The sequence below is a fragment of the Eubalaena glacialis genome, chromosome 11, assembly GCF_028564815.1.
Source record: "Eubalaena glacialis isolate mEubGla1 chromosome 11, mEubGla1.1.hap2.+ XY, whole genome shotgun sequence".
Taxonomy (NCBI): domain Eukaryota; kingdom Metazoa; phylum Chordata; class Mammalia; order Artiodactyla; family Balaenidae; genus Eubalaena; species Eubalaena glacialis.
Window position 1 is genome coordinate 105201480 of NC_083726.1, and position 288358 is coordinate 105489837.

Genomic DNA, 288358 nt, shown 5'->3' on the forward strand with positions numbered 1-288358 from the left:
TCATCCGGCATCAGAACAAAGCTCTAATGGCCCCAAGTATCAAAAACGCCTTGAAATCTGTTTCTTCTGCTTCTCCCTGAAACCCCTTTCTCTTTCAAAAGCTGAAACCAAGTTAACAAAGCAGGCAAATTATGGAAGAGACACCATGCTTTTCTCTCCATCCCCTCATCCTTCTCCCCACCTGCTCTGCTTTCCCCCACGTGCCCACACACAAACCTACTTTTCCAGTTTCCTTCCTCAGTACAACCCGATTCAGGTAGATGGATACATGTGGACTCATGCATTCACCAGACACATCCAAACATGAATCCTAGTTTAGCTCAGCCAAAGGACCCACACTACCTAAGTATAATTAAAAATATCGATCATTCTCTAGAAGAAGAACAGTAAGAGGATGAGCTTCATGACTGCTGATAGATTGCCCCTGAGTCATTTGCTTTTCGTAGCCAATTTTTAAAAACATGATGCGCTATTCAAGAGGAGTTGTCAGGATGTAGAAAATCATTGCTCAATTTATTTGGCAATGAAAATGGCCATTATGGTTTTTATGCAACTTTGCTTCTGTTATGTAATTCTTGTTGACATACTGTTTCAACCAAATTACTTGGTAGCAAGTGCTGAACAGGAAAGCACCTACAAGTTATCAACCACAGCAAGGACTCAATCTGGGTTGTACTGTGAAGAATGCAGCTTGAGAAATACACCTTGTGTCACTGGGCAAGAAGGGGAAGCAGAAAAAAACACAGTCTTGCTAATGGAATCACTGAAGGGCAAGCTGCTGCCTAGGTTGAAGAATCCACCTGAGAATACAGAACCCACTCAATTCCTAAATGTGGGGTGCTGAAGTTATTAAACTGACTGAAAGATTCTTCTCTAAATTTTTACATTATGGCTTCCCTATTCTTCTTAATTTTGACCTGTCATTCAGTCTGTTGGAGTATATCAAAGTAATTCTTTCAAAAATGATTCATAGAAGTTCTATTTTCTGAGTCCTTAAACATTTGTTACCTTAACACATGAACTAAAATTAACTCAGTATAAAATTTCATGGTCACAACCTTTTCTCTCAACAAAGTCTGCAGATGAGTCTTCAACGGCCAAGTCAATCTGATTTTTACTATTTTGCAGGTAACATTTTCCATTTTCCCTTCACTGGAACGTTCACAGTTCCTTTTTTTTTTCCCCCTTATGTACCAATTCAGAGACTACTATTTTCTTAATAGTTGGTATGCAGTTACCCCTAGGGAGAGACTTACCTTTGTTGAGCAAAGGTTTTGATAAGCCTAAAATGTAAAGGTTTAACCTCCAGGACCAGGGCCCATAGACTGATGGGTTTAGGCTTGAGAGGTGGGGTGTATTTGACTGAACATGTCATGTGCCCATGAAGCTAGCCCCAGCCAAATGTGATCCTCATGATTTGATTTAGGTGAAACATTTTTGCCAAGACTACTACGTAGGTGATGTTGTGCACCTCCCATCACATCATATCAGGAAAAAACACTAAGGTTTGTTTATTCAGTTCAGGAAAGTTTTCTTGATAGTGTTTTGATCAGTTCTTCTATTCTATTCAATATTTAATTTGATTTAATCTTCAGTAATAATATCATTCTTAGGCTGGACTTTAAATTCTTTTGTATCTCTCACCTTGACATTCCTTTTCCTTTTTATCTTTTCCCTCTAATTTTTGGAGGGCCTCATCAATTTTTCCTTCAAATTACTGACTTAATTTTCAACAGTGTCCATTTCTGCTCTTTATTATTAGCCTCCAATGGAAATATCAATTCTACTATGAAATTTTGAGTTTTCTATCAACCTTTTCTTATTCTATCCATCTCCCCTTTCATCTCATGCATTTTCTTCTCAACCTGTTTTTCTTTATAAACTTTCTTCTCTTGGTAAAGAGAGGCTATTTTCTCATATCCTATAGAATATGCTAAATTTTTTTTCCTAAAATTCCTTTGGGTTCCTAAAATTGGTAGCTTTTAGAAACCTGAGCTTTCAGGATGATGTTCCTTTCCCCTCAGTCTGCAATATTTTTCGAAGACTCCATGTTATGCTGGGTCTTGTTTCTGATTTAAATTGAAATCTTTAAATTGAAAGAGCTAGCAGACAGTGTGTGTTTCTCAACAGAGACAGTATTCAAATTTCTCTTGGCAACACTCCTCAGAACTCCCTTCTCAAACTGCAGTTTTCTGAAAGATTGATATGCACAGTTGATAGCAAAATTCCCTGTATCCAGGAGATGTTCATCTAATTTACTCAGCTAGACTGAATTAGGATCTTTTCCTCAAGCATTATCTTGAGTTTTGACCCCGGGTTATATTTACATGTTAATTTCTAGCCACTTTCCGAGAATTAACTGCCTATGATTTGTGTTCTTACTGTCTTCATGTTAAAATTATCGATAGCAAACTCGACTCACCAAATATTGATCAAGCACTTTTCATTTATTCATTGTTACACACCATTCAGGCTTAAATCCTTCCTCATAACCTGAAAGAAGATCGGGGACATTTAACACAGGAATATTTTGCATCCGTAGTCAAGGTTAAACACCACTAAGAAAGGGTTGTGTTTTGCTAATTGTTTTTATTTGGCATTTGTACTTCTGTCTGTAGAATGAGGAGAAAATGCTAAGATGTTAAGAGTGGGAGAAGAAAAGTAAATTGAGGAACTTGGTGGCAGCTACTCCAGGATATAGCCACTTAATTTAGAGAAGAGGTAGAAAAAGAGAAATTATGAAGAAAAAGAGCTGTCAGGCAAAAAAAGATTACATCCCTTAAACAATGCAGAAAATGTTCTTGGCCCCAAAAGTATTCAGGAATGCCTTTCTCAGCCTCTTTGGAAGTAAAGATGGAGACCAAGATGCCTATCAGCAGGGTAAAAAGTGTATAGTTGTCATCTATAGAAAAAATAATAATAATAATAAACCATGTAATTAGTATTCAACTTGTACAGAAACTTCTCTCTTAACCTCTGCTCCTGCTTCAGTCAGCCCATGCTTGATTCACATCTCACCCCTATACCCTTGTCCCAAAGCCAAGACATGCTAGTGGCCTTACAATCACTGACCAATGGCAGCCCCACTTTTCTGTACCCAATTTACAAGACACCTGCAGTCTGGAAATTATAATGGATTGCAGCTTTTATAAAGCACGAGCAAATGAGTCGAAGAGAGGATAGGCAGACGGTACAGAATTGTATTATAAGTCATCAAGGGACTTCCCTGGTGGCGCAGTTGTTAAGAATCCGCCTGCCAATGCAGGGGACATGGTTCTGATCCCTGGTCCGGGAAGATCACACATGCCGTGGAGCAGCTAAGCCCATGCACCACAACTACTGAACCTGCACTCTAGAGCCCGCGAGCCAACTACTACTGAGCCCACGTGCTACAACTACTAAAGCCCATGGGCCTAGAGCCTGTGCTCCGAAACAAAGAGAAGCCACCGCAATGAGAAGCCCGCGCACAGCAACAAACAGCAGACCCCGCTCGCCGCAACTAGAGAAAGCCCGCGCGCAGCAACGAAGACACAACACAGCCAAAAATAAATTAATTAATTAATTAAAAAAAATAAGTCATCAGAACAAGCTCCGCAGGCATCAGGCTTGAGCCCAGGATTTCTGAGGAATGTCCATTTTTTCTTTGGTTCTGCAGCAATTTGAACTCAATATTCTGATCCCCAAGTACCAAATGATCAGTTTAACTACCAAAACAACCTACACACAAGAAAATGGAGGAAAAGAATAAAAAAGAAAGGGAAAATTAACTACAGAAGTAAATATACAGAAAAGAAGTTGAATAGTAGTCTAAAATATTACCCTACACATTTTTCTTCTGAGAAATTCATGTTTAACTTAGTAAATTTTGCACTACTAGGTTAATTCTAAGAGGCTAAGGCTTATTGCTCAAGGAAGAAGAAAATAAAAAGACCAAAGAGTAAAATTTGTGGTCTTGCATAGACACAAACCATAATCTTCAAAGCCATTAAAATGTAAGGTTTGTGCACCTGAGAAAGAAAAATGTTTTGAAATATTCGAAAGCTTGTCTTGGACACTTAAAAGACACAGTTGAAATAAAATGCCATAAAGTATATTCAAGAACAATAAATTGGAATAAGGACATATAATAAGGTATTTAGTAGATAATAAATGTTTGTAAGGTAATAATTTATAAGGATGTATAATAACTCTTATCCAAGCAACTAAAAAGTTTGAAGAGTGGTTAAGAGAAATACACAGTAGTTTGATGCAAGGACCAGCACCATCCTTCCTCTAGGGGTTGAGTTGCCTATTTGATGGGTGGGGCAGGATATGGGAACATTTGGTAATAGAAACTCCAGTTAGGTCTAGAGTTACCAGAGCAGAGGAGGTTATGTTTAAACTTTCCAGAATGTAGCTCATGAACTTGCAAGGAGTTATGTCTCCTACATGGCATCTGAGTTGTAGACAAGCAATGACCGAAGGTGGCATCTGGGGAGGCTGACTGACACACACCAAGTCGGAGTATCTTTGACTCCCTACTCCACACACTCCCCCACAGGGCTCAGAGGGGTCTGATAATGAGCCAGAGGACCCAGCAGAATCCAAGTCTGGTTGGAGAGGTTGCCAAGAGTACCAGAAACAGCTGGCTGACTTCCAAAAAAATGTGTGTTTTATTTCCGTACTGAGAGGTGACATCCTAGCTGGAGGCTGCATTTCCCAGCCTCTTTAGCATCTAGGTATGGCAATATGTCTAGTTATTGCCAGTGGGATGGGAGCAGAAGTGATTGAGAAGCAGGAGAACTTTCCCATATTCTTTCCCCTTCTCTGGCTGGAAGAAAACATTCCAAGACCCCGAGTGATTGTTCCTGCATACAGTTTGACAACCACAGTGAATTCACAAGGGGTACCTAGGATATACTAAATATTCACAGGAAATAATATTATCAGTAGGACCTACCACAGTGAACTAAAGGGGGCATTTGAGATATTATAAATCTTTGAGGAAAACATAGTACCATCTGGGACACCGAGTAAATTACTACTTCTCAATTGTTTGGCCCTAACTAATTAATAAAAGAAACTGTTAGATATTTCTTTGGGCCTGCAGCCCCAAGAATGTATTATTGAGACTCTCAGGGCACTATGAACAAGGAAAGAATAGAACATCTGCCTTAGAGAATGGTGGAACCACAGGTGAAAGGACACTGGATTCTTACATGTCTACATGAAAGAAAGCCAGCAACTAAGCAACTCCCACATTGGTCTGGAATATGAGTCAGAAATACATTTTGGTTGCATTAATCCATTGAACTTTGGGAGTTTATTTGTCATTACCTAACTAATACCCAGAGCACATAGGAATCCAGACCTGAGGCCAAGAGCCTCAGATGTCAACAGTGGATTCCTGCCACTGTTGTACCACAAGGAGGACAGAAGAGATGAACTTCATCTCACTGGAGGCCACCAAGCCAAGAAGATGACTCGCAGAATAGATGCCTCCTATTCAATGCCCAGTCAATACATAAGCCCCTGAAATGACGATCAACCTCAGGAAAGGGGGAAAGAATAAGGAGGTGAAGTTTGCTTAGAATTTAGCCCAAATGAGACTGAGTAGCCTTAAGTTTGGTATTCTCAAATTTCTACCATCGATGGATAAGTGTTTGAATGCTAAGTTAATTATACCTTTTGGAAAAAACCCAAATTTACATGATGTACGTTTTATTCTGGAACTGTAAAATTTTGAATCCACCACATATATGTTACAGCAAGGGAAGAAACATAGACAGAGACCACTGTCTCTGTTTCTACAACTGGTCCCCCAGCTCTAGTTATCCGTGACTTCTCTCTTCCTGTTCCCTTTGCTTTGGGCCAGCATCACAGCTGGATGGCGTCCTTTGCCCATCGGAGTGAGGAGCCTGAGTCACTGGTGGGGCGGCCTAGGCGAGGTGACAGCACTTTAGTTAAGCTTTTCAGGAGGACGTGGTGGTACAAGGGACTCTCCTGAGCTCCTTCCGCTGCTCCCTCCTGCTGAGTAGCAGTGCTGCATTCATTCAATTGTCAGGCTGAGTCACTCTGACCAACACTGTAATCCTATTCTTCCCTGTTTCTTTCAGAGGAGCCCAATAAAGGCCAGGCAGAAATTTAAAATCCCAATTCAGTGAAACAGTTATTGTGTCTCTTGGTGGAAACATATCTCCTCCCTTGCTCACTGAAACTTCAAAACCAATAAGGTCCAGATTCATGAAAAGTTGGTAACAGAAAGTGGGTAATGAGTGGTAAGTAGCCCAAACCACACGTGTCTACCTACTACAGAAGTGATAAAAACATTGCACAGTCAACATCTTGTTTGGTCCCCCTCCCCTCAGCTTTGCTGAGTTTAGCTGCTCATCTCCCTCCTGGATATGTAAACTGACAATTTAAAGAAGGCAAGACTTATCATCCTCGAATTCAGTGACTCTCAACTGAGGGCAATTTTGCTCCCTAGAGGAACGTGTGGCAGTGTCTGAAGACGTTTCTGATAGTCCCAACTTAGAGGGAGGTTCCAGTGGATAAAGACCAGAGGATGCATAGCACCACACCCACAACAAAGAATTGCATGGTCCAAAATGTCACAGCACTGAGGCTGATAAACCCTGATCCACTTAATTTGTTTACATGTATAACTTGCTTCCCGCACTAGAATGCAAGCTCTGTGAGGGTAGGGACTTTGTCCTGTTTACTGTTCTGTGCCTGGAATGTGGAAGTCAGTAAATATTTGATGACTAAATAATAGATGAATGAGTGTCTCTCATAGTTCGCATCAGGCATTCTTACACATGATCGCATCCAACCACTTGCTTCTTGGATTGGAAGGGTTATAAGGTGAAGGAGGGTGGTGAAGGGTAGCATGACTGAAATATTTGGGGTGGCACAACTTCCTTTTTTAAATTTTTTTTATTATCTATTTTATACATATTAGTGTGTATACATGTCAATCCCAATCTCCCAATTCATCCCACCACCACCACCCCGCTTTCCCCCCTTGGTGTCTATACGTTTGTTCTCTACAACTGTGTCTCTATTTCTGCCTTGCAAACCGGTTCATCTGTACCATTTTTCTAGATTCCACATGTATGCGTTAAAATACAATATTTGTTTTTCTCTTTCTGACTTACTTTCTGACTTCCTTGAATGTCCTAATGTAGTTCTCTTCCCGACATGGCACAATCAAAATGTTCATAATTTTCCTTCACTTTTATTTTCTAACTTGAAGAAAAATGGACATTGCAATTTTTACAGTGTCCTCAATTCCTTCATTCATGTCTATTCATTACATGATATTATCATCCAAGTACTGTGATAGGTGTTGTCACCAAACAAAATTATGACTTAGGACTCATGTTTAACATTTTGCACAGAGATTTGATGTAATTGTTCTGTACCTTTTCTAGCGATTACAAATGTGTTTCCCCTTCTAGGAAATGTGCCTCTTTTCCCCCCTTCCCATTAACACTTCAGTTAAGCTTGGAAGAAAGATGGAGAAGAAGGGGGTGTCTAGGCCCCCAGCTGGGTTCCCTCACCGACCCTTAAGCAGAGCTCTATTGCAGCAATAACGCCAGCTTCCAGTACCTGTTTATTTATACGGTTTTATCCCTGCTTGCCTGTCATAGACATGCTGTTAATGGTCTTTATATCACTGGTACCTGACACAAAAGGTGGGCTCAACAGATGCTTACTGAATAAATAAAATGCCTTTTGCCTACTTCACAATGTCACCTAGGACACCCTCTGCCAACTTCACAATGTTACCCAAGGCATAGTTTTGCCTACTTCACAATGTCACTGTCAACTGATCCTGCACAGAAATGGGGACTTCACAGGGGTTTTGGGGATATATCTGGTTTCAGACCCGTCTGAATCACTCGCCAGTGGTGGATCCAGCCAATGAGGAGAAAAGCAAACGATCCAAAGTCTTGAGCCGCAGCCAATGGATTTAGGTTAAACAGCCTGAGATGGAAGGGCACTAATCCTGGAGTTAGAAGGACCAGTGAAGACCTCTCCAGAATGGCGAAGAATCGGAGCTGCGTGTAGGCAGGGGTATGCATTTCTCCACGGCCCAGGGGGTCTCCTCCCAGCTGCTGCAGACAAGTGGCCGGCCCTAGAGGCTAGCGGTGTGGACATGAACTGATTTGTTCCAGCCCTGGGCCGCCAAACCTCCCGACGAGTGAGGAGAAAGCAGCACGTAGCCTCGGCAGGTCCCAGAAGTGCAGGAGGGGAACTGTCCCAGCCCTGCCCACAGGGCGCTAGAGGGTCAGAAAGGACCCGCCCTTCCCCGACTGGGGCCCAACAGGGCGAAGGTTGTCTTCAAGGCCACGTGAGGCTTCCTCGCCTCTAAAAGCCCCAAACAGGCCGGGCTCATGAGAGAGGAAAGTTAAGGACGCCCCAAACTCTGCATCGCTGCGCCCCGCTACCGGCCGCAGAACCGCTCTGCCAACAGCCGCCTGGTCCAGCCGAGCGGAGATCGCGGCCGCCGAGCGATGTCCCGCCGCAGCCCGGACGGGAGCCTCGGGCTGCCCTCGCCGCCGGCCCCGCTGCTGCTGCTGCTGCTGGCCGCCGTGGTGCCGCCGGGCCTGGCAGGTGAGCAGCGCGCCCCGCGGGCAGCCCGGGCGGGGGTCGCCGGGAGGGTCCCTGGACGCCCGCGCGCTCCCCGCTGCGCCCGCGCCGCTCGGTGAGCTCCAGAGTCTGGTCAAGTTTACTTCCCGCGGGTGTGTCCGTCTGGCTTCTGGGTGGGCGCCAAGGAACGCGCTTCTGCCGGGGTTGCTCCAGCCCTGCTGGAGTTCGGGGATGGCCCCAGACGAGGGCATAGGGTGTGTGCTTCTGCGAACTTAAAAAGTGCTGGCCAGAATTCTTGGCAGACAAATCGGTTCGCTCCTGCACGACTCTTGGCTTTGCTGAGCCTTGGCTGGTCCTAAAAGCGTCAGCCAAAGGACATCTGAATATATTTATTCGCACCATAGAGACGTATGATCCCGGAATGCCACTCTCTTTTTTTTTTTTTTTTTTTTTTGCCTTAATTGACAATGACTTTGGTTTAAAATGATGAGAAGTGCAGCCTGGTATTGTCAGCTTGATATGTGCCAGGCAGTGTGCGGAAGGATTTGTGTTCTTTCATATAATGCTCACTACAATCCTAAGTAGGCTTATTATCCCCATAATACAGATGAGAAAGTTTGAGACTGAGAGATTTCAGTCATTTGCATAAAGATACACAGCCAATGAAAGCAGAGCTGAAATGCAAAAGGCCATTTACTTGACTACTCCCCTCTTAGTAAAACAGGTTTTAAAAAGGTTTTATCCCTACAGGTATTGACACTGACCCTTTGCCTCAAAAAAAAAAAAAAAAAAAAAGTTTGGGCTTTGTCACTTTCACTCCCAATGAGTAAAACCAAGATTAAGTAAAAAAAAAAACCTGAAAGACTTGAAAAGTAATATTAAGAGAGGATTCATTTCATTTTATTTCCTAATCCCTTTTCTGTGCTGACCTTGTGCAAGACTAGGGTGGGGTTCGGGAGAGCGACCCCTTCCTAAAAGCACCTACTGGTTCTTGTTACCCCACCTTCCATCAACAAGTGTGTGCAGTCACCAGATTTCAAGGCCTTTGCTTTCGCAACTTGCCCACTTATCATTCTTCAATCTTTCCAGTCTTTGAAGCTGCCTGGGCTTCTGAGCTCAGAAGTGACCAATCCCAGGCATGATTTGCCTGCACATTCTGGAGGTGGTGGAGCCCGTGCCACCTTTTAGCCCATTGAGACTGCTCATTAGGTCACACCTGGGACAGGCTAGGGAGCGCCCTGGAAATGGAAATGGCTTCTGTGTCTGGAGTGCTGGCGGGATCTTCTCTCCCTTTTCTGTTCTTCTTTTGGATTATTGGGATTGTTTTCAATGTTTCTGTAGATGTGAGGGGGCAGCCTGAGGAGTGAGGTGGAGACGTTGTTTTTCTGAAGATGGGGCACTGTTTATTCAAGAAAATATCAGCCGACAAGAAACAGCTGCTTAAACTGAGTTCCCCAAATAAGAAGCTGAAGCCACGCCAGGTGGAGGGAGTCAAGGCAAAGAGTGAGGGCACTTCTGCTGCAACTGATCCTGATGGCACTGTGCCCAGCAATCCAGAAAGACGTCTTATCATGGCATTGAGGAATGGCTGGTGATGCCCACCCCGACTGTCTCAAAAGATGCGATCTCTGTTTCCTTTGTTCCACCCATATTAACCTGTTTTCTAGTGCAGCTTTTGGGGTCTTTGTCTTACCCTCAACTGCTGGACTGCCAACAACTTTTGGGCAGAAAATGGGGCCTTTGCTACCCCTTGCTTTCCATGTTCTCTCTGAAATGCCCAGCTCAGTACTCAGCATTTAACGAGTGCCCGATAAACACTAAAGGGATTGTATTTTCAACCCCCTGGAATGAATTTTATATCTGCTAACATACACCTCTTTATCCAAAACCAACTTCTTTAATTTTTGAAAGTTACGTTGTAGTTTCATTATTCTAGAAATCGGCAAACTACCACCAATTCATCCTAGCCATATATTTCAAACTATTATAGACTTCAGACATATAATCGCATTGCCTTTATCTTTCCAGACTTTCAAGCCCCACATGTGTTTTTAGGATGTCTTGTATAATTTTTCTTTTCTTTTCTTTTTTTTTTGCCGCATAGCTTGCAGCTCCTACCAGGGATTGAACTCGAGCCCTTGGCAGTGAAAGCTCGGAGTTCTAACCACTGGACCACCAGGGAATTACCAGTTTTTCTAAGTCATATGTATAGTGCAGTCAGGTTGTCACCAGGGAAAGAGATAGGTTGGTTGCCAAGAGACTCGTAAGGTGGCATGTGCCTTGGTAAAACAGGTTCCAGATCTGGCCCTGAGACTTGCAGGGCTACACTCCAGAAATTCATTCTTTCCAGTTCTCCAGAGCTGATCAGATACAAGGAAGCTGATTTGTCCTGATAAACACACATCTATTCATCAAAATACTAATTGTTGTTCATTTTTATCAGACTGGTTATTTGTGTAGCCTGCTCCAGGCACATCCTCACTGCAATCAAACTACACAGGATAAAAGAATATCAGGGATTCTTAGGCTGGGGGCCTCATTCATCTGCGTCTCACTAGGACTGGACACTTCAGTCAGCCCATGGGTCCTCCTTACCAGACACTGCTTGCCCAAAAACCTGGTCACCAACTCCTTTTCCACTCTCCCATGACTCACCAGTGCCACGTGAGACTAACAGATTGCCTCTCTAAAGAGGCTAATCCCTTTATGTGGCTGTCGAGGAGTTTATAGTCCTGGGAGTTGTTCAGTCTCCTTAACTGATGTAGCAGACCTATGGCTGAGGCCAATCTCAATTGATCCTTTGTCTCTGAGAACTTTCTTATTTCCAGATTCCCTGAGGAAGTTGCTCCATATGTTCACTCTTTCTATGGCAGGTCTTCATTCTTGGAAGTCAAGTATTAGAGAGATATGATGGAATTCCAAGACAGAAGCCGTAGAGCCAGACTGCCTATGTTTGAATCCTGGCTCCAATACTTACTAACCACATGACCTTCGGTCAATTATCTAACCTCTCCATGCCTCAATTTCCTCATCTGTAAAATGGATATTATAATAATATCTATATCATAAGTTTGTTGTGAGGAACAGTACCTGGCACATAGTAGGGGCTATGTAATTGACCAGCCATTGGAGTTGCTTTTCTCTGAAAAGGCATCATGGATCTCTTGATAAGGCAAAAGGATTGCTGATGATAATACATGTTCTGTGAAGTAATAACTTGGTATAAAAACAGAATTTTTTCTTAATCATGGCCTAACATTTCAGGGAGTTGGGGTCCATACCAGCACATTAAGCAGCTGTTTCAGAAAACACTTTCCTGGGTTATAACTGTCTGATATCATCTTGATTATTTTTGCCAAAGTGCAATTTTTATTAACCATGGCTGCTTTAGAATTTCCCAACACTTTTCTGTCTTTCTGAGACTCACTAAGTCTTCCTACAGCTCATCCCCATTGTCTTAGTGTTTTAGACCCAAAAGAAGACAGTGCTCTGTGTTAACTCAAACATTTTCTTGTGCTCTTTCTATACTAGTTTTTTTTTTTTATTGTGGTATCTTTTTTTTTGAACTTTTTATTTTATATTGGACTATAGCCGATTAACAATGTTGTGATAGTTTCAGGTGCACAGCAAAGTGACTCAGCCATACACGTATCCACTCTCCCCCTAACTGCCCCCCCATCCAGGCTGCTACATAACATTGAGCAGAGTTCCCTGTGCTATATGGTAGGTCCTGGCTGGTTACTGGTTTTAAATATAGCTGTGTGATATGTCAAAACCAAACACCCTCACTATCCCTTCCCTCCACCCTTACCCCCTGGTAACCATAACTTCATTCTCTAAGTTTATGAGTTTGTTTCTGTTCTGTAAATAAGTTCATTTGTATCATTTCTTTTTACATTCCGCATATAAGCGATATCATACAATATTTCTCTTTCTCTGTGTGACTTACTTCACTCAGTACGACAATCTCTAGGTCCATCCATGTTGCTGCAAATGGCATTATTTCATTCTTTTTAATGGCTGAGTAATATTCCATTGTATATATGTACCACATCTTCTTTATCCATTCCTCTGTTGATGGACATTTAGGTTGCTTCCATATCTTGGCTATTGTAAACAGTGCTGCAATGAACACTGGGGTGCATGTATACTTTCGAACCATGTTTTTCTCTGGATATATGCCCAGGAGTGGGATTGCAGGGTCATATGGTAGCTCTATTTTTAGTTTTTTAAGAAACCTCCATACTGTTCTCCATAGCGGCTGTACCAATTTACATTCCCACCAACAGTGCAGGAGGGTTCCCTTCTCTCCACACCCTCTCCAGCATTTATTGTTTGTGGACTTTTTGATAATAGCCATTTTGACTGGTGTGAGGTGATATCTCACTGTAGTTTTGATTTGCATTTCTCTAAAAATTCACGATGTTGAACATCTTTTCATGTGCCTCTTGGCCATCTGTATGTCTTCTTTGGAGAAATGTCTATTTAGGTCTTCTGCCCATTTTTTGATTGGGTTGTTTGTTTTGATGATATTAAGCCACATGAGCTGTTTGTATATTTTGGAGACTAATCCCTTGTCGGTCACATCATTTGCAAACATTTTCTCCCATTCTGTGGGTTGTCTTTTCACTGTGTTTATGGTTTTCTTTGCTGTGCAAAAGCTTTTGAATTTAATTAGGTCTCATTTGTTTATTCTTGTTTTTATTCCCATTACTCTGGGAGATGGATCGAAAAAGATATTGCTGCAATTTATGTCAGAGAGTGTTCTGCCTATGTTTTCCTCTAGGAGTTTTATAGTGTTTGGTCTCACATTTAGGTCTTTAATCCATTTTGAGCTTACTTTTTTGTATGGTGTTAAAGAATGATCTGATTTTATTTTTTTACATGTAGCTGTCCAGTTGTCCCAGCACCATTTGTTGAAGAGACTGTCTTTCCACCACTGTATAGTCTTGCCTCCTTTGTCATAGATTAATTGACCATAGATGCATAGGTTTTTCTCTGGGCTTTCTATCCTGCTCCATTGATCTATATGTCTGTTTTTGTGCCAGTACCATATTGTTTTGATGACTATAGCTTTGTAGTGTAGTCTGAAGTCAGGAAGCCTGATTCCTCCAGCTCTGTTTTTCTTTCTCAAGATTGTTTTGGCTATTCGGGGTCTTTTGAGTCTCCATACAAATTTTAAGATATTTTTGTTCTAGTTCTGTGAAAAATGCCATTGGTAATTTGATAGGGATTGCAATAAATCTGTAGATTGCCTTGGGTAGTATAGTCATCTGGACAATATTGATGCTTCCAATCCAAGAACACGGTATATCTTTCCATCTGTTGGTGTCGTCTTCAATTTCTTGCATCAGCGTCTTATAGTTTTCAGAGTACAGGTCTTTAGCCTCCTTAGGTAGGTTTATTCCTAGGTATTTTATTCTTTTTGATGTGATGGTAAATGGGATTGTTTCTTGAATTTGTCTTTCATTGTTAGTGTATAGAAATGCAACAGATTTCTGTGTATTAATTTTGTAACCTACAGCTTTGCCAAATTCATTGATGAGCTCTAGTAGTTTTCTGGTAGTGTCTTTAGGATTTTCTATGCATAGTATCATGTCATCTGCAAACAGTGACAGTTTAACGTCTTTTCCAATTTGGATTCCTTTTATTTCTTTTTCTTCTCTGATTGCTGCGGCTAGGACTTCCAAAACTATGTTGAATAAAAGTGGTGAGAGTGGACATCCTTGTCTTGTTCCCAATCTTAGAGGAAATGCTTTCCGCTTTACACTGTTGAGTATGATGTTAGCTATGGGTTTGTCATATATGGCCTTATTATGTTGAGGTGGGTTCCCTCTATGCCCACTTTCTGGAGAGTTTTTATTGTAAATGGATATTGAATTTTTACCAAAAGCTTTTTCTGCATCTATTGAGATGATCATATGGTTTTTCTTCAATTTGTTAATGTGGTGTATCACACTGATTGATTTGCAGATATTGAAAAATCCTTGCATTCCCTGGGATAAATCTCACTTGATTGTGGTGTATGATCCTTTTAATGTATTGTGCATTCGAATTGCTAGTATTTTGTTGAGGATATTTGCGTCTATGTTCCCTTGATCATTATGTAGTGTCCTTCTTTGTCTGTTGTAATAATCTTTATTTTAAAGTCTATTTTGTCTGATATGAGAATTGCTACTGCAGCTTTCTTTTGATTTCCATTTGCATGGAATATCTTTTTCCATCCACTCACTTTCAGTCTCTGTGTCCCTAGGTCTGAAGTGAGTCTCTTGTAGACAGCATATATATGGGTCTTGTTTTTGTATCCATTCAGCCAGTCTGTGTCTTTTGGTTGGAGCATTTAATCCATTTACATTTAAGGTAATTATCCATATGTATGTTCCTATTACCATTTTCTTAATTGTTTTGGGTTTGTTATTGTAGGTCTTTTCCTTGTCTTGTTTTCCTGCCTAGAGAAGTTCCTTTAGCATTTGTTGTAAAGCTGGTTTGTTGGTGCTGAATTCTCTTAGCTTTTGCTTGTCTGTAAAGGTTTTAACTTCTCTGTTGAATCTGAATGAGATCCTTGCTGGGTAGAGTAATCTTGATTGTAGGTTTTTCCCTTTCATCACTTTAAATATGTCCTGCCACTTCCTTCTGGCTTGCAGAGTTTCTGCTGAAAGATCAGCTGTTAACCTTATGGGGTCTTGCTCTTGTGGGCAGGGATGTGCTCAGTAAAACTTTAGTCCACTTGTCTGTTGATGGATGTGGCTGTGTTCCTTCCCTCTTGGTTGTTTGGCCTGAGGCAACCCAGCACTGGAGCCTACAGGCTGTTTGCTGTGGCTAACGGCAGTCCCTGGGAGGGCTCATGCCAATGAGTATTTCCAAGAAGTGCTGTTGTCAGTGCCAGTGTCCTTGTCCCTGTGGTGAGCCACAGCCGTCCCACCCCCGCCTCCCCCCCAGGAGACCCTCCAACACTAGCAGGTAGGTCTGGTTCAGTCTCCTATGGGGTCACTGCTCCTTTCTCCTGGGTGCTAATGCACACAGGACTTTATGTGTGCCCTTCAAGAGTGGAGTCTCTGTTTCCCCCAGTCCTGTGAAAGTCCTGCAATCAAATTCTGCTGGCCTTCAAAGTCAGATTCTCTGTATCCCCAGGTTGGGAAGCCTGACATGGGGCTAAGAACCTTCACTCCAGTGGGTGGACTTCTGTGGTATAATTAATTGATCTACAGTTTGTGAGTCGCCCACCCAGTGGTTATGGGATTTGATTTTATCATGATTGCGCCCCTCCTACCATCTCATTGTGGCTTCTCCTTTGTCTCTGGATGTGGGTATCTTTTTTGGTTGGTTCCAGCGACTTCCTGTTGATGTTGTTCAGCAGTTAGTTGTGATTCCGGTGCTCTTGCAAGAAGGGGTGAGTGCATGTCCTTCTACTCCACCATCTTGAACCAATCCAAGCTCTATGCTAGTGTGCTTATAAGAATGTATACAAGATAAGTTCCAGAAACGGGAAGAGCCTCAACTAAAGTGATACATAGGGAAGAAAAGGAAATAGATAAAAGCCTGAGGACTTGGTAAATGGCCAGGAGGGATGACTTCCAGATCAAAGTGGTGGATGTTTCTTGCCTTCATCAAGGTGAGAACTAAAGGAAAAGACACTTATTTGAGGACTGGGAACAGGGTGACTTTAGTTTGGGACACATGGAGTTTGGAATATTTTGAGAAAATTTAGGGAGGTTCTCCCATAAAGACTAACATACAAATATTTTGACTGAACATTTATTATAGACTTTGATAGGGCAGAGATAAGCATAACACCACGTTTATTGATTAGACCTTAGCAAAAAAAATTTTTTTCAAATAGATAAGTTCCAGAAGAATTTCTGGGAGAAGTACTTATGAATCTTTATTATTAAATTTTGTTTCCTGGTCCTGAATCTGATAGCAAAGATCAAAAACTTTCTCTGGAAGAAAATTTAAAAGATCTTCCTTCAGTATTGAAATTGAGGCAGAACATTTTAAGTAACTATTTCATGGTGATTTACTTTCCATAATATATTAACTGTTTATCACATGAACTTAATCTTGGGTCTTGCTTCTGACATGCAAAATAGAAACTTTAGTTTTCACACTTATTTAGACATTATTTTTACTTTTGTCACCTGTTATGTTTTGTTGGATTCCAAATTTCAAAGCATTAACTATTGAAATAGCAAAAAATGTAGTAGCAACAATAATGGAATGAATCTCAAGGGATTAATTTTGTTTAACATTTTAAGAGTTTTTTTAAAAAATGCATTTGTTTCACCTTTTTTTTTAATAGAGAAGATTCCAGTTGCTCCTACAACTTATATTTCACAATCTTTTGATAATTTGGCTTTAAGATGTGGCTAGAAAATGTATTAATAATGTTATTATGTAGGTTTTTTGTACTGCTGTGAAACAGGAATTTACTTAATGTGGTTAAAAAATGAAACTAATAGAGGTAGTGAAATTATGAGGAAACTGGAGTCTAAAATTTGAAACTCTATGTCTGTATAGACAACAGATATGTATCATCTTCTTGGGGAAAATTGTGAAAGTCTCTTGATTGAGAGAGACAGGCTTGCTCTGAAATTTGTCCTTCAGCCTTACACACACAGCTACAATTCCAACATAAGGTAGTGTCGAGTTACTCAAACCAGACCTAAGATATCAAAATTCTAATTTGCAATTAGAAATTAAGAATTAATATACGTAGATGTGATGTGAATCTGTCTCCGGTGACCTTCCAGCCAGTGTGAAAGTTGGGGATTTAGGTGGCCATATAATAAAGCATTGTGTTAAGCCCAAAGGAGCCAATACAATGAGACTTAAGATGCTACCCCTCATTCTTAAGAAGTTTGTAATGAAATTTATTGGACAAATACACACAAATACATATAACTAAAGAGTGATCTAGATGAGCGGTGAGCTGAGTGCCAAATCAGAATGGGGCAAAGTTGACTTTCTGTTGATAAAACTTTTGGCAAGAACTCTGATTTAAGCCAGCAATGAAGAACAGGTACATTTTTAGGAGATGAAGGAAAGAGATCATTCCAGAGCCAAGCAAATCTCCAGCATTTTTATGTATTAGTATTTTGTTTCCTTGAAGCTCTTTTTTTTTTTAAACTAATCCCTTTCAACCTGCCTTGTGTATCAGGCACATTATTCATCCCACCTCACATCTTCTCACCTGCCTTTTATTCTAGTTTCTCGTATATAAGCTGAGGCACCTCACCTCAGCCAGACTGCAGGAGCCCCCTGCTTTCTACCTCAGAGCTCCTCCGAAATCATAACTGTTTAGCACTGGAGCATGTGCAAACCTGAGAGTGAAGGATTTAACACTTCATTTAACACTCCCTTTGACCTATGTGGGATGGGAGCGGTTGGATAAATGCTCCCTCTTCCATCCCTGCGATGGGATCTTCAGAGGCTTATTCTGCACACCTCCTTGGACCATCTCAAAATGCACCCTCCTGCTTTCCCTCCCTCCCTGTTTCACTCTCCTGGCACCCTACTCCTGTTCTCTGGGAGCACTTCCCCAAATAATTCTCCTTTCATCAACAATCCCAGGCTCTGATTTCTGGAGGGAGTGAGAGCTAAAATACCTACTTACAGGTTTGCTGCCTAGAGGTTGATTATTCATGAATCAGTTATTTTCTTAGTGACTCTGATGAAGAGACAAAGCAAATCTAAAAACCAGGTATCAATTTACTGAAAGCCCTTTCGAAGAAGGAAAGGTGCAAAGCCAAGGTACACAGAGGGATGCTGAATGACCATGCTCATTGAGCATAAAAGAGAAAAGCAATTCAAGGATCACAGTCAGTAAATTATTAGCTAAAACCAATCTGGATAGATTAAGTTGCAATTTTATTGTTTTTATATTTTTCTCTGACATATTCTGCCTCTGCTCGCTCATGTTTCTTTTTTTCTCTGACTGACTATATCAGGCAAAGATTGTATTGCTCAGGGTTGAAAACTACTTCCTCTTTCATAAATGAGGTGCTAGCAAACTTAGGTTCCAAATATGGGAAAGAGTGATTTAGGCCACTTGTGATTATTTTACAAATTCTAAGACAGGGTTAGGAATTTTTTTTCAACTGAAAACAATTAACTCATAGAAAATATTAGAATAAACAGGTAAATAAAAGAAATTCTATTTGGGTGTTTGGGTTTTTAGAGAGAAATAGGAAAATGATGGGACCTCTTTCATCTTTATTTATAGAAGATAAATACTCTGTTTTTAGAAAGTAATATTCCCATTCATTCAACAAATATTTATCAAGTGCATTGATTCTAAGGATGTTGATGTTAAAAATGTTTAAATCTGGGACTTCCCTGATGGCGCAGTGGTTAAGAATCCTCCTGCCAATGCAGGGGACACAGGTTTGATCCCTGGTCTGGGAAGATCCCACATGCCACGGAGCAGCTAAGCCCGTGCACCACAACTACTGAGCCTGCACTCTAGAGCCTGTGCTCCGCAACAAGAGAAGCCACCACAATAAGAAGCCTATGCACCGCAGCGAAGAGTAGCTCCCGCTCGCCACAACTAGAGAAAGCCCGCGCACAGCAATGAAGGCCCAACGCAGCCAAAAAAAAAAAAAAGTTTAAATCTCATTTTCATTTTCATGACTCTAGAAAAAATATCAACACGTGGCCCTTGCCCCTTGGGCATCTGAACGTCCTCTAGGCTCCTTACCCAAGCTTGAAGACATAACGACTTGAGTTATTTTAGATTAACTTCTGTGAATGTTCAGATAAATTTCACTTTTGGGTCAAGAACACACACAATTAAACTAGATTCATCACAGAAACATTACTGTGCCAGCTACAGCACTCCCAGGATATAGGGTCATAAGCAGAAGTGGCCCCTGCCTTCACAGAGCTTGTCTCGAGCTAGATTGAGATTAGAATTATGTGATATTTTTCTACCTTTTTGCTATTACCCTTTCCACACCATTTGCCTCACAACACGGAGATTTTTTTTAAAAACAGAAAAGCAGAAGCCTTAAATTATTCGAGGATTTAAGAAAATCAGAAAAAAGCATGGAACTGGGCAACCAGGAAGAGTTGATACATGGAGAAAACGTTGCGGAACGGAGGACATCAGTTAGGGGTAGCAGGAGAAACTCAGATTTTGGCTTAATTCTCAAAGCATTTGCTAAATGGGTCAGTGTGTTAGCAGTAAATTTTTCTCATTGAATTCTCTTGAGGACTGGGTAGAAGTTTTTTTTTTCCATGCATAGGGGCACATGAGTGTCAAAAAAGCACAGATTTACAGAAGTTTATTATTTGTGGTCAGGAAAGTAGGTAGTACCAGTAACAGTGAAACAGCCACCCTTTTTCATTTCCTACAAAGCTCACTGGAGGTGAGGGTGGGAGAGAATGCATGAGAAAAGCTGGGGAGGGGCTGAGGCTGTGGCATTTGTGTCCCAAAATCAGTTTGGAAAACATACTTATTATATTTGGGAGGAGAAGAAAGGACATATCTATGGATGATGCCCACAATTGTCCAACTGTGGTCAATTGACTTAGTAACAATTAGACTCATTCATCACCAGGAGCCTGTTGACAAGTATTCTGTGCCTGCCTATGTTTATCAATGCCATTACTTCCACTTTACCGTTTTTAAAGAAAGCCCACCAATATGGTCATGACTCAGTTCAGAATAAATTGACTTTCCCGCTCAAGATCATTCCTTAAGGGTCATAATCAGCATTAGCTGATTAGCATAGCTTGACCAAGTCCCAGTGTATCACCCTCTTGGGCCAAGGTGCCATGATGCTCTAGTATTAAGTTTCTAATTTTAGTGCTCATTTCATAGACAATCTTTGCATCAAAAAAGATAAAATACTGAGTCAGTTTTGAATGTGGAAAATAGATAACCATATATAAATATTTAATCTGAGCTTTATAGTATCTTAACCACTAAAAACTTAGTGTGTCCAAAACTAAACTCATATTCCCTCCCAGACCTGTTTCCCATCCGCTCCCTCTCTCAGTGATGATACAACAACCATCCACTGAGTCACAGCCTAGAATCTGAGCCATTCTGTCCTCCTCCCACCTCTTTGATGACCTTAATATGTTTGTCTTTAACCTGAGCAGCTGTACAGTGGTTTCTTAGGCAGAGAAATAAATGCACTACATACCATTTCTTTTCTTCATTTCTTCTTTTTTCTTTTCTCTCTCTTCCTAAGTCTTCCTTCCTTTCATAGATGTTTATTGAGCACCTGTTGTGGGTCAGACACCATATCAAGTGCTGAGGAAACAATCTCTGGCCTCGAGTTCATAGGCTAGGAGCAGGGGCAGACATATAAATTACATTACAGTGTGATAAAACTGGAAGAAGACCTGCTTTCAAAGTACATGGAGCTTGTAGAGCAAGTCAGTCCCTACAAAGGGGGTGTTGCTTCCTGAGTCTTAAAAAGCAATTTTGAGATTGCTAGGTATTTAACAAGGGAGAAAATCTCAGACATAGGAAACAGCATATGCAAAGTCAGAGGTGCTGGACCAGCTCATGGCAGGTTGGAGAGCTGTGTGTGCAATGGTTTCGAGATCACAAAGTGCATGGAGTGGTGGATGAAACTAGATAGGTAGGCAGAAACCAGGTCATGAATACCAGAGGGTAAGTCGAAGAATTTTAATTCTAGGAAGTAGAAGCCGTTGAAGATTTGGGGTAATTAAGTAAACAAATCAGTTTTGCATTTTAGAAAAGTCACTCTGGCAAAGTGTGAAGAATGGATTAAAGGTCAGAGAGACCTGGAAAAAAAGCCTCTTCATAGTTCAGACTAGTTGTGTTACCAAAACTAGCATAGAAATGTAGAGCTAAAGAGGCACTTACTAGTGGTAGAGATATTTAGGAGGTTTTGATTAAACGTGAGTTATGCAAGAGAGAGGAGACCTGGATGGACTTGGGTTTCAGGCTGAAAGATCACAGAGCTAGAAAGCAGAGGATGGAGGATGGATTGGGAGAGAATATGAATTTTGTTTTGGATATTTTTAATTTCTAGTGCTGATGGAATCATCCGGAAGGTGTTATCCGTTGTGCTGTTGGGTGTAAAGATAAAGAGGAACCCATGGGAGAAATAGGAAAAGGCAAGCAAAGGAGGAGGTGATTCAGGAGAGATTGTTGTTCCAGAGGCCATGGGAGGAAAGATCTTTAAGAATAAGTGGGCACCAAGGTCAAATGCTTTCAGAAATTCACGTGACATTAGGATTCAAGGATTCCGTTTGTGATCCAGAGAGGGCTGCTGTGGTTGGTTTGCTTTGAGCTGTGAGATAATGGAGCATGTTAGTATCCTAAAGGGGAATGAGCCACTGCAGAGAGAGAGCTTTAGGGTACAGGAGCAAGAAGATAGAAGATGGAACAAAGTTCCTAATGAAAGTGAGAGATCCACCTAAGGAAAGTGGTGGGATCCAGAGCACGGGTAGAGGGATTGAGGAGACCAAGAAGGGAGAGATGGACACAGGAGTTGTGAGGATCAATTCACAAAATTATCAAGAATTTGAGGAATTCACAGGTGATAGTTTCTATCTTTTCTGCAAAATAAGAATCTAATGTCATTTGTGAAGAAGTAAGCAAGAGACCCCCCCCCTTAAGTTGGAGGAGGCAGAAAGGCAACAACCATGAAGAAGGAGAAGTCAAGCCATCTGAGAAGAATTACCCAGTCCTGGCTTCCAGCAGCCCATGGAACCAGGGACTTGAACCAAGTCCCCCAATTCTACACTTCCCCCAAATTCTACTTTCCCCCAATTCTACACTTCCTGGATTCTGCTAAGTTTTCACCAGGCCTTTTTTTGTTTTTTTTGTTTTTTTTGTTGTTGTTGTTGTTTGTTTTTTTAATACAAAAAAAGAGAAAAGACTTTCCGATATTAGGGGAGGGGAACTAGAGCATAAAATAAAATAAAGTTAATTTATTTTCAAAGCACAGATAACATTTTCTTTTAAGAATTAGTAGATTGAAGTGCAATGGAAATATTAAAAAATACTAGTGATTTTTTTTAAGTGGAGGAGACCTAAATATTTAAGACTCCCCCATCCTTTTTAAATTTTTTTTTTTTGGCCAGTTGTCTCAAATGCATCTGCTCTCCTATTACCTCAGTTTTGGAAACTGCCCACCACTGACACTCCGGGACAACACAGACAGGCTGAACACAACTTTTTGACCAAGAGCTGAACAAGATGTATTGTAAGAGGTTTCTACGTATCCTGAGAATAATTGGAACCATGCTTTTTGGAGTTTCTCTCCTCCTTGGAATCACAACTGCATATATTGTTGGCTACCAACTTATCCAAACAGATAATTACTATTTCTCTTTTGGACTATATGGTGCCTTTTTAGCATCACACCTCCTCATCCAAAGCCTGTTTGCCTTTTGGAGCGCCGAAAAATGAAAAAATCTCTAGAAGCCCCCATTAAGTTGAACAGAACTGTTGCTCTTTGCATTGCTGTATATCAAGAAGATCCAGACTACTTATGGAAATGTTTGCAATCTGTGAAAAGGCTAACCTTCCCTGGAATTAAAGTTGTCATGGTCATAGATGGAAACTCAGAAGAAGACCTTTACATGATGGACATCTTCAGTGACGTCATGGGCAGGGACAAATCAGCCACTTATATCTGGAAGAACAACTTCCACATGAAGGGTCCTGGTGAGACAGATGAGTCACATAAAGAAAGCTCACAACATGTCACCCAGTTGGTCTTATCCAACAAGAGTATTTGCATCATGCAAAAATGGGGTGGAAAAGAGAAGTCATGTACACGGCTTTCAGAGCACTGGGACGAAGTGTGGATTATGTACAGGTTTGTGATTCAGACACCATGCTTGACCCTGCCTCATCAGTGGAGATGGTAAAAGTTTTAGAAGAAGATCCCATGGTTGGAGGTGTCGGGGGAGACGTCCAGCTTTTAAACAAGTATGATTCCTGGATCTCCTTCCTCAGCAGTGTGAGATACTGGATGGCTTTTAACATAGAAAGGGCCTGTCAGTCTTATTTTGGTTGTGTCCAGTGCATTAGTGGACCTCTGGGAATGTACAGAAACTCCTTACTGCATGAATTTGTGGAAGACTGGTACAATCAAAAATTTATGGGCAGGGGACTTCCCTGGTGGTCCAGTGGGTAGGACTCTGTGCTCCCAATGCAGGGGGCCCGGGTTCTGTCTCTGGTTGGGGAACTAGATCCCACATGCATGCTGCAACTAAGGATCCCGCATGCCGCAACTAAAGACACGGCGTGAGCCAAAAATAAATAATAAACAAATAAATAATTAAAAAAAAAATTTATGGGCAGCCATTGTAGTTTTGGAGATGACAGGCATCCAACAAACCGAGTGCTGAGCCTGGGCTATGCAACAAAATACACAGCTCGATCCAAATGCCTTACTGAAACACCTAAGGGATATCTCAGACGGTTAAACCAGCAGACCCGTTGGAGCAAGTCCTATGTCCGAGAGTGTCTGTACAATGCCATGTGGTTTCATAAACATCACTTGCGGATGACCTATGAAGCAGTCATCCCTGGGTTCTTCCCTTTCTTTCTCATTGCCACAGTAATCCAGCTCTTCTACAGGAGTGAAATTTGGAACATCCTCCATTTCTTGTTAACTGTCCAGTTAGTGGGTCTCATAAAATTATCTTCTGCCAGCTGCCTTAGAGGAAATATCATCATGGTCTTCATGTCCCTCTACTCAATGTTATACATGTCAAGTTTACTTCCCGCCAAGATGTTTGCAGTTGCAACGATAAGCAAAGCTGGGTGGGGCACATCTGGAAGGAAATCCATTGTTAATTTCATAGGACTCATTCCAGTATCAGTTTGGTATACAATCCTCCTGGGTGGTGTGGTTTTCACCATTTATAAGGAATCTAAAAAGCCATTCTCAGAATCCAAACAAGACCGTTTTAATTGTTGGAACATTGCTCTATGCATGCTGTTGGGTCATGTTTTTGACACTGTATGTGGTTCTCATCAAAAACTGTGGCAGGCGGAAGAAGGGACAACAGTATGACATGGTGCTTGATGTATGATCTTACATGTGATGTTTGCAGTTACAGATGCAGACACACACAGAACCTTAGTTCCTCTAGGGACTGTGCGGTATTGTGGCATCAGATAATGCCACCAAAGGAGACACATCACTGCTGCTGGGACTTGAACAAAGACATTTGTATGGGTTTATTTTAATTCTGCCCAAGTAAAATGATACATGAAGAAGGAGAGCTCACATTTAATCTGATACGCCTATGAAAATGGGACGAATTCTTTGTTTATGCACTTCTTCCTTATTGTACATCCGCCTAACAGTGTTTTGCCCTATATACCTCACTAGTCATGCTTTATGTGGGTAACCATGGAAGAAGAGGATTTTGGAAACTCAAGGAAAAGTTCTTTCAACATATACAACCTAACTTATGGACTGTGTTGATAGCTAATTTTTTTTTAAGAAAGGGTTTTCTGTTCAACTCTACCAAATGAAATGCCGAAGGACATTTTACAGGCCGTTGTCTGTGCTGTATTTTTATATAATTGTACTGTGTTTTAAAATTTTGTATGCCAATTTTAAAACAAATTTTGTATATTTTATATTTTACTTCTCTGCCAGAATACACCTGTTCTTCCTTTTTTTTTTTTAAATAAAATAGGTTCTGAAAAAATTCATACTTAAAAAATTTCTACCCAAAATGTGAAGCTTGGTTGACTGATGTTGTTCATGATAGAGAGAATAAAATGTTTCTCTCTCTCTCTCCCTTTAAAATTGAATAGTTTGTTTCTGTGAAAAAGTATTTAAACTTTCAATATTTTAACTTTTTTTCATTTCTTTAGAAAAGGCCAATATACATGTCACACTTTGTGAGTAGAAATTCATACTTATGTGTACAAAAAAGAAGTCACTGAAAATCAAGGCCAAAGAGGTAGAAAAGTACAATTTTTTCATAAGACTGAAAAAAAAAGAGAATGCTAGTTCTCAAAAGAAAACACTAGGCATCCAGCAGTGGACAAAATCTGAGTATTAAAGATAGTCTTTGGAGATTCTCACAGTGTTTTCCCAGGCTAAGTAAAAAGGAAAGTGGGAAAAATTATCTGTACAATTTGGACAAATACAAAGCAGTTCATCATTTTGTTCTGTGACCTGTGTTCACTGGATCCTGTCTATATATTGAACATACTTTACCTACCTTTTTTTTTTTCCAGCTTGTCAGTTCACTTTACATGTTAGTATGAGGTTTATATGGGTGACTGGGATAAATTATAATAAGGCTAAGGCATACAGATTCAAAACTGGCAGAGTCAAGCTCCACATGTCCTCTTTAACTTTCTAGGGAAGATTTTTTCTGAATTATACAGATAATTGCTTCATCTCTTCTGTTCTGGCCTACATAAATGTGTTTACATAGTAGACATGATATCAAGGTTTAATAGTTATATCAAGAACTGGCACATAAAAAATTGATGGACCAGGTACCCTCAGCCTTGTTAATTTAGTTACTCTGGGGTCTCAGTTATCCAGTTTGACTTTTGACATGACCCATCTTGCCTTGTAGCTGGTGCTGTGTAGACCTGTGTTTAAAAACACAATTGAACACATGAAGAGTTGCATAAAAAGTATTGTGATGAAGCATAAATGTGGAGAAGTATTCAACCATGTGTTTCTTGCCTTTCTGCTTCCTTTTTATGCAGATACCTATATTCCATCCATCCTACTTAAGAAAAAAACTGCACATTCTACCTTCAGAGTACAAAAAGTTACATAATGTTCTACAACTTAGACTCTCACTGATTGGAATGCTTGTGAGAAACAAACAGACCATGCCATTAAATGAGTCTAAAACCTGAGTTTGCCTTTTTGACTATTTATGTTCTAACTTAAGCTTTGATAACATTCAAATGTGAAATTCTCTCATTCTCATAAAACATTGAATTAATTGCCTATATTTATTCTAGCAATTATTCAATGTATTTCCAGTATAGGATGTACAGTATAATTGAATATTTTTGTAAATAAGATAATTTTGATAAGGAAAAAAAAAAGAATTAAACAGGAGAGATAGGATAGAAAGTGAGAGAACATGGATGCTTTGGCCCAACTATTGAGGGGGATGGAAAGGGTTGCAGACCAGGGATATGAACCCTATTCTTGGTTGAATGACAAGGTGGGTGAGAGCTCCAGCTCCTGCCTTGCCCAGAATCCCATCTCTAAGGAGGAAGCACTTAGACCCACCTGTTTGATGCTCCACCTACGCCCCTACCTTTGACCTGTTTCTTTGTGCTCTAGGCTCGTCCCCCTTGGTCAAGGCTCTGGTTTTTTCCCACTTGTAACAAGGACAAACTATAGTATGGCAGATTTCCCAATTCTGTTGTAATAGAACAGAACTCTTTAAAAGCAAATGTGCTGGAATTGTTGGTTACATAGAAAAAAAAAATGTATCAGCAACTCAGTTCAATGACATCCTATCATTATTCCTTTTTCTTTTTTTCCAGGGGTCTACTATGCAACTGCATACTGGATGCCTACTGAGAAGAGAATACAAGTCAAAAATGTCCTAGACAGGAATGGGGATGCCTATGGCTTTTACAATAACTCTGTGAAAACCACAGGCTGGGGCATCCTGGAGATCAAAGCAGGGTACGGTTCTCAATCCCTGAGCAATGAGATCGTCATGTTTGCAGCCGGCTTTTTGGAGGGTTACCTCACTGCCCCGTAAGTACCCAGTCGTGGTGGAGAACTGCCAGGCAACCTCTGTCCCTTTCTTTGCCCAACAGTGGTTTTTTCTTCCTGGCATTGTACGCTAGAATTGAAAAGTTGCCATGGTCTTTCTCATATGATAGAAAGATTATCAGAATTACATTTGAACCTGTAGTCATACCTGCCTAGAAGGAGCAAAGCCCCCAATTGTGACACATTTTTAAATCTTTCCCTCTCATGAAACTCTTTTAAAAGACTGCTAAGCCATTTCATCTTACTAGTCATTTATTGTCGGGTAGAAAGCAAATGGAGGTGGAGTGGCTCTTTGAGGACCACAAACAGAGAAGATTAATTAAAAATAAAAATAAAATGTAAGAGCATTTATTTTCAACCATCTTAGAACAATACTTTCAAGTGGGCGAAGATTTTAAATTGAAATTTTAATGTCTAACATGAATGTTCTTTCCAATTCTATTATTTAATTCTTATGTTCTTCCCTTGTCTTATGGAAATAACAAAAAATGTACTTATAATAATGCAATCATGACTCATCCTTTTTAGAGAGCAGATCTTTGAGGAATGGAAAGTTGCAACTCATTTAAACAAGGCTCATTCTTCCTTTGATATAAAATGTCTTGAGGACGTGGCTTTCTTCTTTTATGCTCTGTGACCTAGATTGTTGAGTGCAGTTTAACCAAACCTTATTTTGCAGTTACCATCTTAGTCATAGTAAATGCAGTGCTGATCTTAATCTGTTTCTGAGTACTGGCAATTATATCAAATGTTGAACGACTAATTACTGGACTCTGGCTGTCTTTTTTAAAATTTAAACTAAAAATTCCTGGTTTTGTTTTTATACCAAATTTTTGTTACCTTACCATACAAGTCCCCTTAATAGGGGACTCTCAATTTGGAGATGTAGAAAACTTTATAAACTAAATACGATTTAAAAAACATGTTTAAAACTGTATTCAACATGTAAAAATCTGAACTTTTTCTTTTCCCCTACAAATCTTTATTTCGGGATCCACTGGTTTCTGATTGCATTCTTTAAATTGAGTTGCAAGTTTGGAGAAATAATTCAGATTGAAGTTGTGTGAACATAAATATATTCAATGAAGTCATGTGTAAGATACATATGAGTTATTAAGGGAAGCTATGTAACTTGAGTGGAGCATCTCTAATCTGTGTTAGAGATGCTAACATAGATGATTGAATGTTGAGAGCCTAAGCTTGTCTTCCTTGGACTTTGGCATCGCTACTAGAGAGCTCAGGGAGTTTGACCGAGGAGACTTCTGACAAAAGTGACCCTTCTGTTATTCTTATGTCTCAGGAAAACCCAAGTTTTAACATCTCACTTTGGGAAGGAGCTTTATCATTTCTGCCTTATTCATAATATAAAGTACTGACCTATCCTTGAGTTCCTTTATCCATGACCACAAGCTGTGCAGCTAAATAAATAAATGCTACTATGTAAAAAAAAGAAAGAAAGAAATAAAACCAAAACCATCTTTAGAAGGGCATTTCCCAGAAGCTCCTTTTCTGACTGCATTGCTGAAAAGTCCAATAAGTAGGGGAATTTCTGAATCAGCATGCATTCAAAGGCTCTGCTCTGTGCTTCACTCAAAGCTCAGAATAGTGGGATGTGACCCGGCAAGCTTAAAACAGACCCCTGGCAATGGGTTGGGGAAGAGGTAAGAGACAGAGGTGGTTACCAGTTTCCTGCCTTCCTCTTCTGATATGGTCTAGGAGGTGACAACACATTCTGTTGCCCAAGAGTTTAATTTGGAGGAAGGAGAAATGCCAAATGGAGTAAAGAATCAGGGCTCACAGAGACAAGAGCTCTGGCAGGGAGATAGGGCAGAGGGGAGGTTGGAAGAATTCACGTGATTGAGACTCTCAGACCCAAGGCGCCACCCAGGAAGGACTACAGCAATAGGCACCCCGTGCACTGTCTCAACTGAGCAGAGGCAGTGGGGCTCCCTCCGAGCAAAGGTATCCAGCATTCTCTGAAGCAAAGCAGAAGAGCTTAAAATGTCAACCCTCTGGAAGTTGTGACTGTAGCCACAAACCAATGGCGGAGAAAGAATACAAGTCATAGGCTAGAGTTCTTTGTTTTCAGCTACACAGGGACAGTTGTATGCGAAGCAATAGCATCTTCATACACAGACATCATTTTATCAATTTAAAACATATACTGCTGGGGACTGTTTTGCAAAGGACAATTCCACGTACCAAGACACAGCCTTGGAGCCAGGGCAGAGAAGGTGAGTTTGTGCCAGAGGCCAAAAGAAAGAACTGCCTTGTTTTCCTCTCATCTTGCAGAGCTGCTCAGGCAGCTGCCAAGATCAGTGGGAAGTATAGGGCTGCCACGTTTTTCCACGTCACCACATTTAAAATGGAGTGGTGTGCCTTACATTCTCCCGCACCTCGGGGGGGAGATGTGTGAAAGGATGAACATCGTGGGATGAACGACTGAGATAGGCAGATAAGGACGTTGGTTTGACAGCCTCAGAAAATATAATTTGCTTTTTCCAACCTATGAAATACTCGAGAGACCAAATCAAAACACAAAGAAATACGCTCAAATCCTCCATCACTGCCTTCGAAGCACGAAGCAATTTGTTGCTTCTTTGGGCTTTTACGACACTTTTACGACACTGTCCCGGGCCCGCCCCCTGTCCTGTATGCCGAAGCTCCTGGCCGTGTACGTGCGCGGCTCCTGCAGGGTTATCTCACCGTGTGCAGCGGAGGCAGATCCACCAGGGCCACAGCCTGGGGTAGGCATTCACTATTTTCAGGAGCTTCTCTCGCTGGCTTGCTCTTCTTCACACTGTCTTCTCCCTCTTCTTCCACTGGCCCACCCCCGGCCCCTGAGGAGCCCCTCACTGCGTGATGCGCCACGCAGACATGCATTCCGGAGGGGCCCCTGAGGCTGGCTGTGATGCCCCTTCAGCCTCCCGCACAGCCCCTTCCTAGCATCTCTTAGAACTGTGATTCCTGAGAGCCAGATGCTGCCTCTTCCGTCTCCACCTATCAAAATCCTGCTCAACCTCCAAGACCCATCTCAGATGCTCTCTTTTTCTTGTTTTATGCTTTTTTTTTGAAATTACAATATTTTATATTGTGTGCCAATATGATGATACATCATATTGCTGTTAGAAATGACCTTTTTTTTTATACATCTTTATTGGAGTATAATTGCTTTACGATGTTGTGTTAGTCTCTGCTCTACAACAAAGTGAATCAGTATATATGATGCTCTCTTCTTGATGAAGCTCTTTCTGATTCCATTTCCACTGGATCGGAGCCCCATCTCTCCCCTCCACCACCTGTTAGTGCCTTGAGGACAGGGTCCCCATCTTACTCATCTTTATATACCCCAGATACCTGGCACAGCACTTCTGCCCCCCAGTGGTTACTTAACTACACGCTTATGAAGTTTAATTGAATCCTGTTGTTCCAGTTTTATGAGAGATGAATCGGAAGTGTCAGCTACGTATTTCCATGTAATGCATTGTCTAGCAGCCTTGGTCAAATGGAATTTCTGCCTTCATTTTTTTTTAACTCTACTGGGTGGCTCCCTAAGAGTTGCAAATTAAGAGTCTCTGATGGCTCACTAATAATGTAAAAGCTGATAAATAGTCATTGATTTTTAATAAAATAAGTCAGGAAACCTGTCTGGAAAGAATGGTGATGGGGGTGTGAGGACCTGGTCTGCTCTAATTTTTAACAAAGTGGCTGATCTCTTGTGTTGCTGAGGCAGATGCAGAAATGACCTCCTCTGGAATTACCTAGCCAGTTTGGGTGCCACAATTCAATGCGACACACCCTCGTTATACTACCTTGTGCCGGGCTCTGGGGATAGAGAGACAGTGGGGAGCGAGTTCCTGAGTACTCTCTCCACTTGTTTTAAGGTAATGTGTTGACACAACAGTTGCTAAAACTATGATGAAAAGAGGTCTAGCAAGATTATGGCACAAGTAGAGAGAATAGTCAAAGGGGTAACCTTTTTGGGCATTTGTCTTACCATCAAGAGATACTTCAAGAATCTCCTCCGTACCCCCAACTTGCTCATTCTGATATTAGAAACTGAATATGGCTCCAGGTCAAGGCTGTAGCCAAAGCAAAGATAAGTAAGACACAGTCACACCCTCAAAATTATCAAATGACCCATCAACTGGTAATTATTTGGGACTTAACATGAACCACAAAATAGTGATGATGATGATGATGACTATCACTTATATTTTTATATATATATATATATATATATATATATATATATACACACACACACACACATACATATATATATAATTTAAAATATGCCAGGCATTGTTCAAAACATTTTATATATGTTAAATTATTTAATCCACAGCCGTGCTGTGAGGTATATATTATTACTATCCCCATATTACTGATGAAACTTGGGCACAGAGAAGTAAAGTAAGTAGCTGAAAGTCACAAAGCTAGTAAGCAGCAGCCAGAATTGGAAACCAGCTGTCCAGCTACAGAGTCCGTGCACATGCACACACATACACACACAAATGGATTAATCACAGTGGGAAATACTAAAGGAGCCTGATATGGCCTCAGACCCAGGTAGTAGGAAGTTGAAACAACTAGGAAAGAGTAGGAGAGATCACCTGACAAGCACTAAGTGACATGGTATTAACATAATGCAAAAAGATTCAGGGAAAAGTAGGTGTCCATGTGTCTTTGTGATTGTCACAAAGTGTGTGTGAGAGATGGAAAGATGGGCAAAGTCTCGGCCAACTTAGGAGGAAACTTACTGACTTTACACACCACAGGAGCTGAAACAAAATCTCACACATCCTTGACGTGGAGACTGGTCTTGGCTCTGTTTGATGAGAATTCGGAAGCATGGAGAAGTTGGGAATCCTGCTTATGGTCGTAGAGCCTACAAGGAGTGGATCAAGCTTTGAGTTCAGAATTCAAAGCCTCTGCTCTTATCTGCTGTCCTGTGTTGCTCCAGCATGCCAAAGTATAGGGCCCCAGGCTCAAAGATCAGAGAAGGGCCTCAGCCTTCTCAGGGGACTGAGTGGATTATGTTCCTCAGGGCCCCTGGGCGGGGCAGGATCAGGTGAAGCCGCCACTTCTGATCTCAACGTGCAGGTTTCTCTTCCCCAGCTCTGAATATCAGAATCAAAAAATTTAGCCCCTGCCCCCCCAAAAAAAAGAAAGAAAAAATTTTAATAATTCTAGCCTAGTTACCCTCCTTTATCTACCTCTGTCTTTACTGTTATATGGACCTCTTCAGCAGCCACCCCCAAGTCAGGATGAATGTTCCTCTGTTTCAGGGCTTCTCAACCTCAGCACTTTGGACATTTGGGATTGAATTATCCTTTGTTGTGCATTGTAGGAAGTTTAGCAGCATCCCTGGCCTCTACCCACTAGATGCCAGTTGCACCTTCCCTCCCCCTATTGTGACAACAAAATATGTCTCCAGACATTGCCAAATGCCCCTTGGAGGGAAAAATCACTCCGGTTGAGAAACACAGCCCTATATTGAAATAGACTGAAAAATTGAGAGGATCTGGAACTCTGGGTGGAGCTGGGCAGGGTGCAGTGATGGAGACTTTAGGTAAGAAGTATGAATTTTTGTTTCTTTACCTGAGTGAGCATTGGTAGGTCAATAGCCCACAAATTATTTTTTCCAAAAGCAGAGAACTTTATTTCCATTTAAATCATTTTAATTTTAAGAGCCCATTCCTCCTCATGGCAGGAAATGTTACCATAGTCATTTCAATAGGAACAAAATATCATTGAAACTGAGTCAATTCAGAATGTTCCACTCCTCTTCCAAACACTTTTTTCCAGAATGGATTGGTGTTACTGAGGCATCTTGGAGGGAGGGGAGATGTTTAAGCAGTGATTGTCCTGTGTCCTTCTCTGGCACATTTACTGAAGTGCAACAGTCTCACTGAGTCTTTAGCTTGGGTGTTTCCCCACCTGACATCTGATAGGCTTCCATGGTCTCCCTGGTCTCCAGTTGCAAAATCAATGCCATCGAGGTTGCAGTAGTCACCCCAAGTATAAGTCCTCTGCCCCCAGGAGGTCCATCAACTCCCAATGTCCTCTTATTCCACCCTAGGCCAGACAAGAAAGCCTTTGGCTGCTCCCTGAAACTCATGGAGGGGTGCAGGGGTGCTGCATTTGGCTCATGAGCCCAGACAGTCCTGGCAGCCATCTCTACTTCCCCATGCAACCTCAGAGGGAAAACTGAAGGGCTTTTGCTTCCCTAAGCAACTAAATCAAGTCATCCAACTCACCTGGAGTTTCTGCATTCCATTCACCTGAAATATGAGGCCAGGGCAGAAGGTCCCTTCCCTGTCACCCACATACCTGTCTAGCTTTATTGCTGTTCTCTCCCTCAGTTTTAGAGATGATAGAAAAGGGACCAACTTGATAGAAGAATAGGCATGGCAGCATAAAAGATATATAAACAAAAGTTAAATATGATAATTCAATTTTTAAAAAATATTTACAGATAATTTGAAGGAAAAGCACCATGAAGTTTGTTGAATTCAAGGACCATAAAATAAAAGATTTCAAAGGATTTTAATGTTCTTTGCCTCACTGGCAATAAAACTCTATTCTCATCTTATCAGTTTCAGTTCTGGAAACCATTAGATAAAGATATCTAAAGTTCCACAGTGCTGACCTCTAGGTCAATAAAAAGCACCAAATAAAAACCAGAACTCAGACTTTAGGTAAACTTCCAGTCCAGAGGGTGCAAGGGGCTCACAATTCGACCCACTTTGCTCCAAACTTAGAGCAAATAGTAAATAAAATGTATAGAAAGAGAGCATCATGGTAATATAGCTGGCCCCCCCAAACAAGATTAAAGATCTCTTGAACCAGAAATTAAGCAGAAAAGTGATGGGGTATGGATCTGCTGGGCCCTTGGCGTGAAGCAGGCAGAGACAGCCACCCCTGCTGGTGGGTGAAGGCCTAGGTGATCTGAGGGAGCTGAATCAAGGCTGGGAAGCAGAAGTAACCTTGCTGCTTTGGTCTGTTTGGAAAATTGGAGGCCACAGAATAACTTCTGCTGATGTGCACTCTGGTGTAGAGATTTATAAGAAACCGTGAGCTTGACGGGAGGCGGGGTGGGCAAAAGAACCAAATCATCCATGTGCTGGTTCCAGGACACATAAACGTGCAGCATTCCATAGGAAAGAGGTCCCCCAAAGCCGCTATAAGACCTGGTTCTCAGGGAGTCCGATGGAAGTACCTAGAAGAAAATGAGAGGCAAGAAAGAGGGAGGGAGAAAGGAAGGGGGTGGGGGGGAAGAATTTAAGAATGTAAACAAACACATAACTTAAAATGCCTGAATACCAAGTTCAAAAAAGCACAAAGAAATTGAATGCTAAGAAAAAGTCAGCAAAATTAACAATAAAGTCATTAATACACTCCAGATTAATTTTGTAGATGGGTTTAACAAAGACTTTAAATATGCTTAAGGTACTCTAAGTTTTAAATGAAGGAAAACTTGGAAATTCCCTGGTGGTCCAGTGGTTAGGACTCTGCGCTTTCACTGCCGAGGGCGCAGGTTCGGTCCCTGGTTGGGGAACTAGGATCACTCAAGCTGCAGGTTACAACAACGACAACAAAATATATGTATACACACACACACACACACACACACACACATATATATGAAGGAAAACTTGAAAAATTTATGGAACAAAAAGGAAGAAATAAGAAGGCAGGTAGATATTTTAAAAGAACCTGCTTGAAATATCAAAATGAAAATATCATAAATGAAATATCATAAATGAAGGAAAACTTGAAAAATTTATGGAACAAAAAGGAAAAAATAAGACAGGTAGATATTTTAAAAGAACCTGCTTGAAATATCAAAATGAAAATATCATAAATGAAATATCATAAATGAAGGAAAACTTGAAAATTTTATGGAACAAAAAGGAAGAAATAGGTAGATATTTTAAAAGAACCTGCTTGAAATATCATAAATGAAAATTATGGAAATTAATTTTTAAAAATATCAATAAGTGGGCAAACCCTGGACTAGACAAACTCAGAGAAATAATTTCTAAATCAGACATTAGTATTGAGGGATTTATACAGTACACTGCCCAAAGAGAGAAAGGGGTAAAAATAATGAGAGAGCTGTTATTAAATAGAGAAGTTTGACTGAGAAACTCCAACATATGTCTATTAGGAGTCCCAGAAAAAGAAACTGGAGGGAATTGCAGATAAGCAATAGTTGACAAGGTAATAGTTGAGAATTGATCAAAATTGAGAAAGACATGAGTCCTTAGTTGGAAGACACAGACTATTAAATTGCTACAACACAGAGGATGAAACTACAGAAAGTTGAGGATAAAGGGAATAATTTTAAAAGCTATCAGACAGAAAAACATTGATTACAAAGGAATCTCAGCTTGACTGACAGCATACCTCTCATTAGCAGCAATAGACCCAGAAGATATGAGGATGATATTTTTAAAGTACTGAGGAAGAATAACTAACTAGAGTTTTAAAACCGTTTAAATTATCCAAGAGCAAGGGCAAAATAAGGATATTTTTAGTTATGTAAGTTAAAATATTTTACCATGCACAGACTTCTATTAAACTATTATAGGACATACATTAACAAAAATAGCAAGAGGGAACATTTGGGATATAAGGAACAATAGTTAACACAAAAAACAAAGAAGTTAATAAAATTTGATTGTAAAAGTTAAACAATAAAAATTATTTTAATATTTTTTTAATTGAAAAGGTAAAACTAAATCTTCGAACAATAACATAATGGGTGATGTCAATGGGTAGGTAAAGCTTGCTAAAATATGTATGTTTGGAGGAGGAGAGAAATAGAAAATTCATTTAGATTTTATATAAGAATTCCCTGGCAGTCCGGTGGGTAGGACTCCATGCTTCCATTGCAGGGGGCACGGGTTGATCCCTGGTCGGGGAATTAAGATCCTGCATGCCACGTGGTACTGCCCCCCCAAAAAAAGTCATTTAGATTTTATAATAAAATGCATAATAATGAATGTTTTCACAATTTTTAATGATGATCACTAATGGAATAGAAATGCAGCTGACCCTTGAACAGTGCTGGGGTTAGAGACGCTGCGTCCTCACCCCCAACCCTGCACAGTCAAAAATCCTCATGTAGACTTATGGTCGGCCCTCCATATCCAAAGAGTATGTATTTGCTGAAAAAAATGCATGTAGAAGTGGACCCTTGCTGTACAAACTCATGTTGTTCAAGAGTCAATTGTACATTTTATATAAAGCTTCTAAATTAGCAGAAGTAAAAAGAAGGGTAATGAAAATGTTATTTAAACAGGGAAACCATAAAAGAGGGACCAAAAAAAGGGATGGTAAATGGAAAACAGAAGGGACTGCAGAAATAAATCCAGGTATATTAAAATCACAACAGATGTAAATGGATTATTTTCATCAATTCAAAAACGTTTAATTGAGGAGATGTTGTTCAAGGATACAGAGTTGCAACTAGTAGATAAGTCCTGGAGAGCCAATGCACAGCATAGTGATTATAGTCAACAATACTGTATTATAAACTTCAGAGTTTCTAAGAGATTAGATCTTAATTGTTCTCACCACCAAAAAGGAATTACAATTATGTGACATGGTAGAGGTGTTAGCTGATGCCATGGTGATAATCACATTGCAATATATAAATGTATCAAATCATTATACAATGTTGTATGTCAGTTATAGCTCACCAAAAATGTTTACTGTATAGCGTATGAGGGACATTTAACTTTTTAAATAAGTTTTAAAGAATCTCAAATAGCCAATAATGCTGAGGGGAATGGAAATTAAAACAAAGAATCATATCAGATACATCAGACTGTTGAAAATTTGAAAGTCTGACTGTGCCAAGTGTTGGCGAGGCTAAGGAGCAAGGAGAGATCCACCCTGTAGTTGGGGAGAACGTAATTTGGTACAATCACTGTGGAGAACAATTTGGCAGTATCTAGTAACTATAGGTGTATAGAATATTCACCCCAGCAATTCTACTTTTATATGTATATGTATATATACACATACATACTAGAAAAACAAATGTGTAAAAAGAGACATTTACAACAATGTTTGAAGTTGCATTGTAATAGCGAAAAATTAAAAACCAGTTAAATGTCTATCATAGGACTGCATAAATGAATTTTTATATAGTCATAACATGGAATACCATCAACACATGAAAAGAATAAATTTAAGCTGCAGAGGATAACAGATAATTCTTTTAAAATATCATGTGGAGAAAAATAAACAAGTTAGGGTAGTAGATAGTATGATATTATTTAAATTTGTTCTGAAACATGATTAATAATAATATACATTATTTATGATTAAATATATATAGAGAGAGAGATGGTATAAAAATGTGCATGAGAACAATAAATCACTCACTCAAGACTGCAGTTGCCTCTGGGGAGAAGGGAGGACATTTAGTGTCAGTGGTTGAACTCTAGCTTATGTTTTATATCTTTTTTAAAAAATATGAAGCAAGGCGCGACTGCGCCCCGCGCGTGGTTTCGGTCGCCGGCGTCCGACCCGCGCCCGGGAAAAAAAAAAAAAATGAAGCAAATATGGCAAAATATAACGATTTTATATAGTTGGGTAGTGGATACTTGGGTGTTTGTTATATTCTGTGCTTTTCTATATGCTGGGAATATTTCCCAGTTTTATTTTTTTATTTTTTAAAAATTTATTTTTTTTTTTATTTTTGGCCGCACTGGGTCTTCGTTGCTGTGCGCAGGCTTTCTCTAGTTGCGGCAAGCGGGGGCTACTCTTTGCTGCGGTGCGCGGGCTTCTCATTGCGGTGGCTTCTCTTGTTGTAGAACCCCGGCTCTAGAGCACAGTCTCAGTAGCTGTGGCGCACGGGCTTAGTTGCTCCGCGGCCTGTGGGATCTTCTCGGACCAGGGATCGAACCCGTGTTCCCTGCATTGGCAGGCGGATTCTTAACCATTGCGCCACCAGGGAAGTCCCAATATTTCCCAATTTTAAATTGTGCATTTGATTTATAAAAGAAGATAGGGAAGGTTTGCCATAGGGAACATTCCCAGTTAGCCAAAATACTGGGTAATTTACTGTGATGGGAAAATCCAAGAAGAAAAATGGAAATGTAACAATTTTCATCTCTCCTTTCAGACATATGTATGACCACTTCACAAATCTCTACCCACAGCTGATTAACAAACGTTCCGTGGTGGATAAAGTACAGGAGTTTTTAACGTAAGTATAATAGCTTTCCTCTTCTCATTGCTGTTGAGGCTTCAGGGCTTGAATCTGTCATTTCAAACAGCAATTTCTCCTTCACCAATTTCTTTTCCATCTCTTAGGCAGGACTCTGGAGTAGTTCTTGTAGTTAAGTATAGCACCTTTTGGTAATGGCATGAAAACTGGTTGTGGACAAATGCCTTCTAATTTGTGCTCTTTCAGAGGTAAGGTTGAATATCCCATTATCAATTGCTGACACAGCTAGAGGAAGACCTCACCAGTGCAAGCCAGGCAGAGTCAAACCCCTGGATCCTTTCCACCTGGGGGCTCCTCTCCTTGCAGAAATCCCTCCTCCTCCCTCTGAAAAGTGCTTCCGTTTCATGGACCTGGTGACTCATCCTAGCTGGGGAGTTAGCTTATATCTAAAGTTATAATTCTTAACATCCTCTGAGAATATTTCCATTTTAGTAAAGTTTTCTGAAGACTAATAATTCTCAATATTCAGAAAATTTGTTTTATATTTGTGGGATGACAGACTATGAGACTAATTTGGGGATAAAGGAGCTCTTGGTTTGGCCCTCCAAATTATATACTAAGCAACCCCTTCGTCAGGTGCTAAGGTCCTACAGAGCATCTGGGCTAGATCCCATGAAGCAGTGACACTGTATTTTTAAATTGATCTAGAGATAGCCTGAACACATCAGAAATAGCTTTTAGTATACAAATTTATATCAACTCATCCTGCATAAAGTGCAGACAACAAAAAGAGGAGAGAGAATGAAAGGACTATTAAAAAAAAAAAAAAAAGACTTTTTCCCAGGACAGAGGCATTGAGGCTGTTATTAGCGACAACTGGAATAGGGCGAACCATAAACTATGAAAATGATCTGAGAGAATTACAAACAAATGCACACCACCCCATCCTTAAGAGCTTTTGTTTTTTCCTGTTATTTATCACTTCTATCTACAAAGTAAAGTTAGTCAACTTGTCCTTACCGATTTAGTGAAACATGATTTTATATAAGATACATTTGAACAGTCTATCCTCAACTTTCTTAGGTCTCAGTATCACAGATAAGTAAATATTACACCTGTGTTTCTAGATAGTTCTAGATAGAGCATGGGGGAAGTTATAATGGAGGAGTCATAGTCCTTGGGAGAGATTAAAAATCATTTAGGATTTGCTCTGATATCCTTTCAAAGTGATTGGAATGTTATAAGATCCAGAATTTAAATTATACTAGCTAGCATAAGTATCTGAATATATAATCTCTAAATACCTGGGTTTAATTTAGCTTTGGATGAACAACCATGGAGACCTCTAGTACAAATCTAATTTGTCTTCCAGGAAGCAAGATCAGTGGGCCCGGGATAACATCAAAAATTACAAGGATGACCCATTTTGGAGACACACAGGCTATGTTATGGCACAAATGGATGGGCTGTATGTAGGGGCAACGAAGAGGGCTATAGTAGAAGGAACAAAGGTAAGATTTTTTAAAAGCTACTCAGGATTTATATGGTATGGCAAGAATATTGAAAATTATCTTTAAAATTATTGATACATTCCAATTAAGGAGAAGATCAAATTAGGACTAGAGAATAAATTTCTTGCACAGTAGAACTGTCTTATCTATCTCATTGCTAGCACCTGACTCAGTGTCAGGTTAACTCACAAATAAACCAGCTTGTTTCTGTGTTCTTTCAGTCTCATTCATGCTATACTCTGGGGTAGGTTAAAGAGCCCCATATGAATGTACTGGCTATTTAATTAACCTAATAAAGCAAGTGTTTTAGACAATATGTTTGTTAAAGAAAAATGTCTAAGTTTTATAGAATGTACAAGTTCTATGCTTTCATCCTCCACAGCGCACACAAACACACACACACAGAAACACATGCCCATGCATCATAATTTTTTTGAAATGTTTACTGAATCATTGAGGATTGAAAGGTACCGTGTAATATACTTCCAAAAATTAGGAAGATTTTATTTCCTGGAGGTAATATACATACCATACACACACACACACATACACACACACACTCACACTGGACAAAATATACAAAATGACAGTTTATAGAAAATAGATGCAAAAAATACTCTTAATCATATGAACTTGGCCTTGCTAATAAAATTAGAAATACAAATTAAAATCATACTGAGAAATACTTTCTCACTTATCAGTTTGGCAAAAATTCCAAAGTGTGAGAGCATACTGTGTTGGCAAGGCAATGGGGGGAAAAATGGGGGGAAAAAGGTACTTCCCTAGAAGACTGGTGGGAATACAGAATGGTGTATCTGCTATGGACAGGAATTTTGGTACCCAGTACCAAAATCACACACTCATTTACCCTCTGACCCAGTAATCCCATTTCTAGGATTATCACAAAGGTTCACTGGCAACAATGCAAGCCTATTCATCACAGATAATTTATAATAGCGAAAAGACCGAAAACAGCCAAATACATGGAAGACTGGCTGCATAAATGATGTAGCTGTAAACAGGAATAAGGTGGATCTCCATCTACTATTATGGAATGACCTTCAGAATCTGTTATTAAGTGTAAAAATGGAAAGACCAGTGTATATCATGTGCTACCTTTTGCATAAGAAATTGAGATAGATAGATAGATAGATAATAGATAAATAGATAGATAATAGATAGATAGATTTGCTCATTTTTTCAAGGAGAAACAACAGTGAAAGAATAAGCCAAAAACTAAAAAATAAATGATTACCTATAAAAGAAGGAAGAAAAGAGAGTGGAGAGAACAGAGATGAAAGCTACATTTCTCTGAATGTAACTTGCTTTTTACATTTGACTTTGGAACCATGTAAATGCTGTTCATACTTATAAAAAAAATTTTTAGGGCTTCCCTGGTGGCGCAGTGGTTGAGAATCTGCCTGCCAATGCAGGGGACACGGGTTCGAGCCCTGGTCTGGGAAGATCCCACATGCCACGGAGCAACTGGGCCCGTGAGCCACAATTACTGAGCCTGCGCATCTGGAGCCTGTGCTCCGCAACAAGAGAGGCCGCGACAGTGAGAGGCCCGCGCACCGCGATGAAGAGTGGCCCCCGCTTGCCACAACTAGAGAAAACCCTCGCACAGAAACGAAGACCCAACACAGCCATAAATAAATAAAAAAAATAAAAATAAAAATAAATTTTTTTTTTAAAAGTCTCTTTAAAAAAAAAAAAAATTTTTTTAAAAGCAAAGCACTTCCTAAGATCTGCAAACAAATTGACACAAATATACCTAATGGTGCATCAAGTTTGTGGCATAACCATACGGACAGCAGTTATTTCAAGTGACCTTAAAACACAGTTACTGCTGTACATCCTCAGTGGAATAGATGCTACAGACAAGAAGAATCACCAAAACCAAAACCAAAACAAACGACCTTGAATTGTAATCTTACTTTAGTGAAAATATTGATATTGCTATTTTGAAATTTGATAGAGTTCACTTGATATAGTAAGATAAAGCAAATAAGTATGTTAGATAACAAGATTTTCAGCATAAGAAAAATCAATGAAGTAAAGATCCTGTGTTTTTGTTTTTGTTTTTAAGTTGAAATATAGGTAGCAAATCATTACTTTTAAAAAATACACGTTTCCCAGGAATTCCCTGGTGGTCCAGTGGTTAGGACTCAGCACTTTCACTGCTGTGGTCTGGGTTCAATCCCTGCTTGGGGAACTAAGATCCTGCAAACCTAAGATCCTGCAAACCTCATGGCACGGCCAAAAAAAAAAAAAAAAAATAGTACACATTTCCTTGCTTTGTCCCTTGAAAAAGCCTGGAAGTAATGACAATAGCCTAGACCCAGTAGCATTCAGTCTTCACTAGGAGGATACGGCATAGGGTAGGCAACAATGTCTTAAGACACAAAAGCACTAACCATGAAGAAAAAGATTGACAAATTCAGCTAATTAAAATAAGAATTTCTTTTTATCAAAAGACAGTATAGAGAGTGAAAAGATAAGATGTAAAGCAGGAGAAGATATTTGCAATACATTTAACTAACAAAGGATCTGTATCTAAAATACATAAAGAACATCGACAAATTGTTAAAAAGAAAATACTCAGTAGAAAAATGGGCAGTGGGCAAAAACATCGAGAGGAATTTCATGGAAGAGGAAATACATATGGCCAATAAACAGGTGACGAAAAGCTCTATTTCAGGAAAATGCATAGTAAAACCACAGTGAGATCCTATTACACAGCAGAACTGGGAAATCTCAAGCACTATTGGAGTAAGTAAACTATTACAGCCACTTTGGAAAATGATTGGACATTACTTGAAACATTTGAGGCTAACACATAGTCTACAACCTGGCAGATCCACTCAGATGTTACATAGTTTCTTGAACATGGGGCCCAAGTACGTAAAAGTTCACAGTACCATTGTTTTGCTGTGAACCGGAAACACCCCAGATATTTATCATAAGTATATTGTGACACTATATATTCATGTAATGGGATACCATATAGGAATGAAAATGAATGAACTATTTCCACATGATCAACATTGATAAATGTCAAAAAATAATTTTGAGCAAAAGAATGAACACAGTATGATTCTATTTGTACATATTCAAAACCAGGAAAAGTTTTAAAAATTATTGTTTAAGGATTTATACATAGATGATAAAATAATAAAAGCAAGTAATGAACAACATGAAATTTAGTAGAGTGGTTACTACTGGTAGGGAAGGGAAGGGAGATGAGATTGGTGACTTCTAAGGCACAGCTAATCTATTTTTTAAACTGTGAGGTGGGTAATAGGAGTTTATTATTTTTCCTTAAACTGTGCATATACATCTTTATTGTTTCATATGTATGGTATCATTCTTAATTTTTAAAATAAAGGCAAAAAATTTAAAAGCAAATTACAAACTGAAAGATATATTGCAATTCATCTCGGAGACAATGAACTAATCTCTCTAATACTTAAAGAACTCTTAAAAGTAGGTAAACAAGAATAACCTAGTAGAAAAACAGATAAAGCACATTCACAGTTCACAAAAAATAAATCCAAAGATTTTTAAACCATATGCTCAGCAGTGCTCATAATAGAAGAAATGCCAGTATAAACTACAATGAGATACTGTTTTTCACCTATCAAACTGGAAATAAACTAATTGTTTAATATGTTGTTAGGCTGTACTAGTATAATTGAAATAAGCCCTATGAAGACAATTTGGAAACATCTATTAAAATCAAAATCATTTCTAGAGATCTATCCTACACACAGACTCACACACATACAAAATGATGTGTCCAAGTCTGACTATTGTTACATTATTTATATTAGCAAAAGACTAGAAACCACCTGAAAGTCACCAATAAAATACTGGTTAAAAATATTATAATGCATCCATTCATTGAAATACTGTTTAAAAGCATGAGGAAGAGTTTTATATCAAATATGGAAAGGTCCCCAAGATATGAAAAGATATTAAGAGAAAAAAATCAAGGTGAAGAGAAGTACATATAACACACTATTGTTTATGTTAAAAAATGTATTTGTAAGACATTTTTAAAAGTCTAGAGAGATACGCAAGAAACCAATAAAAGTGGTAAGCTGGAGACAGGGTGGGTCTTGAGTGAACAGAGGATAAGAGTGAAGAGAATTTCCACTATAGATCTTATAATTTAAAAAAATATTGAATAATGAATGGATTACTTATTCAAAAACAAAACAAAGAGAATGTTTATATAAATAAATAATCAGGTTTGGTTTTTTTTTCTTGCTTTTGCTTTTGTTAAAATGGTCATGTGTATTTGTCTTCTTACCACCTCTGCCCGAAAACCAATTTGTTTGTAGATGCCTAGCCCTGGGCGACTCTGGTGGTTTGAATCTTGCTGGAGCAGTGCTCTCTAGTTAACACAGAGTTCATGTTCAAGACTGATAATTGCTTCAGGTTTAATGCTGTCAAGTCTGTTAGTCCTATGTTAAACATACGATCAAAATCAAAAGCACCTTAGTTGAATATTTTTGCTGTAAAGCCGTGCTTCTCAGCTAAGGATGACTTCTCACCAGAGGACATTTTGCAATGCCTAGAGACATTTTGGGTTGTCAAAATTGGGAGGGTGCTACTGATATCTAGTGGGTAGAGGCCAGGGATGCTGCTAAACTTCCTACAATGCCCAGCCCCCCTGCCCAACAAGAAAGACTTATTTGGCCCCAAATATCACTAGTGCCAAGACTGAAAAAACCTGCTGTAGAGGAATGCAAGCAGAGTTCTCTGTGTATTTTACTCTCATAGGACCCACTCCCAAAATCTGTGGCTAACAGGCTAAAACGTCTCACAAAGTATAAAGTAATAAAAATCACTTTATAAACTACAATAAAATCTAGTGTATCTGTTACATTAGGGAACCTTCACAAAGGAATAATGTAATGGATACCTAACAAGAGGAGCCCTCACAATAGACAATGACGTCTGATTGTCTGAAATCAATATTAAGTGCAGTCTCTGTCTTTTCCCAGCCCATAACCCTGTTCCAGATTCAGTTCCTGAATGCTGTTGGAGATCTGCTGGACCTGATTCCCTCACTTTCTCCCACAAAAAACTCCGGCCTGGAGGTTTTTAAGAGATGGGACATGGGACATTGCTCTGCTCTCATTAAGGTGAGACATGCGGCAGCCTTTCTCTTTGTCCTTCTTCTGGTCCATATGGACTTTTTCTATATGTCACCCAAGTATGGTAACATCTCACCACTCCCAGCTATAGTTACATATCAGCTCATGGGTTCCTCTGTCATAGAAGTTAAGAACTGGAAGGAACTGATGGAGGGACTTGGATGTACATGATGTTACCTGTTTCTTCCATCATTTTTCCCGTGCTCTATGTACCTGCCACTCCCACCATCCAGAATCTTCCATTTTGGAAGCTAGGACAGACTCTGTCTGTTTTGTGCACATTAAAGGTTAATTTTCCAGTAACAAAAACAGCAATAAACGCCTTAATTGACATAATCCCTCTACACTTCCTACATTTGTAGTCAGTTATCTGTATACTTCACTATGATTCTGGCTATAGGTTCTTCCTGGATTTGAGAACATCTTTTTTGCTCACTCAAGCTGGTACACGTATGCTGCCATGCTCAGGATATATAAACACTGGGACTTCAACATCATTGATAAAGACACCAGCAGTAGTCGCCTCTCTTTCAGCAGTTACCCAGGTAAATAAATTTAGAGAGACATCTGAGTACTTTGAGTACTATTTCAGGATAAAACCTTAGTGATTTAGAGTAACTGGAATGGAAGAAGAAAGGTTTAGTGATTAGCATACATTAATGAAAATTGGTTTTTAGAGTGCTATGAAATATAGCTCTAATACTTGTATTTAATAGAATGTCATAAACTATGTTAATAGGGTTGACAAAAGTTCACTTCAACAAATGCCAATTGAGTATTTATTAAGCACAAGGCACTTGCCTAGGCTCTGCAGTGGAATCAAAGATGAGCGAGGTAGATCCTGATCTCAGCATCTCCTTGAGAGCCTGTCTCCATTTCTCTTTTTTTATGATTTCTTTTTTTTTTAATTGGAGTATAGTTGATTTATCCATTTCTCTTATTCTTTGCAGTTTCCACAGTAGTTTACCTAGTGTGTGGCACCTAGTACTTAATAAATTTTTCCTGAGTGGATGGGTGAATGAATGTACAAGATTATAGATCTTACACAAACAAGATAAGTACTATACAGATGAGAACAATATTATTACTGGATACTGTATAGGCTACAAAAGAAGTGTAAGAAATGTTGTCAGTATTCAAAATAGGGACAACTCACATCTGATTTTTGGGAAAAGGAAAAAGGTGGACATTTGAGATGAACCATGAACGATGACTAGAATTTGAGCAGGTAGAGATGGATGGGAAGGATGGTCTTTGTAGAGTTGGGATTGCAAACTCTTATACCTAAAGGAGACATAAGATGATGCAAATGAATAAAGGGGCTGGTATAAGAAAATAGAAATGGAAACAGCTGTAGCAAACACATGGTCCATTGACAGGGAGCCAGTCGGCTCCCACTGACTATTGTCACCCAGCCATGTGGAGATCAGTATTTCCATATCCTCTAGCTTCTCAAGAGAGAAATATGGATTTGAAAAACAAAACCCACCGTGTGAACCCCAAAACGTGTGTCTGCTAGCTGGAATTGCCCTCAACTGCAGGTTTGCAACCTCTTCAGGAAACATCATGAGCAAAGGCAAGGGGGAAATTCTTACCAAACATCTAAGTGTCCGATGCAGATGTGATGTGGATACTTTTGACCTTTAATTACATATATGCAACTTACAGGGTCGTTATACCAACCACCTGTCATATCTAGCTTTGTAAGAGTATTTGTGTCAGAGTATTATTGTCCCTTCTGGCACTGTTGTTCTTGATAATATTAACATCACCCTAGCGGGAATTCTGACCAGGGGAATAAAGTGATGTCTTTCTGTCCTTGTGACCGGATCCTTCCTTTGAGACCACTTTGATTTCATCTTTATCATAGTTTGCTTAATTGTTTTAGTACTGAGGGGGACTGAGAACTCCCTTCTCCAAGTTAGACTGTGCTTTGATTCTTCTGTGTTCCTTTGGACTGAAATTTAAGGACAGCAAGATACTGAGACAGTCAAATATTCATACTCTTCCTCTTATTTGTGATAAAATGCAAAGTTCAGCTGTTACCTGAAATTTTTGCTTTGAAATCTCTGCAGAATGGTGTTCTTCCATAGTCTTAATAGTCTTGAATCCCAAAGGTAGTGATGGAGAAGGACATGGAGGGATTTCCTATGAAACTTTTGACCTTGCTCATATTTGCATATATAGCTTCCAGAATAGATAGATTTAGAAGTAGATATATAGATAATAGAGATTTTTAGAGCAATTAAACTGAGAGAAAACAAAAGACTTTTTTTTTTTTTTTTACTCCAAGATGTTTTTACAGGAGCCAGTGGAGCAATGTCATTCATAATTTCTCTAACTGGACTGCTTTGTTCTCAACAGCAAACATGAAAAAACATGTAGAATTTTATTTATATTACAAAGAATTGTTTAGTTATGGGATCAGCCACACGGAATTCATCGCATAGATATAAAACTAAGCTTTACCGTGAACTTTATGCCATGTGTATGTGCTGTTGATCCCAGAAATACGCTAGGTGACTTGTTGCTTTTCTTTGGTGCAGGAGTACCATGATAGATTGAGTGGGTTAGGAGCGTGGTGTCAGTTTTGTATTCAAAGGGGCAGGACCTGGAGGCTCTTCCTGATACGGACAAGGATATTAAGAGTTATTGAGTCAGAACCGATAGATCAAGTCATGATATAATTTATTCATCTACAATTTTCTATTAAAATGTGCTAAGCAGAGTATTTGTGATGAAAAAACAGGACAAATGCAGCCCCTATTCTAACAAACTTTACATTCTGGTGAAAAATAGACACAAATAAAAAAGCAATGATTAAAGTGTGATTTGTGTAATAATAGAGAAGCCTAGTTTGGGGATGATGAGATAGCTTTTAAGAGAAAGTAAAATTTAGGTTGAGACACAAAGGCAAGTGTAAATTCCCCAGGCCAATGGGGATAATGGGGTGATAGAATGTTCCATGTGGAACAAGCAGCACATGTAAAGGCCTATAGGCAAGAGAAAGTGTGGAGAAGGCCAGGGAGAGGGAATGAAGGGCAATGCAAGACCATTAAGATGACAAGTGGAAGTGACATTAATAGATTTGCATTTTAGAATTACAAAATGTCTGGCCCACGAGAGGAGGACAAGAGAGGCTTCCAACAGAACATGTAGAAGCCTGAGGCAACAATCCAGGCAACTCAAACCACATAAAGTTTTGCAGATGGTCAGTCAATATACAGATGGAAGATTGATATTCCTCTTCAAGAAGAAAACAAGATGTCAAAAATGACTGCCGAATTCATATAGCAGTAATAGTGTTCCTGTTGTCCTTGCCAGCATCCTTGAGGGATAATTGCCTAATAAGAATTGTTGGAAGGGCACTCCCAAAACTGTACTCTAGCATAGGAGAATAGGAGGAACAATAGTAATCCTTCACAGTACATTCATCAATATTGCAAAAGGATGTGCCGACCCCAGCTCACCCAGGCTTATCTAAGCCAATCTCATGCTCTGTGTTCACGAGAGTCCCAGCTGACTCCGTAAAAATACAGGTAGTTATTCAAGGAAATAAATTAATATAATAACCTCCATCTTAATCTAGAAAGGACTTAAGGTGGGGTCCAAGGTGGCAGAGTAGGAAGATTCTGAACTCACCTGCTCTCACAGACACACTAAATCTACAGCTACATTTGGATCATTTCCCTCTGAAAAAGATCTGAAAATGAAATGAACGATTCCCACAACAGAGAATAAAAGGACCACACTGAGACAGGTCGGAGAGGTAGAGACATGGTCTTGCAAAAGACCCCACTTTATTGTGTGCAGCAACACGCGATCGGAGGGATCTCATGAGACAGGTGCTTCTCCAGGAGGAGCAAGGGATTGGTGACCCCCACCAGGCACCCCAGCCCCTGGGATCTGCGCCAGAATGATGAGCTCCCAAAACGTTTGGCTTAGAAACCCAGCAGGGCTGATGTCCAAGGGTACCAAAGTGCTATAGGAAACTGAGATTCCCCTAGTAAAGGATTTGCACGTGGTCTTACTCACCCCAAGACCCAGCAAAATAGCAACAGTTTGGAAAGTGCCATATGTGAGGAAGATTCATTTGCCAATCTAAAGGCTGGAGAGGCAGGGGACAACTGAAATGGTCCTGAAGGCAGAGGCGCTGGCGGAAGCCATTGGTGCATTCTCCACCTAGCATGCCAGCGCAGGTGGGTGAGCTTGGATGCAGCACCCTCCCACTGCCTAGCTAAACAGGCAGGGGGGAGTGGTCGTTGCAGTGTCCTACTTCCTTGCTGAAGTCTGCACATGCAGTGGTTGCAACACTCCCCTGCCCCCTGGCTGGGGCTGAAGAGCTGCCTTTCTGAAGCCAGTGAGTGGGCCCCATCCCCTCCACTCTCCAGCTGCCCTGCTAAAGCCAGTGAGCACATTCAATCCACATAGGGGACACCTCTTGATCCCCTGGCCTTGCTGGCCAGGGGCCCTGGCATTCCTGAGCTCCACAGGACGGTAGCGATCAGAAAGACAGCTCTTGGCAGGCTACCACGCCCAGGGCACTGCACAGACAGCAAGCTGAAATAAAACCCAAGTATCCCTGTGAAAAAGACCTGTTTACTTAGCCTGGTGCTTCAGCTTCAGACAGACTTCAGGTTTCCCATGCATCTAGAGGCTAAGGAGACATTGCCAGGGGACATAAGCTGGGAGACACCATCCTTGTACATCCCCTTGGCCACACTACAGCTCGGCAACACTTCCCAGGTAGAAAGCTTATACACTTGCTGGAGCCCCAGTTTTTGCAACTGTCACTAGGCCCTAGGCTGCCAAAGGTCACGCTTACCCTTGGGCTTAAGCGTCTGCTTTCACCTGTGTTCTCACTGCAGGGCTGCTTCCTTTCTACCCAAGGGCAGCAGGGGAGGTGACAAGTGAGCTTTACTCTGTATGCTCCCCCACTGGCCCCTGTGGCAGTCACGGCACCCCCTGCAGGCTCTGCACCACGTGTTCAGCAGTGCTGTGGGGAGGGCTGGCCCTGGCCCCTAAAAGGGCTTTAAAAACCTTGCTTTCTAACACAACCAGGCCTTTGTAACAGATCTCATGCCTCCAGTTGATGAGGTGACTTCCTACTCTCACGAGTCGGTTACAAGTTGGATGGATATTCTGTGGAGCAGTTGAGACTGCTCTTCCGGCTCCTGCCTCAGGCTTCTCACCTCTCCTACCCACAGGCGGGAGTGTATCAAAGGTAGGGGTGTAGGCAGCATGGACAGAGACCACATTCTAGGAGAGCACTGATTATAGCATAAGAAGTCTGAGAGAAGACAGGCGAAAGTTGGAAATACGTTGATGTATGTTTACTCTATAAAATTCTGAATGTAACTTTAATGACCAGAAGAAGAATTATCATTCACATTTTCTTAATACTGTGGGTAAGACTTGCCATTGTGGTCATGATTTACAAAACACAGTAATGATTTCTGAGACAGTCATTAGAATTCAGTATTCACAGGTGACATGATAAACGTTGCAGAGTCATTAAGTAAATGGCGCTAAGGAACTGCAGAGGCAAAGAAATCTATGTTGTTTCAGTGCAAACAGGTTACAAAGAGTCATGGCTTTGAGAGTAATAATAGTATTGCTGCTTTTTGCTCATGAAGGGAGATATAAAATTTTCCAGAAATAATGCATCGGACTCTAAAGAATACAAAGAGGTGGTGCCTGGACATTACAAAGCATCATCACATACACTGATTGGATGATAGACAAATACCTTAGTATGTTTCTTTACTCATTATTCTAAATCTTCATTAATAAATCACTATACCTCACATGGGCCCTTGAATTTTGTCATATATTTCTTTTTTTTTTTTTTTTTTTAAACATCTTTATTGAAGTATAATTGCTTTACAATGGTGTGCTAGCTTCTGCTTTACAACAAAGTGAATCAGTTACACATATACATATGTTGCCATATCTCTTCCCTCTTGCATCTCCCTCCCTCCCATATATTTCTTAATCAAATTGTTTATATAGGCAGGGGCCCTGCAAAAGTTACTTGCCTGAAGCTCTGGATACTCTAAGAAAGGTGGCCCTGTACTATTGAAGCAAAAAAAGAAGGTTTTGAATAGCCATGGTCTGTTTTACCTAAGAGGTGATAGGGCAAAGGAAGATAAAAGCCCTGGCTAGTCCTCCGCCAGGATACTGTATACAGACAACTCTTGATTTTGGCTATACAGTCAAGAATCCCATAGGGGATGACGGCATTGAAAAGGTAGGCATTACCACTGCATGAACAGTGCAGTGCAGAGATCTACTTATCATCAAAAAGAACACAAATAACAAATGTTGGCAAGGATGTTGAGAAAGGGAACCCTCGTACACTGTTGGTGGGAATATAAATTGGTGCAGCCACTGTGGAAAACATTATGGAAGTTTCTCAGAAAACTAAAAATACAACTACCATATGACCCAGGAATTCCACTCCTGGGTATATATCCAAAAAAAACAATAATACTAACTTGAAAAGATACATGCACCCCAATGTTCATAGCAGCATTATTTACAATAGCCAAGACATGGAAGCACCATAAGTGTCCATCAACAGATGAATGGATAAAGAAGATGTGGTACATATACACAATGGAATATTACTCAGCCATGATAAAGAATGAAATCTTGCCATTTGCAGCAACATGGATGGACTTAGAGGGCGTTATGCTAAGTGAATTATTTCACTTATGTCAGGCAGAGAAAAACAAATACTATGTGATATCACTTATATGTGGAATCTAAAAAATACAACAAACTAGTGAATATAACAAAAAAGAAGCAGACTCACAGATATAGAGAACAAACTAGTGGTTACCAGTGGGGAGGTGGGGGAGGGGTTTATAGGGTAGGGAGAGTGGGAGGTACAAACTATTGGGTGTAAGATAGGCTACAAGGATGTATTGTACAACACGGGGAATATAGCCAATATTTTGTAATAACTGTAAGTGGAACGTGACTGTTAGAAATTGTATTAAAAAATAAAAATAAATAAAATTTGTTCATGTCAAGAAAAAGATCTACTGATTTCCATTGCATTGAAGGTTTAAGTCAATCAGAGGTAATCAACCTGTCAGTAATACTGAGTCTTCCAACCCACAAATATTGTTTCTCTATTTATTTAGGTCTTCTTTAATTTGAGCAATGTTTTGTAGTTTTTAGTATATGGGTCTTACATATCTTAAATTAATTTGAATCCTAAATGATTTTTGATGCTACTGTAATCAGAATCGATTTTTTATTCCTTTTTCCAATTGTTCATTTCTTGTATATATGCATTAGTTATCTATCGCTACATAACAAATCACCCCCAAAATTAGTGACTTGAAATGACAATAACCATTTAGTATCTCATAGTCTGTATGGATAAGGAACTTAGATAGGGCCCAGTGAGGAGAGCTTGTCTCTACTTCACTATATCTGGGGCTTTAGCTGAAGACTCAGAGACTGAGGGGCTGAAATCTCTGGTAACTTAACTAAAGCTAAAGGATGTACTTCCAAGGTGACTCACTTCCATGGTCAATAAGATGGTTCTGGGAAATTGATTCCCCTCCATGGGCCTCTTCACAGGACTGCTCAAGTATCCTCAGGACAGGATTCCTGGTTTCCCCCAGACCAAGTGATCTGAAAGAACACGGCAGAGACAGCAATACCTATTATGACCTAGTCTCAGAAGTCATATACTGTCACTTCCACCACGTTCTATTTATTAGAAGGAAGTTATTATGATCAGCCCACATTCAAGAAAAGGAAATTAGAATCTATCTTTTAAAGGGAAAATTGTCAAGGAATTTGTGGAAAGTTAAACACCACCACAATATAGAAATATTATTTTTTTGTATATTTACTTTTTCTCTTGAGAACTTTCTAAGTTCATGTATCAATCTAATAGCTTTTCTGTAGATTTCTTGGGATTTTTCTAGATACATAATCAGGCCATCTTTGCATAAAGACAGTTTTACTTCTCCCTTACCTTGTATGTCTTTGTTTGCTTTCATGAATGTACTGGATGAGACCTCCAGGACACTGTAGACTAGAAGTGGCATGGAAATCTTTGCCTAGTTCCTGATCTTAAGGGGAAAAGTATTCGGTCATTCACCATTAAGTATGATGTTAATTGTAGGCTTTTTGGATACCCTTTATAAGGTTAAAGAAGATCCCATCTCCTCCTACTTTGCTTAATGTTTTTATCATGAATGAATGCTGCATTTTGTGCAGTTCTCAGCTTCTATCTGATCATATGATATTCATCCTGTATTAATATGGTGAGTTCCACTGATTAATTTTCAGATATTAAATCAACTTGGCATTCCTGGGATAAACCCCACTTAATCATAATATATTATTCTTTTTTATTTATTTTTTATTCAACGTACTAATATTTTGTTAAGGATTTTTTCATCTAGTATTCATGAAACATATTGGACTGTGGTTTCCTTTTCTTTTAATAGTTTTGGTATTAGGGTAAGCTTGTTCTTATAAACTGAGTTTGGAATTATTTTTTCCCTCTATGCTTTCTGAAAGACTTTGTGTAGGACTGCAATTATTTTTTTCTTTAAATGTTTTAAAGAATTCATTGATTAAGCCATCTAGACATGGAATTTTATCTGTTGGAAAGTTTTGAGTTCAATTTCTTTCATTAATATAGGTCTATTCAGGTTTTCTAATTCTTCTTGAGTCAGTTTTGAAAATTTGTGTCTTTCAAGGAATTTGTCCATTGACTCTAATTTATCATGTTTATTGATATAAAGTTATTTATAATATTTTTATTTACCTTTTAATGTCTGTAGGATCTGTAGCTAAGTACCTTTAATCATTCATGATATTATGTCTTTTTTCTTTATCAGTCTAGCTAGAGGTGTATAAATTTTATTGATATTTTCCAATAACCAGATTTTATTTTCATTGATTTGTTTCCTATTGTCCATTTTTCTTCCTCATTTATTTTCATTCTTATCTTTATGATTTTCTTTTTTTCTACTTACTTTGTGTTTAATCAGTGTAGTTTAATAGAGAGCCAAGGGGTTTGGCAGGGACTAGCTGAGATTTTAGAGCTAACTCTCTCGTGGTTTTCTTGTTTCTAAGGTTTTCTCTAAATTTCCACTTGTTCTTCCAGCTCTGGATTTTGCCCTTTGATAGCTGGAGCAGTCTGAGCTGTATATGAGCTCGGAGGGGAGCACCCTCTGTCAAAGTTGCAGCAGATTTGTATATCTCACCAGTAAGAATTCGGTCTTACAAGGGTAAATCTCTCAATTCTTTCTGGTTTTATCCCAAGCTCTTTGGCATCTCTCACATTCTTGCATAGTTAGTGGTCAGCCAGGAAACTAGGCAGAACTTATGTTCAGATTTTGGATCTCTGCTCTTCTATACTTCTCTCTTGCTTTCAAAATTTCCCCCTTTGGGACTTTCCTGGTGGTCCAGTGGTTAAGACTCCCTGCTTCCACTGCAGGGGGCATGGGTTCGATCCCTGGTCCGGGAACTAAGATCCCGCATGCCACGTGACGCAGCCAAAAAAAAAAAAAAAAAATCCCCCTTAAATTCTCAGATATCTACAGCACTGAACTTTGAATACCATCTCAAGTCACTATGGCTGCAGTTTTCCACCACCAAAGCTGGCAGTGGGGAATTAAGGAATGCACTCAAGCAATGAAGCCACATACTCATATTCTTTTCTTAAAAATTTGTTTGTTTGTTTGTTTTGCCGCACTGTGCGGCATGCGGGATCTTAGTTCCCCCACCAGGGATTGAACCTGTGACCCCTGCAGTGGAAGCGCGGAGTCTCAGCCACTGGACAACCAGGGCAGTCCCCATACTCATATTCTTAACTAATAGGATCAGTGCTCAGTTTACCCTGCCTTTGGTCATTTTCTAGTACCTTCAACTAGTTATTTTAAATAATTTTATACAGTGTTTATCATTTTTACTTGTGGAAGAAATCATCTAATTTCTTTGTGCTGCCATTGGAATACTCACCCTTGGTATGAGCATTTTTATTGCCTTTTAATGCGTTTTACCCAAATGTTTTCCGTATTAACAAAAGTATCACAAGAGCTCCTCGTCGAAGCCTTCGCTAATTTTCAGGCTGAGTCAGCTACCCCTCCTTTCAGCTTCTTTGGTGCCTTGTGCACAGTTTCTTCAGAGCCCACGTTCTGTATTCATGTCTGCATCCTCAGGGCCAGCAGAGAGCCTTGCACATTGTAATCACTGAACAAATATTTATGCAAGGAAGGAGGAAAGGAGAAAAGGAAGGAAGGAGGAAAAGATAATGGGAAGAAAAGAGAAAGGAAACAGGCAGACAGGTTACAGATAACCCCTTCTGATGTGGGCAAGTGGAAACTGGAGAAAGACAGACGGAGAATGCAGTGAGCGGTGGAGGAGGGGCTGCCTAAGAGGTCATCATCTGTCAATATATCACAAGCTCCTTGTTTTCTCTTCATCCTGCCGTCCCTTTTATACCCCTGATTTGAAAAGAAGAGTCCGAGATGTTCATGAATTGGTATCAAGGCATCTCAGATGCAAACCTGTATGTTCAGCACAGGGATTGGACCTTGAAGCTAATCCTTTGTAGCCACCCTGATGATGAATGACATGAATAGCACCCAACTAGTTTTATGGGAATTAGGCAGCACCCAAGTTTTAAGTAAGTTACCTTAAAATCGTTTGTGCTTAACTTGTTATTGAAATAAAAAGAAAAGAAGTAATGTTTGTTTAGCTCCTATTTATGTGCCTGGCATTATAACTGACACTCTGTGTATGCATAATACACATTTGGTGTGTATTATGTCACTTAATTTTCATAAAAACCTAACAAGGAGGGTATTGTATCAGCATTTTTCAAATAAAGAAACAGGTTCAGAGAAATTAAATAGCCAGCTCAAAACCACACTGCTCAGAAGTTGGGCACTGGGGTTCAAACACAACATATCTGACTATAAAGTACCCATTTTTTGTTTTCAGAAATGGTTCTGTTTGTATCTAAGTTAAATGGTTAAAACCGAAAGTCATGAACTCAAAGGGCCTCCTGGGATGCCAGGTGGGTGGAGCTTTTGTGTGGGAACAAAAGCTGGAACCTATTCAAAGTGTTTTAATTGAGGATTACTGTAAATAATGATGATCCCTATGAGGCTGAGGCTTCATGCTTAATTATCTGTAAGTGGAGCTCTCTGGAACACACTTAGTGTGTTTCACCAAGCATGCATGTGTTCCTACTTTGCATTACATCTGGGCATCCCATCACCTCCCACACACATGTACACACCCCTTAAAATTTCCTCTGGAGCTTGCTAAAAATGCAGATTCTAAAGTGCCATCCATAAGAATTCTTATTTAGTTGATCTGGGCTGGTGCATTTGTAACAAGCACCTTAGGTGATTCTAACATATTGGGTACAAGCCCATCCTTTCAGACTCTGGCATCCTTTCTGGTCTGGGTAGCCATGACTTTGCTCAGCCTTCTCCTGTTTAAAGTTCAAATACTTGAAGGTAGGTGTACAGGAAGATAAAAGAATGGTGTCAAAGCCCCAAGAAAATGTAGTCAAGTCTCCTTCATAATCCATAATGTTATTACTTTCATGTGTTATTAAATTGCCTCTGTAGTTGTAAACCTTTTTAATGTAATAGTATAATTATTTTTATTAATTTCCTGTTACCTCTTTTATCTTAGATCCTTTGATCATAAGGCTGAAATATATACAAACAATCTGTGATTTAACACATGCCAAGATTCATATCTTCTGCCTTTAAAAAGTAGAACCAAAGGAGGAGAAGAAATAAAAGTAGAACTAGGGCACCCATTCCAAAGGACCATAGATAGATTTTGTAGCACTTCATTTCTGCTTTCCTAAGTATCAATACCTTTCTTTTGTTTTGTATTCCTCTTTGGCACCATCCCAGGATACTGATGACTTCTGCCAGGCCACAGCTGTCTTGAACATCTTTCCCCACCTAGCTAAGGAAGCTTCCTCCCTTCTGTCTTTCCAGAAATCCCACCTTATTTTCCACACTTTTCTTTTTCTTTTTATTTATTTTTATTTTTGCTGTGTTGGGTCTTCGTTTCTGTGCGAGGGCTTTCTCTAGTTGGGCGAGCGGGGGCCACTCTTCATCGCGGTGCGCGGGCCTCTCACCGTCGCGGCCTCTCTTGTTGCGGAGCACAGGCTCCAGACGCACAGGCTCAGCAGCTGTGGCTCACGGGCCCAGTTGCCCCGCGGCACGTGGGATCCTCCCAGACCAGGGCTTGAACCCCTGTCCCCTGCATTGGCAGGCAGATTCTCAACCACTGCACCACCAGGGAAGCCCTCCACACTTTTCTTGACTGACTGGTCATAAGGTGATTTTCCCCAACACCACCCTGTCTAAACATGCAACCCCCCCATGATTCACTCTCTTCCCAATTGCTTCAAATGTATTTGCTCTATTGTGTATAAGTGTTGTCACTGTTTGCAATGACTACCTATCTGTTTCCCTCACATTTGTCAGGCGTATGTTGTAGTGGAAAAGGCATGTGTTAAGGTTCAGTCCTAAATTTATTCCTGACAATGCTGTTTATTAGCTTTAAATAGCTAAATATTTTTTTAATTAGCTCATCTAAGTGCTCTTTTTGTGAAGATCAAATGATGGTATCCATCCTTCTAAAGCAAGGTTTCTGGTGTGTCGTAGGTACACAGTATATGTTAGTGACCACCATCTTCTCTTTCTTCCTTGGATTTAACAGTTATTTATTGAGCACCTACTATGTGTCAAATCCTTTTCTTGGCGCTGGAGTGAACAAGACAGAAAAAGTTCCTGCCCTGGTGGAACTTACATGCTATGGGATAGATGGAAAAGGAAACAGTAAACAAGCAAATAATATAACCTAAAATAAATAATTTATTATTGAAGAAAAACAATTTTATGTGGATAATAACAGAATATTGGTTAAATGTAAGCCACCTCTTCATAATTACTTTCTATAATCTTTAAGAGATTATTATTATTATCTTAGAATTAGAATTATACTAATTCTTTTATTTGGACCACTGCAGGATATTCAAACTCCAGAGTATGGCTTCATGTGCTTGAATATCTAATAGTATGAATCCTTCATTGATCACCTTCCTATTGCAGGATTAAGCAGAAATGTGCTAAAAAAAAATACACACTTGATAGAAGAATAATTACTGGAAAGTGAAGGGGAAATTGATTGGTTCCAGTTAGGATCTTGGCAGGAAGAGAAATAAATGAATGCCATTCTGGAAGGTAGGAAGACAGAGTCCATTGCAGAGTGGACAGAATAAACGGCTGGAGGATTTCATGTCCTGGGATAACAAGGAGAGCACAGGCTGCCTTTTCTTAGGCAGGAGGCGGAAGACTTTCCCGCTGTAGACAGTAACCTTACATAGGAGTTCTGGTGGAGACTCAGAGGGGAGCAGAGGTGGGCAGAGAGGGCAGTCTGGGCATATGCCTTCTGAAGAAGCTCCTGAGGGAATTCTGATACAGTCTCTGGGCTGAGACCCATTGCACAGTGCTTGAGATACAGTAAGTGTTTAATAAAAATTTATTGACTATCAGACTGGCTTAGAGAAATCAGACAGCCCAGCATAGGTGGGTGCTTTCCACCGGTCTGAGAAGTGATACTGTTCCTCTTCAGCTGTGGGAAAAAGCTGAGCAGAAAGGCTGAGTATGGTGCCAAGATGTTATTTTGTTTTTTCTCTTTTTAAAAAAAAATGAAAGAAAAGAGTTCCCAAAGTGTCACATCCATCTGTGTTAAAATCAAATGGCAGGGCTTCCCTGGTGGCGCAGTGGTTAAGAATCTGCCTGCCAATGCAGGAGACATGGGTTCGAGCCCTGGTCCGGGAAGATCTCACATGCCGCGGAGCAACTAAGCCCATGCACAACAACTACTGAGCCTGTGCTCTAGAGCCCGCGAGCCACAGCTACGGAACCTGCATGCCACAACTACTGAGCCCGCGCACCTAGAGCCCGTGTTCCGCAACAAGAGAAGCCACCGCAGTGAGAAGACCGCACACCGCAACAAAGAGTAGCCCCCACTCTCTGCAACTGGAGAAAGCCTGCGGGGAACAGTGAGGACCCAGCGCAGCCAGAAATAAATAAATAAATAAATTTTTTAAAAAAGAGAGAAAAGAATCAAAATAAAATAAAATAAAAATTTTTTAAAAATCAAATGGCAGTAAGACATTTCAAAACAAAATATGTTGTATAATTGGATTACTATTATTATATTAGCTACTGCTGAACCTCCAAATTTTGTGCTGGAAACGTGATTATTATTGCTTTTGAGTCCACACGTCAGCTAAATGGTTCTTTCTGGTGTCTCAGCTGGGCACATCGTGCATCTGAGGTTGGCTGGGGTTGGGTGGGCAGCTCTGCTGACCTTGGATGAACTCTCCAGCACGTTGGGCGACTGGCCAGCTAGAGGCTGGCCCTCCTGCACGTGGTCTCCCATCCCAGAGACTAAATTAGACTGGGCTGGTTTACACTGCTGTAACAGGGTTACAAGAGGTGAGAAGAAGTATGCAAGGTCTCCTGAGGCCTAGACTCAGAACTGGCGCATTTTGTTAGCCGAAGCAAGTTCCAGATCCAGCTCAGATTTAAGAGATGGGGAAACAGACAATGCCTCTTTCTGGGAGATGTTGCAAAGTCCCATTGCTGAGTATGGATAGAGGGAGGGGTGAGGAAATGCAGCACAGCTATTTTTACAATCGTGACCCACACTCCTGACCCTGAGTTGTATGTCATTTATGTCCTTTGTCAGTGAATCTACTCTTTTGGAAGGAAGGAATGTGTGTGGTCTTCAGAGGTTTGGAGCAGCTAATGCATGTGATATGCAAATAAGCACATTTTAAATTTTTTATTTTATTTTTTAATGGTTTATAACATTATATCAGTTTTTTGTGTACCTAAATATTATATTTCGACTTCTGTATACACTACAGCGTGCTCATTCCCAAAGGTTTAGCTTCCATTCATCACCATGCAGTTGACCCCCTTTATCCATTTTGCCATCCCCCTGCCACCCTTCCCCTCTGGTAACTGCTACTCTGTTCACTGTATCTATGTGTTTGTTTTTGTTTGGTTTGTTCATTTATTTTTGTATTCCACGTATGAGTGAAATCATATGATATTTGTCTTTCTCCATCTGACTTACTTCACTTAGCATAATACATTCAAGGTCCATCCATGCTGTCACAGATGGCAAGATTTCATCTTTTTATGGCTTAGTAGTATTCCATCATACACACACACACACACACACACACACACACACACACACACCCCACATCCTCTTTATCCGTTCATGTGTCTATGGGCACTTAAGTTGTTTCCATATGTTAGCTATTTGCAAAGAATGCTGCAATGAGCATAGAGCCGCATATATCTTTTTCCAATTAGTGTTTTCATATTCTTTCAATAAATACCCAGAAGTGGAATAGCTGGGTCATATGTTAGTTCTATTCTTAATCTTTTGAGGAACTTCCATATTGTTTTCCACTGTGGCTGCACCACTTTACCTTCCCACCAACAGTGTATGAGGGTTCCCTTTTCTCCACGTTCTCTCCATCACTTGTTTTTTCTACCTTTTTGATGGTAGCCATTCTAACAGGCATGAGGTGATATCTCATTGTGATTTTGATTTGCATTTCCCTAATAAGAGTGATGTTGAACTTCCTTGTATGTGCCTGTTGGCCATCTGTATCTTCTTTGGAAAAATGTCTTTTTAGCTTCTCTGCCCATTTTAAAATTGGGTTGTTTGTTTTTCTGTTGTTAAGTTGTATGAGTTCTTTATATATTTTGGACATTAACCTGTCATTGGATATATGATTTGCAAATATCTTCCCTCATTTGGTAGGTTGTCTTTTCAATTTGTTAATGGTTTCTTTTGCTGTGAAGAAGCTTTTTAGTTTGATGAGGTCCCATGTGTTTATTTTTGCTTTTGTTCTCCTTTCCTGAGGAGACATATTCAGAAAGATATTGCTAAAACCAATATCAAAGAGCATCTTGCCTATGTTTTCTTCTAGGAGTTTTATGGTTTCAGATCTTACATTCAAGTCTTTAATCCATTGTGAGTTGATTTTTGTGTATAATGTAAGATAGTGGTCTAGTTTCATTCTTTTGCATGTGGCTGTCCAGTTTTCCCAACACCGTTTGTTAAACAGACTATACTTTCTCCATTGTATGTTCTTTGTTCCTTTGTCATAAATTGATTGTCCATGTATATGTGAGTTTATTTCTGGGCTCTCAATTCTCTTCCATTGATCTCTGTGTTTGTTTTTCTGCCAATATCATGCTGTTTTGATTACTATAGCTGTGTAATATCATTTGAAATCAAGATGTGTGACACCTCCAGTTTTGTTCTTTTTTCTCAGGATTGTTTTGGCTATCTGGGGTCTATTGTAGTTCCATATAAATTTTAGGATTTTTGTTCCGTTTCTGTGAAAAATGTCATTGGAATTTTTTTTTTTTTAAACATCTTTATTGAAGTATAATTGCTTTACAATGGTGTGTTACTTTCTGCTTTATAACAAAGTGAATCAGTTATACATATACATATGTTCCCATATCTCTTCCCTCTTGCATCTCCCTCCCTCCCACCCTCCCTATCCCACCCCTCTAGGTGGTCACAAAGCACCGAGCTGATCTCCCTGTGCTATGCGGCTGCTTCCCACTAGCTATCTACTTGACATTTGGTAGTGTATATATGTCCATGACACTCTCTCACCCTGTCACATCTCACCCCTCCCCCTCCCCATATCCTCAAGTCCATTCTCTAGTAGGTCTGTGTCTTTATTCCCGTCTTGCCACTAGGTTCTTCATGACCTTTTTTTTTTTCCTTAGATTCCATATATATGTGTTAGCATACTGTATTTCTTTTTCTCTTTCTGACTTACTTCACTCTGTATGACAGACTCTAACTCCATCCTCCTCATTACAAATACCTCCATTTCATTTCTTTTTATGGCTGAGTAATATTCCATTGTATATATGTGCCACATCTTCTTTATCCATTCATCCGATGGTGGACACTTAGGTTGCTTCCATGTCCTGGCTATCGTAAACAGAGCTGCAATGAATATTTTGGTACATGACTCTTTCTGAATTATGGTTTTCTCAGGGTATATGCCCAGTAGTGGGATTGCTGGGTCGTATGGTAGTTCTATTTGTAGTTTTTTAAGGAACCTCCATACTGTTCTCCATAGTGGCTGTATCAATTTACATTCCCACCAACAGTGCAAGAGTGTTCCCTTTTCTCCACACCCTCTCCAGCATTTATTGTTTCTAGATTTTTTGATGATGGCCATTCTGACCAGTGTGAGATGATACCTCATTGTAGTTTTGATTTGCATTTCTCTAATGATTAATGATGTTGAGCATTCTTTCATGTGTCTGTTGGCAATCTGTATATCTTCTTTGGAGAAATGTCTGTTTAGGTCTTCTGCCCATTTTTGGATTGGGTTGTTTGTTTTTTTGTTATTGAGCTGCATGAGCTGCTTGTAAATCTTGGAGATTAATCCTTTGTCAGTTGCTTCATTTGCAAATATTTTCTCCCATTTTGAGGGTTGTCTTTTGGTCTTGTTTATGGTTTCCTTTGCTGTGCAAAAGCTTTTAAGTTTCATTAGGTCCCATTTGTTTATTTGTGTTTTTATTTCCATTTCTCTAGGAGCTGGGTCAAAAAGGATCTTGCTGTGATTTATGTCATAGAGTGTTCTGCCTATGTTTTCCTCTAAGAGTTTGATAGTGTCTGGCCTTACACTTAGGTCTTTAATCCATTTTGAGTTTATTTTTGTGTATGGTGTCAGGGAGTGTTCTAATTTCATACTTTTACATGTACCTGTCCAATTTTCCCAGCACCACTTATTGAAGAGGCTGTCTTTTCTCCACTGTATATGCTTGCCTCCTTTATCAAAGATAAGGTGACCATATGTGCGTGGGCTTATCTCTGGGCTTTCTATCCTGTTCCATTGATCTATATTTCTGTTTTGGTGCCAGTACCAAACTGTCTTGATTACTGTAGCTTTGTAATATAGTCTGAAGTCAGGGAGCCTGATTCCTCCAGCTCCATTTTTCGTTCTCAAATTGCTTTGGCTATTCGGGGTCTTTTGTGTTTCCATACAAATAGTGAAATTTTTTGTTCTAGTTCTGTGAAAAATGCCAGTGGTAGTTTGATAAGGATTGCACTGAATCTGTAGATTGCTTTGGGTAGCAGAGTCATTTTCACAATGTTGATTCTTCCAATCCAAGAACATGGTATATCTCTCCATCTATTTGTATCATCTTTAATTTCTTTCATCAGTGTCCTATAATTTTCTGCATACAGGTCTTTTGTCTCCTTAGGTAGGTTTATTCCTAGATATTTTATTCTTTTTGTTGCAATGGTAAACGGGAGTGTTTTCTTAATTTCACTTTCAGATTTTTCATCATTAGTGTATAGGAATGCAAGAGATTTCTGTGCATTAATTTTGTATCCTGCTACTTTACCAAATTCATTGATTAGCTCTAGTAGTTTTCTAGTAGCATCTTTAGGATTCTCTATGTATAGTATCATGTCATCTGCAAACAGTGACAGCTTTACTTCTTCTTTTCTGATTTGGATTCCTTTTATTTCTTTTTCTTCTCTGATTGCTGTGGCTAACACTTCCAAAACTATGTTGAATAATAGTGGTGAGAGTGGGCAACCTTGTCTTGTTCATGATCTTAGTGGAAATGGTTTCAGTTTTTCACCATCGAGGACAATGTTGGCTGTGGGTTTGTCATATATGGCCTTTATTATGTTGAGGAAAGTTCCCTCTATGCCTACTTTCTGCAGGGCTTTTATCATAAATGGGTGTTGAATTTTGTCGAAAGCTTTCTCTGCATCTATTGAGATGATCATATGGTTTTTCTCCTTCAATTTGTTAATATGATGTATCACGTTGATTGATTTGCGTATATTGAAGAATCCTTGCATTCCTGGAATAAACCCCACTTGATCATGGTGTATAATCTTTTTAATGTGCTGTTGGATTCTGTTTGCTAGTATTTTGTTGAGGATTTTTGCATCTATGTTCATCAGTGATATTGGCCTGTAGTTTTCTTTCTTTGTGACATCTTTGTCTGGTTTTGGTATCAAAACCTCTGCAATATTCCTCCCTCTGCAATATTTTGGAAGAGTTTGAGAAGGATAGGTGTTAGCTCTTCTCTAAATGTTTGATAGAATTCGCCTGTGAAGCCATCTGGTCCTGGGCTTTTGTGTGTTGGAAGATTTTTAATCCCAGTTTCAATTTCAGTGCTTGTGATTGGTCTGTTCATATTTTCTATTTCTTCCTGGTTCAGTCTCAGCAGGTTGTGCATTTCTAAGAATCTGTCCATTTCTTCCAGGTTGTCCATTTTATTGGCATAGAGTTGCTTGTAGTAATCTCTCATGATCGTTTGTATTTCTGCAGTGTCAGTGGTTACTTCTCCTTTTTTATTTCTAATTCTGTTGATTTGAGTCTTCTCCCTTTTTCTCTTGATGAGTCTGGCTAATGGTTTATCAATTTTGTTTATCTTCTCAAAGAACCAGCTTTTAGTTTCATTGATTTTTGCTATTGTTTCCTTCATTTCTTTTTCATTTATTTCTGATCTGATCTTTATGATTTCTTTCCTTCTGCTAGCTTTGGGGTTTTTTTGTTCTTCTTTCTCTAATTGCTTTAGGTGCAAGGTTAGGTTGTTTATTCGAGATGTTTCCTGTTTCTTGATGTAGGCTTGTATTGCTATAAACTTCCCTCTTAGAACTGCTTTTGCTGCATCCCATAGGTTTTGGGTCGTCGTGTCTCCATTGTCATTTGTTTCTAGGTATTTTTTGATTTCCCCTTTGATTTCTTCAGTGATCACTTCGTTATTAAGTAGTGTATTGTGTAGCCTCCATGTGTTTGTATTTTTTACAGATCTTTTCCTGTAATTGATATCTAGTCTCATAGCGTTGTGGTCGGAAAAGATACTTGATACGATTTCAATTTTTTTAAATTTACCAAGGCTAGATTTGTGACCCAAGATATGATCTATCCTGGAGAATGTTCCATGAGCACTTGAGAAAAATGTGTATTCTGTTGTTTTTGGGTGGAATGTCCTATAAATATCAATTAAGTCCATCTTGTTTAATGTATCATTTAAAGCTTGTGTTTCCTTATTTATTTTCATTTTGGATGATCTGTCCATTGGTGAAAGTGGGGTGTTAAAGTCCCCTACTATGATTGTGTTACTGTCGATTTCCCCTTTTATGGCTCTCAGCATTTGCCTTATGTATTGAGGTGCTGCTATGTTGGGTGCTCAAATATTTACAATTGTTATACCTTCCTCTTGGATCGATCCCTTGATCATTATATAGTGTCCTTCTTTGTCTCTTGTAATAGTCTTTATTTTAAAGTCTATTTTGTCTGATATGAGAATTGCTACTCCAGCTTTCTTTTGATTTCCATTTGCATGGAATATCTTTTTCCATCCCCTCACTTTCAGTCTGTATGTGTCTCTAGGTCTGAAGTGGGTCTCTTGTAGACAGCATATATATGGGTCTTGTTTTTGTATCCATTCAGCCAGTCTGTGTCTTTTGGTGGGAGCATTTAATCCATTTACATTTAAGGTAATTATCGATATGTATGTTCCTATTCCCATTTTCTTAAATGTTTTGGGTTTGTTATTGTAGGTGTTTTCCTTCTTTTGTGTTTCTTGCCTAGAGAAGTTCCTTTAGCATTTGTTATAAAGCTGGTTTGGTGGTGCTGAACTCTCTCAGCTTTTGCTTGTCTGTAAAGGTTTTAATTTCTCCATCAAATCTGAATGAGATCCTTGCTGGGTAGAGTAATCTTGGTTGTAGGTTTTTCTCCTTCATCACTTTAAGTATATCCTGCCACTCCCTTCTGGCTTGCAGAGTTTCTGCTGAAAGATCAGCTGTTAACCTTATGGGGATGCCCTTGTGTGTTATTTGTTGTTTTTCCCTTGCTGCTTTTAATATGTTTTCTTTATATTTAATTTTTGATAGTTTGATTAATATGTGTCTTGGTGTGTTTCTCCTTGGATTTATCCTGTATGGGACTCTCTGTGCTTCCTGGACTTGATTAACTATTTCCTTTCCCATATTAGGGAAGTTTTCAACTATAATCTCTTCAAATATTTTCTCAGTCCCTTTCTTTTTCTCTTCTTCTTCTGGGACCCCTATAATTCGAATGTTGGTGCGTTTAATGTTGTCCCAGAGGTCTCTGAGACTGTCCTCAGTTCTTTTCATTCTTTTTTCTTTATTCTGCTCTGCAGTAGTTATTTCCACCATTTTATCTTCCAGGTCACTTATCCGTTCTTCTGCCTCAGTTATTCTGCTATTGATCCCATCTAGAGTATTTTTAATTTCATTTATTGTGCTTTTCATCGTTGCTTGGTTCCTCTTTAGTTCTTCTATGTCCTTGTTAAATGTTTCTTGCATTTTGTCTATTCTATTTCCAAGATTTTGGATCATCCTTACTATCATTATTCTGAATTCTTTTTCAGGTAGACTACCTATTTCCTCTTCATTTGTTAGGTCTGGTGTGTTTTGACCCTGCTCCTTCATCTGCTGTGTGTTTTTCTGTCTTCTCATTTTGCTTATCTTACTGTGTTTGGGGTCTCCTTTTCACAGGCTGCAGGTTCGTAGTTCCCGTTGTTTTTGGTATCTGTCCCCAGTGGCTAAGGTTGGTTCAGTGGGTTGTGTAGGTTTCCTGGTGGAGGGAACTAGTGCCCGTGTTCTGGTGGATGAGGCTGGATCTTGTCTTTCTGGTGGGCACGTCCACGTCTGGTGGTGTGTTTTGGGGTGTCTGTGGCCTTATTATGATTTTAGGCAGCCTCTCTGTTAATGGATGGGGCTGTGTTCCTGTCTTGCTAGTTGTTTGGCATAGGGTGTCCAGCAATGTAGCTTGCTGGTTGTTGAGTGAAGCTGGGTCTTGATATTGAGATGGAGATCTCTGAGAGATTTCTGCCATTTGGTATTACGTGGAGCTGGGAGGTCTCTTGTGGACCAGTGTCCTGAAGTTGGCTCTCCCACCTCAGAGGCACAGCCCTGATGCCTGGCTGGAGCACCAAGAGCCTGTCATCCACACGGCTCAGAATAAAAGGGAGAAAAAATAGAAAGAAAGAAAGAAAGAGGATAAAATAAAATAAAATAAAATAAAGCTATTATAATAAAAAATAAGAAAAAAAATTATTAAGAATAAATTAAGAAAAAATTTTTTTTAATTTTTTAAAATAAATTTATTAATATTTTATAATAAAAAGTAAGAAAAAAATTATTAAAAAATTTATTAAGAAAAAAATTTTTTTAATTTTTTAAAATAAAAAATATGAAAAAACTTATTAAAAATTTTTTTTTAATTTTTTAAAAATAGAAAATAAGGAAAAAATTATTAAGAAAACATTTATTAGGGAAAAAAAAATTTTTAAGTTAAAAAAAAAAAAAAGGACAGACCTAACCCTAGGACTAACGGTGAGAGCAAAGCTATACAGACAAAATCTCACCCAGAAGCATACACATATACACTCACAAAAAAAGGAAAAGGGGAAAAATTAATATATCCTGCTCCCAAAGTCCACCTCCTAAATTTGGGATGATTCGTTGTCTATTCAGGTATTCAACAGATGCAGGCACATCAAGTTGTTTGTGGAGCTTCAATCCGCTGCTTCTGAGGCTGCTGGGAGAGATTTCCCTTTCTCTTCTTTGTTCGTACAGCTCCCGGGGTTCAGCTTTGGATTTGGACCCGCCTCTGCATGTAGGTCGCCTGAGGGCGTCTGTTCCCCGCCCAGACAGAACGGGGTTAAAGGAGCAGCTGATTCGGCGGCTCTGGCTCAGTCAGGCCGGGGGGAGGGAGCGGTACGGAGGAGGCGGGGCGAGCCTGCGGCGGCAGAAGCCGGCGTGACGTTGCAGCAGCCTGAGGCGCGCCGTGCGCTCTCCCGGGGAAGTTGTCCCCGGATCACGGGAGCCTGGCCGTGGCGGGCTGCACAGGCTCCCGGGAGGGGCGATGTGGAGAATGACCTGTGCTCGCCCACAGGCTTTTTGGTGGCGGCAGCAGCAGCCTTAGCGTCTCATGCCCGTCTCTGGGGTCCGCGCTGATAACCGCGGCTCGCGCCCGTCTCTGGGGTCCGCGCTGATAGCCGCGGCTCGCGCCCGTCTCTGGAGTTCGTTTAAGCAGCGCTCTGAAGCCCCTCTCCTTGCGCGCCGCGAAACAAAGAGGCAAGAAAAAGTCTCTTGCCTCTTCGGCAGCTGCAGTCTTTTTCCCGGACTCCCTCCCGGCTAGCACCAAAGCCCGAGCCTCAGCTCCCAGCCCCCGCCCGCCCCGGCGGGTGAGCAGACAAGCCTCTCGGGCTGGTGAGTGCTGCTCGGCGCCGATCCTCTGTGTGGGAATCTCTCCGCTTTGCCCTCCGCACCCCTGTGGCTGCGCTCTCCTCCGTGGCTCTGAAGCTTCCCCCCTCTGCCACACGCAGTCTCTGCCCACGAAGGGGCTTCCTAGTGTGTGGAAACCTTTCCTCCTTCACAGCTCCCTCCCACTGGTGCAGGTCCCGTCCCTATTCTTTTGTCTCTGTTATTTCTTTTTTCTTTTGCCCTACCCAAGTACGTGGGGATTTTCTTGCCTTTTGGGAGGTCTGACGTCTTCTGCTAGCGTTCAGTGGGTGTTCTGTAGGAGCAGTTCCACGTGTAGATGTATTTCTACTGTATCTGTGGGAAGGAAGGTGATCTCCGCGTCTTACTCTTCCGCCATCTTGCTGTCATTGGAATTTTGATAAGGAATGTACTGAATCCATAGATTGCTTTAAGTAATATGGACATTTTAACAATGTTAATTCTTTCAGTCAATGAGCACAGAATATCTTTCCATTTGTGTCATCTTCAATTTCTTTCAACAATGTCTTATAGTTTGCAGTATACAGGTCTTTCATCTCCATGCTTGAATTTATTCTTAGGGATTTTATTCTTTTTGATGCAATTATAAATGGAATTGATTTCATAATTTCTCTTTCTGCACAACAGATTTTTTTATACTGATTTAGTACCCTGAAACTTGACTGTATTCATTTATTATTTCTAATAGTTTTTAGGTGATGCCTTTAGGGTTTTCTATACATAGTATCATGTCATCTGCAAACAGTGACAGCTTTACTTCTTCCTTTCCATTTTGGATGCCTTTTATTTCTTTTTCTTGCTTAATTGATCTGGCTAGGACTTCCAATATTATGTTGAATAAGAGTGGCAAGAGTGGATGCAGAAAAAGCTTTTGACAAAATTCAACATCCATTATGATAAAAACCCTCCAGAAAGTGGGCATAGAGGGAACATACCTCAACATAATAAGGGCCATATATGACAAACCCACAGCTAACATCATATTCAATGGTGAAAAGCTGAAAGCATGTCCTCTAAGATCAGGAACAAGACAAGGATGCCCACTCTCACCCCTTTTATCAGTGGTTTTTGTTTTTTTTTATTACTATGTTTTTTCCTAGTACTTTTATGTAGATGTCAGAATGGCATCATCAAAAAGAACACAAATGACAAATGTTGGTGAGGATGTGGAGAAAGGGAACCCTTGTACATTGTTGGTGGGAATGTAATTGGTGCAGTCACTGTGGAAAACAGTATGGAGGTTTCTTAAAAACTTAAAAATAGAACTACTGTATGACCCAGCAATTCCATTCCTGGGTATATATCAAAAAAAACAAAAACACTAACTTGAAAATATACATGCCCTCCAATGTTCATAGCAGCATTATTTACAATTGTCAAGATATGGAAGTGTCCATAAACAGATAAATGGATAAAGAAGAAGATGTGGGACATATATATATATACACACACACACATACACACATGCACACATATATGATGGAATGTTACTCAGCCATAAAAAAGAAATATTGCCATTTACAGTATTACTAGAATCTTCCCTCTTGATACTGCTTTTGCTTCATCCCATAGATTTTGGTAAGCCATATTTCCATTTTCATTTGTCTCTAATTTTTTTTCATTTCTCCTTTGATATCTTTGTTGACCCAATAATTGTTCAGTAGCATGTTGCCTACTTGCCACATATTTGTGATATTTCTGGCTTTCTTCTTGTAGTTGATCTCTAGTTTCACACCATTTTGATTGGAAAAGATGCTTGGTATGATTTTAATCTTCCTAAATTTATTGAGACTTGTTTTGTGTCCCAACATATGGTCTATCCCTGAGAATGTTCCATGTGCACTTGAGAATAGTGTGTATTTGGCTGCATTTGGATAGAATGTTTTATATATGTCTATCAAATCAATCTGGTCTAAGGTTCATTTAAGGCTGCTGTTTCCTTGTTGACTTTCTGTCTGGATGCTCTAATACACTGATGTAAGTGGGGTATTAAAATCACCTACTATTATTTTGTTGTCTCCCTTTAGGTATGTTATTAATTGCTTTATATATTTTGGTGCTCCTATGTTAGGTCAATATATATTAATAACTGTTATGTCTTCTTGACGAATTGTCCTCTTTACCATTACTTAATGTCCATCTTTGTCTCTTGCTGCCATTTTTGCCTTGAAGTCTATTTTTTCCCATGTGAGAATGGCTACACCCACTTTCTTTTGGCTGTCATTTGCTTGGAGTATCGACTTCCATTCCTTCACTTTGAGCCTATGTTTCTCTTTAAAGCTGAGATGAGTCTCCTGGAGGCAGCATATAGTTGGGTCTTATTTTCTAATCCATCCAGTTATTCTGTGTCTTTTGATTGGTAAATTCAATCTATTCACATTTAAGGTGATCGTTGATAGATGAGGACTTAGAACTGCCATTTTATCTTTTATTTTCTGGTCGCTCTGTATCTCCATTGTTCCTTTTTTTTTTTTAACATCTTTATTGGAGTATAATTGCTTTACAATGGTGTGTTAGTTTCTGCTGTATAACAAAGTGAATCAGCCATACGTATACATATATCCCCATATCTCCTCCCTCTTGCGTCTCCCTCCCACCGTCCCTATCCCACCCCTCTAGGTGGTCACAAAGCCCTGAGCTGATCTCCCTGTGCTATGCGGCTGCTTCCCTCCATTGTTCCTTTTTCCTTGTGTTTCTGTCTGCCATTTTAGTATGGTGGTTTTCTATGATGTTTTTCCCAATTTCCTCTTGTTCTTATGTTTCCTCTCTCTGCTCTAGATTTATGGTTTGTGGTTACCATGAGATTTGTATGAAACCTATCATGGATAAAATTGTTCTTTTTCTGCTGATAGTAGTATCTTATCTTCATTTGCCTACATGGGTTTCCTCCTTTTCCTCTTCCCTTTTTACGTTTTTGTTGTCTTAAATTATTCCTTTTTGTGTTGTTCGTTACTAAATTAAAGTAGCTAGAGTTATTTTTACTGCTTTTTTCCCTTTAATCTTTATGCTGTAATTAAGTTTTTAACAACCTATTCTGATATAGAATAAGTTGCAATTTTTTTATTCTGTCTGTCCATTTACCATTTTACTCAAGCTTGTGTGTACAGTACTTTTGCCTTTTCATTTCAGGTAGAAGAGCTTCTTTCAACGTTTCTTTTAAGGCGCATCTAATGTTGATGAGCTCAGTCAGCTTTTGTTCGTCTGGGAACGTCTTTATTTCTCCTTCATATGTGAAGGATAACTTTGCTGGATAGAGTATTCTTGGGTGATGGTTTTTATCTTTCAGTATTTCGAGTATGTCATTCCACTCTCTCCTGGCCTGCAGAGTTTCTGCTGAGAAATCTGCTGATAGACTGATGGGGATTCCTTTGTAGGTTACCATCCTTTTTTCCCTGGCTGCCTTTAGAATATTCTTTTTTGTCATTGACTTTTGACAGTTTTAATACACTGTGTCTTGAAGAAGGTTTTTTTGTATTGAGGTAATTAGAAGTTCTCTTGGCTTCGTGGACTTCTCCATCCAGTTCCCTCCCCAGTTTTGGGAAGTCCTCAGCTATTATTTCTTTAAATAAACCCTCTGCGCTCTTCACTCTCCCTTCTCCTTCTGGGATACCCATTACCCTAATGATGCCCTTCCTAAAAGAGTCAGATAGTTCTGTAGGATTTCTTTACTTTTTAGATCTTAATTCACTCTCCTCTTCTCCCTGTATCATTTCTAGATTTCCATCTTTAAGCTCACTAATTCTCTCTTCCATGTGGTCTGCTCTATTTCCAGTGCTTTCTAATGCATTCTTCATCTCATTTATTGAGTTCTTCAGCCCCAGAATTCCTGTTTGGTGCTTTTTTCGAATTTCAATCTCTTTGGTAAAGTATTCCTTCTGTTCATTAATTTCATTCCTGAGCTCATTGAACTGCCTTTCAAAGTTTTCTTGTAGCTGGTTGAGTATCTTCATGACAGCTATTTTGAATTCTCTATCAGATCACAACATTCCATGACTTTAAATTTGGTTTCTGGAGGACTGTCATTTTCTTTTTGTGGTACTGTGTTACCATGGTTCTTCATGGGCTTGATGAGTGCTCCTCTGCCAGTGCATTTGAAGTGGTGAACATGTTTCTTTAGGTAAAGCTTTTTTTTTTTTTCCCCTCACTTGATTGTAGCTATTCAATAGGTTAGTAATTAGATGCCTTTCTTTTGTTTCCCAGTAGGTGGCGCTATAGCACACGTTTTTGGTTTCTCTTACCCGCGCTGCCTCTGGTTATTTTTGGGAGCTGGCACCTTCCACCCTTCACTGTCTGTGTCAGAGGTGTCGCCTGGTGCCCTCCTTGTCACTATTTCTGTCTCCAGGGTTGTTGGTTCCTTGCTGCTGCCGGTGTTGCTGACAATGCCACCTGGGGCACGGAGATGGCAGGCACTGCCTTCACCGTCCCTCTGGTTCCGCCTGCTTTATGTGTTCCAGGCCACGCACCCTTAGATGACAGATGTGTGGAACCCTCCAGCATGCTGCTGTGTCGGGCCGAGGAACGTTTGTTGAGTTATGGATGTTTTACTGGTCGTAGATGGAAGGGGAGAGACAAAGGGAGTGTCTCACACCCCCCCATGATGTTGATGTCACTCTTCCAAATGGGCACATTTTAAATACACTTGATAGGATAATAAGGGTAAACTTTTCTGTGTTGTACTAAGCAACAGATCTAAATGGAATCAGAGGAAAGTGGTCATTGTTAATGTTTACAATTCAAGTGGTTACATATTTTTTAGGTCCTGAAAGATGCTTTATGAACTGTAAGGGTTCTCTTATTTCTTAATTAAATTTAGCAAGAAGCTTACTATGAAATGTTATTTGCTGGCTGGCTTTCATACCGAAGTGTTTCACTTTACGCTGATCTAAAGTAGTGTGCCTTCCAAAGCTGCTAGTGACAGATAAGAGCAAGAACACAGCTTTACGTAGTCAAGGAACATTTGTTTCTCTTATAATGCACTGTTTCAGGACTCTGTCCCCTCTCTGGGCCTTTTCCTTTTTTTAATCTTAAACTCTAAACTATAGAATTAAATTCCTTGACTGAAGTTTTCTGTAAGACAGTTTATCTTCTTTGTTCCAGAACTCTGGGTGGCCTCCATTTTTTTTGTCTTCAACAAACAGTCTTGCTCTTGAATGAAAGACTACTCCTTTCATGTTCGTATTAGTCACACACACATATTAAAGAACGCCTGCCCTCTTGTGTCCATAGAGGCTGCTACAATAAGGAGTGAATTAGCAAGTTTATCACTCCAGAAATACAGAGTTCTATCCTATGGAGATTTTCTACCAGAGTTTGCTCAAGGCTGCCAAGTATGGTTGTACAGTTCAAACACTGCAGAACAACCTCAGCCCAAGAGCTGAATGAACAGTCATTGAGAGACTTCCCTGGTGGTGCAGTGGTTAAGAATCCGCCTGCCAATGTAGGGGACATGGGTTTGAGCCCTGGCCCAGAAAGATCCCACATGCCACGGAGCAATGAAGCCTGTGAGCCACAACTACTGAGCCTGTGCTCTAGAGCCCGCGAGCCACAAGTACTGAAGCCCTGGCGCCTAGAGCCCTTGCTCTACAAGAAAAGCCACCGCAATGAGAAGTCCACGCACCGCAACGAAGAGTAGCCCCCGCTTGCCGCAACTAGAGAAAGCCCGTGCACAGCAACAAAGACCCAACAGAGCCAAAAATAAAAACAAACAAATAAATAAATTTATTTAAAAAAAGACTTGTGGCTCTGCTGATTTTTCAACATTTGTAAGACACATTGACCCAGAGTGTCAAAACCATGTTCACTTTTATAAATGTAGATACTTTTTCTACTTAAAAAAATTATGTAGACTCATTACATAAAATTTGGAAAATACAGAAAAGGAGAAAGAAAGAAGACATCCGTATTCTTACTATCCAACAATGAATCCTGCTAATATCTCCCCCTAATTAAAGGTTCTCCTGGAAAATCCTAGCAAGTGAGGATCTACTCTGTTCGTCATTTTGGAAACTTGGAATAGTCCCGATTTAATGTATTCTTGTCATCCCAAATCATAAAATCAAAAATTTTCAATGGCAAATCCAGGGATGGAGGTCCACTGGCACCTTTAGAAACGGCAGTTGAGTAACTGCCAGAGAGGGGAACCAAAGCTGGGAGAGGATAATAATAACGGACACTGCAAAATGCATTGTGTACACAAAGCTCTGTGCTAACACTGATGCCTCAATATTTTGCGTGTGTGTTATGTTGATTTGTATATTCATGTTTCCTGTAGGGTTTTTGGAGTCTCTGGACGACTTTTACCTTCTCAGCAGTGGTTTGGTGTTGCTGCAGACCACAAACAGCGTGTATAATAAAACCCTACTGCAGCACGTGGTACCCCAGTCTCTCCTGGCCTGGCAAAGAGTCCGGGTGGCCAATATGATGGCAAACGGAGGCAAGCAGTGGGCAGAGGTCTTTTCAAAATACAACTCTGGTAAGTGGCCCTGCGGAATAACTCAGGCGTGTACGTACGTTTAGACCTGGAGTTAAGCAGTAAAGCCATACCCATGCCCTGTCTTCATGTCTCCCGATATTTCAGGCACGTATAACAATCAGTACATGGTCCTGGACCTGAAGAAGGTAAATCTGAACTACAGCCTTGATAAAGGCACTCTGTACATTGTGGAGCAAATTCCTACGTATGTAGAATATTCTGAGCAAACTGATGTTCTGCGGACAGGTATTTTCTTCATGCTAGAAATCTGGAAGTCTGATGTGTGTGTGTGTGTGTGTGTGTGTGTGTGTGATGGGTAATATGTGGTGTGTGAATGTATGATGGGGGGAGTATATGGTGGGGAAGGAAGGAGGGGAATGCCATTGCTAGTCACACAGGGAAAGAATGACCAGGTTCAGCACAACATGTAAAACCTGCACCTCAGACTCTTGCGTGACAGCATAATCTACTCTTACGCGTAGACTGGGACAAAGCCAGGCATTCACAATCTTATGACTACTTATGGTTCCAATATTACCTTCTCTCCTGGGTTCCCAAGTAAAACTTTTAGTTCAGCAACTATTTATGGGAGTGCTACTCTGGCCCAGGGACTGGAAAAGCGTGGATGTAGAATCCCCAACACACAGTCTGATAGGAAAGCAAGGCACCCAAAGAAGCTATTCGAACCCAGAAAGCAAAGAGCAGTGATAAGCTCTGGTGTAGCAAACCTGGTGGTGAAACTAAAGAAGGCACCGTGTCAGTGGGAGGGATGAGAGAAGGCGGTTCTGGAGGGCAAGGTCACAGCCCAGACGTTGGAAGTACTGGTTTTGGAGTCACATTGCCTTGATTTGACTATCTGTTCCTCAAAATCTTATCCACTCTCTCCAAGCCTCGCTTTCTTCATCTGTAAAACCTGACAGTAATGGTACAGGTCCCTAGTCACTTATTTGTAATTACAAAATCTCAAAACTCTAAAACTAAAAGTTCTTTGTTCCTTTGTTTTTTGTCCTAGCTCGCTTGTGGTAGCAAAATATGACCTGATCTGAACTCACTCGGTAGCAAAAACTAACTTGAACTATTTATAGTCTCTATTTATTTCCTCTCCTCTGGAGAGAATTTATACATCAGGCTACAGAGTTATCAATGTCTTTGATTATGAGGGGCTCCCCACAGAGACTGCAACATCGTCTGTAATTTACACACCATTGCTGTTCTAAAACCTGGAAAACCCTGAATTCTGAAACGCATCTGGCCCCCAAGAGTTTTGCGATGTGGGAGTGTGGACCTTTGCAATTTCACGGGGTTGCCATGATAATTAACTGAGATAATTTTTGTCAATTCTTGAGCACGTTGCCGACACTTAGCAAGTCCTAACACCTTGCATTGAACGTAGTGCTCAGCGCACATAAGAAGTCCTCACTGAACGTTTGTTAAATAAATGAAAGAGAAGATGATGTCTGCGTGGAGGTTTACAGGCTAGAAAGGAGCTCAGCAATTTGACAACGGGACAAGGTCAAACAAATAGAGGCATGAAGACCGCGGTGTGAAGGAGAAACTATTAGCCCAAGACAGCTAGAGAGAAGGCTGTGACACGGAAGATAGGTAGTCAGGGGAAAATACAGCCTTTGGATCCTGCTGAGCAGTCAGTTTAGCCTTTATAGAAAGTCCAGAGATAAACCCATGCACCTATGGTCACCTAATCTACGACAAAGGAGGCAAGAATATAAAATGGAGAAAAGACACTCTCTTTGATAAGTGGTGCTGGGAAAACTGGACAGCTACATGTAAAAGAATGAAATTAGAACACTTCCTAACACCATACACAAAAATAAACTCAAAATGGATTAAAGACCTAAATGTAAGCCCAGACACTATAAAACTCTTAGAGGAAAACATAGGCAGAACACTCTTTGACATAAATCGCAGCAAGATCTTTTTTGACCCACCTACTAGAGTAATGGAAATAAAAATAAACAAATGGGATATAATTAAACTTCAAAGCTTTTGCACAGCAAAGGAAACTATAAGCAAAACAAAAAAACCACCCTCGGAATGGGAGAAAATATTTGCAAACGAAGCAACCGACAAGGGATTAATTTCCAAAATATACAAACAGCTCATGCAGCTCAATATCAAAAAAAACAAATAACCCAATCAAAAAATGGGCAGAAGACCTAAATAAATATTTCTCCAAAGAAGACATACAGATGGCCAAAAAAAGCACATGAAAAGATGCTCAACATCACTAATTATTAGAGAAATGCAAATCAAAACTACAATGAGGTTATCACCTCACACCAGTCAGAATGTCCAACATCAAAAAATCTACAAACAATAAATGCTGGCGAGGGTGTGGAGAAAAGGGAAGCCTCCTACACTGTTGGTGGGAATGTAAATTGATACAGCCACTATGGAGAACAGTATGGAGGTTCCTTAAACAACTAAAAATTAGCCTTTATCCTTTAGAAAACTGGAGTCTTTGAAAAGGGAGAACAGACAGGTCAGAGAGGAGACAGGAGGAGAATTAGGAAACTGTTGAAATAGATCAGCTGAGAGATGAGTAGGAACAGAACCAAGATAAGGTCTGGGTCCTGGGGATCAGGGCTGGTCCTTCATTTCCCAGGTGCTCGAATCCATTTTGTAACGACACCCAGAGGGAACCGCCTCACTCCAGGGTGGCTCCTGCCAGCTAAATGCATATAATGGGCATAAAACAGAATTAACTAAGGTGGAAACTTCAATTGCCAAGAAGATCAGATGCTACCAAGTAGCGGACCTACCTCCTCTTCTTGTTGGAAAAATCCACCTGAGAAGTCACATCATTAGGTGGTTACTTGGTTAGCATGGCAGTTCAAAACTGAGAACCTAGCTGTCTGACTTGGTCCTAAGAGCCTGATAATAATAGGAAGCCGCTGATTATATGATGGTAGATTCAGGTTCTTTGCAATCCCATTCCTAGATCCCATGAAGAAATCTACCCTGGGACTAAAACAAGTTGATGCTGATCTGTCTGTAGTTTGTTTTGTTTTGTTTTCCCCCAGAGGCAAGAAGAACACAGAGTTAAATTCATCGAGTGTCTACTATATACTTGACATACCTTTTACTTATATTCTTTTGTTTGACCTTCATAACATATTTCCAGATAAGTAGTATTGTTACCATCTTACTGTAAGGGAAGAAAGGCTCAGAAAGAAACATGTGATTTTCCTAAATAATTAAGCGATATCATATAGCCATTTAAAAAAAAAAAAAAAAAGTCCCGCAAACCTCCTAGTATTTGAAAGCAGCTGTGATATGTCGATAGAAGCCCTGGGTGTTTTTAGTCAGAAGGAAGGCATTCGACCTCTCTGAACCTCTGTTTCTTCCTTTAGAAGGAGGGATGTAATATTTATACATCAGCAGGTGGTTGTGATATTATACAAGATACTCTATTTTAAATCCTTTTTTAATCATGAAGCTTTATGAAAATGTGACGTATAAAGCAGCCATTTTTATTATTCATTTGAGCTATTCACATAGAGAACTATAACTATAAAAGTTAATATTCGTCTAGTGCTTACCAAGTACCAGACCCTGTTGTAAGCTACTCCATCTGTTTGAACTCATTTAACGCTCACAATGATCCTTATAAGGTAAGTACTATCATTGTTCACATTTTATAGATGAAGACACTGAGGCACAGAGAGGTTAAAAAATTCGTGTAAGGTCACATACCTAATAATGGCAGGACCAGGCTTAAGATCCAGGCAGTCTAACTCCCAAGTTGTCTAACCTAGGTATACTGCAATAATAAATGTGACTTTTAGCCTGCACTTTCAATGTTGTCTTTATCTCACTTCTTCCTGATGCTGGCTCTGTGCCCCAGAATCAGCAAGGTTGAATGTCTTGTCATTTGTTTTCTCTTAATACTTCACCCCCGAATAGGGGATCCTATAAAACAGTAAGAAGGGAAAAAGGCAGACAAGGGCTAAGAGAATATGGGAGTGGGAATTAATCCCTGAATGGTGAAGGTTGACCGACTGTCCTATAGGCAACACCCTAGGCCACTGTAATCTGAGCTGTTCCTGAAATGTTGATTTTACTAAAGGTGTGTCACATGTTTGATGCCTAGTGACCCTGGCACACCGTGAAGCTTTGAATGAAGCTGAGCCTTTATGAATGTTTAGCGTCAGAGGAGTTAAATGCCTACTGGAACCTTAAAGACCATCTCCATTCCCCTCACATTATGAACTCTTCCTTTCCCTCCTCCTGCTAAAAAAAGGGGTTGGGGGAATGAGGTTAACTGCCTAAGGTCTAGTTATTCAACCCTGAGCCTAGAATTCAGATCATCTTCTGCTTAGTAGATTGCTTTAAGAATTTGGGGTGAAAACCCAAAGAATCCTGATGCTCTTCTTCCCCTAATGGAATAATCTAGAGGTATACCGAGTCTGTAAATTTCAAAGGATCTGTTTGATTGCCAGGGTTCACAGTCATTATTTTCTATGTAGTATCATTTTGTAATTACACAGTTGTGCCAATTTTCAAAAGAAAGTACCACGAATAACATTTCTTTTGTTCCCTCTCTTCTGTCTTCCTCCCCGTCCATCCCACCCTCCCCTCCCTTCCATTCCAAATTAGGATACTGGCCCTCCTACAACATTCCTTTCCATGAAAAAATCTACAACTGGAGTGGCTATCCAATGTTGGTTAAGAAGCTGGGTTTGGACTACTCTTATGATCTGGCTTCACGAGCCAAAATCTTCCGGCGTGACCAAGGGAAAGTGACTGATATGGAATCCATGAAATATATCATGCGATACAACAGTACGTAGCACATTTCTCAAGAATCATTCTTCAAAACTCCTTTTCTTCCCCATGGATAAAGAATCCATGTAATTTTATCATCTCTGTACTAGAAGGAATTATAAGAAGTTATTGAATTATTTAGTATTCAATTGATACTGTGCATATTATATACTCAACAAATAGAATTTTGTCCTCTTTTATAAAAATGATGGGGAAGAGGATTCTACATATTTTTTTAACTGAAAAAGTTATATGTAAAACACAGAAGAAAGAACCCATGTAGGGTACTTTTTTTACCCTACCGTCCCTAACACAGATTTCCTTCCAAGGAGAAAAGCAGCTACTAAAACAACAATTATTCGTAAACACTTTATTTTTGATGAACAGTATCGAGTCAGATTTGTATTTATTTTGTTAAAAAAAAAAATGTATGTACATTTGTCCTCTGTTACCTCTCTTCCATCCATTCTTCACTGTGCAAGGTTCTTGAGACCAGGCTGAGCCTGGAGCAGGGGACTTGAGGTTGCCTCTTCCCAGTACAAGTCGGAGGTGACTTCTGTATATGGGAGCAGGCTGGGCCGAGGAGGTCTCTGGGGTATACTCTCTGATCGTCTAGGCTTTCACAGGTCCAGTTTACTGTGGATAAGTGGATCTCGGAATGGTCAGTGCTCACTCTTTTCCCCATCACTTGTTTCCTAGATTACAAGAACGATACTTACAGTAAGGGTGATCCCTGCAATACCATCTGCTGCCGTGAGGACCTGAACTCACTTAATCCAAGTCCTGGAGGTTGCTATGACACCAAGGTAACACGCTATTGGTTGTTTTGTTTTGTTTTTTAACTTTTTGTTTTATGCTGGAGTATAGCCAATTAACAATGTTGCGATAGTTTCAGGTGCACAGCAGAGTGACTCAGCCATACGTAACATGTATCCGTTCTCCCCCAAACTCCCCTCCCATCCAGTCGCTATTGGTTTTTGAATTTAATTTCCACCAGTACCTAGGCCTTTTCAAAGGCAAAGCTGCAGAGGTTTTTGTGGCATAAAACACAATAACGTCTCTGAACACAAACTCAGTTCAGGAATCAGCTTCTTCAGAGAGTCTGCTGGTAGGCCCTACTGCCTCACTTCCAGTTCCTGGTCTGCCGCTCAGCTGTAAATCACATCGTCTTTTATGCTTCTGTGTCCTCATCTGAAAAATGGAAATAAGAGTACTTGCCTCAAGGGTTGTTGTGAAGAATCAACATTTAATATCTATAAAATGTTCACAACAGTACTTAGTGGGTTATTTGTAAATGTACACAATCACGATGATGATGACGGTGATGCTGTGGAGGTTTTACGTTTTACCAGACCGGCCCAAAGTCCAGAGAACATATTGAGAGCAGTGTGATTTCACGTTAAACAGGAACTGAATGTAGCTGAAGGAACAAGTATTGGACCAGATGCTCAAGCAATAAAGAGTTTTCACTATGCTAGAATTGTTAAGTGCTGTAATGTGTCTCACAATATAGCTAATAAAAAGTTTGCAGTGGGGCTGAAGCCCACTCATATAGGCTTGTGAGAACCAGTTGTGAAAATAGCTGACACCATGTTGATAGCTTGAAGTGGTGGAACATTTACATCATGGAAATCAGCAAACACTACAAATTGGGGTCTTTTTCCCTCAGAGAGCTAGTTAGTTAAAAATTTACCAGCACACTACTGGATTTGGGATGTCCAAGGTTGTGAGTTAGCCATCTAGTTGGTGGAAGGAATCATTCTACCACATCCTTTTGCACTTTTGGCTTGGGCATGTGTCTTTTCATTTGCATCTCCAGTCCTAAATTCTGGAAGAAATCTGTTACAAGCGGAGTTAACTGTTCTATCTGAAGCTCTCTAATAACTGTAAGAATGCCAACCCCCCCCCGTACATTATTTTTTTCTATCAGCTTAATGTCTAAACAGAAGATGCTTTAGAATAGTTTGAGCCAAGCTTTAGCCTTAATGACTCTCAAAATGCTGTGTAAGAAAAATTTAGTGGATGTAGCGAGCCTGGCACACATGAAGCCCCAGTGAATGCTTTTGTATTTATTTCTTTTTAATGGTATTTGCAGACATTCAGTAAAGTGTGTGAAAAGTGTTATAACCATTCCAGAACACACAAAGAGAATTACTTGAACTGGGGAGAACCCAAGCCAAGCTTCCATCTGCCAAATTTTACTTTTTTCAGGAGACAAGAGCCTGCCAAGTTTTCATCAAAAAAGTCTCTGTTGAAGCTTATACTTTAAAAATATCATTTCTCTTGAGCCATTTTGAATATGAGGGAAATCAGAAGTTATGAGACATTTCCTGCTTTCCCCTCTAAGCTTAAGATCTGCTGCTACCCAATGTTCAAGTGTTTTTAAGACACGGACCTCACTTTTTATCGAGTTCCTTCTACTTCAATACTCGTTAGTGCCCTGATTAATAACAACTTTTACTGAGGAATTAATCTATTCTAGGCACTGCTTCAAGTATTTGCTCTCATTAATCCTTATGACAACTCTTCTATGAAGCAGGGTTATTAGTTTACTTTTACAAATGAGAAAACGGAGTCAAAATACATTTTGGAGCTAGAATTCCAAACATGAGTAACCTGATTCCAGATCTCACACTTTTGGCGGTTAATTTAACACACTTCTACTAGTCAGTGCACATTTGAATGCCAAATGGAAACAGAAGAGCATTATTGTGGAAGCTTGCAAGATTTTATTTTAAGGGGAGCTGATATTGTGACTTTGGACAAACAGCAGGAACAACAGCCACAGCAGGGACGTAGTCTAGCGTTTTCCCAGTGGTTTCCTAAAAGGTCCCCCTCTTCTCTCTTTGCAGGTGGCAGACATCTACCTGGCATCCGAGTACACAGCCTATGCCATTAGTGGGCCCACAGTACAAGGCGGCCTCCCTGTTTTTCACTGGAGCCGTTTCAACAAAACTCTCCATGAGGGCATGCCAGAGGCCTACAACTTTGATTTTATTACCATGAAACCAATTTTGTAACTTGACATAAAATGGAGGGAGATGAGATACCAAGGGCACTATTTTAACTATGTTTTCCCATTCAGAATTAGTCTTAATAAAATATATTCAATCCAGTCTATCACTTTCATTTTTCACTGCCAATTTTGTCATTTTTAAAACAAGCATTTACTATAGGGTGGAGCACTGTAGAAGAAAACATTACATGTGATAAATGACAGTACCGTTTCAGCACACAAGCTTATACACAACAAAGTATGGTAGAAACTGCTCCCTCGCTCACCAAAATCCATGCTCTGCTTTTAAGCCTGGCCCCGCAGACCACACCTCCCAGGCTCCCTCGGGCAGCTGTGCCACGTGGCAGAGTTCTCGCGAGTGGACTCTTTCCAGGCCTGGCCCCTAACAGCCTGTACTCCTCGTGCTCTTTCCCCTTCTCCCAGCTGGATGTGCTTAATGACAAAGCCCTAGGGGGTGGTGGGACCTCCAACAGGAATACTCCAATAGTGTTCTTTTTCTGGTCATTAAGAATCAACAGCTGAGTCTTTTTCTGGCACAGGATAGGCACATAATATAGCAAATTTTAATGTTGCCTCCCATTAGTTAAAAGCAGCATATCTAATCTGGGAGCAACTCTGCATAACAAACTTTTCTTTCAAAGCTGGAGAACTGTATGTGGTTTGAGTACCGTGATACTGTCAAGTTAAGTTAAACAAACCATACTGAACAGTGTAACAGTGACTCTTAACAAGGTGAAAGACTCCCAAAAGAAAAAAAAAACCACAAGGGCTGAGAATAATCAGAATGAATCAGAGTACACAGGATGTTAAAAACCCAGTAGTTTATTTCAAAGTATAAATTTCAGGCTTGCTGAACAAAATCCCACTATAGTTAACACTTATACAGACAACACTCTACTGTACATTTAAAAAAGAAAAACCCCACAAAAACCTTCAAAACCTAATAAAAATAGGGCAACTTGCTACAGCCCAGTTTCTATTAGACATTAGGAAGGTCTTACATTGTCTTATTATTTACACTTTCAACTGCAATAAAGAAAAATCAGGATGCAAGTTTACTACAAAGGAATTATTTTTATATTTAATTTTGAAATGGTTGATAAAACACTAAAGCCAGGATTTCCCAAAAGGTGTTTGATTGCCCAGTTACCTTATTTACAAACAAAATTTTTTTAAAAGATCGCAATTAAATATAAATGATGGGTATTAACTGACTCTACAAATAAAAAAAAAATGAAAAACTTACTTAGCACGATAAAATAATTTGACCAGAAGACAAAGCATGTGTTTGTATCATCCTATTCCTCCCCACTGGCTGGCTCAAGGGGAATAAGTTTTAGGAATTGGATAAACCTGCCGCACTAACAAAACACCTTATAGGAATTGTTCTAATCTTTTTTTTTTTTTTTTGTCCCAAAATTTTAGAAAAGGGGAGGGGGCATCATTTGCCCAGTAAATAGTAAGGCAGGCAGAATCATACATTGGTTTTAGATAGAGTTATTTTCAATAATCTAATACTGGGACATGGTTTTTCTGGAAATTAAAATAAAACAGGCCAATGATAAAGCTAAAGTAATGAATAAATCATAAGATACTGAAATAGCCCAAGAAGGAAAGTCCCGGAAAACACCTGGAAGTGTTTGCCGTAACCTACTGTGCTAAGATCACAGTGTATGAAAGTGAGAGAGGAGGATACCAGAGGCATTATTTTGTTAATCTTGTACAGTACTGGAAAATTCGCAGAACAAGACAAAAGTGTATGCAGTATTAACACCTTGCTGCATAAATGATCATTTTGAAAATGCAAGCAAAAGAGCAAACAAAAAAAAACTACGTTAACACTTAATCCCATAGCGCAAGAGAACAGTACGGTGTGGCCCGCTAAGGAGCTCTGCTGACAGATGGTCCTAAGATTCCAAGCTCCTTGCTTTAGGTCATTTTTTTCAATTAAACCTTTCATTTACTATCTGGCAATGGGGGTCAGGAGAGTGGGGAACACCTCTCTGTGAGGCAAATGGTATCCCAATAAACACTCACTTCTCAAGGAAGAAAGCTCTACTCTTCACTTCTCTCATAAACTTCTACTGTGTTAAACAGCACACAGTTTTCTGCATATTTTAAAAAGTGAGTCCAGAGAAATAGAGGGATATAGTTACCTCATAAAGTTACCTGTTAACAACAGATGTCTTTGTATGTAATTTATAAATTTACTGGCAAGAACATAATTTTAAAATGTGAGGCTTACACTTAAAACAGGGTGAAGATTACTCTGACAAAGTGCAAAGTAGAGAGTAACAAACATCACAATTACCTTTGAATGTCATATAAACATCCTATATTTCAGGTTGAAGTATCAGAAGTTTCCAGGATTTCCAATAAGGCAATACTTACACAAGTATTGTCAGGCTAAAAAGGTAGCAAACTTGCATTCCCAAAATGGGATTATCAAGCTTGTTTATAACACTCTGTGAAAAGATACTGTGAAATAAAAAAAGGTACCATGGAGTGTGAACTGCTATTAAAAAAATCTGTAACCAGTAGCTATTTCTAGTTGAGTCCTCCATTCTCTGTCCCCAAAGAAACAAACCAAACAAAAAGAAAGCACTCCTCAACATTAAAACCTGCCCCAAATAAAAGCCTAGAGTTCTAGCCTAGCACCCATCAGTAACTCCAATATAGCTGTTGCCTATAAATCCCATGGCAGGCTAACTGAAGGAGACCATCTTATAATATCTTTTCCCTCAAATAATCACAATTTCTCTTTGTACCTTCCCTCCACCACCTGTAATAAACAGTTTTATTTTACTGTAGAAAATCTATTTTTAGGGTTACTATTTAAGTATTTTTTTTCTCTGACAGAAATGACACAATATAGGCTAAAATAATATTTTCATTCTACTGGGCTTTCTTCACCTGATTATATAATGCTATGAACACTTTAAAAAAAAAAAAAAAGGATTAGTGAATATAAATAAAAAACGTTCACCAAGGGAACCTTTCTAGGCTAGGTAAGCAAATTATTATCAAGTGACCACAAAACCGGTCAATAAAGAACAATTTTGAACGTGGGCTTTCTATTCTGTAGACAGGAATGATCTTGAACACATAATCAACACTGCAACCATTGCAGGTAAAAACATACATACATGCAGATATAAGATAGGTGCTCACACACATCTAGAAGATCATCAATTTCTCCCTTTAAAATTTTTCATTGGCATGACATTGGCAACTTCTTTACCATCATCATTAGTCCTAGAATGAGTAACGTCTACATAGTTGGTTGGCAAATACGATTAGTGGAAACTTTAATTCTCATTGTGGTCTCATTTTCTGAAAGCAAAAGGAAGATTTTGGATTTACTTTTGGCAATCTGTAGGCTTTCTTCAGCATCAATCAAACTTCACACCCAACATGACAGTACACTGACTGGTAAAAGTCTCTAAAGAGTTTCTTTACAACAAGAATGCTTCCTTATTACAAGCCATCGAAGTTGCAAACAAAGCAGCATTAATATTGAAGCCATAGCTCCCGCTTATAATTCCAGGAAAAATTAATGACTAACTTATTTAAGAAGGTAGGAGTATGAATTCAAATATGATATGGGAAGATGACTTGAAAATTTGTTTCACAAACTCCACAAATTCCTTTCCAAGTATGACCAACCACACTCTCACCCCCCAAATTACACCAGCTCTCGTGTCTTAAGCTATCGACACTCAAACACGTACCTGATACCACGTATAGCTGGCACTCATAATGAAAATCCATGACCTAAGCTGAACTTGATTAAAACTTTGAAGAAGAACAGAGATGCACAGAAGTTATATCTAATTGTTACATTAAATGACTCCAAAGGATATACTCTAAAATCCTATCCAAAGCTGACATACGGTAAATCAGACAAAACTTAGCACCATCAAAACAAAGTTAAAAGATTAAGACAGGAAGAATGATAGAAGAATAAAGAAGAAATGGAGCTTTCCCTTTGATAGTTTACTCACTGTATTTTGTGAATTTCACTATTTACTTCCTTTGAAAGAATACTATGCTTTGGGTGATAAGGTAAACTAGAATTGCTTTCATCATCTCTAAAACCTTGTGCAACACAGATACCAAAATATATTTGAAGGAAAATTTTCTTACACAACGTGGTCCAAAAATAAAAAGCATTTATATTCTTGGAAGAAAAGAGCAAGTCAAATTTTTGGAGTTAAATGTAGTGATGTCACTGATGAGACTATTTATAAAAGGCTTGGTCTAAAATTTACTTGAAGGAGATGTGCTACGTTTAGGGGAGATAAAGGAGAAATGAGGGTGAAAGGCTGTCAGGGAAGAGTAAATAATAATGGACAAATGGCCCTGTTTACTTTTGTCGTTAATCTTTAAGGCACAAAATAAATGGAAAAACCAGATTAGAAAAGAGAGGGCCCATTGCAGGTCTTTTTCATCTAACTGACAACCCAGAAGAGACAAAAGAAAAGATGAACAGATCCTTTCCTGTGTTCAAATTAACCTATTTTATACTATTTAACCATTTTGCTTTTTATTTTTTCTTTGGGTTCCATTTAGATTCAGTTTAAATCATTTATCTATGAACCTACAGATCTCTGAGAAGCAGAATCATGCCAGATACATACCTCAAATCCTTTGATCTACTTACTTCACACTGGAGAGGTAAATTTGAGAATGAAAATGGGAGATTCCACTGCAATAAACATATAAATACAGAAAAGCACAAACACCCACACATATACCCCAGCCTCAAAACTAAAGCAAGGTGCACATTTACATTTCAAAACCCTGAAGCTTGAATTGTTCAGGAAAAGATTCTGCTTTATGGGCTGAGTTTATTCTGATTATAAACCAATGTAGTGTATATACACATCTGTCCAAGAAATCTTGCACAGTGTGGATTTTACAATGGGTATCATGCACAAGATTAAAGCGAGACCCAAAAGTGGAACTTTTGAAAGAAGAAGAGATAAAGGCTCCAAGGTTTAACTGCTCTGGGAAGAAGAGATCACATCCGTTGACTGAGGATCACAGAAAGGTCCAAAACGTCCATAAATATCCTTGGCTCGTACTGCAAAGTAGTATTTGCTGCCAGATACAAACTGGGTGAGAGTGCATGCCATGGGCAAGGGAAGTGCCTTTACTTCTCCAATCTTCTTCCACTGTGAGGGCACAGTGGCACTGGGTTCCTCGTGGTAAGCATACAGATGGTAGCTGTCAACGGCGGCACAGCTTCTATCCACCTCAAGGACACTCCAGGACAGCACAATGCCGTTTTGACTCTGCACCCGGGCTAACTTCAAGTGTGGCTTCTGAGGCGGCGATGTGCTGGCGGCCTCCGGGGGCAGGCGCTGCGGCTGCGGGGCTTCTGGTAAGGGCGCCGGGTGCACAGGGCGTGAGGGGGGCTCCTAGAGGAAGAAGAGGCACGCCGGTTTATAATGGCCACAAAGAGGGCCGCTGCTGAGGGCAGAGCACAGCATCCTAGAGACCATTTAGAGGGGCTTCACCTTACACCAAGGACCCTGGGAGACACCAGACCCCATGCCATTTCTGGCAAGTTCTAGTTGATGATTTGTAACCAGTCACGCCCCGCACGATGAGAGCTAAGGTTCCTCCCACTCTACGTTCGAGGTCTAAAATACGGTTTTCCTTGGTAAACAAAAGCCCTTGCTGATGGAACATCATCTTGATAAAAACTGAAATAAGCATCTACTTCTAACAAAATAATTTATGATTTGATGATCTACACTACAGATACTTATTTTAATATAACATAACATTTTTAAGTAACGTGTGGCAGTCTATCATGTAAAATTGAGTATCAACTCTACTTTCATTTTCAAACTGTTTTTCCATATAAAGACAGCAGCGTATTCTTATAAGTAAGCACATTTAACGCTGAATGTATATTTTGTTCTTGGTCAGTTCTTGGTCAGCACGAAAAAGGTGACATTTATATTGGACTGTGAAAGACAGAATTTAGAAATGTAGAAGTCGTCATGGACCTTTCTGCCAGTAGGTAAAAGCATGAGCAAGGGCATGGGGATAGGCAAGTGAGGGGATTTATGGGCAAAAACAAGTATTAACTTTTATCTAGATATCGGGTATGTGAAGAACATACACATTTGGAAAGGTAAGTTAAGGCCAGATGACGAAAATGTATGAGGTATGACCTTGGGCTGGTTACTCAACCACTCTGTACATTAGCTGCCATACCTATAATAAAGGTATTAAATAAAAACTGAAGTTAGAACATGAAAAGATACTTTTTAAAATATCCTTTTTAATACTCAAAAATGCTCTTTTTAATTTAACCATGAGTTTAAAATGGTCTATTTCACTCTGCATGCCCCAGATGTGGACTCTTTTTATACACTGTCCACCACCACAAGCAAACTCAATAATCCTCAACCATCATTCCCTACAAACATTTGCTCACAATGGTAAGGTCTATTTTCTTCAATAAACTTCTGCTGGAGACACAGAAGACCTGTCATTTCCTTTTGATATAACCAGTTTAAAGAAAAAAGTGCCAGCTGCAATGCTATTTGACGGCTTTACAGGTGAGAATTTTGTGAAACCAGGCGTCCACGCTTACAGCATGCACTTGTGGTGGTCGGTGATGCACCGTGAGCTGAGGCCCTGCTGATCCCAGGGTTAATCCATTGTTTACAACGTATGTAGTTGCTTGAGGCACTCGAACTGTAACACCTATAAAAGAAAATTCAGTGACAAAATTAGAATTCTATTCCAAATTTGGTAGAACACTGAATTTAAACATTTAAAGTCAGTAAAGTGATGTTTTTAAAATTCAAAAGGAAAAATATTTCTCTTTTTCCTATAAGGCTATCCTCAGCTAAAGTATTATTTGAGCATGAGGACAAAGAAATTCTCACATATGCGAGCTACCAAAATAAAATCTACCTCCGTGAACTCTTCCTCAAGTAGCCACTGGAGGATATATGCTACCCACGTGAGAGAGAAAATCAAGAAAGAGGAAAACAGGAGACACAGTGAACAGGAGATCCAGCACAGGAGAGAAATAAATGCAGTCCCTACCAAAAGGACTATAACGAAAAATCCTAGAACGCTGGAACACTGGAGGTAGACACATGCAAGGCACACAGGTCAGAAAGGAGCAGTGTGACTCTAAAGACAGAAGACTTGAAGCTATCTTCACAAAGATCTCTGCTGCCTCCAGGACAGGCAAGTTATCCTTGCCTTGTGTGAATGAGGTTCCTCTTTCTTTCCATGCCCTGCTGATCAGCTGAGGATGCTCATTTCATCCAACAGAAAACTCTTCTGACATACATCAGGGCAACAAAAGCAGAAAATTTAGAAGCCACCCATGCCTCAAGCACATTCCTGCCATATATTCAGTACCGCCATGTACCCTGACTGGGGTGAGCCCAGTTTCCCAGAATTCATTCATGACACTGTTGACTGATTTCCCCAGAGAAAGCTCTTGTAAACTTGAGAAAGCTGAAGCCAGAATGTGAACCAGAGACTCTGCTTAGTTTATTTTCTCCTAGAAGCCATCACCTAATAATGGCATTACTGAAGTTTCTTTAAACAGCTGGATTTGCCCTTGCTATTAAATTTTGCAAAACTAAATATTTTTAGTGATACCTATATAGATTGCAAAACCATACAGAAAAACAGAAAGTAAGTAAGGATGATGGTTACCTCTGATGGAAAGGGAGAGGGATGCAATTAAGGGCGGGCATATAGTAGACTTTTGGATACTGATAAAGCTCTATTTCTTAGGCTGGTGGGGAGTTCATACGTGGTTCATTTTGCCATTTTTCTTTAAACTTTAAATACATCTTTTACAGAAACTTGTTTGTATGATATATTTTACTACTAAAAAAAAATATATATATATATATTTTCCATTTATATACACATACATATACATATGGAAATTACAAGTTACCTTGAACATTTTCCCATCTTTTATTTCTCAGCCACTTCCCACACCTTTAAGACTCTCTCATTGGAGGCTATCCTTTACCATCATCTCCATCTGGGCTAAGTCACAATTGATCATTCCCACTTTAACTAGGCAAGGTGTCTCTTAATAGAGTACAGACCAACATCAAATAGGGTACTGTGATAGTACAGGCCATAAATAATTAAATTGAAGACAACACCCAGAACACATATCATATAATATACAAGTCCAATTTTTCTGGTTAACTCTCCTAAGGGAAGAAAAATGAATTAATAATAGTTTTAATATGATATTTAGCACTTTTTGCTAAATCTAATGTCAATATAAGCTACTCCAACTAAGTGCTAAAGAACTACATGTAACTTGGAGCCATATACAGGAAAAGAGTCTCTTACTATTTTGGGGATTGACCTGCCGAACAGCAGGAGCCTGCATAACAGTTCCTCGCAGGGGAGCCTGAGCTGGTGGTGCGGGAAGAGTTGTATAAACCACTTGATGGTTTGCAGGAGCTCTTGGTACAGGGAGCCTCGTGGTCACCTGAGTTACTGGACGATGCGTTACATTCACGGTGGTTGGAGCTAATGAAAAGCAGAAAAATGTATTAAAAATGCAGTAAATTCTATGCTAAGTAAACAATATTAAATGATAATTAACTTTATACAAAATCTGATTTACTATAATAAAGAGAAATAGAGACAAGAGTCTCCTTTTGTAATCGTGAAAGGTAAGAATGATAGGGCCAATGAAAATTAATATTATTACAATCCAAGCTTCAGAAGAAAAGAGTACCTCAACCAGGTCCAATGCCCTTCCTACTCTAGTTTAACTAGATAAATAAGCAAGTGAAGATGAAGAAAGGGTTTAGACCTTGAGAGTATGATCTTATAGGAGTGATTTAAAAGAGTAAATTTTCCCTTCCTCAGTGTTAAATTCTTCTTAGCAGAGTGGAACTTTTGGCCCTCCAGGCCTTCTACCGATGGGTATAAATCCAAGAGAGTAACTCTGTGTTCCCACAGTTCAAAAAAACTGGCTATTATAATTGACATTTTCTTCAGATGAGCCAAACCATCTCTTACTCAAAACAATAAAACACCCATTAAAATACAGGCTTCTTCCTAAGTAGGCATTCCTCCTAATTTATGTTCCAGAGAGCATTAATGCCTTGAGTGATATTAACACATATTTATCAAAATATGAGTCCTAAATGTTCACTGACAGCATGGAAGTACAGTAATGACTTCAGGAGTTAACAGTTTCTTGTTAATAACTCTCTGAATTAGAAGTACATTTTACAAATGACCACATATTAACTATATAATAAAAATCGATAATAAATATACTTTCATATGGAAAAATGGGCTCTATAATAAATTTGTAGGTAAACACTGGATATAATAAAGATAAAGAGACTGCTTAGTCTTTACATATCCTAACTTTCAACGTGAGTCTTTCGAAAGAGGAAAAAAGTAAAGTATACAAGGAGGAATACTTATCTCTTCATCTCCTTATTCCCCATTTTCTATCTATATTGTTCATGGGTTTGCATAATGACATTTCCTTCTAAATTATCTAAATTAGGTGACTGTCATTTTAATTTATTTCACTGGATCAAATTCCATGTGAGCTCAATGTATACCTTAATGAGAAGAGTGCTTATATGAGCATTTTGCAGATAAATCTCTTAAGCAACAGGCTATTTTTTGAAGACGACAACCTGTCTTGATTGGCTTCCAAACAGATTAGGAGATACAGGCTACATCTTGAAAATGTCTGATTTATAGCTTCTTGAGAGGTAGCAGGTAAAATATTAGTGGTTATCTTCTGACAGTAGTGTTAGGCCAGTTAAAACTATTTCTAGTTAAGAATCATTTAAAACTTCTTGTTTGATCAGTCAATTATAACTTCTTGGTTATAATCAGAATGAATCATTACACTCATCCCTTCCAGAGAAACTATATTCATTTCTGCTGTTTACAGTGGCAGATGACAAAGACATATATAATTGAACTCTTCTCTATAACTATTCTGTATCAGTGCTGCTACTTAAGACTGTCCACGAAATTAAGTCATACTGCATTCAAAAACATACATTGCCTTCAAAATAACAATGAGGACTATTCTTAATTTTCTGTCTAATCTTTTTTTAAGATAGTTTATAGTTTTCATAACTTATTACTAACATAATTAGGGTTAAAATCCAGTTCACCTCAAGGGAATGAGAAGACAAGCCACAGACTGGGACAAAATATCTGCAAAAGACATATTTGATAAAGGACTATTATCCAAAACATACAAAGAACTCCTAAAACTCAACAATAAGAAAATGAACCACCCGATTAAAAAGTGGACAAAGAATCTGAACAGACACCTCACTAAAGAAGATAACAGATGGCAAACAAGCACACGAAAAGATACTCAACATAACGTGTCATTAGGGAGATGCAAATCAAATACCAATGAGATCCCACTACACCTATTAGAATGGTGAAAATCTAAAACACTGACAATCCCAAATGCTGGATGTGGAGCAAGAGTTCCTCACACTCATTGCTGGCAGAAACGCAAAATGGTACAGCCACTCTGGAAGACACTTTGGTAGTGTCTCACAAAACCAAACACATTCTTCCCGTATGATCCAGCAATCACGCTCATTGGTATTTACCTAAATGAGCTAATTTTCTGTCTAATCTTTCCACTCAATTTCATAGTCATATTTCACTGCAGGCAAAACTAAAGTTTCAGCTCAGTGATTCAGCACATTTACCTGTAGGTAGTAAGTGTATGGTTGTCTGAGATGGTCCACTTGTTGGCACCCCAGATGGCTGAAGAGGCGGTGCTGGCTGGATGGGTTGCAATGGTCGAGATATAGGCTGAGAAGAGCTCATGGTTGACACAGGAGTGTGATTTATCTTTTTAGGGTCTGTTAATTAAAAGTGAGACAGTATGATTTTTGATAGAAAAAAATTAGAAATACAAGTTTATCCTTGCCATTCAGTCACATTTACCCCTAAGAGAACAATTTCTTTGTATTTTAATTAAGTGTACTTTTGCCAATTTGAAAACCAAGTCAGGACCTTAAACAATTCACTGTTGGCTCTATCACAGATTCTAATTCACATTTAAAGAAAACACAGTTTAACTTTTTTTTTTTTTTAAATGCAAGAATCCTACTTCTAACTCAATACAACAAATTTAAGACTTCAGCAACTGCTACTTTAATACTTGAGTGTTGATGAAGAACGATGCACTTTAGATAGGAGAATTTAAGTAACACTCAGTGGTGGGGCAATGGAAAGAGACTCCAAGAGGCAGGGGTGACAGAAAGGGAACTGGCAAGAGCGTTGATAACAAACTTTGCTTACTTTACTTTTTTATCTAGAACCAGCCCTACCTGTGTCTTCTCAAAAATAACCTGTATTTATTTTTGTGCTCTAGGAAATTCCTTCCATTAAGATTTCTCTATTAAAAAAAATAGTAAAAGCAATACAGAAAATCTGAAACTTTTAAACAATAATCAGAGGGGCATGAATACAACCCTGACAAATGATGGGGCAAACCTTCCAATTTTACATCAGTTTTATACAAAAAAAAAAATTGACTTTAATGTCACATAATGAATTGTATAGCTACTTAATTTTGTTTTCCTAAAACCAACTTAACTATCTTATTCCCTAAAATGTAATTTAAAAAAATCTTTAGTTTTTAAAAAAATTTAATGTCTTTAAGGTAAAATAATTAGCACCTGATCCTATCAGATTTTCCACATGCATTATATAATTACCACCACAAAGTTTTACAAATATGTCTGTGAACAAAGTTATTCTCAAATAAGTTTGAGAAATACTTTATAGCTTGAATCATTCTTGGAGATTTACACTGTAAATTAGCATAGCAAAGGCTCGCAGAAATCTGTATTAAGGAAAAAATCCATATAATTTTAACTCAGCATTTTCCAAGCATATTTAACCATGAACTTTTATTCACAGAACACCTATTAACACTGTGGAAGAATAACTGGGAATATTGGTTAATATCTAACCAATATAATTTCTAAATATTATAACTCAGAATAATATTGAGAATTCTGGGTGTGCATGGTTTTTAACATTACTTTCATTTAACATCTACATTAAAACACACACATACACGGAAAAAACATTTAATTTAAAGTCAAAAGACCTGGGTTTAATTTGCACTCTGAATCTATCCTCAACTCTAAAATGAGCAATATAGGGTTATTGTAAGGATCAAGTGAAATAACAGATATAAAAGGAGAGGTGTTCCACAAGTCAAATATTCTCCTAGTTGCTCTGTTTTCCTTTATGCCTTGTTCATATACATTCAAGATTTGATTTCTATTTTTTAATTCTAATCTTAAAAACCCTCTTTCTAAAAAGGACACAAATAATGGGGTAGAGATCTGTGTTCACTGAATATAATGGATTAAGAGAGAAAAATGGTATCAAAGCATTCCTTAGTATGATTACTTATATTTAAGTACCTTGTGAAGCTCCACTCTCTTCATCATCCATTGTCAGATCAATGACCCCACCTGAATCGTTGCCTGTGGCTTTTCCACTCTGAAAAACAAAACATCTGCATTTTGCAAAGGAAACTCTGGCAGACATAAGGAAAATAAAATAATACTGAGGGGAAACAAGGATAATGCATAGCCTGGTTCAATTTGGACACCTAAATGGCTTTACCTGAAGAAAGACTGTTTGTCAGATAAATGACCCAAGGATACTCATGAGCTAAATATCTGCCACATAAAAAATAACTTTGAAATCTTTTCACAATAAATTCTTTTTTTTTTTTAAATTACACTGTCAATTGCATAGAGCTATTAAAGTGATGATCAAGTGTTTTAAGTGATTAAATGTAAACAATTCTTTTTTTTTTTTTTAACTTTTTCTTTTTTTTTGATGTGGACCATTTTTAAAGTCTTTGCTGAGTCTGTTACAATATTGCCTCTGTTTAACGCCTCGGTTTTTGGCCCCGAGGCATGTTGGGTCCCATCTCCCTGACGAGGGATTGAACCCACACCCCCCGCATTGGAAGGCGAAGTCTCAACCACTGGACTGTCAGGGAAGTCCCATACAATCCATTTTCTAACATTTAAATGTTGACCAATCCTACACTAAATTATCAACGTTAATTCACAAAAACACCAAAGGCAACTTTAAAGCCAGAATTAGGTTACATAAAATAATATATTTTTTTCCCCTGAAGAATGCTGTCATATGATAGGATATGATGTGCTGTAATCAACTGCCATCTAATTTGACTGAAGTCCACCCACTGTCCAAAATCATTAGAAATGTAATTTTTAAAAATTTTAACTATAAAATAGCAACAAAAAAGGAAAGCAGTACAAAACAGACCTAAAGAGCCAAGATCTTCAAGTCAAAAAGACTGAGTGCATCTTTTAGTTCCAACACATACAAGCTATGTGAATTTATGTTAAAAGGACATTTCCTCAATTTCCAAAATTTGGATATGAAGTCTATTATAAGGATTAATCCAAATATGCATACAAAGAGCTTAACACCAGGCATGATACATGGTAACTGCTTAATAAATGCTAATCATAATTATTTTATGATATATTATATCAACTCCAAATGATTAAGGCTTTCATCTACAAAACTCCAATTTTGCAAAATTAAAGAAAATAATTCTTTGATGTTAGATATTCAGGCCAAATCCAAACACAATGATGTAATTCTAAATCTTACACTTATAAACCTTTCTTTGATAATGACTTCATAGAAAATGACTTGTTTACAAACATCACAAATCTGAAAAATTCAAAATGAAAAGTTCTTAACAAACCCTTGAAGAATGTAACAGAATCCACTTGCTACAACAGATCTAAAGGTCCATTTTTCAAAATAAGGTCCACTTTTAAAATTAAGCTTTAAATTCATCAAAAATTACTAGACAAACATGCAAACACCAGTAAAGTAGAACCCAACTAAAGACAAAAGATGGTCAATAAAAATAACTCCAAGTGGAGCCAGATGTTGAATTCAGCAGACTTCAAAGCATCTGTTAAAAATATGCTCAAAGAATTACTAGAACAAATAATCCTAAAATTTATATGGAATCACAAAAAACCCAGAATTGCCAAAGCAATCCTGAGGGAAAAAAACAAAGCTGGAGGCCTAACACTCCCAACTTCAGACAATAAACAAAGCTACAGTAATCAAAACAGCATAGTATTGGCATAAAAACAGACATATGGATCAATGGATCAGAATAGAGAGCCCACAAATAAACCCACACACCTACGATCAATTAATCTTTGACAAAGGAGGCAAGAATGATACAATGGAGAAAAGACAGTCTCTTCAGTAAGTGATGTTGGGAAAGCTGGACGGCCACATGTAAATCAATGAAGATAGAACACTCCCTCACACGATACACAAAAATAAACTAAAAATAGCTTAAAGACTTAAATATAAGACATGACACCATAAAACTCCTAGACAAGAACATGGGCAAAACATTCTCTGACATAAATCATAGCAATGTTTTCTTAGGTCAGTCTCCCAAGGCAACAGAAATAAAAGCAAAAATAAACAAATAGGAGAGAGGGGCAAGATGGCGGAAGAGTAAGACGCGGAGATCACCTTCCTCCCCACAGATACATGAGAAATACATCTACACGTGGAACTGCTCCTACAGAACACCCACTGAACGCTGGCAGAAGACGTCAGACCTCCCAAAAGGCAAGAAAATCCCCACGTACTTGGGTAGGGCAAAAGGAAAAAGAAATAACAGAGACAAAAGAATAGGGACGGGACCTGCACCAGTGGGAGGGAGCTGTGAAGGAGGAAAGGTTTCCACACACTAGGAAGCCCCTTCGTGGGCAGAGACTGCGGGTAGCAGAGGGGGGAAGCTTCGGAGCCACGGAGGAGAGCGCAGCCACATTGGTGCGGAGGGCAAAGCGGAGATTCCCGCACAGAGGAGCGGTGCCGACCAGCACTCACCAGACCGAGAGGCTTGTCTGCTCCCCCGCCGGGGCGGGCGGGGGCTGGGAGCTGGGGCTCGGGCTTCGGTGCTGGCCAGGAGGGAGTCCGGGAAAAAGACTGCAGCTGCCAAAGAGGCAAGAGAATTTTTCTTGCCTCTTTGTTTCGCGGCGCGCAAGGAGGGGGATTCAGAGCGCCGCCTAAACGAGCTCCAGAGACGGGCGTGAGCCGCGGCTATCAGCGCGGATCCCACAGCAACAGGGACGCAGAGGGAAAAACGGAGAGATTCCCGCACAGAGGCTCGGCGCCGAGCAGCACTCACCAGCCCGAGAGGCTTGTCTGCTCACCCGCCGGGGCGGGCGGGGGCTGGGAGCTGAGGCGCGGGCTTCGGTCGGATCCCAGGGAGAGGACTGGGGTTGGCTGCGTGAACACAGCCTGAAGGGTCTAGCGCACCACAACTAGCCGGGAGGGTGCACGAGAAAAAGTCTGCAGCTGCCGAAGAGGCAGGAGACTTTTTCTTGCCTCTTTGTTTCGCGGCGTGCAAGGAGAGGGGATTCAGAGCGCCACTTAAACGAACTCCAGAGACGGGCGCGAGCCGCGGCTATCAGCACGGACCCCAGAGACGGGCATGAGACGCTAAGGCTGCTGCTGCCGCCACCAAACAGCCTGTGGGCGAGCACAGGTCATTCTCCACACCGCCCCTCCCAGGAGCCTGTGCAGCCCGCCACGGCCAGGCTCCCGTAATCCGGGGACAACTTCCCCGGGAGAGCGCACGGCGCGCCTCAGGCTGCTGCAACGTCACGCCGGCTTCTGCCGCCGCAGGCTCGCCCCGCCTCCTCCGTACCGCTCCCTCCCCCCGGCCTGACTGAGCCAGAGCCCCCGAATCAGCTGCTCCTTTAACCCCGTTCTGTCTGGGCGGGGAACAGACGCCCTCAGGGGACCTACATGCAGAGGCGGGTCCAAATCCAAAGCTGAACCCCGGGAGCTGTACGAACAAAGAAGACAAAGGGAAATCTCTCCCAGCAGCCTCAGAAGCAGCGGATTAAAGCTCCACAAACAACTTGATGTGCCTGCATCTGTTGAATACCTGAATAGACAACGAATCATCCCAAATTTAGGAGATGGACTTTGGGAGCAGGATATATTAACTTTTCCCCTTTTCCTTTTTTTTGTGAGTGTAGATGTGTATGCTTCTGGGTGAGATTTTGTCTGTATAGCTTTGCTCTCACCGTTAGTCCTAGGGTTAGGTCCGTCCGTTTTTTTTTTTTTTTTTTTTGGCTTAAAAATTTTTTTTTTTCCCTAATAAATGTTTTCTTAATAATTTTTTCCTTATTTTCTATTTTTAAAAAAATTTTTAATAAGTTTTTTCATATTTTTTATTTTAAAAAATTAAAAACATTTTTTTTCTTAATGAATTTTTTCTAAATAATTTTTTTCTTATTTTTAGTATAAAAAATTAATAAATCTATTTTTAAAAATTAAAAAAAAATTTTTTTCTTAATAAATTTACTCTTAATAATTTTTTTCTTATTTTTTATTATAATTGCTTTATTTTATTTTATCCTCTTTTTTTCTTTCTTTCCATTTTTTCTCCCTTTTATTCTGAGCCGTGTGGATGAAAGGCTCTTGGTGCTCCAGCCAGGTATCAGGGCTGTGCCTCTGAGGTGGGAGAGCCAACTTCAGGACACTGGTCCACAAGAGACCTCCCAGCTCCACGTAATACCAAACGGCGAAAATCTCTCACAGATCTCCATCTCAACATCAAGACCCAGCTTCACTCAACGACCAGCAAGCTACAGTGCTGGACACCCTATGCCAAACAACTAGCAAGAGAGGAACACAGCCCCATCCATTAACAGAGAGGCTGCCTAAAATCATAATAAGGCCACAGACACCCCAAAACACACCACCAGACGTGGACGAACCCACCAGAAAGACAACATCCAGCCTCATCCACCAGAACACAGGCACTAGTTCCCTCCACCAGGAAACCTACACAACCCACTGAACCAACCTTAGCCACTGGGGACAGATACCAAAAACAACGGAAACTACGAACCTGCAGCCTGTGAAAAGGAGACCCCAAACACAGTAAGATAAGCAAAATGAGAAGACAGAAAAACACACAGCAGATGAAGGAGCAGGGTCAAAACACACCAGACCTAACAAATGAAGAGGAAATAGGTAGTCTACCTGAAAAAGAATTCAGAATAATGATAGTAAGGATGATCCAAAGTCTTGGAAATAGAATAGACAAAATGCAAGAAACATTTAACAAGGACGTAGAAGAACTAAAGAGGAACCAAGAAACGATGACAAGCACAATAAATGAAATTAAAAATACTCTAGATGGGATCAATAGCAGAATAACTGAGGCAGAAGAACGGATAAGTGACCTGGAAGATAAAATGGTGGAAATAACTACTGCAGACCAGAATAAAGAAAAAAGAATGAAAAGAACTGAGGACAGTCTCAGAGACCTCTGGGACAACATTAAACGCACCAACATTCGAATTATAGGGGTCCCAGAAGAAGAAGAGAAAAAGAAAGGGACTGAGAAAATATTTGAAGAGATTATAGTTGAAAACTTCCCTAATATGGGAAAGGAAATAGTTAATCAAGTCCTGGAAGCACAGAGAGTCCCATACAGGATAAATCCAAGGAGAAACACACCAAGACACATATTAATCAAACTATCAAAAATTAAATATAAAGAAAACATATTAAAAGCAGCAAGGGAAAAACAACAGATAACACACAAGGGCATCCCCATAAGGTTAACAGCTGATCTTTCAGCAGAAACGCTGCAAGCCAGAAGGGAGTGGCAGGATATACTTAAAGTGATGAAGGAGAAAAACCTACAACCAAGCTTACTCTACCCAGCAAGGATCTCATTCAGATTTGATGGAGAAATTAAAACCTTTACAGACAAGCAAAAGCTGAGAGAGTTCAGCACCACCAAACCAGCTTTACAACAAATGCTAAAGGAACTTCTCTAGGCAAGAAACACAAGAGAAGGAAAACACCTACAATAACAAACCCAAAACATTTAAGAAAATGGGAATAGGAACATACATATCGGTAATTACCTTAAATGTAAATGGATTAAATGCTCCCACCAAAAGACACAGACTGGCTGAATGGATACAAAAACAAGACCCATATATATGCTGTCTACAAGAGACCCACTTCAGACCTAGAGACACATACAGACTGAAAGTGAGGGGATGGAAAAAGATATTCCATGCAAATGGAAATCAAAAGAAAGCTGGAGTAGCAATTCTCATATCAGACAAAATAGACTTTAAAATAAAGACAATTACAAGAGACAAAGACGGACACTATATAATGATCAAGGGATCGATCCAAGAGGAAGGTATAACAATTGTAAATATTTATGCACCCAACATAGGAGCACCTCAATACATAAGGCAAATACTAACAGCCATAAAAGGGGAAATCGACAGTAACACAATCATAGTAGGGGACTTTAACACCCCACTTTCACCAATGGACAGATCATCCAAAATGAAAATAAATAAGGAAACACAAGCTTTAAATGATACATTAAACAAGATGGACTTAATTGATATTTATAGGACATTCCACCCAAAAACAACAGAATACACATTTTTCTCAAGTGCTCATGGAACATTCTCCAGGATAGATCATATCTTGGGTCACAAATCAAGCCTTGGTAAATTTTAAAAAATTGAAATCGTATCAAGTATCTTTTCCGACCACAACGCTATGAGACTAGATATCAATTACAGGAAAAGATCTGTAAAAAATACAAACACATGGAGGCTACACAATACACTACTTAATAACGAAGTGATCACTGAAGAAATCAAAGGGGAAATCAAAAAATACCTAGAAACAAATGACAATGGAGACACGACGATCCAAAACCTATGGGATGCAGCAAAAGCAGTTCTAAGAGGGAAGTTTATAGCAATACAAGCCTACATCAAGAAACAGGAAACACCTCGAATAAACAACCTAACCTTGCACCTAAAGCAATTAGAGAAAGAAGAACAAAAAAACCCCAAAGCTAGCAGAAGGAAAGAAATCATAAAGATCAGATCAGAAATAAATGAAAAAGAAATGAAGGAAACAATAGCAAAAATCAATGAAACTAAAAGCTGGTTCTTTGAGAAGATAAACAAAATTGATAAACCATTAGCCAGACTCATCAAGAGAAAAAAGAAGAAGACTCAAATTAATAGAATTAGAAATGAAAAAGGAGAAGTAACCACTGACACTGCAGAAATACAAACGATCATAAGAGATTACTACAAGCAACTCTATGCTAATAAAATGGACAACCTGGAAGAAATGGACAGATTCTTAGAAATGCACAACCTGCCGAGACTGAACCAGGAAGAAATAGAAAATATGAACAGACCAATCACAAGCACTGAAATTGAAACTGGGATTAAAAATCTTCCAACACACAAAAGCCCAGGACCAGATGGCTTCACAGGCGAATTCTATCAAACATTTAGAGAAGAGCTAACACCTATCCTTCTCAAACTCTTCCAAAATATTGCAGAGGGAGGAACACTCCCCAACTCATTCTACGAGGCCACCATCACCCTGATACCAAAACCAGGCAAAGATGTCACAAAGAAAGAAAACTACAGGCCAATATCACTGATGAACATAGATGCAAAAATCCTCAACAAAATACTAGCAAACAGAATCCAACAGCACATTAAAAGGATCATACACCATGATCAAGTGGGGTTTATTCCAGGAATGCAAGGATTCTTCAATATACGCAAATCAATCAACGTGATACATCATATTAACAAATTGAAGGAGAAAAACCATATGATCATCTCAATAGATGCAGAGAAAGCTTTCGACAAAATTCAACACCCATTTATGATAAAAGTCCTGCAGAAAGTAGGCATAGACGGAACTTTCCTCAACATAATAAAGGCCGTATATGACAAGCCCACAGCCAACATTGTCCTCAATGGTGAAAAACTGAAACCATTTCCACTAAGATCAGGAACAAGACAAGGTTGCCCACTCTCACCACTATTATTCAACATAGTTTTGGAAGTGTTAGCCACAGCAATCAGAGACGAAAAAGAAATAAAAGGAATCCAAATCGGAAAAGAAGAAGTAAAGCTGTCATTGTTTGCAGATGACATGATACTATACATAGAGAATCCAAAAGATGCTACCAGAAAACTACTAGAGCTAATCAATGAATTTGGTAAAGTAGCAGGATACAAAATTAATGCACAGAAATCTCTTGCATTCCTGTATACTAATGATGAAAAATCTGAAAGTGAAATTAAGAAAACACTCCCGTTTACCATTGCAACAAAAAGAATAAAATACCTAGGAATAAACCTACCTAAGGAGACAAAAGACCTGTATGCAGAAAATTATAGGACACTGATGAAAGAAATTAAAGATGATACAAATAGATGGAGAGATATACCATGTTCTTGGATTGGAAGAATCAACATTGTGAAAATGACTCTGCTACCCAAAGCAATCTACAGATTCAATGCAATCCCTATCAAACTACCACTGGCATTTTTCACAGAACTAGAACAAAAAATTTCACAATTTGTATGGAAACACAAAAGACCCCGAATAGCCAAAGCAATCTTGAGAACGAAAAATGGAGCTGGAGGAATCAGGCTCCCTGACTTCAGACTATATTACAAAGCTACAGTAATCAAGACAGTTTGGTACTGGCACAAAAACAGAAATATAGATCAATGGAACAGGATAGAAAGCCCAGAGATAAGCCCACACACATATGGTCACCTTATCTTTGATAAAGGAGGCAAGCATATACAGTGGAGAAAAGACAGCCTCTTCAATAAGTGGTGCTGGGAAAATTGGACAGGTACATGTAAAAGTATGAAATTAGAACACCCCCTAACACCATACACAAAAATAAACTCAAAATGGATTAAAGACCTAAGTGTAAGGCCAGACACTATCAAACTCTTAGAGGAAAACATAGGCAGAACACTGTATGATATAAGTCACAGCAAGATCCTTTTTGACCCAGGTCCTAGAGAAATGGAAATAAAAACACAAATAAACAAATGGGACCTAATGAAACTTAAAAGCTTTTGCACAGCAAAGGAAACCATAAACCAGACCAAAAGACAACCCTCAGAATGGGAGAAAATATTTGCAAATGAAGCAACGGACAAAGGATTAATCTCCAAGATTTACAAGCAGCTCATGCAGCTCAATAACAAAAAAACAAACAACCCAATCCAAAAATGGGCAGAAGACCTAAATAGACATTTCTCCAAAGAAGAGATACAGATTGCCAACAGACACATGAAAGAATGCTCAACATCATTAATCATTAGAGAAATGCAAATCAAAACTACAATGAGGTATCATCTCACACCGGTCAGAATGGCCATCATCAAAAAATCTAGAAACAATAAATGCTGGAGAGGGTGTGGAGAAAAGGGAACACTCTTGCACTGTTGGTGGGAATGTAAACTGATACAGCCACTATGGAGAACAGTATGGAGGTTCCTTAAAAAACTAAAAATAGAACTACCATATGACCCAGCAATCTCACTACTGGGCATATACCCTGAGAAAACCATAATTCAGAAAGAGTCATGTACCAAAATATTCATTGCAGCTCTGTTTACAATAGCCAGGACATGGAAGCAACCTAGGTGTCCATCATCGGATGAATGGATAAAGAAGATGTGGCACATATATACAATGGAATATTACTCAGCCATAAAAAGAAATGAAATGGAGGTGTTTGTAATGAGGTGGATGGAGTTAGAGTCTGTCATACAGAGTGAAGTAAGTCAGAAAGAGAAAAAGAAATACAGTATGCTAACACATATATATGGAATCTAAGGAAAAAAAAAAAAAAAAAAAAAAGAGGTCATGAAGAACCTAGTGGCAAGATGGGAATAAAGACACAGACCTACTAGAGAATGGACTTGAGGATATGGAGAGGGGGAGGGGTGAGATGTGACAGGGTGAGAGAGTGTCATGGACATATATACACTACCAAATGTAAAATAGATAACTAGTGGGAAGCAGCCACATAGCACAGGGAGATCAGCTCGGTGCTTTGTGACCACCTAGAGGGGTGGAATAGGGAGGGTGGGAGGGAGGGAGATGCAAGAGGGAAGAGATATGGCAACATATGTATATGTGTAACTGATTCACTTTGTTGTAAAGCAGAAGCTAGCACACCATTGTAAAGCAATTATACTTCAATAAAGATGTTTAAAAAAAAAAAAAAAAAAAAACAAATAGGATCTAAAGAAACTCATAAGCTTTTGCACAGCAAAGGAAACCATAAACAAAACGAAAAGACAACCTTCGGACTGGGAGAAAATATCTGCAAACGATATGACTGACAAGGGCTTAATTTCCAAACTATACAAACAGCTTATACAACTCAATAACTAAAAAACCAACAACCCAATCAAGTGATGGGTAGAAGACTTAAATAGACATTTCTCCAAAGAAGACATACAGATGGCCAATAGACACATGAAAAGATGCTCAACATCGTTAATTACCAGAGAAATGCAAATCAAAACTACAATGAGGTACCACCTCAAACTGGTAAGAATGGCCATCATTGAAAAGTCTACAAACAGTAAATGCTGGAGAGGGTATGGAGAAAAGGGAACTCTCCTACACTGTTGGTGGGAATGTAAATTGGTGCAATTGCTATGGAGAAAAATAAAGAGGCTCCTTAAAAAACTGAAAACAGAGTTGCCACATGATCCGGCCATCCCATTCCTGGGCCTATATCTGGAGAAAACTCTAATTCAAAAAGATACATGCACCCCAATGTTCACAGCAGCACTATTTACAATAGCCAAGACATGGAAGCAACCTAAATGCCCACTGACAGATAACTGGATAAAGAAGATGTGGGAGATATATATATATATATATATATACACACACACACACACACACACACTCATATATACATATACATACATACATACATATAATGGAATACTACTCAGCCATAAAAAAGAATGAAATATTGCCATTTGCAGCAACTTGGATGGACCTAGAGATTATCATACTAAGGGAAGTAAGTCAGACAGAAAGACAAATATATGATATCACTTATACGTGGAATCTAAAATATGATACAAATTGACTTATTTACGAAACAGAAACAGACTCACAGACATAGAAAACAAACTTATGCTTACCAAAGGGGAAAAGGGGGGGAGGGATAAATTAGGAGTTTGGGATTAGCAGATACAAACTACTATATATAAAACAGATAAACAACAAGGTCCTACTGTATAGCACAGGGAACTATATTCAGTATCTTGCAATAACCTATAATAAAAAAGAATATATACATATGTCTAACTGAATCACTTTGCTATACACCAGAATCTAACACATCATTGTAAATCAACTATACTTCCATTTTTAAAAAATGAAAAAAATATGTCAAAGAATTAAAGGAAAATACGATATTAACAAATGTACAAATAAGAAATCTCAAAAGTAGAAAATGAAAAATACAGGAAGAAACAGAAAAATTAAGATAGAATATTAAAAAATCAACACAAAATAAAAGTAGGAAAAAAGTACTCAGAAACAAAAAAATAGATGACATATTTTTTAAATTACAGAACAGCAGACCTAAATTCAACCATATCCATGACTATACTAACTAAATGGAATGAAATTTCCTATCAAAATTAGGGATTGTCAGATGAAATAATATATCAAGAAATCAAGAAATAACTAGTCTTCTTCTCCTAGATACTCACTTTAAATACAAATACACAAACACACTAAAAAAAGCAAGCATAAAAAAACTGTTGTAATCACATTAATGTTAGACAACATATAAAGAGGTAAACCTTATAACGATAAAAGAGTCAATTTGTCTATTTCTTTTATTGTTTTCACTCATGTTTTGATGCTCTATTATAAGGTGCATATTTTTCCATAATGTATAATCTATAATAGGAAGAGAAGATCTATAATCAATGATCTAATCTACATTATATTTTTATTTACCATAACCTGACTGATAAAATTCATCTATTATCACATACTACAGGTAGTTTCCTGGTTATATTTTCTTCTTGAGAAATAAAACTGAATTATTTCAATAACTATTAACAGCAATTATAAGACAGTCATGATAGCTGGCACTATTCCCGTCAGGCTCTGTGCTAAGTGTTTTATCAATACATTCATTAACAAATTTAATCTTTACAATAATCCTGAGGTTGAGACCAGCATTAGCCATATTTTATAAGTAAGAAATCAAGGTGTTAGATAACTTATTCAAGGCTTACACATTATTAAGTGACAGGAGCCACTGTCTGACTCTAGAGCTTATTATTTCTATGCCACTAGGTGCAAATTTATATATCTTCACATTTTTTCTGCCATCAATTCTGAGAAAACTTATGTAATCAGAGACATTACACGCCTATATCTGCATTTACACATATTACAGAATTACTCAAGTTGAAACTATTAAAAAACATCTTAGTTGTGTCAAATAAGTTTTAATACTAAGAATCTATTTTATTAAAAAGTTACTTAATCATGTGTCCTTCCCCCAAATGAGACCACTCTCATTAAGTGAACACTAAGAAAATTTCAAGAAAGCAAAGATACTGGCTTTGTAGGTTTTTTGGGTTTTTTTGTTTTTTTTAAACTGAAACAAATAACAAGAACATATTTGAAATGCAATAACTAGAACATATTTGAAAGGCTAGAGTAGGGCACTTCAAAAATTGCAAGGGAAGTTATTAACACAGAAGACCTGGTTGTTCACTCCACACACATCTCTCCAAGGGGACCTGGGAGCTACAGTCAGGCTTGGTTGCCTACCAGGAACATGACCCTTAGAAAGTTTACATTAATAAATGATAATTTTCTTATGTACACCTTAAACAGTGTCATACTGGCTTATCAGGATTGATCTGCACAAACATCAAGTCTGACGATGCACACCTGGTTTCACTGTTGGGGTCCTGAGTTTTGACTGCCATGGCTGGTTACAAAGAAAGACGCAGCTGTATAGTCAGCTCAGACCCTGACGCTCAGTCAGGCTTCCCTGGGCAAAGACTATTGGCTCATGTCCCTGCAGTTAATAACCATAGAGACAGCACATCCTGTGCAAGCTGGATAGGAGAGAACATGGAAGCCTCAGCCTGACTGCACTTAATCCCACTTGATGCATATTTTTTTCCTGCTGTTTTTGCTCTCTACCTTTTGCTGTGATAAACCATAACCATGAGTATAACCTGTCACAGGTCTTATGAGTCCTTATAGCAAATCAACAAAATTGAGGCTGATCTTGAGTCCCTCAAAAAAGTAATATAAAACTACAGATGCGGCAGAAAAAGATTTCTACACTGTTTTACAACATACGATGATACTTCGAATAAATAATTTTTTTCACCATATTAAATATATTAGTAATGTACTGTATGAAATGAGATCCATGAATAAAATATGTAGTAATAACTCATTATATGGAATGTGTTAATAAATACTTATTTGGAGGACATTAGAGAAATCTTCATTCAAGGACTACAAAGAGAATATTTTACACATTTAATTATTTTCAAATTAGCTATGTCTGAACAACGATCATTTCCATACAAGCCATCCAGATTCCTTCTAATTTATAACAGCCTTAAAGTGTTCAGAAGTACAGCTAAGTAAGATTTGGCAGAGAAAAAAGAAGTTGGCAGAGTATACTTAGAAAGTTAACAGTCTAAAGAATCACAAGCTACCTGTTTCATACCAGATTCTATTTGCTACTAAGTAACATACAGGGGAAAAACCTAACGATAATTTCTTAATATATCTTCAAAAAAACAATAGTGTTACCTTAATCAAGGTATTCAGCACAACAACAAAAATTTTACTTGTAACCCAAAAGAGCCAGTAAAGCATCAATTTATAACTGGTAGCACATATATATTTCCAAAATGGTTCCTTATTATATAATAAAACTTGCATATTATATTTATTATTTAAATCCATAACTGGTACTCATTCAAAGCTGAAAATCTTGCTTTTTTTGACCAGGCATGACTTTGGCAGGTTAGCTCCCTAGTCATGCTACTTGTATGTGTTTTTCATACAATGGTATTGAATTACTCTTCCTGTAAGCCAAATAAAATAACCACTGAGAACTTAATATTTGGTTGCACTGTCTCTTTGCTACCTGATGCAGTCACTTACTATTTCAGGCGTCTTTTGGATCGACTGGTACAGGTTGGTTCATCAAAATGTAAGTTATACAATACAATGTAAAGTAAAACATTTTAGATTCTAAAACCTGTGAAGTGGGGAGTAACACATGATGTTTTAGAATTTCTAGAACATAATAAGCAGCTGGGTGTGACTGGATTTTATATTATTTTGTTTTGTTGTTTTTCTTTAATTTAAAAAGGATATTTTTAAGTAAAGAATTTTAAAAGTATAGCAAACTTTTATATCAATTTTAATTTCACCTAGATGTTTACAATATTACACACACTTTATTTCAGCAATTTTGCAATGATGAAAATGTTCTATATCTTTGTTTTCCAATATGGTAGTTACTAGCTATATTTGGCTATTGAGCCTTGAAATGGGGCTACTGTGATATAGGAAGTAAATTTTTTATTTAAGGCTAAATTAAATTAAATTTTAATTTAAATGGCCAACATGTGATTAGTGGCTACCACATTAGGCAGTACAACTTTAGAAGAATCATCATTTTTAACAAGATAAAAACACAGCCATTACAATGTCCATTTTTGTGTCTTGAAACATTACCTAGTGTGTCCAGACAAACAAGAAAAAAAATTACTGAGGGAAATAAAGTTGTTTGTAATTTCTTTGTTTAGTTTTAGGTTTACTTTATAAAGGCTAGACTTCCTATAAATGTTACATAAAAGTCACTGAATATATCAACATTTCCTATACCATGTGTCTTCCAGAAAGTACTCCATATACTTTTAATTAAAAACATAGCTACTACAAGACATCCTCAGAAGCAATCAAAACTTTGATCTTTAATATCATATAAAAAGACTGCTAAAATTTTTAAGAAATAAAATATTTCTAATAGCTTTCTATAAAGCATGGTGTACACCTATCTTTGGTTAAAAATCCATCATTTTAAAGGAAAACAGTCAAAATTAAAGATCATTATGCCCTTGTTTTAAAATTCATGTAATTTATTCATGACTGACTTATTCAAGATTTTTTATTTTTCTAGGAAAAATATGTGCATTTCTTGATATGATTAAGAGGAAGGGAAGAAAATAAAATTAGACTATCAACAACCTAATGACTTCCCTATAAATCTATTACACCTAAAGCAATATAGTAAAAGAAGTATGATGAACATTGTTAATTTAATACAGGAAAAAAGTAGTTACTCCATTCCTGAGTGATTTAAATTTAACATGAAAAAGTACCAGGACTGGCAAAGTGCTAATAATCTATCAGAAAGATCAAGATTTTCTTTCCATAAAATCTCTCTCTGATCAGCTTTGAAGAAACTAAAATGATGTCTCTGTGTGTGTTGGCAATGGCAGGACAGAGGATGGGGGGGGAGGGGGGACCCCCCCCAGGGGAGGTAAACCAGTGAGACCTTCTTAAATAAGATGGGCCAGGAAGAAATTACACATGGAGACTTAAAACTTCACAATATATGAAGAAAAACAACTAGACTGTCGATTATATATAATCCAAGCAGTTAGTTAATTTAATAAACATATTATTTCTAAGAGAATTACTAAGCAAAAAAACTCAATTCCTGTCAAACAACACAGAGACACTGTTTGAAAATTTTTGGACAGTTGTAAAAAACAGACTTAGAATAATTTTCATTTTACCAAAGAATACTGATAGAAATTCATTCTCTTATGGACTGTAATTAGAATTTTACTTTGAAACAATAGGAAAAATCTTACCTGTGATGTGCTATCAGCTGCTTTCTTATTAACAGAAGCATCTATTGTTTTGTTTGTCTGGTTTTCTGAGGAGTCAAAAAACAAAACAAAGCAAAACTCAGAGCTATTCTTAAAGGCACCTACAAAATGTGAAAGGATGGGTTGCTTTACATACAACAATTCATGTTAATTTTCTCCAATTTTTTTTTGTCGTCAACATGTTACATATGTAAATAGATCCTCTCATAGACCACCACTACAAAATCTTTCAGAAGGACAAATTCATAATAGAGATCAAAACACTTCACATACTCATTAACCAGAAATTTTAACTCTAACCTAAGGAATATTGCAGGGAAACAATTTAAGACATGTGTAACTTAAATGCTGTAAAATGAATGGTTAAATAAAATATAATCCTTCCATACTATATACCTTTGGAGAAAAAAAATTTAATAGCAAAATGTATTAAATTAAATGTATTAAATTAATAGCAAAAATGTAATAAATTCACTAGAGAAATAGTTACAAACAGTGATTCTGATGAAATATACATGGATAATCTCAGTAGGTCAATCACAGATGGTTTTTCTTTATTCAGTTTTCAATTAACTTGTGTTGAGTTTGTGGTATATGTATGTGTGTGCATGCATGTATGTACACACACACGCACACACATACATATGAAAGTTGTATGTATAGAACTACAACTATATAGTTGTAAAAAAGATAGCTGAATGAAAAAACAGCACAGAAAAGAAACCAAGTAGGTTTTTCTGCCTCAATTTCTAAAGAGAAGGTATTAAATTTTATCAAATGTCTTGAGCATCTACTGAGGTGATTAATCAGTTTTTTCTCTTTGGTAATGTGGTCAATTATATTAATAGGAATTTTCTAATGTTGAAACATCCCATCCTTGCTTTTTGTCAGAAAAAACGTTGGTCAAAATATGGCACTCCTTTAATCTGTAAATCTTCATAACACACATATAAAGTAAACCATTTATATTAAAAAAACAAAACCAGAAACAGGAGACAGAACCACGTATTTCTACATATAAATCTGTATGTCAAAAAAATCAGGATAAATATCTACCTATTAAAAAAGAGGGTTTTCTAGGCTAGGCAAGTAAAAGGAGGCCCTTACAATTTCTCCCTACCCTATCTGAATTATCTTAGTTTCTTTCGTAGGAAGAATATATATAATATATATATATATAACTCTAACCTAAGGAATATCGCAGGGAAATAATTTAAGATGTGTATAACTTTAAAAAGATATATACATATCTTGAATATCTTAAAATTACTTCATTTACAATGAATCAGCTTCTGTTCTGGACTGTGAAGTTCTTGAAATACTACTTAATAAAAAACTACTTCCAGGGTACTGATCCTACATGGTTGAGTATTAAATTACACTTATGACATTACCAAAACATCAGCAATTTACTACCAATTTTTTAAATACATATATACAATGTCAGAATACATTCATTTGGATTTAAAACACATTTTCATTTTCAAATGAAAATAAAAGGTAAATTCAGAAGCAAAGTAGGTGAGGGAGCTTCATTTTTATTTTCTGTTGAAATATCCTCATACAATTATCTTCAAGATTCAGAGAAGATTTAGACTGCTTAATAAAATGTTTTACTTCTTTACACACACACAAACACACACACACACAAATACTAATAACCATGAGAGTTTTGTTATCCAGAGTGATTCTTTGACCTGTCTCAGGACAAAGAGTTAATTATTCACAGAGCTGTAATAATATTCCTTATTCTAGATTTTCAGTTAACTTCCCCTACCCCTTTATTACAGATTGTTTTCTTGATTCTTAATCATTTTATAGTCTCACTGCATCTTTTGTTTTCTTTTACTATAATATCTACTTTAGATAAATTCTGAAAGTTAAAAGTTACAAATCAATCTATCAAGCAATAAAATTGGCAGGGTGTAAGGTCAAAAATTGTACCTCAAATTCTTTCTGTCATATGGGAAACATCTCTATCTCTTTATTTTGAAAAGATATTGTCACTTTTTACCAACACTGCATTTTTACCAGAATAATAAAAAGGTTTTACAGGAGTGCCGATTAGTAGTATACCCTGGTAGGTGCTGGATAATGGTATGAAAATGAACGCAATGCAAGACCTTTAAATCATTTTTACAACACCATGTCTCATCCAGATCACTCCAAGAGCCTCCTAACTGGTCTCCCTGGTTTTCCCCCTCTAAACCATTCCCCTCACTGCAGCCAGTGTTCATGGATGTCACACTCCTTCCTCTCTGTAAAAATCCTTTAAAACCCTATGTCCCACCATCTTTCCATTCACTCCATTCTCATACCATCCCAGATCTCCCATATCCTCTCACAGAAACCTTCATATCTTTACACTCATCACACTGATAATTAATTATTTATTTAATATCCAAGTTCCGTATTTGATTATAAGCTTGTTTAGAATAGGGACTATTTTGTACACTTCTGTGTATCTGCAGGATTTTAGAACAATACAGGCATTCGATATTTTATGAGTGAATGACATAAGTTAAAATTTGGTCTCTAAATTTCCAAGTAGTCCTTAGGACAATTTTTACTTTACATTTTACAAAAAATATTGACTTACTTTATGGAATATATGTATATAAAATACATACAAATGCATGCTGCCTAGTTATACAGTATATGTTCTCATTAAGTAAATAAAACCTACATAAGCATAGGATTTAAAACTAATTACTTTATCACATTAGGGATGTATTAAAGTTTGGCTTCAACCTTCATATTTAGCCAAAATTTGCTATTTGGCTTCAGCTTAGGCTTTGGCAAGCCTCAATAGCTAAATGCCTACTTTAATGCCATTTATGGCACCCCTAAAATTATGCATGATCAAAGAACATATCTTCTCATAGGATCTCATTCTAATTAACATTATGAACAACATAAAAACAAAGCTTATCATTAACATTTTTGGTTAATATCTAATAATTTACTTTCAAAAGTAGGTAAGCATTCTAAATAGAACTCAAAATGAAGATCTCCTTAATATAATTTATGTATTAAAGTACATATAAATGTGTTAAATATATGTTAAAATATAAAATTTTAAGTGTAAGTATAAACGTATATTATCACAAAAGTAGACTGATGTTCTAATTAATAATAATGGGGAAAACTATTAATCTTATATACAAAAATAATCAAGGACAGTCAAGTAATTAAATAAATACAAAACAGACTAACACTCATTACAACTAATAAAGCGCACTAAGCTAGATAACTTTGGGAAAAACATACCTTTTGTGTCAACAGATGTTCATACAATGTTAACAGGATAATGAAATTGAATTACAATTCTGATATTGTAGAAGTATTTAGGGTACTTGCATTCATAACATTAAACAAAATAATCTTTCAAGTTATTTATTTCTTTTCAGGCCTTGGTCTTTCAGGGAAAGTTCTATATTTAAGAATATATCTTATCTTGTGACCATGAATTAAAAACAATGTCAACTAGGCTCAAAATTTCATAAAGAAGAAAAACTCCAGAATCACATAAAAGAATGTCCATGATAATGATCTTCCACCTGACATATTAAGAAACAGTAATGACTGGAAGAAAAATAAATTAGAGAAATATGAAGTAACCTCCAAAATCTTGCTCATCACTGACCTCAATTAAAAGTAAGCATCTTTAGCATATATGTGATAGCAGATAATGCTAAAAAAATATGGTTACTGTACCATGCAAATATTTAATTTTAAATACTAATAATAATTCTATTTGAAATTTCAGATTTACTCTTATATCCCAGATGTTAATTGTATGAGGATGATATTCAGCTTCAGTCCAATATTAATTTTTATCTGCCATTCATTTACTCTCTCAATAACTCTATGAAACACCATCACTATTTTATGAGAAAATATACTCAGAGGGCAAGTACACTACTGAAGACTACATGAGAAATTTAAAAAAACAAGGCTTGTATATCTCACTTGTAAGAGTAATTTTGTACTTTATAATCTGTTTCTTATATTTCATGGTCACTTACTACATCAGTAAGACAGATACTATTAGGAATTTCATTATATACATGATGCCTAGGCTCTCTTCCCTGTCTTTCCAAAAGCAGTGGGGATAAATGTGAAATCAGAAATGAAGAATAAGCAAGTTCAAGAATGCATACAAAATGTATGCTTTTTAAGAACAAGGAAGACATATACAGAGTTTTACAGATTTTAAAACAGGAACAATCAAGTTCTCATTTTTGCAATACTTCAAAGTATATATACATATGCAAACTTAATCATGTAATATGTCATACGGGAAAATATATAAAAGAGAAAACAAAAAGCAAACATTCTGTAGTAAATTAAAGAGGGAAGACCTACTTTTAAACCACTCAAATTTGCAAGATATGAGTGATGAATGCACAGAGGATTTTTCCAAATGGGTAGGGAAGATATGTGGTTTTTATTTTCTTCTTATTAGCATATATTATGTCAATTAGATACTTTAAAATATACTTGCTCTATTCAGATATGTCTGAAAAATGTATTAGAAAAGTAATTCATAATGCTTGCTACAAAGCCTAAATTAAAAATTCGCACAGATTAGGAAAACTAGTAAAAGATAAATTACAAATGCTAACTTCTCACTCAAAATAAACTCTCTCTCAAATCCCACTGTAACAACATCATTTCTCTTAGGTAACAAAAAACTTACTGAAAATAATCTCTGTGAGAATTCTATTTACTCTGTTCTTCCAATAATGCTAGTCACTTACACACACACACACACACGTGTCCAATTACCTATAGACTATTAACATGCTTGCATTTCTATTATTAAAGCTCCATATTGACTTACCAATTCTTGTGGTGGTAGTGCTGCTCTGTTCTGCAGGAGATGAAGTACTAAAGGCAGAAATTGGAATTTTCATCTGTATAGGGCCTCGATTATTTGATGCACTATAGAGTCCTGATGGGCCTACTGTGGGTAAAGAAGTCCTTGTGGCTTGTACGATAGAGTGCGCTGTTGGAACAGCCTGCACAGCAAGTGTTGTTCCTAGTGGTGCAGCACTGGCAGGAGAATTCCTTTGAATACTAGGACTGGGCACAGAAGGAACGTTGTTTGGTTTAGTGGGGTTTGGCAAGGATGGCAAAGATACTGGATTTTTGGTAAGACCACTCATTGTAGGTGGGCTTTGTACAGAAATGAATTCAACGTTGCCAGACGGTTGATTGGTCACTAAAGTCCCTGGATGGCTCTGCAGGAGCTGAGGTTGGGAGGATACGGCAACAGGTACATGCAAAATCACTGGTAAAGACTGTAAAGAGATTGTAGGTTGGGGATTTCCACTAGGCACCTGAGTAGAAGCAACTACTGTAGCTGTGTTGGGTGCAGGAAGAACTGACGTTGCTGTCAGAGAACCCGAAGTCACTGGAGGCTGCAATTTAGGTTGACTACTGACAACTGTTGGAGGAGTGACAAGATTGGTTGAAGATACTATAAAAAGAAAAAAGAAGTCTCAGTTTAAATAGCTATCTTTATCAGCTAAAATAATATAATACAAATTTGATGTATTGCAGTATATACAGTAAAGTCCCTCATAATTAAATTTTTAATTCAAGATTTAAATCCTTGAATTCTTAGATTATCTGTAGAAGCATTTTTGTATCTGTATTTGGTACATTATGAAAACAGCACATGTTTTATGATTAAGGCAGAGGACTGCCATCTCTGTATAAAAACAGTCTCTGAAAATTATTATACTTACTTCAGAGTAACTAGCTGGAAAAACAACTAAAAAACATTGAAAACTAGGTAAAATTGTATAGACATTTTTGAAAGTACATTAAAAATATTATAAATGCCTTAGAACACTGGCAATACATAAACTCAAATAGAAAATCTAGAAAGAGTACCATTAATGAATAACAGGTAAACCTGGTGATGGTATTTTGTCATTTGGACAATGTGAAACCTCTATCTGTGGATCAAAATTTTTACTGGATTCTCTGGGGAGGAACTGGTGAGGAGAGGCTGTCTCTATTAACACTCTATTGACATTATGTGATATGGAAAATAGCGCGGTGAAGATGGGAAATGAATTAAGGAGCAGATAACAAAGAGCAGAGAAAATCAAAATGCTTGTCACTGTAGTTTTATAGTCATTTTAGTTCAACCATTTGTGTTTATTCTCATTTGAACAGGTTTAAAATCAATGACCAAGTTTCTTCTCAATGATTTGTAGTCTTTCCAAAATCATAGGCACGCTAGAGCAGCAATTCTCAAGGTGCAGTCCAGGGAGACACCTGGGGATTACTGAGACCCTTTCAGGAAGTTTGAAATGTCCAAACTATTTCCATAACAATAATAAAACATTATTTGACTTTTTCACTGTGCAGATATTTACAATGATGGAGCAAAAGCAATGGTGAGTAAAACTTTTGATGTCTCAGTATAAAAATCAAGGTAGTGGTACCAAACTATCACTGCATTCTTTAATACCACATGTGCACAGTAAAAACCAAACAAAATCAGTTTCATTTAAGAATGTTCATTATGAAGTAGTAAAAACTACTAATTCTATTAAATCTCAATTCTTGAGTATAGTCTGTCTTAATATTTTATGTGAAGAAATGGGAAGTACACATAAAGCATTACTGCTGCATGCCAAATAAGGATGTCCGGCTAAGGAAAAGTGCTTGTAAGACTGGCTGAGTTGTAAGCTGAGCTAACAGGCTTTTTTAATGGAAAACCACTTTTACTTGAAAGAATTACAAGCATACTGTGGTTATTCACACTTGGGTACCTGGCAAATATTTTCTTGAAAATAAACCAAATACGGCAGTCACTTCAAAGAAAACGACCAACAGTATTTATTGGCAATAAAAAAATTTGAGTTTTAAAAAACAAAAATTAGAACTTTGAAAAATACGTCTACCTGCCACTGAGGGCAGGACAGCTTCCCAAATCTTTAACGACTTGTCTGAGAAGAACTGATAGTGAAATAAATAAATATGATTTTAAAAAAATATTTATTAATGAAATGTGTCAACATTTGGAAGACTTAGAAAACTCAGTGAATATTTTCCAAATGATCAATGATATTAGTAAAAGATCCATCCAAGTACAAGACAGACAAATGAATTTTAATGAAAAATTTAGAAAAGTTTATTGGTGTGGTTTCTGATTCCACTTTGCAACTAACCTTTAAGAAACTACTAAAAAAAAAAAAAAAAAAAAAAGAAACTACTACTTGCTGTATCAAAGAAGAATATCCACAATTCACTAAAAGGGCTAGGCCTTTTCCAATTACATATTTGTATGAGGCTGAATTTTCTTCACATATTTCAACTATAACAACAAATTGCAACAGATTGAATGCAGATGCAGATATGAGAATCCAGGTATCTTCAGCCATCTTAATGTTTTAAGTGAGGTATAAAAGAGATTTATAAAAATTTAACACAATAACACTCTTTTTCCTAATTTTTTTAAAGCTTGGAAAAGAGCTACTTTTCATCAAAACGTGCTACTTATGGTTCATAATATAGGTTTGTAATCATTTTAAAGCGAATAAATAAACATTTAAAAATTTTATGTTTTAATTTTCACCATAGTAAATATCAATTAATACACTCACATAAACAAAGCTCTTTGGATTCTTAATAATTTTTAAGATTATAAGGGGATGTGAAGACCCAAAAGTTTGAGAACCACTACAGTAGAGATCTGAATTTCTGTATTTTCATGCATATCCGCGATCCTGATTTTTAAATAAACTTTGTGCTTAGCACTCAGTTTTACATAACTGTGCTCAGTTTCTTAGTCCATTTCAACCTCAAAAGAACGTACGAAAAAAGAACCAAAACCTTCAATTCCTAAGAAAATGTATTTCAGTGTTAAGAATATTACCTGTATTCACAGGGGTTTGAAAGGATGGTGGTGTGCTCTCGCTTATATTTCTTTTGGACTCCAACATCTGTCTCACTGTGTTTGCATTTCTATGAAATATATATACACACAAATGGTCACTTGATACGCCATTCTAGGGGATATCTATTTATGTATAGAGAAAGCAGTGGCCCCTTGGAAAAAAGGGTGGCTAGACTTGGATATTAAAGCATTAAACTGAGAGTGAATGCAGTGAAGCAAAGCTGGCACAAAGACTTTGAATGTTGGGGTCTACAGCATTAGGGGAGAGTCTTCCTTCTATATTCTATGTCCTCAATACTTTAACCTGAGAACCAAATGTAGGTCCGAATATCTGCACACATTAGATTTTATCACCCCTGACGAAAGCATTTCTCAATTAATTAAGATAATACTATTTAACACAATTGGTTAAAGAAAGCCTTATAATAAATTAGCAAAATCAATATCCATAGGTGAACAATTACAACAAAGCAAAAAGGAAGCAAATATACTTAATCCAGTATACCAAACACTTATCTCTACATAAATACACAGAATCACATTCCAAGATTTTTCTGCAAAGAAAATCAGAACTTTGTTCTCTTAATTAAAAACTTGATAAATAGACTGTTTACAATTCTCACCTGTAGGGCACACTGTTATTGCTGCCGACATCAACTATGGACTTTCCTGGTGATACAGGTGGGTTTGGTGGATTCTGGGGGAGAAAAATACCAAGGTAAAATAAAACCCAATTCACAAGGGATCTTTAAAAATAAGACCTTTAAATGCCTTGTCAATATGTTATCTGTTATTTCTATAATATAGTGGAAAATCTTACTGAGAAAAAAATTTAAATCTTGGCATTGCCACTTGTTAAGCCCCTTACACAAATTACTTAGTCTATTGACACAACTGCTTATCATATGAAAAGTGAATAGAATAATTCTTAAACCTCAGTTTTTTATATGAGTAAATAAAATAGAGAATATGAAAGTAGCTTATATGCTCTAACGGTTCAGTAAACATTAATATGAATCTAAAGAATAATTAGACACTCATTCAATAAATATCTAGTGAATGCCTACTATATATCAGGCAGATCAGGCACGATTACAAGCAGAAACTCAACAAACAAGGTAAGTATTTATTTTTCCCCAGAAGTAACTGATTGCCAATTAAGTGGTATCCTAGGTCACAAATCAAAATTATTTTTACAATTTTTGTTTAAAAAATAAATACTTGCCACTATGTGACTTACAATTTCATTTAAAGATGTCCCAATTCTAAACTTCAGAACAAACTAATTTAACCCTTTTCTGCTCCCCAAAACAGGGAATATAGAAAGAGAGTTCTAATATTTATATGCTAATTACCATTATTTGGGCCTCCATCATTAATGACACTATCATCATTTATTTCTTAAATTGAGAAAAATAAATAACTCTACTCAAGAGTTAATTAAGTATAATAATAATACATATAATATTAAACAAAAGGTGGTAAGTGCTTAGGATCACATCAAGCAGATGCCACTAATCACTCTTCTCAACAACAAATATATCTTGCTGCTTTTTATAGGATAAAAGGATGATTTTAACCAAACAGTATAGTGTTGTACTAGTTATCTGTGTAGAGGAGACAAAAGATAAAGAGTTAAGATAAACTGTTCTAACCTGGCTGTGGACGCAAAAACATTTAAAATAAATAGAAAAGCAAATGAAAGTAACACTGTAGTATCACTCGAAAAAGTTTAAAATTTTTAGGGGAAAGAAATGCATCTTCTAACAAGTCTTTGAGTAATTAGTACACTCAAAACAGTTAAAATGAAGGTAAACAACATTTCAGGGAAAACAAAAAAGGAGCAGTATAAGCATAATAAATAAGTATAACAGGGCTTAGAGTCATCAGATGGAGGACCTTAAACACTACAGTGTGGTGACATCAGCAAGATGGCAGAATTGGAAATCCTATACCTTCCTTCCCTCATGAAGACAATGATTTAGCAATATAAGAACCAAATTTCACTTGTAAGAAGTCCAGAAACCTGTTGAGAGATTACAGAACCCCAAGTGAAAGCAAGCCCCAAAAGAGATATATGGTAGTGGGTAGGAAAGTCTGCTGCTCTTACCCACCATACCCCATCCCCTTCCTCACACAGTGTGGTGCAATCAAGAAAAAATTCCCAACAACTGTCCTCTCCTTTGGGAAGGAAAGAGAAGAGTGGAATTTGCATGCAATATTCTGGCTTTTTGGGGTACTGATAAGGCACTGGCGTCAGTCTCAGCTGACATGGATAAAGCAGCACAAGTTGGATGTCTGGGGACTAGATGAGAACAAAGGTGAACCCCTTGGCTTGGTACCAAACCAGAAAAATTGCAGTAACACAGACAGACAACAGGGGTAACTCCAATATCATGGCTTGCTAAAGCAGCAGCAAGACTGCAATATGGAAAGTAGATACCAGGTGAGGGATGGGAAGTTCCCAAGTAGAAATAGATAAACCTCTTCAGATGGGAGATACATGCACAAGCTCCAAGAAAATGCATCTTTAAAAATAGTTTTGCGAGGACACCAGAGTATCTACCCAGACTGACTAGTAAAGGGCTTCATCTGTATAAAGATATTCCAAAAAGATGGGGAGGGTATTTTTTCAAATGCCCTAATTTCAACAAAAGAGAACCAGACATACAAAAAAAAAAAGGGAAGTATGGATCAATCAAAGAAATAAAATTCCAGAAACTGAAGAAACAGATCTATGAACTACCCAACAAAGAATTCAAAATGACTAACATTAAGATGCTCAATGAGATAAAAAAGAACAGACAGAAAATGAAATGAAATCAGGAAAACAATACAAGAAGAAAAAGAAACTTTATAATAGAACCAATAGAAATTCTGAAGCTGAAGAATACAATAACTGAATTGAAACCTTTACCAGAGGGGATCAAAACCAGACTGTATCAAGTAGAATAAAGAATCAGCAAACCTGAAGACAAGTCACTTGAAATTATTGAGTTAGAGCACCAAATAGAAAAAAGAATGAAAAAAGTGAAGACAAACTAAGGGATTTATTAGACACCATCAGATGGACCAATATACAAATTTGGGAGACCAAGAATGAGAAGAAAGAAAGTGGGTAGAAAGCCTACTTAAATAATGGCCAGAAACTTCCCAAATTTGAGGAAAAGAACTGACAAATTCAAGAAGGTGAAAAGCTTCCAACTGGAATTAACTCAGAGACCTACGCTAAGAAACATTATAGTCAAGCTGTCAAAAGTCACAAAGATTTTAAAAGTAGCAAGAGAAAAACGACCCATCACATTTAAGGCAGCTCCCATAAGATTATCAATGGTTTTCTCAGCAGAAACCTAGCAGGCCACAAGGGAGTGGAATGACATATTCAAAGTGCTGAAAGAAAACACTGCCAAGCAAGAATACCATAACCAGCAAAACTATCATTCAAAAATGAAGGCAAAATTAAGATTTTCCCAGTAAATAAAAAGCTGATGGCATTCATCACCACTAAATCCACCATACAAGAAACGCTAAAAGGAGTCCTTCAAGTAGAAATGAAAGGACACTAGACAGCAACTTGAAAGCAAATGAAAATATGAAATTCTCTGGTAAGAGTAAATACACAAACAAATGCAGAATCCTGCATTACTGTAATGTTGGTGCAAAAATCACATAATTCTGGTACAGAATTTAAGTATAAAATATAATTGTAAATCTATGTTAAAGTATACACAATACAAAAAGATATAATGTATGATATCAATAACATAAAGTGGTGGGAGGAAAGATGTGACTGAAGTTGTTACTAGTTTAAAATAGGTGTAAACTTAAGATATTTTATGTAATCCCCATGGTAATGACAGAGAAAATACCTATAGAAGATACACAAAAAAAATGAGAAATGAATTAAAGCACTGACACTACTAATTAAAAAAATAAACAAAACACACAGGAAGTAAACAAAAAATGAAGACAGACAAAACAGCTCCAAGACAAACAGAAAATATTCAACAAAATGGCAATAATAAGTTTGTCCCTACAATAATTACTTTAAATCCAAATGGATTAAATTCTCCATAGAAAGACATACCCTAGCTTAATGGATTCAATAAAACAACAACAAAACAAAAACAAAAAAAACAAGGTCCTGCTATATGCTGTCAACAAGAGGCACACTTTAGGTCTAAAGACACAAACAGGCAGAAAGTAAAAGTAAGGAAAAAGATATTCCATTCAAATGATAAGCAAAACAAAGTAGAGGTGACCATACGTATTTAAGACAAAATGAATTTGAAATCAAAAACTATTACAAGAGACAAAGAAGAACACTATATAATGAAAAGTGAACTGACCAGATATAACATTTATAAATATATATGGACATATCATCTATGCCCCCAAATATAGGATGCAAAAATTGTTTTTTTTTTTTACAGAAAACCAGAAACACCATAATAGTAGGAGTCTTCAGTACATCATTTTATATAATGGATAGATGTTCCAGACAGAAAATCAGTAAGGAATCCCTAGAAATGAACAAGACTAAAGATCAAACAGACAAATGTAGAAATTTTCACCCAACACACAGTCTTCTCAAGCACACACAGAACTTTCTCCAGTATAGATCATATATTAGGTCACAAAACGAGCCCGAACACATTTAAAACGATGAAAACCATACCAAATATCTTTGTGAATCACAATGGAATAAAACTTGAAATCAACATCATAAGGAAAATGGAAAAAAAATCACAAATATGTGGAAAACTTTTAAAAATCCAGTGAGTAAAATAAGAAATCACAACAGATACTAGAGGATATCTGAGATATACGTAAACAAAAACACAACATACTAAATTTATGGGAAAATTGATGCAGCAAAAGTAGTACTAAGAGAAAAAGTTTGTGGTGGTAAATGCTTACCAAAAAAAAAAAAACAAACCTCAAATCAATGGCCTAACTTTACACCTCAAGGAACTAGAAAAGAAAAAAACAAGCTAAACTCCAAGTTATATAAGAAGGAAGGAAACAATAAAGATTACAGCAGAAATAAATGACACAGAGAATACAAAATCAATAGAAAAAAATTTTTAATTGGTAAAACCTTATCTAGATTACCTAAGAAAAAAGAAAGAAGGCATAAATAAACAAAATCATATATGAAACAGGAGGCATTATAACTGATGTCATGGAAAGAGAAGGATCATAAGACACTACTGTGGCAACAAATTGGATAATCTAGAAGAAATGGATAAATTCCTAGAAATATGCAACCTACTAAGACTGAATCAAGAAGAAATTAACTTGAAGAGACCTAAACAAGTACAGAGATTGAATCAGTAATCAAAAACATCCTAACAACGAAAAAAGTCAAGTACCAGATGGCTTCACTGGAGAATTTACCAGACATTTAAAGAAAATCAACAACAGCCCTTCTCAACTCTTCCAAAAAATTGAAGTGGAGGGAACATTCCCAAACTCAATTTATGAAGCCCGCATCATCCAGATACCAAAGCCAAAGACACCAAAATAAAAGAAAATTACAGGCTAATATCCCTGATAAACATATATATAAAAATTCTCAACAAAATGCTAGCATATAAAATTCATCAGCACATTAAAAAGAATTATACAACATGGCCAAGTAGGATTTATCCCTGGAATACAATGATAGCTCAACATATGAAAAACAATCAATGTAATACTCCGCATTAAAAGAATACAGGGAAAAAAACCCACATGATCGTCTCAATTGTTGCAGAAAAAGCATTTGACAAAATTCAACACCCTCTCATGATAAAAACACTCAACAAGTTAGGAAACTACCCAATATTAAAAAGACCATATGTCAAAAGCCCATAGCTAATATCAAACTCAATGGTGAATAACTGAAAGCTTTCCCTCTAAGATAAGGAAAAAGGTAAGTTTGCCTGCTCTCACCAATTTCTTCAACATGGCACTGGAAGGGCCTCACAAGAGCAATTAAGCAAGAAAAATAAATAAAAGGCAGCCAAATCGAAAGGAGTAAAAGTATCACTGTTCACAGACGACATCTTATATTTAGATAACCCTAAAGAGGCCACACACACACAAAAAAGTCTGAACTAATAAATGAATTCAGCAATGCTACAGGATAGAAAATCAACACGAAAAATCACTTACATGTGGAATCTAAAAAATAAGACAAACTAGTGAATATAACAAAAAAGAAACAGACTCATAGATATAGAGAACAAACTAGTGGATACCAGTGAGGACAGGAAAGGGGAGGGGGGCAAGATAGGGATAGGAGATTAGAAGGCACAAACTATTATGTATAAAATAAATAAGCTACAAGGATATATTGTACAGCTCAGGGAATATAGCCAATATTTCATAACAACTATAAAGGGAGTATAACTTTTAAAAATTGTGAATCACTATGTTGTACACCTGAGATTTATATAATATTGTAAATCAACTATACCTCAACAACAAAAAAGAAAGCCGATGTACGTCTATATACAAACAATGAGCAATCTGAGAAAGAAATTAAGACAATAATCCCATTACAATATCACTAAAAAGAATAAAATATTTCGGAGCAAACCAAGACAGTAAAAGACCTTTACACTGAAAACTACAAAACCTTGCTGAAAGAAATAAAAGACACAAATAAATGGAAAGACATATTCACGGGGATTGAAAGACTTAATATTGTTAAAATGTCCATCCTATCCAAAGCGGTCAAAAGTTTCAATGCAATCCCAACCAAAATCCCTGTCATTTTTTGCAGAAGTAGGAAAAAGCATTCTAAAATTCATATGGAATCTCAAGAAACCCTGAATTGCCAAAACAATCTGAAAAAAGAACAACGCTGAAGGCTTCATACCTCCTGATTTTAAAAGCTACAGTAATCAAAACAGTTTGGTGCTGGAATATAGACAGACACATAGACCTGTGAAACAGAATAGAGATCCCAGAAATAAACTCTTATGTATACACTCAAATGATGTTCTACAAGGGTGCCAAGGCTACACAATGGGGAAATGAGTCTTTTAACAAATGGTGTGAAAACTGGATATGCAAAGGCAAAAGAATGAAGTTAGACCATTAAACCATACACAAGAATTTATTCCAAATGGATTAAAGACCTAAATGTAAAACCTAAAACTATGAAATTCCTAAGAGAAAGCATAGGGGGAAGCTTCATGACAGTGGATTTGGCAACGATTTCTTGCATCAAAGCAAAGGCAACAAAAGCATAAAAAGACAAAGGAGATTACATCCAACAAAATTTTCTGCACATGAAAGGAAACAATCAACAGAGTGAAAAGGAAACCTATGGAATGGGAGAAAATAACTACTGCAAATCATGTATCTGGTAAGGCGTTAATATCCAGAACATATAAAGAACTCCTACAACTTAACAACTAAAATACAAGTAACTACATTTTAAAATGGCCAAAGGGCCTGAATAAACATTTCTCCAAAGAAAATATGCAAAATGACCAACAAGCATATGAAAAGATGCTCAGCATCACTCATCAGAGAAATGCAAATCAAAACCACATTGAGATACAGCCTCACATCCATTAGGGTGGTCCCTATCACAAAACAGAAAAAAACAAGTGTTGGCAAGAATATACAGAAATTGGAACCCTTGTGTCCTGCTGATGGGAATGTAAAATGGTGTGGCTGCTAAAGAAAAGTCTGGAGGCTCCTCAAAAAAATAATCACAGAATTACCATATGACCCAGCAATTTCACTTCTGGGTATATATATCCAAGACTTTGATCTCAAAGAGGTCAAAGAGGTCACACCAATGTTCATTGCAGCATTATTCATAAGAGCCAGGAGTTGAAAGCAGCCCAAATATCCATCAATAAATAAATGGATAAAGAAAATGTGGTATATACATACAATGGAGTATTATTCAGCCTTAAAAAAAGGAAATTCTGTCCCATGCTGTAACACAGATGAACCTTGAGGACATAATGTTTTGTGAAATAAGGTAATCACAAAACAACAAATACTGTATGACTGCACTTATGAGATATCTAGAGGAGTCAAAATCATGGAAACAAAGTAGAACAATAGTTTCCAGGGGTTAAAGGGGAGGGGAAATGGGAGTTGTTCTATGGGTACAGTTTCAGTTTTGCAAGATGAAAAATTTCTAGAGATCTGTTACACAACAATGTTAACACAGGTAACACTACTGAGTTGTAGAGTTAAAAATGGTAAATTTTATGTTAACTATTTCTATCATAATTAAAGTAAAAAGAATTTAAGATATTTTTTAATAAAAAAATTGAAATGTAGGATTTAGATTCAATCTAAAATTTGTTTGAGAATCAATTATAAGTCATTGATTTTCATAGATAAAGGATGAGAAATATCTTGATATTTATTTTACAGTAAAAAACTAGAAAGGATGAAAGTTAAAGATATCAGTCATAGAGCAGTAAAATAGATTAGATTATGCGTGTGGTCTTAATAGCAAACTGCCTATGAGGATTTTCTATTCTTTCAGAAATTAACAGGGAATGTTTTAAGACAAACCTGAATAGTGCGGTTCACTATTAACTGGTTAATATCAGAGGACCAAGGAACAAATCTAAATAGAAGAAAAGCATCTGAAGTGTCATTGTTTGTTTAGTTATTTTCATAAGGGGGATAAAGTTCTAAACATTCTTTCTATATGTCTTATTTTTAAAACATAGCAAGACACAGATGTAAAAGTACAGTGGATACCATAATTAAAGGGAATTAAACATGAAAGAACAAATCTTTGAAATTTCTAGAAATCTCTCTCACAAGAAGAAAACATTAACAACAATGAGTTAGAAAGATGTCCAAGTTTTGAAATTTAGAATTGGCCTTATTCACAAACTAAAGAAGGAAGGAACAAAATTTGAAAAACTGAATACTACACCTTAACATTTCCTTCAAGTGCCACACATACTAACTGTCCAAATTAATCTTTTCCAATCTTTAGGAATTACACAGTATTTGTCCTTGTTTCCATACCAGTTGTAGCCCTTCAGGACAAACTTTTCAGGGATTGTAATATTTTCATTTTTATTCCTTAAGGTCTCTGCCTATCTTCTTTAACTAAACAAACAAGAATTGGTAAGTAGTTTTGAGAACAAATTTGATATGCACAAACACTGGAAAAGCACACGGTGGGCAGCACTGCTTAGTTCAGACACAGGATGAAAGGAAAAAATGGAAATTCATATCACACAAAACAATGGAAAAATTTCAAACCTCTATATTTCATTGATGCATAGCAAATAAAGGTTAAACAAAGATTTATACCAATTTTCTAATATAAGAAATAAAACAGCTTAGTTTTTATACTGTGACAAAAAAACAAAGCTGCGAAAGTGGAGTTTAAAATCAGAGAATTAATTACATCATCGAAGAGGACCATAATTTAAAAATCTTTGGCTGTGGCCAAATGAGGGTTTGATGAGACTAGCCTGTGTAAACAAAGATAAAAACTATCAGTTGTTCAAGAAAAGAGAGAAATCAGAGCTTAAAAAGTTTAGTTAAAAGAATACAGAGATGCAGAACAGATTAGTAGTTGCCAGGGTACAGGGAGTGAGGGTAGGGTTAAGGCAAGGTTGAAACTATAAAAGAACAGCATGAGGGAGTCCCTTTATGGTGAGGGAACAGTTCTGTATCTTGACGGTGGTGGCAGGTTATATAAATCTATACATGAGATCAAACTGCGTAGAAATACACACACACACACAATTAATTCATGTAAAAACTGGTGGAAACGTACTGGTAAGGTCTACAAAACTATTTACTAGAATTGTACCAATTTCTTGGTTTTGATATTGTACTACAATTATAGAAGATTTCACCATTGGGGGAAGCTGAGTGAAGGGTTCATAGGAGTCTACGCATTATTGTTGCAACTTCCTGTGTATCTATCATTATTTCAAAATAAATTTTGTTTTAAAAAGTCAAGTAAAGAAGATATGAAAATGATTCAAGACAGAAAAATCCTACAGTGATAATGACTACTACTGAAATAATTACCATTGGCAATTACTAAGTCCCAGGCAATGGAGATATCAAGACACAAAGAAATGTAACTTGCTCAAATGATAAAAAAAAAAAAAAAAAAAGAAGAGGAGGAAAAGAAAGAAATTCAACTAAAAACAATACCGTAATATACAAGTGCTATACTAAAAATACATATTACTAAATAACTAAGGAAACAACAAAAGCAAAAGTATGACTACAGACTACAGTTTGTGTGCTATGCTATGACGCTTGGCCTAAACTACATGAGGGAGAAAAGGAAGAGGAGAACCAGGCTACTTGAGGCAGTGTAATACTAAAACATTTTGGAGGAAATAATAGTCTAGACTAGGACACTGGCAAGTACAGGCATACCTTGTTTTATTGCACTTCGCAGATACTGCATTTTTTACAAATTGAAGGTTTGTGGCAACGTGCGTCAAGCAAGTCTATAGGTACCATTTTTCCAACAGTATTTCCTCACTTTGCATCTCTATGTCACATTTTTTGGTAATTCTTGCAATATTTCAATATTTTATATTATTATTATATTGCTATGGTGATCTGTGATCAGTGATCTTTGACGTTACTGTCATTGTTTTTTGTTTTGTATTTCTTAATTAAGGTATGTACATTGTTTTTTTAGACACAATGCTCACTTAATAGACTATAGTGTAGCGTAAACATAACTTTTACTTTTTTTTTTAACAAAAAAATTTTTTACAAATTTGTGACTCGCTTTATTGCAATAATCGCTTTACTGCAGTGATCTGGAACTGAACCTGCAATATCTCCAAGGCATGCCTGTATGTAAAAAGAGAAACATGGTAAAGGCAAATCCCCAAAACATAATTTTAAAGATGGATAGAAAATACAATTTCAAGAATGCCTGGGCTTCCCTGGTGGCGCAGTGGTTGAGAATCTGCCTGCCAATGCAGGGGACACGGGTTCGAGCCCTGGTCTGGGAGGATCCCACATGCCGCGGAGCGACTAGGCCCGTGAGCCACAACTACTGAGCCTGCGCGTCTGGAGCTTGTGCTCCGCAACAAGAGAGGCCGTGGCAGTGATAGGCCCGCGCACCGCGATGAAGAGTGGCCCCCGCTTGTCACAACTAGAGAAAGCCCTCGCACAGAAACGAAGACCCAACACAGCCAAAAATAAAAAAAAAAAAAAAAAAAAAAAAAAAAAAAAAAAAAAAAAAAAAAAAGAATGCCTTATATAAATAGATTAATATGTACTGATGTATGAAAACAGTGAGGATTAGAAACGGTTAATAATTAGTTCTAGAGCAGCAGCTCTGGAAACAACATGCAGGAAGTGCACAGTATGAAAGCAAATTTCAGACCTGTAATAAAGAAAGAGTTTCCTCCTAAATCAGCACTTCTTAATATTACCACTTAAGGCTAAATATTAATTATGCAAGAATAGAAATTCTTACTTCTTGTCTTTTCTTAAGATCTTCTTTGGCTGCTCCAAAGCGTTTGGTTAACCTGGCTATCTTGGCCTAAAAAGAGCAAAAACGAGACGGAAATCAAATGGCATTAGAGTATTAAAAAGGAACCCATGCATATATAACAAGAAACCCACAGGTAATAGGATCCTCAGAAGATAGCTAACAGCAAAGAAAATAAGGCAAGTTGACTGTAAAGCATATATTTGAAAAACACAGAAAATCATAACAAAAACGTAAACACTCTTAATTTTATAAGATTGGCTTTTTCCCTCCTTGAACTGTGGATGTTTGCTCACAAACCAGTATATTTCTGAACATGTGCGCTTGCGTTTGTTATTTTTTAACACAGTTGTAACCACACTTAATTTTCTCACTGAGAAGTGTACAGTAAGCATATCTATAAATCCCTTACTGATAGTACATATGAGTATATGTATAATATATTGACTCATTAGTTATACAGTCTCTTTCCTACTGGATATGTTCAATTGTTTCTTAACTAACTGCTGCAGTCAAATAACATGCAATTAATAATTTTGTTCTTTCAGATTACTTACTTAAGCTACATTCACAGAGGTGGAATTCCTGAGACAGAGTATATTTTTAAGGCTCCTATCTAAATGCTTTTCAGACAGGCTTTGTTAATTTACACTTTCAATAGCAATGTATATAAATGTTCACATGATATTACTCTTTGAAGTATTTAATTTCATATTGTGTTAACCTTTAATAAACTGACAAAAATGTTACCTTCTTAGTGTTAACGTTTGTCAGTGAGATTATTTTATTAGTCATTTGTACTGCTTATTAAACACTGCCTGATCACATATTTTGCCCACATACATATTCATAAAAATTTAATACCAGAGGCAGAAAGGAAAAAAATAGAAAAATTACCCCATCACCACGTGAATATTTTCTTTGTATTTATTTCCTTTAAGTCTTTTACTAAGGCATTGCTATGATACTCAATTGTTTTTCTTGTTGCTGCTGCTGTCATTTTATGATAAATATATTTTTAAGAATTTTCAACTTCTGAGTGCATTAATGAGGTCTGCCTAAGGAAGTGCTCTTCCAGATAATTTCAATTAGCCAATACAATCATATCACAAAAAGAAAATATTATTTACTTTTAAAACCTTCTTTCCCAATATAGTCATTTCTACAGGAGACCCCAAAACTTAAAAAGTATTCAAGTCCACCGATATGGGCTAGGCAATCAATTACCTATGACTCCCAAGGCGAAGATTTTCCTCAGGACTTAATTATTTATGCATATTATTAACACCCAAGGACATGTACAGCACAATTTTTAAAATTCTTAATATGGATTTACCTTCCTGTAACTAAAATATTTCAAGTAATTTTTTCAAGAAAGGTATATGAGAAAGTGTTTTCTGTACTCCAACTTATACAAGAATGTCTTTCATTTTTTCTTTTGGCAGGCTATCTGGTAGGTATTCTATAAATTGCATAATATGTATAGTATTATTATTTGCCCTTAAAAATGAAAGCAAATTTAAAACATTATTTTGTATATGTTATATATGGGGAAAGGTCTAGAAGAATAAACACCAAAGCTAACGGTGGTTACTTCTAGAGGCTATGATTGGCAGACAGTGTAAAGAGAGCTTCAATTTCATGTCATATACATCTATAGTATTCAAATATTTCTTAAAAAAATTTTTTTATCACTTCAAAATTTAAACTACTGGCAGAGGAAAAAAATAACAAAATTTAGACACAGACATGTTTTCTTCTGCCATTTAATATTATAAAAAAGAAATCAAAGAGCAGACTTTTTGTGTTGTTTTAATCTAGGGAAACTACAATTTTTAATTATAATTCAAAATATCTATCATAATATGTCTAAGATTGGGTCTCTTTTTCTGGCAAGTATTCTGTGAGATCTTTTAAAAACTCTATAAACAAGTCATTTTTTTAGTGAAGGAAGGTAATATTCTATTACTATATCTTTGATTACTACTACTATTTCATTTGCTCTTGGTTTCTTAGGCATATCTATCATTTCTTGTATAATGGCACAATGGTACCTGTTTAAATAAAAGTTGCATAAATTGTTGGGATTCAGACACACTGGGGCCTTGTTTAGCAAACTATGCAAACCAAGAATTTCTTTGTTATGTACCAAGGAATATCTCAGGAAATAATTCTGTGTGGAAAAAAAAAGGAATCGTACATCATTTGCCTAATAACAAATATTAGCACTCAAAAAAGCTAGTGAATAAACAGACACATGGTATTCATTATTCAAAACTGTCTCTTGGATTAGGCAGCCACAGATTTACTCATTGAGGGAGGCGAGTGGGAGGAGAGACTGAAAGAAAAAACTGAAAAAGCTATTTTCAGTTAAAACTACTTAAAATGGCATTTTATAAATCATAACCAATGGAACATTGGATTCCAGAGTGTGTTGACAGCTTTTCCATAAATAATCCAGTTGAAATTTTGAGTATCCTGAATTTGCATAGTGATTTGAGAGGAATCAAGTCTTCCTATCCAGGAACATGGTATATCACTGTTGACTCATGTTTTCTTTTTCTGTCCATTTTCTTCATAATGGTCTTGAAATTTTGTTTTTTGGTTTATTCTTAAGTATTTTCTTATTTTTAAATGTCTACCATATGTGAAACCTTTTTCTCATTACAATTTCCCACTGGTTGTTGCTGATGTACAGCAAGGTTACTAGAATATGCTTTCCTTTTATCAGTTAGTTGCTAAGCATTACAGTTTATCATTTACCATTATTACTCCTCATTCCTTTTTCCTGTTTTTATTTTATTGCCCTGTCACCAAAGTTCTAAATAGCAGCACAGATAAGGCATCCTTGTCCTATTCTTAACTCTAATGGAAATATTTCCAAAGATCCACTATTAAATATGATATTTATAACAGGTTTCTGATAATCTTTATGAGATTTAAGGTACTTCCCTCCTATTTTTTCCAACAGCTGGTCAGTTTTAGCAAATCCTCCTTGTTTGGTATCTACTGAGATGATCACACAATTTACATCCTTCTTCTGTTAGTACAGTGAAATATAATGGTTAATATTGAACCAGCCTTACATTCATGAGAGAAACCAATGCTGGAAAATAAAACTGGCCTATATTTGTTCTTTTCTTATGCCACAGAATTCCACAGTTGGGTGTGCTTCATAAAATGAGGCCTCATCTTTTCCTATACTCTGGAAGTGTTTATATGAGAAGTGAATTACCTGTTCCTCAAATGTTTGTCAGAATTTTCTGGCAAGGCTTTTGGGGCCTAATGATTTCTTCAGAAACAGATCTTGCACTACAAGTGACTACAATTTTAACAGAGTTCCTCATAATTTTCAGCTTTCTACTTTCTTCTTAGATAAAATGGACTTCATAGGTATAAGGTCGTATATAATAATGTTCTCTTACTTAAAGAATCTCCTCTAGATCTTTATTTCTTGCCTTTTTGAATCCTTATACAGTTTATTTGTACTTACTCTTATTTGTAGATCAAAAATGTATCTACTTTTAAGGCTTTTCAATAAGCTTTTGTCTTTATTGCTCAATCTTCAAAAAGGGTCAGCTTTTTTGTTATTTCTATTAACTCCTTCCTCCTTCTCTGGGTTTTAGTTGGCTATTGCTATTTTTCCCTAGCAAAGGAGATGCACATATAATGCTTTTTTATTTTTGTTTGTTAGTAATAAATTAAAGTTATAAATTTCCCTTTGACTACTGCATCAGCTTTAACTTACAAGTTTTAATATGTAATATATTATTATAGTTCTGACCTAAAGAGTTGAGAATGTCCATTTTTAAATTCCTCTTTGTAATTATCTGGAAGTATGTTTTGGGGGAAGGTACCATCTGGGAGAGGAGAAAAGCTAAATATCTGTCAATAATTTCTAATTTTATTACGACGGTGGTTAGCATTTTAAGACGTTCTTAGAAATCACTACATTTCTAATGTGACAATGCATTAAAGACATATAAACCTAAAAATTATATATTTTCCTACTTAAAAAAGAATAAAATTCATGGAAATAACTGTTTGGATTTACCTTACAATTTGACATCTCTGAAAAAGTGAAAATACATAAAACTTTTTCAAGATTCAGAAAGCAACAATCCCTAAACTAACACAGAAAATAATTATATAATGAATTCTCCATATATTCCAATGTTGACAATTTTTTCAGCTCTTATAAAATATGTTTAGTACACAGAAAATAAGCTAATAATTACAAATAGGCTTTATGGACAAAAGTCATAACATACAGTGAACTATTATTTAAAACTTAAAAATGACTTTAATCAAGAACTAGCCCATTGAAAAAGTACATAAGAATGACAACTAATTTGAAAATCCATAAAAATCTAACTTCCTTTATCTATAGAGAAATTTATACATTAAAAATTATAGCAGAATAGAGACCTTCATGAGCTTTCCTTCTAGAGGTAAAGTCCACATTACTCAATTCTATCCTCTTACCACAGTTTTTAATGTATGGTAAATTTTTATACTTATGGCAAAGGATCACAAGTCCTTTAAAAGTCTATTTTTTTGTAACTGCAGTGTTAAAAAAAAGAAGCCACTAATACTAAAATTAATAATATTAAATTATATATTCCTTAAAGCAAAATACCTACTAAGCCACTGGTGATTAATAATTTGCTTTCAATTGTGTTTTGACTTTGAATGTTATAAAACTCATACTGGATTCTGCCAAAGGAAGTCAGGTATAATAAACGAATATATATGCATATCCGGAAGATGTACTCATCTACTGCTATGATATGAGATACAGAAGTACTATATACACACTGCAATATTTTCAAATAGTTTATTGTCAGCTCTACCTAAAAAATAGTAAATTATTTAACAAAATACATAATTATTTGCTGAAGCATATGATAAAGTAGGCTTTAAGTTGAAGAACTTGAAAACAATAATTATTAAAATACTGAAAGAGTTAAGTGACATCACCAAAAATGCCTGAGTAAGGAACTTCAGGGTTGTCTCTTCCCAAAAGCAACTAATTAGCTTGCAAGCATTGTTAGAATCAACTTTTGGAATCTACTCAAAAACTTACAATAGCTAAGGGAAGACATAGGGAATAATAAAGCTGCACTTTGCAGTATGACAGCACCGGGGTCTTTTAAAATTGTCCTTTATGATTCCCCACACCCAGATCAGCAGCAGCTATAAGGATGACAGCTGGGATACCTGGAGTAAGTTATGAGTGCCACAGGAAGCAATAGGCACCTTATTTTCTCTAGTAACTCCCTCAAGAACCAGCACAAAGGCTGGCCTTTGATTCACCCAAGTCTGAGTAATTCCCAAGGCTGGGGCAGCATTCCAGACAGATTTTCCCAAAAAGATTTAAAGTTGCTGGTATTGGCACAGCAGCTTGAGGCATAGAACAATTTGGACAAAGAATATAAGGAAAAACCTGGGATGGAAAAGGGCAGAAAAAAGACACACAGCAAAAGGGGGCTTTAAAAGCTCTCACCCATGTCAGGAAATTGAGAAGAATATCTGAATGTCCAGGGCAGAATACATGCTCAGAAATGGGCTGAAAAGACCCTAAGCTTTCACTTCTGACTGGCTTTCAGAGTCTGTGCAAGCAGGAAGGGAAGGATAAGGCAATTCTGATAAAGCAGGTTGTAAATGGCCTAGATTAAGTGTGGAAGGAGTGCCCCAACACAGCCAATCTGCAAAGACTTGGGAGAGTAATTTTTTTCCTTCTTTAGGCTCCAGGCATTTAAGGTAACTATCAAAACACAAGCTGACCACTAAGCTAATAAAACATAGACTTTAGTGGTCACACACAATAATGAATACATACTTTCCAAAAATAGTTGAGAAAACTCACTAAAAGCAAGCAAACAACAAACCACAACAAGCAGCAAAAACAAACCCTGGACAGGAGGGGAAAACCTGATTTTCTGAACTGCCACATTACAATATTCAAAATATCCAGTTTTCAACAATAACAACAAAAAAATCAGGTGGTATACAAAGAAATAAGTATGGTTTAGTCACAGAAAAAAAAAGAATTAACAGAAATATAGCTCAGGCATAGGACTTACTAGACAAAGACTTTAAACAGATGGTTTTAAATCTATTCAAAGAGCTAAAGGACACAACAGGAAAAGAACTTTAAAAAAAAAAAAGGAAAATAATGTCTCACCAAATAGAGAATATCAATAAAGAGATAGACATTATATAAAGAAAACAAATATAAATTCTGGAGCTGAAAGTACAATAACTGAAATTAAGAAATTCACCAGAGAGGTTCAACAGATTTGAGCAGGACAGGGCTGTAAAGGAACAGTTTTGTATACTATTGAAGATAAGTAGGTATTAATTCAAGATGTTAAGTGTAATCCCCAGAGTAATCACTAAGGAAAAAGCTAAAAAATTTACAGAAAGAGAAAGACAAAGAGAATCAAAATTGGTTCACTAGAAAAAAATCAATCACAGACGAAGGCAGTAATGTAGGAATTAAGGGGAAAAAAGGTGGAAGACAAATAAAATGGCAGGAGTAAGTCTTTCCTTATCAGTAACTAATTTAAATGTAAACAGACAAAAACTCTCCAATTAAAAGGCAGAGACTGGCAAAGTGGGTAATAAATCATGACCCAACTCTATGCTGTCTACAAGATTTCATCAAAATTTGAAACTTTTGTGCATTAAAGGACATTATCAAAAAAGGAAAGTGAAAAGAAAACTTACAGAGTGGGTAAGAATATCAATAGTTATAAATCGTGTATTTCTAAGTGTTCAGTATCCAAAATATGTAAAGAACTCTTACAGCTCAACAACAGAAAGGCAAAACAAACAAAACAAAAAGAACTTGAATAAATATTTCTCTAAAGAAGATATGCACATGTTCAACAAACACAGGAAAAGATGTTCAACATCATTAGCCATTAGGAAAATGCAAACCAAAACCACAATAAAATACCACTTCACACCCATTAGGATGTTATAATAATAATTTTAAAAGTACACAGACAGTAACAAGTGTTGACAAGGATGTGGAGGAATGGAACCCTGACATTGCTGGTGGGGAGTAAAATATAAAATGGAGTAGCTGATCTGGGAAAGAGTTGAATGCTCTTCAATAAATTAAACAAAGAATTACCATATGACCCACAATTCCATTCCTAGGTATATGCCCAAAAGATTTGAAAACAGGTATTCAAACAAATACTTGTATATGAATGTTCATAGCAGCATTATTTACAATATCCAAAAGGTGGAAACAACCCAAATGCCCATCAAATGTTCATCAGCCAAATGCCCATCAAATGTTCATCAGCCAAAGAATACATAAACAAAATGTGTGTGCGTGTGTGTGTATACACACAAGTTAACATCTTGAATTAATTCCTACTTGTTTTCAATAGTACAGAAATATAAATATTACTTAGCTATGAAAAGGAATGTAGTATTGATACATGCTACAACATATATGAACCTTAAAAACATTATGCTAAGAAAAACAGGCCAGACACCAAAAGTCACATATTGTATAATTCTGTTCATATGAAATATGCAGCACAGGTAACTCAGTAGAGACAGAGAGCAGATTCATGCTTCCTGAGGGCTAGGGGGAGGGGGAAATGAGAAGTGACTGTTTAATGGGTACAAGGTTTTCTTCTGGATTGATGAAAATGTTTTGGAACCAGATAGAGATGATGATCATACAACAGTGTGTACGTACTAAATGCCACTGAAGTGTAAGCTTTAAAATGATTGTTATCTGAATTTTACTTCCATAAACAAAGAAAGAGATGGGAACTAAATTGGGCCGAGTAAAATTTAAATAAATGGCATGGTAAGGGCAGATCATAAATGAATGGGAGAAGCAATATGAAGTCAGAGGCCTGAAAGAAAAATACTATGAACATTAATACTCTGTAGGACAGTGAAGCAACTGGTGGGTATTAGGAAAAGTGGATCAAAATCTAGGAGATCCGAATTACAAATCGAAGAATGAATCCAGGTTTAAACTGGTACACAGTTGAGCAAACTGGACTATACAGAAGAGAATGAACAAGCAGTATTTTAGAAAGATGAGGACAATGCTTGAGAAGGACCAGCAAAGACTTAAAAAGCAGTACCAAAGTGGTCATGTGAAAGGTTGTTACTATAATCAAGAAATTGGGTAATGATGGCCTTGCAGATAGAAGAAACAAAAGATAGACTTTTATAAGAAACAAAAAAAGTTGTAATTTGGCAACCCACTGTGCATATGTGAAGTGATACAGAGGAATCAGTTTCCAAGAACTAAAAAAATTGTGAATAACAGGAACAACGGGAAGATATTCCTTGAAGATTTTTCTAAGAATTCAAGAATTGTGAGTAAGAGGAACAATGTGAAGGGGGACATATTTGTGGAGAAGATGATTGGTTTGATGTTGGAAAGATTCAGATTCTGAGGCTACAAAGAAATATCCAAGTGCAAAAGTTTATTAAATGTTAGATGCACACTTGCACCTTAAGTAAGACTGTAAGAGTCAAAATCTCAGGTTCTAGAAACACAAAACCATAGATGCAGCCATGGGAGTGATAATAAACAACGAAGGAAATTACTTTCTTAAATCTTCAGATATTTTCAAGTTCTCATTCAAAATTCTTAACAGTACTAGTAAAATAAAGTTTAATGATGAGACAATGCTATCACTATATAAGGACCTGCTAAAGGTAAGAAACAGGACTAGTGTTGTCCTAAATGACACATTACGAAATTATTAATAATAAAGTCTTTGTAGTAAAGTCCCACTGTAAACAAAACTAACAATATGAAACCAAAAAAATAACTTGTAGGCTGCCAAATATAATACCTAAATTCTAGTCACATTTGGTTGCAACTTGCTTTTAACTGTGAAGAAGCGACTTTATTTTCATGGACCACTTCTCCCTCATTTGTAAAAAAGGCTCTATAAGTGGTTTGCAAGTCAGCATCTGAGACTATGCTTATATAGAGTGAATGTACTGATAAAATTTTCCAGTTTCTTAGTCTTGGAATAAAATGAATTACTGCAGCATGCTACCGTGTGCTCATTTCAACTGATTAGAAGCTCTAGCACTACATGTTAACATACAGATGTATTTACTAAAAAATTAAAAGTAGTAATTATTGATAAATATAGATTAACAAGCTAATATCTTTAAAAAATATGATTCATGGGAGAAGTAGATTAATATAAAAAGAATCACAGCCAATATTATTTAGTACTCATGACATTTTAGATGATGCCAGCCTTTCTCCACTGAATGAAGAAATATTTAAGATGCACTAAGTTAGATTATTTCTGAAGCTCTGCTATGGGTTGAACTATGTATCTCAAAAGTATATGAAAGTCTGAACCCCAAGTATCTCAGAACATGACCTTATTTGGAAAGAGGGTCATCACAGAGGTAATTACAGCTGACTCTTGAACAACACAGATTTGAACAATGTGGGTCCAATTATACATGGATTTTTTTTCAATCAATATAGTACCTATATTTTCACTTTACAGATCTTTAAATTAAGTGTGGGGAAAAGTTTGTGTTCAATTAGAGATCACCAGATGTGAAATCAAAAGAACCAGGGCTTGAGTTCCGATTCTATCTGAAGTGTTTCAGCTACTGCCTTGGGTGAGTCATTTATCAATTCCTTCATTTTTTGAAGCAGATACCAGTGTACAGATTTTCAACTGCAGGGGGTGGGGACAGCACCTCTAACCTTCACATTGTTCAAGAGTCCAGTGTAGTTAAGATGAGGTCACACTGGAATAGGGTGGGTCCTAATCCAATATGACTAGTATCCTTGGAAAAAGGGAAAATTTGGAAACAGACAAACATACAGATACAGCACCATGTGAAGATGAAGCCAGAAATCAGGGTGATACTTCTATAAGACGAGGAATGCCAAAGACTGCCAGTAAACCATTTATAGCTAGAGTAGACATAAGGAACAGATTCTTCCTCACAGCCCCTAGAACCAATCCTTACGACAGCTTAATCTTGGACTTTCAGCCTCCAAAACTATGAGACAATATGTTTCTGTTGTTTAAGCCATCCAGTTTATGGTACTTTTTGTTAATGGTAGCCCTAGCAAACTAATAGAGGCTCCTTTTATTTCTAATATTTAAAAGTTAAATATACTTTATTGTCAACTTCAAAAACATATCCCAGAAAGTTATAAAAATGATGACACACGGATATGCAATTCAAGTCAGTGTACAAACCTGTAGTTCAGTTAAAACTGTTTTATGCCTCTTGTTACACTCAATCTTTTCCACTCGTGTTTTCAATTCTGCCAACGTCTTATCAAATACACCACACTGTAGCGCACATAATTTTTCTTCCAGCAACCACTGTACAACCTAAAAAAATACATATTCCTTTGTTATAGCAAAAAAGGAATTTCAAGCAAGCAGCAAACAGTAAATATTCTGAAGTACTAATGAGATAGTACTAAAATATTAATTAAAAAAACATACTGGCATCCGTAACACAATGCTATCTGCTGAAATCCTCCACTTCTACATATATAATATCTACTACAACACAATAAAATGTACTAAAAATAGAAAATTTCCAGAGGGTGAAATTTTTAAAACAATTTGAAATTGAAGTTTTAATATTTTCTTCCCACACCCTCTACTGTGATTTAAAAGAAACCAGCTGAAGGTAAGGAGCAGGTTTTAAATTTTCTAATCTGTTACAGATGATATTTTTGTGAGACACTAAGAATGTCACTGCACTATGAAATTCCTATAAAACATTTCTAAATGCCTACTCACAATTTCCATATTTATCTCATTATGGACCCATAACAAACAGGACACACGGTGCAGCCCACGGACCATCCCCAAATTACACTGCTCTAGAGGAGTAAACCCTCAGTATATACAGAAGTATATTTCAAAATGCTTTCTCATAGCTATCTTCATATTTCTAATAGCTCTATAAGAAAGATTAAACAAGCATTATTATCACCATATGGTTAAAAGAAAAAAGCCACTGGGAGAAAAAAAAGCCACTTTTGTACTGCCTCTCTGTTCCTTTCTCTAATGGGGATATTTATACTTTATCTGAGTAGAAGAACACTGGCCTAGATTATTTATAATTTCACCATTAAATCTATAAGACCTTGAAAAATTTTCACCTGAGTCTTCTATTCTTCTCTTAAAAAGGCATTTGTCATCAATATTTGTGAACACATCTTGAAAAATATATTAAATACTTTATATTTTCATTATTTCTATCTCTAGTCTAACACATATAGGGGGAAGTTTCCAAAGTCTGTACTTTAAATACTCCCTTTCCCTAGTCATTCGAAAGCCTTGTCCATACCATTTTTAATACTAAGCCTAAGGTACATAACAAAGATTTTAGAACATAGGGACTTACAGCCATGAAACCAGCTTATGATAAAAATTATAAAAACTAAAATGTTAACATATAAGACTCTAATGTTTCCACTAGAATAAAGTTCAATATAGAAGAAAAAATGAAAGCTGAAAACTGGTATTCAGTTTTGTTACTAAAGCAAATAAGAAAAGAAGCCATAATTTCTCTCCTATTTTGAAAATTACTACCATATCTAAAAAAACAAAACAACAACAAAAAAAAACTATTTAGCTTCAAAAGAGTCATAAGGAATTTTAGAATTAAATTATTAAGGGTAATAAGCTTAACCAATTTCTTCAAGTTCTTTCTTTCTATGAAAAAGCTGAATATTTCAGTAAAATACAGAGTAATGTCAAAAATCTAGAAGAATAAGATGGTGGTGTTTTTTGTTTAATATGGTTTTAACTTATAATCTCTAACACCTTTTGTAGTTTCTGGTTTATATCTCCTTTGGCTGTAATCTTTACTTGAAACTCTGCCTCATATTCTTCTTCCATATATCGACGGCGTTTGGACTGTACATTGTCCATGTCCTCTGACTTAGAACGTTTTCTTCTAAAAAATTCATCTGAGAAGAAAAAGCATAATGACCAGTCAGGTGTTTTTATTATAGATAGACCTTAATGCTTCTTCTCCATCCTCAGGAAAATATTATTTCTAGCTATCAAAATAGCACTCTCAATAAATTATTTTATGAATTGTTTTTGTGATCAGAAAAGTAAATAGATAGCTTTTACCTTAAACTTGAAATGATTTTCAATATGCTAAATAAGAACCTCCAAATGCTAAATAAGTAAATGTACAAACAACATGAACAAAGAACATTTTTTCCTTGTAATCTTCGTATTAAGATGGAAGCCCAACTAACAATATGGGATGAGAAGAAATCATCGCAAATTCATTCCTTTCACTAAATTCTCTAGTGTATATGAATTCTCTGACAAAATACAGTATTCATTCACAGGTCACAGATTTCTCACTATTTATTCTCACATCACATGCTTCTACTAACTGTGCATAGCTTTAATTATTTAATTCTTCATCCTCAGTAAATTTTCTTCCTCAGTAAGTTTAGGAAAAATTCTTCCTTAATCACCAGCCTTAGGAAAACAGTATTAGTTATTCTTAACATATCCTAATAAATTTCAAATATATAAAAATAATAAAATTAATGTCATTATAAAGGTAAATTTGGTAAAGAATAGACATTCAAAGACCTTCACTTAGAAAATTTCTGTTTCAAATATTGGTAACATTCATGAGATCATAACATATTTTATCTGGTTTCTTTTTCAATATAGAAACAGGGAAATATTAAAATATTAAAATCTCCACACTATCTATGAGCCTATTATTAAAATCCAATTCTATTCTACGATTTCCCTTGTATCATAACTTACGTAGTCACAGAGAGATTAGGTCAAGATGGCAGAGTAGAAGGAGGTACGCTCATCCCTTCTTACAAGAACACTGGACTCACAACTAACTGCAGAGCAACCATCGACAAAGAAACACTTGAACCTATCAAAAAAAGATACCCTACATCCAAAGACAAAGGGGAAGCCATGGCGAGACGTTAGGAGGGGCACAATCATGATAGAATCAAGTCCCATACCCACCGGGTGGGCAACCCACACACTGGAGAACAACCATACCACAGTTCTCCCACTGGAGTGAAAGTTCTGAGCCCCATGTCAAGCTTCCCAGCCTGGGGGTCTGGCAACGGGAAGAGGAGGCCCCAGAGGGTCTGGCTTTGAGGGCCAGCGAGATTTAATTGCAGGACCTCCACAGGACTGGGGGAACCAGAAACTCCACTCTTGGAGGGCACACAGAGGGTCTTGTGCACATCAGGACCCAAGAGAAAAGAGCAGTGATCCCATAGGAGACTGGGCCAGACCTGCCTGCTAGCACTGGAGGGTCTCCTGCAGAGGTGGGGAGCGGCAGTGGCTCACTGCAGGGACAAAGACACTGGCAACAGCAGTTTTGGGAAGCACTCATTGGCATGAGCCCTCCCAGAGGCACCATTAGCCCCACCAAACTGCCTGTAGGCTCCAGTGCTGGGTCATCTCAGGCCAAACAACCAACAGGAAAGGAACACAGCCCCACCCATCAGCAGACAAGCAGATTAAAGTTTTACTGAACTCTGCCCACCAGAGAGACACAACCCAGCCCTACCCACCACCAGCCCCTCCCAACAGGAAGCTTGCACAAGCCTCTTAGATAGCCTCATCCACCAGAGGGCAGACAGCAGAAGCAAGAAGAACTACAATCCTGCAGCCTGTGGAATGAAAACCACAATCACAGAAAGGTAGACGAAATGAAATGGCAGAGGATTATGTCCCAGATGAAGGAAAAAGATAAAACCCCAAAAAAACAACTAACTGAAGTGGAGATAGGCAACCTTCTGGAAAAAGAATTCAGAATAATGATAGTGAAGATGATCAAGGATTTCAGGAAGAGAATGGAGGCAAGAATCGAGAAGATGCAAGAAATGTTTAACAAAGACCTATAAGAACTAAAGAAAAAACAAACAGAGATGAACAATACAATAACTGAAATGAAAAATACACTAGAAGGAATCAACAGCAGAATAACTGAGACAGAAGAACAGATACATAACCTGGAAGACAGAATGGTGGAAATCACTGCCATGGAACAGAATAAAGAAAAAAGAATAAAGAGAAATGAAGACAATCTAAGAGATCTCTAGGACAACATTAAACCCACCAACATTCTCATTATAGGGATTCCAGGAGGAGAAGAGAGACAGAAAGGACCTGAGAAAATATTTGAAGAGATTATAATTGAAAACTTCCCCTAACATGGTAAACAGTCACCCAAGTCCAAGAAGCACATAGAGTCCAAGGCAGGATAAACCCAAAGAGGAACACACCAAGACACATAGTAATCGAATTGGAAAAAATTAAAGACAAAGGAAAAATATTAAAAATAACAGGGGAAAAACAACAAATAACATACAAGGGAACTCCCATAAGGTTATCAGCTGATTTCTCAGCACAAACTCTGCAGGCCAGAAGTGAGTGGCACGATATATTTAAAGTGATGAAAGGGAAGAATCTACAATCAAGAATACTCTACCCAGCAAGGCTCTCATTCAGATTTGACAGAGAAATCAAAAGCTTTACAGAAAAGCAAAAGCTAAGAGAACTCCTCTAGGTGGGAAAGAGACCAGCAACATAAAACAACCTTCTACATATATAGACTGCTATATCAAAACCTCATGGGAACAGCAAACCTAAAAACTACAATAGGTACGCACTCAAAAAAGAAAAAGCAACCCAGACACAACACAAAGGATGGTCATCAAACCACAAGAGAAGAGAACAAAAGAGGAAGGGAAGAAAAAAGACCTACAAAAACAAACCCAAAACAATTAAGAAAATGGTAATAGGAACACACATATTGAGAATTACCTTAAATGTAAATGGATTAAATGATCCAACCAAAAGACACAGACTGGCTGAATGGATACCAAAACAAGACCTGTATATATGCTGTCTACAAGAGACCCACTTCAGACCTAGGGACACATACAGACTGAAAGTAAGAGGATGGAAGAAGGCATTCCATGCAAATAGAAATCAAAAGAAAGCTGGAGTAGCAATACTCATTTCAGACAAAACAAACTTTAACACAAAGACTGTTATAAGAGACAAAGAAGGACACTACATAATGATCAAGGGATCAATCTAAGAAGACATACCAATTGTACATATATATGCACCCAACATAGGAGCACCTCAATATATAAGGCAAATACTAACAGCCATAAACGGAGAAATCAACAGTAGCACAATAATACTGGGGAACTTTAACAAATCAGTTTCATCAATGGACAGATCATCCGGGCAGAAAATCAATAAGGAAACACAGGCCTTACATGACACATTAGACCAGATGGACTTAACTGATATTTATAGAGCTTTCCATCCAAAAGCAGCAGAATACACATTCTTCTCAATTGCACACAGAACATTCTCCAGGATTGACCACACGCTGGGCCACAAACGGAGCCTCGGTAAATTTAAGAAAATTGAAATCATACCAAGCATCTTTTTTGATGACAATGCTATGAGATTAGAAACAAACTACAAGAAAAAAACTGTAAAAAACACAAACGTGTGGAGGCTAAACAATATGCTACTAAACAACCATTGGATCACTGAAGAAATCAGAGAGGAAATCAAGAAGTACCTAGAGACAAATGAAAATGAAGGCACAAGGACCCAAAACCTGTGGAATATGACAAAGGCATTTCTAAGAGGGAAGTTTAAAGAAATACAATCTTACCTCAGGAAACAAGAGAAATCTCAAATAAACAACCTAACCCTACACCTAAAACAACCAGACAAAGAACAAACAAAACCTAAAGTTAGTAGAAGAAAAGAAATCATAATGATCAGAGCAGAAATAAATGAAATAGAGACAAGCAAAGATAAATGAAACTAAAAACTGGTTCTTTGAAAAGATATAAACAAAATTGATAAACCTTTAGCCAGACTCATTAAGAAAAAAAGAGAGATCAAATTAATAAAATTAGAAATGAAAAAGGAGAAGTTACAACTGACACCACAGGAATACAAAGGATCATAAGAGACTACTACAAGCAACTGTATGCCAATAAAATGGACAACCTGGAAGAAATGGACAAATTCTTAGAAAGGTACAGTCTCCCAAGACTGAACCAGGAAGAAACAGAAAATATGAACAGGCCAATCACAAGCACTGAAACTGAAACTGTGATTTAAAAACTCCCAACAAACACAAGTCCAGGAACTGATGGCTTCACAGGCGAATTCTATCAAACATTTAGAGAAGAGCTAACTGCTATCCTTCTGAAAATGTTCCAAAAAAATTGCAGAGGAAAGAGAACTCCCAAACTCATTCTATGAGGCCACCATCACCCTGATACCAAAACCAGACAAAGATACCACAAGAAAAGAAAATTACAGGTCAATATCACTGATGAATATAGATGCAAAAATCCTAAACCAAATACTAGCAATCAGAATCCAACAATACATTAAAAGGACCATACATCACAATCAAGTGGGGTTTATCCAAGGATGCAAGGATTTTTCAATATCTGCAAATCAATCAGTGTGATACACCACATCAACAAACTGAAGAATAAAAACCATATGATCATCTCAATAGATGCAGAAAAAGCTTCTAACAAAATTCAACACCAATTTATGATAAAAACTCTCCAGAAAGTGGGCATAGAGGGAATAAACCTCAACATAATAAAGGCCATATACAACAAACCTACAGCTAACATCTTACCCAACGGTGAAAAGCTAAAAGTATTTCCTCTAAGATCAGGAAAAAGACAAGGATGTCCACTCTCACCACTTTTATTCAATATAGTTTTGGAAGTCCTAGCCGCAGCAATCAGAGAAGAAAAAGAAATAAAAGGAATCCAAATTGTAACAGAAGAAGTTAAACTGCCACTGTTTGCAGATGACACTATACATAGAAAATCCCAAAGATGCTACCAGAAAACGATTAGAACTCATCAATGAATTTGGTAAAGTTGCAGGTTACAGAATTAATACACAGAAATATGTTGCATTTCTATACACTAACAACAAAAGATCAGAAAGAGAAATTCAAGAAACAATCCCATTTACCATCACATCAAAAAGAATAAAATATCTAGGAATAAACCTATCAAAGGAGACAAAAGACCTGTACTCCAAAAACTGTAAGACGCTGATGAAAGAAATCGAAGACGACCCAAACAGATGGGAAGATATACCACGTTCTTGGATTGGAAGAGTCAATATTGTCAAAACGACTATAGTATCCAAGGCAATCTAGAGATTCAGTGCAATCCCTATCAAATTACCAATGACATTTTTCACAGAACTAGAACAAAAAAATCTTAAAATTTGTATTTTAAGACCCCAACAGCCAAAGCAATCTTGAGAAAGAAAAACAGAGCTGGAGGAATCAGGCTCCCTGACTTCAGACTACACTACAAAGCTATAGTCATCAAAACAGTATGGTACTGGCACAAAAATAGAAATATAGATCAACGGAACAGGATAGAAAGTCCAGAAATAAACCCACACACCTATGGTCAATTAATCTATGACAAAGGAGGTAAGACTATACAACAGAGGAAAGACAGTCTCTTCAAGTGCTGGGAAAACTGGACAGCTGCATGTAAAAAAACGAAATTAGAACATTCTTTAACACCATACACAAAAATAAGCTCAAAATGGATTAAAGACCTAAATGTGAGACCGGACACTATAAAACTCCTAGAGGAGAACATAGGCAGAACACTCTGACATAAATCACAGCAATATCTTTTTCAATCTGTCTCCCAGAGTAATGGAAATAAAACCAAAATAAACAAATGGGACCTAATTAAACTCAAAAGCTTTTGCACAGCAAAGGAAACCATAAACACAATGAAAAGACAACCCACAGAAGGGGAGAAAATATTTGCAAATGATGTGACTGACAAGGGATTAGTCTCCAAAATATACAAACAGCTCATGTAGCTTAATGTCATCAAAACAAACAACCCAATCAAAAAATGGGCAGGAGACCTAAATAGACATTTCTCCAAAGAAGACATACAGATGGCCAAGAAGCACATGAAAAGATGTTCAACATTGCTAATTATTAGAGAAATGTAAATCAAAACTACAATGAGACATCACCTCACACCAGTCAAAATGGCTATCACCAAAAAAATCCACAAACAACAAATGCTGGAGAGGGTGTGGAGAGAAGGGAACTCTGCTACACTGTTGGTGGGAATGTAAATTGGTACAGCCACTATGGAGAACAGTATGAAGGTGCCTTAGAAAACGAAAAATAGGGCTACCATATGATCCTGCAATCCCACTCCTGGGCATATATCTGGAGAAAAACACAGTCCAAAAGGATACATGTACCCCAATGTTCACTGCAGCACTGTTTACAATAGCCAAGATATGGAAGGAACCTAAATTTCCATCGACAGAGGAATGGATAATTATGCTGTGGTACACATATACAATGGAATATTACTCAGCCATTAAAAAGAATGAAATAACGCCGTTTGCAGCAACATGGGTGGACCTAGAGATGGTCATACTGAGTGAAGTAAGTCACACAGAGAAAGAGAAATATCATACGATATCTCTTATATGCATAATCTAAAAAGAAATGACACAAATGAACTTATTTACAAAACAGAAACAGACTCACATTCTTAGAGAATGAACATTGTTACTGGGGGGTAGGGGAAGCGTGGAGGGAAGGGATAGTTAGGGAGTGTGGGACTGACATGTACACACTGCTATAATTAAAATGGATAGCCAACAAGGACCTACTGTATAACACAGGGAACTCTGCTCAATATTATGTAACAATCTAAATGGGAAAAAAATTTGAAAAAGAATTGATACGTGTATATGTATAACTGAATCACTTTGCTGTACACCTGAAACTACCACGACATTGTTAATAAATATTCCAATATAAAATAAAAAGTTAAAAAAAAGAAGATGTAAAAAATTTAGAACTGTGTCTGGTACATAGATAAGTGTTATCAACACAGTTGCTTTTATTATTATTAAGTAGTAGTATTATTGAAAGTTTAAAAAAATAACAACTTACATAGTCACAGATGGAGAGCAGTATGACAGGGAGAGTTACAGAACCCAACCTAATGACATTCAGTAACATCGTTTCCCCTTCTCATACAGCTTAAGAACTTTAAGTAGATTGAGACACATACTTCCATTTGCCTATATCATCCCAGACAAAATTTCTATGGTCCAATGCTCTAAAAGCAAATCTAAAACAATTTCTCTCAAGACATTCACATAGCACCTTACTAAATAGTAAGCTTAAATCTTTCTATAGAGCAGTGGAAAGAATAAATAAATAAAACAATAAAGTACATGAAATAATTAATACTTTCAAAGATCCTTGGGTTAGCCATCAACAAAACGATTTAACTGTGGCTTACTTAAACTGAAAAATTTTACAAGCATCTCATGGACAGAAAAGTATTTTCCACAGCCTTAAAAGCAGAAACAATTTTTAAAACTATTTCAGGTTTGTTTGTACATGCTTACTTTTCTCAGAAGGTCTTTCATCTTCATGTATTACTTGCTCTTCTTCCTCAGGTTTGCTGTCCTTTTCATTATTTTCTACTTCTTCTGTAACAAAAATAGAAAAGGAAATTTTCTTCCATCAGAATTTGTAACAGTTCATTATAATTTATACTTTTGGTGTAATTATCCAGTTGATAATATTTTAGGAAATCAGAGCCTCAAAATATAAAATATTGGGAATAAAAAGGGAGCATGAACTGGTGGAAATAAGTGGACAAGTCTAGTTTTAAATGTTTCTGCAAGTTCATAATAAACTCTTAACATGGAAAAAAATTAAATAATATAGATTTTAAAACAGAATATTTACTGTCATCAATAGATTAATAAAATGTGAAAACAACTACTATAAAGCATTCAGACTCCTTTACATTCAATTATTAAAACTAAAACAGTGGTTGTGGCAATTACAAAAAAAATTATAAATTACTGGCGAACTCAGAACACCTAATATTTTGACCAGACAGGTTGAATCATTAGGTTATTTTAACGGTTACGGATAGGGAAAAGCTATCCTAAAGATAATAAAAGTTTTACTTAAAAGTAATAGCTACTTTGATACCAGTGCTAACAACTAACTTAGCTCGGTGCTTGACATATATTAGTTCATATCCCCAAAAAAATCCTACACTATAAACAGTATTTTTACCATCGTATATATAGATGAGGAAAGTAACGTTCAGAAAGGTTAAGTAATTTTCACAAAAGGCACATAAAATCTAACAACTAAAGAGTGCTACCAAAAAATATTGCTAAAAATAGCCATACAATTGCATTGTTACAACAAATAAAATTCCAGAGGCACCAGAAATGGCCTTTGGTCAATCAATCTATAGCTCCTCAACTAACTTAATCATTTAGGGGAGAAGAACAAGTCACTAACATGTTTGGGTTTCTATTTTTCCCCCTTACATCCTTGCAAGTGGCTCCCCTGCAGCTTCAATAAAGCATGCCGTATTTCATCATATTCTACAACCACAATTAACTAAACAATCATGGGTATATAGAACTATATAAAGATTTTGATATGGCATCTCTGCTCCAAACACCAGGGTTTTAATTTCAACAGCCCTGATGGTAGAAGTCAAGGTTAAAAAAACTTAAAAGAATTTTTAGGTGAAAATAGGCAGAGACTAGGATCATTGATGAACCTATTACAATGTTTTTCACACTAAGATAAACAATAAAGCTGTAAAACGTGAACATAGTAATACAAAAGAAGGACGTTTACACAGTACATATAAAGATTACTGAGACTATTTTTAAACTTTAACATAAATGAATATTAAAAAATTAACTTTCCAATTACCACCCTATGCTCATTAAGAAATTTTTTTAAGATCTCATCCCTCAACCCCAGTTCAATGAAATGAAAGTTTGTTTTGCTCCCCTGTAGACTGCACACTCATTACATAGCATTTTTTCCTATATATACTTTTCCAAGTTTTCCTGCCTTTAATACTGAGGATGGTGACTCCTATAGTTTCCTAGTTTCCAGAAACACAGAGTAATTGGGTTGCTTAAGATGAAGGTTTACTTAGTCTTTATTTAGCAAACCATCCTTCCACCCAAAGAACAAAATTAGCCCTGGCTCCAATTAGGGTTACTTCAAGCCAGATCAGAAAACAGCAAAGCAAACTGGCCTGGTTTGGTCTGCCTCTTCTATGCATGTTAGCTCCCTCTCCTCCCACAGATATGTCAAGCTTAGCTCGCAATTCCTTCATTTTATTCAAACAACTCCTCTCATCATCAAATTCCCATTTTCCAGGTATGTTTAGAAGATATGACTGGATTCTCAATACTTAAAACACTCATTAGGAGTTTGAAACAGACAAACAGAATTAAAATTTAGGCTCGAGTTTTATATAATAAAGAAGTTGGGATTTAAAAAAATGGTACTAACAGAATCTACAGAAGGGAGTAAGGCCCTATATTTCTTTAATTTTTTTTTGTTGTTGTTCACAAAGCCTGTAGAGAATCTAAGTGAACCTCCATCAACTCAGAGTAATAATCAGAGGCTCATGTACACAGTGTTATGTATAATTTCAAGTAGTTTCTGGGACTCCTAAAACTCATCCAAATACTTGGGTTAAGACTGTCTTTTTTAGAATCTGTCTTCATTCACAGTTTCTGCCATAATTCCTCCCATCTTGAGTATAGCCTCATATATTGGCATACATTCACAAACAGTTCTATCTGTGGTATTCTTTCCTTTCAACCAGCCTAGACAGTAAGCTCCTTAAGAGCATGTACCAAACCTTGTAATTTTGGTAACCCTAGAACTTTGGGGAAGAGCTGAGACAAAGTAGATATTTAATATCTTTCTAATGACTGTTATCTTTAATAAAATTCATTAAATGAAGGTGGAAAAACTGTATTGTAGAGGATTAGAAGACAGAATTTACATTAGGGGTTAGTTTCCCATTTTCAGAATTACATAGAACTTTATTCCAAGAAAATATGGACGAAACTGTTGCCCTGGATCAGGGGTTGGCAAACATTTTCTGTAAATGGCCAAAACAAAGTATTTTCGATCTTGTGGGCTCTATGGTCTTTGACACAACTACTCAATTCTGTCCTTATGGTGGGAATTGATGATAAACAATATGTAATATGTAAACAAATAGATGTGGCTATGTTCCAACAAACCTTTATTGACCAAAAACAGTTAAGGCCTATAGGTCACAGTTTGCCAATACCGTCTTAGATTAATGGCTCTATGAGAATACTTAAAACAAAAAATTCCTATAGACTAACTGAAGACAATATATCCATCAGAAAAAATGGGCAAAGAAGAGGAACAAGCAATTTATAGATAAGGAATACAAATGTAAGATTCTCAGCCTCACAAGAGGAATCAGAAAAATGTGGCATTACTGGCAATGTGACTTTTCCAGAAAATTTTTTAAAGCTTTATTTAACTAATACAAATCTCTAAATAGTATCTTCCACAGTAAGTTTTTGTGCTCCCTTTTAAAGCAAAATTGGGGGGTAAGTTACATTTTATTATCTCCAATTCTTCTCCTCCCCGTCTCTCTGAAACTCAATTATCAACTAGGCTTTCAACTGCACTGCCCCCTGTCAAGGTCATAAATGATCTCCGGGTCATTAAATATTTCTCTTCCATCTTAACTGAACAAACAGCTGCATTTGATACACAAATAGAGTTACTCCTTCCTCCTCAAAACATTCTTTATTTGACTTCTAAGACAACAAAATCTCCTAATTTTCTTTCTAGCTGAAGTTTTTTCTTGGTCTCCTTTGCTGGTTCTTCCTCGTATCTTCAACCTCTAAATACGGGACTGCCAAAGACCTCAGTTCTCGGATCTCCTCTCACTGAGTTATACTCACTCTGAGGTGATTTCACCTCGTCACTCAACTTCGACTAATGTCTATAATGGTATCTACCCCTAATTTTTTCTAGACAGTCCAAGCCTCTGCTCTAAAATCCAGACATATATCTAACTCAGGCAACAATCGTCATTTGAAACTGATCTTCCTCCCACACTCCCCTTTCCAAAACTTGCTTCATCTTTGATCTCCCTCAACTCTGAAAAGAAAAATCTGCAACTTCTACAACAATGTACAGGAATACAAGATTCCATAAAGAAAATCCAAGTATGTAAGACACAGTTGAATATAAATGGGCTGAGATAATAAAGAATTTTAGCTGAACACATTAAATAGTGAAAACAAAATATCAATAAATTTTAATTATCTAAACCATGGCAATTCTACCACTATTAACCGAAAGCAAAATTAGACAGAAACCTTAAATTCTATTCCCATGCAATTATCCTCATTAGCATTTATGTTCATCTAATTTATCTTAAGGATCCAATGAAAAGGGAAAAACAACCAGATATTTTTAAAATCTGAAATAATATTTGGAAGGAAAGTATGTCAGAGCTTAGGGTAAAATCTTATTTACTCTGAAACAGATTTTTCTCCTCAAAAATATTAAGAAAAAACAATGTTTAAAAAATTTAAAAAGCCAAGTAGAAAAGAGCTCTCCCTCTCATTTCTACATAAGAAACAAAATGAGAAGGGCCAAAGGGAAGAAAATAGAGAATGCAGTAGCCTGAAAGCTAAGGAGAATCTCAAGAGGGAGGAATTGTTATTAAGAGGTCATCTAAATATGAGAGAATAAAGACAAATAAAGGATGCCCCTGGATTTAACAACATGAGCATCAATGTCACTCCACTGAGAACAATTAGGAAAGAGGCTGGGAACGTGGAAATCACAATTCAATTAAGTTAAAGAGTAAACAGGAGGAGATGAAACTGTGCTAGCTTTGTTAACATAACTTGAAGAATGGCACTGAAAGAGAGGAAAGTTGGAACAGTAGTAGAGGAGAGTATATGGTATGGAGAATACATGGAAGGTATAACTAATACGTGTACCTCCTCTGGTGTTGTTTGAATGTTCCCAAAGAGAAACCTTTATTTTCCTAGACTTCTTAAACAGACTATGATTTTAAACACTTAATGAGTATCAGGTATTATACAGCATTAAGCAACAATATGACAGTGTCCTCAGGCCTACTAAGGAACATCTGCAATAGTTTTTTAGGTCTTTCATCTATCTTTGTAAACCTGAAATAGCTTTTCTATTTGTTTTCAGATATCTTTCATTATTTTTTGCTGCTGCTCATATCCATCATAACTGCTATATTTAAAACAAATTTGCTAAAGTGTCTGAAATAATAGAGGTTTATGTTTTCCTACTAGTACAGCACATAAATGTTAGTACTTAGAGGGAAAAGCCAGACTTATAATCCTGTGTTCTGAAAACATTAAAAATTAGTCAAGAATAAAGAATCTGAAGAAAGTAATACCTCAGCAGATGAACAACAGCAAATATGACATGTAACAGATTCTACTACCATATAAACAGAACAGGGAACAGTTTAAGAACCAATGAAGAAACCATACTTCAACTTACAATACACAAAATCTCCTTTGGGTCAGGGGACAGAAAATAAAAGTTCAGTTACCAGCTAAGAAATTAAATCTATCACTAAACCTACTCTAACAGCATACAATCAAATAAAAGTCTAAAAGTAACCAAAAATAAACCAAACTCTGAATTTTCAAAGTATACAGTAGGGATGGCTTAATATTCATCTTTCTGCATTTAACAGCACTGGGTGGGAGGGATGGTCTCCAATCTCCAAGATTCTGACATAAAGGTAAAATGTATAAACTCATTAAATAATCAAGCTTCAATTTGCTATGACTTTCTTATACACACTACCAAAAGATTTTTTTAAGGACTTACCCCAATATTATTCTCTATATTCTTACTGAAAAATGAGTGAAGTTCTCCTTAAACATTGTTATTTATTATCTTTCCAAAATGTAAATTTCATCGTGTCATTCTTCTCTGCTTGAAATCATTCAATGGCTCCCCGGTGTTAGTATGTTTTAGCATTGTAAGCAAGGTCCTCCGTAACACTCTTCTCTTATATTACCAATTAATTAATTCTACAAACATTTACTGAGCACTAACTGTGACCCAAGCATTATTTTGGCCTGATTATGATGGCTCAAAGCAGGGGTGATAGCAGTGAAGATGGTATGAAGAGACTACATTCTAGATCTATTCTGAAAGTAGCACCAACAGTATTTCCTGACAGATTGGATATGGACTATGAACGAAAAAAATAAGAATGGCTCCAAGATTTCTGGCCTGAGCAAGTAGTATGGAGCTGCAATTAAAAGGGATTATCTTCATTAAAACCCTATGTTACACAGAGAGTGAAAGGAAAGTGCTTCCCTGAATACATCTATATTCTCATAAAGTTACTCTCCTCTAAACTCCCAGCATACCAATTCAACATTACTACTGTATTCACAACCATGTATTTAATGGCTTGCAATTTAATTCTTGTCAGAATCCTCAGGGCAAGTAATAAACTTTATCTTTAAATCCCCAAGCCAAGAAGAGCTTGGCCTTTCTATATATACACGTTTAATAAATGAATGAATGCTCTTTGGAAATGAAGTCATTTTTTAATAAGAAAAAGTTTCTATCTCCAAAATTGGTCTGATATATTGGGGGGCGGGGAGGGAATCCTCTGTGTCTTCTAGGCTTTTTTTCTTTGAACAAACTAAAAACCAGATGTTGTGTTTCTTATTACAAGGTCACTCCATTCACAGGGCTCTAAGGCTAAGAGAATGTGACACGATGGGAACATAAAGGTATTCACACCAGTCTGAAAGTAACTGAGAAAGTTTCACATAGGAATGATGTTTGAGTTTGACCATGAAAGCAAAGTAGGATTTTTCTCATTCGCTCTTTTTTCTCTAGTAATAATAAAAGAGATGGAAAAGACAGGCACTGACCAAATCATGAAGTTTATATAGCTTTTATATAAGGAGTTTGAAATTACCCTAAAAGTATTGGGTTGGCCAAAAAGTTTGTTCAGTTCTAAGTAAAAATAAAGGACACATTTTTCATTTTCACCAAGAATTTTATTGAACAGTGTATTCACTAACCAAACTAACTTTTTGGCCAACCCAATAACAGTGATCTAATGAAAGAGAGGAACACAATCAAAGAAAAGAGATTTAAGTTATTGAGAGAGCATTCAGAAAATGAGGGGAGTACGTTAGGTAGAATCAAGAAGGCTTAGGAAGCAAATGGATAAAGTCTTTATCAAACATATAATTAGACCTCTAGGTTTTTGGCTTCCAGCAATGGTGGTGCCATTCCTTGGACAAAGAATATTAAAAGAATCAGATTTCAACTGGAAAATTAATTGTAAAATGGAATTTGTTACACATGAAGCAAATAAACTAGTAGGCTTTTAGATTCAAAGTTATTTGGTTGCTAAGTGATAGCATGAACAATTGCTAGGATTTTGATCAATTATGTACTGGAAATTGTTATATCATGGTGTTATACTGGTCCATCTTATCTCTATTCCCAGTCTATAAGTCCCTTACGGGCAAGTGCAAAATTTTCTACTTATTTTATCTCCCTTCTCAGCACTTCACACAATGCTGCTCTCAGAGTGGTTCTCTGTAATTCTAAACTCTGTGAAGTTAAGAACCTATGAAGTTAAGAGATCATTCTAGTCACCATCATTCTCAACTTTCTCTGTAACTAAAAGAAATTTAAACTTTAAGAGAATGTTTTACTAAGCAGTTTATCAAAGCTAATCAAAATCTTTAGAATTTAAATAATATGCTAACCTGGAGAGCATGTCTCATTTTGTGATACAACTTCAGACTCATCCTTTTCACCCGAAATATCCTCTTCATCAGAGAGGACCAAAAAGGCTTCTTTTGGCAAACTCTCACTACTTTCTTGTTTAGATGGTGAACCAAAAGAACCTTCCATCTTTTCTTCCAAATCTGGATTTGTCTCATCAATTGGAAGGAGAGAAGCTTTAGAAAAGCAAGTAAGTTCATCTTCAGCAGGTGCAAGCTTTTCCAAAATAGGAATGATTTCATCTGTCTCCATAGAATCTGTATTTTCTAAGACATTCTCATTTTTGTCATCTTTTATAACATTTTCACTAATGGTTTCTGCAAGGTCTGCAGAATTTTCTTCTTCAGTCTTTTCACTTTGGTCAATCTCAATACTGCTAGATATAGCTTCCTCTCCAAGAGCAGATTCTGTGATAGCATCTTCTTCTACCTTCTTTTCAGGAGACACCTCTGAACAAATAATTGTATCATCTGTTTCTAGAGCTTCTGCATCAACATCAACATTACTATCAGCTTTATTTTTCTCATCAAATGGGAAAATTTGATCTAACTTTTCATCATCTCCATTTTTTTCAAGAAAATCATCACCTTTATTGCTACTAGGCTCTGTACTATCAGTTTCAGGAACTGGTTCACAAACTGGTACAGAACTTGGTTCAACGGTGGGGTCAAAGACTGACTCAGATGTTGGTTCATCAGAAGTTGATTCATCAGAGGCTGGATCACCAGAGGCCGAATCACCAGAAGCTGGATCACCAGAAGGCAGATCACCAGAGCCTGGATCATCAGAGGCTAGTGATTCAAAAGCATGATCACCAGAGGCTGGATCATCAGATGCTGAATCACTGGAGACCAGTTCAGTGGAGACCGATTCACCAGGGACCGGTTCACCAGGGACTGGCTCCTTGGAGACCAGTTCATCAGAGACTGGCTCACTGGAGACCGGTTCACTGGAGACCATTTCACTGGAGACCAGTTCATCAGAGGCAAGATCACCAGAGACAGGATCAACAGAAGCAGGATCACCAGAGGCGGGATCACCAGAGGTGGGATCACCAGAGGTTACTGCTTCAGAGGCCAAGTCTCCAGAGGCAGAATCTCCAGATACCAGACCTCTAGCAGCTAGTGCACCAGAGGCTGTATCACCAGAAGATGGTTCAGCAGTCAGTTTAGAGGCTAGTTCAGGAGTTATATTATTAGGAGACAAAGGTTCACACTTTAAATCATCATCCTGCTTGTTTTTTACATTAACATTTAAGGTAGAAGGTGTTTCTTTCCATTCTGATTTACTTTTTTCAGGGTCAAAACAAAGCTCTTCAATGCCATTCACCTCTTCCTTGTCATTAATATAATCCATATTTTCCAAAGGTGAGGTTGGGTCCAAGTCTCCATTTTCATGGTTGCCATTTAACAGCTTGACATCAGTTTTCAACAGTTCTTCTTTGACCTTGTACACTGCTTCAAGTTGTTGACGATCACTCACTCGCATTGTTTTTCGAGCCTTAAAGACTTTTTTCTGAGGTTCTTCTATACTATCCATTTTGAATCTTTAAAAAGAGAAAGAGAAAGATAGAGTTTAACAATTGAAACCGAAGCCACCTAATTACAGACTTACTGCAAACTGATCTTCTAAGCAAGCAGCCCTTTATGTAATTTTGAAATAATTACATATAGAAAGCATAATGATCCTTGTTGTGTGTTAATTTTCATATTTATTGAATTTATATAATATAAAATTAATAATAGATACAGTTCACAGGAGATCAATTACTAGGCAGTATTAGGAAAAAAGTGACTAATTTCTAGTTTTCATTCTCAGTAAGCTAATGGATTCACAGAGTCCGGAGGAGATAGCATTAAAAAAAATACATGAAAGAAAAAAGTAGCTGTCAAAGGAAAAATAAAAGTATTAAGAGAATGAAAGCAGTAGGGGAATGGGAGAGAGGTATAGAGATAAGGGGAAAAAAGAAGGGAGAATTAAGGAACATAAGGAAAGATTACATTTGCAACCATGAATATCTAAATTAACAACTGTAAACACATTAATAAGAGGTTACTATCAAGAAAGTGAAAAGACACAACAGAAGGAAATACAGTCAACCCTTGAACAACAGAGGTTTGAGGTTCATGGGTCTTCTTAAACTTGGAATTTTTTCAATAAATACATACTACAGTACTACCTGAACCACAGTTGGTTTAATCTGTGGATGCCAAGGGACAACTATAAAGTTATACGAGGATTTTCAACTGTGCGGAGGGTCAGCCCCCCCTTAACCCTCACATTTTTCAAGGGTCAACTGTATTTATCATATATTTGCAAATAATGTATCTGATAAGAGACTTGCATCTGGAAAATACAGAATATAAAATATTGTTGCAGTTGAAAAATAACAACAAAAAAACCAATTTAAAAATGGGCAAAGGACTTGAACAGACATTTCTCTAAAAGATACACCAATAGCCAATAAGCAAGAAACATGAAAAGATGCTCAACATCATTTAGTCACCAGAGAAATGCAAATCAAAACAAAATGAGATAACAGCTCACACACACCAGGATGGCTATATCAAAGAAAATAATGAATGTTGGCAAGAATGTGGGCAAATTGAAACTCTCCTGCAATGGCAATGGGATTGTAAAATGGTGCAACTGCTTTGGGAAAACAGTCTGGCAGTTCCTCAACATGCTAAACATTAATCATTAATTTTTAATCTTTCCCTTTTTTTGTAAGTGTATGCATATAAAGCTATAAATTTCCCTCTAAGCACTGTTTTAGCTGCATCTTACATTTTAATGTGTCATATTTTTCATTGTTGTTCTATTAAAGTATTTTCTAATTTCCATTGTGATTTCTTCTTTCATCTGTGAGTTATTTAAAAGTATGTTTCTTTAAAAGGTAATACACTATGACCATGTGAAGCTCATTAAAAAAATACAAGGTCAATTTCATATTAAAAAATTAAGCAATGTAGATTTACGAGTCACGAAGCATTATAGCTTTATTTTTAGGCCCAACCAAGATGTCCACTTGATAAAAATACATTACAGCCCTAAGCCTTAATTCCTCAAATTGTGACCTTATTTGAATAGGGTCTTTGCAGAGATAATCAAGTTAAAATAAGGTCTTTAGGGTGGGCCCTAATTCTGTATGATCAGTGGCCGTATAAAAAGGGGAAAATCTGGACACAGACACACACACACACAAACACACACACACACACACACAGGAGAACGCTGCATGAAAAATACAGCTGGGAGAGAGGTGTGGAACAGACCCTTCCTTAGCTTCCTCAGTGGGGGCATGGCCCTGTCAACACCTTGATTTCAGACTTCTAACTTCCAGAAATGTAAGACAATACATTTCTGTTATTTAAGAAAAACAATTTTTTTCAAGCAGTGTGATTTACCACATAAACAGAATAGAGGATGAAAATAAACAACAGATCATCTCAACAGACACAGAACATTCATTCATTTGACAAAATTCAACACTGACTCATAATTAAACTCTCAGAAATCTAACAGAAGGAAACAACTCAAATCTAATAAAGATTATCTACAAAGAAAACTGCAGATATCATACTTAATGGTAAAATAAGATCAGAACTAAGATAAGGATATTTTCTATCATTGTTTCTGTGCTAACATCTGGTCAGTGCAGTAAGGCAAACAAAAGATTTGGTCCTAGAGAAGGACAATGTTGCCAGTCTATAGTGGAATAAAACAAACGTCCTTTAAGGACTAAGATATACGGAATCAAAAATATTAATTTTACATTGGATATTCACTTAACATCACCATTACCAGTAGGAATGATGTTAGGATATAGTTGCTTTGGTTGGAGAAGGGAAAAAAGCAGCCTCGGAAGTCTGGGAACTTACCTAAGGCTCAAAGCTCAGTGTTGTTATAAACTGATTTGATGCTTATAGCTAAATCATGTTGGACATAAAACGACCTCACCATTCAAATTAGACAAGGTCACTGTGCAACCCAGCATCCCGTAAAATACTAAACATCTCCACCTCTGACTAAATAAGTGATAGCTACACTTTTTTTTTTATCAATTGCAGCTTTATCCTCGCTGTAGTTTGTCCTCCCTATAGATAACAGTTACTGAGATACACAAGCATAGAATTGCCCCTGCTTTCTGATAGCACCTAATACAGAGTAAGGCTCTACTGCCTCACCCCGCCCCCCCCCACCCGGCACCAAAACCCAACTATACTATAACTGAATCCTTTACCAGGTTTTTTTCTAACATCCTCCTACTGATATGCCTCGCTGTTTCCCCATGGTGAACATTCTCTCTCACTGCAACAAATAATAAACCCAACTTGTTCAATTACAGGTGTGTTCTTGGTGTCCCACTGTTCCTCTAGCTGAAAGGCATAAAACTATGGCCCAGCCTATTTGCTGGAGGCCAATAAAGCCTGAGAACCAACCATTTTGTCGCAGTACTTCTAGACTGTGGTATAAAATCTGCATTCATTCTCTTACTTTAAGCCAATTACTTATATTTCTTGGTCTTTCTAGGTTTTTAAATTATGGAGCTGAGTGAAACTATTTACAGAAATTACCTTAAAATTGAGAAGAAACGTCAATGCAAAATTATCATAGGCACTATTTTAAGGGTTATTAACTGCAGCTAAAATTTAAACTTCAAAATTTTTCCCACCTACCATCCATTCGAAACTCACATTAACTGAAAAATTTTCTGCAAAGATACAATGCAAATTTTGTAGTCACTTTTCCTTGCTGACTCCAAACATACAAAAGGATTAAATTTACAGTACAAGGAGTATGGTTACCCTTTAAATATTTTCAAACACTGAACTGCAATTCTTTTGGACTTTGACCTCATAACAGCCACATTTCTCAACTACTATGCATAAGTGGCAGTTATTGCCAGTTGCATTAAAAGCAAACATTCCTCTTTTTTAAAAACAAGTATATTTTCATAATTTTTAGTAATCCCATTAAGAACATGAACTCTGCAAACAGAAACATGGATATGAATTCTAGCTCTCCGATATACTATGTGACAGAGGGCAAGTTACCTAGCATTTCAATGTTTAGTTTCAGCCACCTTAAAAAGGGAATATCAGTACCTGACACAGAGGTTGTAATAATGATTAAATGAGATTCTATACATTAAGCACCTAGAAGGTAGTAAGCACTCAATAAATGTTATTATCATAATTGTCTATGTATATTCAGAATGGTTTTAGGCATAAACTAGAGAACCTGAAACAAATTTCTCTTAAATACTTCTGGGATTTTGTATATGAATTAGAAAATGCAACACGCAAACATCACATTCAATGTTAATTGCCACCACCAAGTAACATTCAATAAAAATAAATGTTATCGAAGCAAGCTGGTTTTATCAACAAAACTGCCATTCAATTCTACACTAAAGGACTACCTATACAAAGAATTACAGAATAACTACCATCTATACCCACAAGGGTGCACACTACAGCCATTTACAAGATTTTTTATGGGTTCTAAGTATAATGAATAACAGACAAAGCAATAAGGAAGTAGCATGAACAACCAGTTCAAACTAGTTCAGCCATATCTATGCAAACCAATCAACAGTTAAGTTTTTAAAAATCTATTTTGCATGAGCAATGTATATTTAAGAAAGACACACATTAGAGAAGGGTGTGTTTACCTGAAAACAAGCCTCCATGACTGTATTACCGGGACAAAACATTTCTAAAGATCATTTTAAATACTATCATCTGGAACTGAGACGCCATTCACAAAACTATTTGACAAAAGAAATACTACTTTTTTTAGGTGGCAACACTAGAATCATGAAGCTCTCACAAGACTGTAATTTATTTTCACAGGAAAAAGCATTTATATTTTACAGCAGAAAATGTCTGCCATATCTAGAAGTAAATGTGTAAAATGTGATGAACTACTTTCTTCCGAAAACATTTTTTCATGAGGAAGACAGTAAGAAAAAAGTGTTTTTGGGTCCTTACTCTATATATTCAGATTCAAGAACTCTAGGGAAATACTATCACTATTTTAAAAAAAAATCTTTTTCTACAGCATTAACAAGGATTTCACCTTTACTAAAGGAATTTATATTTAAATAACCAAGAAGGGTGTGTTACCTGCAAATAAGTCTCTATGGCTTGAAATTTTTTTTTGAAATTTGTGTAAATTATTTTTAAGTAAAGCCAAATGAGCCTCTTCTTAAGTGAAACCATTATTTTCTTCTCTGCTTCATCCCCCTCCACCCACTCCTTTCACACTCTTCTTTCTAGCAAAGAGATTATAGCTATGAAACAACAAAGGGAAGTATTACCAAAAGCTGCAATGTCTTAGCCTACAATCTGCCTGCTCAAAAAGCTCAAGAATTTAAGTGGCTATTCAAGAGCTGGTCACAAGCTCAGCCAATCAGTAGCCAGCATTCTGATTCCTGCCCAGCAACAGGAGACAGACAATAAGATCAGAAAAACATAGTTAAAACCTGGATTCACAACACTTCAGTGAGGTTCTTTGTCTGATAAAAGTAATCTAGAACATAATTGCATAAAATTCTAAGTCCATAAATATACATTAAATATACCATATAAATAAATTAAAATAAGATAAAAGGTATAAATCTTATTTATTTTCATTTAAAGAATGTTTCCAGAAATATAAATCCATTCCCTACCTGGGGAATGAGTCAAACATGGACAATGCATAACAAGAACATACTTTTCTACACAATGGGTTAGAATCTGCAAAATTCAAATGTAAATTTCTTTTTAAAATTCCATAGTCCTTAATGTTTATAAAACATTTATACTAAAAATCCAGCAAAACCTTAAATCCTAACAACTAACTAACACCTACCTCTATTGTTACATATTTCCAATTCCAAAAATTAATTGTGTTCTGGACCCAAAGGTTTACTATGGATAGCATTAATAAAGTGTTTTGTTGTCTACTGCACTTATTTAGTTTGATTCACCTAATGAAATTAAAATGTGATTCTTGATAACCTGTATTAAGTCTTGTAAGTACAATTACTACATTCTTTTCTCCTTAACGGCCCTTGGCAGCAGGTTACAAAAAGGTTATGAGCTCTCCCCTTTTGAAGAAATAAGGCAAATGTGTACATTACATAGTAAATACTCATGTAAATTGAAGGGAAATTTTTCCTATATTACATCATTCTACAGTCCTTTAAATGTAAAATTATAAAATAAAAATAGGAAATCTGTCATCAGAATTTTTTTTCTCAAATTTACTACCTATAAAATTTTCTTAGTAATAAACAAGTTTTTTAAATAAACCTCATTTTTTTCTCCTTCAATTACAGATAAACCCTGTAATTTTTCAAACACACCCAAGAGGGAGCTTGCTGCAGCCATACTCTTAGTTTATATAATCTCCCCATAGGAAAAATAAATCAGCAGCTGCTTGAATGCTTCAGTCCTGTGAGAGAACTGAAATTCACTGTCTGATTGGCTCAAAGCCGTAGTTGCCTAAACCAATCAGACATCAGCATCACGTACCTTGCCCGGCAACAAGGGAAGCAGATGAGGGCAAGTGCTCTACCAAGAATCCAAACGGTGTGAAATTAAAGGTGAATGATGAAATTGACACATATTCGTAATATACCCCCAGATTCTTTGCTTCAATAACAGGTCTATGGTCGGGTTTTTCAGAGTAAATAAACAAGGATCTATACTACTGCTTTCCAAGAACTGCCTTAACTAACAAAACAATAGTAAGTACCAGGATTGTTGGGTCAAAACGCGCACACACACATAAAACACTATGTTAATTCAAAGTATGGATACTTGATGAAGTATATTTAAAAATAAAACTTTAGCAAAAATTTGCAAAATGTTAAGCAAAGCTATTTAAGTGTACTTGACACTTCTTTGACACAGTTACTCCAATTAAATTCATGCTGTTAACTGACATTAGTATAACATTATTCTGAATAATGGGATGCTGAAAATAATTTTTATTCAGATCTGAGTTTCTGTTAAATGGCTTAAATAAATATTAGTCAATAGGCTTGACTAATAATGGCTTACTCCTAAATAATCACTTTATGCTGAGGATTCCTAGCCTCTAGAGGCTCTGCTACTGAGTTCTTTAAGAATCCCATTGTCAGTTGAGAACTGCGTGATTTTACTTTGCACTCCTAAATTTTCCTTGAGAATTCTGCAATAGTCCTGGAAATTAAACCATAAAGAATAGTTAGTGTGTTCCACAGTAAATGTTAATAATCTGCGTACTGTTTACTGCCCATTAATGAAGACTGGTGAAACTGCTAGTGCAGTGATTCATCCTCTTGATACTTATCTGCTCAAATTTAGTATACAGACTTGCTAAATTTTTCTCTTAAATACTGGATATCTTGTCATTTCTGTCAATAATTATTTTTCTAAAACTGTAGTAAAACAAAATCACTACTTCTGTTAAAAATCCCACAAAGATTTTCATCTTGTTTCCAAACTTCTCTCTCCCAGCCACTCACTAAAGCACTGGCAATATTTACTTGAGGATCCAGAGTCCCTTATAGTTCACAATTCTTCATTTCTACTATGCCATGGTTCTTCTCTCACATGCATAAAAACACTGTCAATAGCTATTCCTACCACACTTTAAAAAACATTAATTGGTGAAATCTGTTCCTTACCTAATACTCACAAATTCAGTAAAGTATTGAATGTTCATAATATTTGACACAACAAATAACCCCTTCTGCCTGTCATCAAGCTAATGATATAAAAATATGTAATGGAATATCCCCTAGGAAACAGGGAGTTTGCTTTACCAACAATTCCTTGGACAAAGCAGGAGCAAATCAATATTGGTTATGCACATTAAACCAGAATGGTCACTACAGTCTAACTTGTTGCATTCACTGATATTGATCTTTTGAGAAATTCTAAGGTAGTCTACATGAAAAAATGCAAGATACCTTAAAATCACTTCTCCAAGTGCATTCTGGGGATCATTCTGTTATACAGGCAAAGTCAAATTAATTGACCTGATCCAACAAATGCAATTTTAGAACACACTTACCAAATTACACCCCCTTAGAAAATTAGCCAGTTATCCATCAGAGCCCTACCCACTAGCTTATCCCACTCACCAAATTCCACCAGCAATGAGTAAAGTTACAGAAGGCCATGTATTTTATTTCCCCAGGAATTTAAGAACCACTTGTCCAAAATTTTTCACACTTTACCTGGGTGAATTAAAACACCCAGAATGATTTAGGACAAGTTGAAAGATGTAAATCCTTCAAATGCCAGGAAATAGCTCTTACTTTTCTTATTGACCCAACCTAAGGAGAAAGAACGGAGAGCTTACTTTCTGTGTCAGTCAGCTTTCACTAGGTGATAATGCAGTATGAAAAAAAATTTTTTATTGGCTAATAACTAAGATTCTTCTTCATTCTAAGTCATAGGCTGAAGGAGCAGCAACTGTTCCCCCACCCCCTGCAATTCCAGGTCTTGTGGCAGAGAAAAAATCCACAATGACAGAACCATACAGTACACAATGGTTTTAAAGCTTTTTCTTAGACATAGTACGCACTACTTTCACTCACATTCCATTGGCTAAAGCCAAGTTAGACATTAAGAGGGTAGAGAAGAAAAAAGCTCTCATGGGGAAAGATTTCATGTCACATGGCAAAAGGCAGGGATATATAATCTTACCAGAACAAGAATAACAGTGAACTATATAATCTAACACACCTCAAAAATACATAATTATAAAAGCTTAGCACAACAAAGATTTCTAAACTAACAAAACTGAATCTACTCCATGTTCCAGCATTACCATAACAGTTGTCATAGGATAAATCACCCAAACTCTCTAGATTTCACGTCGCTCAACTGTAAAACTGAGGTTAGACCAGATGGTTGCTAAGTTTGATTCTAGCTCAAATTTTGTATTATTTTACTAATGTCTAGCTATACTGATGCTCTTTTATAATTAATTTCTCATTATGAAATACAGTGAACATGCAAGATATAAAGTCTGATATAATAAACGTATGTGTACCCATTATCCAGATAAATTAAAAACAAAGCCCTCTGTATAACACTACCAGATAGCATGCTCCTCCTTCCCCATCCCCAACTCCTTAACACAAAGATAAGCATAATCTTGAATTTGATGTTTATTATTCCCAGCCATACCTTATACTTTTTCTATATTATAAATTCCCCTTTTCATTAATGAAACAACACACCTTAAAGGGATAAAAGGAACTGACATTTATCAAGGGGTAATTATATGTCAGGCCCTAAACCAAGGCATATTCTTTTCCCATTTATTTAAGTGACAAGTTATACAAATTCAACTTTACATCTGAATTAATACATCAATAACCATGCTGCTATCATTCATTCCATTACACAGATAATAATTAACTTAGTAAGGTCAACAGACACCCAATTTCAGCATGGAGTTGTCTTCATTGCATATGAACCTTTCTTATGCATTTCATCCTTTAAATTTTGCAACCAGGGAGTGTTCTAGCATTCAAAATGCTAAGCGATAAACTATACTGTATTTGCCACAATTTTCTTCTCTATCTCTTTGAAAATGGAAGAGTCATTTAATATAATTGCTAAGGCCCACCCACACAGTAAATGAGTTCTGACAGTACACACTCAATTTCACCACCCTGAAGACAGGTTCATATATTAGCTCCAACAGTATTACCAAGAGGTTCTTAAACATTCAAGTATCTTTTTAAAAGTAACTTTTCATTAAGTCATCCAAGCAAATAACAACAGAACTCACTCAACAAACCAGAGAGGGTTTCCTCAATCTGATACAGAGCATCTAAGAAAAACCCACAGCTAACATCATACTTGATAGTGAAAGACAGAAAGCTTTCACCCTAAGATCAAAAACAAGACAAAATGTCTGCTCTTAGCGCTTCTATTTGGCACTGACTAGAGGTTCTAGCCAGGACAATTAGGCAAGAAAGCGAAATAAAGGTCATGCACCTTGAAAACAAAAAAGTGAAACTACCTCAACTTGCAGATGATAAAATCCTGTACATAGAAAATCCTAAGGAATCCACTAAAAATTGTATCAGAACCAGTAAATGAGTCTAGAAGGTTGCAAGACATAAAATCAAGATATTAAAAAAACTGTTGTATTTGTATACACTTGCAATGAACAATTTAAGAATGAAATTAAGAAAACAATTCCATTTACAATAGCATCAAAAATAATAAATTTAATAAAAAGTACAAAACTTAATACTCTAAAAAACTACAAAACATTGTAGAAATTAAAGAAGACCTAAATAAACAGAAAGATACCTTAACCTCTTGAATCAAAAGTCTTAATATTAACATGTCACTACTCTCAAAACTGATCTACTGATTCAAGGCAAAGCCTTTGCTAGGGTTGAGGGTTGGGGAAGAAATGAGGAATGGCTGCTAAAGCGTACAGGATTTCTTTATAATGTAATAAAAATGTTCTAAAATTAATCGTGGTGATGGTGGCACAACTGTGTGAATATTTCAAAAACCACTGAGTTATATACTTTAAACGGGTGAATTGTATGGTATGTGAATCACATCTCAATAAACCTGTTATTTTTTTTAAAATAGCAAAACTAGAGTTGAGTACTTTTTCATTTATTTTTAACCTATGACTTTCACTGAGTCACACTTTCAAGATGGACAAAACAACTATACCAAAAGAACTGAGTACCGGTTCCTACTTTAGGGAATTTACATTTCTAGGCCAACAAGTATACGTGTAATTATACTAGTGATAAAAGGCAATATACAGAAAATAACAGCAATCCTGTTCTTCATGTGTTCATCTTAGATAAGTCAATTACTTTTTTTCCCTTTCCTAAATGGGACATAATTCTAGGATACGTTTATCTCACAGGATGGTAATAATGGGCATGAGATACTCATAAAAGATAAAAGAACAAAACAAATTGTATCAACAAAAACAGTACTGAGCATGGTGCAAATGAACACTCCAGGTACATATACGAATAAAGTCTTCTACACACGGAAAATGCAATTAACCATCATTACCAAAAGGACTAGGAAGTCTTAAGTGAAGCAGGAGCATTCCCTTTTATTATAAACTGGCACTATAACCAAAAGGCCTTAACACGTAATTAATGATAATATTTATAAATGAGGTATACTTACTGAACTTTCTGGAGTTACATAAAGCTTTGTCACATTTTATCAATACTGTCTTTATTCAATATGAAGTGTCTTGCCACTGTATTTACCAGTACTTTACATGTATCTTTCTAGAAATAATTATTAGGGGAGGTAATGGGGGGATGGGTGAAACAGGTGAAAGGGATCAAGAGGTACAAACTACAAGTTATAAAATAAATAAGTCACAGGGAAGTAATGTCACAGCACAGAGAATATAGTCAATAATATTGTAATCACTTTGGTGTGCAACATATAATAATATCGAATCATATGTTTTACACCTGAAATATATAAAATTGTAAGTCAACTATACTTCAATATTTTTAAAAAGGAAATAATTAGTATAAATTGACTGAAATACCTATGTTTAATGGAACACTTTCGCACGACTCATCATGTATTTAGTATAAGATTAATACATTTTAAGTGCCCAAGCTACGTTGTCAGAAAACATCTTAAAATATGCTGGTATCATTATGACGTACTTCAGAGGTCATTTAACAAAAGAACAAAAAATAAAGTAAGTAGCCTGGAATAATATTTATGAGCTACACAGTGTCTGGCATATAGTATACACTTAGTAAATACTGACTAAAAGAATAATAGGCTATATACATACAACTAAAATCAAAAATAATTCTTAATCGAAAAAACTAAATTATTCTTTATAAAGCAAAGGTAGTAATCTAGAATATTTCTGACAGAATTGCAAACTAACATGCTGGCATGTTCAAATACAGCAGGTTTACATACAGAGGTCAACCTTCCTTTGAGGAGTCAGAATGCTTATTTACTAACAAAAAGTAACATATGCCTACTTACACAAAATGCTGCCTCTGACAGGATGCAATACATAGCACCATTAAAATTAACCTAATCTGACATGAGAGACATTTTTCAAGGCTCATAAAACTTGTTTAGATAGTTGATTTTACATTTCAAAAACTAAAATACCGTTTTGAAAGAAATCTACTTTTGCTTATTACTACATAATGATGAAAATCCTCTAAAATAATAAACATACCCCAAAGGAAAACCCCTGCAGCCATCTTATCAGTTCTCTCACTGCAACAGAAACTGAAATACAATTTGCATAGTCACTGTGGTTGGCTAAAGAGAGCAGGTTCATGTAACCAATCAGAAAGCTAGAAACTAGGCAATCATAAGGGGAGACATTTTTAATCTGCCTGGCAACAGCCTAAAAATAGAAACAATATGCTAGTATGAATCCCAGAATAGATGTGACTATAAGAGCAAAACCACAAGCAAAAACACTTTACTTTCTTGGGGAAAAAAGATGTACCTTGCATTTCATCATCTAGAATATTAAACTTGCAACTTTTTCTTACTAAGTGGCAATTAAAGAAAAATGAATGCTAAGCTAAATTAATGGGCCACTTTCAAGTTACATGCCATTATCCATATTATTTTACTTATATACATATGTGTGTGCATGTACATATATATTTAAGTGTTCTTTTTTCAGGAGAAAAATTAAGCACTTTAATCATAGTTCTTACCTCTCTAAACCTCTAAAAATCTCTGAAAATCTGAACACCACTGCATTTTTTTCTAACACTTTTCCCCTGCAATCATTTGAGAATCTTCCTTAAGGGTAAAAGACTATTTACTGTGTATTAAAAATACAAAGATTAAATAATCTATCAAAGCAGATCTCTAAATAGGGTGGGGATTATGCCTTATTTATTTTTGACACAAACTTGTTCCAACATACAGTAGTGTCTTCCACATGGTAGACATTCAATAATTGTTTCCTCAATCAAAGTAAAACAATTCCTGTCAGTGAGGAAAACAAACCATCTTACTGTATATGTCAAGTAAAAGTTAAACATGTAAATATATAATCTGTAAAATACTGCTATCTTTGGTTTTTCAATTTTGTCTAATTTGGGATAATATTAAAGTTGACAACACTTGACTCTTCTTATTCTGTCACCCAAATAAAAGAATGTTTTTCATCATTCTAACTTTCCAACCTAATTATGCTTAGTATGCATGTTTCCTTGTACATAACAAATTTACTTTAGAGAAATTTTAATTCCTAAAGATGGCAAACAATGTGCAGTCTAATGTAATAACTATGAAGATTACGGGCTACTGAGGAATGACCAAATTTAAAAATAAATAAATAAAAAGAAAGTAAAGAGAAAAGGAAAAGGAAAAAGAAAGGAAAAAAAACTTTTTAATTTCAAAAATTTAAATTATAGCTGCTGAAATGAAAGGCTGGTTAGACAATCAAACCATATTAAAACAAATGCTATTTATCAAATTTCATGTTCTATATACTTCTTAAATCAAACCCTCCATCAGTATGTTTTAGTGATGTGGTAAATTAACTTTAAAATGTTTTCTTTGGTCAAAAAATGAATTCATATATTTGACACTAGGAAAGTCTTAAAAAGTTCATTATGAAAATTACATGTAAAGGACTTATTTTAATAAAGCTTAGAAACAATGTCTCTAAAACATATAAGAATGCAGAACAGTTTTAAGTAACAAAAAGAGCTCCTGTGAAGGATGAAGAAACATCAAATAAGCAATCTATTGAGTAGTATATCCTTTTAATCTAGACATTTAAGGATAGCTAGATTTTAAAATTAAGTTTAACCATGTCTTTAAAAACATAAATACAATTATTTTAAACATTGGTCTGAATGAAAAGTAACTTAGCTTATTGTCTTCACTTTTCTTAACGTTGTATTCACATGTGACTTGGATATACAGATCTAACTACAACTGTATTCACATCTTTAAGATAACGTAAATATTATATGTACATAGATCTTGTTTACTTATCTGAACAAATAAACTATGATCCTCATCACAAAGGAAAGTAGTATGAATTAACCTATGAGTTACAATTAGTGGGGGAGAATATAACAAATGGGTCAAAATTTGGTAACAAGGCACAAAAAGTGGGAAAAAGTAGTTTATAATTCCAGATATGTAAGTCAAATATCACTTTAGATATACATCTCAGCACTTCATATTTTCTTAGGTATTATTTAAAGCAGTTATAATACTTTTTAGTTTTACTTACACTAGCCAGTTTCATTTCAAGAGAACAGAAAAAGCATGAGGTTTGCAGAATATTATTCAAAGTAAACATTTTATCACACACCAATCGGAATTTTGGGGGTACTGAATAATCAATGGCACCCTAGTGTTAAAAATTAGTACAGCAACTAAAATGCCCTGGACAAGTTTAGATACGTTCCAGAAACATCACCCTCCATTCTCTTCCCCATCTGTAGACCCTCCCCTCCAACAACCCACAGGAATTTAAAATGTCAGCTGAGAACCAGATGTTCTGTGGCCCTAGCCTACGGGTACAGAAGTCTAACTTTAATAACAAATATAACTAAACTAAAAGAAGAAACCTAATCTTCTTTCATATCCCAGAGGAAACTCAAATTCTTCTTTGTACCTATAATTTTTCTCTTCTGTAGCAAAGCAATATTGCTAGTATGTTATCCCTTTGCAGCTCTAACTAAAATTCTATTTACCACAACTTTTTGAGCTGATCTTATCTGCAAATCTGTATCTTTCTTCAGTTAGAATTTAAGGAAAAAAAAGGTATGCTTTTGATAACAAGATCTCTCCTGGGCATACAACTCAGAATGGACCAGCACCCCTCCAGGGAGCAAAAAAAGAAAAATTACATTCCCAGTCTGAAATCTTTCTGGCAAACAATGAATGAGAATATAATCTACTTGCTTCAGGCAAATGTTCCTAAAAAGCTGAGTTAATACAGGTTGGGCTATCAGAAGCTAGTATCAAATGTTTGTGATGTATTTTAAGAAAATACAGAGTTCCTATACCCAAAACCAAGGATTATCACTTTGTTTCCTCTTTCAGAACCTAAAAAAATCTGCACATCTGACCAAAAAACACTATACTTTGGAAACTCTCTTAGCGTCTTTCCTCTTAACCATCAGACCAAATGAGCTGATGTTTTCCACCCATTCTATGAACATACAATTGATAACCACAAGCATACTGAGAGCTCATGTTCTTCTACTCTCATCTAAATCTGTTCATATTAGTTGTGCTTGTTACTGAATTCAGTTGTATGTTTCTAATTTAAATTACAGAATACAATTAAACTTCGTATAAACTGATGAAACATGAGTGCAAAAAAAAAAAAGAGCTGTTAGATCTGTATCAGTAAGAGAATAATGCAGAAAAAACACAGATTGGAGAGATTTGGGTTAGGCAAATCATTTAAAATCTTTAGGTCTAAAGTTTTCCATCTGGAATAAATGGAAAACAAATTAGAAGACCTGAGAGAATACTTATATTTTGATTCTTAAATAAAATTTTAATAAATTCCACTCTAAAATCCACTGCTCTACTGAGAAATGGCAAAGATAGCTTGGTGTATTCATGCATTTATCAAATGCCTACACGGTCACTATTATAGGACAATTTTTAAGACACTAAAGAAACAATGTGATTAAAAGTATAAAAAAATAGCCAAAATTTAAGTGTTACAACATGTAGATTTTAACATAAATGTGGGAAAAAAATATAGGCAGTAATACCATGTGTGGTAATCTTTCCACGTGAATGACCATGAAACTTAGGAGAAGTACTCTATTTTCCATTAACTGCCATCTCTCCAATATAGACTATTTAATCCTAATAATCAAAAAAAGGCTTTCAGATGTGTGATTACAAATAAGACCTCTACAGAGCCCTTACTTTCTTCCTGATAGGGTTAGTACACCCAAGTTTTATGAGCCAGATTTCTAAAAACTGACTCTGCATAAAGAATAACTCAAATTTAAATGGGAGGGAAAAAAAGAGTATGCCTTTCTTACCAATCTCAATTTCAATTGCACTTCTGCTCATAACCCTATTTATAATTCAGTTAGTTACATCCACAAGACTTCACAAGTAGTTGCTAAGAAACAGCAACATGCTGAGTTCAGGGCTATCGGAAATCTGGCTGTCTGCCACATTAAAATACTTAACTGAGCCTAGAGCCTCCAGAATTTAAAAAAGAAGAAAGGAAAGAAAGGGAAAAGAAAGGCGGTGGGGGATAAAAAAAAGCCCAAAGAAATACAATGATAAATGCAATACGCCACCAAGCTCTTTTCAAGGGTTCACAAATCCAGAATCAAAGACCTTATTTTGGTATTTTCAAATATTTGTTATATTTCTCTAGGAAATTTATCATCTTTTAAATGTTGGAATAAAGACTCTGAAGCTATTCTGCTGGAGAACAGAAGACATGTGATTAGCCACGTCCCTGTTAATGGCATAACAACTGACTCAATATACTGTGCAAAGAATAGCCCCAGTCTGTAGGAAAATGACTGAGACTTCCTATGCTAGATCTTGAAGGCCCAGAGACAAAAAACGATACATTCTCATCAAAGTACTCTATCCCTGTAGGCCTGGTTAAATACTAAATGAAGAGAAATTTTCTACCCCAAACTGCACTGTTTTTCCATTTTAAACACCTCTAATAATTAAAAAATTAAGCATATTCAGAAATGTATTAACAACCTAAAAATTAACTGTCATTTTTCAACAGAACCTGAAAAGGCATTGAATATGTTTCAAGACTCATTTACTGACAAAAATGAAAATTAAGAACATAAAGATTGCTCCTTTAGCTGATAGTGGCTACTTCAAACCAACAGGAAACTTCACATTTAGTAGTAAAACACCATAGGCATTTCCACTAAAGGCAAAAACAAAAGTGTAATACTATATTCACACATTTATTGTTCCAGAAATCCTGACCAAAGCAGTAAGAGCTCAAACAAAAAAGATATAAAGAAGAAAACATTTAATTCAGAATAGCAAGAAAAAAAGGTATCTAGAAACATTAATATATAAGAAAAAGATTCACGAAGCTATGAAAATATGTGAAATATTAGAACTATGTTGGGTATATGACTCAACGTAGAAAAATATCAAAGGCACAGAAAAGTACTACAAGTAACCACACGTTTTGAGAAATACATGAAAGATAAAAAACATAGCGGGGTTGCACCCCGGCCCTTTCCAGCCGGCCCTTCCTTCTCTCCTCCGCTCGCCCTGTCTTCCGTGAGTGCTGATGTGCTGATCTTCAGATCTTCCGAGCACGCCGGCGCGGCACTCAGTCGGGACCTCGCACGTGCTGGCGGGCGGCAGGCGGCCAGCTCCGGGCTGCGCCACCGAATAGGCGGGGCTCGCGGCCCGGGGTTGGGAGACGGGCCTACTGCGCAGCCGCAGTGGCAGAGGAGCCGCTCCCATTTTTTTTTTTAAAAAAAAAGCAGAGTGATACGGAATTAGTTACCAGAATAAAAAAGAACATCTATTAGTGAATAAAAAGGACAAAAAAATTCAAAAGAAAAGTAAAAAAAGAATCAAACAAGTAACTCATTAAAAATAGTTAGAAAAAATGTTCAACTTCAAAATAATCAGGGAAAGACAAAACAAAGAGAAAATACATTTTTTTTTTTTTTTACATCAGATTGGCAACTACTTATTGTTAGCAATGAGTAGCATCATACACTGCTGGTAGAAGACTTCACTGTCATAACTATTTTCAGGGGCAAATAAGCAGGAACTGTGCATCACTTTGACACACCAAAGACACTTTGAGATATGTGTATTAAATACACTAATAATATGTTTTAAAAAGGTAACGTATCAGGATACCTACTGCTGCACTGTACTAGCAAACAATCAAGTTTAACATCTATCACTAATAGTTAAAAAAAAAATACTTCAGCATCCACAGTAAAGAATAAAGAACACTAAGAAAAGTAAAGAATGTGGTAGATCTCTTTTAAAGGCATGAATATTAAGTGTACAAGCAGCTACAGAATTCACAGTACTTAACAGTACAAACACTGAAGCCAGACATACCTCTTTGAATACTGGTGTGATCATTGCCTTGTTAAGTTACCTGTCCAAGATATTAATTCTCTCCTTGCCTCAGCATCCTCATCTACGAAATTGAGACTATTATAATGCCTGTCCTCATAAAAATGTTATGGGGATTAAATGAGAACGTAAGTAGAAAGTTCTCAGACATATAAGTAGTCAATAAGTGTTTCCAGTTTTTATGCAATTATGTTTTAAATGCAAAATAATATATTTCTAAACATTTATATATCTTAATATATAATCTCTGAAATATCTCAAGTGATATTTCAAAGTCTGGAAGGATAAATGCCAAACTAGTTACAGCAGTTCACTTAGGGAGAAGACAGTAGAATATATAGACTTTCACTTAGACTTGCTATATCAGTTTCAATTTTAAAATGAAAACACATTCATGTGATTTTTATCTTAGCAGTTAAGCTCATTCCACTTCCCCCAATCTCTTTCATGCTAATGCTAAACCAGGGCAGCAGTGACATTTATGAATGTGGAAAGGGTAGTGACCCACACAAACACTAAGCTCCAGAAGAGACAGGGAAGGAAGGCTACCATTCAAAACACAAATTCCCAGCATATGCCATGAGCAGCAAGTACCACCTCCTTCACAATCACTTGGGTCAGCATCTACCCAACATAAAATAGGAAAACTCAAACACAAAAATGAGTACGATCAATTAAAAATTCGGGGTGGGGGGGGCAGGTAGGGATTATACAAAGGAAAAACAGAAAGAAAGGAGGCATAGGGGATACACCCAGAAGCAACAACTTTCACCAAAGAGGAGTTATAGAGAAAAAAAGGAGAGAAGTAAGAAAACAATTCACAGACCCCCCCCCCAAAAAAAGTTTTCCATAGAAAAGGCCTACTAATTACCAAAACAGACTAAATTAAAATAAGAAAAAAAAAGTTTTTAACACTTAGACATACTGTGTTAAGATTTCAGAAAACCAATATGAGTAAATACTAATATCTTAGAGACAGTTTTTTAAAAAATCATTTTTAACTAAAAAGGAATAAGAATTAAACTGACATCAGACTTGTCATCAGCAATACTGAATGCTAAAATAAACAACAATATCCTCAAAGTTCAGGGGAAAAGTTATTTTTAGCCTAGAATCCTATTGCCAGAAAATCAACAAGGATAGAAAAACTAAAGGTATTACTTCTGAGCAAAGACTGAGGAAACAGATTATTGCTAACATAATTATATAAAGATATACTACAGACACAAGACAGCAAAAGGCCCTAGGAAGAAACTCGGATAAAGGAAACAGCAATGCTCCATAAAACAAGTAAAACTCATGGGCAGACTGAAATAACTGAGGACCCACCATCTTTAAAACAAATATTCTGGAATCAAAAATCCAAGATAATTACAAAATGGGAGTTAATGGACTTAGAGATTGTGGAACATGGCACAAAAATAAAAAAAACTATCATCTAAAAATAACTTAGGTTTCAAGCTGGGTAAAATATAAATATCATCAAATATGTGCTATAAAAAAGAGACATACCTTAAAATAGCATAAAAGGTTGAGAACTAAGAGGTGAAAAATGATACATGAGGCAAATGCTAACCAAAAATACAAAAAAAAAAGTTAAGTATACATATAAAGCCTATATATATGTAACATATTAAAAAAAAAATTCAAATTGAAAATCAAGTAATGGGACAAAAAAGATATTTCTAATTAATAAACGGTACAATCCACTAGAAACATTATCTTTGATGTATCTAAATAATATCCCTTCAAATCACATAAAGAAAAAACACGCTTTTAAAAATTCAGGAAAAGACTAATAAACCCACAAAGACACACCTTTTTCTAAAATCTACAGATAAAAACAAAAGTAATATAAAAAAATGCATTTCTCAATTAACACGCTAGAAAAATAGAAAAATAAATAGAATTGTATATCCAAAACACCCAGTATACGAATTTTTTATGAACAAAACCAACATACATTAATATTGACTGTGCATGTGGTGACAAGGAAATCATAAATTCCAAGACCACCCCCCCAAAAAAAATTCCCACAAGGCCACATTCTCTGGCCATAACATAATACATTTAGATAAACAATAATGAAATGAGAGGGAAAGTTATCTCCTTATAAATTTAAAAAAAAAAAAACAACGAAGAAAAACAAAACAACTTTGGATTAAGGAGGAAATCGGTAAAAATAATAAAAACGACAAACTATTAACAAAATACAACCCAGGGAATTCAACTAAAATGATACTTTGGAGAAAACCTTAAATGCATGTATTAATAAAAAAGCACAAACTCAAAAATGCTAGTAAAAGTTATAAACCCAAAGCAAGTAATTACAATAAAAATGGAAAATTATCATGGGAAACTCAATAAAACAGCAAGCAATCAATGAAACCAAAAGCCAATTCTTTGAAAAGACTACTAAAAGGGGGAAAATATAGCAAGGAGAATCTAAAGAAAGCATAATAAACAATACTAGAAATCATGAAGAAAATATAACTACAAATATAAGGTAATACTCTTGGTTCAAATATTTAAGTATATTAAATGTTATCAATGGAATACATGAAAAAGACTGAGGGATTTTAACTTACCGCAAACGCAGTAAAATTCAACAGTGGGAGGTGGCTGCCAAAAATGTCAATGCAAAGTTAAACTGCTGAACAGAAGTACACAGTCAGAGGAAAGGGACATTTTTTAGTAATACGTTTACTTATGAGCATCACAGATAAAGAGAGACTTTTAGGAACAGCAGGATAAACAAGAGGATGACTAGGCTAAAGAAGGACCTAGAACAATGCAGTGTATGAGGAAACGTTGGAAAACAGAGGATATTTAGCCTAGAAAACACAAGGGAATTTTAATGGCTTTCTTTAAATAGTGCAGATCTGTCATGTAAAAAAGATAGATACACAGAGAAAGAGACAGACACAAGGTAGAGGGCAGGAACAAAACAATGAAAGGCCAATTTTGTCTCAAAATCTGCAAATGTTAATTTTTTTCAGATGTCCAACAAAAGAAGGAACTGCCTTAGGAAATTAGAGCCTCTCTCTTCTGTCATTAGAAAGGGTGATGCAGAAACTAGGTAATTACCTGTCAGAAATACCAAACAGTAGACTCCCATGCAAAGTGTGATGTTAGAACTACTAGATCACTTAGGTCCATTTCACTTTGAAGATTTCATAAGTCTATACTGCTTGCTAAATAACTTTTGTTGCCTAAGAGGAACACAAAAACTAAAAATTCAAATTTTATCCCCCAGATTTTTGGATCACGCACACTCAACCTCAGCAGTCTCAAAGATTACACATCTTTATGCTCATGGCCTTTATTTTTTTGTCTTACCTGCTTCCTTTTAGGTTTCTCTATAGACAGAATACTCCTCTGTCCTACTTTCCATCATCTTTCTCTTCCATAACCCCCAACTCTAATACCAATCAATAAATTCCTCTGTTTTTTGGTCTAACAACTCCTTGCCTCTTTACCTATATATATAAACCAGTCAGTCTATTTCCACCGTCTTCCCAGCCCAATATTCTCCCAAACAATGGCTCAAGAAAAGTCTGAAAATATTTCCCAACCATGCTCTCCACACCAGGAGAACACATCCAACCTCATTCTTCCATCCAACCTCAAGCACATTAATCAAAATTGATATATTTCTACTATCAGCATTTCTCCAATCCTAGTGAATTTGTTTACTTAGAGGAAACACACCCACAAACATAAATTTTTATACTTCAACAGAACATACATTAAAACAATCATTTTAAAAATCCCTAGCAATATTGTCAAAAGGCAACAGGAAATAGTTCACGCCCCTGAAACATGAGTGTGCCTTCTATCACAGCTGGCCTCTAGTTTTTTTTTAAGTACTCAACTACACAGTAGTAACAAATGACGAGCTCCCTTTCAGAATCTAGAGAACTGAAGTCCCACCTAAAACTAACACTTTCAGTTTGCAGAAAGAACCTGCTATTTAACTCCCAGAGAAGAAGGCAAAGGCAGAGAACTGCCTAATCTAATTCATTTCCTCCACTTCTCTAAACTAGCCTCTCTAAACTACCACTAGAATGGTAGCCTCTAAACTACCACTCTTCATTTCATCCAACCTCCTCACCTCCCCACTCTCATCCCCCTAAAATTATTATTAGATCAATCAGTAATATATTTTATCATTGGCCATACTCCTATCAGTATGCATTTCTTTATAAACATAAATCTTCATATCTTTACAGTAATGATTATATATTCTTTATTTTATATAGTTCTTTACTTTTATTTCAATGAGATTTTTTTGTATGCAATTTTTCAGACATACAAAAAAAGAATAATATAACAAATGCCTGTGTACCTTTCACCTACCTTAAGAAATAAAATATTAGATTCACTGGAATTTCTAATTAATACACTCATGTTAGTTTTAAATTCTTAAATTCACTTTGTAAAATGGTGATACATTTAAGTACGTGGAAATGGAAACGAGGATGGTAGGGAAAACTTGACCATGTTTTTTATATATATATATATATATTATCTAATGTATGCCAATGAGCCCCTTGTAAAAACATAAGCATTCTGATTTTGATGAAGTCAAAGGGGTACATTTAAACTAAAACTTTATAGTTTAGTAAGGTTACAAAATGTCATCGCTCCATATGTACCAGTTGGTGTCACTACAACGGAGAACACAGTAACAGGACTATAATGAAGAGAGACCTAAAACTGATTTCTATGTAATATGAATATATTGTATGCATGAGTAATATTCACATATGACACCCACTGTTAATTTCAATTCGAACCTGAGGAAAATTAGAGAAGGCGAAAATAATATTTTTTTAAAAATCAAATCCAAATATGACATTCAGAATCTCCTGAAAATTAACATTAAACAATCTAGTAATCCTGGTATTACTAAAACTAAAACAAAGAAAAACTTCCCAAAGATGAGAGACAGATGTAAGGCCTGAGGAGGGAGGGGAGGCAGAAGGGTTATCACAGAAAAAGGACCTGAATCTCTTACCTGTGGGCAGCTTGATACTGTGAAAAAGACTTCCTCTTCTGTTAACCACTGCTACTCAGTTCATCTGTATAAGCATTAAAAGCTAATGCAGATTTCTAGATCAGCCTTTTTGAGCCTGAATTCCTCATTTGGTAAATATTCATTAAAAATAATAATAATAAGAGGAATACAGTAGATTGGCTACATATTAAAATTCCTTTCAAACAGTGGTTCACATCTGTTGTGTAGTTTGTGCAGCAAACATCCCATCAGCCACAAAAGCCAGAAAACATCAGACAGCGTGTCAATGAAGCTCACAGAACACTCAACATACATCTTCCAAAGGACTGTTGCAAGTGAAGATGCCTAGAATCAGAATTCTTTTGTATCGCTTTCTATGCCGCCAACTATTAGGTCTGCAGCAACTGTGTGCAGTTAGGTACCTCCCACATATTACCCAATAGTATCAATAGGCATGAATCTATAAAAGCAGAATAGAAACTTAAAAGGCTTATAGCTTCTTACTATTCCACATATTCACTGGTAATTGTGCAGGTCTCAGTATTCCTATTCTAATGCATCAACTCTGTTCTTTCAGTCCAAAAGGCTGCATTCTTATACATTCCAAACAGAAAATCCATGACACATATTATTTGCTGCCCTAGTACAGCCAGACTGCAGTTACAGCTAGCTGGCGCCAGAAAGAACAATTTACATAAAGCAGTCCTCATTTCATGACCAAACTAAAGAAGAATACTGCTGAGTAAACCCTCCCCCATTCGTTCCCCAACAGGCACTGACTGGTTCTAGAATATATCTAGTTATCTATTTACTAATATGATTAAAATCCAGGTAATAAGAAAAAATCAACTTGTAGTTCTTATATAACTGAAATCCCACCCCCACCCCACCAAAAATATTCTTAACCCCCAGAGATATTCAAAAGCCTTAGTTTATTTGTGGCATGGGCCAATATAATTACATAAATCCAATGACTGCTATTTTTAACAATCATTAAAAATATAAACTATAATTCATATTAGCTAAAAGCTGTCCTCATTCTACTCTACAGCTGCCTTTCAAATTTAACTAATCACTTAAATAGTAAATGATCATTAAATAGATGTGCTCTTAGAACCAAATTGCTTTACGTTTCACCAAATATAACAAGACAATACATCTTCAGGTATCACTGTTATGATGTTTAAATAATTCAACATATTTACCACTAGTTAATACTACTAAAGCATGCACTGAATATCAAAACTCAGGCATGTTATATTACAAATATCTACACAAGAACATATTCTGTGTGGCATACTCTTTTTTAAACCTAAATCATTTGTGTATTGTTTGAATTGGCCAGATCTGACTGGGCAAGAGTTGAATCATTATCTATGAAAGTACTCTGTTTAAAATTTTTTTTATAGTTACTTTATGACCTACTAATAAATAGTTCTATACCTCCATTTCTATTTTTCCACTACTTTATTGAGTTTAAATATATTAAATTTCATTTTCAAATAATAAATGCGAAACTAGTTTAGTGCCACATCTAAAATGGTAATAAAATGAAAAGTATTTAATACGCTAACTAGGGGTTATCCAAAATATGTTCCTTATTTTTTAATCTTATTTTCAGCTGTCTTAAAACATAGGTCTTAAATTATCCCTATTACACAATAAGGATAACAAGGCTCTAAACAGGGGAATGATAAAGTTACATATCAACAGGAATTGGTAGACTTCTAATATGTGGATAATCCTAAATGTTACCCACATTATCTTTGATAAGCAGTAATAGATTTCCTCAAACAACTATACTCTCTTCTTAGGATCTGTGCCCCACCAGCGGCAGATGAAGGGACACGGACAAATGCATAATAAGATGGTGTAACTTCATATAGTAGACCCTGTATAAGCAACACTTTGTGGAAGGAACGGTCTTATACCAAAAGAACAATTGATCATAAAATCTCAGAGTTGGAAATCATCTTGTATTCCTTCCATTTTTAATTTTGCTTCCTCCTTCTCTCTTTCTACTTTATACACCCAACTATTTGAATAAAAGTACCTAAAATCCTTTAGTCCATCAGAAAATATAATGTTAATAACAAGTATTTAGCTACTGTTTTTGAAAGCCAAATAAGTTAAACAATCCCCTCACAATGAATGAATCATAAGAAGCTCAAATTCTCTACAGCCTGCTTAAGTGCCAACAATGGAAGCTACCAATCTAGCTCAGTGTTTCTCAGACTAACAATGGTAGAGACCCAATGTTTTATTTCCAATCCATTACATACCAATATTCTTGTAAAATACAATGAAAATGAATTATTTGGAAAAAAAGGCATATAAATTAAGTCTTTTTCTTATTTGATCTAACTGATATAAAATTATTTTATTAGATTGATGTAAAATTTCTAGACACTTTTTTTTTCTTCTAGACACTCTTAATTTCAGTTATCTAATGGAGAACCAGGAACAGATGAACTGATGAGAACTGACCTTGAACTGATCCACAGAACACATTCTGAGTAGGGCTCACCTAGGCACTACTTATCCCATCCTACCCCCGGCATTCTCAATCTCTCAGCATTTTAAGCATCTCATATTTACTTCTCTCTTCCCTTTTTCCCTGCCCCAATGTAAACTCCTTGAGGGCAAGGGATCTTGTGTGCCTGCCATCAAAACAGTGCCTGGGGGCTTCCCTTCCCTTCCCTGGTGGCGCAGTGGTTGAGAGTCTGCCTGCCAATGCAGGGGACACGGGTTCGAGCCCTGGTCTGGGAAGATCCCACATGCCGCGGAGCAGCTAGGCCCGTGCGCCACAACTGCTGAGCCTGCGCGTCTGGAGCCTGTGCTCCTCAACAAGAGAGGCCGCGATAGTGAGAGGCCCGCGCACCGCGATGAAGAGTGGCCCCCGCTTGCCGCAACTAGAGAAAGCCCTCGCACAGAAACGAAGACCCAACACAGCCAAAAATAAATAAATAAATAAATAAAATTTAAAAAAAAAAAAAAACAGTGCCTGGCAAATAACAGGGGCATAATAAATATTTGTTAGATTTGTTGAATCAATTGATCAATTCACAGTCCATTTTTGTTTTCACTCTATCATGCTGCCCTAGCACAAATAAGAATTCTTGTTTTGTCCCCTTTAGGTTCTTTAAAGTCTTCAATTCGAGATTTAAACACCTTGCTCTCGGGCATTTTTACTGTATTATCAGCCAGGTCCCTAACAATCCCCTCTCCCTAAAGATCCTTTTCTGAAGTATCCAGTACCCCAGATTTCCCCCCAATTTCATAATGATTGAAAAAAGAAACACAGAGAAAAAAAAATCTGTGCTGGAGGAAACCTTGTGAGGAAAAAATAACCAATCTTACTCACACTTAATTTGTATCACACATACACTAGGTACTTTGTTATGCCCATTTAAATCCCAGTATCAACTCTGTATGGTACTTTATCCCCATTTTAAAGATAAGAAAACTAAAGTTCTGAAAATAAGCAACTAGCCTCATCCCATAAAAAATAATGCATAAGACCTATTGAGCACTTACTATAAATAGCCATTATACTTTGAGCACTATTATACACTTTTCATATAAACTTCTAACTAGTGAGTGGAAGAACATGAATTCACCTTGACTCCAAAGTTCGTGTTCTTCCCTGTAGTCCAACCACCTCCGTTGTTTAATGGTCACAGAATGGCATTAAGAGCTTAAATAAGCAGCACCAGAACTATCATTTCCTGACTTCTATACTAATTCTTTCCACTTTGCATGCCATGTTACTTGTATGTCAGCAAAAGAAAACACCAGTCAGATGACTCCACTGGGCAGCAGTGCCTGGTTTACTTCAGCAGGGAAGGTAGAAGCCCTCAGGCAGATGCAGAAGCAACTCTTTTCTCTGGTGTTAAACTCCCTCCTTCATTAAACTCAAAGATTCATTGAGTCAATAAGCACTATTTTCATCATTTCCATATTCACACATTAATGTCCAATAACAGACTGTTACAAATTACTAATGAGAACACTTAGTGAAAGTTCTAACCTGAGCAATTTATTAAAAATCCCTTCTTTGAATAAACTTTAAGCTTTCTCCCAAATCACTTTCTCTTTTGGGAGTGTAAGAAGTGGAAAACAGGGGAGCCCATCAGTGTTTCCTGTGCAAGTTAACTGGTTTTTCAACTTTCGCTAAAGCTTTCTCTCTAATTTGAAAGCCATTTTCCAAAAATGAGTAAATTTCTTTTAGCACTTCCCTAGAGTTACCTATGTCATGGTATTACATGAATGCTAAGAAGCTGGCTTTTACTCTGGAAAATGTGGAATTCAAATTTAAATCAGATCATTATTATACACCGCCAACGCTTCACGGATCATCAAGGTAGTCTTCACATAGTTGAGATGGTCAATGTTTTGTAAACAGAAGTGAAATTTTAACAAAAATAACAGCCTCTGAAATTATCTAGCCTAGTGCAGTTAAGAAAACTTTCTTTTAGGAACTTACTCATTTTAAGTGCTAAAATTTCTTAGCTCAATCAATTTAGGCAAAAATCTTTAATAAAGTTCATTTCATTTACCTGTTCAGGAAACTGCACATCTTGAATATAATTTAACATTTTTTTATTCAATATCATCATTAAGAACATTAAGTCAATAAATAGTGATGTCTTTAATAGTGATAACATGTAAAGAAAAGAGAATTTATTATCACATTAAAAGACCTCAAGGAACTTGTATATTTCTAGTTTGTATTTTTTTAATCACTTCACTTTCAACCAATTGTCAGTTTTTCCTGATGTCACTGGATCTCCTTCAATCAGCCAACAATGGTACTCTAATATAAAAATCAGGACAAGAAAAACGTTAGCAATGTGCCATATCTTCTAAAGAGTAAGCTGACTTTACGTATGCTATCTCTCCTACCAAGTGAAGTAGGTTAGATTTTACTTATGTTTACTTTCTTCTGGAAGAGAAGCTGTATTTTAGATATTAAAGGTTGCCAACAATCTGTCAAGTAAGTAGGATAGGGATTTAAAAGGAACAGCTCTCAGGGGCCCAGAAGGTAATGTGAATCAATGAAGAGGACCAGCTGTGTGGAGTAGGCCCTATCTGAAGGATACAGTAGCTACTCAACTGTAGGTTATTTTTCTCAAGCAAAAATACATTTCTAGCACTGCCCAATATTCTATTTTCTGAAAGATGAGACATGCAGATTTTTGTGTAAAATCTGACAACTTTAAATGTTAACTAGAGAAATACGACAGTGGTTAAAGGACAAAAGAAGTCTGCTGGCTGCCAGTTTGTGGCCACTGAAAGAGAACTATACTGTAAAGATTCTCATTTGTACTGAAACATATAAAACTCTAGGCCCTGAATTCACATCATCTCTTTAGAGAAGTTATTTTCTCACTGCATATTTGGACTACTCCGCCAGACTAGAACTGAAACATTTCTCCTACTCTGATTCTGTAATGACAACATTCTATATTGGCTTTACTTAATAAACACATCTGCCACTACCCACATACAGCAAAGGATGGCTAATTTATTTAACAGAGTAGAACCCAGGAGTGCAAACATGAATATATCAATTACCAAGTGGATGCTTGGTAATTACTTCTTGCTTCTGAGCATGAGTTCTGCTTTTTGCTACTTCTTGCTTCTGAGTATGAGTTCTATGAGAAATTGCCCATTCTTTCTAAACATCACATTCCCTGATCCAATCACATTTGATAAAGTATATGACATCTGAGAAGCAAAGAAACTGAAGAGCATTCAAATACTACCGGAAAATTAGCATGCCAGATATTTGTAGAGTATTTCCTGGTACTATTCAGAAACATTATATAAACTAATCTTCAACATATCCTTGCCAAATAGATAGGATTTTTTCCCTCCATTTTGTACATAAGGAAATGAGAGTCAGAAAATGGAATGAGTTGGCCAATATAAGAAAAGGGTAGCAAAAATAGAATTCAAATTTTGGTTTGAACTCTTGGTCAGTGTTCTTTCCACTACCTCAACATTTCTCTTAAAGGTTTATGCTAGTGAAATGGCTTGTGAAAAAGGGTAAACAAATGGGGAGGACAAGAAGTGACAAAATAATAACATAACACCTCAGTTACCCAGCACCCAGATTTATTATGCCCTCAATTATTCAGCGTAATAGCTAACCTGGAATTCAGCATAGAAAATTTGAAAACTGTCACCAACCCCAAAAGTAATAATCCCAGTGAGGTCTAGTTTATGTTTACAGTTGCAAAAATGCAACATGGCACTGAAAGAATTAGCAATAACATCCTGAGTAACCACAGAGTGTTGGTGTTACCCCATGTATAAGTAATAATCAGTGGATTCATCTTGTGGAGGGGAGGGTGGATGTAAATATTACAGTCCACAATAGAACGCAAGAAGAATGGATCATTAAAATTTCCCTGAGGTCCTACTCTGAAGGTTAACATAAATTGATCAATAATTTCAACCTGGCCAGTTTCTCTCCAGCAATAAAGAATATCAAACCAAGTAGCTGGTTTACATGGTATGCAATTTTTGAAATCCAGTGAGCTGTTCATACTATGAGAGGCAAAAAAAATAAGAGTGATTAGAGTCACAGCACATTCACTTTCCTATGTCATACTCACTCTAGGGCACAACCTTACTGAAGTGAAATGCACGATGGATAGAACCTCTCACATATATTGGATTTGTCACGCATATTGGATTTGTTGTTCTTTTTCCCTTTCAGGAGCAAGCTCCTATATACATTTACATAAAGAAATGTTCAGATTATGAGAATCCATTATATCACACAAAATAGTCCTAACAATGTTACAAAGCAATAAGTTAATGGAAGTAAAATAAGCATACTACAGCTGTTGATAAAACTGAGCTAATTATTCCAAAAACATTTTAGGTCACTGAACAAATAAATACTGATTAAGTTAGGAAAAACAATAATGTTGCTAAAAAAATTTTAAAATAAGAACAAGTAAAAACACAATTTCGGGGCAAGGCAGCAATTTTAAACTGTTAAATCATGTAAATATAGAACTTATATACTACCTTCATGAACATTTGTAAGTCAAAAAAGAACATGAAGAATATATGTTCTAGAATACTTCTCAAACTGAATTCCATAGTACCTTAGCGCCTGGATGTCTACAATTAAGTGACCTAGATCCTGACACTAATAATAAGATCATAATTGTCATACATGATCTGGTTTCAAACCTTTATTTTCATTGTAACAGCCTAACTGTTCTCATTTTATTAAGAAAATTAATAAGTAAATGTTATAAATTTACATTATAAAATAATTACACAATAATAAAATACCACACATATATCCCTTTAATATACTGGGGTCCTTCATAAGAATTTAAGGTGCAAAAAGTTGCTGTCTTTTAAAAGTTTCTGTATTTAGAAAGATAAAAACTTACTGTTCTATGTCATATTAGTCAGGGATATATTCATAATACTCTACTGACAAAGCTAGAGGAATGCACAATACCATTTAGAAAAAATTTTATTAAGTACTGCAATTCAAACATCAGTGCTTTAATTATAACTAACTGTTGTGCTATCTGCAATAATACGTGAATAAAAATTTCATTCTCCTACTTTCTGGGTCACTATGGACTTACAATATCTCAATAAACGTTTCTATTGATACTTCAGAACAATGTTAAGAAAGCTTTTTGAAAATTTTGAAACTAAATTTACAAAATTATTGAGTCATTACTTTTAAACATATCACAGATTTTAACTAAGATAAGGTGGACATCAACAGTTAATATCACTTAACTAAAAAACTGAGATTTACTTCAGCCCTGTTGTATAAGCATACATTAGATACAAAGAAAAAGGGTATCCAGACCTAGAATATGTGAACTATTTCTAAATTCAAAATCTGAATCTGAATGCCAATTTAAGCAAAAAATAATTAGGATGAAAAGTTAGCCCCATCAAAAATGTGAAAGAACTGGATGGCTGGGAGGAGGCAGCGTAATGAGAAAGAATTGAAACCCATAGTAAAAAAAAAAAAAAAAATCTAACAGTGTTAAAAATTTGTTTATTTTTGTAACTGTGATTTACATCCAGAGAATTAACATTCTTCCCAAAAAGCTACCAAACAATACCTCCAAAACACACACACACAAACCCAGAAAAGTCACAATCTTCATGCAAAACGCGGCTTACTTATGGCTTCTTTTTAAAAAATCTACTCAGATAATACATTGCTTTTAATTTCTACAAATAAATATCAAGCAAACTAAAATATCCAACATAAAAGGAACATTAAGTTAATCAGGGCCAGAAAAGCACTACTGTGGTGATCAATTGTTCTGGCAATGTCAGAACATAAGACGGTGAGAAATTACAGGAATTTAACCTTTGACCTCACCATCCTATGTACTGTTTCCATAACAGAGGCTTCAATGTTCTATCAGCAAACATTTCAACTTCTTAGCAAGCAAGCTCTAAGTTCGCCTTCCTATATAAACTTAGTAAAATTCAAATGTTTTTTAATTAAAATGTTCAGAGATAAAGAGTAATTGGTTCTTACCTCTGGTCCTGATGCATGTGACAAATCTCCTCAGTGGCATAGTGGCTGCCTAAGCAGCTACAAAGACTAGGTTAGCAGCCATTTTGAGACAGCTGCACTGTCTCAGTTGCACTAAAGTGTAATTAAGATGGCTGCAGTGTGCACTCAAGAACTCACACAGTGGAAACTCAGCTATGTATCAAACAAAGCCCCTCCCACTTTGTCAGCCTGCAGGAAACTGAACACTGACAACAGCTAATGCATATACTGCAACAAACAATGCAGCTACTCAGAACACAGCAAACAGAGAAGGCAGCAAGCCAGTTTTGTAACATAATGCCTGTGAATCCCGACTTGCAATACAGAGTTTGGGCACATCCTGATCCCAGACAGCTTGAAGTCCATGCCACATATTAGCAGTTACAGAGATGGAGCCAAATCACACACAGCAAACATCAGGGAATTTGCTTGAAAGAAAGCCTCCATTTCAGTCCAGAAAAAAAAAAAAGTCAAACTATGCTCAAGGTCCTTTTTTTTTTTTTTTTTACTCTTTTATAGTACTTTTTACATGAAAAGAGTGCCAATTTTTATAATTTCTAGAAACTTAAGTTGTTTAAATCCTGATAATCAATTTCCATTTATAGAAGGCTAATTAAAGGTTTTTCCCACAGAATCTAAGCACCAAAGTGCTCAAATCTAGCCGAATGGTTAAAGCTTGCAATCAAATTATTGAATCTTGACAATAATTTTAAATAACTGCTGGGGAGGACTAGAGACATTAGAGCTACAGTGGCAACAAAGCTTATTTTGAGTAATCTGCCATAAAAATAAAAACAATTTCTTCTCTTCTGTAGTCCAGATGGTCACAAAGACATCTCCAGGTGAGTGGTTGGTCCCAGGGCAAATTAAATTTCATGCCGTGGCTCAGACCTCCCAACATTCTGACATGGGTGAAAAGCAAATAAAATAAAGAATGTAGACACCCCCGGGGGAAAAAACAAATAGGAAGAACAAAAGGGTAAAATTCAGTCTGAAAGTGGGTGTATTAAGAAGACAAATTTGTTTTAACAGTAACCAACCATCAAGAGAAGGACAAAAGCACAGAAAGAACCTGTTTGCTTGATAGCTCACATCAGCTAGGAAATCCATCTTTTCCTTTTGTCTTACTTGGTTTACCATCCTAAAATTTAGCTGCCTTGTGCTATTTTGTCTGTATCCACCACTAGATGTAGGTATTTATTAAAACACGTTAAGGGTGTAAGGGGGTGGTAGGGGTATAGCAAAAAGGAGATTGGCCCCATAAATTGATGATTGTTCAAGCTGAGTGATGGGCACATGGAGCTCATTATTTCATTCTATTTCTGTATATATTTGAAATTTTTCCATAATAAAAGTTAAAAATAATACTCAGCTTTTAAAAAGTCCTTATTTATTCTCCCTGAGGTAAACCAGACAACGTAAACTGCTTTAAGTACTGTATGAGGGAAAAAAAAGTTTATAGTTGATCTAAGCCACATTAATTCTTCAAAAATATAATGGATTCTCTGAGGGTGGCTCAAATCTATTTGTTAAAAGCAAGAGGTAAACTGGGAAAGATTCGAACAGGATAGACATTACTGGAGTACTAGAATGTGGCTAAGGTTAACAGAGAGACAAACAACCAAAACATTTAGAGCTGCCTGATGAAGAGCAGCTGATATTCAAGAAGCAGATTCTTTCGGAAGCCTGTTCCACAAAGGTTTAAATTATGTAATATACCTTCAAACGTGCGGTGCTCCCCACACCCCCCTCAGCCTCCCCCGTCTCGCCAGACACCTTCCAATGTAAATACTAAATACTTTTTTCTCAGTCTAAGCTTTCCCGGGCAAGCTAAGATGCTGGCTATTGGCTATAAGATCTACCTTTTCACCCAATTTAGACTTCAAAATAAGAGACATAATCTAAGTTCCCTCCTTATACCAATCCTCCTTCAGCCACTACAATCATTTTACTACTAATTTACTATATCCTCTCTATTATCCCAAGGCACGTAAGTCAAATCAATATAATGATTGCCTATTTCATGCAAGGGGCTTTAGAAGACAAAGGAGTAGGGAAGTCCATTAATAAAAATCAAGCCTTCATATAAGTTTTTATATACATTGTTTAAACTAATTCTCACATTAACCCTACAAGATAGGTTTTATCTCCAATTCGTGACTGAGAAAACATGCTCAGAGATTAAATAACTTCACGAAAGTGCTAATAGCTAAAATACATCCTAGACTACACTCAGCCCAAGCCTACTGGAGTTTTGTCTGTCCCTTCCCACACTGGTTCTGTTTCTGTGCATCACGGAAACAACTTAGGAAAGAATAACGGTTAGGCTGTTATTCAGGTAAGTGGTGTCACTGCCAATGTTTCATTCACTCTTTATCCCAAAGAGACTATCCCGGTTCACCCAATAAACGCTATTCATGATTCAACCTAAATTATCTTACCACTGACAATCCCTTCCTTGCTCTCCTTTCCCCTTACTATGCCCAACCCCCAAACCAGGTGTAACTGCTCTCTCAAGGTCTTTTATATATACCATCATTATACTTAGCATATTTCATTATTTATCTTTATATATGAGTTCTTAAAGGACAGAAACAACTTAATTCATTTTCCACTCACTTTCATAATGTGAAATAGTATTTATTTGCTCAATAGATGGTGAGTTGAAAGTAATTCCCTGTGTTTTCATTTCTACCACAAAAATCTCCGAAAATTCTACATCCTTAGGAACCTTCATTTTTAGGATCTCAACTCTTACTTTCTAAGAAGAAGTCAGCTAAGTTTTTTTAGTCTTGACCTAAACAGCTCTGTACTTCAAAACCCAAGGTGGAAAAAATACCTTTTGCAGGGCATTTTTCAGTTTTTAAAGTGTTTTTAGAGGCACTACGTAGGAGCTAATACGTGTTAGACTAAAGTCTGAAAAAAGTCTATAAAAATTATAGAAATAAATATATTATTTACTTTAAAAAGTTTTTAACATTACTAAGAAAGAGTACAGCTTGATTATATAATGTCATAGATTACAAGAAATTTGTTTTTGGAAGGGTTAGTCAATAAACCCAATCATTGCTTATTTGTGAAAGCAAACACATTTGGAAGGCATTTCTAATGTAAGGTAAACATCTCCATGATTACTCAATGTTTTACCTCTTCCTAAATAAAACTAGTTCTTTTCATATAATTTTTTCATTTCACTCTTACAATGACCATGTAAAATAATAGTGCTATAATCTCAAATTTTTCATAACCAGAGAATGTAATCATTTGCCAGGGGTCACACAAGTAGTAATGAAAAAGAACTATAGGAGAATTAACTTTAGTCAACTACTACACTTTTTATATATCATATATCACACTATTAGAAAACTCTGGGGCTTCCCTGGTGGCGCAGTGGTTAAGAATCCGCCTGCCAATGCAGGGGACATGGTTTCGAGCCCTGGTCCGGGAAGATCCCACATGCCACAGAGCAACTAAGGCCGTGCACCACAACTACTGAGCCTGTGCTCTAGAGCCCGCGAGCCACAACTACTGAAGTCCGCGTGCCCTAGAGCCTGCGCTCCGTAAGGAGAGAAACCACCACAGTGAGAAGCCCGCACACAACAAAGAGTAGCCCCCACTCGGCGCAACTTGAGAAAGCCTGCGCTCAGCAACAAAGACCCAACACAGCCAAAAATAAATAAATAAATTTATTTTTGAAAAAAAAAACTTCGCACATGCAGAATATTGAAAATTCCATGGAACCTAAATAAATGGTTTCAGTGTATTAAGTAGAAAGTAAATACACTTTTCATTAATTTAGTTAATACACTTTAGTTACACAAGTTACTATCAACATTATATATATATTAAAAGAGAAAAGGAACATTAGAAGGTTACTAAGATGATAAACTGAAAACACCTAACTTCACTCCCTCAAATCCCACTAAAACTACAATGGAGGTATTTTTTGAAGGCATAAATCCTCAAGAACAAAGAGAAAAGTAAAAGGGACAATAGCTACATGATTTTGGGAGCTGGAAAATAAGCAGAACCACTGGTAACTAAGTCAGCAGTTCCCAAAACACTATATTCTAAGCTGCATTGGGGATAAATTAAGAACCAATTTGATTTACATGGCAGAAACGTCAAAAGACATAGAAACTAGAAGAACGAAGCACTTTGGAAACTGGGGTGAAGGGAGCAAATAGTAGGATTGTATGACTAAAAAAGAGAATACTAGTGAAAGCTGTTTGTGAAGCAGTAAGATACCCTAGATGTCCCTCATCACATTCCACTGAATTCCTGCTCTCCCCAATCCTAGCAGAGGTCTGAAAACAATATCGACAGTTAAAAATGAGAGTAGCATACCAAAAAGAGGGACTGAGTGCTCACTGAAGAGAACCCAATCCTCTTCCTCCATTAATCTCCCAGAATGCTGGCATTCCGATCCTTACTCTCTATGTATGAAAATGTAAGACTACTCTCTGAGGGTAGTTAACAAGCACAAGACACAAGGCCTTAAGGTCTTGGGAGCTCTCCAAAAACAGCCCACCCAGATCAGCCTCTATAATGAAGTCCAAAACTGACAAATTTAGATATGTTAATCAACTTTTTACTCTTCCACAACATATTACATACAGTCAGGCAAGGAAGAGAAAGGCAACTAAGAAAAGTCTAACATGGAAGACAGAGATTTAAAAAAAAACAATAAAACACAAAGCAACAGACAACACAGGGAGAAAACTTCAAAAATAAATTAATATCTATATATATCAAAAGATGCTGCATTCATTTGTCAAGAGTAGAATACTACAGGCAAAGATTACAAAACAGAAATTAAGAATATGATAGAAAAAAAATGAAAAACTCAATAAAAGGACCTGATGATAAGAAATCTACCTGAGCAAAAAGACAAAGCTGTAAACAAGAGAGAGAAGAAAATTTGAGTATCCATCCAAAAATTCACATTGGAATGACAGAATGGCAGAAAATATCACCAATGAAATCATTTAAGAAAAATTCCAGGACTGAAAGGCAACAGCTACTAAACTGAAAGGGCCTGATGAATTCCAGCAAACAATAATAAATAGATCCACATCAAGGAATTAAAGTGACATTTCAGAACACCTGGAAACTAATAACAGATTCTACATGCTTCCATTGAGAGAAAAAATCAAAAATAAGAACGGCTTCAGATTTCTCAGTAGTAACAGAAGGAAAACGATAATGGACCAGTGCCTTTAAAATTCTAAAGAAAAATGATTTCCAACCTAGCCTTGTATACCTAGCCAAACTATCAATCAAGCATTAAAAATATAAAATGACAATTTTCAGACACACATAAGTCTCAAAGAACATAACTCCTATATATTCTTTCTCAAAAAGCTACTAGAGAATGTGGTCCACTCCCCCTAATGACAGAATAAGTCAATAAAAAGACATAGCACATGGAAAACAAAGGTCCTACACAGAAGAGGGGTGAGAGAAATCCCCACAATGGTGAATAAAATTCTAAGGATGAAAGCGGTATACCAGATGTAGAAAGTAAGTAGGCTAGCCTGGAAAAATGAAAATCAAGAAACAAAAATGAGTCACGATCCTTGCTGCCACTGTACCTGAGTGGGAAAAAAAGTGTCTTCTAAATAAACATTAAAAAATCCTTAGTAAAGGACTGTACCAAATCATCTCAACTATTACTATTACATGGATGAGATTCATGGATACAGGCACCCTGGTATAAAATTACCTTCATGGATGGACCTCTGTCATAACTGTATCAAGAGAATGAGTCATGATTTCCATAATTCTGTTAGTTCAGGGCAGACAACTTTGTGTAAGTAGATTACTTAACTCTAGATCAGGAGACTAAGAATTACTTAGGACTAAATGAAATGATTTAATTGTGGTTAACATTTTATTTTTAATGGTCATATAAGAAAAATACTTTCTTCTTAATCTACCTTTAACCCTCAATTTAAGATATATTTTGTATAAATAGTAATTTAAATAGTATCTTGAGCCAATACCCTCAGAATTCCGGGGGGCAGAATATCCTATGAAAGACCTTAATACAGGTTTTAAGTTAATAAACTATGAGAATATTTTAAGAACAATTCTATAGAAAGATACTGAATATACTGATTGGCCTTGTTTAAAAACTACTTAGAAGAATGATTAAATCTTGTATAAAGTATCATAACTCAGTCTCTCTACTTTTTATGAACCCACTTACATAATTTCAATGAGAATCTGTTTTCCTTCCTTTCAGAATAAAATGGATAAATCAAATTTGTAACCATGACCATAGAAAAATGCAACGTTTAAAAACAAATCTCTTAAAAAAAAAAACAAAAAAACAAATCTCTTTTAATTAGCTATGACAGGGAACAAGGACTGCATCTCAAATGTAGAAATGATGCCTTCTAGGTCTTCACAGGAAATCAATATAGTATCTCTTTCATAACTTATGGATTCCCAGCTTTAAGAGGAATAAAGAATATCACCTCTTGACAGACAAGGAACACTGACAAATGTGGGACTCTTAGAGAACCATGATACCCTACAGTTTTAAGTAATACAGGCAAAATCTCATTGAGATAAATTAAATGGCTCTTGGTTCCTAATCTTGTAATCAAGCAAATAAGTAAATTATTATGCTTTATAAAACTAGACAGAACTTAACTCTTAACTCATATCAAATGGACATAGTTTTGTTAAGCAGACAAAGGGAAGCCTTTCTATACTTATCAATATGTCATTAGTTCAATAAACTAGTCAAACAAAACATCGAAATAAAGAATCAGAAAATTATTAAACAAACTTATATGATCAAATCTGTACCTTCAGGGGCAGAAGCTTGGCCACGGGAAGGGTTATGGAAGAAAACTGACACTTTGTCTTGCCTCAATTTTAAGTTAGCATGCCCAGCAAGTTCCATAGCTGAAGGGTAAATAAGGGGTGAGGGATCACCCTGCACCCTAAAATTACAAAAAGAATACAGGATAATTCTATGTGGATCTAGCTCCCAAAATAAATGACTTCATCTCTAACTTTGGCAATAATGACAGTCTGAAGAATTATGACAAACCTTGAAGATAAATAATTAATGTGAGAAAATGGCTGCTTTTTCACCATGATGAGGCTCAGAGATTTAGTAACCTTTGAGGGGTTTTTATTCTTTAAATACTCTGGTGGTGTTTTTTGGTTTTGTTTTTGTTTTAATTTAATGAATAAGTCCTAAAGCTGGACCCTCTCACAAACCTTTGCAAATAAACTACGTTTCTAAATGCATATTTTTCCTACTAGTAAGGGGCATGATCAAACCTACTTTTCTAAGTTGCTTTTAAAATGTATATAAGTTCTAGCTCCAGTAAGGAAGAATACTGTCATTTTCCATATATCTCCTTGTACTGCAGGGCTCCCTAAAGCTTCACATAGCTGCCTCTTAGTAAATATTCATGTCTTACTAATAGATTCATCAACTGGTTGAAGCCAGAGATGAAAAGTCTGTCAGGAACAAATGCTAACATTTTATATAATTAATCTCATTTAATCTCTCAAAATAAGCCTACCAGGTAGGTAGTATCACCATTTTATATGTAAGAAATACTGCTGGGAAACACAAATTGGCCAGGTTCCAATACAAAATTACTATACTTTCCACTTCATGATATTACTAACTGGTTTTAGGAAAAATCTTTGTCTTTTCTTTTGTTCTTTCTTTTTCTTCTGTCAATTTGCTTGCATATTTTTAATCTGCCAACTATTATATCACTTAAAATATGTTTGATGGGGAAGAGAATTACACAACACAAAATAATTATGTCATTCCATCTTTTCATCAAACCCTTATTAATTTCATACATATGTCCTTCAGAATTATATTTTAGAAACTTATTAATAGGTAAGCAATGGTGTTCTTTAAATTTTTTCTATTTCCTAATGAATGGGATTGAAGAATTTTTTCCAAAAGTTATTTTACTATTTATAATTTTCCAGATGCAAAGTGCCTGTCAAATCTTTTGACAATTTACCCAGTGGATGCTTGGCTAAGTAAACTTCATGGTTAATTATTTAAAAACAACAACAACTAAAAGTTCTGACGTGTAGATTATCATGCATTAAATGAAAGGAGCTAGAACACCTTACTCTTTTTTTTTTTTTTGCACCTAAAACAAAGGGGTTCTATTCTTTCAATAAGCAAATATTTACTGAATATTAAGGTAGGTATTGTGGAATGCAATTTTATACTTTTATTAGCAGTCTTATTATACCTAATTAGAAAGGGTTTGTCTTTAAAATGCAACATTTGCCAGATACATCAGTAAGATAAAATTCCTAACTGCAGGAAGCTTATAAAGTACTACACAAATAACTATAAACATAAAAGTTGAAAGGAATAAATGCCTTTAAAAGAGATACAAAGTAAAAAGAGAAATTAGAGAACTTCCAGCTGAGGATAACAATATCCTTTATTAGGTACATTATGTACGCAGCATGGCATCAATGACTTTTTATTTACAAAAATCAAGGATTTATATCAGAATATGTTCTCCTAAACATAATACTTTCTTTCCCACCTCTGAGATTTTGATTACCCTCTTTATTCCCTTTACTAAGAATATCCTTCTAATTCTTCTTGTAAAATACAACTCTTCTGGGACTTCCCTGGTGGTCCAGTGGTAAGACTCTATGCTCCCAGCGCCGGGGGTCCAGGTACGATCCCTGGTCAGGGAACTAGATCCCGCATGCCGCAACTAAAGATCCCACATGCCGCAACTGAGACCCGGTGCAGCCAAATAAATAAATAAATATTTTTTAAAAAAATTTTTTTAAATACAACTCTTCTAAGGTTTCCTTGATCTCCCTCCAACAGAGTCCCACTTTCTGTGCCTTACACAGATATCTATTGTGTTACACTTATCTACAGAGAGCTGTTTGTTAATTACTTACTTATTACTTACTTATCAGATAAGTTTTACTTGTAAGCAAAGAATTTATGACCACAGTTATTTTTTACCTGTGTATATTACAAGGCCCTGAAAAATCACATTTTCCATCTTGAGAAATCATAAACTCAACTTTGAAACTAAAAGAAGCAGTTCAAACAACTATCAGAGTTTACCTACAGTCCTTCATCCTTTTAAAGTTAACTGGCAAGATTCAAAGATAGTACATTGAATTCTTGCAAAACTAATCATGATTTAATGTTTTCAAAAGCAAGCATAAAGAGGAAAAACTCTACCTAATAAGGTAAATATTTATAGTAACTACAATCTGTCAGGAATCATGACTACAAAGCTCTCAAAATTCCATTTCAAAGGAAGATATATAGAGTTACAACTGGACCTAATTCTTAAAACAGAAAACCAGTTTTCAATATCAAATTATGAATTAATTAGAGACCACTTCTCCAGCTGCCTTTAGTAGCAGAAAAGGCTAACTGTTCTCTAATACCCATTTCTCTCCTTCTTTTATAAAATTTTCTAATTTTAGCTGAACACATGGTTGTCCAGCCAGATACTACATTTCCCAGCCTACCTTTCCCAGCTAAGTATGTTCCAGTGATCAAATTCTCACCCATAACACATGAATCTAAATGATAGTACTACTTCCAGATGAGGCTCTCAAAACACTGAGTGTGCACTCCCATTGTTCTTTCTCCCTTGCCCCTGGCTGGTGAAAGCAGCCATGTTCAACCTAGAAACCATGTTCAACATATGGAAACCATACATTAAGCCAAAGCCACTTACAAACCTGAAGAGTTTTCCTCTGTATTATTACACAAGAGAAATAAACATCATCCTTAATAGTAACAGAGTGTCTCAGAGCAGTTTAGCCTTTACTGTAATCCAATCAGCTCCGACATTGACTACCTAAAAGGAAATAAAAGAAGTTCAAAAACAGTCTCTTTTCCATACTCTTCCCCATTTCTTCCTTTTCTTGAGACATTTAATCTAATAATGGTAACAGGGCAAGTACACTCCTAAGCTGGAAAGTCTTAGCTGAAAATGAGCTGAAGCAGTCAAGTCATTCATTATTGTTTCACCAATCGCTTTCTTTTGCTCCTGGTCCTCAAAACAGCAGAAACTCTTCCTACCTTCTAAGTTTACCTTTCCACAAAATGGAAGACATCATCTTGGACAATTACTGGCTCAAGGAGAGATCCTTTTACAGCCCTGTCAGTTCTGAGAACCACTATTCCAACATACGATTCAAGTTCCTTATTAGAATGCAAAAATGGCATACACATAATTCCTGGGTACCTACCAAGACAATAGTTCCCAAAGTAGCACAGGGCTACACAAACAACAAAGAAAGAGAGAAAGGATTATACGGTTTGACATAATAACACTACTACCTCATATCATCATCATAAAAAGGGGTCTCTCTCCCAAACTAAAGGGAATATATCTAGTTATTCCTAGTTATCAGAACTATAACTGATAATTCTGTTATTTTGTATAACAAAATAACACAAAATTCTGAATAATATTCTAAACAATGAAAAATTGCAGACATGAATAAGTGAATATTTCTGATGGTAAAGTTAATATTTCTGATAGTAAAGGTCATCTTCATTTCCCAGACATTCATGTTTACATAGGTCCAATTACAAAGACTCTCAGGAAGATAATATCAACTGTACCCTTAGGCCTGCCACATTTTTTGGAAGGTGACCAAGGAGATGCCCGGGTCATTCTCTTAAAGACTCAAAAACCCAAAGATCAAAATTCAAAACTGAAAACGTTCACATTGTATAAAGAAACACTAGCGCCCAGGTTTTCTCACTTTGCAGCACTTAAAAAACTGGAAATGCTGCCCAGCAATCATAGTGTCTCCAATACAAGATGGATTCCACCATACAACTTGAAGCATATATAAACAGTTTAATTTTGTGGAATTCACTTCTGTTTTGAAAAAAGTAAAATAACAGAAAAAAAACACTGATTTCCTCTGCAGATTGCATGACAATCTAAGAACACTAAGAAGTAATTTTTAGCCTTGGACTCTCTAAAGAACATAACAAGATCAAATGGGCAAGGATTTTAAAAAAAAGAAGCTCCACTAATGGATAGGTAGTTTCTAGATACTCTAGGAAACTAACAAGGACAATGCTCCCCAGAGCAACTTGATATTTTTGTAATCTACTGTTAAAATATCACCTTATATTTATTTATAATGCCCTAGAGCTGTTAGGAACTCAAAAGCAAGAACTTTACTCTCAAACTTCTTTCTACATGGGACTCCTTTGAAAAACTCGGTATGACAATGTATGAATTTTCCATATACCTCAAAACTTAAAAACAAAAAGTATAATAGAAATCTTTCTAAACCAAATCATACACCTCTTTGTCTTCTTGAACAAATTTAGCATAATTAAATATTCTTATAATTCAGAATCATAATAAGATCATCTACTACCATAATGAATGTGCTATAAACACTAATTTGTCTTTAAGAATAACAATTCCCAAATTAAATAACCTCAAAACTAAGTTTTTAAATTCTTGTTCTAACACTTGAAATCTGACTGCTCTTCACTATCAAGATGCCAGCCATCTCTTCTTGCCCCTATCCATATGCATTTTTCTAGTAGCATTTCTCCTGTCCCTAACTATCTATTATAGTCTGAAAACACAAATCACAATACATCAGAACTATGAAAAGTTCTCAGGTAAGGGCAAAGGTCATACACACACACAAAAAAATATGCAAACTTCTATAAGTGGATTTGCTTGAAAAATATCCAAAGACAAAATTTTTTCATTAGAAAGAAAGAAAATGCTGAAGACAAGCCACAAGCCAATAATATCTTAACACAATTTCTACCTATTTCCTAGATTTATTTTTATAAAACCAATAATATTTTACCATTTGATTTCTATCTTTAACTTCCTTGATTTCTTCTTTACATGCAACCACCAATTTTTCAAGTTTAACTATATTCAACAAAAATATTTTTACAATAATCTGACATTCTTTCCTACACCTAATATAAAAATAATTCTTAAAAAGTAGGATTACAACTGAAATACACTATCAATCAAGACTATACCTTTCTCTTCAATCAGCACAAAGAACAGATTTAATAGAGAATGAACGTATACTAATACTTAGGGAAACATCCTTATGAGAGGAATATTTAATGTTACCAAAGAGACTAAAAAGAAAATTTTTTACCTTAATTATATATTATTTATTAGGCTCCATACTGGCCAAAAAATGAATCAGATAACTTTTCAAAATTTCTGTTTAAAAAAAAAAAAAAGGTCGGGCTTCCCTGGTGGCACAGTGGTTAAGAATCCACCTGCCAGAAGACCTAAATAGACATTTCTCCAAATAAGATATACAGATTGCCAACAAACACATTAAAGAATGCTCAACATCACTAATCATTAGAGAAATGCAAATCAAAACTACAATGAGGTATCACCTCACACCAGTCAGAATGGCCATCATCAAAAAATCTACAAACAATAAACGCTGGAGAGGGTGTGGAAAAAAGGGGACCCTCTTGCACTGCTGGTGGGAATGTAAATTGATACAGCCACTATGGAGAACAGTATAGAGGTTCCTTAAAAAACTAAAAATAGAACTACCATACGACCCAGCAATCCCACTACTGGGCATATACCCTGAGAAAACCATAATTCAAAAAGAGTCACGTACCACAATATTCAGCAGCTCTATTTACAATTGTCAGGACATGGAAGCAACCTAAGTGCCCATCAACAGATGCATGGATAAAGAAAATGTGGCACAGATATACAATGGAATATTACTCAGCCATAAAAATAAATGCAATTGAGTTATTTGTAGTGAGGTGGATGGACCTAGAGACTGTCATACAGAGTGAAGTAAGTCAGAATGAGAAAAACAAATACCGTATGCTAACACATGTATATGGAGTCTAAAAAAAAAAAATGGTTCTGAAGAACCTAGGGGCAGGACGGGAATAAAGACGCAGACGTAGAGAATGGACTTGAGGACACAGGGAGGGGGAAGGGTAAGCTGGGACGAAGTGAGAGAGTGGCATGGACTTATGTATACTACTAAATGTAAAATAGATAGCTAGTGGGAAGCAGCCACATAGCACACGGAGATCAACTCAGTGCTTTGTGACCACCTAGAGGGGTGGGATAGAGAGGGTGGGAGGGAGATGCAAGAGGGAGGAGATATGTGGATATATGTTTATGTGTAGCTGATTCACTTTGTTATAAAGCAGAAACCAACACACCATTGTAAAGCAATTATACTCCAATAAAGATGTTAAAAAAAAAGAATCCACCTGCCAATGCAGGGGACACAGGTTCGAGCCCTGGTCCGGGAAGATCCCACATTCCACGGAGCAACTAAGCCCATGCGCCATAACTACTGAGCCTGCACTCTAGAGCCAGCAAACCACAACTACTGAGCCTGCACGCTACGGCTACTGAAGCCCGTGCGCCTAGAGCCCATGCTCCGCAACAAGAGAAGCCACCGCAATGAGAAGCCCGTGCACCACAATGAAGAGTAGCCCCCGCTCGCCGCAACTAGAGAAAGCCCACACACAGCAACGAAGACCCAACACAGCCAAAAATAAATTAAATAAATAAATTTGGAGGAAAAAAAAAGGTCTACGTTAAACACAGAAGAAAAATTCTGTTTTCAAATACTGTAGAACACTTTATCTTGGTAACCTATTTTTCTCATTTCTAACCTCATAGTTGCACTATTTTTATGATGCTATATCCTAAAGCCGATTAAAACTGGAAATGTTGTCCTATATCCTCTACCATGTCATCCCTATTAACATTACACCATTATAGGAAACCAGTAAAATAACACCTTAATAAAAAGTAACAGTTGCACAATTTTTCTCAGAGTTCCTAAAAACAATACATTTTTGGGGGATCTACAGGAAATGCATCATATTTATGAATTAAAAAAAAACAGTATAAAGATGTAAACTTACCCTAATTTAGGTTTTATGCAATTCTAAACAAAACTTCAAATAGTTGGCTTTTTTTAAACTTTGCCAAATGTATGTACAAAAGGAGGGAAAATTAGCTTAGAAAATTGTGAAAAGGAATGATATCTACTGCCCCTTCATATATTTATATAGTCTATAGCACTACAGCAAATAAGACAATGCAGTACTGCTATATAAACAAGGCCCAGTTCCAGGGTTGTTAACCTGCTTTTAGATTTTACATTACATATTGCTGTGAGAAGCTGATAAAACTGTAACTCTTTCCCCAGAAAAAAAAAAAGCACATATGTACACTCACACAAAATTGCATATATCATGGAATCCACGGAAGTTTTTTAAGTATCTATAGAACCCCCAAAGGCCAATGGACTTCAAGTTAAATATCCCTAGTAAATGAAGCAGAACTGATAGCTCAAACTTAGTAAGTTATGATCAAAAGAAGAAATGTATCATCAACATAAAATTCTAAGAAAATTAGGAAAAGATGGAAACTAGCAACCCATCTTTACGCAATGTCAAAATAAACTCCATATAGGCTAAAAGGTATTTTTTAAGGTAATTAAAACATCTAGAAAAAATAAACAGAACAGAAGAACATTTAGTTCATCTTACAATATTTCTTATGCAGAGAAGTCCTGGAAGAAATAACACATGAAAAAGCAGTGCATTTGATTTCATAAAAATGTAACAATTCTGGGCTTCCCTGGTGGTGCAGTGGTTGAGAATCTGCCTGCCAATGCAGGGGACACGGGTTCGAGCCCTGGTCTGGGAAGATCCCACATGCCGCGGAGCAACTAAGCCCGTGAGCCACAACTACTGAGCCTGCGCGTCTGGAGCCTGTGCTCCGCAACAAGAGAGGCCACGATAGTGAGAGGCCCGCGCACCGCGATGAAGAGTGGCCCCCGCGTGCCGCAACTAGAGAAAGCCCTCGCACAGAAACGAAGACCCAACACAGCCAAAAATAAATAAATAAATATTTTTTTAAAATGTAACAATTCTAAATATGTAAAACCATAGCAATTTTTAAAAAAATCTTAACGAAAAACAAACTTCAAGAAATATGAAAAGCAAAGGGCTAATATCCATAAATAACTTACACATAAGGAAGACACTAACATTTACCACAGAAAAAGATACACAAAATAACCTCAAAAAGCAAAGTCACAAAAAATGAGAAAGTTGCATATATATTAAATATTTAAAAGTTCAATTTCACTAGTTATCGGAAAAAATGCTAACCACCATATTGATGGTGGTATAGGAAATGCTTTTCAATAAAACTAAGTTTTTATCAGTTTTGTAAATTACTTTAAAAGCCCTTTGTAACAGTAATTTCAAAAAAATATTATGAGATGTAGATCATGACTCATGTACAAGGATGTTCACTGCAGCTTTATTTACAATAGAGAAATGGGCAACAAAATGTTCAATAAGGAAAGAAAGATTTAGTAAGTCACAGTACATTCTTATTAAAGACACCAATATTACGTAGCCATTTAAAAATATATTTCAAGAACATTTGATAATTTGGGATATTTTCACAAAATAACTATTACGTAATCATTAAAAAAAAATTTCAAAAGAATAATGAAATGGATAAATATCCACAATATAATACTAAGTTAAAAGGGCAGGAATGAAATTACGATCCAAATGATAAACTAATTGATCGATCAATAAATGGAAAGTCACAAAAATCACAAAAAAAATAGTGTTTATTTCTAATTAATTTTCAATACTTCCCAAATGTGCTATAATGAAAAAGATTTTAAATGACTCCCAGTAACTTGGTATTCATTTGGTAACCTAGTCTTAATATTAACTGAAATTCCAAAACATGCTTGTTATTGATAGAGTACCAGTGAACAAACAGTAGATGTTCAGACAATTCATTAATCTTACTTTTAAATTTATAGAACTATACTTGCCTTTCTAACAAATGTAACAGCAAAACTGTCCTACCAATACATATTTACATAGTACATTATGTTCTTCAGTGTTTCAAGTGCCTCTTACGATCTTCCACATTAACCTAAGAGGCAATCATTTGTATATGCAAATGAAAACATAAGCTTAAATATATAAACCAAAATATTTCACTTTTTTGGAAGTGCAGAATGAACCATGCCCTATGATCAAAGTTCTTTTCTTAACCTAACACATACACACAGACATAGACATAGATACAGAAAATACAATGTATTTCCAACTCTAAAACACCTGAAATAATGTCTGGAGGGTGGAGGCGGTGTGTTGGGTAATTACTCTGGAAGCATAAAAGGGAAAAGATTATACAACTGCCCTCTAAATATATTTCTCTGTATAAGACTTCGGAGGTTCAAAACTTATATCAACAAATTTTCTGTTGAGAAAAAAAGAATTATTCCCATCACTGCATTCTATCTCCTTTGTGATGTCATTTTTTAAAACTCCACCAACCAAAAGTACTCCCTTCAATTACATCTATTTAATACCTAACCGTTCTTGTAGGCAATAAAGTCCTTAAACCAACCAAGATTATAAAGCAACAGCCACTTCTTCATTTGACAAGTGACTGACTTAAACTCAGAGTTACATAACCAACCAAGAAAACAATTGTTGTACATACAAACCTCAGATGAAATTTATGACAACCATTTACAAGTTTTCAGCCCAGTAAGAAATAATTTACACAATGGTAGAATTATATCAAATCGTATAAAACTTCTCCCAGAGGTTTATATCAGATTTAAATATGACACTACCATTTTAAAGTAAAATAATCAGTAACATACTTATAACTACTTTAAGAAACTAAAACCAGGAACACACAATTTTTAAAAATCTAACACAATTGTATCTTACACACATGTATATATGGCAGTTTGTTTTTTTTTTAATCAACTGATTTATCAATGACTCACAATTTCCTCATAAAGGCCTCAGTGTAGTTGGGAGTTCTTTGTAGAATTCTTTCTCAGAAAAATTTACCAAGTTTAAGTACTATATTTTATATATCACTACAAACAAAATGCTAAGGAAATGATTAATTTTAAAAGTCAAATAATCTAACTGAAGCAGTAATGGACAAGTGATCAGAGACAGAAAAAATGCAGAACTCAAATGCAAGCAAGATCAGAGGCACACACTGATTAAATTAAAACTTCACCGACTGAGGATCAAATTTTTTTTAAAAATAAATACCCAAGGAGATTGAGATTTCTTTTTCAACATTATATAGATTCTTCCAATGCCCCCTCCATCTCATTTTTCCAAAACTCAAATTGTTTCTATTTTGAAAACATTCCATAACAGAACTGGTAAAGATAGGGTTAAAAATGTATTTGCAAATATGCAGTTCAAATAATTGCACTTCCCGTGAGAACACCACTAGGTGCTGATCTTCCGCTCCCTAAATATAAACTTGAATCCAGCAATACCCTTAAAGTGAAATAAAAATCGAGAACCACAAGGGGACAATCATTTTTACACAAAATTAAGTCCACAGCTTCTCAGAGAATCGGAGAAATACAAGAAAGGAGTTTGAGGTCGGTACAGGAATACAACATAAGAGAAATGTTTTTCTTTTAAAATATAGAAATTCGAGCGTAACAAAACGAAACCCCTCAAGAATGAGGAAAATTAAATCTAGAACCCGAATGGCGTCCAACAAGAACATTAGATCTTGAAAATGAATATTGCGCTTGCGCAGCCACCGCCCCGCCAGCTGCACAACTGCAGCTAGAGCCCAGCCCCGCAAGATCACGTGCTCCCATGCAGCGCCCGCCCGCAGCTCCGCAACCGCGCAGGCGCAAACACATCTCCCGCAGCCGCCATAATGCGGTCTTGACTCTTCAGAAATACAATAATAATTTAACAAAATGTGGTTATAATAGCCCCTGGGACTCACATATACCTTTCGAGGTGGGAGATGAGGGAGGGGGAACCAAGTTCCTTCCTACAGAGCCGTCCCGCGCAGCCGTCCCCACCGCTGCAGCCTCAGTCTCGCGCGCTTCAGTCGCCGCGCCGCCGCCGCCGCCGCCGCCGCCGCTGCCGCCGCCGCCGCCTCCGCAGATTCAAAAACAAACCCGCTTCTCCCTTGCACGCGCCGGGGCCGTTATGCAAATTATCGTAGGCGGGGCTCGGCGGTCGTAATATTGGTCACGCCCACCATGCTTTTAGCCAATGGGCTCACGGACTGGCCGTTCCCCATGCAAATCTTCTGGTTTTTTATTTGAATGAGAAAAATTGGCCCCGCCTCCTGCCGTGGAAAAGAGAAGGAAGTCTGAGGTGGTGGCGCTGCGCCTTTCAGTTGCAGTGAGGTGTGTTTTTTGAGTGGAGCCTTGCTCAACCAGTGAGTAGCGCTTTGTGAGCGCCCTCTATGAGCCTCAGGAAGGAAGGGAGGGAGGGAGGAAGGAAGGAAGGAAATAGGTAGGTGAAAGTTAAAGAGCTGAGGGAAAGATTTTCGAAAAAGGCTGGAGTATGTTAGGTTATCGTTTATATTAAAAAGTCAGAAAATATACTTCAAACTGTGTAAGTCACGAGGGAGTGGCGCAAACACATCTTTTCTTTCAGTCCTGTGCCAGAGCAAGCGCTTCCAGTCATACCCTTCCACCTGTTGTATCCCTGTTATTCAGTTTTATTTTGGGAGCCAACCCTTCATGAAGGCCACAGAGTGTAATGAAAAAGGTGCCTCTGTATTTGTTGGGATATCTGGGCTCACGTCCAAGTACTCCTGCTTACGTGCCTGTTCCTTGAAATAAGTGCGTTACTCAGTTTTCTCTTCTCTAAAATGGTGACAATGGCTATAATTCAAATCAGTTGAGAGGGCTAAATGATAGGATAAATATGTGTGTTTTGCAAAGCAAATGCAGCCTAGCAAATATATGGTGAGGTTTGTTTGTCGTTTTTTAACATCAATTCTCCCTTAAATTAATCTATTCGTTCAATATTTATTTAGCAATGCTGGTGTTCCAGACCTATATTAGGTGCCTGTCCTCAAGAAATCTCTACTACAGTGAACGAGACAGAAAAGTAAACAGGAAATTTTTGTAAGTAATAAGAAATTAGTGCAGGGCGGTTAATACTTATTTCTATAACGTGGGGCTTTCAACTTAGTTGAAATACTGCGTGGCTTTTAGGAGGATCACCTAATCTAGACTTGGAGAATCAGTAATGCCTTCCTAGAAGAAGTAATCTCTAACATGAGAACTGATTTAATAGATTTCTTGCCTAAAAGCTGGACTTTATTGTGAAAGCAATGAGGAATCACTTAAAAGGTTTTAAGTTAGGAAATAACACAATTAGATTTGCATTGCTTAATTGCTAAGCTTTGTAAAGTCCTTAGCACAGAACATAGTACATGGGTGCTCAATAAATTACAAATAGAGGCTCAGTTATAACAAATTATGTATTGTAATTTATTTAGTACGTAGTGCTCAATTATAAAATAGATGCTCAGCAAATTATAAATAATATCAATATTTCAAGTTCCATTCTATAATAAGAGAAATGGGATAGGAATAACAGAGTTCATTAGGTTTCTCTTTGTCTTCTATAAGCAAATAGAAAGGAATCATTTTTATAATAGTTCACTCTCAATTGTCTTGGCTAATGGTAAAGGGAAAGTAATTGAACATGAACTCACCAATTGATCAATTTTCTTTCTTGTTCATATTCTAGACTTGCCTCCCTAAAACTCCAGTTAGACAGTTTTATTGTGTTTGAATCTCCTCAAATATCCTCAACCACATGTTTACAGTCTCTTTAGCTGTCTACCTGCTGGTTAATCTAACCAATCATTCATTGTTTCATTCAACAAGTACAGCCTTTATTATTTATTCACACACTGTTCTAAGCATTGGGGATGCCCAGAGGAAATGACACTGCCTCTGGTAGGGAAAGAGTCATATATACAGATACACATTATGAGATCATTACTATCATGGAGGTATATACTAAGTAGAAAAGAAATGTAAAACAAAAGAACTTAAAACTTCCTCATGGAATATAGGAAAATTTCACAGAACAGGTGATGCTTGATCTGACTTATAATGTAGAACTTAAAGTGGCTGTCAGAATAGGTACAAAAGAAGGAGAATTCAAATTAGGTAAAACAGAAATGCAAAGACACTGAAAAAAGAAAAAGGCATGGCTTCAATTTATAGGTGGGATGATATTCAGAATGTTTATCAATCCTTGTGGTACCAGGCACTGGTCCATTAGAATACAAGAAGGTTTGAAGACCCCCTACTTTGTCAAATGTTAATCCTCTAATTGTAGGATTGTGGAGAGGTCCAGGGGTTCTTCAGCTGGGCACCAAGACAAACTGGCTGGTAGGAGGGGTATTCAGGGTAGGGCGGCTACTTACCAATCAGTACTGAAGGATTTCCATATTTTACCCACCATTGTGGGCTTATTTATATATACAGGCTGAATAGACTTCTAGAAAAAAAGTGCTGGCGTAAAGCAATATCACAGAAAAAAAATCCAAAAACAAAAAGCAAAAAACCCTAAAATAATAAACATTTTTAAATGAATTTCAGTTGTAGCAATTGAGCAGCAATTGAGCAAGGAAAACTGAACTTTTGAAAAACAGTATAAACTTGAAAAAGGAACAACTGAAGAGGAAAACTGAAGTTTCTAAGTACTGTAATATGAGACAGTCTAATTTAGTGATTACAAAAATGGGCTCTGAAGATTTACTACCTGAACTTAAAATTTTTTCTCTAATTCTTACTTACTGCCTGTTCTAAACTTCTCTAACCAAATGGTTCCAGAAATATCAAATGGACATGAAAAAAATAGCCCTTATCTGGTAAGGTTTTTACAAAGATTAAATTCTGGTAAAACACTTCGAGGAATACTGGGTATATAGTAATACTTTGATAAGTGTTAGCTAATAGTAATCATAGTAGTAATAGTAGTAGTAGTACTAGTAGTACTTGTCAGAGTAGTAATGGTACAGGCATAGATCAGCTTGAGCAGTTTCTATCTGTACATCCTATACTACCATTAAGAAAGAATATGAATTAACCATAACCTGATAATTCTTATTATTATCCTCCATTTCTCAGAGAAGTTTACTGAGGTGTTAAGTAGGCAAACCTGGGAAAACTTAAGAAATAACTTCTTGGAATAGGAAGTGTGATAAATAGAATTCTAAGATGATCTCCACCCCTTTGCGTTCACACCCTGTATAATCCTCTCTCCTTGACTGTGGACAGAACCCATGACTTACTTCTAACCAATAGAATATGGCAAAGGTGAATGAATTTTTCAGATGTAGTTAAGGTCTCATAAAAATTGATTTTGAATAACTAAAAGAGAGATTATCTTGAATGGGCCTGACTTAATCTGGAAAAAGCCCTTTAAAAAGGAACTGGGCCTTCCCTGAGGAGAGAGGTTCTCTTTAATGGTTTGATGAAGTAAGCAGCCATGTTGAAGAAGCCCACATGGAAAGTTACTACAAGTGGCCTATAGAATCTTTGGATAGCCTCTAGAACCTGAGGGTGGGCATTAGCCAACAGTGAGCAAAAAAGCCAAGACTCTCAATCATATAGCCATAAGGAAATGAATTCTACCAACAAACCAAATGAACCTGGAAGTAGATTCTTTACCAGTCAAGCTCTCAGATGAAAATTCAGCCCAAATAACACCTTGATTATAGCCTTATGAGACTCTGAGCAGAGGATCCATCTAAGTCAGACTCAAACTCCTGACCCACACAAACTGAGATAATAAATGCCATTATTTTAAGTTACTGAATTTGTGGTAATTTGTTACTTGGCAATAGAAAACTAATACAGGAAGTCATCAAAGAAGGGAAGGGATACCTTAAAATCTTCGAAGGTAGATAGGTGACCTAAATGGATAAAATGGGTCCTAAGTAAAAGACATTGCCTGGCATTCGTAAAAAGGCTAGAACTAGTACTGTAATTATAGCTGGGCAAGAGGGACCTGTGTTTGGGTCCTCATATTTCAGAAGGCCCCTACATATAATAAACATACACACACACATTTAAAAGAACACATGAATGCCTTTGTCGCTCGGAATATGACAATCAGCAGTACCACATGGGGAACTGTTATCTTAAATATCTGCTCTCCTAATACTTTTCAAGGCCTCACGGGAATGATTCTCCATATTTCTTGCTCTATGTCCTCAAAAACAAAAGGAAGCTATCAGAATGTTGTGAAGGTTAGTGAGTAGAGACACACACACAGCTTTAGAGTATGCAAATATTTGAGCAGCAAGATAGGTAAGAAAAAACTTTAACTTCTCAGATGCTTCTCTGCTATTAGTGCAGACTTAATAGATTTTTGCACAGTGAATTCACTTGCCAATAGTGTCAAACCTCCATTTTCTTGCTTTTTTGAATGTTCCAGTTTGTGGTTCTGTAGATACTCAGAATTTATTGCAGTATTCCTAACATTTGGGAAAAAAAATTTAATATTAAATAATCCATGTTATTCTTACATTTGTATACCATACATGTAGATGTTGATGGAACATAAATGAAACATGATATTCAGTTTTTAAATTAGCAACTAAATTACACTGAGTTCTAGGATTATAAGTAATTCTATTTTCATAAAAATACTTCATTCCTGAGCAATGGGTCAAAAAAGAAATCAAAGAGAAATCAAAAAATACATTGAGACAAATGAAAAAGGAAACACAACATACCAAAACTTATGGAATGCAACAAAAGGATTTTCTAAGAGGGAAATTCATAGTTATAAATGCCTACATCAAGAAACAAGAAACTAACACAACATTGTAAAGCAATTATACTCCAATAAAGATGTTAAAAATAAATAAATAAATAAATAAAAAGAAACAAGAAAAATCTCATACAACCTAACTTTATACCACAAGGAACTAGAAAAACAAGAACAAGTGAAGCCCAAAGTTTGTAGAAGGGAGAGAATAACAGAGATCAGAGCAAAAATAATTAAAATAAAGGCTAAAAAAAAAAAATTTAAAAGATCACTGAAACTAAGAGGTGGTTTTTTGAAAAGATAAAAAGATTGACAAACCTTTAGCTAGACTCACCAAGAGAAAAGACTCAAATAAGTAAAATCAGAAATGAAAGAGGAGAAATTATAACTGATACCCTAGAAATACAAAGGCTCACAAGACACTACTGTGAATAATTATACACCAATAAATTGGACAACCTAGAAGAAATGGATAAATTCCTAGAAACATACAACCTACCAAGACTGAAGCATGAAGAAATAGAAAATCTGAACACACCAATTAACTAGTAAGGAGGTTGAATTAGTAATCAAAAATTTTCCAACAACAAAAGTCCAGGACCAGATAGTTTCACTGGTGAATTCTACCAAACATTTAAAGGCAAGCTAATTCCAATTCTCTTCAAAATCTTCCAAAAAAATAGAAGAGGAAGGAACACTTTCAAATTCATTTTAGGAGGACAGCATTACCCTGATATCAAAACTAGAAAAGGATGCCACCAGCAAAGAAAATAACAGACTAATATCCCTGATGAACATAGATGCAAAATCTTCAACAAAATATTAACAAACTGAATTCGATTAGCAAACAATACATTAAAAGAATCATAGGGCTTCCCTGGTGGCGCAGTGGTTGAGAATCTGCCTGCTAATGCAAGGGACATGGGTTCGAGCCCTGGTCTGGGAAGATCCCACATGCCGTGGAGCAACTGGGCCCGTGAGCCACAACGACTGAGCCTGCGCATCTGGAGCCTGTGCTCCGCAACAAGAGAGGCCACGATAGTGAGAGGCCCGCACACCGCGATGAAGAGTGGTCCCCGCTTGCCGCAACTAGAGGAAGCCCTCGCACAGAAACGAAGACCCAACACAGCCAAAATAAATAAATAAATAATAAGTAAAAAAAAAAAGTTAAGATCGTTAAGAGAAAGCCGTTCTTATAAAAAAAAAAAAAAAAAGAATCATAGACTATGATAAAGTAGAACTTATTTCAGGTATGCAAAGATGGTTCAACATCTGCAAATCAATCAAAGTGATACACCACATTAAAAAAATTAAGGATAAAAATCATATGGTCAGCTCAACAGATGCAGAAAAAATGTTTGACAAAATTCAACATCTATTTATGGTAAAAACTGTCAACAAAGTGGGTGTAGAGGGAACATACCTCAACATAATAAAGGCCATATACGACAAGCCCACAATTACTATCACCCTCAAGGGTAAAAAGCTAAAAGCTTTTCCTCTAAGATCAAGAACAATACAAGAATGCCCACTCTGGCCACTTTTATTAACACAGTATTGGAAGCCCTAACCAGAGCAATTAGACAAGAAAAAGAAATAAAAGTCCTACAGATGAGAAAGAAAACAGTAAAACTGTCATTATGACAGTTTTATTATGTAGATGACATGATATGATATACAGAAAACCCTAAAGAGTCACAAAGAATCACACACACACACACACACACACACACACACTCACACGCCTGAATAGCCAAAGCAACCTTGAGAAAGAACAAATCTGGAAGCATCATGGTCCCTGATTTCAAACTATATTACAAAGCTATAGTAATCAAAATAATATGGTACTGGCATAAAAACAGACATATAGGTCAGTGGAACAGAATAGAGATCCCAGAAATAAATCCATAAATATAGAGTAAATTAATTTACAACAAAGGAGCCAGGAATATACAATGGGGAAAGGAAAGTCTCTTCAATAAATGGTGTTGTGAAATCTGGATAGCCACATGCAAAGGAATGAAGCTGGACCACTGTCTTACACCATATATAAAAATTAACTCAAAATAGATTAAAAACTTAAGTGTAAGAACTGAAACAATAAAACTCCTAGAAAAAAACATAGGTGTTATACTCATTGACATTAGTCTTAGTGATGATTTTTTTGGACTTGACACCAAAAGCAAAGGCAACAAAAGCAAAAATAAATAAGTGGGAGTATATCAAACTAAAAAGCTTCTGCACAGCAAAGGAAACCATCAACCAAATGAAAAGGCAACCTACAGAATGGGAGAAAATATTTGCAATTTCATAATTGATAATGAGCTAATATTCAAAATATATAAAGAACTCATACACTCGAAAACCAAAAAAAAAAAAAAATCCAATTGAAAAATGGGCACAATATCTAAATAGACATTTTTCCATGAAGACATACAAATGGCCAACGGTACATGAAAAGGTGATCAAATCACTAGTCATCAGGGAAATGCAAATCAAGACCACAATGAGATATCACCTCACTCTTATTAGAATGACTATTACCAAAACAACAAGAGATATCAAGTGTTGATGAGGTTGTGGAGAAAAAGGGAACCCTTGTGCACTGTTGCTGGGAATGTAAGTTGGTGCAGCCACCATGAAAAACAGTATGGAGATTTCTCAAAAAATTAAAAATAGAACTACCATATGATCCAGCAATTACCCTTTTAGGTATTTATCCAAAGGAAATTCAAATACTAACTCAAGAAGATATATGCACCCCCATGTTCCTTATAGCATTATTTACAATAGCCAAGACATGGAAGCAACCCTAAGTGCCCATCAATGGCTGAATGAATAAAGAAGATGTGGTATACATAGAGAGAATGAAATATTATTCAGCCATAAAAAAAAAAGAATGAAATCCTGCCATTTGCAACAACATGGATGGATCCTGAGAGCATTTGGCTAAGTGAAATAAGTCAGAGAAAGACAAATACCATATGATCTCGCTTACATGTGGAATCTAAAAAACAACAAAAAAGCAAAGTAGAAACTAAACTCATAGATACAGAAAACAGACAGGTAATTGCCAAAGGTATGGGGTAAGGAGGTGAGTGAAAGGGGTCAAAAGGTACAAATTTCCAGTTATAAATAAGTCATGTGTATGTAGTGTACGGCTTTGTGACTGTGGTTTAAAACGCTGTATTATGTATTTGAAAGTTGATAATAGAGAAATCTTAAAAGTTCTCACCATAAGAAGAAATTTGTAACTATGTGTGGTGATGGATGTTAACTAGACTTATTGTGGTGTTCATTTTGCAAGATATACAAATATTGAATTATGTTGTATATCTGAAACTAATAAAATATTATATGTCAATTATTTCTCAATGTTTTTAAATTAAAACTTTTTTGCATCAAAGGACAATATCAAGAGAATAAGAAGACAACCCACCTAATGGGACAAAATCTTTGAAAATCTGAATGAAAATCTAGAACTTATAAAGAATTCCTATAACTCACAACAATGACAACAACCATACCCAATTCAAAAATGGGCAAGGGACTTGAATAGACACATCTCCAAAAAAGAAATACAAATAGCCAATAAGCACGTGAAAAGATGCTCAACACCATTAGTCATTAGGAAAATGCAAATTAAAATCACAATGACATACCACATTATAGCAATTAGGAGGGCTATCACCAAAAACAAACAAATAATAATAACAAGGGTTAACAAGAATGTGAAGAAATTGGAACTCTCATGCATTGCTGGTGGGAATGTAAAATGGTATATCCTCTGTGGAAAACAGGTTGACATTTCCTCAAAAAGTTAAACGTAGAATTACCATAGGATCCAGCAATTCCATTCCTGGGATATAAACCCAAAAGAACGGATAGAGGGAATCAAAGAGATGTTTGTACACCCATGTTCATAGTAACATTTGTCACAATAGATGAATGGTGGGGAAAAAAAAAAGTGTCCATCAACAGGTTAACAGATAAACAAGACATGGTATATACATACAGCGGAATAGTATTCACCCATAAAAAGGAAGGAAACTCTGCTACATGCTACAACATAGGTAAGCCTTGAAAACTTTATGCTAAGTCAAATAAGCCAGACACAAAAGGACAAATACTGTATAATTCCACCTATATGAAGTACCTAAACTTGGCAAATTCATGGAGATAGAAAGTAGAATAAAGGGTTACCAGGGACTTGGGGAAGTGGGGAATGGAGAGTTACTATTTAATGAGTTCAGAGTTTCTCTTTGGGGATGATGATAAATGTTCTGGAAATTGATAGTGGTGATGGTTGCACAAAATTGTGGATGTATTTAGTGCCACTGAATTGTATACTTAAAAATGGTTAAAATTGTAAATTTTACGTTATGTATATTTTCCCATGATAAAAAAAAAAAGAACAGAGGACAAAACACAATCTTGGATATTATAAATATCATCACCAAATTTTTAAAAATTAAAGTATTTTTGGAATAAGTTGTCAAGTTCAAGAAAGACAAACAGTGGAAAATAGGAGAAAAAGAATTCTTTAAAAAAGGATTGCTCCAGAAGGTCCAGCATCTAACTAATAGTTCGAAAAAAGAGAGAAAAAATCCAAGAGAGGGGAGGAAATTTTCAAGATATATGAAGAAAGAATTTCCCAGAACTAAAGGATACAAGAGTCCTAATTCATAGTGTTCATTGCAATTCAGTACAAAACATAAAACATGTACGTAGGCCCTTCACTTTGAAATGTCAAGATCTTGGGAAGAGAGGAAAGATCGTAAAAGCTTATGTCAGGGTGGGTGTAGGGGGATAATAGGCCACATATTAAAATAAATAAAAGTGATATTAGTCTTCTTCTGTATTGGAAGCCAGAGGAAATTTTGAAGTATTATCTTAAAATTTCTGAGTGAAACTGCTTCTCAACATTTAATTTTATAACTAAGCTATCAATCAAATATGCAGCTAGGATAGAGACATTTTCAGACATGCAAAATGTCAAAACTTTACCTCTCATATGCAATTACACAGGAATCTTAATCAAGGATGCCATCCACCAAAAAGAGGACATTAACCAAAAAGAAGTGAGTAGGTTCCAGGAAAGAGATCCCAATATAGTAGAGAGACAAAGAAAATTCAGAGGATGAATTAAAAAGGAAAAGAAGTCATGATTGGAGCAGGACAGGAGACTGCTTGAGAGAGGTCTCAAGAGAGAAATACTGGAAATATTAGATAATCTGATACATTGAACCATGTGAAAAATTATCTTTAGAGGATGTTTAAAGGTGGGGTAAGATAAACCTCGATAAAAAACTGCTCACCAAACAAATGAAAAGCAGGGCAATTACTATTCATAAGAAAAATTAACTTAGACAAGGATATATAATCATAGGGTACTATTTGGTTCAACAACAAATAATATTTACCTGGTCTTAATAATGTAAATACTGGATGTTCAATTCATAATGCTTTAGCTATATTGAGAGAATAAAGGGGAGGGTAGTTTGGAGGAATGGGGTATAAGTGAGGTTAATCCTAATCTACCATACCAGTAGGTTATAAGTCAATGGGTGAACAAAGAGATAGTGATATATGAATGTCACTTAGAAACATGTGGCCAAACAACAGAAGAACAGAGCATCAAAATTGTAAGTGGTTGTTTTTGGAGAAAGGGTTAGAGTAGGGAGAGGAGGAATAGTAGAGTGCTTTTTTTACTATAAGACTTTTAGCACTATTTGATTTTTTAAACTATAGACCTGTATTTGTTTGGTAAAAATAAAAATGAATATTTTAATAAATAACTTCAGCAAATAAAAGGATAAGTATGGTAATAGGATAAAAAGAATAAAACTATTAAATGTTCAGCTATCAACAAATATAGAGCTTCTACAATCACTAGTAAAATGACAGCACTGCAGTAAATTATGTATGCAGCAGTTACCCTTTGGTGGGAAGAATTTCTTAAAGCAGAATCTTTCTAGTTCTTTCGTTTTATACATGCTAAGCAATATTCTTGCTTAATTATATTGAGCTGAAGAATATAGAATAATTATCAAAGCATCTTGTCCCTAATTTTCATATCCCAGGTCTCATTCAATCTGTACTGATAAAATCACTTTTAGAAAATTAATTCCGGAAATCAATCTCTCTAATCCCCCTTTGTAGAATTATAGTGTTTTCAGTCACAGTATAAATTTAAAAATGACACTACTGCTTTTGTATGGAAGGAACACTGTGATAAATGAAAGAAGCTGCTTATGGTCTGTGAAGAACAAAGATAACTGGGGTTCCAGCTGCCCTAGACCCAAGCTGACTGTACTGATAGCTGAGAGGATCAGTGTTTCTATACACCTGTAACCCACACATGGCACATCAATGCACCTTAGCACATCATTGTACCTTTGTACATCAGTTAGGAAGCTCTAGACTACAAGACCCAAATTAATATTTTTTTCTAAGACGAGGAAGACCTGTATTTAAAGTTTGTTGGAGAAGAAAGGAAACTAGAGGGGGAAAAAGAAGGTTTTGGGGGATGTTAAAGAGGGTAATACATATATATTCAGCAAGGAAGTATTTTTAGTTTATTTATTTTTTTAATTTTTATTTTATTTTTGTCTGCATTGGGTCTTTGTTGCTGTGCACGGGCTTTCTCTAGCTGTGGGCAGCAGGGGCTACTCTTTGTTGCAGTGTGCGGGCTTCTCATTGCCATGGCTTCTCTTGTTGCGGAGCATGGGCTCTAGGCGCGCGGGCTTCAGTAGTTGTGGCACGCAGTCTCAGTAGTTGTGGCACACGGGCTTAGTTGCTCCATGGCATGTGGGATCTTCCCAGACCAGGGCTCGAACCCGTGTACCCTGCATTGGCAGGCGGATTCTTAACCACTGCACCACGAGGGAAGCCCAAGGAAGTATTTTTAGAAAGGGGAAGCAATGAAGAAAATAATATACTACATGCTGGGCCATATATTGGGTGCTTTTAAAAATTATAACAAATTATACATAATAGATATTATCCTAATTTAAAAGAAAAAACATTTAGTTTCCAAGGTAAAATAACCTAAGCATTAATGTGGTCATTTGAATCTGTATGACTGTAAGTGTGAATTAGAGATATTCAGCACAAAGCCAGCCAGTCCATATCCCTTCTAATGAAAGTTCCTGAAGTTCACAATAGTTGTTTTTGTCTGTCCACAGACATTTCTCCTCCTTCTGGTAAGAGAAGTACATCATTCTGGGTTCAGTGAAGGGAGAAGAATCACTAATAAGTGTTAGAATAGGATAACGATTGGTCACATGCTTGCAAGTGATAATAGCTGATCACATGGTTGTAAGTGGTATTTATAACTGAATTCTTCTACTACTCATTACATGTTGCTATTCCCCTCAAATGGTTCTGTTTCCTTACCTGTGATGATCCAAACTTCTGTTTCTGAAGGGTTTGTTCCGTTAATGGTCCTGATTTTACTGGTTTGTTGTAGTGTTCCCATTAATTTTATCACAGAATATGGGTGTACTAAGAGACACCCCCAGAGTATCTCCTGTGTTCCAGACATACTTCTCTTTATGTCCATTATGTAGCAACAATCTAATTTCCCCTTAATAGTATTAATTACTGGTAATAATTAATACCAGTACAGTATCATTCACTGGCATGAGTTGCCCAAAAACCAGGTAATTTCTAGTTTAATAAAATCAGTGTATTCGCTGGTGGAACAATCTTCACTTGGGAACCAATACCTCCAGATCAGCAGAGCCTAAAGTTGTGGGATAGGAAGCAAATAATTCACTAGTGGAACATTAAGTGTAATTGCAAAAGGAGGCACTCGCATATCCAGCCCTTGATTTTGAGACTCATGAATCTTACTTTTGTCACTGAATCAGAGTATATGTCACAAACTGGAGAACATTATCTCAGCCCCACAAAGTGTTGCCACCCAGTTGACATCATAACTAAGCCTTCAAAAGGCCATTCTTGGCTTCCAGATTTAGCTCAGAAAGCTGAAAAGAGTGTCACCCTTACAGCAAAATAAATTAGCTGTGCAAATTAATGACTTTTGTTGAACTCGTTTGAGAACTGCAGCTATAGGGCAAACAACTAACCTGAAAGCTGGAGAGAGACAGAGAAAAACAAGGTCTGAGCACTTTTTTACCTTGGCAGATGCTTCCAGATACCATTTAAGCCAGTAAGAAGATGCAGCTAGCAATTTTTTACCAAATTGCTAAAGACCAGGTATGGGCTAAAATGAGTGTGAGGCTCCTGAGGGACACAGACATGCAGGGGATTGCACACTCTTTCAGGCTTTTCCTCCAGGAATCCAACCAGGCTCCCATGAGGAAGAGTGGGGGAATCCTGAGAAAGATTGCTTCACAGTGCCGGCTGGGAGAGGGGAACACAGCCACTGCTGAAACCTGTCTCTCCTACCTCCTCTGTGGAACAAAAACCTTAATTTGAAGTGAAAAAAGCAACAAAAACTAACTGTAGGACAAAAAGAATGCTCTACCCCTATAGGAGGAGCAGGAAGACATGCTAGGCCTAGTATATATCTGCAAGAGACACAGAACACTTATGAAATCCATACCCCAAGACCCAAGTTTACAGTGCCTGCTTAAAGCTATTACTTAATCTCCACATTATATCCCCCACCCTTCCCCACCACCTCATGCTAAAATGATTTGACTTTTAAAATAATAGTACATTATGGCTGGGAGAGCTAAAAAAAACCACAGTAATGGAGGTGAAGAATGCCGTAAATGAGCTTATCAGTAGACTCAACATAGGTAAGCAAAGAACCAATAAACTTGAAGATAGGTCAACAGAAATTACCCAAAGTAAAATGCAAAAGGAAAAACAAGAATGAATGAACAAACAGAACAGAATATCCAAGAGATGTGAGATAGTATCAAATGGTGTGATACATACATAATTATAATCCCAGAAGGAGAAGAAAGAACAAGGCAGAATATTTGACTAAATAATGGGCAAAATTTTTCCAAAATTAATGACAGACAATAAGTCATATATCCAAAAACCTCAGAGAACCAAGTAGGATAAATACCAAAACCCCACAACTTAGACATATCATGTTGAAATAGCTGCAAACCAGACAGACAAAAATCTTGAAGGCATCCAGAGAAAAAGATACATTACTTACAGAGGGGCAAGGCTTAGAATTATAACATATGTCTCATCAAAAACTATGCAAGCAAGAAGACAATAAAGTGACATCTTTCAAGTGCTGAAAGAAAAAAAAAAATCAACCCATAATTCTATACCTGGCAAAAGTATCCTTAAAAATGAAGAAGAAATAAAAATGTTCTCAGACAAATCAGAACTGAGGGAATTCATTGTCAATAGAACTACTCTAAAAGAAATGTTAAAGAAGTTCTCAGGGAGAAAGAATATTAGATAGGTGAGAAACATGGATCAACATAAAGCAATAAAGAGTATCAGAAATCAATAAATGAAGGTAAAAGAAAATATTTTCAATTACTCTAAAAGACAACTTAGTCTTTAAAGCAAAAGGCCATTCTACCATTCTATTAGGACAGTTGTTTCAGGTGATGGGGACATGGTAAGACTAGCGAATTCTATGAGATGAGCATATCACCATACTTCATTTGCTGTAAAATGAGTTCCTTGGTTGGAAATGCTATTCTTTGGAATATTATGATGAAGGCATTCTGTAAATCCACAGGTTGTAGTGATTTTGGCAGAAGTACTGCAGGCAGGGAAGGTAAATATGCTTCCAAATTATATTAGTCTGAAATAGTCTATTTCAATGAGAACAGTGTGTACCCTTTGAATGATGGAATTAATCTAATGTAATCATCCTCCTACCAAGGTTGGCTTATCCTCCAGGAATGGTTCTAAAGTAGGAGGGTCATTGTTGATCTCTACTGTTGTAGCTTGTGCTCACTGCAATGGTTTTGGTCAGTGGAAATTCGTGTTGCTAAGTCTATGCATAACCTCCATCCCTGACCACATGACCACTTTGTGCAAAAGCCCATTTAACAAGGACAGGGATGTCTGAGGGAAAATGATGCCTGACATCTGCAGAATGGGTCATCTTTTCTACCTTATTATAAATATCCTCTTTTGTTGAGGTTGCCCTTTGGTGATATTCACATGGGACGCAAATATCTCCATACCCTGTGCTCATTTGGAGAGGTCCATTCATATACCTCTACCCCAGACGCTGTGTCATCAGTCTTCCAATTCTGTATTGTCCCTGACCATCCAGCCAAATGTCAGCAAATGCCCACAAATGTAGATCCATACTTCTGGCCAACTCTTTGGTCCAGATACAGTAGACAGCTAAATGTACCACTTGAAGTCCTGCCCAATGAGTTTTTTCCTTCACCAGTATTCTTCAGGTCCACCCCAGGGTGTGGCTGTGGGACTGCAGCCATCCTATTTCAGGTGGTGCCAGCATATAATTCAGAACCATCTTTAAACCAGGCCCAAATTTTTCTTAGTTATAGGAATTTTCAATGCATTCACAGGTGCAAGAGAGAGAAGAGGCAATGTAGCAGGAGATGGAACCAGACTCATAAAACTTACTACTTTCTGTAGGAGTTTCTCAAGACCAATCTAGATTGATGATAGAGTGCTGCTGTGCATACTTAATTTTATGGTTTTATGTGTCATACAATACTCAGTTCATGATGGGCAGCTGAGGTCACATGGTAACTTAGTGGCTTGTGGTCAAGCTATCAGTCTGTATTAGGGCCAATAGCAGGACAGAGCTATTTCTCAAAGGACAGTAGTCATCTGCAGAAGATGGCATAGCTCTGTTTCAAAATCCTATAGGAGCCTGCCAAAGGCTTCATACAGTATCCCTATCAATACCAAAGAAAGCACAAGCACAATCATATCTGCTGAGTTATATGGCCCAAATGACAGAGCAGATTGTGCAGAAGCCTCAATCTGATGCTGAAATTCTTCCAGGATCCACACCAAACCAGCAGCCTTTTGGGTTATCCAGTAAGTGGATCAGAGTATGTTGTCTCTAAAATCCAAAGAGGCCCAATAGGCATCCTGTCCCTTTCTTACTGGTAGGAAGGATCAGATGAAACAACTTGTACTTTATCTTGGAAGGGGTACCTTCCAAGTCCATACCCTGGATCACTGGACCCTATAAAGCAACCAATTCAGGAAAGGTCATTACTGGTTCTTCAGACAAGAGGAGACTAATTTACAGAGACAGAATACAAAAGGCTATTTCTGATGCAAAAGATGCTTGACAAAATTTGGGTTCTTAGCCTAAATGGAGTCTCCTCTATGTTCCCACCCCAATTCTCTCACTCCTTCTAATCAATGTTCTAACATTAATATAAGAGACCATTTGATGTTATAATTTTAATTTGCATTGTAACCTAGCCATCCACGTGACTAGATTTGGGCTTGGTCAGAAACCTTGACACTCTGCAGCTAAAAGAAATAAAGGTTTATTTTAGGGCAGTCATAGAAGCCATCTTGTTCCTTACCTGGATCTAAAACTGGGAATTTAAAGTTCTGAACTCATCATTTCTTTCTTCAAGTTCTACAGTGCATCTGGAAGCAATCAACCAACACTATTGTTTTTCCCCTAAGATAATCTATGGTATCAGCTATTTGTATAGGCAGTTGATTTCTCATGACCGTGTGTTATAATTTAAGTAACTATTTTGCCACTTCATGCAATAGGCTACCATTTTATTACTGGCAACAGGGTCATTAATCCCAAATTTAGGTAGATCAGAGAATCAATTCTGAAGTCCCATCATCATGTTTCTGTTCCCCTGGAACAATTTTCAGTACCAATAACAATATCAGCTGGGTTTAGTAAGAGAAGCAGAGATCTTAATAAGTCTTATGGAATAAGAGATTTACTATAGGATTTAAACCTTCTACACCTGTAGTAGGAGCTGGGGAAGTAACAGTCAGAGAAGGCTAGTTGAAGGAACAGAGAAGGAGTCACCAACTAACTAATCAGAAAAGTAAAGCATATATAGCTGCCTAAGTGGGACTGCAAAGGGAAAGCTATTGCCTCTGCGTAGTTAGTTATTGCCTCTGTGTTTAAACCAAGTGTCTGTTGCTCATCAACAGATTTGGCAGATAGGAAGACAAGCTGGAGGTGAAGTGAAGGAGAGTGAGGACCATCTGGAACTTGTCAAGGTCAATATATGACCTCTTTGTCTGTTCATCACCACATTTGACTAAGATGACCTTCACAGAGCAATGCCCAGTGCTTCACTTCAGCTTGGTATGGGCTTAAGAGGGTATATATGCCGTGGGTGGGTATTTGGTGGGTGGGTGAAAAATGGAGACACAATATGCTATATTTCAAAAAACAAAAATCAAATTGACATCAGACTTCTCTGTTATATTAAATACCAAATACTTAATTGAGCAATATCGTAAGAGTTTTGGGAGGGAAAGGATGGGCCATTAGAATTTATGTTTAAATTGTCTTTCATGTAGAAAAGTAACAAATTCTATTCTTTGATACGCAAAGGTTCAGAAAATATATGACCTATCTACCCTTTTAGAAAAGCTACTGACAGTTATAGACCTATTTATCCAAGAGAGTCACCAAAATTAATACCTCCAGAATTAGAAGGTTTGGGTATTAGTTAAAAAGATTTGTTTAAAAGAACTATTTATAGGCACAGCACACAACTCCCAACAAAAATTCTGAGAATAATAATTTAAGAAGCCACAATGAATTGACTTTACCATCCTAATGATCTTGCAAGAATGCAAAAGTGTGGATGCCTCCTTCTCAAAGAAAATTCAACAAAATTTAAAAGCAAGCAGTCTTATTATAAATATTATTTTCCTTTAGGACTTGACAAAAAAAAATATTTCTTAAGTAACCTCACCTCAATCAAAGTATATACTTACTTTTAGAATTTCAATTAAATAATGAAACAATTATAAACTATCTAGCCCCAGGATAATTTCTGTAAGAAAATACATCAAAATAATGATGTAGCTTTATTGAAGTGATGGCATTTTGATTGAGTTTTGTCTTTCTATTTGGAATTATTTTCCAAATTGTCTTTCATAAGCAATAGTAGAGCTTCCCTGGTGGCGCAGTGGTTGAGAATCTGCCTGCCAATGCAGGGGACACGGGTTCAAGCCCTGGTCTGGGAAGATCCCACATGCCACGGAGCCACTGGGCCCGTGAGCCACAACTACTGAGCCTGCGCGTCTGGAGCCTGTGCTCTGCAACAAGAGAGGCCGCGATAGTGAGAGGCCCACGCACCACGATGAAGAGTGGCCCCCGCTTGCCACAACTAGAGAAAGCCCTCACACAGAAACAAAGACCCAACACAGCCATAAATAAATAAATTAAAAAAAAAAAGAAAAGAAAAGAAAAACTAGTGAAAGTAAATTCAGCATTGTTGTTTGCTGGTGTAGCCATTAAAAGTAAAGGTAATTTCATAAAAAAAAAAAAAGCAATAATAAATTTGTTAATTGCAGGAGTTATGCTTCCAGGTAAGATGTAGCCAGTCTCACAATGCCTAGTCTAAAAGTCCAGCCAGAGGAATGGGTATGTTATACACACAGGAGACAACTCCAAATTTCACCCTCAAGATGTTTGAAACCTGAGGTGAACTCAAACAAAATAAACTTGTAATCTAAACCCAACAGAGCATAATCCTGATTGGATCAAAGTAATGTTTCTCAGTCTAGCTTCCTGACAGTGGAAAAGACACGCACTCTCTAAGACAAAATAATATTTCAGTTCCCATAAATTTTTAGATATATAATGTTCAGCATACAATAAAAAAAAGAGGGGCTTCCCTGGTGGCGCAGTGGTTAAGAATCCGCCTGCCAATGCAGGGGACATGGGTTCGTGCCCCGGTCTGGGAAGATCCCACATGCCGCAGAGCAGCTAGGCCCGTGAACCACAACTACTGAGCCTGCGCATCTGGAGCCTACACTCCGCAATGGGAGAGGCCACGACAGTGAGAGGCCCGCGCACCACGATGAAGAGTGGCCCCTGCTCACCGCAACTGGAGAAAGCCCTCGCACAGAAACGAGGACCCAACGCAGCCAAAAATAAATAAATAAATTTATTAAAAAAAAAAAAAGAAATGAGACGTGCAAATATGAAGGAAAATGTGACTTATCAACAGGGAAAACATAGCCATTAAAAGCAGAACCATAGATTACCCAGATGTTGGAATTGGCAAACAAGAACTTTTAAATTACTATTAGGAATGTGTTAAGGAAAACAGGGGGAAAGACATATAAAACAGTTAAAATATAGAGAACTTAATAAAAATAAATCTCTAAAAAACAAGCAAGTATATATTCTAGAACTGAAAGATACAATAATTGAAATTAAGAATTCATTGTATAGGCTTAACAGCATACTGGATGTAGGATAAAGGATCAGTGAACTTGAAGAAAATCAATATATATTATCCAAACTAAAACACAGGGAAAAGAAGAAGAAAAAAGAGATGAGAGAGTGGGAAGAAGTAAAGGAGAAGAGAACAATTGGAAGAATTTTGGAAAATTCTCTGCTGTTATCTCTTCAAATATTTCTTCAGACACATACTTCTCCTTTCCTTCTGAAACACCATTTAGATTCATATTAGACTTTTTTATTGTGCTAACATTTCTCTTATGCTCTTTTCTGTATTTTTCATTCTTTTTTTCTTTCTGTGCTTCAGAAAATTTTTCTGTTTTCAGTTCACTAATGATCTCTTTTGTGCTAATCTACTGTGGGACACTTCCATTAAGTTGTTAAGTTCAGTTACCACTGAGGTGAGATTTTACAGTTTAGAATTAGAAATTCCATTTGATTCCCTTATATAGATTCCAGTTTTCTGATTAAATTCTCCATTCTTTCATCAGTTTTGTCCATCTCTACCATGATTTTCTTGAACACGTTAAAGTTCTTGTCTGCTGTTTTCAATATCTGGATCAGCTGTGGATCTATTTCTGTCCTCTATTCTGTCTTCACTTATCTATTTTATGTTCTTGTCTCTTGGCATACCTAGCAATTTTTGACTGGATGCTAGATATCATGTATAGAAGTTGTAAAATCTCCAGATGATATTGCTTCCTTCAGAGAAGATTTACCCTCCCTTTTTCTTTGAAGACAATAGGTGCTCCTTTAATCAAGGGGCCATCATTTGGGTAAGGATTTTTGTCTGCCCTTGTTTTTCCCCTATGCTTATGGTATACTTCTCCAGGGCTTTCAACGAAATGCCTGATATGTTAACCTGAGCCCTTCCCCAGAAAGTTCTAAATTCTAATTTTTACCTCCTTAGTACCTTGAGATTGCAAAACTCTCCACTCTAATTTTTGGAAGCACTCTACTTTTTTTCTTAGCTTAAGAATTGTACAACTTAAGAATTTAGCAAACGACAAGGGGAAACTCTCTGCATGTCAACCTCAATTCTCCATTCCTCTCTTCTTGCTAGCATCTTAGCTCCTCATGCCTTCAATTGTGTTTCTCTAGCAAAAACTGTGACAAACCTCTGTTAATTTCTCTGTTCTCCAGTATTGGCTCTCTGGGTAAATCCTGGAATATCAATCTCTTGCTTTGTGTCCAGAAATAGAAACTTCCTCAGTGCAAAAGCACCAATAGACATCATCAGTCTATAATAGGATACTGTATCATGTCCCTCAGATGTTTCACTTTAACTGAAGAACAATAGAAAGCTATTTAAGCAGAAGAGGGAGAAGATCAGATTTACATTTTAATATTAATATTATACAACCTCTAATGAAATAATAAATTCAGGGACTAATCATCAATGGCTACTAAATTCATAGGCTCAGTTGTTCTCCAACTTTTTCTCAGGGATGCCTCACACTTTTAAAAATTATTGGACACCACAAAGAGGTTTTCTTTTTGAAAGTTATATATCTCAATATTAATTACACTAGAAATTAAAACTGAGAAAAATTTAAAACACAGGAATGTCATGTAGTGTCTGAAAAACTCTGCTGTACACTTGTGAGAATATAATGAGGACAAGCAAATAATATCTATTACTATTTTGAAATATTTTTGACCTTGCAGACTCCCTGGAAGAATTTCAGAGATCCCCAGAGATTATGGACTACAATTTGAAAACTATGGCATTAGCTGAAATATTGTTAGGAAACTTGATGATGAATGGATTAGGCTAACAATACCTGAACTCAAAGCCAATCTTGTCCACACAAAAAGGACATTATTTGACTCATGATGCAATACAATATGAAGTATACAGCATTATCTCTGACACACGCATGCCAAAGAATATTGAACCTTAATCTAATAAAATTTCTAGATTTAACAAGTTTACAGGAAATACAAGGAATAGAAGAACATGTTTGCAATTAGCAAAATCTATAAAATGGGAAATTCTACATGACAAATAAACCAGCTTTTTAAGCAAACAAATGGCAAAAGGAGGAAAAGGGAGGCAGGGATTATCAATTTTTTTTTTTAAACTGGAAGTTTGTACTTTTTGACTCCCTTCACCCATTTAGCCCACCCTCTCCACCCCCCTGTCTCTGGCACCCAGCAATCTGTTCCTGTATCTATACGTTTCATTTTCTTTCTGTTTTTTAGCTTCCACATATAGGAGAGATAATATGGTATTTGTCTTTCTCTGTCTGACTTATTTCACTTAGCATAACGCCCTTGAGGTCCATTCATGTTGTCATAAATAGCTAGATTTCATTCTTTGTTATGGCCGAATAATTTTCTGTTGTTTGTACATACCAAATTTTCTTTATCGTTCATCTGTGGATGGACACTTAGGTTGTTTGCATATCTTGGCTATTGTAAATAATTCTACAGTGAACATGGGGGTGCATATATCTTTTCAAGTGTTTTTGTTTTCTTCAGATAAATACCCAGAAGTGGAATTGCTGGATCATATGGTAGTTCTATTTTTAATTTTTTGAGGAATCCCCATATTGTTTTCCATATTGGCTGTACCAACTCACATTCCCAGCAACAGTGCATAAGGATTCCCTTTTCTCCACATCCTCACCAACACTTATTATTTCTTGTCTTTTTGATAATAGCCATTCTAGCAGGTATGAGGCTATAACTCATTGTAGTTTTGATTTGCATTTCTCTGATAATTAGTGATGTTGAACTCTGCCTATCTTTGAAGAGTTCCATTTTGCCAGACTCATGTGAATATACCTTCCCACTATATGAAAATAGTCTTGTTAATGTCAATTAGTGTTGAAATATAACATCATCACCATGTATAAACAAGAAATGCCCCAGTAGGACCAGGATACAGTCTCATGGGGCCTGCAATCTACAGATGGTCAGAAATGCAAATTTCTAACCAGAGATAAAGAGATTTCTGAACAAAAGTTAATTATCCCTTATTATCATGATATAATCACATATGGTAGGAAGAGAAATTTTAACAAAATTACATATGTTAAGCTAGACTGAATCTGGTGTACAGGTATCCAGTGGGCTCCTGATAACATTTCATATAGAGAGGTGCAAAAGAGCGTGAGAACTTTGTCAAAAGTTAAAATTTGTGACTTGACCATGTTTGTAGTTTTAGTCAGCTTATCTGTTTCTTTACTGCCATAAAGCCCTTAGTATATTCCATTTACTGAGGGTTTCCAGTGTGCCTAGTACTGTGCCAGGTATTTTAAATATTTTGTGTCATGCAGTCTTTACAACCGTGATAGGTAGACATAACCTTCATAGTGGAGGAAATTAGGGATCAGAGAGATTAAGTGACAACCACAGAGCTAGTAACTGGTAGGGACAAGATTTAAATACTTGACTCAATATACCATAATCTTTTCAATACAACTGAGATCTCCAATTATGAAGTACATAGGAACTAGTAGAAAGCTGATTAAAAAAAGAGAGAGAAAAAAATCTCAGGCGCCCCCCCAAGACTAGTAAATCCAAATCTCTCTGCTAACTGGTAATCTTCGCCACATTTCAAACTCCTTAGTCAAAATTACAGAGGAAGCTAGGGTGTTTGTCTTAGATGTTTACAATCACATGTTTAACAGGTAATCTCATAGGTTATAAACTAGCTTCCCTCCAATCATGTACCTACCCTAATCTAATCATTAATCGTGGAATGCAATTCAAGGTGGCTTCCCTGAGTAGGGCTTGAGTTAAAAGAGGACAGTGGGTGTGGTAGCTAGTATGACTTTATGTCCAGTATATTTCACTTTTTGGGTGTAATGCATGAAACGTCTCCTTATGATCTATCATGTGAAAAACTATAAATGTATTCAAATGTTGTTAATACACGGTTTAGCTACTCTTATCAAAAAGTGATATTGGACTTCCCTGGTGGCGCAGTGGTTAAGAATCCGCCTGCCAATGCAGGGGACACGGGTTAGAGCCCTGGTCCGGGAAGATCCCACATGCCATGGAGCAACTAAGCCCATGCGCCACAACTACTGAAGCCCGCACACCTAGAGCCAGTGCTCCGCAACAAGAGAAGCCACCGCAATGAGAAGCCCACACACCACAATGAAGAGTAGCCCCCACTAGCCACTAGAGAAACTAGAGAAAACCCACACGCAGCAGCAAAGACCCAACACAGCCAAAAATAAATTAATTAATTAATTTTTTTAAAAAAGTGATATTAAGACGTGTAGTAGGAGAAAAAATGTCCCCTCCCCTAAAAGGTGTATTTACTTCCTAACCCCCAGAACCTGTTAATACTACCTTATATGACCAAAGAATGAATATTACCATGTATGGCAAAAGGTGTGATTAAATTAAGGATCTTCAAAGGAAGAGTTTATCCTGTATTATCTGGGTGGGTCTGAAATACAATCAAATGTATCCTTATAAGAGAGAGGTAGAGGGATATTAGAAAGACACACAGAGGAGAAGGCAATGTGAAAACAGAGGCAGAGTTCAGAGTGATGAGGCCAAGAGCCAAGGAATGCCAAGGAATGGCAGGCAACCACTAGTAGCAAAACGAGGAAAGGAATCAAACCTCCCCCAGAGCCTTTGGAGGGAGTGTGACCCTGCTAACACTTTGATTTTGCACTTCTGATCCCCAGAACTATGAGAGAATAAAGGTGTGTTTGTTTTTTTGTTTGTTTTTTTTTGTTTGTTTTTTAAACTTATGGGTTTATTTATTTATTTATTTATGGCTGTGTTGGGTCTTCGTTTCTGTGCGAGGGCTTTCTCTAGTTGCGGCAAGTGGGGGCCAGTCTTCATCGCGGTGCGCGGGCCTCTCACTGTCGTGGCCTCTCTTGTTGCGGAGCACAGGCTCCAGACGCGCAGGCTCAGTAAATTGTGGCTCACGGGCCTAGTTGCTCCGCGGCATGTGGGATCTTCCCAGACCAGGGCTCGAACCCGTGTTCCCTGCATTGGCAGGCAGATTCTCAACCACTGCGCCACCAGGGAAGCCCGGTGTGTTTGTTTTAAGCCACCAAATTTGTGGTGATTTTTTATGGGAGCCACACTAAACTAATGCAAGGGGTAATTTTCAAAGTTGGTTTTTCCCCTTCAGTTCAAAATCTCCAGGCATTTTATATTAGCCCTCTAATTCCTTTGGGGACCTCTCCAAGTTTTACTCCTTGCTATTCTTTAGTCTTTGGACTAAATTCTAAATGTAAATACCACAAACATTCCCTGTTGATCAGTGGTTTACAAATACTGGTGGCATAGGAATACCCAATCTGCACTCATCACTAATGCAGATTCTTGGACTCTACCGTAGTCTTTAGAATCTACGAACCTAAGCATCTAAGAAACTAAATTTTTTGACAAGTAGCACAGATCATTTTGATAGGCCTTGGACCACATTTTATTTTTATTTTTATTTTTTGCCACACCTCGCGGCGTGCGGAACTTCCCTGACCAGGGATCAGACCCATGCCCCCTGCAATGGAAGTGTGGAGTCTTAACCACTGGACCACCAGGGAAGCCCAGACCACATTTAAAAAACCAATTATTTGGGGCTTCCCTGGTGGCGCAGTGGTTAAGAATCTGCCTGCCAATGCAGAGGACACGGGTTCGAGCCCTGGTCTGGGAAGATCCCACATGCCGCGGAGCAACTAAGCCCGTGAGCCACAACTACTGAGCCTGCGCGTGTAGAGCCTGTGCTCCACAACAAGGGAGGCCACGACAATGAGAAGCCCGCGCACCGCGATGAAGAGTGGCCCCCGCTCGCCGCAACTAGAGAGGGCCTGCACACAGAAACAAAGACCCAACACAGCCAAAAATAAATAAATAAGTAAATAAATTTATTTAAAAAAAAAAAACCAATTATTTGAAATAGTGGAGGAAACATGAAACATTACTACATAAAGTCAGGCTCAGCTGTGAGTGATGGAAAATCAGTAATACTGACTTTTAAAAGATAGAAGTTTATTTCTCTCACACATAAAAAATAGTCAGAGGTAGGCAATTCAGGGCTGTCACAGCCCTCCATTATATAAGAAATTCAGTCTTCTTCTAAATTGTTTCTCCTTGTATCTGACGGCAATACCATCCTCAGCATGGACCTTTTGCCTCATGGGACCCAAATGGCTGCTTGAGTGCCAGCCATTATGTCCACATTTGTCCTGTGGGAAATTACCTTGATGCAACAGTAGACTCTAAGTACACTACCATGCAAGCGATCACAGATGTCATGAAACAAAAAGGTCTGCAGACCAAGTAAATATGCTCAAATTATATGGTTTATTAAATCAATTTAAAACAGAATGAGAAACAAGGAAAAAGAAATGGGATAACAGTTTTGCACACTTAAGATAGGATGCAAGTGGGATGGAAGGACCACATTATCTGAACCCTGGGTTACATAATGTTCATATATTCTCTTTTTCTCTCTACCACATCAGTCTTCCCCTTTGATGGTGTGATTTTGACGAGCAGAACTAGGATTTGAGCAAGGGAGCTTGGCAGACAGGAGGTGTCTGGAACCAACACACTCATGTGTTCTATCAGCAAGAAACGGGTGAGTACGCCTGGCTACCATTGTAGCTCCCTAATTAGCCTGCTGGACAATTATGCGTGTTATCTATGTTTGTAGGGTAGAGCACATGTGCGGCCAGAATGATACCATAATGAATATCACTAATGAGTAGCTGTATTCCTTTCCTATTGCTATGTCTCAAATTACCACCAATTTGGCAGCTTAAAACAATACCCATTTAGTAGTCACAGCTCTGTAGGTTAGAGGTCTGGCACTGCATGACTAGGTTCTCTGCTCAAGGCATCACAAGGCTGAAGTCAAGGTTCAGCTGGGCTGAGTTCTTGTCTGAGACTCTGTGGACAAAACCACTTCCAAGCTCATTCTTCTTGTTGACAGAATTCAGTTCCTGAAGTTGCAGGACTGGGGTCCCCTTTCCTCAGTGGCTGTGAGCTAGGGGCTGCTCTTGGCTCCTGCAGGCTGCTGACATTCTTTGCGACGTGTCCCCCTTCCATCTTCAAGGCAGGAATGGTGCATCAATTCCTCTTGCTTTGAATCTCTGGCTTTCCGTTTCTGATCTCTAGGCCTATGTTTAAAGGGCTCTGGTAGTTAGGTCAGGCCCACCTGGATAGTCCCCCTATCTCAAGGTCAACTGATTGAGGATCTCAAATACGTCAGCAAAATCCCTTCACAACAACACCTAAATCAATGTTTGATGAATAACTAAGTGAAGATGTGTAGATAGCAGGGGCCAGAAATTTGGGGGGCCATTTTACAATTCTGCCTACCACAGCAGCCACCTGAAGGATGGCCTAGCTGTTAGCTTAGAGATGTATCTATACCTTGTGACTTGACCTTTTTACCCCTTTCTACCTGTGACTAGCATTCTTGTTTGTCCTGTCATACACTCCATTTTTTTTTTTTTTTTGGCCACACCATGCGGCACGTGGGATCTTAGTTCCCCCACCAGGGATGGAACCCGCTCCCCCTGCAGTGGAAGCGCGGAGTCTTAAGCACTGGACCGCCAGGGAAGTCCCTATACTCCATTTATTATATGTCACTTCAACATGTTTTACAAGTTACTAACTTACTTAAAATCTGTATTTAACACATTTTATAAATTCTGCCTGTCTCACAAGCTACGTGCTTACACATTATCTGTAATTAACACCCTCCACAAGTTTCACCTGTATTTCATAGGCTACTAGCTTACCTGGTGTTTAGGCTTAGTACTTCTTAGGAGTTTCAAATATCTCATTTGTTTGTCTTATCCTGAATGTAAGAATTGAATATTCTCAAATAAGACAGCACACATACATTCTTTCAGTCAGCAGGAAAAAGAAGGAAGTGAAAATGGTATGTCCCTACTACCCCCACTTAAGGACTTTCACAAACAGCATTTCTCCTTATATTCCACTGGTGAGAACTGGGTCACGTGCACATACCTAGCTTAAAGAGGGATGACGAAAAGCAGTCTTTATTTTGAGTAGTCATGTACCTAGATAAAAACTGAATGTTCTGTTACAAAGGAAGAAAGGAAGAAAGGAATAGTGAAGGAAAATTTGTAATTTCTATTACAATTAGTAAAAAGACAAAGTAGCAATAATAATAAATATGATGTAGAGACTATGGCTAAAGCTGTCATGTCTGCAACTGGTCATGAGGCACTAGCTAGTATTGACGCTTAATAACTGACCTCTCCCTTTACCTAGACTGTGTGTGCTTTGCCTTCTGGCAGCACTTCAGCTTGTAGGATTCTATTCCTCCTTTCCCTCTCCTCCCTCGCCTACTCACCCAACCCACAGCTGAGTGATTCAAAGCTTTAATTCTGAGAGCGATGAATCATTTGTGATCCTGCCTGTGCATGTCTCTGGTACTCTGGTACCACCAGATAATAGTAAGAGGAGATGTCCCCAGGAGTTCCCTAGGATTCTTGCTGTACTCTTCATTTCTCCTTTATAATCATGATCCATCATCCAGCTAAAGTCATTACCTCCTTTTCTGCCTCTTGCTTTGGTGTCATAAGGAGCCTGAATTAGCCAGATGGTAGCTTCTTCTTCAAGCTTATTTCCACTATTACTACATCCCATCTTCTTGGTTACTAAGGCTTGAGAGCTGAGAAGTCCATTGTTTCAAGTTCAGGAAACAAAAAATTCTGAAACAATTATTAGATGCCATCATGAGCAGTGCCACTCTCAAGTACACTGCTTGTTTCCTAGATTCATTCTTTATTATGGGAGAGAAAGTATCTTTGTTGGTCACTGGTTCAGAACATTTATCACATTCTACAAGACAGGACTCTAACTTTGCAAAATGAGGTTCCCAATTTGATACCCTGGTTGGATTTTCAATAAAATATTCTACTTTCTTCTAAAGCCAACTTGTGGGCACAACAAAGTATGATAACAATAAATACTCTGGGCTTCAGCCTCATTTCTTCTGCTGTGAAGAACTGTCTGAGGCAATGTGGATCGAGTGTCATAATGATGCATAATGCATCCAATAACTTTATATATGATGTCACTATAACTATGGAACTGAATACACAACCAGAGTGAGTCTAGGTGAGAACAAGACATTGTCCTCTACTTGTCAGGAGAGCTTGATGAAGTTGACTTATAATCAGGTAGACTGCTTCCCCTTAAAGCATGGATGGGCTCTCTCTCTATTTTCCTCTTAATTGTTCACTGATCATTGTGGCTTGCCAGTTACAGCCTTAGCAATGCTAGCAGATGAATTAGCCTTGGTGAAGTGAAGTCCAGATGATAAACGCATGATGGCCTCCTTCACTGCCATCATTGCTGCTTTGCTCATGGGCCCACTGAGCAAGAACAAGGCCAAGGATGATTGACAATCACAATATGGGCCATATCATCCAACTAAATAATTAGCCATCATGTTTTAAGCAAGGATTATCAGAATGAGTTCAGAATCTGACTGAGCCAATTGGGCAACAAATTCATTGCCAACCTTCATATCTCTAAGCCCATATTCTGACAAGTGGAATTAGTGATGTCCTGGGTCCTAAGAACTTGGTATGTTAGGTCACAGCCAATATCAAAAAGTTTTGCTATTTGCCCTCTCCCACTGTGTGATGTTATATCATCCTTTCTGTGGGGTTTCTCATCTCACATATATTCAGATATTTCACTTCTAAACTTGTCAGAGAACTGCCTAACTGCCTGTAATTCTATTATTGTGGTTTAGACCATTCTTTGTTATGTCTAGTGTTTTTCTGAAGTACACATTAAGCAACCTCTTAGTAAACTGGTTGTCAAATTTTTCTTGCAAATCCCACTGCCCTAAAGTTAAAACCATTGATATCTGGAGTGAGGCATCTTTTGGCAGGACTCATATCACAGTGTCTAATTACCCACTGCTTTTCTTTTAACTTCTGTGATTGCTGTGCCTGGACCACTACACCCGTTTTATTTTCTTAATAGTTGCCACTTGGTCTAGGTCAACCCCAGTTTCTCCTAACACTGTAGTTACCAATTGTTTTTTGGGTTTTGCCTCCATATCAGTTGGTATGGAAAATTAGCTTTCAAAGCCTATTTTCAAAATGTGTTCTAAGGACCTTGTGCTTAAGAATTCCCTGGGAGGTCTTGAGTAAAAATTCAGACTCCTGAGCTGATCTCAGTTCTATAGGATCAGAATATCTGAGTACAAGGCCAGGAATCTTCATTTTAACAAGCTTCTTAGGTAAGTCTTATGTACAATAAGAACCACTGCCTGGTTGGCCTTCTCTTGTGAATTGAATCCTAATGGATAGAGAGATGGGTGGATAATTGAATCTTGATTGATGAATTGGTTGGGGCAGTGAAGAACCAGTAAAATAGTCCTTCTTGGGAAAGAATTTATATTTCCTTTCAACATAAAACCAGATAAAGAAAGTGAGGCAAAAAGAGTTAATGTATTTATCTAAGATCACAAGCTAGAAGGAGTTATGCTGCTTTCTTAAACCCCTGTTCTATGCGACAGATGTAAGGTCTTGGAGTAGACCACAGAATAAATACCTCAAAACATATAACTAAGTTGTAATTGAGTAGAAGAGCCAAAAGTAAGTTTTGCATATTATACAGGCATAAATAAATGTAAAAAAATTATTCATAATTATTTGTGGGGCAGCCTGGAATGTGGAAGTTATATTAGAACTTGATCTGCTTCAAACTCCATTTCTCCATTTTTAGAAATTCAGCTAAAAGTGTTCCTGTTAAAGAAATATTAGCATTTATTTGCTTAAAAGGAAAGTAAAGGTGTTAGAATTCTTGCTTTTGCTAATAAATTAGGGAAAAATTCTCAGTGAAAGCAGTTTTAGGTGACCTGCAGGGCCCCCTGGCTTGGGATCGCAGCAAAATGCAAAAATGTGGCAGAAATAAGTAAGAAATAAATGAAAGTCTAGAGAAGAAGTAAATTTGAACTAATTTTTTTCACACTTTACTCTCATTCTTGTTAAGAAAATTTATCCAACACTTGGAACTAAAGCAAAAGGTTAATGTATGCCCTTTCAATGTTATACTTCATCCTGTTAACAGGTTGTCTCTAGTTCTAAGATTAAGTACTATGGTTTAGGACTGTAGAGGTACATATCACCTTGCAGATTTTTTTTTCTGGCAGATATATAAGTAATAAATGTTGTATAAAAAGATATCATCATAGGTTATAGTATTATGGACCAGTCGGATTCTAATCACGTTTGTCCCAAATGTAAAAAATTTTTTTCAGTATGTCTTTCTTGAAGGTTTTAATAGTCCTTAATTTCTCTAATTCTCCTTTAAATCAACTTTACAATCCTGCTAGTCCCCTCATTAATGAAACAAATAAATTGTTGATGGTGTCATTCTATGTGTGGTTGAGTTATTTTAAACGTTTTAGAAATAAAATTATACTTTCACAGTTATGGAAGTTATTCCACCTAGATGCCAACCTGGACTCACCCAACTAGAGCCGGTGAAACTGAGGAAGTATACCACATGGAATACTTAAGGCATTTCTCTTTTTGGTCTTTGGAGTGAATTCTAGGCAGCAATATAATTTTACTTTCATTGACTCTCCTGTATCTCCTTTTTTATGTGACTCTGTTTTGTTTTTATTTTTGGTTCTTGGCCAGGTTTGGTTCCAGTTTTGGTGTGCACATAGCTGATAAATTGTTTCCCATTGGTAGCAGCAAGGATTGGAAATCTGGTTTTATGATCTGAGTCTTTGGTGATCTCTATTGATTTGGTGGGAATCTATTCTTTGTTTAATGGGATATGGCAGAGAATTTTGGCTTATTCGTCATTTTGCTCACTTATTTGACGATTTGTGAATCCAAATGAATTAAGCAAATGTTTTGTGCCCACTGGAACGAAGAAGTGTCTTTGGCTATCTGGACTGGTGAGTTTTTGTGTTCTGGGTTTACTTTTTGCCCATGGGTAAGGTTGTAGAAGAGAATCTTTGGGCTCTCAGTGTGTCTTTGTGACTGTTATTAAAAATAGCATACACATCCCATTGCGTGAGTACGAGGTAATATATTACTTTTGGAATATGTTCACAAATTAGATTATAAAGCCTCTAAAGTTAAAGGAGCTCCAATTTTGTTGGTTTATAGAGACTAAAAAAATCTTACAGCCTATAAAGAGCATAAGAATTCCAGGGGAAAACCCCTGAATTTCCAAGACTCTAAATGTGTTGGCCTTTCAAGAAGAAACAGATCTTCTCATTGAAAACTTCTAACTCAGATGCATTTATATATAAAAATCCAAGTTCACAAGACTATGGTGAATCCTTGGGCAAATGGGACTAGTTTGATAGTTTTGGTTTAAAAAAAAAACTGTTTTCTTGATTTAATCAATAGAGAGTATAATATAAGAATTTAAGATTATGAAATATGTAAAATTATATATTCAATTAAATTGAATTATAGCTCTAATAAAGTTTTTCATATCAATAGTAATTATGTTCCATAGCATGTCAACTTAAACAAAATCTCCAAGATCCCTAGTTAATTTTAAGATGCTAATATTGGCTAATTAAAGGTTCATCTTTTTTTTTTTTTAATTTTATTTATTTTGGGCTGCGTTGGGTCTTCGTCGCTGTGTGCGGGCTTTCTCTAGTTGCAGCAAGCGGGGGCCACTCTTTGTTGCAGTGTGCGGGCTTCTCATTGCAGTGGCTTCTCTTGTTGTGGAGCACAGACTCTAGGCATGCGGTCTCCAGTAGTTGCAGCATGTGGGCTCAGTAGCTGTGACGCACGGGCTCAGCTGCTCCGCGGCATGTGGGATCTTCCGGATCAGGGCCCGAACCCGTGTCCCCTGCACTGGCAGGTGGATTCTTATCCACTGCACCACCAGGGAAGTCCCAAAGGTTCATCTTTGATTACCTGGAAAATTTCTAAATATGATAGAACACTGAAAATTGGTCATTATATAAAATATATATATTATATTAAGTATGCGTGTATATATAAAGTATACATGTATTTTCATATATACTTTTCCTTCTTATGTTTATACATTATTAAACAGCTGTAAGTGTTCATTTTTGCAACCTTAAGAAAGTGTTTAAGTTATGTGTGTATGTGGTTATGAGGGTCATCATAGATATGCTCCAATGACGTGCTAAAATGCTTACATATGACAAGTATCAATATTCTATCTCCTGGGTCTCTTTGTGAAATAGCAGTTAGTTAATTTGTTTAAAATGTATATGCAATATGGGTAATTAAGACTACAGGTAGTCCCCACTTTGCACAGTTCTGACATGCATGAATTTTAGTTACCACATTTTGTTTTACCATGTGTATCATTTTATAATTTTAGTTACTGTGAGAGAGTAGAAAATATGTATTGGTCTCTGCCCCCCAGTTCCTGGCACAGGGCTCCCGAAACCCTTGTAATTTCCTGGGTGATAAGTGTCTTTTGTTCTAATGTGATGACTCCCAGGTGAGGGCTGGTCCCTGGAAAGACCAAGCCATGATTAGAAGCTTGGAATTGTCAGCTCTGTCCCACCCCACCTCATTCTCTTGAGAACAGAGAAGGGCTGAAAATGGAGTCAATGATCGATCATGCCTATGTGATGAACCTATGGGATGTGATACTATCTCCAGGGACATAGTGTCAGAATTAAGCTAAAATGCAGGACAACACCCAGCTGGTGTTGCAGAATTGCTTGGTGTGGGGAAAAAACAAAAAAACCCCAAACATTTGGTGACCAGAAGTGTCAGAAATGACATGTTCTGTGTGAAAGTAAAGGAGAAAGACCCAGGAGGAGAAATGCATGTTTTCCAATATAGTTACAATGTGTATTAGTTTCCTAGGGCTGCTGTAACAAAGTACTATAAACTTGGTGGCTTAAAACAACAGAAATTTATTCTGGAAGCCAGAAGTCTGATGTTGGCAGGGCCGTCATTCCTTGCCTCTTCCACTTCTGGTAGCCCCAGGTGTTCCTTGGTTTACAGCTGCATAACTCCAACCTCTGCCTCCATCTTCACATGATTTTCTTCCCTCCTATCTTCACGTCATCTTCTTATAAGGACAACGGTCATACTGGACTAATTCCAGTATGACCTCATCTTAATCAATTACATCTGCAAAAACTCTTATTTCCAAATAAGGGCACATTCTAAAATACAAGGGGTTATGACTTCAAATTATTTTTTAGGATCATCATTCAACTTATAACACCATCATTTAGTTAAATAACACCAATCCCCCAATAACATGGTTCAAATTTCAATTATCATGGTATATTAATTGTAAGTAATTGCATAAAGTAAAAACTTTGCTATAGGTCTTATTAAAAAACAAGACAACAGACCCCAAATGGAGTTGCTTATGCTAATAAACCCCGGGTTACAGTTTTGGCTCTCCCAGAAATGGAATCTTAAACTAGTCAATTAGGAATTACCTCATCAGCACTAGTTAGTAATCTGCCTGATAGACCCCTGTGATCCTCTAAAGGAAAGCAACTTTGCCATAACCAACTTGCTTTTTTGCCAAGTATAACTTCCTTGCTTCTGCTCCCTTCTGCCTATAAAGTCTTTCATCAAATACAGGTCCTCGGAGCTCCCTTTTACCTGCTAAATTGCACGCTGCCCGATTCAAATCAGTTTTTGCTCAAAAAACTCTTAAAATTTTTAATATGATTCAGTTCATCTTTTAACGCAAAAATCACTATGTAAATATGGTCAGCGACTGATGTCACTTCTTTCAGGGTCTGTCGGTGACTGACCACTGTGCATATCATGGAAGTAGCAATTTGCAATAAGCAGCTAACACCCTTCCTTAGTACTAAAGCAACAAAGGGAAGCAGTTGGAATGATTAAAACTTAGAAATATAGAGGAAAGTTCCCGTGACACTAAAATCTAGACTTCTGAGGAATAGAATAGGTCCTGAGGGGGCATCAGTCAGTGCTGGTGTCTCTAAGGGTATTGGAGGCACACTAAAGTTCATTCGGCCACTGGTGGAAAAACTGCAAACTATATTCAACTGCTGCTGCAAGAAGGAACTGCTGCTGCCACGGTGAAGAAGCACTGCCAGGGCAATGCTTATAGGAACCACAAGGAGACAGGACGCAGACAGGACGCATTCCTCTAGCCTTGCAGTCTCCCTCTAACATCCTCTATGGAGAGAGCATAAAATGGAGCCATCTGGCAAAGCAGATATGCTGTTTGAAGAATCTTAGCTTTACCATCACAGTGCAAAATATGGAACGGTGGGTTTGGAGATGGAAGACACTAACTTAATAACTGGTGCACGATTCTAGAAGCAATAGTGGCAGAGAAATATAACCAGCTATGCAAGGTAATGGGTTGTATTTTATTTATCAAGGGAAATTGCGAATAGTTTTGGGCTAATGTCCCTGGTTGATTGAGACTGTAAAAAGAGAGCTAATGATGAAACTTAAATGATTATAGAAAATTGTAAATGATATGCAGAATGTGGACTTTATTTGCTGTGGCTTCTAATGCCTGCAATATCTGAAAAGAAGGAATGAGTCTGAAAAACAGTAATGAATATGTTTTTTAAAATACAGGGGAAAAAACGTAAAAAAAAACAAACACATGGAGGCTAAACAATACGTTACTAAATAACCAAGAGATCACTGAAGAAATCAAAGAGGAAATCAAAAAATACCTAGAGACAAATGACAATGAAAACACGACGATCCAAAACCTATGGGATGCAACAAAAGCAGTTCTAAGAGGAAAGTTTATAGCTATACAAGCCTACCTCAAGAAACAAGAAAAATCTCAAATAAACAATCTAACCTTAAACCTAAAGGAACTAGAGAAAGAAGAACAAACAAAACCCAAAGTTAGCAGAAGGAAAGAAATCATAAAGATCAGAGCAGAAATAAATGAAATAGAAACAAAGAAAACAATAGCAAAGATCAATAAAACTAAAAGCTGCTTCTTTTAGAAGATAAACAAAATTGATAAACCATTAGCCAGACTCATCAAGAAAAAGAGGGAGAGGACTCAAATCAATAAAATTAGAAATGAAAAAGGAGAAGTTACAACAGACACCGCAGAAATACAAAGCATCATAAAAGAATACTACAAGCAACTCTATGCCAATAAAATGGACAACCTGGAAGAAATGGACAAATTCTTAGAAAGGTATAACCTTCCAAGACTGAACCAGGAAGAAATAGAAAATATGAACAGACCAATCACAAGGAATGAAGTTGGAACTGTGATTAAAAATCTTCCAACAAACAAAAGTCCAGGACCAGATGGCTTCACAGGTGAATTCTATCAAACATTTAGAGAAGAGCTAACACCCATCCTTCTCAAACTCTTCCAAAAAATTGCAGAGGAAGGAACACTCCCAAACTCATTCTATGAGGCCACCATCACCCTGATACCAAAACCAGACAAAGATACTACAAAAAAAGAAAATTACAGACCAACATCACTGATGAATATAGATGCAAAAATCCTCAACAAAATACTAGCAAACAGAATCCAACAACAGATTAACAGGATCATGCACCATGATCAAGTGGGATTTATCCCAGGGATGCAAGGATTCTTCAATATACGCAAATCAATCAATGTGATACATCATATTAACAAATTGAAGAATAAAAACCATATGATCATCTCAATAGATACAGAAAAAGCTTTTGACAAAATTCAACACCCATTTATGATAAAAACTCTCCAGAAAGTGGGCACAGAGGGAAACTACCTCAACATAATAAAGGCCATGTACGACAAACCCACAGCAAACATCATTCTCAATGGTGAAAAACTGAAAGCATTTCCTCTAAGATCAGGAACAAGACAAGGTTGTCCACTCTGGCCACTGTTATTCAACATAGTTTTGGAAGTCCTAGCCATGGCAATCAGAGAAGAAAAAGAAATAAAAGGAATACAAATTGGAAAAGAAGAAGTAAAACTGTCACTGTTTGCAGATGACATGATACTATACATAGAGAATCCTAAAGATGCCACCAGAAAACTACTACAGCTAATCAATGAATTTGGTAAAGTTGCAGGATACAAAATTAATGCACAGAAATCTCTTGCATTCCTACACACTAATGATGAAAAATCTGAAAGAGAAATTAAGGAAACACTCCCATTTACCATTGCAACAAAAAGAATAAAATACCTAGGAATAAACCTACCTAGGGAGACAAAAGACCTTTATGCAGAAAACTATAAGACACTGATGAAAGAAATTAAAGATGATACCAACAGATGGAGAGATATACCATGTTCTTGGATTGGAAGAATCAATATTGTGAAAATGACTATACTACCCAAAGCAATCTACAGATTCAATGCAATCCCTATCAAATTACCAATGGCATTTTTTATGGAACTAGAACAAAAAATCTTAAAATTTGTATGGAGACACAAAAGACCCCGAATAGCCAAAGCAGTCTTGAGGGAAGAAAACGGAGCTGGAAGAATCAGACTCCCTGACTTCAGACTATACTATAAAGCTACAGTAATCAAGACAATATGGTACTGGCACAAAAAGAGAAACATAAATCAGTGGAACAGGATAGAAAGCCCAGACATAAAACCACGCACCTATGGTCAACTAATGTATGACAAAGGAGGCAAGGATATACAATGGAGAAAAGACAGTCTCTTCAATAAGTGGTGCTGGAAAAACTGGACAGCTACATGTAAAAGAATGAAATTAGAACACTCCCTAACACCATACACAAAAATAAACTCAAAATGGACTAGAGACCTAAATGTAAGACCAGACACTATAAAACTCTTAGAGGAAAACATAGGAAGAACACTCTATGACATAAATCACAGCAAGATCTTTTTTGATCCACCTCCTAGAGTAATGGAACCAAAAACACAAATAAACAAATGGGACCTAATGAAACTTAAAAGCTTTTGCACAGCAAAGGAAACCATAAACAAGACAAAAAGACAACCCTCAGAATGGGAGAAAATATTTGCAAACGAATCAACGGACAAAGGATTAATCTCCAAAACAGCTCATGAAGCTCAATATTAAAAAAACAAACACCCCAATCCAAAAATGGGCAGAAGACCTAAATAGACATTTCTCCAAAGAAGACATACAGATGGCCAAGAAGCACATGAAAAGCTGCTCAACATCACTGATTATTAGAGAAATGCAAATCAAAACTACAATGAGGTATCACCTCACACCAGTAAGAATGGGCATCATCAGAAAATCTACAAACAACAAATGCTGCAGAGGGTGTGGAGAAAAGGGAACCCTCTTGCACTGTTGGTGGGAATGTAAATTGATACAGCCAGTATGGAGGTTCCTTAAAAAACTAAAAATAGATTTACCATATGATCCAGCAATCCCACTACTGGGCATGTACCCAGAGAAAACCATAATTCAAAAAGACACATGCACCCCAGTGTTCATTGCAGCACTATTTACAATAGCCAAGTAATGGAAGCAACCTAAATGCCCATCGACAGACGAATGGATAAAGAAGATGTGGTACATATATACAATGGAATATTACTTAGCCATAAAAAGGAACGAAATTGGGTCCTTTGGTGAGACGTGGATGGAACTAGAGACTGTCATACAGAGTGAAGTAAGTCAGAAAGAGAAAAACAAATATAGTATATTAACGCATATATGTGGAACCTAGAAAAATGGTACAGATGAACCGGTTTGCAGGGCAGAAATTGAGACACAGATGTAGAGAACAAACGTATGGACACCAAGGGGGGAAGCGGCAGGGGGTGGGCGTGGCTGTGGGATGAATTGGGCTATTGGGATTGACATGTATACGTATAAAATTGATGACTAATAAGAACCTGCTGTATAAAAAAATAAATAAAATAAAATTAAAAAATTTTTTAAAAAAGTTCTGCAAAGTTTGCTCAGCTTTGATGTACTTATTCATAAACAAAAATTTTAAAAGAGCTTATTACTCATTTGCTGCCAAATATTAATGAAAGTAGAATTTGGTTTTCTTTCTATTAAAATGACAAAGTTTAGTCTTGGCAGATAGAGAGGTAGTAAAATGTTATTTAATGTTTTAGAATTTTAATTGTGATAAATACACATAACATAAAATTTACCATCAACCATTTTTTTAAATAAATTTATTTATTTGTTTATTTATTTTTTGGCAGCCTTGGGTCTTCATTGCTGCGTGCAAACTTTCTCTGGTTGCGACGAGCGGGGGCTACTCTTTGTTGTGGTGGCTTGTCTTTGTTGTGGAGCACGAGCTCTAGGCGCGCAGGCTTCAGTAGTTGTGGCACGTGGGCTCAGTAGTTGTGGCTCATGGGCTCTAGAGCTCAAGCTCAGTAGTTGTGGTGCACGGGCTTAGTTCCTCCACGGCACATGGGATCTTCCTGGACCAGGGCTCGAACCCGTGTCCCCTGCATTGGCAAGTAGATTCTTAACCACTGCGCCACCAGGGAAGTCCCTCATCAAGCATTTTTAAGTGTGTAGTTTAGTAGTGTTAAATATATCATATTTTTGTGTAACCAATCTTCAGAACTTTTTCATTATGCAAAACTGAAACCCATTAAAAGTCCCTCCTTCTGCCTTCTCCCCAGCTCCTGGCAATCACCATTCTAATTATTGTTTCTATGAATTTGACTACTCTAGATACCTCGTATAAGTGAAATCATACAGTATTTGTCTTTTTGTCGCTGGCTTATTTCACTTAGCATAATTCATGTTGTTGCATATGTCGGAATTCCCTTCCTTTTTCAGGCTAAATAATATTTCATTGTATGTATATACCACATTTGTTTATCAATTCCTCCATCAATGAATATTTAGGTTGCTTCCACATTTTGGCTATTGTGAATAATGCTGCTGTGAACATGAGTGGACAAATTTCTCTTCAAGATCCTGCTTTCAATTCTTTGGGATATATACCCAGAAGTGGTATTGCTGGATTATATGATAACTCGTTTTGAGGAACCACCATACTGTTTTCTATAGCAGCTGTACCTTTTTACATTCCAACCAACACAAAGATTCCAATTTCTCCACATCCTTGCTAAGATTGGTTATTTTCAGTTTTTTGTTTATTTCTGATAGTAACCATCCTAATAGGTGTAAGGTGATATCTCAGTGGCTTTTACTTTTTCCATTTACATTTCTCTAATGATTAGTGATGTTGAGTGTCTTTTCATATGCTTGTTGGCCATTTGTGTATATTATTTGGAGAAATGTCTATTCAAGTCCTTTGCCTATTTTTTGAGTTATTTGCTTTGTTATTGCTGGTTTTGTGTTGTAGGAGTTCTTTATATATCCAGGGTATTTACTAATCAGATATATGATTTGCAAATATTTTCTCTTATTACATTGGTTGCCTTTTCATTCTGTTGTTTCCTTTGGTGCACAGATGTTTAAAATTCTGATGTAGTCCAATTTATTTTTTCTTTTGTTGTCTATGTTTTAGTATATATCCATGAAATTATTGCCACATCCAATGTCATGAGCTTTTTCCCCATATATTCTTCTAAGAGTTTTACAGTTTTAGCTCTCAGATCTTTGACTCTTTTTGAGTCAATTTTTGTGTATGGTGTAAGGTAAGGGTCCAACTTCATTCTTTTGCATATCCAGTTTCCTCAACACTATTTGATGAAAAGACTGTCCTTTCTCTATTGAATGGCTTAGCATCCTTGTCAAAAATCATTTGAGCAAATATGTGAGGGTTTATTTCTGGGCTGTCTATTCTATTGTTTCATATATCTGTCTTTATGCCAAGACCACACTGTTTTGATTACTGTAGCTTTGTAATAAGTTTTGAAATCTGGAAGTGTGTGAGACCTCCAACTGTGTTCTTTTTCAGATTGTTTTGGCTATTCGAAGTCCCTTGAGATTCCATGTAAATTTTAGGATGGAATTTTTTCTATTTCTGCAAAAATAAAACATTATATTTTACTTTCTGCTCATATAGAAAAGATTTGTTATCTCACTAAAATAATGTTCTGTGCCTTGTACCGTACTTTATTTTTCAGGGTTTCACTTCTGAAAAAGCTACGGTTCCTTGTAATTGTGTTACTGTCTGGTATGTTTTTTAAATTACCTTATTGACATTTTGATTAATAGACAGCTAAGCTATAACCATTTATTGTTCTAAGGCATATATGATCCTATCTTAATCATGACCATATCTGCTCTTATAGTTTTGTTATTTTTTTCCTTCCAAAATTAGAACTTAAATTCAGGGATAAAACTTAAGATATCTTTTACACTTAGGGGTTTTCCAGAGATCCCCTTGGTGATCACAATGATTTGTTCTGTTACCTTATTAAAAAAAATAAAAAGCTGAAAATGAAGTTTGTCTGGTATGCTCTATATTTTGTAATTATTTCAACACTATTTTAAGAGGTGCATAGAAAGAACTTCCCAGTCAATATAGAAGCATAACTTTCCTTGTTTAATTGTAGTTAAACATTTTTTAAATAAAAATTGTATATATTTAAGGTGTACAACATGATGTTTTGATATACAATACATAATAAAATTATTACAACAGCAAGCTAATTAACATATCCACCTCCTCACACAGTTATTTTTATGTGTGTGTGTGTGTGTGTGTATTATAAATACCTGATATCTACTTTCTTAGCAAATTTCAAGTATGCAATACAGTATTATTAACTATAGTCACCATGTAATACATTATATCTCTAGAACTAATTCATCCTGTACAACTAAAACTTGTTATCCATTGACTACATCTCCCCCCTGCCCCGCACCTCCCTGCCCCTAGTAACCACCATTCTACTCTCTGCTTCTGAAATTTTGACTTTTTTAGATTCCACTTATCAGTGCAATCATGCAGTATTTTTCTTTCTGCGTCTAGCTTCTTTCTTTGTCTTAGCATAATGTCCTCCAGGTTCATCCATGTTGTATAGTACTGTTGAAATGCCAAGATTTCTTAATTTTTTAAGGCTGAATAATAGTCCATTTTGTGTATGTATGTGTGTGTGCGTATGCCAGTTTCTTTCTTCAGTTATCTGTTGATAGACACAAATTGTTTCCGTATCTTGCTTATTGTGAATAATGCTGTAATGAGCATGAGATCACAGATATCTCTTTGAGATACTGATTTCATTCCATATATATATATATATATATATATATATATATATATAAAGAAAAATGATTTCTGAATCATATGGTAGGTCTATTTTTAATTTTCTGAGGAACTTCCATACTGTTTTCCATAGTGGCTGCACCAATTTACATTCCTACCAACAGTGTACAAGGGTTCCTTCTCTCCACATCCTTGCCAACACTTATTATCTTTTGTCTTTTTTTTTTTTAATTATGTTTTATCGTATGTCTTCTTTTTTTTTTAATTTTTATTTATTTATTTATTTATGGCTGTGTTGGGTCTTCATTTCTGTGCGAGGGCTTTCTCTAGTTGCGGCAAGTGGGGGCCACTCTTCATCGCAGTGCGCGGGCCTCTCACCATCGCGGCCTCTCTTGTTGTGGTGCACAGGCTCCAGACACGCAGGCTCAGCAATTGTGGCTCACAGGCCTAGTCGCTCCGCGGCATGTGGGATCTTCCCAGACCAGGGCTCGAACCCGTGTCCCCTGCATTGGCAGGCAGATTCTCAACCACTGCACCACCAGGGAAGCCCTATCTTTTGTCTTTGATAATAGCCATCCTAACAGGTGTGAGGTGATATCTCATTGTGGTTTTGATTTGCATTTTCCTGAGTAGTGATGTTGAGTGCCTTTCACTTGATTAATTTTGAACAGGTAAAATATTATTAATATAAATATGTTTCAGATACTGTGTATACTTTATCTGGAGGAAGATTTGTCAGTGTTCTTACTGCCCCTAATATGTTATCTTCAGGAAAACACTGATCAATATTTAATAAAATTGTTATGTATTTTATCCTATAAAGAATTTTTTTTCTCCATTTTGTTGGCTAGTGTTATTAGTCAGAGCCATTCAGTATTATCATCAACATGTGATTTCTGCTTTCCTCTCATGCTTGTCTAAGAGCCTTGCCATAAACTCCTAGTACAAATTGGATCTTCAGCAAAGGACAGCCTCAGAGCCTCATGAGTACCAGGTACTCTCTCAACAATGAATAGACTCATCGGTATTGGCTTCTGAGCCAGCGTTATTTATACCTTGTCATACTGTGCTGGAGGACTGAACTGTGATTTTCAGATTATTTTCAGATCAAAAATCATGACTTTGTGAAAACCTAGTAACCCAAGATCTACATAGAACTGAGTGAACTGATGAGAAAAAACTAATAATAATAATGGACATTTATTTGGGGTGGGGGATATATTGTTGTATTACTCATAGTGTTCTATTTTCTGATAGATATATCAGGAAGCCCTTTTTCTCTTTCTTCAAATTCTATCTCCAACCCTAAATATAGTAGGCTATGCTTTTTTTTATTAGTTATCTATTTTATACATATTAGTGTACATATGTCAATCCCAATCTCCCAGTTCATCCCACCACCACCACCACCACCGCCCATGCAGACTATGCTTTTGCAAACTGAAATTAAACATTCTTTAAATGGTGTTTTGTTCTCCCTGACGCCTTGGCATTCAAGAATAAATACTTCTGCTGAGTCACTTTATTTTTCTTGCCAACATAATAATTTGCATACATTCAATAAGAATCTGTCCTACTTTCTATGAAGATACAATTAAACAAATCAATTGTCCTATCAGGGCTATACTGGAGTATATTTTACAGAATGAATCTCATTTCATTAGGTATGAAAAGCCTACCATGAAGAAAGTGGTAGGGTTCTTAATCTGTGGAAACCATACACATAAATGAATCAGGTTGCAATACGAGTCTAGCTTTTAAAAATATGTGTTATCAAGTCTAATTTTCAGAATCTTTTTATGATCATAAGGAGGACTATTAAGAAAAATTATCCAAAACTCAGAAACAAGATAAAAAAATGACTGCATGTCCCTTTAATGTCTAACAAACTTCCCCAGCACCCCCATCCAGGATTATTTAATTTTCTAGGAAATATGCTTTTGTGTGACTTAATACTTGATTAGACCCCAGACTTTGTGAGGTTGCTCATTAAGCTGTAAATTTTTTTCAAGGAAAGATGCAAATTATTTCTTTCCCGTAGGAAAACAAACAAAAAAATAAAACAAACAAAAAAAACCAAAAACACTCCAAAATTTATTCCCAAACCTAACAAGTGCATTTCTGTATGACTTTTCAGATGGACTGTTATATATCCTCCATTATTCTAATTCTTCTTTGAACTAACTTACCATTTAACTCGTTAATGAGTTAAATAACTCATTAACGAGTTAAATAATAATCATTGACACGTGTTCATTCTATATTTGTATAAAAGTCATATTTTAAGAAATTATGCTCTTTTCAAATTATACTTTGGACGCCCACGCTATCAGGCAAGCTCTGCCTGCAGGAAGCAGCAGTCTCGCAGGTCGGCCCGGCCACAACCCGTCTGCTCCCCGCCTTTGCTGGAAAATGGGCCACAGAATATAGGTATTCTCAGACTCCCCAGCGTTCTTCTCAGTCTCAGACAACCCTTCAACCACAGAGAAGGGCACACCCCTAGAGAAGGACATGGCGACCGACATGGCCTAAGCTTCTTGGCCCTGTATTTCTCCCGAAGAAGGCTTAGCTCCTGGTGGCACGGAGCTGGGAAACTGTCACCAGAGTGACAGCGCCGCCTTTGACCCTACATGGGGAGGCTGCGCACTCTGCCCTGTGTGACCCACCCTTCTCAACGTGCTCTCACCACCCTCCCCCCGCCTATGCACCCAATGCAGGACCAGAACTGGCTGAGCTTCAGTGACCATAACTTCAGCAAAGACTGAAACCAGGACCCCCACCAGATGGAAACTGCTGACCGTAAACGCTAGACCATAGACTGGCTGGAGCCAGAGATTTGATGACTGAGATTCCTGAAACTTCACCCTGTTACCTCACCACTAACCAATCAGAAGAATGTCCAGGAGCTCATCACACACCCTGGGACCCTCACCCTAATGTTGCGCTGAAAGCCATTGGGGAGGGAATGAGTGTTTTGAACACTAGCTGCCCATTCTCCTTGTCACCCTGCAATAAACGCTGTACTTTCCTTCACCACAACCCAGCGTCAGTAGAGTGGCATTCTGCTATATTGGCAGAATCGAGCAGTTGCAAAAAGACCATATGGCTCTCAAAGTCTGAAATATTATCTGGCCAGGCAAAACTATTACAAAAAATGATAACTAAGTGAAAAGAAAATATTATCTGGCCCTTTACAGAAAAAGTTTACAGTGTCCTGCTCTAATCCATAACTGCCAACCTGCAGTTGCCCCATCCTCACCACACTCCTGCTCCAGGGCAAAAGTCAGGAAGGAGCAGACTTAGGATGAATTTCCTGCTTGTGAACACTAGTCCTGGTCCTGTTTTAGAAAGCTGTATTATCCTGCCAGCTTCAAAAACTGAGAGAAGAAATTCCCCCAATATCCATCCTGACCAAAGATTCCAAAATGGGAGAGAGGGAGGTGCTCTGCTTTCCACATTCCACATTGAAGGAGCTGTGGCATCACAGTTCTCCACCCACACCATCCTGTGTCTCCCCTCCAGGCTTTTGAGCATTCTATTTCCTCTCCTGGGAAAACGCTTCCTTCCCTCTTTGCTGACCTAACCATTTCAATCAGTTCAGACACGACTGACGCCTTCCTTCATCTCTCATAGCTCCTCTCCTAAGAGGTTACTGGTTCCTTCAAGCTCTCATTACATCCTGGGTTGACCTCTAACATGGTCCTTACCATATGACATTCAAATTAGTAGTAGATGTGTTTCCCTAACCTGACCATGAGCTCTTCAAGGACAGGGCAGGTCCCAAGGGCAAGGACCATGTCTCAGTCATTTTTGGATTCACAGCATGCATGGCAGTGCCAAGCACACAGTGGGTACTCAGTATATACCATTTATTGAACTGCATTGAACACTGGTGGATTAGTCAGCTCAGGCTGCCATAACAAAATACCACAGACTGGGTGGCTTAAACAATGGAAATTTATTTTCTGGAGGCTAGAAATCCAAGATTGAGGTGGCAACAAGGTTGGTTTCTACTGAGGCCTCTCTCCTTGGCTTGCAGATGGCTACCTTCTGGCTGTGTCTTCACATGGCCTTTTCCTCTGTGCTCCCATGGAGAGACAGATCTGGTATATCATCTACTTTCTTTTTCCCCACATCTCTTAGCATATACTAAATTCTCACAAATATTTAGTTCTGTCTCTGGACTCCCTAGTCTGATCCATAAATTTGTCTGTCCATTTAATGTACCACACTGTTTGAATTATTGTAGCTTTATATTAGCTTTTAATATCTAGAAGAGTTAGTCCCACCTCATTGCCTTCTTCTTCAGAAGTTTCCTGGCTGTCCAAGTTTGTTCATATTTCATGTGAACTTTAAAACCAGTTTATCTAATTCCATATCCTCTTCCACCAAATCTCATTGGTGATTTTATTCATCATGTTAAATTTATAGATTAGTTTAAGGGCCTTTATATTTTATGATGTTAAGTCTTCCTATCCAAGTTCAAGGTATGCCTTTATATTTGTTAAAGTTTATTTTGTATCTTCCAGTAATATTTTAAAGTTTTCTTCAATAAGTATTTCACATTCTTGCTATGTTGGTAACTAGGTGTTTTTTTTTTTCCTTTTTTGTTTCTAATGTAAATGGGAGTTCCCCATCTCCATACCTGTTAACTGCTTGTTGTTTGTATACATGAAGATTTTTGATTCTGTATATTTATTTTGTACCCAGATAGTGTATGAAATTCTCTTATTTTTTGTAATACAATTTATTTGGGTGCTCCAGATGTGTAATCATATTGTCTGAATATAATGATAACTTTACCTTCTTTCCTATTTTATATCTGTTAATTTCCTTTTGAATACTTCCTTGGGCTAATACCTCAAGAACAATATTAAATGATAATGACAATTAAAATAAAATTATACTTTGACACTCCCTAATAGCTTCTCTGATTTTCCTATTCTTATTCAAACTACATTCTGCTGTCAGTCTGCTTTTCCTAAAATACCGTTTATGATACTTACTCCCCTCCTTGATGAAACACCCTACCAACAGGATAAGTTTCCAAAAGTCATCAGCCTGCTATTCACAATCCTGCACTGTTGAGTTCCAGTTGCCTTTAGCACCTTATCTTCCACACAAACTCTCATTCCAGTCAAACAAAAATATAGTAGTTTTTTTAAAACCGATCTCATATTAAAACAGTGAGATTAAAAAATCTCATCTGAATTGCTTTATCTGTCCTCCTCCCCTCTGTAATTTCTATTTCAGCAAGCCAGCTCATTTTATGTGAGCCATTAACTCCCCATGGAAAGTGAATGCCTGAATTCTTATAGTGTTTAACACAACATAAATAAAGATATACTGTGATGTAATAAAGATATATCTGGTCTTTGTTCCTGGTTCCTGCCACAGAGCTTCAAAAACTCTTGGAGAGGAGTATCTTTGTTATACCAACGGGTGACTTATCATGGGCCCCTAGATAGCCTCAGGGTGGTGACTGGTCACCAAGAAGACCAACCATGTGATTAGAGGATAAGATGCTTAAGATTTTGAGCCAGCCTGACCTCCAGGCAGGCAGCGGGGGCTAGAGATTGAGTTTAATCATGTGGCCAATGACTTAATAAATCTTGCGTACATATTGAAACCCCAGGAAAAATTCTAGATACCAAAGCCCAGTGGAGTTTGCTGGTTGGTGAACATATTGATGTGCTGGGCAGATGACATGCCTGGATTCCATGAGGAGAAGGCACAGAAGTTCTGCATTCCCTCCCAGACCTCACCCTATACGTATCTTCATTTTACTGTTCCTGAGTTGTATCCTTTATAATAAAACTAATTGTAAATAGAGTACTTTCTGAGTTGTTCTAGTGAATTATCAAATCTGAGGAGGCTATGGGGACCCCTGAATTTATAGCCAAGGCAGTCAGAAGTGGAAGTTGTGGCTGGCGACTCTAGTAAGAGCAGTCTGTGGAGGACTGAGCTCTTAACCTTTGGAATCTGCACTAACACTGGTGGTGGTTAGTGTCAGAACTGTACTGCAGTATGCTCCAGTTGGGATTGGAGTGTATATCTAACACTGTATGTTAATAGTTTACATTTCATGTATGGAGAAAGCATGTTAATCCATTTGTCTGCTTTATCCAGCCATCTTCTCAGGAATTCTCTCTCATGGCAGTGGACTATGTGATTTTTGCCTTTTGGGTACAGCTGATCTGATCAGAGTGGGTGCATGAACTATATGAGCCAATAAGAGTCTGTCTTATTGACATGTGCATGGAATGTGTATAGAAACACTGAAATGTTAATCTGTTGGTGGTGGTGCTGGAGCAGGAGGTGTCGTGGTCCAAGCACGGGTTGGAGAAGAATTTCCAGACACAAAGCAGAATGTAAGGGAGATGGAGTTTATTGAAGAGAAGGGTCACTGCAAGAACAGCGGGCCAACTTCCTGGTAGCCAGGGAAGGTCGACAATGAGCATGGGTTGCTTGTCTGTTTTTATAGCCAGGGAACCTGCAAGTCATCTGCTGACCGGGCAGAGTATGTATACTTTCAGTGTGCTGAGTGGGAGAAAAACGGGGCAAATGTCTTTCCTTATATGGGATGGGAAAGGGACAGGGCATGCTCTGGGACATAGCAATGGTCTCATTGTGACAGAGTGATAGGAGTCCTGTAACTCTTTGTTCCGGCAATATTGGACCTTTGAGTTTGTCTTGTTCTTTGTCCTTGGAGCACACCACAGGAGGTATCTGGCATAGTAAGTACCCAACAGATTTTTGTTGAATGACTACATGAAAGAGGTTTCTGTAACTTTAGGGCTTGAGAGGGCCATTTCCCATATACATGGAAAACAGATAAAAGTGAGAAGCAGAGACAAAAAGATCACATGGATTGGGAAAGATGGTGAGATAACCACTTTGGACTCCTAAAGATTTTCCTATTCCAGACCTAGTGAGGCCCTCATACATCCTGCTTTGGTTTTCCTTGAAATGGACCTGTGTATTCCCTTTACATTTTCCCATTTGCCCAAGTTAGTTTGAGTAGATTTTGTGTCTAGTGTTTAAGGGTAATTTTCTAATGATAAAATCATGATTCTCATACAAATATAAAAATAACATGTATTGAAGATTTTACTAACTCTATAGTTAAATGGGGAAACCAGCAAGATGTTACAACAGATTCAAAGGAGAATCCACACAACAGACACATTTATTGATCAAGAATATTGAAGTGAATTTGCAAATGACTGTAAAACTGGCTTCTGGGAGAGAGGGAGAATTGTCACACCACTGAACAGAACGTATATGTATGACTCTGGAAAAGAATTATCTGCATTGCTACTTGTTTTCTACAAGTTAATTTTAATCTCTAAACAGTTGTAAAATAGTCTAGTCAAAGACAAAAGTGACTATCTCTATATGATCAGGTAATCCCAGCATTATAGCATTTCATTGAGAGTATATCCAGTAATCTCTTTTTGCTTATGTCACCATCTTAAGTGTTTCCTCATACTAGTAAACAAATGATTCCTGTATAAAAGAGAGTGTTTCTCATATCTCTGTGTGAGAAAGTTATCCTTTTTGTGAAAGATCTGTACCTATGCAGAGACAAGAAGGGAATACCTGCTGCTACAAAGGCTGAATCAACCCTAGTGACCAAAGGACAGTAAAACCCCTTATATCCAATCCCCCAAGCTGACTTTAAGCCACTCAAGTACAGGAAACTTGCTTTATGCCAAGCTGACCTTCACAAAGTATGTGGTAAGAAGTAGGTTAGAGCAAATCAATAGTTGCTAATTGATTGCTTTAAGTTAGCAAATTGAAGTAAGAAATTTGTGACTCTCAATATTTAAAACAACAAAAACAACAACAGAAACTAAAAACAAGCACTCTCCCTACCCTGCTGTCAGGAATATCAGAAACTGAAGATTCTTGTGATCTACTAAAGGAGTCCAATGAGCTCATTGTCAAACTGTTCTTATATTTTAGGAACATTAAAAAATCTCTATAAAACATGAACAACTATACAATAAATATCATTTATGCTGTATTTTACATATGGAAAAGAAAGAAGACTGTAAAAAAAAAGAAAGAATTTATTGTACAAGGTACTAGGGAAAATGGGCTGATTCTATCTTTTTTTTCCCCTACCCCTTCCCTCAAGCCCAGGAAACTACTGTTAACTTGAAAGGATGAAGGATAACAGCGATCTGATAGTGGTGGCTGCCAAGCGCCCAGCTAAATACAGCTAATAAGAGACCTTGAAAAAAGAGGGAGCTCTTCCCAGGAGTGACCGCTGGGGTCGGGAAAGCATGTCCTCCATAGAGATGAGTTGGTCCAGTGTGAGACCAGTCACTGATCACGGATTTCCCATCTCCAACAGCTGCATGAATGCTTAGGCATGCTCTGGGAGATCAATGTAAGACTAACGAGCTTAGATAATAAATTCAGAATGCTACGACACCTAGTTGTGAACCCACTGCTCAGCCACAGGGCCCCGTCTCAAAGCCAGCCCGTGTTGTTTCTTCTTGCTCTTAGGCTGTAGCCTTCTTTCTCGCCTTCAGGTGCTGCCATCTTTCAGTTTTCTGTCAAGCTGTAAAGACAAACCTACACCGGGGATTTTCCTCTTCGGGAGTTTTGTTGTTAATCACTACCAGGAACTAAATTAACATGAAAAACCGTGACAGAAAAAAAGGAAGCTACAATGTTCTTACAGTAGCCTAGTTTCCGATTTAGTAAATGACAAGAGGAAAACAATTTTAGGATTTTTTTCCTCTACTTTTATTTCTCCAGTGGGGGGAAGGGTGGAGTTTTCCTCCTGCCCCACCCTCTAACTCCACATTTAGATGTAAATGAGACATGAAGATAAAATCCTGGTGCTAGAGTAGGTATCTCTTTGATACAAGTGGCAATTTACATTTTTTAGAACCCCTAGAGCTTTTCTTGCCCAGGCAGAATCCTTTTGTAAAAGTGAGTTAGTTATCTCCTTTTGGAAAAAATGGAAGAAAAAAAATCTCAGCTGCAGTTGAAATTTGGAGTACCAAATTTTGAAAGGATTTAAAAAAAAAAATTAAGATTGAGAAGCACTAAAGAATACTAATTTTCGGATTTCCCTGGCGGTCCAGTGGTTAAGTCCCCGCGCTTCCAATGCAGGGGACGCGGGTTCAATCCCTCGTCGGGAACTAAGAAGCAATGTGCCGCCGGGCGCGGCCAGAAAAAAAAAAAAGAATGCTAACTTTGGAAAATTTTGCCCAGTAATATGAGAATTTCATTTAAGTTATATGAGAAATTCCTCACAAACTGAGGTGAAGTTGGGCTCTGAGTACATAATCAGAAGAGCACTTTCCTTTGGGACAAAGGGGACTCAGTTTGGAGTCCAGAAAAGACCTTATTTTTTGTGACTAAAGAAATTACTCTGGTACTACCTGATACTTGAATAACAGGAAAACTGTATTTTGTGTGATTTTGTAGCAAAGGAAAACTTAGTAATTCAAGACTTTAACTTAACTACTAGGAATGCTGTAGATTGGGTCATGAAGTGGGTGAAGCTTATGTCTGGCCATCTTTCCCTTTCTAATGCTTTCATCTCTTTCAAGTTTCTTTACTATCCAACATCTTTTATGTTCCATGTCCTTCTCAGTTAGCTAATTTCTATTTGTGTTATTCCTTTTTAAGTTATTAGTAATTTAAAAGTGGATTTTTTTCAATTTAATGTTTTATTTAATCCATTATATACAAAATACTATTTCAACCAGTAAATATTTTTAACAATGAGATATTTTACTTTTTTTTTTTTTGGTGTTGTCTTCAAAATCCAGTGTTTTAGAGTCTCAGTATGAACATTAACCTTTCATGAGAAAGACTTGATCTATATTTAGATTTCATAAAATTTATAGTTGAAAAAACAAATTCACATACTCAAGTTCCTAACATACTTAAAATTGTTTTCTAATAACTGAATCAAATTAAGAGTTCTGCAGTTGGTGCTGGCTAGGAATTTAGAGAGGTGAAGGAAAGACGAGTGGTGGAATTCTGGCAACATGGCAGCCTGCAGGAGAGATAGCTGTATCTGAACACATATTCTAATTCGTGAGTGATCCTCCTTTCTGCCTCTTGTTTCTACTGAGGTATGCTTACTTACTCACTACCACACAACTGCAATTGCTATTGACTCACTATTTAAAGTATTGAAATTTTGTTACATTCTTATTTTCCTTTCTCCTCTTTCAAGCAAAATATGTCAGGATCTATCATCAATTACTTATACCTTAACTGAAGCTTGTTTACATTGTTCTGCCTCTCCCAGATTTAATTGCATTTATCTTTTACTTTTGATAAACCTTCATCTAAGAGACCTGGACACCTAGCCCATGACCCTGATGCAGACTTGACTGAGGAAAATAATCCTGATTCATGCCAAATGAAAGCTACACACTCTAATCCCACAGTGGGGCTTCAGGAGAGCGGGGCTCAGCAGAGGCAGTTGGATGCTGTAATCTCGAGATGGGTACCAAAGGCACAATGGATCATTTCCAACCAGCTCAGTGCTTATACAGCTGATAGAGCTAGGAATCAGTAGCCAATGATATCTCTCAGCGTATTTCCTTTCCTAGTATGGGCAGATATAGTTGATGATCTTTTGACTTCAAAGACTATCCCATTTAGTAACAGTTTTTCACTGAGCTCTCAATCTTTGGTCTCTAATAATATTTATTTTTTCTTTTATCTCTTTTCAAAGGAATTTCAGGTGTCAAGGGAGAGGGAGAAGAGTATTCGAGGAGTGGAGTAGTGAGCAGGGTAACCCTCCCATGGCCCCTGAAATGTTACTTGTCTCCATCCTGTGATTGTACCCAGTTGAGAATCACTAAATCTTCCATTTTACCATTAGCAAAGATTTGGTCAAGTTTAACATGTTGTTCTTTGTGTTATTAAAGCAATATTTATTTTTATTTGCTCTCCAAATAGAAAATTATAATATGGAATATACTTATTCTCACTGCACATATTTTCAGAGGTACAATAAATGTACTATTGATCTGTGCTTTGCTTTCATTCTTCAACATTCATGAAATATGCTAATATAAACTTAAAGTATAGAGAAGATTGGTTTTATTCCTTAAACTGTGTGTGTGGTTTGTAATCCAAGATTTTTTCGAGTTGTAGTGAAGTAGCTTCACACTGAAGATATCAGCTGAATTTTTTTGTGCTGGTGATGACAATAAAAGAATATTAAGAAGTGGAAAGTTGGGGCACAGAAACAGAAATATAAATCAATGGAACAGGATAGAAAGCCCAGAGAGAAACCCACACACCTGTGGTCAACTAATCTATGACAAAGGAGGCAAGGATATACAATGGAGAAAAGATAGCCTCTTCAATAAGTGGTGCTGGGAAAACTGGTCAGCTACATGTAAAAGAATGAAATTAGAATACTCCCTAACACCATACACAAAAATAAACTCAAAATGGATTCGAGACCTAAATGTAAGACCGGACACTATAAAACTCTTAGAGGAAAACATAGCAAGAACACTCTATGACATACATCACAGCAAGATCTTTTTTGTCCCATCTCCTAGAGTAATGGAAATAAAAGCAAAAATAAACAAATGGGACCTAATGAAACTTCAAAGCTTTTGCACAGCAAAGGGAACTATAAACAAGACCAAAAGACACCCCTCAGAATGGGAGAAAATATTTGCAAACAAATCAACGGACAAAGGATTAATCTCCAAAATATATAAACAGCTCATGCAGCTCAATATTAAAAAAACAAACAACCCAATCAAAAAATGGGCAGAAGACTTAAGTATACATTTTTCCAAAGAAGACATACAGATGGCCAAGAGGCACATGAAAAGATGCTCAACATCACTAATTATTAGAGAAATGCAAATCAAAACTACAATGAGTCAAAAAGAGCCATGTACCACAATGTTCATTGCAGCTCTATTTACAATAGCCAGGACATGGAAGCAACCTGTCCATTGACAGATGAATGGATAAAGAAGATGTGGCACATATATACAATGGAATATTACCCAGCCATAAAAAGAAACTAAATTGAATTATTTGTAGTGAGGTGGATGGACCTAGAGTCTGTCATACAGAGTGAAGTAAGTCAGAAAGAGAAAAGCAAATACCATATGCTACCACATATATATGGAATCTAAAAAAAAAATTGTTCTGAAGAACCTAGGGGCAGGACAGGAATAAAGACGCAGACGTAGAGAATGGACTTGAGAACACGGGGAGAGGAAGGGTAAGCTGGGACGAAGTGAGAGAGCAGCATGGACATATATACACTACCAAATGTAAAATAGATAGCTAGTGGGAAGCAGCCACATAGGACAGGGAGATCAGCTCAGTGCTTTGTGACCACCTAGAGGGGTGGGATAGGGAGGGTGGGAGGGAGACGCAAGAGGGAGGAGATATGGAGATATATGTATATGTATAGCTGATTCACTTTGTTATAAAGCAGAAACTAACACACCATTGTAAAGCAATTATACTCCAATAAAGATGTTAAAAAAAAACTACAATGAGGTATCACCTCAAACCGGTTAGAATGGGCATCATCAGAAAGTCTAACTTTTTTTTTTTTTTCCGTAAAGCTTTCTTTTTTTTTTTTCTGTAAAAACACCAAATGGTGGATGACACCTGTGCTGTGGGAGGGCCGGGAGGGCCCGGAGGCCCTGGAATGGGAGGCCACAGAGGCTTCGGCAGCGGCATCCAGGGCCGGGGCCGGGGTCGTGGTCGGGGCCAGGGCCGAGGCCGCGGAGCTCACAGAGGCAAGGCCGAGGACAAGGAGTGGCTCCCCGTCACCAAGCTAGGCCGCCTGGTCAAGGACGTGAAGATCAAGTCCCTGGAGGAGATCTATCTCTTTTCTCTGCCCATCAAGGAATCTGAGATCACTGACATTTTCTTGGGGTCATCCCTCAAGGACGAGGTTTTGAAGATCATGCCTGTGCAAAAGCAGACCCGTGCTGGCAAGCGGACCAGGTTCAAGGCATTTGTTGCCATCTGGGATTACAACGGACATGTTGGTTTGGGTGTGACGTGCTCTAAGGAGGTAGCCACTGCCATCTGTGCGGCCATCATTCTGGCCGAGTTCTCCATCGTCCCGGTGCGACGAGGCTACTGGGGGAGCAAGATTGGCAAGCCCCATTCTGTCCCTTGCAAGGTGATTGGCCACTGTGGCTCTGTGCTGGTGCGCCTCATCCCTGCCCCCAGGGTCACTGGCATCGTCTCAGCCCCTGTGCCCAAGAAGCTACTGATGATGGCTGGAATTGACGACTGCTACACCTCTGCCAGGGACTGCACTGCCACGCTGGGCAACTTCGCCAAGGCCACTTCTAATGCCATTTCCAAGACCTACAGTTATCTCACTCCTGATCTCTGGAAAGAGACCATGTTCACCAAGTCTCCATATCAGGAATTCACTGACCATCCTGTAAAGACCCACACCAGAGTTTCCATGCAGAGGACCCAGGTTCCAGCTGTAGCCACCACATAGTTTTCTATGAGAAAAATAAAGTGAATGAAACTAGTTTAAAAAAAAAAAAAGAAAATCTACAAACAACGAATGCTGGAGAGGGTGTGGAGAAAAGGGAACCCTCTTGCACTATTGGTGGGAATGTAAATTGATACAGCCACTATGCAGGACAGTATGGAGGTTCCTTAAAAAACTAAAAATAGAATTACCATATGACCCAGCAATCCCACTACTGGGCATATACCCAGAGAAAACCATCATTCAAAAAGACACATACACCCCAGTGTTCATTGCAGCACTATTTACAATAACCAGGTCATGGTAGCAACCTAAACGTCCATTGACAGATGAATGGATAAAGAAGATGTGGTACATATATACAATGGAATATTACTCAGCCCTAAAAAGGAACAAAATTGGGTCATTTGTAGAGACGTGGATGGACCTAGAGACTGTCATACAGAGTGAAGTCAGAAAGAGAAAAACAAATATCATATATTAACACATGTATGTGGAATCTAGAAAAATGGTACAGATGAAGTGGTTTGCAAGGCAGAAATAGAGACACAGATGTAGAGAACAAACGTATGGACACCAAGGGGGGAAAGTGGAGGGGGGGTGGTGGTGGGATGAATCGGGAGATTGGGATTGACATGTATACACTGATGTGGATAAAATAGATAACTAATAAGAACCTGCTGTATAAAAAAATAAAATTTAATTTAAAAAAAAGTGGAAGGTTGGGTTTCACTTCTATAGAGTGAACATTAAAGGTTATTCATGGACGGTGGGGAGACTCTGCCTGTGTGTGGCAGGAGGTACATGGGAGCTCTCGTACCTCCTGCTCAATTTTTCTGTAAACCTAAAACTTCTCTTAAAAAAAAAAAAGTCTGTTAAAAAAATATATCCAGGGGCTTCCCTGGTGGCTCAGTGGTTAAGAATCCACCTGCCAATGCAGGGGACACGGGTTCGAGCCCCGGTCCGGGAAGATCCCATATGCCATGGAGCAACTAAGCCCGTGCACCACAACTACTGAGCCTGCGCTCTAGAGCACATGAGCCACAACTACTGAGCCCGCAAGGCACCTAGAGCCTGTGCTCCACAAGAGAAGCCACCGTAATGAGAGGCCCATGCACCACAACGAAGAGTAGCCCCTGCTCGCCACAACTAGAGAGAGACCGCACACAGCAATGAAGACCCAATGCAGCCAGAAATAAAATAAATAAATAAATTTAAAAATATATATATATATATCCAAGTAGGAGTAAAACAAGGTACCCACGTAGGGTCTTCCTTGGACCACATTTTGACACAAATAATAGTTAACATTTACTGAGTTTTTAACTATATGATAGATGCTGTGCTGTGTGACTCACATGCCATAGCCAAGACTGCAACTGGTCACCACATATGTTCTTCTCAATTTTTAGCTGGGTATTTGGTTCCCTTGAATAAAGCCTTTATTTTCTTCTAGCTTCCCTTGCAGGTAGGTGTGCCAAGTAACTAAATGCCTACCCATAGGGCACAACTAGAATTGGTGAGTACTTTTTTCTCTGGACAGTGTACTCAAAGGAAGAGAGCATACCTTTTTGCCTCTTCCTCTTAATAGCTTTGCAATTCTGCCATACTCCCACACCTAGCTGAAAGGAATGCTTTCATAGTGTTGCACAGAACTAAGTTTTAACCAATAGTTATAAGCAAAAGTGAAATTGAGCAGGACCCTGTGGGGCTCCTAGGCATGGAAGCCTTCCTGTGTCCCCCATTTCTTTTTTGTAGGAAATCGGCTTCAGCCTCTATGACCTTCCCTGTGTTCCAAAGTGCAGATTCAAACAGTTGCTAATCAGGGAAGGGAGGGGATGCAGAGACAAGGGAGGAGCAGTCAAGAAACAATAGTGCAGTCTTGGGACAGGGTCCTGGTTCCGCCTCAAGGGATACACATAACAATATCTTTGAGCTCTTTTGCAGAACTAAAACCCCCAACAAGGACTTCTCTGTTGATGCAGTGATTAAGACTCCGTTCTCCCAATGCAGGGGGCCCGGGTTCGATCCCCAGTCAGGGAACTAGATCCTACGTGCATGCCGCAACTAAAAGAGTTCACATGCCACAACTAAGGAGCCCTCAAGCTGCAACTAAGGAGCCCGCCTGCCACAACTAAGACCTGGTGCAACCAAATAAATAAATAAATAACAACAACAACAAAAAACCCAACAAATGGAAGATGTTAACTACTTGATGAACCATTCTTCATTCCAGAGAGAAGGTCACAGTTTAATAACCTCAAAAACCACAGAAGCTCATCAGGAGGCCACCTGAGGCCAGATTAAGGGAATGCAGGCCCTGCACAAACATTGATCCTTATTAGCAACCCCGCCCTTGAACTATTGCTATAAAACTCCTCACCATATCCCCCCAGGTGGGGACACACAGTTCTTAAGGGCATGAGCCTGCTGTGTCCTCCTTTGCCTGACAAAGCAATAAAGCTATTCTTTTCTACTTCATCCAAAACTCTGTCTCCAAGATTTGATTTAGGACAGGTGCACAGAGGCCAAGTTTTTGACATCAAAAGTAGTTTCACGTACACTTCTGGAAAATTGTCTTTAAAAAGAGGAGGCATGATCTTCTTCACACCTTTCTTCTTTCTACTAGCTAGAAGCTCCAAATTTTTAAATTTATTTTATTTATTTTTGGCTGCATAGGGTCTTTGTTGCTGTGTGCAGGCTTTCTCTAGTTGCGGCGAGCGGGGACTACTCTTTATTGCAGTACGTGGGCTTCTCATTGAGGTGGCTTTTCGTGTTGTGGAGCACCGGCTCTAGGATCACAGGCTCCAGTAGTTGTGGCTCGCAGGCTCTAGAGCACAGGCTCAGTAGTTGTGGAGCATGGGGTTAGCTGCTCTGCAGCATGTGGTATCCTCCTGGACCAGGGCTTGAACCCGTGTTCCCTGAATTGGCAGGCGGATTCTTAACCACTGTGCCATGAGGGAAGCCCTAGAAGCTCCAGATTTTGAGAAGGTTTTGAGGATGGAAGAGCAACAAGGCAGAAGGATGGGTCCGTGAGGACTGGAACTGCTTTCAGACCCTGCCCCGTTTACTTCCAACATAATATACATCAGAGAGAAAAACTTCCATCTGACTGAACTATCCATTGTTTTTAGGTTTCTGTGTTTCATGCTAAATGGAGTCACAGTAAACACGGGATTAAATACTTAGAAGTGGGGTACTGCATCGAACAACAAAAAAAATATATCATAAATGGTACTGGCTTAGAAGTTGAGCAGCAGGTGGTATAGACTCAATATGGCAGGCTGATCTTTGGTGACAAACATTCCCCTGCTTTAGCTTGAAAAGGAGACCATGTACTGACTGAGGCTGTAGCTTTAGGGGAAATGATAGGAAAGATGAATACTTCTGTGTGTCTTGACTGCTTCTTGACACTTTCAGCAAAGCCTTACAGGCTAGAGATGGGCAGTATAGAAACAGAGATTGTTGGGACTACAGCTTTGCTAAAAGAATTGCTATCTGTCTGAGGCCTGCAATCTAAGTTGATAATTTGGGACTTTGCAGGGATGAAAGCAGGGATGAAACTACTTCTGCACCCCAAACTGAACCAGTTATAAGCAATGGCTAAAATCCAGCAGTTTTAGCAGATCAATTGCTAGCGAACAGCAGATTAAGGGTTCTTTCTTCTGACTCATCTGTTTTAAATGACTATGCGGTAACTCCATTAAATTTAGAGAGAAATGGATGGGCAGAATAATACAACCAATAAGTAAAAGACCAGTATTCAGGCTTAAAAAAACAATGTCTAAACAAGACCTTGGCTGTGATTACAAGGACAGGGAATTGACTGAAAGTAAATAAAAAGGAATTCCTATTTGAAAGAATTATATTGCCTGCAAGGAGGAACTTCTGAGAGAGCAAAGCTAGGGGCCATGAGGACTGTATTAGTCTTCTAGGGCTGCCATAACAAAATACCACTGATGGGGGCTTAAACAACAGAAATGTATTTTCTCACAGTTCTGGAGACGAGAAGCCTAGGATCAAGGTGTTAACAGGTTTGGCTTCTTCTGAGGCAGCTCTCCTTGGTGTGTAGACAGCTACCTTCTTGCTGTGTCCTCACATGGCCTTGCCTCTGATATCTCTCTCTTTTTTGAAGGACACCAGTCATATTGGATTAAGGCACCACCCTTTTAACCTTGATTACCTCCTTAAAGGCCCTATTTCCAATACAATCACATTGGGGTTTAGGACTTCAACATACAAATTTGGGGAAAACACAGTTCAGTCCATAACAAGGACAGCAAGTGAAGGAGTTCATCACCAAGAGCAGAACCAGGGAATACCGGTAGGCTAATCAAGGAACTCCATTCCCAGGCCAGGGAGTCTCCTAATTCCTGCCCAACAGGGTTTGATCATTTCTATGGACTGGTACGAGTGAGTGCTGTGTGAATGTTTCCTATTTTTCCTTATCCAATTGGAATTTTTTCTTTTTTTTAATAAATTTATTTTATTTATTTTTGGCTGCATTGGGTCTTCGTTGCTGCGCGCAGGCTTTCTCTAGTTGCGGCGAGCAGGGGCTACTCTGTTGCAGTGCGCGGGCTTCTCATTGCAGTGCCTTCTCTTGTTGTGGAACACGGGCTCTAGGCACACGGGCTTCAGTAGTTGTAGCACATGGGCTCAGTAGTTGTGGCTCACAGGCTCTAGAGCTCAGGCTCAGTAGCTGTGGCGCACGGGCTTAGCTTCTCTGCAGCATGTGGGATCTTCCCGGAACAGGGCTTGAACCTGTGTCCCCTGCATTGGCAGGCAGATTCTTAACCACTGTGCCACCAGGGAAGCCCCCAATTGGAATTTTAATTAAGGTTATTCCATTCCTGTTTTACCATTATATCAATATATTGAGTATGAGTGAGGGGGGAGGGAAAATGACTTTTAGTTTATAGATTTCTGGACTGTGAGGGCTACGACCTGCCATGATAGAGATGACTGGATATCACCCAGAGTTTCCAGACTTTGAGCTTAATGCAGTAACCAATGGCACTTTGGACTTATATCTCGAAGAGACAAGGTCTCTATGTGGAAAGAAGGAGCATGTGGATGAGTGGTCTGTGGCAAGGATAGCTATTTGTCCCCTGATACCTGCTTTCTCACTCCTTCAAGTTTTAGCTGAATATAAGATTTCCTGAAATAATGATTTCATTTCCCAGAATCCCTTGTAGCTGTGTGACTTTTCTTGGAAGTGTTTTTGAAAAGAATGAACAAACCCTACTTTACTTTTTTCCTCCTTCCTGCTGGCTGGAATGAGGACATGAATTTTGGAGTTTTATTACCCATATTACACTATAAAGTTGCCTGCTGTGGATAGCAGTGCAAAAAGAGCTAAAGAGCTAGATTCTTGTTACTGTGGACTGACTACCGATAGGCTGCTTTTATATGAGACAGAAATAAGCTATATATTTTTTTCTCCCCAATAATATTTTTATTGGTTACATGTCAATATTATAATATTTTGAATGTTTTCCATCAAATAAAATATTCAAATTATTTTCATCCATTACTTTTTATTTTTTAAAACATGGCTACTAGAAAATGTCAAATTACAAATGTGGCTCAAATTATAATTGTATTGGATAGCACTGTTTTACTTTTAGCTCTTCTGTTTAGGTTTATGCTTCAGGTTAGTTTTTGTATATGGTTTTGTTCTTTTCCTTGTGTCTGTTTTTTCCAACATCATTTGTGGAAAAGACTATCCTTTCCCCATTGAATTACCCTTACTCCTTTTTCGTGAGCAGATATGTGCAGTTCTATTGATGCACTCTTTGTTCTATTCCATTGATCTGTACTATCCTTATTCCAATACCACTTTGTTTGGAGTACCTGAGCTAAAGTTTGTACCTCTATTTTCCCTCATCACTTTCTCTCCTCCCCGAATCCACTCCCCTCTGGCAACCACCTATTTCTTCTCTGTATATATGACTCTGTTTCTGTTTAGTTATGTTTGTTCATTTGTTTTGTTTTTTATATGCCATATATAAGTGATAACGTACAGCACTTGTCTTTCTCTGTCTGACTTATTTCACTTAGCATAATACCTTCTGAGTCCATCCATGTTGTTGCAAATGGCAAGATTTCTTTCTTTTTTAAGGCTGAGTAATATACCACATCTTCTTTATTCATTCATCTATTGGTGGGCACTTAGGTTGCTTCCATATCTTGGCTATTATAAATAATGCTGCATTGAACATAGGTGTTTATATATATTTTCAAATTAGTCTTTTCATTTTGCTCGGATAAATACCCAGAAGTGGAATTGCTGAATCATATGGTATTTCCATTTTTAATTTTTTGAGGAATCTCCATACAGTTTTCCATATTGGCTACACCAATTTACATTTCCACTAACACTGCACATGTGTTCCCTTTTCTCCACACCCTCACCAACACTTTTTATTTGTTGTCTTTTTGATAATAGTCATTCTAGCAGGTATGAGGTGGTATCTCTTTCTGGTTTTGATTTGCAAGAAATAAACTATACTTTTAAAGCCAGTATTATTTGAGGTATGTTGGATTGTTCTGTTGTCAATTTGGCTAATCTGGGAGTGCATTTCCCAGAATCCCTTTCCCTGTATGATTGCAGGTTAGAGTTGACCACAAGAGGAATTTGCTCATGATTTGAGAGGCAGAAGTGAAACAGTAGTCATGTCTCTCTGAAGGTCTTCATGGTGATGAGCAAATGTCAAGGTGCTCAAGTGCCTCTAAGTTGTCCAGTCTTCTCTGTTCTATGCTAGACTCTTCTTCCCAGCCGCTAGCCCTGCTGATCAACAGCAGTTGCAGGCCCACCACCAGACACGTAGCAGTGGACACACAGAGGTTATAGTTACGGAGAGGCATAGCTTCCCATAGGGTGCTCCGTGAGCTCCCCATTCACAGTTCTACACTGGCTGATGGATGTGTTTGGCTTCTCAGATTTCCTTGTAAGCTTCCACTTGTCCACGCACTCCAGGGCTTCAGGAGGATTGCTTATGGCGACTGTTCCTCCAACTTCCCCTTCCAGATCTTTACTTCCTCAGCTCCTCCCACAGCTGTGTAAGCTGAGTTCCTTGTCTAATAATACACACAGTGGCTGTGTTCTTTCACTGAACCCTGATCGATACTTTAAGTTTTAAGACATATGTAGATCAAGTTTATCCCAACCGAATCACGTACATCATCACATTAAATCTTCCTAAGAACCATAGGAAGGTAGCACTGTTATTATGTCCATTTTACAGATGTGGAAACAGGTTTAAAGAAGTTAAGTAACAGGACTTCCCTGGCGGTCTACTGGTTAAGATTCTGGGCTTCCACTGCAGGGGGCACGGGTTCGATCCCTGGTCAGGGAACTAAGATCCCTTATGCCACGTGTGTGGCACGGCCAAAAAAAAAAGCTAAGTAATATTCTCATTGTCATGCAGGTGAAGCCAAGTTTGTAACCCACTCTACATGCTAGAGCCCAAGAGCTTAAGCCCAAGACCTTAGTATATATCCACTTACTGTCCAGGAGTTCTACTCTGATTCTTTTTTTTTTTTTTTCTATTCTGATTCTTATCCTTTTTTGCTTTAGTGGTTTTATGTTGAAAGTCAATCACACTACCTGATCAGACAACCATATTTTACAAGAAACAATCAATAAAGATTGCCAATATGTTATCAGGATTTAGTTAACAGCTTGGGAAAGAATCAGTTTTATTGAAAGTCTGTTCATCTATCTCCATTTCAGGTCCCCAAAAGCAAAACCCCTGGTTAGGTAAAGCTCCACTCCAAGCCAGTTCTAGGGTCTGTTTTTCATTTTGTTTAATGATTAAAAGCTGAGGAAAGACAGCCTTAGCATATTACCTACGGAAGCAGAGACCGTAGGCTGAGTTGCCACAATCAATTTGTGTGTGTGTGTGTGTGTGTGTGTGTGTGTGTGTGTACCAAAAGAAGCATTAATTCTCATAATTTTTATTAAATCATCCTGAATCAAGAGTTTCAAAACAACCTATTTTTTCAGTATTTTTGCAGATTATATTCCATTATACGTTGTTACGAGATAATGGGTGTAATCCTTGTGCTCTACAGTCAATCCTTGTTGCTTATCTATTCTATATGTAGTAGTTTGTATGTGTTAATCTTATACCTCTAATTTGTCCCTCCCCTCTTCTCTTTGCCCCACAAAAGTTTGTTTTCTACGTCTGTGAGTCTGTTTCTGCTTTGTATATACATTCATTTGTATTATTTTTTTAGATTCCACATAGAAGTGATATAATACAGTGTTTGTCTTTCTCTGTCTGACTTATTTCACTATGCATAATATTCTCTAGGTCCATCCATGTTGCTGGAAATGGCAGTATTTCATCCTTTTTTATGACTAATATTCCATTGTATGTATATATATATATATATATATATATATATATATATATATATGTACCACATCTTCTTAATTCGGTCATCTGTTGTTGGGCACTTTGGTTACTCCACATCTTAGCTATTGTAAATAGTGCTGCTGTGAACATTGGGCTGCATGTAGCTTTTCAAATTAGTGTTTTCATTTTTTCAAGATATATACCCAGGAGTGGAATTGATGGATCATATGATGGTTCTATTTTTAACTATTTTAAGGAACCTCCATATGGTTTTCCATAGTGGCTGCACCAATTTACATTACCACCAACAGTTTACAAAGGTTCCCTTTTCTCCACATCCTCTCCAACATTTGTTATTTGTTGGCTTTTTGGTGATAGACATTCTGACGTGGGTGACGTCATACCTCATTGTGGTCTTGATTTGCATTTCTCTAATAACTGGTGATATTGAGCAACTTTCATGTGCCTGTGCATGTCTTCTTTGGAAAAATGTTTATTCAAGTCTTCTGCCCATTTTTCAATTGGATTTTTTTTGTTTTGTTTTGTTTTTTGATATCGCGTTGTACGAGCAGTTTGTATATTTTGGCTCTTGTCAGTTGCATCATTTGCAAATATTTTCTCCCATTCAGTAAGTTGTCTTTTTGTTTTGTTGATGGTTTCCTTTGCTGTGCAAAAGCTTTTAAGCTTTTGTCAAATGCTTTTTCTGCATCTATTGGATGATCATGTAGTTTTCGTCTTTCCTTTTGTTAATGTGGTATATCACATTGATTGATTTGTATAGGTTGAACCATCTTTGTGATCCTGGAATAAATCCCACTCAATCATGGTGTATGATCCTTTTTATGTATTGTTGGATTTGGTTTGCTAATATTTTGTTAAGGATTTTTGCATCTATATTCATCAGAGTTATTGGCCTGTAGTTTTCTTTTTTTGTAGGGTCTTTATCTGGTTTTGATATCAGGGTAATGGTGATCTTGTAGAATGAATTTAAGAATGTTCCTTCGTCTTCAATTTTTTGGAATAGTTTGAGAAGGATAGGTATAAGTTCTTCATTATATAAAGTAACCTAACTCTTTAGAGAAGACACATTTGGCAATAGACAAATTTGCATACATTATGGCTCTTTGTCTTGACATTTTAGTGTGTATTTCCTAGGAACAAGGATATTCTGTTATGAAAGCACTGTACAGTTATCCAATTCAAAAATTTGACATTGATACTTTATTCTAGGAATCATATTCTGATTTTGTCTCAGTAATGCCCTTTATGTTACATTTTTTATTTTGAGGATGGGATCCAAGATCACATATTGCATTTAGTTGTCATGTTTCTTTAGTCTCCTTCGATCTGGAAAAATTCCTTAGTCTTTGCTTTCGTAACATTGACATTTTAAAAGAATCTATTATATTTTGCAGAATGTTTCTCAGTTTGGGTTTGTCTGATGTTTCCTCATGATTTGATTCGGGTTATGCATTCCCGACTGAAGAATAATAAAAGCGATAAGTCTTCCTCAGGATATCAGATCTGGTGGGAACACTAATACTTCGTTTTATTTTCATTGTTTTCTACTGTGGTGCATATAATTTTCTCTCCCCAAATCCAGCCCCAATCAATTCTGAAATAACAGGTCAGAGCCTGACATTGGGGTGTAAATGAAAATGAAGTCAGAAGTATGGTACCTTTGTGGGATTTACCATATACACATACTCACAGGGAAGGGAGAAAGAAGGCAGGCAACGTGGAGAATTGCTACAAGGTACTTTTGAATTCTCTTAGATCTCAGTACTTTATAGGGAATCTGAGGCCTCATTTTCTTGGCCAGTGTGGAAGATACCATCAGCACCATGCTCATTTCCCCACTACTTACTGTTTCTATACATGCAGACAGTGGCTTTCTCTCAGCCTAGGTGCAGAGCAGGTTCTAAGTGCTGGGGAGTTAACACCCCTGGGGAAAACCCTCAGCAAGTGACTAATAAGAATGAGAGAATAAATACCCCAGCTTCCTCTCCAGCTGGTGGGATACCTCTCAGGGGTTCCCAGCATGATTCAGCCTCAGCTAGCCCCAAGGGTAACTTGCTAATTACTGCCTTACCTCTCCTTTCCCAGTCAAGGCTTCCTAGGATCACCTCTCAAACTACTTGCATTGAAATCTTTTGTGTAGGGTCTGCTTCTAAAGAATCTGCCCTAAGCTCAGTTATGGGGCTGTCCCAAAATAATTGGCTAAAATTCTCCATTTTATCAAGCTTGAAATTTTACCCATTAGAGATGCATATGAGGTGTCAGGTATTAAGTTGAGAAATTCAAATACCCCTTGCAGGATTAAAAATTGACTATCATTTTTTTTTCATATGTTAGGGAAAATTAATTGGTTACATTGCTTTCCTCTTATTAATATTCAACCTGGCCTCAGTATTGCTCAGCAAAATCATTAAGCATCATGAAGTAAGTAAATTCGTACTGCCTCATTCTGGAGCAGGCCTAATAGAATTATCTATGTCAGAAGGAGTATGATATCAATCCTACATCTGCCATTTGGCGTTGAGAGACTGAATATACAAATGGACAATGGCCAGACCATATATAAAAATAGAACTCTGACCTGTAAGGGGGATCAGAATATGTCACTGAACATCAATATGTTTTGGCATATTGATAATTTTGAGCTGAAGGCAATTGAGAAACAGCAGATGTAGGAAGGACTCTCTGGCCTCCCCCTTTCTGCCTAAAAGTAGATCATAAATTTCCCATGAGAAAGGTGGCCTCCTGGTGCCAGGAAGAAGAGACCATTCTTATCACCAGAGACAGAGAGTCAACACCAAGATGAGGCTGCACAAGCAAACCTTAGCAAAGTAACCCTTATCTTCCATTAGTTTCCCCCGTGTATTTATTTTGTAGTCGCTTTCCCACAATTACTGCCCAGAGAAGCGTAAACTCCTTTCCTTTGTCTAGTCATTTCACCACAATTTATAGCCCTTTGTTAAAATGGTATGTCAGCCTGTGAGTCTAACCACTTCTTTGGGGTTTCGAGTTCTCTCTGAAGCCCCCCATACCATGTAAAAATATTAACATCAAATAAAACTTGTGTGCTTTTCTCCTCTTGATTGGTCTTTTGTCAGCTTAATTCTCAGAGCACAGGAACTGAACCTAAGAGGGTAGGAGAAAAGTTTTTTCTCCCCTACACCCATAACCTGAAGCTACCTGTCCCAGAAACCAATCCATTATTTACAATAACCAGCTCAGAAAGCCAGCACGCAAGTCAGACTTGTAGAAGTCAGATTGCTATCTCTAGTGATAGTCCTGGAAACCAAACAATAACCCCCGTGACAACTAGCCCCATATGGCCAAGACTTGATTAATAATTGATAGCTTCCCTAATTTTTGTTTCCATTTCCAACTTAGGACCAACCAGAAAAAGCCATATATGCACCCTAACCTATCATGTAGGATGCCCCACTTCTAGTTAGCTTGCCTACAGTTTCCCCATGCCAATGACCTTTATTTGGGGCATATTTGAAGCCTTCCCTTTTCTTCACTATGAAGTTTTCCCACTCCTCTGCCTGCCTTTGAGTCTTTGCCAAAACACGAGTGATAGTGGCTGACTCCCTTGCTATAGGTCTTTGTTTTTATTTCCACAGAATGCCCACCCTTGTAACTTGGGGCTAGTGTTTGAAGTTATTCCTTATCCTCTCCATCTATATTGCCCTAATATCAATGGCTTGCAGTTTTAGACTTCCAAATATAATGATGCTTTTCATCCCTGGATAAGATTGCACTTTAATCTTAGCGAGACAGAATTTTAGGACACCAAGAGAAAAAGGCCATGAGATTTCACATGTCCTTTTCCTGCCATCAGATTTACTCACAAAAACAATATTTAGATTTTACCAGTACTGCTTTTGTCCCTTATCCTTTGCTTGAAGGTGTGAATCTACAATTGTGTGAAGTTTCCTAATCTCCTAATATAGTTCTGCACCCTCAGTGTCTGAAGGCTGGAGACTCTTGAGTGGCTGCCTGCAGCTTTACTATTGAGTGTCTTCAGAGAACCTTCCAAGGGAGGTAAGAGAGTGTCTCGACCATGTTAGATCCACGTGGTGTAACTGCCTTACAACCTCTCAGGCTGGTGATTTACTTATTTGTTCTCAGCCCTCATTCTCACACTTGTGTGCTCTGCTGGACATTGTAAGGTGCTTATATTCTGTAACCTCCATATATCCGATGATTTTTGGTCAGATCCTGCCAATGGAGGGAGATTAAAAGCAAGAGAAGGGGAGATGTAACTCTCTTTTTCCAGTTTGGAACAGTGGTTGAAACAACAAAGACTGCACCAGTGATAAAAGAATGGAGGTGGCAATAGTACTGGTGGCAGAGGCAACAGTAGCAGTGATGTCTAGGGCAGGGAAAGCTGCAGTGACTCGATCAGCAGCCGATGGTTGCAGGTTCCTGGGCTGCAGCTCAGGCAGCTGGGCTCCAATAGCAGAAACCTCACCTGCACACACCCTTGGCCTCTGCTTAATGATTTTGCTCTCCTAGCCTGGGAATGGTAGTGTTGATTACTCAAAGGTCACCTTCCCCTCTCCAGACTTCCCAACAAGTTTAACCAATTCCTTTATTTAAATATCTTCTGGTTGAAATAACTAAATTGGTTCTTGTTTTCCTAATTGCGTAATAATGGTAAAGATACTCATTGAAGATATTCAATTAGAATTCTGCCCAAAGTGAAATCTCTGTGCATCTTTCTTTTGTTCTCTTTGGGGTATAAAGGGACAAGTTTCTCTCTTATCTCTTTGGGAAGATATTTGCCTTAGAGAAAGAGCCTCAGGCAGTGGATTTGCATAGATTATTCATTCTTTCTTAGTGCAGATACGTAAACATATTTCATAAAAAGACTCTCATGACCTTGACCTACTTTGCTTAAGAATAACACATGATATTTTAGTACTCTTTGTTGATAAATTTAAAAAATATAAACAATAAAACAATAAACATTAAAAAAAATCATTACCAGGGCTGAGCCCCATGTGGAGATCTTCCAGAATATCTCCCATAACACAGGTTTTTCCCAATCAGTAGTCTGAGTTATGGTGAAGGGTTGTAAGGTAAATTAACATCTGTCATTCTCAAACACGAGTTTCCCTCTGTATGAAGTCCAGTTATGCGCTGGTGTGGAAGCACTGTTTTTTGTTTTTGTTTTAAATGCTTCTTTGGCAATAAGAATAGTGCCCTAAGCCCATGAGTCTCTCCTCATCCTTGCAGCCCTGACCATCCTGGCCCCCGCCCTGGAACCTCCCAGACCTTCCTAAATTCAAGCAGCTAAAGGGTAAATGACCCTGCTTCAGAACTGTGACCAGTGTCCTTTCTGATTGGTTGATGTCCATGCCAGTCACTACTGGGCTGGGCTCTGGCACCACTTGTCTAGTCCACATCTACAAGGCACCTGCCTTGGTGAGAGTTGGATCCTAAGCCCAGTGGGGAAGACTGGGCCTCAGTTGTGGCTCTGGCACTCCAGCATCCAAGACCCAGGATACACCTAAGAATCCCCTGTTGATGGTCCCGAGTGACCCTCATACAACTGCTTTTGGGAGCTGTAGTCTCTGTAGAATCTTAGCTTTGAGCGAAAAAAGGAGAGAAAATGCAGTGGGCAGGTCATAGCAGGGGCAAATGTAGCCATGGATAGATAGAGCTCTGTACTTTCTGCTGGCATTGCAGATACTCTCAAAACAGAGGGGAAGATGCAGGAAAAGGCAAGGCTCTTGGAGTCAGTTTGGAGCCAAGAGTGATCTGAGGTATAGAAACCACTTTTTAATATTCATGTTGAATTTCATATCCATTTAATGGTGATGAATTCATTAAAACTCATGGAATGCCCATTGATCAAGAACATTAATTTTATCAATAAAAATGTTAGCTAATACGTTTTCTCTGTGTCAGGCTGTAGTCTAAAAGTATATTAACTCATTTAAGAAATCATCATCAATCATATTTTTTTTAAATAGTTCTTTTTTTAAAAAATTTTACTTATTATTTTTGGCTTCATTGCTCCACGCGGGTTTTCTCTAGTCGCGGCGAGCAGGGGCTACCCTTCATTGCGGTCCATGGGCTTCTCATTGCGGTGGCTTCTCCTGTTGTGGAGCACGGGGTCTAGGAGCACGGGCTTCAGTAGCTGTGGCTCACAGGCTCAGTAGTTGTGGCGCATGGGCTTAGTTGCTCCGCGGCGTGTGGGATCTTCCCAGACCAGGGATTGAACCCACGTCCCCTGCATTGGCAGGCGGATTCTTAACCATTGCGCCACCAGGGAAGTCCCCAATCATATTTTTAAAATGAGAAAATTGAGGCATAGAAAATAATTTAAGATTTATTTGACCAGCCAGCATTTGAACCCAGGCAACCTAACCTGGCACATGAGCACACATTAATTGCCACCTTTCATCTGGCCTGAAGGATTATCTTTGTCTTATTTTTAAATGGTGTTGCCTCTCTGATTGTTGATAATATGTATATTGATTACATAAAAATTAATTATTATTAAAAATGTTTTACTAAAAAAATTTTGAATGGAATGGCTTTTAGTTCAGCAGAAACTGAGAAATCAGCACCGTGAAAAACACTGCTGGTGTTAAGAAAAATTGAAAACTTATTTATATTACAAGCCATTTGATGCCTATCAATTCAATTAAAATGTTGGAAAAATTTTATGGCAGTTCTGTCCATGGAATCATGACTCATACTGGAGCATCTTTTAGCTAGTGAGAGCTGCATCAAAGAGTAACACCAAATATTTTGAAAAATCAACAAATTACTTGGAAATTAGAATAATTTGAAGAACAGTCTGTACCCAGCTTTTATCCTATAGTACACAGTTCTACACAGACACATCCATACCTACAAGGATAAAAAGTTTTATACAGATACACACACACACACACACACACACACACACATATATATACACATATACACACATATCTTTTATAAATAAAAAGTTTTATATACATATACACACACATATATATACATATATCTTTTATAATTTAGAAATGGAAATTATATTTAATTTTTTTACATTTATATATTGATATATATGTTAATTTACAATACATATAGATGATCATATATGCTGAATATCAACTCCAGTTGCAAATATCAGCCAACCTCATCTCAAACATGCTAAAATAGTCAGTGAAGAAATTTATTTTTTCTCACATAACTAGTAGTCCAGGGTAGGTTGCAGGCTTAGTAATGCCATCAAGGGCCTTTCCATATCTGCTCTGTTTTCCTCAGCATGAGAGGACCCTTAGGCGGGAGCCCCTCATAATCTCAGCACAGCCTTCCTGCTGTTACATCTGTGTTGGTTTAAAACATCCCTACAAATTTTTTAATACTCCTCCCTGCAAAAGTGGAGCATAATCCCCCTCCTCTTAAATGTGGGCTTCATTTAGTGATGCAATTTTTACGAACAGAATGTCATGGAAATGACAGCGTGTTGCTCCTGAAATTAGGACATAAAGGCATTGTGGTTTCCTCCTTATACTTTCTCTCGGATCACTTACTTTGGGGAAAGCCAGCTACCATGTCATGAAGACACTCAATTAACCCTATGGAGAGGTCCACAAGGCAAGTAACAAGCCTCCTGCTAAGAACCAGCAATGAACTGAGACCTTCTGCCAACAGCCATGTGAGGGCACCATCTTAGAAGTAAATCTCCTAGCTCTGGTCAAGCCTTCAGATGACTGCAGCCCTAGCAAATATCTCAACCACAACTTCATGAGAGACCCTGAGCCAGAGCCACCCAGCTAAGCTGCTCCTGAATTCCTGACTTACACTGTGGAATACTAAATATTCAAGATAATAAATGTAAATTGCAACATAGTACTAGATAACTAGTGTCATATCTATATATGACAACAGTTATGGGAAGAAAGGAGTAGCTCTTCTCTTTCTCTCTTTTTTTTAAATTCTTTTGAGAAACTTTTCTGAGGCTTCCCAGCAGACTTCTTTGTACATTTCACCGGCCAGACTTAGGTCACATTCCAATTTCTCAATCACTGACTGGTAAGAGAATATTACCATGATTGGCTTATGTTGAACAAGATCCACCACCCTGAGCTGGAGCTGGAGTCAGCTTCTCTGAAAACAGAAGACTGTATAGAGATAGTGACTTCTGTTGGGAAGGAAGTAGGGTAGAGGAATGGATATTGAGGTGACTCAATCAAGATAGTCTAGAGCATGCTGTGTAACAAATAGCCACCAATTCTTAATGGCATAACACACCAAAAGTACATTTCTCTCTCATCCTACCTACCAGTGTGGTTTGGCTAGAAGACTCCGGCTGAAAGGGGTTTTCAGCTCAACATTTGCTTCTGTGATCTCCCAGAGATGGGATGGGAAAGTGGTGAATGGTTTACTGCGTCCTAAAGCTTTTTCCTGGAAATGACACATACCACCCCCTCTCCTATCTTATTGACCGAAGTATGTATACCTAATTTCACAGTGATCAGATAATTCAATCTTATGTTGTGACCAGAAACTGGAAACGCGGAAATATTTGGTGAACATCACTGATGAGTTACCAGGAGAAAAGCAGTGTCTGAAAAAGCTGCTTGCTGGAGGGACCAGGAATTGGGGTTGTAGTATGAAAACAGACTTTCCACACTCTACCCTCCAACGTTTGCAAACCTCTTAAGGAATCTCTCTTTTCCTGTTCTTTAAGAGCTGAAGTGGTTGAATAGATCAGATGTTAGGCACGTGGTACGGGAGAGATCCTAGCTTAATTGCTGGTGCTAGATCTTAGCATAGCATGTGTGAACAGGTCTTAGCAGACTAACTGAAAATTTCAGTGAAAACAGTATTGACTCAGCATCAGGTATGTAATCGCAGTCTGATATCAGGTCCAATAATGTGTAATTGCGCTAATAAACCTAAAGTTATAAATAACATATTGAAATGTTAAACTGCTGCAGTGTTGAGATCTGCAGGTCAGTAGCTCACTTTTTGCAGGATTCTTCATGCTTGTGAAGTGGCTCTTATTCTAACAAGATGCATGGAAGCCTCCTGGGCAAGGAAACAGATCAGTTCTCCCGCTAGGCTAGTCCTCTAGTTCCAGTCCTGCAAAGGTCCTGACCTACTGACTTCAGGTTCCCCTCTTTGCCTTTATCTTTTGAGTGTTTTTTTTCCTTTTTTTTTTTTATTGTGGTAAAAGTCACATAATATAAAACATACTATTTTAACCATATTTAACTGTACAGTTCAGTGGCACTAAGTACATTCAGATTGTTGTGCAACTCTCACCATCATCCATCTCCCGAATTTTTCGCCTTCCTAAACAGAAACTCTGTCCCCTTTAAACCCTAACTCCCCACTCCCCCTCCCCCCTGGCATCTACCAGTGTACTTCTGACTCCATGAATTTGACTATTCTAGGTACCTCATATAAGAGGAATTAAACAATATTTGTCTGCACCTAATGTATATTGGAATGCATTTTTTTTTTGGAATGCATTTGTTTAATAAATTTATTTATTTATTTATTATCTTTGGCTGTGTTGGGTCCTCGCTTCTGTGCGAGGGCTTTCTCTAGTTGCGGCAAGCGGGGGCCACTCTTCATCGCGGTGCGCGGGCCTCTCACTGTCGCGGCCTCTCGTTGCGGAGCACAGGCTCCAGACGCGCAGGCTCAGTCGTTGTGGCTCACGGGCCTAGTAGCTCCGCGGCATGTGGGATTTTCCCAGACCAGGGCTCGAACCCGTGTCCCCTGCATTGGCAGGCAGACTCTCAACCACTGCGCCACCAGGGAAGCCCCTGGAATGCATTTTTAAGGCTAACTTAATATATGTCCTGCAAACAGATTGTACCTTCTTTTTTTCCCCTGTGCTATACAGTAGGCACTCAGCAGCCGTCTACTTCATACATAGTAGTGTGCATATGTCAATCCCAATCTCCCAATCCATCCCATCCCCTCTCTCCCCTTGGTGTCCATATGTTTGTTCTCTATGTCTGTGTCTCTATTTCTGCTTTGCAAGTAGGTTCATCTGTACCATTTTTCTAAACTCCACATATATGCATTAATATACGATATTTGTTTTTCTCTTTCTGACTTACTTCACTCTGTATGACAGTCTCTAACCACGTCTCCACAAATGGCACAATTTTGTTCCTTTTTATGGCTGAGTAAATATTCCATTGTATATAGGTACCACATCTTCTTTATCCATTCCTCTGTTGATGGACATTTAGGTAGCTTCCATGTCCTGGCTATTGTAAATAGTGCTGCACTGAACATTGGGGTGCATGTATTTTTTGGAATTATGGTTTTCTCCAGGTATATGCCCAGGAGTGGGATTGCTGGGTCATATGGTAGTTCTATTTTTAGTTTTTTAAGGAACCTCCATACTGTTCTCCATAGTGGCTGTATCCATTTACATTCCGACCAACAGTGTAAGATGGTTCCCTTTTCTCCACACCCTCTGCAGCATTTATTGTTTGTAGATTTTTTGATGATGGCCATTCTGATTGGTATGAGGTGGTACCTCATTGTAGTTTTGATTTGCATTTCCCTAATAATTAGTGATGTTGAGCATTTTTCATGTGCCTCTTGGCCATCTGCATGTCTTCTTTCGAGAAAAGTCTATTTAGGTCTTCTGCCCATTTTTTGATTGGATTGTTTGTTTTTTTGATATTGAGCTGCATGAGCTGTTTGTATATTTTGGAGATTAATCCATTGTCAGCTGCTTCATTTGCAAATATTTTCTCTCATTCTGAGGGTTGTCTTTTCATCTTGTTTATGGTCTCCTTTACTGTGCAAAAGCTTTTAAGTTTAATTAGGCCCCATTTGTTTATTTTTGTTTTTATTTTCATTACTCTAAGGAGGTGGGTCAAAAAAGATCTTGCTGTGATTTATGTCAAAGAGTGTTCTGCCTATATGTTTTCTTCTGAGAGTTTTAGAGTGTTCAGCCTTACATTTAGCTCTTTAATCCATTTTGAGTTTATTTTTGTGTATGGTGTTAGGGAGTGTTCTAATTTCATTCTTTTACGTGTAGCTGTCCAGTTTTCCCAGCACCACTTATTGGAGAGACTGTCTTTTCTCCTTTGTCATAGATTAGGTGACCATAGGTGCGTGGGTTTATCTCTGGGCTTTCTATCCTGTTCCATTGATCTATATTTCTGCTTTTCTGCCAGTACCATACTGTCTTGATTACTGTAGCTTTGTAGTATAGTCTGAAGGCAGGGAGCCTGATTCCTCCAGCTCTGTTTTTCTTTCTCAAGATTGCTTTTGTTATTTGGGGTCTTTTCTGTTTCCATACAAGTTGTAAAATTTTTTGTTCTAATTCTGTGAAAAATGCCATTGGTAATTTGATAGGGGTTGCATTGAATCTGTAGATTGCTTTGGATAGTATAGTCATTTTCACAATATTTATTCTTCCAATCCAAGAACATGGTATATCTCTCCATCTGTTTGTGTCATCTTTGATTTCTTTCATCACTAACTTATAGTTTTCTGAGTACAGGTCTTTAGCCTCCTTAGGTAGGTTTATTCCTATTTGTTGCAATGGCAAATGGGATTGTTTCCTTAAATTCTCTTCCTGATCTTTCATTGCTAGTGTATAGGAATGCAAGAGATTTCTGTACATTAATTTTGTATCCTGCAACTTTACCAAATTCATTGATTAGCACCAGTAGTTTTCTGGTGGCATCTTTAGGATTTTCTATGTATTGTATCATGTCACCTGCAAACAGTGACAGTTTTACTCCTTCTTTTCCAATTTGGATTCCTTTTTCTTTTGAGTTTTTTTATGTCTGCCTGATAGCTGAGTGACTGATAATCTGGAACTAAAACTAACTTCTGACTCCAAGCTCTGGTATCACTCTAGCTAACTCCATCTCATTTTTCAGCTCTTGACAAGAAGCTCTCCGATTATCTCACTGCTCCACCCAGGCTTACTCTGTTTTTCATGTCCTTTTCTCCTCCCACACACACGTTCTTGTTCCCATCTTTACAAAGCATGTATCACACCATTCTGCAATAGCTGACTTCCTGCATATCTTCCTTCCCATCCTGTAAGCTCTTTGAAAGTAAGTTTCATGCTTTACATGATTTTTAAATTTCACAGGTTTAGTGTAGTGAAAAGTAACATAGTGCCTGATCGTTAAGAAGTGTTCAATGAATGTTGAGCGAATATTTGATACTGCAAGGATCAAACTTGGGGAGAGGGATTTTAAGTCCCTGAGTTCTAGGAATTTCCAACACCCTCAGAGTTTTTAGAAATTCACTGTAAAGATCCATTGTTTGCACTTCCTAAAGCAGGGTAAGCTAACAGTATCTGCTGAAATATTATTAACAGGGGAAAGGTTAACAAATTTAGGCCTTAATTTAGTATCAATAGTTCATCTAATTAACTCTTTACAAGGGTGACACTGGCAGTGGTTCTCAACTTTGTTCCAAGTTGGGGGGGGGGGTGACACCTATCATTAAGTCATCCTCTGGTAGCAGAATCTCTGGGGATGGGGTAGAAAGTGTAGTTTGAAGAAGACCCTCAGGCCATTCCTATAAATTCACCTGGAGGAGAATGTGACCCATTTTCCTTCCTCCCCCATCACTGCACAAAGAGGCTATGTTGAGGCAGGCCAATCTGATTTTGGTCTTGGAGATTTTTATGATGGATTGGGCTCCCTTGGGGCACCCAGAATCAGGTAGCAGGGCTTTTATTACCATGAGGTAGCTGAGCTCTTACTCTTTCTGGTTCATAACTGTTTAAAAATTACATTATTTATAGGTGTGGGCTTTTATGGAAGATCGTTTGTTATTGAGCTTATAGTAACTTTTGTTCTTGGTCTTGCGGCTGGGGATTGACACCACGGTCCTGATGTCATCTTTAGGGAGGTCACGCCCTGGCTCAGCAAAGCTACAGACAGTCTTCAATGCTACGGGTGTAGTCTGGCTGTAGATCACTTGAAAGCCTGGAGGAGTACAGTCACTGGTCGGCACACTGTCTTCTTTCAGCCTTCTGAGCAGGAGTTTCTGAACTGCTGGAGTGGAGACTTGCAAGGGTGGGGCTGGAATGTCTTTCTCATTCCTTCTCCTCCTCCCCTCCCCCTTCCTCGCCTCTGCTGTCCCCTCTCACTTTCCTCCCCCTTACCCTTCTTTCCCCTCCCCCTGCTCAGCCTCCTCCTTCACCTCCTCCTCCAGGCTGCGGTTGCTGGTTGCTGGCTGGGGTGGGGGTGGGGGGGTGGCGAGTGGCTGGAAGCCCAGAGTGGGAGGACTTGAGCCCAGGGAGACCTGGTAGCTCCCAGGCCCCTGAGCACGTGGACATCAACCCTGTTTCACATTATCTGTAGAATTATTATAAAATAGGCAAAAAGGCAGGGCCAGCTTCACAAGGCCTTCATAAAGGGCGCAGCAGTGTTTTAATTATAGTTTTACAGACAGCCAGTTCATTCATGACTACTAATCTCCCATCTGTAAAATGGGGATAAAACAAAAGTTAAACAAATATTACCCCAAAATAGGAAACTTGCGCAACAAAGCTGTGTTCATTTCCTGTGAATAGTGGAGAGGAAATAAGTAACTGCGCTTTGTTGATTTTATTCCAGCCAGATACAAAGACGGACCTTATACAACAAATGTTTTTCTTTGTTCTGGGCCCTGTAAAGAGTCATTTCTCTACAAAGAAAGGATCCCCTTTGTGCGTTCCCTGGTCCGACGGGCCGCGGGGATTATGAAGAGAAAGCTCTCTGGAGCTGTTTTCCTGGTTAGATACATTGTTCTGGAAAGCAGGCTGGGTTGCCATGGCTACGGCTCCCCAGAGGCCTCGCCCTGCCCCTTTCCACCCGGCCTGCCGGTGCTGTCTGCTAGTACCAGGGCAGTCCTGACTTCAAATGTTCCTCCCGCACAGCATGGAAATGGCAGGGAAATTCCAAACTATAATTCCCAGATGGCCTCTGGAACCCAGAGGCAGAAAAAAAATAATCCCTTGTACGGCAGCCCTGAATTGTCCTTGAAAAAACAGCCGTTAGATTGAAAGCTTGTTGAAGGCAGGAGCCACGTACTCATCGCTGAACCAATCCTTGCCTCTCATGTAACCATCTTACCCCCCAGCCGAAAGGAGGCTGACACACAGTAGGGTCTGGAAAAAAGTTTGCAACTATTTGCCAGTGAGGTGGCAGTTTAGCCGGGGGTTAAGAGCAAAGATTCAACCAGAATCTTGGTCTGCCACTTAATTTGATGAAATACCTGATCTCTCCAAGCTCCATTTTCCTCATCTCTAGAATGGGAGCGATAATGTCTAACTCCGAGGAATATGGTGAGTACTGAGTAAGATAATTTAATGTATGAAACACTTGGTACTGTGTCTGGCTTATAGTAAGCTCTCAGTATTATGATTCTGATTATTACTGTTATCGTCATCGCCTCTATAGCCGCCTGCATGTTCTTGTGGGGAGAAACACTGTCCCCTACTAAAAAACAAACTGAAAAACCCCAAACAACAAAAAAACCTCTAGCAGAGTCTATAGCAGCCCCAGCCTAACAGTTAATGAAATGAATGTAAAAGTGCTGCGTAAGTTATTTATTTGTGTAATAGCGTCAACTAGGACATGCTAGTGACAAGCTTCGTTTATGAAAGATTGTTGCACATAAATGATGCACAGCGGATGTGTTCCAGTTGTCCACCCATACGTCTATGGTATAAAGATTAAAATAGCACGGTGACATCTTTTAGTTTGACCGTCTCCCTCTCCCCTCCCCCAATCTCTCAGGGGATTTTGAAACCCCACAGAGCCGGTTTTAATTGAGTGTGCATGTTCGTGTGTGTTCGTGTGTGTGTGTGAGAGAGATCCGTACGCTCACAGGGGTCCTCACAGCCCTCCCCGCACCAGGGCTGCCTTCCAATTCAAACAAGCCTTGGGGTCTGGAGACACTTATCTTGTGCCTCTGGAAGATTCTAAACATCCTTGGGATACTCAGGGGAAAGGGAGTTCAGCACCCCTACCCCGAAATCTGCCCTGCCCCGCCCCCGCAGCTAGGTCGGGACTTGGGCTAGAATTCCTAGGCAGCCTTTAGAGTTTGGCAAGGGGTGGGGCGGGTGGTCAGGAAATGTAACTGGTCCAGGAAGGCTCCGAGCCCAACCTGGCCGCAGGATGTGCACACCCTCGACAGCTGCGGACCACAGCTCAGACGGCTGGGCTCTCAGAGGAGCCACCTGAGGGTGGGACTAAACAGATGTCCCACGTTCCGGCAGCTGGGGGAGGGGAAGCGCGGTCAGGGGCGTCATTCCACGCTTACCTAATACTGCTATGTCCCTCGGTTGAGAAGGTATGTACAGCTTGTATGTATTTTAGAGCACGAATGAAAAGAGCATGTGGACGGCACTGTCGTTAACGCACAGGGCCGCAGGAACCTGGTAATTATATGTACAAAGGCCAAGTGTACGCACGGTGCTCCCAGGACACCTTTGTGCCGTGTATACTGAGGTTGTGCAATAATGCAGCAGAGGTGCGAAAAGGCGGTGTGAACTGCAGGGTGTGAAGTGTCCTTCCCTCTCCTTCAGACCCTCTCACACATTCTACCCCCTCCCCCCCCAGCACCCTCATTAAACCTCCGGACACATAATCCTCCCCTCCCCCACACCGCAGCCAGCTTTCTCTGAAAACTGATACCCTGAGGCCCTTTTCCCTTACCAGCCACAATTAGGGGCAGTAAGAGGGAAAATGCGGACTGGATCCAGGCACAGAGGCATTGCTCTGTCGTTTTTTCCTTCCACAATAGGCCGCTGTTCTGGCTCCAGGCCTTATATTTTATCTGACTTTGCCACTCCAGGAAGCAGCTTTAGGCTCCTGCGGGTCCAGGCCAACTCCACTTCTTTCTGCAAAGTCCATTTTGTATTTTCCATTTCACCCTCGTCAGGTCTCAGCCGAGGCTGTTGTTCTCAATCCAGCTCAGAAACTGGCTCAAACCGCCCTGAACTGGATTTGGTGGCTGTTGAGACAGTTTCTGCCTCTTTGTGAGGGCGGATCCGGCCTCATTTGCTCTTCAGTTTCCCTCCCTCCTGTTTTCCCAGAGTCACCACCAGCAATTCCCCTCCCCCCTGCCTCTCCAGTTTGGCATTTTTTTACCCTTCCCTGGGCCAAGGCCCCATGAAGTAGATTAAATTCTTTAATAAAATAGTGGATTTAGGTTGTAAACCTTCAGCTTGTGTTACATTAACTGTTTAATTCTGTTTTTCTCAAATTTGTTATCTAACCAGTTGACATGGTGCCCTTAAAACCTTGGCTCTCGTTCTAACCTAGAAACATCTTAAATTTTCACTCTGGTTGGAAGTAACTTTAAATTTCACATCAAAGGCTGGAAGGTGTTGGTGCATTACATTGTTAATTTCTGTTTTGTAACTATATTTAAATCAAAATATTCATTTCTTTGTTGAGAAAGGGCAAAACATAATATGTATAGAATTTTTACACAGTTACTCATACTGGCTGTTGTAACTGCGCGATTCCCAGAGAAAGAACTGAAGACTTGAGATGGTTTTGGTTTTCGAACATGCAATTTTAACCCTGGATCAGGTTCTGTGGATTGTTCAGTGAAGAAGGCTGTTCGGAGAATGCGCGGGAACCATTCCCAACGCGATGCCGGTGGAGGCAAAACCGGGAATGCGAGGGAATGAGGAGAGGACAGGGCTGGGCGTCTGTGAGTTCTCTCTGCATGAAACTTAAGCATTTCTTATGTGTTGGAACTAGACAGGGACTAATTGTACAATACTGTGGAAGTATTAAATGTACGCTCTAAAATGGCTAATTTTATGTTACGTGACTTTTTACCTCAGTTTTGAAAACTGAAGCGTTTCTGGACAAGAATTTTTCATTTTCTTCTTGTGGTTTTTGAAAAATCAGAGAAGAGACATAATAAGCAACCATTTTCGGGGTGTGGCTCCATTTGGTGCTGGACGACTCACTAGTCTCCCTCTGCTGGCTAAAGTGAGCAACGTGTCACGACGTCGCAAGGCCTTTTGAGCCTGTCTCAATTATATGTCGAAGCACAAATCCCGGGCTGCTTTACTGAGAATCGTCCTCAGTGCCTTGTTTCGTGTGCATTTTATTTGTTTTACTTACTTACGTGCTTGGTACAGGGCTCTTTTACTGCACGAGGATCACAGATGTTTTGCCTCTGCGGTGTTACAAAGGATTAATTATAACTCAGCAGTTTAAAATTCACCCCCACATCTCACAGCAGAACCAGAAACGTTGTCATTTCTCCTAGGCTAAAAACCAGAGTTATATTGCTTATTTAAGTGTTTAGTTTCAGGAGAGCATAAAGCCCTGGAAAAAAGCCAATTATAACAGTAGATCTGGAAAAGCTATTTTTACATGCACGAGAGGGCATCTGGCTTTGTGTAGTGACTCAGTACCCTGAGAAAAACTGGGTTTGGGCTAAGGTAATCTTAAAAACGTACGTAAAAAAGGTGAATCCATCAATTGAATTTGTTTGTATGAGATTTACACATCTTAAGTAATTATTGTGGGAAGAAAAACAGTAGTATATGCTGTACTGGAGGTCAAGTAATCTAGATCGGCCTTCTTGTTCCATCATCTCTTCCTTTAGGATCTTCCCACCTTTTGTTTCACATGCTTAAAATGCTTCTCCTTGCTCCAGTTCCTCCAATTCATGGTCAAGCCTCACCTGTCAGGGCTTTCCTTATATGTCACCTCTTCAGAGAAGCCTTCCTGCTTGGTCAAAAGTAGATTCCTTATACCCTGTTATCTCTTATATGGCATCCTCTTTTTTTCTGTTACAGCACCACTGTAACTTACAATTACAGTGTATATATTTGTTTTCTTGTATAGTCTCTTCCTCCTTCACTAGCTTTCTAAATCCCCTAAGGGTCATA

The 288358-nt window shown here is 37.4% G+C and overlaps 4 protein-coding genes across 5 annotated transcripts; 3 read left to right on the forward strand and 1 right to left on the reverse strand.

Annotated features, from left to right (window-relative positions):
* The first annotated feature begins 22756 nt into the window (after window positions 1–22756).
* On the forward strand, window positions 22757–24606 carry LOC133100838 (hyaluronan synthase 2-like). The gene is given in 5 exon segments (XM_061205323.1): window positions 22757–22949; window positions 22952–23320; window positions 23323–23686; window positions 23870–24473; window positions 24475–24606. Coding segments are annotated over 5 exon segments (1662 nt in total).
* Window positions 24607–29951: 5345 nt separating this feature from the next.
* On the forward strand, window positions 29952–82918 carry PLBD1 (phospholipase B domain containing 1). Its single transcript, XM_061206502.1, has 10 exons — window positions 29952–30043; window positions 38443–38526; window positions 39860–39998; window positions 45011–45151; window positions 45564–45708; window positions 74826–75026; window positions 75132–75272; window positions 79644–79829; window positions 80511–80617; window positions 82664–82918. The coding sequence occupies exons 2-10, from the start codon at window positions 38447–38449 to the stop codon at window positions 82829–82831; spliced, it is 1308 nt and encodes a 435-aa protein (XP_061062485.1). The 5' UTR covers window positions 29952–30043; window positions 38443–38446; the 3' UTR covers window positions 82832–82918.
* A 729-nt stretch (window positions 82919–83647) lies between these two features.
* On the reverse strand, window positions 83648–207565 carry ATF7IP (activating transcription factor 7 interacting protein). 2 transcript variants are annotated; one of them, XM_061205118.1, is made up of 15 exons: window positions 207437–207565; window positions 156883–158447; window positions 149647–149730; window positions 141964–142109; window positions 140374–140511; window positions 130118–130183; window positions 119289–119362; window positions 118645–118733; window positions 115591–116229; window positions 110727–110791; window positions 95298–95376; window positions 93561–93716; window positions 91192–91374; window positions 89441–89553; window positions 83648–88250 (listed from the first exon to the last, which is right to left on the reverse strand). In XM_061205118.1, the coding sequence occupies exons 2-15, from the start codon at window positions 158438–158440 to the stop codon at window positions 87828–87830; spliced, it is 3813 nt and encodes a 1270-aa protein (XP_061061101.1). In that variant the 5' UTR covers window positions 158441–158447; window positions 207437–207565; the 3' UTR covers window positions 83648–87827. The 2 variants fall into 2 exon arrangements, with proteins under 2 accessions (XP_061061101.1, XP_061061102.1); XM_061205119.1 differs by lacking the exon at window positions 207437–207565 and adding an exon at window positions 170120–170147.
* A 53694-nt stretch (window positions 207566–261259) lies between these two features.
* LOC133100879 (small ribosomal subunit protein uS5-like) lies at window positions 261260–262129 on the forward strand. Its single transcript, XM_061205373.1, has one exon. The coding sequence runs from the start codon at window positions 261260–261262 to the stop codon at window positions 262127–262129; it is 870 nt and encodes a 289-aa protein (XP_061061356.1).
* Window positions 262130–288358: the final 26229 nt, after the last annotated feature.

Bases quoted from the DNA above. Each gene is read 5' to 3' on its own strand.
- PLBD1 (XM_061206502.1), top strand. From the start codon at position 38,447: ATGTATGACCACTTCACAAATCTCTACCCACAGCTGATTAACAAACGT. The intron at 79,830-80,510 runs GTACGTAGCACA...CTTGTTTCCTAG, and splicing joins ATATATCATGCGATACAACA to ATTACAAGAACGATACTTAC. The intron at 80,618-82,663 runs GTAACACGCTAT...CTCTCTTTGCAG, and splicing joins GAGGTTGCTATGACACCAAG to GTGGCAGACATCTACCTGGC.
- ATF7IP (XM_061205118.1), bottom strand. From the start codon at position 158,440: ATGGATAGTATAGAAGAACCTCAGAAAAAAGTCTTTAAGGCTCGAAAA. The intron at 110,792-115,590 runs GTAAGTCAATAT...TTGACTCCTCAG, and splicing joins CACTACCACCACAAGAATTG to AAAACCAGACAAACAAAACA. The intron at 95,377-110,726 runs GTAAGATTTTTC...TTTGTTTTTCAG, and splicing joins CAGCTGATAGCACATCACAG to AGTGGAAAAGCCACAGGCAA.
- LOC133100879 (XM_061205373.1), top strand. From the start codon at position 261,260: ATGGTGGATGACACCTGTGCTGTGGGAGGGCCGGGAGGGCCCGGAGGC.